The 239,838-nt window shown below is 37.8% G+C and overlaps 1 long non-coding RNA gene across 1 annotated transcript; it reads left to right on the top strand.

Moving 5' to 3' along the window:
* Positions 1 to 27,377: 27,377 nt before the first annotated feature.
* LOC118501634 lies at positions 27,378 to 166,145 on the top strand. Its single transcript, XR_004904269.1, has 2 exons — positions 27,378 to 27,528; positions 164,351 to 166,145. It is a non-coding gene; the product is annotated as an uncharacterized LOC118501634 (long non-coding RNA).
* The last annotated feature ends 73,693 nt before the right edge of the window (positions 166,146 to 239,838 follow it).

Below are 239,838 nucleotides of genomic sequence, written 5' to 3'. Positions count from 1 at the left end.
TCCAGCTTTGGCCATCAGAGTTCTTTTGGTTAGCTCATGCTCCCTTTTAACCTACCCCATTATTGTGTGCCCCAGTAGCTCTATCTTATATATTTCTCATCCCAGTTATAGAATCAGCTATTTCTCCAGAGAGGCCTGGTTTTTTTTTATTGGAGAATAACATTAGGAACAGAGAACCAAATGCTAGTTGTGCTCATTCATTGCTACTGGGATATCTTTGCTTCTAGGCCCTCTCAGCTGACAGGTCAAGGAAATAAGTATGTATATACTAACTCATGTATATGCACAGATGTGTAAATACTTCTATATCTGCAACTACATTAGGATAAGTATAAGTTCATACTGATGTCTCCAGCTACAATACAATCCACCACCATATGGATCATTCTAGCCTCCTCCCCTGCTAATGTGTAACTCACACTCCAACAGTGAGAAGCCTGCCTCTAACCACTGGGGACCAATTTGCTTAGTTGTTCAATTTTGTTATGCATGTCTAATGATATCAGAATATTTACTCCACCCCCACCCCCAAAACAACTTTCTCAGCTAGTGTACAGTGCTTATGCATATTTTCTTTTGTCTTGTTTTGTAGACTTCACTCATTTCTACAATTACTTTAGGTCATTACCTTAGTCCTGCTCTCCTCCAGTGGGACTGTTCCATATAAATGTAATACAGATGCAGATTGTTTTGTCATAGTCTTCATTCCAAACTGAAACTTCTCTGTGACCTCTTAAGTGAAACCCCTCCTAAGTTTCACTCTTTGTGCTGGATAGCTGCATGGGTTTCCAAAAATGTATAGTACTGTGTATCCACAATTCCAGAATCATACAGAATAGTTTCAGTACCCTAAAAAATTTCGTATGTCTCACCATTTTAACTCTCCTCTCCTCCTCCTGTACCCCTGGCAACCACTCACCCTCCCTCCCTTCCTTCCTTCCTTCCTTCCTTCCTTCCTTCCTTCCTTCCTTCCTTCCTTCCTTCCTTCCTTCCCCTCTCTCTCTCCCCCTTCTCTCCCCACCTCCTCTCCCTCCCTCCCTCTCTCCCTTCCTTCTTTTTTTTTACAATCTCTATAGTTTTGCCTTATCCAGAATGTTATATAATTGAAATCATATAGTGTACAGCGTTTTTATATTAGTTCCTTTCACTTAGCAATATAGATTTAAGAATTAGCTATGCTTTTTCCTGGCTTGATCATTTTTTCTTTTTTCTTTTTTTTTTGATTACTGAATCATATTCCATGGTATGGGTGTACCACCGTTTTTTATTCACCTATTGAAGGACATTTTAGTTGCTCCCAGTTTTGGATGATTATGAATAAAACTGTCGTAAACATTGACATGTAGGTGTTTGTATGATAATAAGTTCTCAAATCAGATAAATATGTAGGAGCATAATTTCTGGGTTGTATGTGGGAAGACTTTGTTTAGCTTTTACAGAAATTCAGGAGTTTTATTTATTGATTTTATGGTGTTTTCTTCATAGGCAGTAATGTCATCTGTGAAAAAAGGTGCTTGTATTTCTTCCTTTCCTTGTATTTTATATCTTTTATTTCCTTTTCTTGTCTCATTGCACCATCTAGGGCTTCTGGTATTATTTTGAAAAGCAGTTGTTAGGAGAGCATCCTTGTCTTGTCCCTGATCCTTCCCTTTTTTATACTTCTCTGAGATTTTCATAATGAATGGGTGTTGAATTTTGCATTTCAGAAATAGCATTTGTGAAACACAAATAGCACAAAAAGCATTTATCAAGCCCTGGCTGGCGTAGCTCAGTGGATTGAGCGTGGGCTTGCGAACCAAAGTGTCGCAGGTTCGATTCCCAGCCAGGGTACATTCCTGGGTTGCAGGCCATAACCCCCAGCAACCGCACATTGATGTTTCTCTCTCTCTCTATCTCCCTCCCTTCCCTCTCCAAACATAAATAAATAAAATTTTTCAAAAAAGCATTTATCAAATGCTTTTTCTGTGTTAATGGAAGTAATCACATGACATTTCTTCTTTAGTCTTTTGTTGTAGTGGGTTATATTGATTTTTTCTTTTAGTGTTGACTTAGGCTTTCATACCTGGAATAAATCCTACTACTTGGCCATGGTGTATAATTGGTTTTTACATTGTTGCTTTGAACTTGCTGATATTTTGCTGGAGATTTTTATATCAGTATTTATGTGAGCTATTGATCTGTAGTTTTTTTTTCTTGTTACGTGTTCATCTTTTCTTTTTAATATTAGAGTAGTGCTATTTTTATAGAATGAGTTAGCAAGCTCTCTTTCTGCTTCTGTTTTCTGGAAGAGGTTGTGGAGAATTCTCATCATTTCTTCCTTAAACATTTGTTGTGATTCACTAGTGAAACCATCTGGGCCTGATGTTTTCTTTTTGGTAATGGTATTGATTACCAATTCAATTTATTTAGTAAATTTAGGCCTTACCAGATTTTCTATTTCTCCTTGTGAATTTTGGTAGTTCATATCTTTCAAGTAATTGGTCTGTATCATCTAAAGTATCAGATTTGTGACCACTGAGTTGTTTATAGTATTTCTTTATTATAATTTTAGTGTCCAGGCAAACAGTAGTGATACCCCACCCCTTTAAAAAATTGTTGGCACTATTAAAGATGTCCCCAATTCCCTCCACCCCCCACCCTTTGCTCCACTCCACCAAGCCCCTGCCCTCAGCCACTCCCCTTTTGTTTTTATTTATAATTTGTCCCTCCTCTTCCCTCCTCTACCCTCCTCTTCTTTCCCCTTCCTCTCCCTCATTAGCTTGAGAAGAGGTTCATTACTGGTTCATTTTACTGATCATTTTAAAGGAGCCAGCTGCTTTGATCACTAGTTTTTTTTCTATTGCTTTCCTGTGTTTAATTTTATTGATTTCTGCTTTATTTACTATTATTCCTTCTATTGCTTAAATTGTTCTTCTTTCTTTAGTTTCCTGTTTCAAAGATGAGATTATTGATTTTCATTTTTTATTATTTTATAATATATGAATTTAATGGCAAAAAATTTCCTATGAATACCACTTTCACTGCATTTTACAAATTTGGTAAGTTGTATTTTCATTTTTATTGAGTTCAAAATATTTTAAAATTTCTCTGGAAATTTCTTTGACCCATATACTATTTGTAAGTGTGTATATTTGGGGATGTTCTATCTGCCTTTCTGTTATGGATTTTTAGCTTAATTATTGATTCAGACAATACTTTGTTTATTTTAATTTTTAAGGTATGTATTATAGTCCAGTCTATCTTTTTGAATACTCCATATGAGTCTTAGAAGAATGTCTATTCTGTCTTGTTGGATGTAGTATTCTCTAGGTGTCAAATCAAGTTAAATGATAGTGTTGTTCAGGTCATTTTTATTATAGTTGATTTTTGGTCTGCTTGAACTATCAATTTTTTAAAAAGGTGTTTGACATCTCTAACTATAACAGTGTACTTCTTCATTTCACCTTGCAGTTCTATCAATGCTTGTCTCACGTATTTTAATGCTCTGTTACTAGGAGCATACATGATAAAGATTATTCTATCTCCTCAGAGTATTGACCACTTTATTATTATGTAATTCCCTTCTTTATTCCTAATAAGTTCCCATGGCCTGAATTCTGTTTTGTCTGAAAATAATATAGATACTCCAGCTTTCTTTTGATTGACATTAGTAGGGTGTATCTTTCTCGCTCTTGGTATTTTCACTATAGCATATAAAATCTTCTAAATTATTTTTTTTACTGCTTATAAAATACCTAATATATATTTAATGTAGAAAGTTAGGTAAATGCAGGAAAAACCCAATTTATTCATAATTCCACTACACAGTAGTAACTACAGTTAAAATTTTGGTGTTTTCTTCTTTCTGATTCCCTTCCCCCCTCCAATGAATACATGTAAATTAAATCTACGTTGGGATTCAGATGTAGTTTGGTATGTCCTGGTAAAAAAGGAGAAGTCCACAAGAAGCTCTTATAAATTAGAGGATCAAGAGACTTCAAATCTTTTTTTTTTTTTAAAGGTTATAATACATTGACTTGATCAACCAGTTCTACGAAATTGGGATTTTTTAAAAATATTTTATTTATTTTTAGGGAGGGAAGGAAGGGAGTGGGGAGGCGGGGGAGAGATCAATGTGCGGTTGCTGGGGGTTATGGCCTGCAACCCAGGAATGTACCCTGGCTGGGAATCGAACCTGGGACACTTTGGTTCCCAGCCTGCGCTCAATCCACTGAGCTACGCCAGCCAGGGCTGAGACTTCAAATCTTGTTCATTTTTCTGAATAGGTAACACACAGACACAGCACAACACTTACAAGTGTATTTGTTCATCAGAGTCTCCAAACCTAGAATCTGAACTGATTTTTCTTCCCTAGAAATAACAAGTGTAACAGTTCATTGTATATTTGTATTTAGAACATAATGCATTCTGTGCATAGTCAAGATTAGGCACTGTTTAATGTAAGTGTATGTACTATAAGTACTGTCCTGTCCTAGTCCTTAACATGTGATTATGTATCTCAGAGAATTTTCCATTTCAGTAGCTAAGGATTCCTCTTTTGAACAACTGACAATTATTTCATTGTATGTATGTCATATAATTAATTTCATTGGTCTCCCATTGATATTTAGGCTGTTTCCATGGTTTTGCTGTTCAAAATACTGCTGCAAGGACTATCTTGTACAGATGATTTAAATATCTGCATATCCATAGCTATCTGTACATCTATCTGGATACATATATAATATATTATTAAACATAAGATTCCTTGGTGAATGGGAAAATGCTTTTAAATTTTGATACATGAGGATGGTATAAAATTTCTAGCCATTAAGAGTGTACTATGTTACAGTCTCAAGAAACATAAAAACACACTTTTCCATGGCCTTGTCAATGTGATGTTTACAAATTATCTGTATTAGCATCCTGCCTGGCACTTTTGCTATTTCATTATAGTTTTATTTCTCTACAAGGATGTTTTAAGAACCATTTCATATGTGTAACAGCTGTATTTTTCTCTGAACCAGCTGTTCGTATTCTTTACCCACATTTTAATTCTATTGTTGGTTTTACCTTGTGACTTGGAAGAATTATTTGTATAAATTAGTCTTCTGTGATATGAGTTGGAAGAACTTGTACAGTTCAGTTTTTTTTTTTTGCTCTGTAGACATTTTTTTGTAGACAAATAGATGTAGACATATATTTTTATAGACAAATATATGTAGACATATATATTTTTTTGCTCTGTAGACATTTAAAATTTTTGTGTAGTTGAACCCAAATCCTTTCTTGTACATCTCTGGGCTCTGTGTCATTCTTAGGAATTCGTCTTCCATTCTGGTGTTATCAAAGAAATTCCCCTGTGGTTTCTGATGGTATGTTTATTATTTCTTTTTGTTTCATTATTTTGTCCATTATGATTTTTATCCTTCCATGAGGTATGAAAAAGGGAAAAATAAAAAAAAAATTATTTTTCAGGTTGCTATTAAGTTTTTCTTGCATCATATTTGAAAATATTTTTCTTTTTGATTTGAAATGTTATCTTATTATATATTAAACCACCTTATATAATTGAGTATATTTCTAGATATGGTATTTTGTTCTCTTGCTCTGTGTACGTACCTCAAAATTTCATATATAAATAAAAATATATATCATGTGCTCACAATTTGTTTGGGGTGCTTCTCTCACTAGTCTTCATGTTGAGACACAAACTTTATATATCACCTTAGATTTCTTCCACATTGCTTTCTTTAAATCATTATTATTATTTATTGATTTGAGAGAGAGAGAAGAAGGAAGAAGGACACAGAAAGAGAAATATCAGTTTGTTCTTCCACTTATTTATGATTTCATGGGTTGAATCTTGTATGTGCCCTGACCAGGGATCAAAACCACAACCTCGGATGATGCTGTAACCAAATGATCTATCCGGCCAGGGCCAGAATTACTTTCTTTGTTCTCTCTTTGGTTGTCATCCTGCCTAAGCTTGTTTTCCTCTATTTTGGGGCATGAATGAAATGCCATAGCGTTGGGTTTAGTGGTCCTGAGGGGCTGGATGAAGAAGCCTGGAAGTGCGGGAAAGTTACCTGTTTCTGTAACCAATGTAAGATGGGACAGAGTCAAACAGATAAATTCCCTTTTTTTTGCAAACTGGAGAAGTCCTCCATGTAGATTTCTTGGCTTGGGGTGAAGTGTAGCCAGCATGACAGTACCAGGTTGACAGCCATGTCCACTGAATTTGTTCCAAAAAATTATAAGGCTCCAGCATTTTTATATTTTAGGCATCATTGTGACATTCCTTTTTCTATTGGTTTTGTAATGATGTTGGTGATATGCAATAAAGTATAAATCTGTGCATTTACCAAAAAAGGGTTTTATGGGGGAAAATGGTTAGATAATCTTGTACAGGTTATGTGAATGTCTGGTTTTGAATATTTCATGGAAGGAGTACTTTATTACATATGTATGGATTTCCCAATGCCTTAGCAGAAATATTTGCTCTTAGTTCCTATAAACATCATGCAAAACATATTTAACACCCCGTTCATTGGAAAGATCTGCCAATAGTTGATATTGCTCATAGGTTGGGCCATGTTTATTGATCTTTTTCTATGGGTTTCTTATCATGTTAGACATTGAGGAAGATGTGTAGTTAAATAGCGAGTGTAAAATACTGTCTCTCTCTTTCAAGAGCATGGGGGATTGTGGTGTGGAAAACAACTACACAGGAAGTGCTGTGAAATTTGAACGTGCCAGTGGCTTCTGTCTCATGAAATCACTTGTTACACATAGTCACTTGATATTTTGGCCTGTCCTCTGCTAAATAGTGAGGTTGAGTATGGAGGCAGACACACTGACTTGATCAATTATTTCCTTTTACAAATAAAAAAAGTGTTTTATCACTATAGCTGATTAGGTCCATCCCATAGCCTAAGGCAAGTGATTTGTTTTTAATGCTTCCTCTCTTTTTATGTTTAATCCTGTGGATTTGAATCTTGAGAGGAAAACTTATTAAAAACCTACCTCAGTGTTTAGTTTTTAAGAAACACCGATAGATCTTCCATGACATGCCTGAGAAGGTACATATTACAAATTGAATTAGCTTAGCCATGCATACAGTTTTATGACAGAAACAAAAAGGAAAATGAAATTCCATACTTTGAGGCAGCTAAGACTTGCAGTTTTTATCTCCTTTGGCTGTGTAAGAGAGCCTGACAAGGCAACTTTTCCATAAAAGGTCATCCTTAGGTGTTTAGAATGATGGTGTCAGTGGGCAACAACTGTAGGCATTGGGTGTATTAGTTTCCTAGGGTTACCATAACAAAGTACAACTGACTAGATGGCCTAAACAGCAGAAATTTCTTTCCTTACAATTCTGGAGGCTAGAGTCCAAGATCAAGGTGTCAGTAGGGTTGATTTCTTTTGTGGGTTTCTCTCCTTGGCTTGTTGAGGGCTGGCTCCTCTCGTGTCTTCACACAGTCCTTCCTCCATGCCTGTGTCTTAATCGCTTTTTCATACAAGAACACCATTCATATAATATTAGGGGCCATCCCAATGACCTCATTTAACCTTAATTACCTCTTGAAAGACCCTATCTCCAAATGTTCTGATGAAATGGGGGTTAGGACTTCAACATAGGAATTTTGAAGGACACAGTTCAGCTCACAACACTGGTGGTGAGGATTGAGGCTGACTCCTTTGCTAGTTTTTTTGTGTTGTGAATGCTGTGAGGTTAGGGATGATATGAATTCATGTGAAATATGTTTTTTTCCATCACATCTTCAGGTGGGTAAACCCACATCATCTGTTTTTTTGAAGCTGTATTACTAATTCCCTCTTTGGTGTTACTTGTGTGTTTTATATCTACCTTTCACATTGCTGTGATATGTATTCGCCATAAGATTTCACAATGGCAAGATGAATTGTCAGGCTCACTCTGTCACCACTAAGGAAGTGCTGTTATTTGCAGTTGAATGCCAACATGCCTGAAATCCAGAAAATGCACATTTCTTTGCCCTTTTTTAAAGTTATCTTTCAGTTACTGTCAGACCTGTTTCCCTTGGGTACTTGAAAGCACCTCTCTTTTGGTCCCCATTGCTTTTTCTCTAGGGCCCATCATTTTATCTCGCCTTTCCCAGGTGTTGAAGCCTGTATTATTCTTTTCATAGCATTGTCCCTTAAATAAATATAAGGGGGCCAATTTGACCTAAGAGTATCCAATGATTATTGCCCTTCATAGCATAACTTTGATGTCTTATTATAGCCCTTTGTCACCAGGGGCAAAAATAGAAAGGACAAAGGGACAAAAGAATCATAAAACACAATCCTTCTACTCACATATAAGATTTTACTTATTTATTTTTAAACTTTGTGTGTATGAATTCAAAAGGCAGGAACTGTGTCTTACCTTTTAAGTTACCAGCATGGGGCTTAGTTCATGACACATAATGAAAGCTCATTCAATGTTTAGTAGAGTGGAATACAGTATTTATATTTTAGTATTGAAGGAAGTCTTGTTATGATTTATATCAGCTTGCTCCAAGTTTCCTTGGACAACACTTAGCAAGAGAGGGATTGATAATTGACAAATTCTTGGCTACAGAGCCAAGCCAAGATCTGGATGATTTAGGTTCTTGGTGTTTCCTATTTTGGTTCTTTACAGTCATATCAGAATCAGGAAGTATTTGGGTATTAGGAGGCTCAGGAAAAACATAAGTGGTATAATATCTTATCCCTACTCTTAGGGAGTTTAAGTCTGTTTGGGGAGAGAAGAAAAGGAGAGATCCTCACAGTTCTGGAGGCTAGAGTCCAAGATCAAGGTGTCACCCTGGTGCTTCATCTGAGGAGCTAAGACGAGAGGTTGTTAGTTTGACGTACAGACAGTGTGAAGAATCTCATTAAATCTCTTTAGAAGAATTTGGAGGAAATCACAGCATTGATTAAGGTCATTGGGCCAGGAAATTAGGAGATTTATGAGGAGATCTATTGCTATTATTATGCCATAAAGCAATAATAGTATAACACATCAGCTGGTGAAGAATGATCTTTCTTAAATATTATATTTATAATTGTTATAAATTATATGTAATATCAACATATTATTATATAAAGTAATAAAAATTATAAATATTATCAATAATCTCAAGAAAAGAAATAAGTAGAGACTCTGTGAAAATACTTGAGATAGAACTACACTTACATTGGTAAATTGGCTCATGTTATTGTTGATTTTGTCTTACAAAATGATTTTAAATGATACCAACTTCTTAATGGAAAAAAATTGTTCTAGAGAGTCTGATATCTGGGAAGATGACCAATTTTCATGTATTTTATTAGAAACAAGAAAATTTTGAGTTAATTGGGAACATTGTGTTATGTAATGAACTGTATTAAATTCCTATGTAGGTTCTACACCTCAGTTTCTTCATCTGAGAATGAGAATAATAAAAGTATACACTGAAAAGGGTTGTTATAAGGATCAAAATGTTTCAATGCAGAGGGAAGGAACCCTTGGTGTAATGCCTCTGCAGAGCCAGAAGGTATGAAGGGTGAATGCTTTAGTTTCAATTCTAAGGCCATTTTGTCACATTTCCTTTGGTGCCTGTCAAATTCCAACAATTGAGCAAGTGACAGCAAATTCAAACTGGCTACCCAAAGGTGTTGGCAAAGAAATTTGAAACTTAAAACTGTAAAAATAGTTCTCTAAAGTAGTAGTAGTGCTTCACAAGAAGATGAGGAAGGAAAGAAAAGTAATAACCTAAGTTATTAAGTTATCCAAGCATGAAGCTCAGATGAAACGCCTACCTATACAAAGTAACAAAAGGTGAGATTCATCTCAGGTTGTTAATAATTTAAACATCATTATAATTGCGATATTTTGAAAAGTAGATCCACTTTCTCTTTTCAGCTCTGCCAATAACTCTTTAAGTAAAACTAATGGCATTGCATCTACTACCTGCTATGCATTGTGTTAAGTGCTTTTACATATTCCATCTTTTTACAAACTCACAACAAGGTAGACACGATTAGTCCTGTTGTACAGGTAAGTAAACTGTGGAGTTCATCTTGCTGCTGTCTCAGAGAAAAAAGCAAAGTGAAATGTAACCACTACGGGTCTTGATTTCCCCATCTATAAAATGGTGAGACCATATCCCAAACCTGTGTTGCTAGAATTTTAGCCATTTTTTACCCCATGACTACTGCTAAATTGCCTCTTTTGCCACCTAGTGGACACTATAGTAACTACCACATTGACATTTCAAAACTTGGGTTATCTGCTTTGAATTACAGAACAATAGAGGAGGCCAAGTCCAGTTCTCTTTATGAACAGAAGAGAAAACTGAAGTCTAGAAAAGGGAAGTTATTTTACAAGATACCAAAAAGTAGATATGTAAATCAGGGCTCTTACTGTGATTACATTTATTATTTTATTTATGATAATATCTCTGTGACACAGGTCAATTGCTAAGAGGTGTCAAAAAGTATTTGCAGAGTGTACACAGTTCTATTTGCAATGAGAGTTTTTATTTGTACCAGAATTGCTGGTATGGATTGAAATAAGCTTATTTCTTAAAAGTAAGTTATAAAAAACTGTATGGCAACATACAACTTACGACACAATAAAGACTTTTGAGAAATTACTTTTTATTGAATACTGTAAATGATTTTTATGAGTCTTGGTACTTGATAATAAGTATTTTTATATTTAGAAGGAAATAGTAGCAATTTCTTATACTTCTTTAGCTCAAGATGCTGCGAAAAGATTGCCTTCAGTTTGCCGCTCCAGCTAGAAATGCTGAGAATTAAGTTTCTTCATTGAAAGTCATCTCATTCTTTTTCTTAGCATGGGAAATCTAAATATCCCATTAAAAAATTGCAAGAAAAAAATGAGAGTGTCAGGCTTGGAGCAGTTGTAGGATATCTTAATGGCTTTTGGGTCATAACTGTGTCTCCCATCAAGAGAGATTTTGTAAGTTAAAGGAGAAGTAAGTGTTCTATGGATAGAGGCACCCAGTTTTGACTCAGACCCAGGTTTGCTGTGTGTCTTTAGGCAAGTTATTTAACCTCTTTTAAGCCTTTTCCCTTAGGTGTGTTTGAAATAATAGTACTTCTGCCTTATTTTACAGGGTTGTGGCGAGGCTTTCATCAAATGATTCATATGATCATGCTGTAAAAAAATAGCAGGACACAAGTCTCAGAAATTTCATAGCTAGATTAAACAGTAGCAAGTGAGGTTGTTTGTATTTTACAAAAGAATACTAGAAAAGAAAAAATGTCCTGTTATTGATTCATTTAAGAATCTTATGCTCATTAACCTTCCAAGTAAGACTGTGAATAAGATAGAGAGGGGTGGGGATATAGGGAACACTGGGAAAATCATTACAGAGAAGTTGGCTTTGAAGTCTAAAGGATTTATAAGATTCATGATTCCTGTCTAGGGCTGACCACAGTTCAGACATGGCTGTAAGTTGTTGGGCAGCCCCTTGAGAAATTGCACATTAGGTTTTTGGTTTTGGTTGAAAGTGCTGGCGATAAATATGGATGATACTTGAGGCCATTATGCTAAATGTAATAATGCAGTAACAAAAAAGACAAATACTATATGATTCTACTTATATGAGATACTTTGCTTCTTTAGAATCATAGAGATGGAAAGTAGAATGGTGGTTGCCAGGGACTGGGGTCAGGAGGGAGTGGGGGCTTAGTATTTAATGGGTATGGAGTTTTAGTGTTGCAAGAGGCAAAGAGCTATGAAGATGATAGTTGTGCAGCGTTATGAATGTATTTAATGTCACTGAACTGTACATTTAAAAATGGTTAAGATGGTAAATTTCTCAGTTATTTACCACAATAAAAACATGGGAAAAAAGAGAGAGACTTGTGTGAACAAATAAAACAAATAATTTTAAAACAATTTTAAAAGCTAGGGAGAGGTTTATGAGGGACTGGGTTGGAGGCAGGGCTTTGGGGTGAAAACGTAGCATCTGTGCATCCCAGCCTCACCCAGCAGAGAGATTTTAGGGTGAATTTGAAGGAGCTGTTGTTATTACAAGGGACTTAGAGTTGGAGGACACATAGCTGCGTGGGTGCCATGGTATGAATCAGAGTGGGCTGAGGAGCTTTCGGTTGGAGAACACCATCTAGTACTGGGAGAACCGGTGGCTTAGGGAGCCTTGGCTGGATGCATCACTTTTGGTGCAGTGTTGGTAACTAACTGGTGGTGGGTCCCACCAGCTTGGCAGTAATGGGATTCTCTCTAGGGTCTTCCGGGGCAGAGGACAGGGCTGGACCAGGGAAAGGGACACCAAGGATAACTTATAGTGATAGTAGGTGACAGTCTGGACTTTGTAAACTTGTGCAATAAACTCTGAGGGCTCTAGATCCCCAGGTGAATTGTTACAGGTAACCAGAGATCCTGTGTATGAGCACAAGAGGGCATGAGCCAATAAAGTATGGATTATTATTGGTGAGTTAACTGCACCTACACCCTCATGCTGGGAAAATCAGGGGAAACTTGAGTGGGCTATAAATAAACAGAGAGCCCTATTCCTGAACAGACTGAGCAGAGAACAGAATATTTACTCAAATCTGACATCTGTACATGAATAGTGCATGGGTCCAGTCGTGTGAATGAGGATTTGATTTACAATCATTGCATCAAAGACCTATTCCTTTAAGCTAAAAAGTCAGGAGATGGCTCTTGAATGGAAATCTTTGAGTGATTTATTGCAAGCTTACTACTTTATGAATCACAAAACAGAAGAAATGCCCCCTTTATAATCTGTATATAAATCATCTGGAATTATGATGGATTGAGTATTCTTTCTCCTAGTGATGGTAATAAATGTTTTGAGTAGCTTTTAATAGTTAGAGAAACAGAAGAGATCAATATCAGTTACTATTAGAGGAAGAGTGTGTGTGTGTGTGTGTGTGTGTGTGTGTGTGTTTAACCAGCTTTCCTACTTTTTCCCATGATGAGGTTAATTATTTGTGGCAAAAGCCCATCAATAATTTTACTTTATCTCTTTATACAAGCAGTAAATGAATGTAATGTGGGGAGATTTGGACCATTGATATAATAAAAGTATATTCAAAGTATTTAAAAGTTTTGTAGTCCCCTCAAAACTCACTTGTCTCAGCCACAAAGCAGTGGCTTCAGTTATTAGTATGTATTTAACGTTTTCATTTGGGCATTGATGTCTTAATTTTCCAAGGACATTTCCCTTTCCTGACAGGCAAGCCAAATGCATGTGGCAGCTGTGTGGACAGTGGCGCGGGGGGCTGCTGGATTTGCGATGCTGAGAAGAAGAGTAGGATGGGCGCGTTTCTAGCTATTACTATTTGAAACTTACTTGTTTGCATGTAGTAAAATTCACCCTCTAGGTGTATGGTTTTTTGAGTTTTGATACCTGCGGAGGGTCTGTATCTACCACCACAATCAAGACGTACCCTCAAGCTGCTCTTGAAATCAGTGCCTCTCCACCTGGTGCCCTCCCCAGTGCCTGCCACTACTGCTGTGTTCTCCACCCCAGAGTTTCACCTTTCCCCTCAGAGAGGGTTTCTCCCTGCTCTTGCCTGTGCCCTGCCGTGACTAGCTGGATTGTTCAGGGGTTGGTCTTGTTCTGAGGTGGGGATGTCTGTGGTTCTCATGGAGGCTTAGTCTCAGTTGGCACCATGTCCCTGGGTCTCTGATGTGGGCTCTTCAAGCTCCTGCTGTGCCCTCAGCTGCAGCTCTGTCCCTTTCTGAGGAGTTGGGGGGCTTTTTTCTGTCCCCTTCCCCCAGCTGCAGTGACTGCTTCCTAGTGCCTTGAGGATGACAACCAGGCCCATTTTTTCCCACTTAGTCCCCAATACATGCAGTGTCTGTCTACAGCCCATCATTCTTTTAGGCCTACCCATAAATGAGTTAGCTTTAATTTACTTAAAATCATAAGAGAAAATGAATGTACTAATAATGAATATAAAATAATGTATCCAGCCTGGATTATCTTTATTTTTAAACTGAGTTGTCAAATATAATTTTTTTTTGCTGTTCACAATATTTTATTATATATATTTCTTTTTTTAAAAATTATTTTATTGTGCAGCCATTGTGGAAAGCAGTATGGAATTTGCTCAGAAAACTAAAAATGCAACTGCCTTTTGACCCAGCAATTCCACTGCTGGGATTGTACCCTAAGAGCCCTGAAACACCAATCCAAAAGAACCTATGCACCCCAATGTTCATAGCAGCACAATTTACAATAGCCAAGTGCTGGAAGCAACCTAAGTGCCCATCAGTGCATGAGTGGATCAATAAACTGTGGTACATTTACACAATGGAATATAATTTTTAATATACACATTTCTGTGGAGGAACAGCCTCATGAAGATGAAAGGGCCTAAGGTCTGGGAAGTGCTGCCCTGGACCCAGGAACAGTATTTGTGGCTCTTCACAGTGCTGCTGACAGCCAGGCTTTGGCTGCCTGGAGGAGAACATTCCGGGCAGGGCTTTGAGGCTTCCCGCCTTTCCCTTGGGGCTGCTGCTGTGCCCTTCCCCATGCCTGCTCCTCAGGGGACACTTTCTCAGGGCTCTTACCAATCTTTTTCCCACAAGGGGGTGTGAACTCCATTTACACCTGCAGCCCAGTGACTCTATATTCTCTTGTTAGTGCACACTAGTTTGTTAAACCTTTGAGATAAATGCTTCTTACTGGTGTCCAGGGGTGTCTTCCCTTGGGAAGCAAGTGCTGGTGCCCTGCCTCTGTCTACAGGCAAATTGTCCTTCCTTCAGTTTTGGGTTAGTTGTTTCCCTATGACCTCAGTTGTCTGAATTTTTGAAGAAAGTTAGGAATTTGCCACTCTTTTTTCTAGTATGGGAGTGAGTGATGCCCTTCCTGCTGACTGCATCCCAAGAGGAAGCTGGAGTCAGAGTATAAATTTATCTTTAAGCCACTGTTAACTCTGCTGACATTCTGGGCTAGTTTCTTACTGGTTTTTGTTGTCCCAAGAGATTGGGGGGCAGACAACATGCTTTGGAACTTTATGTCCTGAGAAGTTTTCTGCATAGCCTCTTTCTTCATGACCACGAAAGGGGGAACCAAAAAAGGAAGACTTACAGTGCTGTAGGGATTTATGCCATGTTCTCCCCAGAGAACGTTGCATGCCACCACTGTGTCTCTAGCACTGGGTCATTCTTTGTAACAATCACCTTGATCATTGGGAGAAAGCAGAGAGACAAACGACTTCAGAACTCTCCTGAAATTCTGTGCCCTCATTTTCCTGTGTGTGTTTGGCAGGGACCGGGGTGGGTGAGAGGCAGGAGACTTGGGTCAAGGTTGAAAGGCTGCTAACTGGCTTCACAAGTCATTGTGAATGAGGACAGGAACTGAGCATTTAACTTTCGTGGCCACTCTGTGGCACAGTTCAGTAATGTGTTCAGGCTACTGACACAAATCCCTTCTCTCCGATTGTTGGCCCGTCACACTTCTCCACAGGAAAAATGGGGCAGAGTTTTATTTTTTCTGCTAGTAGGGTCCTGTGCAGTTCCACTAGCTGCCACTTTTATGTTAGGAGAAAAGAATAACACATGTTCCTCCTTTCATCTCATTTCCAACAAAGGTCTGCAAGAATTGTTGTGTGTAAAAGGCAACCCAGCCCCACATGAGATGTCTTCAACTTGGTCCTACAAACTGGATTATTTTGTAGCTCTAGCCATCTTTCTAGTCAATTCATTCAACTGTCTATTTAAAAATAAATATGTATTGGATGCCTTCTATGTACTGACATGATAAAAGTAAAATATTGTATAAGTACCTACCACAGACCCTGGCACATGACAGGCACTTTAAAGATCTTTGCTGAGGAAGCGAGTGTATGAATGAAGGTACGGTCCCTGTCTTACAACGACATGTGCAGTCCATTGGCAGTGGGGTTGGCATGTGAGAGTGACAGACAGAGGATATGTCAGGAGTAGGAGGCAGGAGCCTTTGAATATGACTGGGTTATGAGGGAAGGCTTCTAAAATAGGTGACACTTGTGTTGAGTTATGAAGAAGTAGCAGTTGGGTGAAGAGGGGGATAGTATGTAATGATTAGTGTCAAGGAATTTGTATTTCAGTGTGTCTGGTTTGAGCTCCAGTTCTGCCAATGCTTTTGCTGATGTCCCCAAAGCCCACCAGAACAACCTGTTGGTCAAGCAAAGCCAGGTTTATCCTGTGGCATAAAGAGAACATTACCTTATAGGAGTCTAGAAACCTGTGCTAACTAGTCCCAGTTTTCTACGTGACCTTGGGCAGGTGACTCATCCTCTCTGGAACTCAGTTTCCTTCTCTGTAAAATAGAGACATTCCTTTCCCTCATTTCACAAAGGAATGTAGTTTTCTCTAGGTCTATGAATAAATCTGGCCTGGAGCAACTTATCCCGTGAACTCAGCAGGCAGGCACTAGTCTTTCCTGAGATCTGCAAAGTTTTGTTTTTTTTTTTTGATAAATGGTTATTGTTATTATTTTTTAATCCTCACCTGAGGGTATGTTTTTTGATTTTAGAGAGAGAAAGAGAGGAAGTAGGGTGGGGAGAGGGGAAGAGGGAGAAACATCTATGTGAGGAGAAACATCGATAGGTTGCCTCCCATATGTGCCCCAACCGGGGTGGGGGTATCAAAACCACAAAACAACTGAGCCACTCAGCCAAGGTGGGACCTGCAGAGTTTAACTCATGATTGCAGAAACATTTATGTTCTTGGCTCCTTAGGCCATTTCTGTACTGCTAAAGGGAGTGTGAATATTGGGCTGTTAAGCTGCCAATGATGGACATTCTGCACCACTGGGGCCTAGCCCTTATGTGACCCACTGAACAGATTGTTTATTTATTTATTTATTTTTAGGGAGGGAAGGGAGGGAGAGAGAGAGAGAGAGAGAGAGAGGGAGGGAGAGAAACATCAATGTGCGGTTGCTGGGGGTTATGGCCTGCAACCCAGGAATGTACCCTGGCTGGGAATCGAACCTGGGACACTTTGGTTCCCAGCCTGCGCTCAATCCACTGAGCTACGCCAGCCAGGGCCAGATTGTTTTTTTAAAAAGAGAAATTGTGGTGATACTCATGCACACCCTGGTAGAAGGCAGCAGAGTAGTGCTCAGTGGAGTAGCTGGTAGTGGAGTAGCTGGTAGCAGAGTAGCTTGTAGCACCATCAAAATAAAAAAAATCACTGACTTGGGATCTGAAAATTGAGTATCATTCCATCTCTGCCTTTCTTGAGCATATCACCGAGTTTTGGCTTCATATCTAACAATGGAGGTAATAGTAATGAAACTGTTATGCTGCTTAAATGAAACAGTGGATGCTAATGTGCTTTTTAAACTAAGACACTCTACCAACATTAGCTGATGTTATGAGTGTTCACCTTCCACAAATATTTACTGAGTATTAAGGAGTAGTCTAAGACCTGAGAACACAGTAGTGAAGGAGACAGGGAAAATTTCTCATCCCCAAAGAGCTGATACTCATGGGAATCTTTGCTCTAAAAAATTAGTTTGAAAGAAAGCAGAATGAGCTCTGGTATTTATTGAGCACCTAGTGCATGCCAGCTCCTGGATGTTTTCTCATTTACCCCTTGCAGAACCCAGTGTCAAAGGTATTCTGGTTTCCATTTTATAAGTGAGGAATTTGATATGCAGAAAAGTAGTCTATAGTAGGGATACATTCCCAGGTCTGTCTGATAACAAAGCTTTTTTTGTTTTTAAAACACACTTATTATCATGTATAGATGGCCACCAATTTTACAGTGGTTTCACTTAGGATTTAGGATTTTTTGACTTTACAATGGTGCAAAAGTGATACACATTCAGTAGAAATCACACTTTGAATTTTGAAGTTTGATCTTCTCCCAGTCCAGGTCTAGTAGCAATGCATGGTCAGATACCCTCCCAAGATGCTGGGCCGTGGCCATGAGCCACAGCTCCCCACAGCTCCCCACAGCTCTCCACATCTCCCCACAGCTCCCCACACCTCCCCACATCTCCCCACATCTCCCCACAGCATACTTTCATGAGGGTCGGCAGCAGGTACTCTGCAGGGTCTTGTGTTGCCTGAGTGTTTTGGATTCTGTGTTTTGTGTGTTTGTGTCCCATCATCTACAAAATACCCATCTGTCTCCTACTTCTGGTGAGAAGAGGAAGGCAATTACTCTTGAGATGAATCTCAAGATAATTACCCAACTGTAGGCTAATGTGTTTTGAGCACTTTTTTAAAGGTAGGCTAGGCTGTGATGTTTTGTAGGTGAGGTATCTTAAATGCATTTTTGATCTGTGATGTTTTCAGTTTATGATAGGTGGGTTTATCAGGACATAACCCCATTGTAGGTCAAGGAGAGTGTGTACTCCTTCCTAAGCCTCTGAATCTGTGCTTTTGCTTGAACTTTTCCACTGTGTGAAGTTTAGCTGAATCTTTAATAGCAAAGCATTAAAATGTTTCCATGTCACCTTCTAATTTCTTCCAACTCTGCCTTAATTCATTTGTATAGACATTGTGACTTCTTTGAAATATTGTATTTTATTATTAGTTGCTGTCTTTGCACTGACTAATGAGGGATAAATAGGAATCCAGTGGGAAGAAAGCTCTTCTAGTTTATTACTAAATATTATATATTAAGTGTTCCAGAAATGCTAGCTATTGCTCTTATAGTTAATAATATTATTTTTACCTATCTCAAGTGAGAAACCTACCAGGTTGGCAGGAAGGTGTGAACTGAATGCTGAAAAATAGGTTTTGGGCTCTAGATTTGAAAGGCGATACAGTTACATAGATTTAGGGCTTGGGAATCAGCTGATAGAGCCCTCAAAATAAGGGTCATGTCCTCAGAATGGCTCTTGGGAGAGCCCCCTGGCATTCCTCTTTGTGAAAGGGTTGTATCATCGTCATATAAAATGGCTAAAAAGGCTTCTTTGCTGAAACAGGAAAGTTGTTATTTCATACTTGAGAAAACCAGAGAGTGGAGGGTTTTGGTCCTATTGCATTTGTCTGGGACAGGCAAGTGAGCTGTTTTGTTGCCTGCCTATGGGAGGAGCTGGTTCTGAGAAAATAAAACATACTCACTTGGACATTGCAGCCAGGGAGAGGGAGAATAGCAAAACACAAAGGAAAAATGACCTCTTGAAAAAGAGAACTGTTGTAACAGACATAATTTGAACAAGCAAATAACAGAGCACTTATGTAGATTTCCATAGTAGCAGACAAACTCACACATACACTGTTCAGTTTCATGGCTTCCAAATGAAAATATTAATCAAAAGGGAGATGGTTACTATAGAGACTGAAATTAGTGCTCTTGATGATTAAGTGAAAGAGATATTGAAAACATAGATTGAAATTACAAACACATGGAAATTATAAGAGAAAAGATAAGATACTTGGAAGTCAGATCCAGGAGATCTAACAAGTGAGTAATGTATCCCGTTTAGAGGGAGAGGAAGGAAATGATAGGGGAGGCATATTAATACGTATCAGGAGAACATTTCCTTGAGCTAAAGATGGAATTGAATTAGAGATTGGAAAGGCTCTCAGATTTCTAGGCAGGATTAAGAAGAGAAGGAACATATTGAGTAAAATTCTTCAGCTTTGAGCATGAAGAAGAAAACTTAGAATTTTCAAGGCAGAAAGAATACATTATTTTCATAGAAAAAAGATTTAGACTGATATCCAACTTCTCACTTGCTATGCTGGACTTTAGAAGAAAGGATAATGACTCTAATTACTAATGAACATGACTCCTTCAGGTGGTCAAAAAATTATTTTCCTGTAAAGAAAGGTAGTTTTAGATAAAGCATTTAGATAAATTTCATGTAACTAATATAAGTAATTTGCTAAAAAAACCAGTGTAATCAGCCCTGGCTGGGTGGCTCAGCTGGTTGGAGTGCTGACTATCACCAAACTATTGTGGGTTCGATCCCAGTTGACGCTCCCCAGTTGAGGCACATTCGGGAGGCAACCAATCCATGTTTCTTTTGCACATCAACGTGTCTCTCCCTCTCCCTCAGAGACCTTGAGATAGAGGCAAAGAGAGGTGAAAATAAACCTTGCAGGGTGTCTGTGTGTGTATTTAAACCTAATTGAATGGTAGTAACTGTCATAACAAGTGTAATACAGATATTAAACATAAAGTCCCAAAATTATAATTGTTAGCCTAAGCATAGTCTGGGAGTATAGGCACTAAACTCCATAGAATCAGGCTGGTGTAGTTTTGAGCCTCATTTACCAAAGGAAATATTTGTTTCAAAAACAGCTGTCTTTTAGCTGAATGCTTTTCTATACATTGTAATACATTTTGTCTTAAAGGAGAAAGGCAAAAGTAGGGTTTGGTGGAGAAATATGATGTCCCAAGTTTCAAGAAAAATTTTTAGGTAAGCAGGTTATTTCCTAAACCAGTGATTTTCAATCATTTTCATCTCATGGCACACATAAACTAATTACTGAAATTCTGTAGCACACCCAAAAATGTATTTTTTGCCCAGCTGACAAAAAATAGGTGTAACTTCAATTCATTCGTACCAGACAGCTGTCGTTGTGATGGCTATTGTCACTTTTTGTTTGACAATCCAAGGGAAAGGAGGTCAGTGCCCCTGACCAAATAAACAGTGAGGTACTGCATGTCTTGGAAATTCTTATAGCATATCAGTTGAAAACCGCTGTCCTAAGATATTTGATATCCATCTAAAACTTTATTTTAATAGGTTTTCAAGTAATGGGCATGGATTCTTGAGTGTAAAACCTCTCACGAGGAAGTTGGAGCCCTCACATCCTGCAGGTGGGGATGTAAATTGGTACAGTCATTCTGGAAAACAGCCTGACATTTCCTCAGAATGATTAACACAGAGTTACCTCATGACTCTGCAACTCCACTCTGAGGTGGGTACAAGAGAAATGAGAACATATGTCTGCATGCAGCTTGTACATGATTATTCACAGAAACGTTATTCATAACAGCTCCTAAGTGAAAACTGCTCAAATGTCTATTGGTTGATGGTTGATGAACAGACAGATGAAGTGTGTTATATCTATGCAATGGAATATTATTCAGCAATGAAAAGGAATTAGGTCCTGAAACATGCTGTAGTATGGATAAACCCTATAAACATTACACTAAGTGAGAGAAACCAATTGCAAAGGACTGTGTATTATATAATTCTATTTGTAGAATAGGCAAATCTATAGAAACGGAAAGAAGAGTGACTGCAAGGGGTTGGGGGAGAAGGAAGTGAGGGTTTAGGGAATGACATCCCCTAACATTGATTGTGGTAAGGACTGCATAACTTCATGAATATACTAAAAGCCATTGAATTTTACACTTTAAATAGGCAAATTATATGGTATGTGAATTGTATCCCAGTGAAGCTATTAAAAGACCCCAAAACCTATTATATTCTTCTCATGGGCCATTTGCCCAGTAATCCCTACATTTTTAATAACACTTTATTTTATTAAGCAAGACTTAGTCAGAGAATGGCAGAAAACTTCCCCCCTGATTGGTAAACTTTGTGAATGCACCAGTTAGCACTTCATGTGCAATTTTTTTGAAACCTGCCTTTCAAAATAAAAGGTGATTAAGCCTGCCATTGTGATTGGCTTTCAGGTAACATACTGACAGATGGAAGACACCAAAGTCATCTGCTGCTGAAAGTACAGTAGACATTTTCATTAGAACATTTTTTAATACCATGGAGAAAAATAAAATGTAGAAGCGGTTTTGTATCTTACAAGGGTTTCTGCTAAGGGAAATTCCGAAATAAAGTGTTATACTGGGTTGGACATCACGCCTCATGATTCTTTCCGAACATAAAGGCATTGGGCTGCTTGGTCGTCAGCACCCGGTGGGTTTGATAGGTGTTTGAATTCGCAATGGCATCTCTTTAGCTCAAATGTATTTTTTCCCTCCATTTTTATTTCCTTGTAATCTCGCTGATCTTTCACTTTCTGCCTTATTTTTATGACTATAGCGTGTCTAAAAAATCTATTCCTAAAGAGTTTGTATCTGATAGGAAATAAGTTTTGTTCACTAATGGAGAGAAACATGGATAAAAATATTTACATTAAATAGAATGTTTTCATTAACTGAAAATTTCAGTTACCATGCTAAACCAGAAACACTTTTGTTTGCTCTTTAAATCTTGTTAGAAATCTTTCTGAAAAGTGTCAGTTCTCCTCCTTGCCCATGAAAATAAAATATGCATTCAGAGTAGCAGGGATAGCTGAAAGGCTTTGCAGCTTCCAGATTCCTCACTGTCAGCAAGCATTTACTGGCTGCTGACTACATAAGACTCTCATTGAATAGGGAGGATTGTGCTGGAGATGATGTAGAATATTGGGTGAGTGTATCCTGATCCCAGATATTTCACTTGAAGATTCCAGTAAGCTGGAGTTTATTCTGCACATGTCCTGATATGAAAATTTATCCAAATGCCTTCCCTCCAGACCTACATTTTTTCATCAGAAACTGTAAACCATTTTTTTTTTAGTCTTAAAAGAGGAAGGTTTGACTTGGTTCGTTGGAAATACTATAACTCCCCTGAGTATTTTTACAGAATACAGTTCTTCATGACACTTGGTAAAGAATGGCAAGGCTGAGTTCACTTAGAGGGCCTATCAGGACAGGTGTAGGGGCCACTGCAGTGGGGCTTTGCTGTAGGGAGAGGGAACTGGGCTCACTCCAAATACCACAAGGAGAGGTGGGAATTTATAGCCAAGGAGCAGGATGAAGGTCAGTGTATGGAAAAGTACAAGAAGAAACACCAGTTGAAGAGTGGATTCTGGCTAAACTGACCTAATGGGATTCATGCTAAAGGCAGGTCAGCGTGATCAGAAGGCATCACCTGTGGGATTGAGGGGGGTGAGGAACCATATCGGATATCCAGGGAGAGCACATACCTAAGGTGGGGAATTCTAGCTAAACTGTTTTTAACATTCTTGTTAAAATTGGGCTCTTAAGGGACATGGCTAATGGTGTGGGCTATTTGGGCTCTTGAGAACCTGCCTGGAGTTTGGTCACGGGGAGAATCTTTATCAGTATGGACATGTGGCTAATGAGGTGAAGAGACCACAGGGAGGATTATCTTCAGGTAAGGTTCCCAGAGAGAGTTAAAGATTCAGACATGGGTTCAATACTGACTTGTCTTGACATGGAAAATCGTTTTATAGAGACGAGTCTTTGGGATTATGTATGTATTTTATAGTGGGTCTTTTTCCATTATGAATAAACAATTTGGCCCTCTCTTCCCCCTTTTTGAGGATTTTGACGAGCAAACAACTCATCAATTAATCCAGTTATTTTCAGTTAGGTGGTCACTAAGAAGGTCAAGAAAAAGTACTAAGATAAGTTATTGCCTTCATAGGTCTTCCCAGTCAAGGTTGGAAGACCCTCAAAAAAGTACATTATTTTTTGATCTGAGCTTTAAAAAGGAGGGATGACACCACATACATGAGGCCTTTACTCTCTCTAGTGCATTTATTCTTTCCACTCAATTAGAATCATCTTTCAAGTTGGCGAAGTGGATCACATTACTGCCCTGCTTTCAACCCTTTAATACTCTCACCAGTGTGTAGGATGGGGAACAAAATCCTTCATGTGGTCTTCAAGGTTCTGAATGAGTTGTGCTCTGTCAATCTCTGCAGACAATGTTTTGTTTTCTAACTTACTTCATTTTCCACTCGAATATTTTCTGAGTTTTTCTGGGTTTTCATGTGGATTTGTACCAAGCTGTCTCTAAATGAGCTCGTCGATATCATGGTGGTTCACAGGGATGGCACAGGGGGCCTGCCTGAGGTTTAAGTATGTGTTTGGCTCTGAGGCGTGTGGGGACTGTGGTTAGAGCTGTCTTTAGTGACCCACTTCAGTGGATGGTGCACAAATGTTCATGCATTTACAGATCATGCCACTGTTAGGCTGCCAGGCTTAAAACTGGGGAGGCAGGACCAGGCAGCAGGCTTCTTGAGATGCTTGATGACATTTTCCTTCTTTATCTGTCCATGATGTTCCTTATCAACAACTTGTCTTCTGGTTGCTATGAGTAAAGAGCCAGATAGAGATTTATTCCAATTGTGTCTGTTTTTTAAAGGAGATACTATAGAGTGAAGAAAACCTTAAACCCTTTATTAGATGGCCCATTTTTTATTACATGGCCCACCTTGATGAATTTCTTTGATCACTGCTGTCCTAAACTATCCCACCATGTCTTTCAAATTACTCATTGAAGCACATTTGTTTATACAACCATGTGTCAGTGACACTCTTCTGTGTCTTTCTCGTAAACATCATTGTGGACACGTATGGTTTTTGGTGTGAGACTGGCCCTATCCCATCATTTGCAGTCCTTACATAAACCTTATAAACTATTAAAGCAGATAAACACTTAATATGGACACATCCTTGCTGCCCAAGGGATTCTCTCTGTGGAGAGTGCTTGCATTTTTGAGAAACATTTTCTAGATAAGACTATTGTGTGTCTGTCAGGGATAAAAGCAGGCATTTATTGGGGAGCAGACAGAGCACTCAACCTGTATCTTGGAGAATCCCTGGGGTCCCCAAGGGAATGGTGGTTGGTGGTGATAACACTGAACACAGATCTCGACTTAACTGGGTAATTTCTTAGGGAATTCAATTCTCAGCTGTCATTACAAGGTCTTCCTTTTTCTTTCTTGTCCATACTCTATATTCTATCTTTCTCTGTGAGATCTACAATTTCAGTTGGTTTTTGCTGAAAGCTGTGATTGTTTTTCTTATGCATGTGAGTCTTTACCCTTGGAGAGAAAGAGAAGAAAACAAATTCTTGCAGCAGAATCCAGATGGCTGTTGTTTATCTGGGTCAGTGGGCTGCACAGTTACAAAATCTTAGCTCTACGTGTATAAGCATCATCAACCTCACTGATGACTTTACACTGTGTAATGTCTAGGCATCTTTAAAATGACTGTATTTTGGAGCACATGGTAAACAAAAGGCTATTTTCCAATCCACGGGTTTGTTTTCTTAAAGAGTCTAACAAAGACTTATAACAAAATGACATTTAGTTTTGGCTTAATGAATTGGCTTTGTGGAAAAGAATAAGGTTACATCCTGTTGGTGCCAGTTTGGGAAATCAGAATAAATTAGTGCCTTAAAGAAGAAGAGCTGAGAAGCCACACATTGTTAATTATGGGGAAAAGACATTTGGAAGTAGTATAGATATTACTAAAGCATGTTTCAGAGAGCTTTACTGATGGAACCTTAACAACTTTCACGAATTCTAGTATGTTACACATAGAAAAACACATTTCTTTGGTGGCACACCCACTAGTTGTTACATTGTGTTCTTTATCCACATGCTTGGTCTTGCAAGTTCTCTTAGCCTAGGTTTAGAGACATTGCAGAATGTTAACCCAAAATACAATACAGGCATACCTTGGAGATATTTCAGGGATTAATTCCAGACCACTACAATAAAGCAAGCTATAATCTTTTTGCAGGTGGAGTGTCTTGCCTTCATGCTGTTAAAAACAGAACATGTATGAAGCATAATAAAGGGAAGTTCAATAAAACAAGGTGTGCCTGCAAAAAAACACTAATTACCCAGGTGACCTGTGGCAGTCAGTCTACCAGTCTTACCATATTCCCTGAGATGTGCCTGACCACCTGAAAAGTCTCCATATTGGCCCCAGAGGCACTGTTTCTGGTCTTTTAAAGTCATTTACTAGCTTCTTGTCATTTTACCTGTGGCTGATCTGGTTCCCCTGAAATGTGAAAATCACATGCAGAGCATGCATAGACTTCATTGAGGACTGACATCTGTTCTCTCTGTGGGCTGTTGGACATTAGTACTGTTTTGGGGGATTGGTAGCATGGGGTGGGAGGGGGCATGACCAGTCATTTTCAGCTTTTCTTGTAGACGTATATGCTCTGACCAGTCTGGATGAACATAGCTCCTTTTGGCCTAACTCCAACAAGCTACTTGTGAATTGTCCTCTTTCCCTGGAGCAGAATCTTGTACATATTAGATGCATAATACATTCTTGTTCATTGAAAAAATGTTTTTCTATCCAATGAGGGATTTAAGTGACTAGCACAGAAACACTTACGTTAGCATTGCTGGCTATGTGCTAAAATGAGATACCAAATATTGCATTGATGAGGAAGGTTTATGATGGCGGTACAGAGGGGTTATTTAAGAATGTGCTATTCTACAATACATTTATAGAAACAATGGTATAGGAGAGGATTTTTGAAAATGTCAATTACTAATTAAAGTTTAAATCTAGACTAATATAAGATTATAGAATACCAATGTTATGTTTTGAAAATACCAAATACCATTTGATAATAGGCCTTGGGGAGCCATCTTGTTCCTATTGGTCTGAACCAAAAACATTATGTTTTCATCACTTGTGAAGTACCTGCCAACAGCTTCTAGAAAATACTCAGATGTCAACAGTGATACTCTTGAGAGGAAAAAAAAAAGCCAGAATTATTTCCCTATGGAATGTGTCATTTCTTAAATTCAATGTGAAGTCAGATTCAATTCACTTTTATTGAGTTCTGAGCTTTTATACACATAATATTTTTAATTTGAATTAATACATTGAGATCAATGTTTTCCTGTCTTCCCTGGTTTTTACAGGATGTCGGGGTGAGGCAGAATTCAAACACAGATCCTCTGCTTCTAGGCCTAGTACTTGCCACAGTAGCTCTTACACAAAAAGTAAAGCCACCATTAAAGCAACAACATTACCCAAAAATGTTGTTGGGTAAGGATAAAAAACAGTGATTCACAGACTAAAACCTCATATTAATAGGTATATAATTAAAAGGAGTATAAATTACAATCCTTTGTAGGATAATTCCCTCAGAAAAGACGCTCATGCTTACACTCAAGAACTGGTGGACTAAGGAGCAAATTCAGTTAGTGAGCCAGTCAGGAGCCCATAGACAACAGGAAGATATATATCACAGTGGTGGAGAGCACAGGGTTTGGAGTAAAAGAAATATCTGGGATTCAGCTAGTTTCTCTGTCATCCCTGAGCTTAGTTGTTCCATTTGTAAAAGGGGGATAGCAACAGAATCTGCCTCTTAGGGATGTGGCGAGGGATAATTGATGTAGTGCATACAGTGTCCTGTGCCTGGCACATAGGAAGTGGTCTCTTAAGTGATTGCTGTTACTGTCATTACCACCACCCCTGTTGTTATGCAGTTCTTGCTTTACAAATCAATCATCCTGGTAGATCACTTTGAAAGGCCAGCCCTTGAAAGCTACAGCCATCTCTTTAAGGCCACACAGCACTGGTCGGCAGATATACTGATATAATAGCAGGATTTTTGTGTTTTGGAACTTGGGAGTTTTCCTCCTTCTGCTTTCACAGAATGTTTTATATGAGTCTTTTTCCTTATCCCCCTAGATCACAGAGTGACAACTAAATGGGGTGGAAAAAACTGTTTCCTTAAGGTCTTAACTTTGGTGAAAGAGAATGGAAGTTAAAAGCAGTGTCTTTATCACCATTTGCTCCAGGATATAAGAAAACTTTGTGCAGGTCCCCATGACTCAGAGCTCACAGTAAGCGATGTAACGCCATAGCCAGGGCACAAGCCTGGAAGTTACTCTTTGGAATTATCATGACCAAAATAGCCCAAACAATGAAACACAGGCGGAACATTTTTCTTTTAGTTAACAGTTGAAAGCTCAAGGACCCATTTGTTATATAACTTAACATGTTTACTTTTGTAACAACTGAAAGCAGAGGTTCTTGTTCCTGCCTAATTGCACAATAAATATTAAGTTTCTGTTACGGCTCTGTAGTATTCACTGAACAGGCGGTAGCAGACAAAATCAGAGTGATCCCTGACCTCACCAAAGTTACATCTTGGGGACAAAGAAAGGGGGCCAGATACTGGCTATTAAGCAGTAATTCATCAAATGTGATACATACAAAGACTGAGGAAGGACAGAATACTAAGAGGCTCTATAACCAAAGCAGCTAACCTTTTCAGGATTTGTGCTTGGGAAAGACTTCTTCAAGCAATGCATATTTATGCTCAAACCAGAAGGATGAATAGGAGAGTACCAGGCAAAAAATGAGGGGGGGAGGGTATTCCCTGTGGAGGAGGCAGCAGATATAAGGACCAGGTAGTAGGAAGCCATGTGGGTTGAGAAGAATTTCATTGTTGCTGGAGAACAGAGGGTGTGTATGTGTAGGAGGAATGAGGGGAGGCAGATGGCATAGTGGAGATACCTTTAACAGTGGAAGGGACTTGTAGTGAGGAATCCCTAACTATCTCAGAGGGAGAATGGTAGGCTTGGGGAAGGAAAGATCAGTCTATTTTTGAACCATGGCTTTGGACACAATTGATCTCCCTGACCCTAGGTTTATTCCTCTTAAAGGTGGAGAGAATAATATTTGACCTACAGGGCTATGATGGATATGAAGGGAAATAAATGAAAGGATAAACTTAAAGGATCAGGTGTAATCCAGGCACAAAGCTGCTGATCTTGAAATGTTAACATATGTATACAGAAGCAAATACACACACAGAGATACACAGCACAGTATTATTAGAAGAATATGAATGTTCAACTTGTCATTTCTTTATAAGAGAACCACAATTTTTTGGAATGCATGCCCATGTGTATTTTTCTGTACGCAAATCATTATTGGCTCAGTCTGTGAGGCACAGTGTCTATCTTTGTTACTGAACACAGGCATTTTCTCTCTTCCTGAAGTGAGAGGACATAGGTAATTATGTTTCTGAAGAACAGTCTGTGTTAGTTTTTTTAATTCATTTTTTATTGTTCAATTTCAGTTGTCCCCATTTTTCCCTATTACTCTCCCCTGCCCTACCCATCCCCCACCTCCCACATTCAATCCTCCCCTGCCCCCCTTCGTCTTTGTCCATGGGTCCTTTACACATGTTCCTTGACTTGACCCTTCCCCTTCTTTCTCCCATTATCCCCCTCCCCCACCCCTCTGGGTACTGTCAGTTTGTTCTTTATTTTATTATTCTTATAACAAGTTACCACAAATTTAAGGGCTTAAAACAACACAGATTTATTATCTTATAGTTTTGCAGGTCAGCAGTCTGAACTGAGTTTCTCTAGGCTAAAATTTAGGTGTCTGCGGGGCTGTGTTCCTTCTGGAGGTCCTAGGGGAGAATCTGCCTGAACTCCTTTACATATGGCCCCTTCCTTGTCTTTAAAGCCAGCAGTGTAGCATCTTCGAATTTCTTTCTGACCTTCCTACCTCCCTTTTATAAAGACCTGGTGATTACATTGCATCCACCCAGAAATCTAAAATCATCTCCCCATCTCAAAATCCTTAATTATATTTGCAAAATTTCTTTGCCATATAAAGTAACCATATTCAGAGATTCCGGGGATTAGGATGTAGATATCTTAGGGTGGGGCCATTGTTCTGCCTACCAGGGGGTTTTTCTTTTTCCTAGAGGAATGAAAAACCAGTATTCTTGTTGCTAGTAATTTGGGCTTTGGCTTTCATGGGAGTTAAGCCTCTGCCTGACAGGCCATCAAGGGAAGTTGTGGGAGAAGAGACAAGAAGGTGGTTGCCCCCCATTCCTGTTATCCAGCCACTAAGGCCTTCCTCTGTGCTTCCTGACGCACAGGCTTGGGCCCTTGGGCTGAAATGCCCTACCACCTTCACCTAGCTAACACCTCCTCAGCCTTTAGATTTGTTTACCTGTCAGTTCTTTGGAGGTTCCACTGCCTCTCTTCTTGAGGACTGAACAGAGTAGCCCATGCTGGAATAGCGGAGGGACCTTTCCTGACCCGGAGGTACGTTCACTCGGGGGCAAACACTGCCCGTCAGGGTGGCCTGTGTGGGGGTTGGATGGAGTCTTGAGATGGTTGGCCTCCGGATGCACGTGGCTCTGGGAAAGGCAGCACTCTACACTGGAGGCAGACCCTGAAGCAGCTGATAGCTGGAGGCCTTCAGCTGACCAGACTCCCTGCAGCTAGGTAGCAAATCCCTCATTTACAGGGATCCTGGGAGGCACATCTCTTTGTGTTCACCACTAGCACTTGCTTCATGCCAAGAACTTTTCTAGGTGTGAGGGACATAGCAAGGAACAAAGCAGATGTGGAAAGGAAAATATCCCTGCCCTTGTACATTTTACATTATAGTAGGGAGAGATAGATAATAAACACATGAGTAAATAAAATATGTAATAGGTAAGTGGTGTAATAGGTTTGTGGAGAAAAATAAAACAAATAGTGGGAGGGTTGAAAGTGTTGGGGGGAGGGTTGCAATGTTTAGAAGGGGTTAAGGGAACCCTCACTGAGAGGATGACATTTGAGTAAAGACCCAAAGATAGTGAAGGAGGGATCCAAGTGGACATCTGGGAAGAGTCTCCAACCAAAGGGAAGTTGCAAGGTTCAAAGTCCAACAAATTCAAGTAGTGAAAGAGGCCATTGTGACTGAGGGGGAGAGAGGAAGTGAGTTCCGAGGAGCAATGGATGGTGCTGAGGCAAGATAACATAAAGCCTCGGGGGATGTTGTAATGATTTTAGGTAAGATGAGAAATCACTGGGTTGTTCCGAGCAGAAGAGTGACATGGTGTGATTTGCAGCCGTCAGTGGTGTTAAAGTGGTCCTCTCTGAAGAAAAGAAAAATGAACAAAACTGCAGGGTCATCCCAGGCAGCCTGAAGAGATTACTTGGAAACACCTGGGGAAGACCTCCAGGGAGCTAGAGGAGAGCCCAGAAAGATCACAGAGTTGCTGAATGAGCGTGAGGAAAAGCAAGGGGCTGACCAGGTAAACTCAAGGTTGAAACTCTCAGTGTATGAAACAACATTTTTTTCTGGCTTATTCTGGTTAATCACCACACCTTTGACTCCTTTCCTTGGTAAAAGAATGCGATTGTGTGAAAAGTCCAGGTACTTCTGGATTTTTCTGTTTTGGTTCGTGTTTGACTTGCTCTTCTTCAGTGTGTCTATTTATATTTACAGGTGATGACCATAAACAGTGTGTTGATAATTTACCATTCAGAAAGGGCTAATTGGTCTTTTTCACCCATGGAATCGTTCCACTTGATGGCTATAATTTTTGAGGATATGTTTGTGTTACTTCAGGTTCTTAGTGTTTGAAGTGATATATGTTAGTATTTCTCAATTTTGTTGATCTAAACCTCATTTAGCAAGCACTTAGGGAAGCTGCTAAGGCTTTTGGATACATGCTGCTGACACAAGAATGTGTACAGAATTAGGTGCTTGCCGGCAACAAGCTGGTGGTCTGAAGCCACGGTTCTCAGAGAAACTCGTGGTTCTTACCTGGACAGCTACATCAGCATGACCCAGAACTTGTCAGAAATCCAGACTTCTGGCCCCACCTGAGACGGTACTCTATTAGACAGGAGTGGGGCCCAGCAATGCGTATTGTAACAAGCCCTCCAGGTGATCCAGAGGAATGCTAAAATTTGAGAGCACTGGTCTGGAGATCAGAAAACTGAAGATGATAACACAGTGGTTTGTCAGAAGAGAGCCCTAGGTACTGGATGAGTCCAGAGGAGGTAGGCCTAACTTGACACAAAGGTGGACCACCTCCAAGAGGGGCAGCTGCTGAGCTGCACCTCAAAAACAGTAAGAACTAACTAGGCAGAGGAGGTGGAAATGGACCTCTGCACACGGGGGTCAGGCCAACTGTGGAGGGCAAAGACCACACTGCATGTAGTGTCCCATGCATGCAGGGTTGGGTGCCCAGTGGGCTCTCATGATGAAGATGAAGAGGTAGGTATATATCAAGACCCTTAAATACTACTCCTAAATAAGTTTTCTGGCTTTAGACCCTCAAATAAAGCTACTGCTAAACTCTTGGTGGTAACAGCTGGAAGGGAAAGTCAGAATCACCTTCTAGAGCTCTGTCCCCAAACCTCAACTCTGCCATCACAGTCATGGCTGTGTCAGAGCGGAGAAATGTTGGGTTGAAAATACTGCCTGAAAGGTCCCTCCTGAGGTGCAACAAGGAGGAGATCTTGTTTTTCTCCCTTCTTGAAGTGATGCTGACATTACACTTCTCCATATCTGATTTCTTGGGGATGGTGGCGTTTGCAGGCCATTCGTGGAAGTGCCTACAAATCAGATGTTCATACTGTGCCAATTCTCTCTCAGCCCCCCGCTCCCCAGGACTGAGTTCTCAGCAGTAGCTCCTGAAGCATTTCCCTGGGTTTTGGTTGGCCATACTTTCACTCCTCTGATTCTTTGTCTGTACTGTGCTCCACGCTGTTCTTCTGCCATTTGTTAGGTATTCTGCAGCTAAATTACAGTACTTGGAGAGGAAAGCATTCCCAGTATTTTGCTCTATGCTGTGATAACTTCTCTAACTTAAGAAGTATAAAATTGATTTTGAGATTTTGATTTTAAATAAATTGCAAGCGTCCAAATGACCTAACCTTGCATTTTCTGTCTGACATTTAAGTTACTTCTTACCAGTTTTTCTTTCAAAAACATTTTTTACTTTTTTCTCTGTGGACTTTTTATCATTGCCTTGAAGGGCTTCTGTTGAAAGGTATATTTTAATGTATGATTTTGCAGTTGTGAAATTTTGAAGTGGATTTGTTAGATTTTTAGACTTTGGGGTTATAGTAAAGGACTCTTATTCCAAGCTGTTTAAATGGAATTGTTTGTTTGATTTCTTCTGTGTAGCCTCTAGCAGGTGGTTGTAATCAGAATGGCGTAATCCTATAGTTAGGTATTGGGGGAAGTTCATTTCCAAGTCAGGAGAGAATTCTAGATTGACTCTAAACTGCATTTTGGTGACATTACTTCTTTTTGGCTGTGCACCAGCTTTATGAGAGAGAGCAGTGGAGTATGCCACCAATATAAAAAGCTGTCAATAGTGTGACTTTCCCATTAAGTATATTCACCCTTCATCTGGACAGGCTGCAGTTGTGCATTATGATTCTTTCAGGGTGTTCTTGGCTTTGCGGTGGCCATGACTTTTCTTTCCATATAAAACTGAATGCGATGGACTTACAGATGGCAATATGAGGAGCATAGTGGACCCTCTCCCCAGTGAAACAAACATATAACTGCTGAGAAATTATATATGATAAACACATCTATGAATATATATAACAGATATATAACCATAAATACATTTACATTTTATGTGATTATCCATGAGAAATTTGTAATTATATGAGGTTGGGGCTAAAGTAGGTTTACAGTTGTTCATATGGAAAATAATACAATAATTAATAAATAATAATATAAGACTTAACTGTGTTTCGTGTACTCACAAATGTAAACCTACTTTGGCCTCACTCTGTGTATAATTATAAACATAAATGTTTAAATATATTTTATATAATTTTCAGCAGTTAAATGGCCAGCATTAAAAATCTCTGGAAATTATCCTAAGGGCCTATAGAAAATGGAGAAATATTAAAAAATCTAGTAAATCTTGATAAGAACAGTGACAACCTGTAGCGTTTGAGCCGTGACCTTCTCTCTCTCTCCTCTCCCCAGCTCAGTGTGATAGAAACTGAACTATACTCCAGGTGTGTGCATCTGAGAGGATGAGCCCCAGGAGGGGTTTGCACTGACATCTCTCATCCTGTCTTCCAGCTTCCTGTTACAGAAGTTTTACTCTGGGCAGGTGCTCCTGAGAGGACTGGTCTCCTTTCCTGTGTCTAGTGCACACTTCAAGGATAGATACTGTAGGGCAGGCCAAGAATATTGGGCACTGAAACACCCACCTTGTTACTCTGGGAGAAGCAGGCCATTGTTCATGCTTCTTGCTACACTGCATTTACACAGACCTACTGCCCAGAGTGATAGTCAGGGTATAAGAACAGATAGCTCCACAGATCTCCCTAAGGGGACTGAATTTATCTGGATCGAAGGATGGGCAGATTTATTCCCAGCTATTCTTCGAAACAGTGAAGATCTTGGTGGTGACCACTTAGTGGTGGTTTTCTTAGGCTGATAGGTCCATGATACTTAGAGTAACAAGCAAAATGGTAGAGCAGCCAGAAGTTTAACAATCAGTGAAACAAGTACAAGAGCCCTCCTGAGATCTGAACAGCCTCGAAGACTGGCAAAACTCTACTCCTGAAAATGGGCTCTAACTTAATTGGATAAGACTAGAGGCATATGCCCCAGAGCTTTTTAAAAAATGATAGAGGAATAAGATAGCAATTAATGGAGACTAACAGCTAGTTATGATACCAGTTCAGGGCAGAGCAGCTCAGATGCCCAGGAAAACTGTGCATGCCCCAGACTTTACCCTCTGAGGAGCAATCTCAGAGGTTAAACACTGGGGATAGGGGGAGCAGACTTCAATAAAGTCATCCATCCAGGTCAGGAACAAATAAAAAGCAACCAAGGAAACAATAACAAGCCCTGGAAGGGGTAGTGGTGGTTCAATATCCAGAGTAGCTTAAATATATTAGTTAAAATGTCTAGTTTTGCATGAGATATACAAAGAAATGGGGAAGTATGACTTATACACAGAAAAAAAAAAACAGTGAAATTGCCTGGGAGGGAGCCTAGATTTTAAAGCAGAGATTATAAACATGTTCAAAGAAATAAAAGAAGGTATGTCTCGAGACAAAAGCAATACCTGATGGTTATGACTTTTCAAAAGGCAAATATCAATAAAAATAAAAATTACAAAAAACAAATGGAAATTGTGGGATTGCAAAATATAACTACTGAAATGAAAAAAAATTATTAGAGGGCCTCAAGTATTTAGCACTGTGCATCAGACAGGCTAGCTATTTCTTCATTGCTTAGTTGTACTTTTTCTGGAGCTTTGATCTGTTCTTTCATTCGGGCCATTTTTTTTTTTTTGTCTTGGTGCAGCTGTTATGTTATAAGGGGTGGAGCCTTAGGTATTCACCAGGGTGGGGCAACCTAAGCTTGTGGGTGCATTGTGGCGCTGTATGTTGGGGAGGGGTCTGAGAGGGAACAGTGCAGATGTTCAACTCTCTGCTAGCTTTCAGTCATTTCCCCCTCTGCCAACAAGCAAATTGGGCCCTTCTGGTGCTGATTCCCAAGTAGGTGGGCTTGTGTGCATCCTAGGACCCTGTGGGTTTCTCCAGCAAACTCTTCTGGGAGGCTGGGAGTTTCTCCCTTCACCTCAGCCCTCACTAGTTTTTTCAGTCAGAGATTTTGAGGTTTTATTTCCCCTCACTGGAACCCTGGGTTACGCAGTCTGTCTTGTTCCCTAGTTGTTCCTCCAGGTTTATCTGCCTGCAAATGTAGAACAGCTTGCTCCTCCAGCCACCATCTTGCCCACCCCAGTCCTCCAGCTGCCGCCTTGCCTCAAGTCCTCTCTAACCCAGCTGCCCACCTCCACACTCCTACTGGTCTGGATGAATGTTTTTTCTTTAAGTCCTTGGTTGTTGGACTTCCATACCATTCGATTTTCTCAGTTCTGGTTGTTTTTTGTTTTAAAATTTGTTGTTGTCCTTCTTTTGGTTATGTGAAGAGGCACAGTGTATCTACTTATGCCTCCATGTTGGGTGGAAGTCTCAAGTGTTGATTGGAGCTGCCAGAAGAAAGAATTAGCAACTTGTGGATAAATTGATAGTTATTGTGCAATCTGAAGACTGAAGAATACAAAGAATGAAGGAAAATAAACAGAGCCTCAGGAAAATGTGGGACATCATTAAGTACAACAACATATGTGCAATGGGAGCCTCAGAGCAAAAGGAAGGAAAAATAAAAAAGTAGTCAAAGAAATAATGGCTGAGAACTTTTCAGCTCTGATGAAAAACATGAATATACACGCCAAAGAAAATCAGAGACCTTCAGGTAGGGTAAGGGCAAAGAAGTCCACAGCCAGACATATCATAGTCAAATTTGAAAGCCAAGGTCAACAATGAAAATTTAGAAAGTAGAATAAAGAGGACTCATTACTGACCAGATAACTTTAGGAAGGTTAACAAATAACTTACCAGAAGGGATGCAGCTGGGAAAGCACTGGGAAGGCACTGTTAAGGGGCTGAAAGAAAACAGCCCTCAGCCAATAATCCTATATCTAGTGAAGTGAATTTTCAAAAGTGAAGGTTAAACAAAAACATTCCCAGAAAAATAAAACTGAGGGATTTACTGCTAGCAGACCCAAAATAGGAAAAATACTAAAGGAAGTTCTTTAGACTGAAAGCAGCTGATACCAGATTCAGATTAAAATTTATGCAAATAAGCAAAGAACACAAGTGAACGTTGGTTGTTATAAAAGATGATGTATAGTTGAGTATTTCTTCTTTTTTTCTCTTAACTGATTTAAAAGGCAATTGCATAAACTATATATACATATGTATTGTTTAGCCCATAATTTATAGAAATATAATGTATTGATATTTGAAAATAACAGCTCAGAGACAGTGGGTGGGAACTAAACTGTTTTGGAGTAAAGAGAATGACATCAGGTGGTAATGGGATACACAGAAGAAATGAAGATAACCAGAAATGGCAAATAATAAGGTTATATAACAAACTCTATAAATACATATTGCCCTTTTCTCTCAGCTTCTTTAAAAGACATAAAATTATGTAAACACTTATAAAAACGTGTTGTTGGAATTGTGCATGCATAGGTGTGACATGTGTAACAACAGCAGTATTGGAGGAGAGGGACAGAGCTGTATAAGAGTAAACTTCCTCTGTCTCACAAAAGTTTTGTTAGTGTGGAAGTAATGATGCATTTTGTAAGCTTTAGATGAACCACTAAAAATATAACTCAAAAACTACATAGTTGAGTAGTCATTAAAGGGAATTGGAATTTGCATAAATGGCTGGTAGTATTGTAAAATGTATCACACATTTCTCTCGTGAAAGCCTATGGTTCTCATTGTCACCTTCCTTGACCCCAAATAACAAAAAATGACCCCCAAACATTAGTTTTTATAAAGTTCTCGGAAAATATGTAAAATTATAAAGAAGACAATGAGTGAATGTTACCACCCAGAAATTTTTTATATAATCACCACCAATTTTTCCTTTGGTATCTATGAATACACATTAATTTTTAATGTAATTCAGATAATAGCATATATATATATATATATAGTGATTTAGCTTGTCTTTAAAAATTAATATTATTCCCTGAGTAATTCCCTGTGGCACTTTTCTTCAGAAACATAGTTTAATAAATGCCTGATATTTACTGTTATGTATGTATCTTAATTTACTGAATGCTTCCCTGTTGGACATTCAAATTGATTTAAGTTTTTTTTTACTCTAAGAGGAGTGCTATGTACATAAACCTTTGTCTGAATGTGACTATTTACTTAGAAGACTCCCCTATAATGTATGAACTTTTAAATGGCTCTTAATGTGTATAGGCAAATTGCTTTATTAAAAGGTTTCATGAATTTTTTGTGTCAACAATGTATTTGTAGGGAAGCTGGAAAGGCTAATGGTGAAGTATGAAAGTAAAAAAAATGCGTTTGAGACTGGCTCCAGCCTTGCTAAGTGTAGTAGCAAAGTGTTCTCCAAAGAAACAGAACCAAGTGTGTGTGTGTGTGTGTGTGTAGAAAGAGCAAGAGAGTAGGAAAGAAGATTTAAGAAATTTGCTCACACAATGGTGGAGGCTTGGTGAGACCAAAGTTTGTTAGGGAAGGCTGGCAGCTGGAGGCTGAGGGAAGAGCTGCGGTTTAAGTCTAAAGGCCATCTGCTGGCAGAATCTCTTTTTGTTTGGGTGAGGTCAGCCTTTGTTCTATTAAGGCCTTCTACTGATTAGATGAGGCCCACCCCCATTATGGAGTATAATCTGCTCTACTCCAGGACCACCAATTTAAATGTTAATCTCATACACTTACAGAAACACCGAAAGTAATGTTTGACCACATATCTAGGAATTGTGGTCCAGCCAAGCTTACAAATGAAATTCACCATCACACTAAATGTATGTCTTGTGTATGTATGCTCTGTACCTCTGTTTCTTCATCTGTGAAATGGAGTAGTGGTGTATTTAAAGAGTTTAGGGAAAAATAAAGCAGCAAAATATATGAAACATTCTGGCACAGAGTAATCACACAGTAAATATTAGTCTCTATATTATTATATCACCTTGCCATCACTAACAATACTTCTCACTTGGAAAATTTTGCTAATTTAAAAAATAAAATATCTCACTGTTTATTAGCCACTTGGGTTTTCTCCTCAAATTAACTGTATATATATGTTTTTTGCTAATTTTTGGTTGAATATTTTTTATTTTTTATTTTTTGTATTATACAATTGTGAAATTTTAAACCTATTAAATATATATGATTATTTTATTAAAACTATTAAATCTATAATTTATATTAAATTATTTTATGCACATTCATATTACATATAACTATATATACACATATTTATATATGTGCTCTGAATCAATTTACTCTCAACTTTCTTGTGGGCAGGGACAAAGTCTTATGTTTTTTTATGCCCTCCTAAGCAACTTGCAAATAGAAACTTAGGGAAGTATTTGCTTAGGAGAATTGAGTTCAATGTAGAAATACACCAAGGGCATTGAAGAGATCGCCTTCCTAGAACCCTTTCCCCAGGTGAAATAACATAGTCACCATCCTCAGGTATTTCTCACCACTGTGTTTTTTCCTTCTTCATGTGCTGCTAACATTCTGTCACCATTCTTCTGTGCTGAGTCCCAAGGGAGGGCCAACTGCACAGTATTGGTCATGGGATTCCTGCAGAGACTTTTGATTAAATGATCATGATCATTGATGATGAATATCTTCTGTTGAACACATATGCCAGGCAGTGTCCTAAGCACTTTACATACATTAGCCCATCTAATTCTCACAATAGCCTTATGAGGTAGAGGCTTATTATAACCACTCTTTAAATGAAGAAACAAAAGCACAGAGAGATGTCAGAGCCAGCAAGCCATCCCTGAGTACCCACCCCTTCATGATGACTCCAGGGTTTATGCTGTTAATGACCACACAATATAGCTTCCCTTGAAATTATGGTGAAATCCTACAAGGCATGGTGAAATAAATGCTAAACGGAAGCAAGGCATTCTTTGACCAGGTCTTCCTAATGGGGACAAAGAGGTGGAGCCTCCTGGGAAGGTGCAGAGATGGAGGGAAATCTACTTTTGTTTTACACAAGTCAGATTCTCAACTAGTGAGCACTACAACACAGGCCTTGATCTGAGAGCGAGAGCTATCAAGTAGGAATAAAGACAAAGCAATTACTGCTAGGTGGTCTCCAACATGTCACCAGCAGAGTGGCTGGCCATCTGTGGGAAGCCATTGATCCTGGCAATATTTGTTGGTACTAGTAACTGGAGAGCTTTTAACAACATGCTGCTGAATTCCAGATTACAGGCTAAAATGGTTCATGTTTGTACTCCTAGAGAGTCCAAATTTTAACCAGGAAATGGGAATGCCAACCCCAAATCTCAGTGCATTGTGAAAGTTATCTCCTATGATGGTCATAAAATTTTATGGAGACACCAAGCATTAACAGTCTTCACTTGGGAACAAAGAATCACAGTGAAGGGGATGATGTGTGAACATAGAGGGGATGATGTGTGAACTAAATTATTGAGGATGAATCAAAGTCTATCTGACAGTCAAGGACAGAAAATCCATGTAGTTGGCATGGTCAATACAAAAGAAAGATGAGGCACATTTGGGGAATCATGGTTCAGCATGACCTAGAACAGTGGAAAGAAGGTATTAGCTCTTATGCCGACTACTTTATTTTTTTATTTTTTCCTTATGTTTTATTTTTTAAAGTATATGTTTTTTATTATACTATTACAGTTTTCCCAATTTTCTGCCTTTATCCCCCCTCTGCCCTGCAACCCCCAACCTTCCAGCATTCCCTTCCTTAGTTCATGTCCATGGGTTATACATATAGGTTCTTTGAATTCTCTGCTTCCTATATCATTCTTGACCTCTCCCCATCTATTTTATGCCTACCAATTATGCTTCTTGTTCCCTGTAACTTACCCCCCATTCCTCCCCACATCCACTGAAAACCCTCCCTGTGATCTTCATTTCTGTAGTTCTGTTCCTATTCTAGTTGTTTGCTTAGTTTTTGTTTTCCCTTTTTGTAGGTTCAGTTGTTGATAGTTATGAGTTTGTTGTCATTTTACTGTTCATAGTTTTTGCTCTTCATCAATTTCTTAGATAAGTCCTTTTAACATTTCATATAATAAAGGATTGGTGGTGATGATGAATTTCTTTAACTTGACCTTATCTGGGAGGTACTTTATCTGCCTTTCTATTCTAAATGATAGCTTTGCTGGATAGAGTGATCTTGGATGTAGGTCCTTGCCTTTCATGACTTCAAATACTTCTTTCCAGCCCCTTCTTGCCTGTAAGGTTTCTTTTGAGAAATCAGCTTATAGTCTTATGAGAACTCCTTTGTAGGTAACTCTCTCCTTTTCTCTTGCTGCTTTCAAGATAGTCTCTTTATTTTTAATCTTGGGTAACTTAATGATGATGTACCTTTGTGTATTCCTCTTTGGATCCAATTTCTTTGGGATTCTGTGAGCTTCCTGGACTTCCTGCAAGTCTGTTTCCTTCACCAGACTGGGTAAATTCTCCTTCATTATTTATTCAAATAAGTTTTCAATTTCTTGCTGTTGTTATTCTTCTGGCACCCCTATAATTTGTATTTTGGAACATTTAAAGTTGTCCCTGAGGTTCCTCAGCCTCTCTTCATTTTTTTTTTGAATTCTTTTTTCTTTATTCTATTCTGATTGGATGTTTATTTCTTCTTTTTGTTGCTTTGAGTCTTGATTTCCTTCCTGTCACTGTTGGTTACCTGAATGTTTTGCTTTATTTCACTTTGGGTATCCTTCATTTGTTCTTTCATTTTTTGACCAAGCTCAATCACAGTTCTGTGAGCATTTTGATGACCAGGGCTTTAAACTCTCCATCAGATAGGTTGGCTATCTCCTCATTACTTAGCTCTCTTTCTGGAGTTTTGCTCTGTTCTTTGATTTGGGCCATATTTCTTTGTCTCAGTGCACTGATTACGTTGTAAGGGGGCAGGGCCTTAGGTATTCACCAGGACAGGGCAACCCTCTTTGCTGCATGTCGCACTGCCTGTGGGGGAGGGGTCAGAGAGAGAACAATGCAGCTTGCTTGCTGGGCTCTAGCCCCACTTACCAATGAAGTCTGCTGTGACACTTGGAGTTTCTCCCACCATGGCAACCCCTGCTGTAGTCCACAGTCATCTCAGAGTCCCAGTTTCCCATTCAGTCAGCCCCACCTGCATGGTACACTTCCTTGTTGCAGGTGCTGTCAGCCAGCACCCTCACCTCTTATGCCAACTACTTTAAATGGCAGGAGTTTTCTAGGACATCATGGTAGGTGAAATCTAAAGTTAATATACACTTAATTGGAAAGAGGGCACTGAATGATTGATTGGTGATGTCTGCCATGAATATAGCAGTGGGAAGGGTAGGACTGGTGCTAAGTTTTTGTCATTGCTTTAGTTTGACACATATTCATAAAATAGATTGTGAAGGAAATTTCTTACCTGTTATTAAGTTTTAATATTATATGCAAGGTGAAAAAGCATCACTGACCCATATGATATGGTTGGAGTTACCCTTTGGAAAATAACTCTTGAAGTACTGTGGAACATGCCTATGTTTCTCTTCCAAGCATACAACAACTTCTTCCCTCACCCCCACCTTACACACACACATCCCTGCTCACTTGTTAGAGAAGTAATGCATTACAAGGCAATGAACATACCCTTCATAGCTCATGGTAAAATCACCTGAGTCACTACTTCAGACAACTTTTATAAATAAGGTTGTCATTCAGCTACAATATACTAGTTCAGCCTTTTGAACTTGTTTAACATTAATATCCTTTTACATTAGGTGGTGGTCATCCAGTCTCCCAAGCTGCCCTGGATGAACACCACTAACCTGGCCCCTCCAGCTTCTCCCTCTAGGATTTTTCCAAAGTCAGATCACTGAGGGCACAAAGCCTGGGATGACATGGGACCTCCAGAACACTGCTCCTGTGAGATTAGGTCTGAATCCTTGTTGATTCCTCAGTACCTTTTTTATACTGGCAATAAAGTATATTAAATATAACTGCTGTTTAAGAATAAATCCAAAGCACTATAGTTGTCCTACTTCAGAAAAGTATAATTTTCAAAAGACAAACCAAATCAACCAAAACTAAACAGAAGTAAACTACTTCATTTTGGTGGCTTTGGGATGGAGTTTGGGGCTTCACTTGTGATCCCATTTTCTTAGAAAGAGTTGAATGTTTATGGTTCCAAAGAGATAACACTTTGATGGAGATGGAACACTAGCAATAATTCTAAGCTCTATAATGTTTATAAATGTCACTTGTGTGTATGGGGGGAGGGAGTAAAAGGCATGGACTCTGAACTCCACTATTGGAATCTGAATATGTTAACCTTAGATGGTGTCTAAGAAGGTGATGCTATGGTTGTGAATGTCTTTTTTTAAAATAAAGGCCCCAAGTAATCATGTGGCAGGTGGCTGGTCTATAAGTCACATTTTAAGGGGTACTGTACTGGAGTATGCAAAGATTTTGGCTCAGTAAAAATATCTTACTGTATTTAAGTTGTGAGCATACCACAAATGTGAAATATGTAAGTGCTTTCTGCTCAGAGAGCAGAGGCAGGAGTGGGTTAGTTAGAAAACAGTGTTTTCACCTTTACAAAGGTATTATTTACTTCATCAAGGATTTGTTTTCTATTTAAGTCTATTTTTTCAATGACCAAAATAATATGCACACAATTAAGAAATTAAATAGTACTAAGAACTCCTATTAGAATAGAACAGTTCCCTGCACCCACCACCCTCACTTCCTCCCAACTCCCTTACCCACCTTCTTCCTCCCAGTTTGTGTTAGCTGTACTAGTAATTTTTACATTCTGAAGGCTGATACCATTTTCATTCTACAGTGTAGCCTAATTGTCTTCTGCACATATTCTGTAGATAGATTCTAAGTACTGTTCTCTGTAGAGCCAGGTAGAGTGTTTTGATGACATTTTCTTTTCCACAGCCCCAAAGACATAACTCCTATGCTACCCAATGTAGAATGTCCAGATGGGAGCTTCTTTCTCAATAGGATCAGTTACCCTGAAGTTGTAAATCACCATGAAACTCCCTATAAAAGAGGTTGGCAAATTAAAACCTTATGCTGCAGTGATGAGTCTGACCAAGACCCACTTGAATCTTGAAACCTTCAAGTTTTACTGCTGCATTGAAATGGCCAAGTTCACTCTGATCCTCAAGAAACAGAGTTTTTATTGTCTTGCATTTACACTAGGGTTATATTGAGAACTAACCTATTGCTATATTGAGACTTATGTATATTGAACATATATAGAGAGCTATATCTTTTTTCTCTGTATTCCATAAGTAGCTATACATATTCTCTCTCTCATATAGACACACACACACACATGCACACACACACACATATGATATATATGGAGCCTTAGTGGGCTATAGGTTCCTCCCACAGTGACCTCTGATGCATTGGATGAAAATTAAGATAAATTGTCACTTTTCTTACATTTCAAATAGGACACAATTACTTGTTTCACTTGACATGGACTCATTTACAAAGATTAATATATGGAGTTTTGCAAATAGGGTGATGCTGTGGGGGGACCTTATGGGTTGACAGGTGATGCAGTAGACTCTTTGATATCTCTGGGGAGGAGAGCACCACCTTCTCATCTCCATAATGTTCTCCAGAACTGGAACATCCTTCCTTTACCTATGCTCTCAGATGTTCCAATTTTACCTGTTCCTCAAGGCTTAATCCAAATCCCACCTCTTCTGGGAACTCTTTTTGGTTCCTCCTGTCCATGGAAGATGCCAGTCTTAAACTGGCAAAAACACTTTCCATTGTACATTAACTTCTTGAATTAGTGGCAGTGTGTCTATTTGAGGATGAGGAAATAAAGGCTTAGGGAGCTTAACAAATTGCTCAGGCTTCTACAGCCAGTAAGGGGCTAAGAATGAAACTCGGCTCTACTGAACTTCTTGTGTGCTGTTCTTTGTGCTGTGAACTGTGGTCTCTAGCCATCCTTCCCTTAGGTTTTTTTCCATGTCATTCTTTTAGCACTCAATATATTATACATATTTTTTCATATGTGCATGCTATCTGGGAACAGTTACTACAGTTGACCCTTGAACAGATGTAGTTGTCCCTTGGTCTCTATGTGGGATTGCTTCAGGAGCCCCAACATTCATGATGCTTAAGTCCCCTATGTAAAATGGCATAGACCAATGCATACAGTCAGCCCTCTGCATCCATGGGCTTCTAACCACAGATTGCAAACAGTACAGGTATTTATTGAAAAAAATCTGCATGTGAGTGGATCTGTACTGTTCAAATCCATGTAGCTCTAGGGTCATCTGTATATCCTTGGCTTCTCAGCATTTCTGTTCTTTACAGTATTTGGCATACAGTAGGTATTTAACAAATATGACCACAGTAGGTTGTTTTTGCATAAGACATAATGGGGATTCCTATAGACCTTTGACATTGCATAGAAGGAAGCTCTCAGTCTTAATTACTTCTGATCCCTCAGGCTCACCTATTGAAGTATAATTTTCTTAGTTCTTCAGGAACATGTCTTAGGCATCTCTAAATTAGCATGTCCCAAACTGATTTCATTATCTTCTTCCTCAGTCCAGCATCTCCTTATTTTCCAGTTGTTCAAGCCACAGACCCTTGATTCCTTATTTTCTTTCATTCCCTGTATACAGTCAATCTTCAAATCCTTTTTCTTCTACTTTCAGAATGTAGCCTAAGTCCTTCACTTTACTCCATCTCCACTGCAATGCTCAACCCAAGTCGCCAGCCCCTCACACCTGAAATGCCTTAATAACTTCCAAATTGTGCCACCTGCTGCTTCTTCCCGTTGTACCCTTACTCAGCTTCTTCTCCACAGTGTAACTAGGGGCATCTGTTTAGAAGTACCAGCCCAATTTGTCATTCCCCACCTTAAAATCTTGCATTGGCTTCCCATAACTCTTAGAAGGATATCCATATTCTTTGCCAAGTCTGTAGAGTTCCATAAGATCTACTTCCTGCTAAACTCTGCCACCTTAGTATGTACCATTCTGTCTTGCTATGTTCAAAGGATATGATTTTCTTCTCAAACATCCTTTATTTAGTTCTCTATTTGATGGCCTGAATTCTTCTTTCTGGCCTCAGCTAAAATGTTACTTCCTTGGAGAGGCCTTTCTTGAGTGCCCCTTCAAGAGTGGTCACCCCTTGTCTCATTTTCTTTTCCATCATACTCCCTTGTTCATATTCTTAAACTCTGTAGTTACCCCTTCTGCCTTTAGAACATAAATCCCATGAGGGCAGCAGCCTTGTTTAGTTTGTTGAGCTCTGTCCCCAAGAACTAGTAGGCTGCCCACATCATCCTAGGTTTCTTGGATGGCTGGATGGAAGAAGCAAAGAGTGAAGGAGAAAAAGGAAGTAACTACTTAGATCCTGATTACTAGTACATGTGGGAGGGATTTTTGGACAGAGGAGAAGACTTCACACACCTATCCCTACATGAAGGGCATGGGCTTTCTTAGAAGTGGCCCAAAGCACTGTCCCTTTAAGCCAGCTGGGTTTCCTGGAAAGATCCTGGAATGAAATTGATCAATTATATGTTAACATTGAATTCACATGGAATTGCTGCTGCTTTCCAAGGAGATATTTTTGCCTCTTGGAGCCTCTGAGGAACCTCCCCAGACACAAGTCTTCTCTCACAAGTGGGGTTGTCATTCATTCATGGGGTGGGTTTTGGAATGCCAGTGAATGCTCTACAAACACCCCCAGCAACTAATAGGGTGAGAACTTGGAATGGGTTTTAGAACCCTGGCTAGGTAACAGCACCTGACCCATTCAAGTCCTTCCCTATGTTCACAGTTGCTCACTTGTTAGGGGAGTGAGGTATAAAGCATATACATTTTGAGGGAGAAGGTAACCTAGAGAGTTCCTGGGCACTGTAAGGCCAGGCCAGGCCAGAAGTGGAGGATGGTCCTTGCCATTTGGGGAGCTTCTGGTTGGGAAGGAGTGATTTCTCCAAGGAGGGGCACAACTTGTCAACAGAAGTATATGGACAGGCTTGGATACCCAGTCAGGTAAATGGTGGCTTTGCAGGTTCACCATCTGGATCACCTGTCTGAAATGGCTTCTAATGGTTATCATCTCCTTGATCATGAAGAAGCATTAATGCCAACAGTGTGGCTATAATCTGATGAGTACATGCCTCAATTCTGTTCCCTAAACTATGCCAGGTCACACAAAGAAAGCTCAGTAAAGACACTGGTTCTCGGAGAAGGCCAAGAATTAGGAATCAGACAGAAAAAGACCCTACAGTTCACCCTGGAGCTTAAGTTTCTCCTAAACATTAGTGCTTCTCCCATGATCCTGGGCACTGGGTTTATAGACAGGAGTACAGTGTTTTCTCCTGAGGATAATCAGGATTTAATAATACCTATTTGGCTATTTATAATTCACTTTCACCTTTGCATCTGAAAACTTTACCTTCTGTTCCTAATTTTGTCAGGACTATAATGGTCACTCTTTTTACCCCAGTGGCCAACTTTTTATCTCCTTCCTGGCTCTTTCTGTCTCATTTGTAGACCATAGTTTTTTCTCTCCTGTCCTCATTTCTGTCTTTTTCATTTCTCTATTCCTGCCATTTCTTATATTTTGGAACACACAGTGTATAAAATGTGCCTGGCTGAGGGATTGGACTTTACCTGTAGGAGGTCAATATGAAAGGGAAATGGTTTTAAATTAAGAAAAATCACAGATATTTAAAAGAACGAACTGTTTCTGCCTTAAAATATAAGAAGCCTTACTTGTGTCAAAGTTAGTATTTACATATATCTAATTATATCAAAATTGTTATACTCATTAATTGTATAAGTGTTTTTGCATTTTCCCAGCTCCTTCTAGCTCTCAAGCTGGCTTTTTCTTGCCAAACTACAGAATGTGATGTGTTAAAAAATAGATTAATGTACCAGTGAATACTGACAGCACCTACCAAAATGTTATATTTGTTCATTTATTTATCTATCCTTGCCCAAAGATATATTTATTAATTGAGAGAGAGAGAGAGAGAGAGAGAGAGTGAGAGAGAGAGAGAGAGAGAGAGAGAGAGAGAAACAGCACGAGAGGAATGTTGATTGGTTGCCTCTCATATGCACCCTGATCAGGGATTGAACCTGCAACCTAGATATGTACCCTGATGAATTAAACCTGCAACCTTTTGGTGTAACACTCCAACCAACCAAGCCACCTGGGCAGGACTACATTATTTTTAAAATCTGTATGTGATCTGATCTGATTTTGAAAAAAAGAATTCATTAATTCAATTCTTAATTTCAAAAGAACTTCTACTTTTCTTCCATTAAATTACACTGAACTTGGTCATCTGGAGTGCTTGGGTATCAAAACAAAGAGGTGTGACACATTGCTTTTGTTCTCCTTTCACCTGATCTCTTTATTCTGCTATTGATTTATGGTCAATTCACTGGTGCAGGGAAGCTGTAAACTGTATGAGAAGTGTCTTCATACCAAAGCCTGTATAGCTCCATCAGTATTCAGCAAGCAATTCCACTCCCTTCTCTCCTTTAGCTTCATTTCTCTTTTTTTTTCCGTTAATTTTATTCTTTAAATTTTAGGTGCATAGCACAGTGGTTAGACAATTATATAGTTTACAAAGTATCCCTCCTAATATTTTAAGTACCCACACAGAACCCTGTTTAGTTATTAATATATTTGTATTCCCTAAGCTCTACTTAATACCCTGATGACAGTTTTGTAACTACCAGTTGTACTTCTTAGTCCCTTCATGTTTTTTACCCAGCTTCCCAAGCTGTGAACCCTCTGGCAACCTTCAGTCTATTCTCCATGCCTATGTGTCTGTTTCTTTTCCATTTGTTCTTTTATTTTTTTCTTTAGATTTTGCGTAGAACTGAAATCATATGGTATTTGTTTTTCTCTGTCTAACTTATTTCACTTAGCATAGAGCTAGCTGCATGCTATAAAAGTCTAGTCTAAAGAGGGGGTTTCCTCAGAAATGCCTTTGCCATTTTATGCAATTTTCGTTAATATTGGTAAGTTAGAATTGAATGCTGATGCTAGGGTGCATATGTAAATCATAAACAGGTTAAAATAATGGTGGGTAGCTGTGAGGTAAAGAGGAATAAGAAGAGCCAATTATTAGTGGTGCATTTTAAAAACATTTGTCTATGCCAGCTTAATTAGGTCGATTAGTGAACTTGAAGCCCAAGTGGGACAAAGGGAGGTGAAATCCCTTTGTCCTAAATCTGGCCTGCTTGATGATATGGGAATGGAGGAGAGAAAATAGAGGAACTTGGAAAGAGCAGTGTTGTTCAAGTAACATATTCTTTTCTTTATCATCGGTGTTTTATCCTGAGTTTTAAAAAGGATTACTTTTTTTTTTTCCTGGAGTAGAATGTGTTTCTCCTTTTAATGGGGTCTTGAACATGTGACAAGCCTGCAAACTTTAGGAGACATGCAAGGACATGTATGGTTTGTAGGGCAGGGAAGAATAGGGACCTATTTTCAATCCCGTGTCCGGCTTTCTGCCAGTCCATAGTGTGCACCTGTGTATAACCCTAATGTGTAAGTAGAGTCCTAATGGTCCTGTCTATTTGGTGTCACTTTCAAAGAAACATCCTTGACTAAATGTAGTTAAGAACCCTACAGTCTTTACTGCTGTCTATCACAAACCTACTGATGGAAAATACATCTCTATATTCACCTAAACATCTTAACATTCTTCTCTCCCTGTGGCTTCCACTTTCAATGTCATTCATTTGGGAAATAGCTTCTCCACCAAAATGTAGGCCTCTACCTCACCCACTCAAAATTGCAAAAGAAAGAGTTCTAAAAGCAAGTCATTGGCGATCTTTTCTTTGCTACCCCTACCCCCTTTCCTCCCTCTTCTATTCTTTCTCTTCTCTTCCAAGGAAAATCAACACTTTTTGATCTCATTTATAGCCAAATCCCTAATTCTCCAAGATCTGTCTCTCCTTAAACATCTCTTCAGCTAAGTATCATTAAAGTGAAGAAAGTGAAATGGATATTCAGAATTCTTGTCTGAAGGTGGAAGAGGGTTGTGAATATGGCAAATACTCATATCCACAGGTTCATAAGTTTTTCTCTCAACTCATTTTCAGAAACACTTATACTTTGCACCAGGTTTCTACCTCTTCAAACTTCTGTCCCAACCCTGCCTAAGCCACTTAGCACACAACATAGTTTATCATGATGGGCAAAGTAAAGTTTGTCTTTTGTAGGTTTTTTTCCAGATTTAGCAAGAAGAAAACAAAATGGAATAAAAAAAAGTCAAAAACAAACAAATAAAAAACTAGACTCTGTTTCTTGCAGTATTTGGGACACACATTAAAAATTAGTTGTTTATCTGAAGTTCAAATTTAACTGAAAACTTGTATTTTATTTTTTATTTTTAAAACATATTTTATTTATTATGCTATTACAATTGTCCCATTCCCCCCTTTATTCTCCTATGCTCTGCAGCCCCTCCCACCCATCTTTCCCCTCCCCCCTTAGTTCATGTCCATGGGTTATACTTATAAGTTCTTTGGCTTCTCCATTTCCTATACTTTTCTTAACCTCCCCCTGTCTCTTTTGTACCTACCAGTTATGCTTCTTATTCCCTGTACTTTCTCCCCATTCTTCCTACTCCCCCTCCCTGCTGATAACCCTCCCTGTGATCTCTGTTTTTGTGAATCTGTTCCTGTTCTAGTTGTTTGCTTAGTATGTTTTTGCTTTTGTTTTTTTTTTTTAGGTTCAGTTGTTGAGAGTTGTAAATTTGTTGTCATTTTACTGTTCATATTTTTGATCTTCTTCTTTTTCTTAAATAAGTCCCTTTAATGTTTCATATAAGAGGTTGGTGGTGATGAGCTCCTTTAACTTGACTTTATCTGGGAAGCACTTTATCTGCCCTTCCATTCTAAACGATAGCTTGCTGGATGGAGTAATCTTAAATGTAGGTCCTTGACTTTCATGACTTTGAATACTACTATCCAGCTCCTTCTTTACTGTAAGGTTTCTTTTGTGAAATCAGCTGATAGTCTCATGGGAACTCCTTTGTAGGTAACTGTCTCCTTTTCTCTTGCTGCTTTCAAGATACTCTCTTTATTTTTAATCTTGGGTAACTTAATGATGATGTACCTTTGTGTATTCCTCTTTGGATCCAATTTCTTTGGGATTCTGTGAGCTTCCTGGACTTCCTGCAAGTCTATTTCCTTTATCAGATTGGGGAAGTTCTCCATTATTTTTTTCAAATAAATTTTCAGTTTCTTGCTTTTCCTCTTCTCCTTCTGGCACACCTATGATTCAGATGTTGGAATCTGAATAGTTGGAATGTTTAAAGTTGTCCTGGAGGTTCTAAGCCTCTGCTCATTTTTTTTTTTTTTGAATTCTTGTTTTCCACAATTTTATTTATTTTTAGAGAGAGGAGAAGAAAGGGAGAAAGAGAGGGAGAGAAACAACAATGTGTTCTTTCCTCTCATGTGGCCCCCATGAGAGGACCTGGCCTGCAACCCAGGTATGTGCCCTGACTGGGAATCAAACTGGCAACCCTTTGGTTCACAGCCCACACTCAATCCACTGAGCTACACCAGCCAGGGCCATTTTTTTGAATTCTCATTTCTTCATTCTGTTCTGGTCAAATGTTTATTTCTTCCTCCTACTCCAAACTGTTGATTTGAATCCCCGTTTCCTTTCCATCACTGTTGGTTCCCTGTGCATTTTCCTTTAATTCACTTTTCATAGCCTTCACTCTTTCCTCTATTTTGGGACCATATGCAACCAATTCTGTGAGCATCCAGATTACCAGTGTTTTGAACTGTGCATATTATAGGTTGGCTATCTTTTCATTGCTTATTTGTATTTTTTCTGGAGCTTTGATCTGTTCTTTTATTTGGACCATTTTTTTTTTGTCTGGGTGTGCCTGTTACATAGTAAGGGTCAGAGCCTTAGGTATTTGCCAGGGAAGGGCAACCCAGGTCACTGCATTGTGGTGCTGTATGTGAGGGAGGGGTCTAAGAGGGAACAATGCCAGTTGCTGGACTCTCGGCTGGCTTTCAGTAACTTCCTCCACTATTCACAAGCAAATTGGGATCTTCTGGTGTTGATTCCCAGATGGGTGGGTTTTTGTACATTCTAGGACCTTGTGGGTCTCTCCAGTGAACTTTCCTGTAAGGCCGGGAGTTTCTCCTGCCACAACCCCCACAGGTATTTTTGGTCAGAGGTTTTGAGACTTTCTTGTTCCATACTGGAACCCTGGGTTGTGTGGTCTGTCTTGCTCCCCAGTTGTTCCTCCCAGTTTATCTGCACACAAATGCAAGACCACCTGCTCCACCAGCCACTGCCTCACACAGTCTGTGAGCTGCTGCCTTGCCTGCCCTGGTCCTCCAGCCACTGCCTTGCCACAAGTCCTTTTCACCCAGGCTGCCTGTCTTCGCTTCTCCTACTGATCAGGATGAATGTTTCTTCTTTAACTCCTTTGTTGTCCGACTTACATATAGTTCAATTTTCTGTCGGCTCTGATTGTTTTTTGTTTTTAAATTTGTTGCTGTCCTTCTTTTGGTTGTGCGAGGAGGCACAGTGTATCTACCTATACCTCCATCTTGGCTGGAAGTCTGGCAACTTGCATTTTAATTAGCTATGCTATTTCTAAGGGAATGGTAATGTTGAAGGAACTGTGTTAATTTTTAAAACATTTTTGAGAATTAATTGACAAATGTAATTGTATATATTTAAAGTATACATTGTGATGCCTTGACATTCTGGAATGGTTACTGAGGTCAAGATAATTAACACATGCATCACTTTGTGTGTGGGTGTGGTGAGATGCTTAAGAACTTCTCTCAGCAACTTTCAAGTATTCAATACTGTGTTACTAACTGTAATCGCCATGCTGTACATTAGATATTCAGAACTTATTCTTCTTATAACTGAAAATTTGTACCCTTAGACCTATATCACCTCATTTCCTCCTCCTCCCAGCCCTTGGCAACCACCACTCTATTCTCTGTTTCTGTGAAATGCTTTTTTTAAATTTTAAGATTCCATGTATAAGTGATACTATGAAGCATTTATCTGTGTCTGACTTCTGTCACTTAGTGTAATGCCTTCAAAGTCTATCCATGTTGTCACAAATGGCAGGACTTCCTTTTTAACGGCAAAATAATATTCCATTATATATATCCCATTCTTCCATAAACATATTTATATTATATGTTTATCTCATATATATGAAATATATGTTTATCTCACATATGAGATATATATATCTCATATGTTTATGATCCTTTCTTGCATCAAAGGACATTTAGGTTATTTCCATGCCTTGGCTTTTTGTGAAAAATACTGTAACAAACATGGGTGTATAGTTATCTCTTCAAGATTCTAATTTCAATTCCTTTGGCTATACATCCAAGAATGAAATTGTTGGATTAGAAGGTTTTGCAGAGTGTATTTAATTGGTAAGTTAAAAGTAGCAAATAAAGAGATATTTTTGAAATAGTACCTAAGGCATTCTGAACCAGTACAAAATCCTGAAGCCCAAGATATATACAGCTTCAAGGATGGTGAGAGGCTCCAGCACAGGTTCTTCAAGCCAAATAGTAAACAGGGTTATCCTGTGATTCATTCAGCTTGCATTTCAGTTACTATGATTTGTTACTTTTTACATGATGTAGGGAGTATAAGTATTTTTTTAAACAAAAAGATTCAGCAAAAATATACGGAATAAGACAAACAGAATTTGGAACATAAAACTATGTAAAAGGAGGACCAAATAGCTGCTTATAGGGGCAAACTCATATTTATTGCTTCCTGTTTGCCATCTCTGTCCTCACCTCCTTCCTTTTTCTGGACTTCTAGGAGTCCTTTTTTGTTTTTTCCTCCTGTAACTCATCCTCCCTTATTTCAAAAACATCTTTTCTGTCTTCATAGGGATGCACAGAAAAGTAGTCTCAAATTCACTTGAATCATCAACATCTGCTTTTAAGTATTATGTGTTCATGTGTTTGTTAATATGTCCCTCCCACATGCATTTAATGGGCACAAACACTGTTTGTCTTATATATTAGACAGTAAGCAGGCTAAGGGCACAGACCAAGTTTTTGCATCATAATAGTGGCACGAAGGTGTTTAATATAGGTGCTTAAGACAATGCATTGCTGTCTTCCACATGCAGTAGTTCCCTCTGTCCTTAATTGCCACAATTAGTTCAATGAATGGCTAATCACATTTCTCTGAAATAGAGCTTCCAGTAGTGAGAGTGGTGGTGGGCCCCTTGAGAAACACTTCTCACGGTTGTTTGCTAACCTAAATTTCCTTTCCCTAGTCCCCAGGGCTTAGGGAAACACTGTGTGAATCCAAGAAGTAAGGAATTTTTCAGCTTCAGCATGATATTTGCTTAAAGATTAACACCTGCCCTGTCTCTTTGGGGAAATCATGGAGATCTGCTCTTCTGTGATTTGTAGTAGATGGCATTTTCTTGAGAAACTTGTACATCAAAAGTGAACAGAAAGGGTGTCTTTAATATACAAGCTTGATAGCTGAAATTTCAGCCAGTCTTTCAGAACATTACTACTGCTTCTTTGAAGTAATTGCCAGTTGACAGGGACCAGTCACTGGTATTTTACCTGATTTAATCCTTTTCTGGAAAAAAACTAGACTGTGGCTGTAAATTAATATAGTGTTTGTTTGTGTGTGTGTGTGTGTGTTTTCTCTTCCAGTGGAACCTGATTTTACATTGGAGGAGTCATGATTTCTTCTAATTTTTCAAGCACTTTTCTGGTCCCTGAGCCAGATGATCTGAGTGATGTTGGTGAGATGGAAGCCTTGAGTTCATCCTGTCCTGAGTCCGTTCATTTCATAAAATGGGGAGACTATAGCCTTGGCTATGTGACTCAGTGCAGGGGATATTCTAGTGGAGGCTTGAGGTCCAGTAGAGGTAGCAAGGGAGGGCAGGTGGGTGTGGGAGGTTAGGTAATGGTGGGGTCATTGATGGTGCAATGGGAGTGCAGATTGGTTGGGGTCTCATCGGGGGTGGGAGTGGGGGTGGAGTGGAGGGAAGATGGCTGTGGTGGTCTCTGGATAGAGTTTGACTTTCTAGTTCGAAGCACTGGGACTTCAACACAGGTCTGCCTTAGAGCTGGCAGGAGCCAGTCTGGGTGTACCAGCCACAACATGCTGAGACTCAGTGTCGCAGACACCATCAAGACCTTCTCATTGAAACTTAGGCTCAGATCAGTAAGCTTCTAAGGCTGAAATATACAGAATTACATCCTGGTTAACACAAACTGTTAATGTAGAGTGACCGTAATACAATTTCCAAAATACAAATTTATTCTTTTGAATCAGTGTTTCAGATTTCTTGAGATATATTTTCAGCAGTGGAATTGCTGGGTCGTAAGGCAATTGCATTTTTAATTTTTTGAGGAAAGTCCATACTGTTTTCCACAGTGGCTGGCCTAGTCTGCATTCCCACCAGAAGTGCATAAGAGTTCCCTTTTCTCCACATGTTCTCCAGCACTGTTTGTTTGTTGATTTATTGATGATAGCCATTCTGACAGGTGTGAGGTGATAGCTCATTGTGATTTTAATTTACATTTTTCTGATGATTAGTGACATTGAGCATCTTTTCATATGTTTGTTGGCCATCTCTATGTCCTCCTTGTATCTATTCAGGTTCCTTGCTCATATTGTATTGTTTGTTCTTTTGGTGTTGAGTTTTATATGTTCTTTATCAATTTTGAATGTTAACCCCTTATCAGATATATCTTTGGCAAATATATTCCCCCATTCAGTGGGTTGTCTTTTCATTTTGTTGATAGTTTCCTTTGCTATGCAAAACCTTTTTAGTTTGATGTAGTGCTACTTGTTTTTCTTTTGTTTCCCTTGCATGAGGAGATATATTAGAAAAAACATTGCTATGAGAAATGTCCAAGATTTTACTGCCTATATTTTATTCTGGGAATTTTTATGGTTTGGAGTTCTGCTTTTGAATACCCTATGTTCACTGTAATGCTATTTACAATAGTCAAGATTTGGAAGCAACCCAAGTGCCCATCAGTAGATAAGTGTATAAAAAAAGCTGTGGTACATTTACACAGCCATAAAAAAGAAGGAAATCTTGCCTTTCTTTCACAACAGCATGGATGGACCTAGAGGGTATTAAGCTAAATGAAGTTAGCCCGTCAGAGAAAGATAAATACCATATGATTTCACTTATATGTGGAATCTAATGAACAAACAAACAAACAAAATAGAAAATGACTCATAGATACAGAGAAGAGACTGACAGCTGTTGGAATGGGTAGGGTGAGGAGGCTGGGTGGAAAAGGTGAAGGGCTTAAACAAAACAAAGCAAAACCAAACCAAAACCCTCATAGACCAGACATCAGTGTGGTGATTATCAGAGGGAAGGGGGGGATGGTGGAGGCAGGTAGAAGAGAGTAAAGTGAAGATAAATGGTGGTAGAATGAGACTAGACTATGGGTGGTCCACATACAATACAGTATACAGATGATGTATTATAGAGTTGTGTACTTGAAGCCTATGTAATTAACCAATGTAACTCCAATAAATTCAATAAAAATATATTTTTAGAAAGAAATACAAATTTACATTTCCAGGAAAACTTCTATGTTTCTTTCCTGTGCAAAGACTTTAGATGTTTATCTGAAATTTTAAATATCATTCAGATTTGCCTTCCTTGCTTAGAGATTCATGTTTGCTATCAAGAAAAATAGAGTGTCTCACAGGTCTGGTGCTTTCAGTCAAATTGTAAACTGGACTCACCCCACTCCCATCTTTTATGTCTGCTTTTATTTCTGCCTGGAACTTTGGTCTTATTTTATTTTCTCTGTCTTCCTCCACTTCCCAGTTGAGCCCTAATTTTTTTCATGTGGAAAGTGGAAGCTTTCCACCTTCAAAGTAATCTGGCTTTTGTTGGAATTTTCCACGACTCAACTAGAATAAAACTGATAAACTCCTTTTCACTACGATTAAATTGGTGATAAGGGGCAAGTGCCACCAACAGACAGGATTTGCATTTCTCAGGGATCTGGAAGCACAGAATATCAAAGCTTTATTTTAATGAAGAGAAAACTGAAACTCAGACAAGTTATGTGAGTGACTTGCCCAGTAACATGGCTTTCTGTTTGCCATAGAATCGGAACCTAGGTTTTCTGTTTGTAATGCTGTTGTAAGACTCACTAAATCAGTGTTTCTCAGTCTTTAGTCATCACCATGCCCCCTTTACAAATTATTCAATACATTTTAATTAACCTTTTCTTATATAAATTTGTCTTAATATTTCTGAAATTGTAAAGTTGAAAGTTATGTATTTTAACTTTAAATGAATGTGACTTATACACACATACACCTGACTGTTCTAATATACACTAAAATAAGTAAGACTTTACTCAAATGAAAAGAATAGTTACCTATAGGCTTCCTAAAATTATCTTGGGGATCACTGGTTTGGTGTGGCTTCATCTTAGCGAACTAGGAAGCATGGAATTATAGCTGTGATCTCTTTTAATGCCTTAACCTATTTCTCTGGGAATTTTTGGCAGTTTGGTTGGTATCCTGAAAAGAGGGGAGAGAGGTCTCCTTGTTCAAATTGCTCCACAGAGCTAGTGGTCCACCCTTTCGGGGCAGTCATTCTTGGGTTTTGAGTAAGATTGAGGCCAGAACAACAGACATAGATCAAAGGGTAAACTATGTGCTTCAAAATAAGACCTTACTTTCAGGAAATTTCTTCAACTAGAAGCTTTTCTAGGAGAGAAAATCATTTGGTTCCTCTATAATGCTAGATACATGATGGAATGGAATAGTGATTTTCAACCTTTTTCATTTCATGTCATACATAAACTAATTACTAAAATTCTACAGCACACCAAAAATGTTATATTTTTTGCTGATCTGACAAAAATAAAGGTGTAATTTTTAAAATTTTATTTTTGTTCAAGTACAGTTGTCTGTACATTTCCCCCCACCACTCTCCCTTACCCCCAGCCATCCCCACCTCCCTCCCCTGATTCCACCTCCACCTTGGTTTTATCCATTTGTCCTTTGTAGTTGTTCCTGAAAACCATCCCCCCTTTTTCCCCATTATCCCCTTCTACCTCCCTTCTGGTCACTGTTGCATTGTTCTTAATTTCAGTGTCTCTGATTATATTTTGCTTGTTAGTTTGTTTTGTTGATTAGGATCCTCTTAAAGGTGAGATCATATGGTATTTGTCTTTCACTGCCTGGGTTGTTTCACTTAGCATAATGCTCTCCAGTTCCATCCATGCTGTTGCAAAGTGTAGGAGCTCCTTCCTTCTTTCGCTGCATAGTGTTCCATCATGTAAATGTACCATAGTTTTTTGATCCACTCATTTGCTGATGGGCACTTAGGTTGCTTTCAGCTCCTGGCTATTGTAAATTGTGCTGCTGTGAACATTGGGGTGCATAGGTTCTTATAGATTGGTATTTCAGGGTTCTAAATGTATACTTTTTTAAATTCTCATCTGAGGATATGTTTTATTTGACTTTTTGAAAGACAGACAGGTAGAGACAGAGACAGAGAAATAAATATTAATATGAAAAACATCAACCCATACACTTGTGTCCTGTATGCTCTCTAACTGGGGAATGAAACTGCAATGTAGGTATATGCCCTGACTAGGAATTGAACACACAACCTTTTGGTGCATAGGCTGATGCTCCAACCTAGCCACCCAGACAGGGCAAAAATAGGTGTAATGTTGATTCATTCATACTGGATGAATGTTGTGTTGGCTGTTGTTGTTTTTTTATTTGACCATGTAAGGAAAAGAGGTTGGTGCCCCTGACTAAAAAGCCAGATATTGTGTGTTTTAAAAATTCTCATGGTATGCTGGTTGAAAACTTCTGGTGTAGAAGGATAAATAAGACATAGCCCTTGTCTTTAAGAAGAACTGTCCACAAAGAATGATAATTACAGGTAGGTGGAGACAAGTTCCACTATAACTGCAGGAAAATGGGACACACTTAATAATTTTTCCCCAAATACCAAAAGCACTTCAAGGAGGTGGTGTCTCATAACTGGGCATGGAGGGAGTTGGGATGAGTTGCTGTGAGTGTAGCATTAGAACTGGGCTTTAGGACAAAGTAGGAGGGCAGGGAAAGGCTGCGCCAGGGGAACAGGGGGAGGTCAGGCTCCCTGGCAACTTCTGCTGCCTTGGACTTCGTTGATGGGGTCCAGTGTGGGAAGACTCTTCTTTCAGCTTCTATGTGGCAACTCAAGGTTTTTTCCTCAGCCTTGGTAGAGATTTTCATATTGTTTTGAGAACTTGGAACCCTTGTGTTTACTTCCTTAGCTTAACTCAATAAATTATGTTCAAACAGAGCCAGTAAGTGAGCAATTGGTTCTCTAGGGCTTCATGATACTGTGCCCAGAATCCTTATTGTTCCTTGTATTTAGTACTGGAAGTGCTGAGTCCTTCCTAGTCTGCTGAGAACTTTGAAAACTTGGCCCCTAAAGAAGAAAAGACTAGATTTTGAATCTAGAGTTTCCTTCAAATCTTCTTGCTATTTTGAGGACTCCCAGCATCAAAACCATTGTAGATTTTTTTTATTTGTTTGATATAGCATACAGTTAATAGTTTCTATTATAGGCCAGTCACTCTTATAAGCTCATAATAACACCATGAGAAAGAATAATTATTACTCTCGTGGCAGATGAAATAGAGGGTCTATGCAGATTGGGCCTGCTACCTTGAGCTTTTTCATATAGACCAGCCCCTGGTACAGTGTCAGTCCCAGTAATTGGTATTTGCTTCTATGACATAGAACTACCCTGAGGCTGCAGAGCCTTCTTTTCCCATGTTTATGTAGAGTCAGAGTATTTGGAAGTTTGTGTCTGCTTTGCTCAGCCCTGAACCAATGACTGAGGGGTGTCTAGATACTCCAGCTCCCTTGACCCTGATTAAGATGACTTCGAGGTAAGACCGGCACAATCTCCAGAGCTCCCCTCTGGGTCAGATCCAAGGTTTCCCTCTGTGGATCCTGCTTGATACCACACATTCCCTTTTTATCCCTGCTTTACTTCTCCTCTCTGCTAATAGTATTCTTAAGAATGCTTCCTAATAAATCTAAATTTTCACCTAGATTATTATTTCAGAGTTTACTTCTGGAGTGCTCTACCTGAGCTGATCCTAACTTTGCAGTTAAGGAAACTGAAGCTCAGAGAGTTCAAGTAAATTGCCTAAAGCCACTCAGCTGATAACTTGTAGACCTGGGATTCTAACTCCAGCACTTTGGCTTTCTTTAAACCTTGAGGAATAGGAGGAAAGGACCACAAAGCCAGATGGGGCAGCAGATGAAACCTTCTTTAAGGAAGATGTTGCAAGGATGAGGCTATCCTAGGAGTACTGCAGCAAGGGTTAGATGAATTGGAAAGAATGTTATAGAATCAAGTTGAAAGCTATCATTAGACAACAGAGAAGAGAATTTGAGAAGAGAGTAGTGGTTGCTAGAGGTTGTGGGCAGGGGAAGATTGAGAATTTTGTTCAATGCACATAAAGTCTCAGTTAAACAAGACGAATACTTTCTAGAGACCTGCTGTTCAACATTGAGCCTATAATTAACAATAGTGTATTGTGCTCTTTAAAAATTTTGTTAAGAGAACTCCTACCACAATAAAAAAATTTTTTAAAAATTGAGAAGTATGATACCATGGTCAAGAGCACAGGCATAATCTCTGGGTTACACAGAGTTGGTATGGGTTCTGTCTCAGCACTGTCTAGCTGTGTGAACTTGGTAAATCACAATGTCTGTCTGAGTTTCTGATTTTTCATCTGGGAGATAGGGTTAATGATTTTCATTTCACAGGGTTGGATGAAGTAGTTCACACTATGCCTGGCATGTACATAGCCAGTACTAAATACATTATAGCCATTATAAATCCCATATCCTTGCAAAAGTTAATGTGCTTATTTTAGGGCAGGAAGGTAGAGAGAAATGGAAAAACCTAACACAGGGCCAGGAACAGAACAGATTCTTCATGACACCCAATGACCTCTTCCTAACACTATGAGTACAGATTTTCAGCTACATTTGTCTTTAGAGAGTACCTGTGGTATTTTGGGGATACCCTGGGAGTCTGACTAGCATGCATTGCTTTATTTTTAATTGGCCAAGATACTCAAAGACCCAAGTAATGCACCTATAAATGAGATGCAAATTGAAGAAGGCCTGTTTATATGTTAGATAGTCAAAATCTGCAATTATTTATCAAACCATTTAAACATGTAGTCATCAACTTTATTGGACATAAAAGAAAAAATTGTTGCAAAACAGATGCTAAGAAGTATGATGATATGGCATTTCCTATGTGACCTGAAATTGTTGTTTTATTCTCTCTGGCCTTAATGATGCAATGTGAGGGTACATTTCTAAAGCTCTGGGAATAGTGCCTGCTAGAAGCTGCTCACTGGGTATTAATTGGCTTCCTTTTCTCCTGCTCCATATACCTGGGACTCTTGGAGAGAGGGTGTGCCCCTGGATTTTAGGGATCCAGGTGTTCCTAGTGGTGACATTTACTGTGAGACCTGTAGGTGGATTCTGTAGAGACTTCAATGGGTGTCTTATATTGGGTCTGTTTCAAAAGACTGCTACAGGAATACTTTAAGAAAGACAGGATGATAATCCTTTCAAAATGCCAAAAAAGTATTTGAAAATAAGACAGGTCATCATTGTGTCAATCTAAAACCTCTCTAAGCAGCGAACACCATCTCTGCAGTAACTGAAAAAAGACCACGAGGTTACTGTTTCTGTGGATAAGCAAAATTATATCCTTTGATTATTTCCCTCAGCCTCTTAAGGCTTTTAAAAAGAATAAAATCATATGGAAATTATGCATAATTAAAATGACCTCTCAGTTTCATTATCTATAGAATTAAATTTCTATAGAATAGTAAATCATACAACTTAGAATATTAATTTATCATTTGTACATTCAGGGTTTGATTCAACAAAATTGATAGTAATTCCCTTCATTTCTTTATGCATTAATATACTTAGCAAGGAAAGAAATTCAACAATAATTGTTCTATATTTTATTTAAAGTAATGGAGAAAATTCTGAATTAGTGTTTTTGGAAAACAACACATACATTATTTCATTTGACAGGCAAAGAGTAAGCCATAGAGATGATTACATTTTTATGCAGATGCTGTTTTATTATCTGCATCTTCTCAGCCTCTTTTGCCAGTGCTTTTTCTGAGATTTTCCAAAGAAGATAGAATGGGACAGGTTGCAAATTTAAGCAAGGTGACAGAAATTTAACCAAGCAGGATGGAAATTTAATCAGGGTGATTTATGTATATATGTATGTATGTATGTATGTATGTATTTAAATTTCTTTTTTAATTACAATTTATGTTTGATATTATATTAGTTTCAGGTGGATAGCATAATGGTAGATAATCATATACTTTACAAAGTTTTGCCCTGATATTTCCAGTACTCATATGGCACTGTACATAATTATTACATTATTATTGACTATATTCCCTATGCTGTACTTGACATCCCCACGACTATTTTGTTACTACCAATTTGTACTTCTAATCCCTTCAGCAAGTCCCCTAATCACCATCCCCTTAGGCAACTGTCAGTCTGTTCTCTGTGTCTATGAGCCTTTTTCAGTTTTGTTTGTTCACTTATTTTGTTTCTTAGATTCCACATATGAGTGAAATCATGTGCTATTTGTCTTTCTCTGATTGACTTATTTCACTGAGCATAATAGCCTGTAGTCCTATCCCTGCTATTACAAATGGTAAGATTTCATTCTTTCTTATGGCCAAGTAACATTCCATTGTCTAACATGTACCACCACTTTTTTCATCCACTTGTCTGTTGTGGGCACTCGGGTCGCTTCCATAACTTGGCTATTGTAAAGAATGCTGAAGTGAACATAGGAGGTGCATATATTAGTGTTTTGGATTACATCAGATATATACCTCAAATTGGAATCATTGAGTTTCAAGGCAGTTTCATTTTAAAAAATTTTGGGACCCTCTCTACTGTTTTCCATAGTGGCTGTGCCAATCTGCATTCCTAACAACAGTATATGAGGCTTCCTTTTTCTCCACAAACTTGTCAACACTTGTTGTTTGTGGATTAGGGCAATTGTTAAATAAGGTCCATGCCTAGGGATCAGCAACTGACCAGAGAGGCCCTTTTTATACATAAAGTTTTATTGGAACACAGCCATACCCACTTGTGTCCATATTATCTGTTTCTGCTTTTATACTACTATGGCAGAATTTATTGGTGACAGAGACAGTGTGGCCTGTAAGCCTAAAATATAAATCTCATGTTTTAAAGAAAAAGTTTGCTGGTCCCCTGGCCTCTGCCTTAGGTCTGAGAATTGCCTTTGCTGATGGCTGCTAAGGAATCATTGGATGAGTAAGATGTAAGGGTGGTAAATGTCAGTTTCCATCTCCAGGTTTAGGTTAGAGCTGTTACTGCTACAGAGAATGGGAAATGGGCTGCTTAATCCAAGTTTTTGTGCTGTTTGGAACTTGACATTGCAGTCTAAAGAACTGGCATTTTCACCCAAATGCCATCTTATTGGTATAAAAGCATCTGAAGGTGCCCATGGAGAGTTCTGATAGGGATTAATGGGGCCTTTTGTGGTCCTGATTGTTCTGGGGGATAAATAGTTGAAGACCATATTGCAACCTTTTTCCTGTGTAGCAGGTCCAGCAAGGATCTCTATGGAGTACCCCACGGGCTGGGTGTGGCTGGTCTTTATAGGCAGACTCTTGTGGCCTCTAATTTTATAGTTCAACATATCTACACTAGCAAAGAAAATTTGCGTTCTATGAGTTAAATCAAAATATTCCACCATTAAAAGTGAATAATGAACAGTTTTAATTTAATTTAATACAAAAAATAATGGATACATTCATCAATTTCACATTTTTCCTTTAAAGTCTCAAAAACATTTGGTGCCTATTACATTTCCCTTTATTATTAATTCATGTATATATGCACTTATTCAACAAATGTTTTCAGCAGGCCTTTTATATCCAGGTACTGTGTTAGAGGTGTAGAATATAGAAATGAAGAAATTAGATGTATTCTCTTTTCTTGTATAACCTAGTTTAGTGGGGTAGCCATTTGATAAGTTGTTAATATTTTTGAAGTTGGGATACCTGGATTCAAATCCTAATACCTCTACTAGCTAGCTGAGCAGCCTTCATCAAATTTCAAAACCTCATGCATCTGCTTTCTTATATATAAAATGTGAGAAATAGCTTATACAGTTGTAATGGTTCTGACTCCAGTTCTGATGTGTGGTTTTATTCTCTGCACCAAGCAATTCTCTGACACTATCTAGGTATCTTACAATTCAACTCAGTTCTGAGACTATCCACCTGGAGATACCATCAGATCCCACAGGTTAAGGATTCAGTCCCATGAGACTTCTCCCTCCCCACATTTCAGATACCAGTCACAAAGCCAGGTTGTCACCTGTTTCTCTGACCAGCTCTAGATTGGAGGTTCCAGTGATTTCCCCTCTTGGGTTCCACTAATTTGGCTTATAGAACTCAGATATATGTTTTATTTACTAGATAACTGGTTTATTTTAAAAGGATATAATTCAGGAAGAGCCAGATAGAAGAGATGCATAGGGAATGGGTAGGGGAAAGGGATGTGGAGCTTCCATGCTCTCTGTGTGCCCCTTTCCCCTCATCTCTGTGTGTTCATCAGCTTAGAAACTCTCCAAGCATTTGTCGGTGTGGGGTTTTATGGAGGCTTTGATAGACGGGCGTTTTTGCTGAAAGCATTGGCCACTGATGATTAAACTCAATCTCCAGGTATTCTCCCCTTTCCAAAGTTGGGGTGGGACTGAAAGTTCCCACCTTTTAATCACATGGTTGGTTCACGTGGCAACCAGTTCTCATCCTTAGCTGCTGTCCCAAAGTCACTTCATTAATATAAACTCAATTATATTAGAAAGGAGTTTGCTATGATGATCAAGATACTTTTTATTGCTCTTATCACTTAGGAAATTTCAAGGGTTCTAGGAGTTCTATGCCTGGAATGGGGATGAAGACCAAATATATTTCTTATTTATAAATCACAGTATTACAGGTTGTTGTGAGACAAAAATGAGATATCAGACTCAAAGCATTTGGAAGATTGTTTGCACACAGTAAGTGTAGGTTAAGTGCTAGTGATTGTTGTTTTAAGTAAATGTACAAATAAATGTACAATTTTGGGTTGGGATACATGCTGTGAAGGAAAAGAACAGGTTTCCATGAGAAAGTAAAAAAATAGAAACCTACTTTAGATGGTGTGGAAATGGTGCTCTGAGAAGGACTGTGATTTGAAAAATGAGAAGCATGCAGGCAGAGTTGGGGGAGAACATTCTAGCCAAAGGGACATCATGCACAGTGACCCCAAGGCAGAAAGTGAGGGGGCAGAGTTCCAAGATCTGAAAGAAAGTCGTTGTTGTCTACAACTTAGTGAGCCTTCCTGTGGCTTCCATTTGGGGATACAATTTTTACCCTTAGCCTGAACATATTAAAAGAAGAAATACACGTAGAAGCCTACAGAATAGGATCAGGCATAGAATAACCATGGAATAAATATCAGCCATTGTTATTATTGTGGATATTATTTCTTGTTGTCATTCTTATTACAGAGTATTTCTAATTCCTCCTCTTAGACAATGTTGGACTCAGATTTAATTATCTGGTTTTCCTAGGATTTAAATGGTCATGTATTCAGAAAAACATATTTTCTGACTGTTTACAAGCAGTGACATAAACTTTTGAGGAGCACAGAAAAATTGTTCTGTTGATAATTGGTCTGATGAATGCCATGAATTCACATTTAGCCATTCTCAGAAGAACTCAATTTTAATCCAGAAACATAGGTTTGCATTCAATCTTAGGCATTTCATTGGCCCCTGATTAGATAGTCCTGTTTAATTATAGAACCAGAGGCATGCAATGGGGGAAAGAAGGGGAAGGGACTAGTCAAAGAACATGTAGGAATGGCCCATGAACATGGACAACAGTGTGGGGACTGACTGTTGGAGTGGGGGTTGGACGGGGTGGAGGGGAGGCAAAGGGGCAAAAATTAGGACAACTGTAATAGAACAACAGTAAAATATTTTTTAAAAAATTTCTGAAAGACCAGAAACTTTATTTTCATTGAGTTAGTTTTTTACATTCTTTTAAAACCATATTTAGTCAATGCTAAAATGCATATTTTTTTTCTACTTTAACATCTCTGATATTGGGTTGCCCCTTATAATCAGTACTATGCCGCAGTCTAATTGGCAGCTTTTTCTTTCTTTCTTAGTGACACATAAGACAATCTTAAGATCAGTGGAGTCTTGGATTTGACAAAATATGGTGCATGCCTTCATAAAATGGCCTAACAGACTTCAAGATGCCCAATTATTAGGTCTCAGTGCAATGCTTTTCAGTCTTCAACAACTTCCTTTTTTCAAGGTATGAAAAATCAAGTTTCCTTCTTATTCAATGACAATTTAGCTTCCTCTAGAGAGGGATTCCTGGCAGGGCCACCCATTCTGATTGCAGATTTGCGCACTGCATGATGTATCTTGCCAAATTGATGCTGAAATCTGACCATTGCTTCACCAGCCATGGTCCTGGTTAGCTGTACCTGCCCACAGAAAGGGGTGTGTGTGTGTGTGTGTAATTTATCCACACAGAATGGCTGCTACCCAGAGCAGTCACCTTTTATAATTCACACAAGGCATAGTTTGTGCAAGCAACAGACCTGATTCCTAATACCATGATCTTAATTTGTTCTCTTTTCTACCCAGTCACCCTCTGTCTTCACTGTATCTAGGTGTTGTCTTATCTTTCAATGAGTACATTCAGATAAACACTGTTTCTTGTGGACATGATTTTTTTTTTTGTCTCTTAGCATCCATTTCTCCTTTCAATCACTGTTCTCTGATTTTCCTGTGGATGGTCACTCCTGTCCACGTGTTCAACCCAGGAGATTTGGGAGGGGCTTAGGCACAGGTAGGAGCATCAGACTAGATTTAAGCTGGTCAGCAACTTGTGCTCCCTGAGGGGGTTCAGACCTAACCAGGATTAAAAAGATACTGTGGGGTTTGCTTCCTGGGAATCCTGGCCAAGAGGTTCTTGTTTAGTGGGATTTCAATAAAAGAGGATGTGAGGTCTCCAGCTGCTGTAGTGGCTTGAGACCACAGTGGTGGAGCCTTTCTGAGAATGAAGCTAATAGCCTGGAAGGTGGAATGGAGGGGGTGAGAGAAACTGAATTTGGATTATGTCATTTAGGGTTTAAAAACAGTTGTAACTGAAGCCAACTATATTCCTGAACTTTTTATGACCTGAATGGGTAAATTCCCATTTTTGCTTAAGCCTGTTTGGATAGGTTGCTTTGTGATTTGCATTTGAAGAGTCCTGATATACCCCTTTTGAAGCTCATTAGTCTGCAACTAGAACCAGTTCCCCCATACCTATATATAGAATGACCTTGGTTTGTTCTGCCTCCCTCTTTCTGGGTCTCTTTATTGCTTTCTCTCTCTCTTTTCCTGTTTCTATTGGTTTGCCTTTCTATTGTTCCATTTCTCTATCTCTGCTTTTTCTCTCTTCCACTGGGAAGTTTTAGAAAGCTAAAGCTGAGATTTTTTATTGTGATGAGGTAAGAAGAAGAGTATCATCTATTAGTCCCAAAGATAGAGCTCTCTGGGCAGACTTGAGAGATTTTATTGTTACATCTGTTCTATTTTTACTGAGTATTCTCTGGTTCAAGTTCTTATAAATAAAAGATATCTGGGTCTGAGAAGAAAATGTTTTTGTTAGCTAAGTTTGTAAAATATGAATGAGCTCAGAATGCAGTAGAAGGATTAGTGATCACTTGCTGTTTCTGAATGAGTATTCTCAGAATTGGGGATATTGTAATCTTTAGCAATCAGGTGTCAATTGTTAGCAAATAACGTTCTGAAAATAAGGAACATTTCTTGAATCAAGTCCAAATGCAATAACTCTGGCTTACCTAGAATGAGTAAGATGATAGAATGTAAGCTCCATGAGGGTAAGGATTTTTATCTTATTCATTGCTAACCAACTGCTGAATACATAGAAGTCACTCAGTAAATATTGGTTGAATGAATGAATGATTAGAATTCATGTGTTTTGGTTGAATATACTCTGTTCTTGAGTTACCGTTATGCTATTCTAGTTATTTTATATGAAATGTGGGAATTAAATGTGGGAATTTCTCACTTGAAACTGTTTTCATAATAAAATCTGAGCAGAAATTTCTGGTTTCTCTCTTTTTCCCCAGGCCTTGTTGTTTCAGAGTTGCCTGCCACTGGACTTAGTTTGGCGGCTCCCGTGGTGAGCTGACTTCTCAGTGTTACAGAACAACCTCTCCCTTCCCCATGCAAATGTCCTAGCTGGAGGAATCAGATAGCTTACCAGGAATTCTGGATTTCTGTATGTCTAAATTATGCTTCAGGCCAATTTCATTTATAGTTAAAGGAATAACTAACAACTTGTTCATAAAGATATGACATTTTCCTTGTTGCCCTAAGGGTTCCCTAATATGATTGTTTAGATCCCCTCTCTTCAAACCCTCTTACATCATGCTACTCTGTCACAGATGGTCCCAGCATCCTTCATTTTCTTCAGCATTAGTTAGCCAGGGTGTACCTCTTCAAAGTCATGCTAAATCACTAAGCCACTGTGTCCCCAATTGAATTCTCAGATCATCTAACACATTAGGTAAATACACATGGAACCTCACAAATTTTATACTAGTAGTAACACTTCTTCAGATGATTTTTCCTGTATTTCCATTTGTATTGAGGGAAGTCTATGATTAGCTGATAATTTGCTTATATAGTCAATGCTTCCTAGGGCCAAAACAAGGTAGGGGGCAAATATTTGCATGGTTTTCTTTCACTGAAAACTCTTCTTTAGAAAGAAGGTGCAGGTAGCACACTTTTAGGGGGCAGTTTTCACTTGCTTGAATCACATGATATATCAAGTCTTCAGAGGGAGTCTTCAAACTACAGATACACAATGAATTATTTCCCACAGGGGATTTAAAATCACAGTCCATTACAGTTATTGACAAAGGCCAGATTATTCTTTTCATTGTATCTGATACAGGGAGCCAAGTGATCCAGACTCCTAAATTATATGCTTTATCCCCTCCCCTCTCCAAAGTTACTTACTAGAAATATAAGGTATAATGATTGTATTAATCGGGTGATTAGATAATTTTTCAATCTTACTGAACTCCTCCTTTTTCATTTAAGGCCAAATTCTTAATAATTAAGAAGCTTTTCACATTTTCAGAAAGTATTGATATTTGGTCTTGCTTGGAATGACTTAGACCTTAAATGTTTAATATGCTGTTCATTGCTTTGCATTGGTAGTTGAATCAACACCACATTCCATTCACTCAATCTTTACATTTTTTATTTTTTGAAACACACTTTTTCCACCAGAATTGAAGAGCTACATTTAATGATAAAGGCTCATAGTTTGAAGCATTAACTTTTATTGTGTGATATACATTATCCATGGTGATCTATTTACAGAAGCTTCATCCAAACTCTTTCCTTGGGTGTCTGCATAGGCAAAAGAGTAGAGGAGTAAACAGAATTGTCTTGATAATTTCAGCCAAAAACAATCAGGTTTTCATGAAGGCCTATCAATCTCTGGCCATTCCATGTGTTTCCTGCATAGCACCAATGTGTTGATTAATGGACAAGACTTTCAAAATTCCTGATTGTCTTGATGGTCAGCAGTGTTATGCTCAATCAAGATAAATGTATCTTTTGATGGAATTCTATGGACTGTGGTAAACTTCTCTTTGAAAGGCAGCTGAAGGTTGTAACACAGCTAGGGGGCTCATACATTTCAGATTGACATCGTTTATTTCTAGCCAGACAGAACATACAGGCGTTGTGATTGATTTTCACCAAATTTACACAACTTGAAGGTAGCATCACCTGGGGAAAGACAGTCCTGGGCAGAAAACCAAGGAACTTAACTCTCATCAATTACTGTTTGGCAAGTCATTTAACCCTCCTTGTATTAGTTTGTGATCTTTTGCGACTGTTCTGTTGTTTAGTGGATAACATGCACATAAGCTCAGTTGCCTCATGTGAACAGGAGAGGAACCTCTCACTGATAAGCTAACAAGATGGGGCATAAGATTTAACAAAATTTAGCACGAGATAGGGGGGATATAACCCCTAACCTATCTTGTTGTGTGACTAACATTGGCAAGTTGTTTAACCTCTTTGGCTTTGTTTTCTCATTTATACATGGAAATACTTTTTGGGAAAAAAAGTATTTGAAAAACTGGATGTCTCTTTTTAATTTTAAAATTGTTGTATTCAATTTCTATATAAGTGTGGAGATTTCTAAATATACCTACAAATACATATTTGTCCTGTCTTAGAACTTATAACAAAGGAAACACTTAAAATAGAAATTTTTGTGCCCTTCCTTTCTCATGGTCCCTTCTATAATCATCCTATACACGGCTAGGCATATAAGAAGCATAAAAGCTTCATGGCAAAACAACTCTTGTTATAGTTTGAAAAAATTCCCTTAATGGGGAAGTCTAGTAAGAGCCATGCTGTCCTTGAAACTGGATTCAGTTGCAGATAGAGAAAGTGGTAAAAGAAGATGAAAATAGAAGTAGAGGCAAATCATGGGGAACTTGAAAGTTAAGCCTTAGCTTTGAGGCTTTGACCATTAGAAAACAAGAAGCACTGAACAGGTCTGAACAGGAAGGTGAAATAGACAACACCTAGAGCAGCCCAGAAGCCTGAAAACTTGTTAGGAAGTGTCTAGGAAAGTAAATGCTAATGAAGCATAACATGGTTTATGGGACCAAGAATAGACTGTTGATGTGAAAGAAGAATGATCAGGATTCGACAACTAATTAGAAAAAGTGGGCAAACAGAAGATGTCTGTGTAGTGTTCAGCCTCAAAAACTGGGAATATGTCATCGCCATTAAGAGATACAGGGACTACAGTAAAAGGTTTTTGGTAAAGATGCAAAGAATATAGAATTCAGAATTGATTATAACGGTTTCATAATCGGATTGGATCCCAACACATAACCAAGTAGTTTCTTACAACTACTGGTAACTGCTATTGGAATTTCACATGTATGCTAGAGGTTCTGAAAATTTTTAGATTAGTCAAAAAATCAACATATTAGAAGAGTAGGATTTTTAGAATAATTACTACAACGAATTTTTTACAGAAAAAAGTTTTTATGATATAGTATGTTTACTTCCAACTTCCGTATTTTGTGGCTTGGAATTTTTACTTTATTGGGTTAAAAAAACAGCAGCAACAACAAAACATGTCAATTTCTACATTTGATTTCTGCCTGCCAGGTTCTTACCCAGTTGATGCAACAAATATTGAGTAATGAGTGAAGTGTCCCTTTTAAACAGGATAATCTAATACTTGTGAAAGATCTAACAACCCATTTTTACAACTTATCAAAATATCTGTTGAGGCCCAGCACATTCTGTACCTTCTGATTTCTTGAGAAGTATTGGGCCACCCTCTGTCCCATAGGGGGTGGGAGGAATTCTGAAAGTCTGGTCCATTAATCAGCACATTCGTGCTATGCAGGAAACACATGGGGTGGACAGAGATCAATAGGCCTTTGTGAAAACCTGATTAATGCATTTGTTCCACCAAATTGCTTCTAAACTTTTTTATGGGTCAAGAAACTTTTATATCTTGCTGTCACCTTATAAGATGCATTGATACCTCCCTATTTCCTGAGATTTTCTGAGTAATTCCCATTTTACCTCTGTAAGCACTGTTTATATTCCAAGATCAGAGATTGGACTTCCGATTGTCTGTTAACTGAGAGTTTTGCCTAGGGAATGGTGAATAGAGGTGATTGCTTTGGTATGTCTAGGAGAATGATTAGTGTCATGGAGACAGCAATTTTCTTTTCTTGGGGGTGGGGAGAATGGTGTGGGCAGAAGCTGAAAAAGGGTAATATTATTATTATCCTTATTATTATTAAGAGTTGAGGATTGTATTCTGTCAACCAGCTTATAATTTCCTTATAATTACAAAGTAAGAATGGTCCCTCTTTCTTATCTTGCACTCTTGATGTTTAGCTTAAATCTATGGCAACCATTCTGTGTAAATAAAAATATTCTGGACTAGAGGAGGGTAAAGGGCATTTTGTTGGACCTGTTCTGTTTCAAAATGGAGTTTCTCTCTCATGGTTTTAGTTTCTTTTCTAGATATTTAAAGTTTTTCTAAAACAAAATTCAGGTTATTTTCAAGTTTAACAGTAACCCAAAATGACTTTAACATTACAAAGATGCTTAGAAAGAGTGAAAAAAGTGGATGCTTGCTATGAAAATGGTTGCCTAAGTTTGCATCCACCCTTCTCATTCTGGCAACCATCCCAAAATATCAAAAAATACAAACTTCATTTTTGGATCAATCTGGAAAGAGATTCAAAATATTTGTAAAGCTTATAACAAACAAACAAACAAACAAACAAACAAACAAACAGTTTATGTAGAGACCACATGAGAAGAACCAGAGAAAAGCAGAGGAGAAAGACCCCAATCTTAGTAGAGACCAGAAAATGTTACCAGTTCTTGAAGGAGAAGAGCACAACGTGAAAGGCAAAAAGTCATTCCTGTTGGGATGTTCAGTGTAGAAACAGGTGAACTGGGTGACAGGAAAGCCATTTGGACACAATGTGGTTCTTAAAACTAATAGGAATGAGCTTCCATAAAAAAGTCATACAAGCGTGGTTTTTTTCTAGAAGTTTTTTTCTGTGTGTTTGTGTGTGTGTGGGGGGCAATTGACCACAATTACATGGACATCTTGATAGAAAAAATAATTTGCAGAAAGTGTTTACAGGGAAAAACCTTATATAATAAAAGTAGAATGATTTCCATAGAAGAAATAAAAATATGTCAAGGTGATACCCATTAAATAGTGCCAGGATAGTTTTACATGGGGGTTCTAGCTACCAAACTATTAAAGAATAGAACATTATAATGGTATTTAAGCTAGTTTAGACCATAGAAAAAGTGATTATAATTTTTCATTTTCCTTAAAGAGAGAGTACAAAACTGTTTTTCAAAATCTGAGACAGTTTGTTGGAAGGAAAAAAATACTACAGATCACTAACCCCAATGCCAGCACCAATATCTAAATAATGAATATTCATAAATAGTCACTACTGAAAGGGTTCCTTGTATTGAGTTGGATTGGTCGTGATCTATCTAAAGAGGTAAATCATGATTTTCTCTATGTATGCTGAAAATGCATTTGATAAAATTCAACTTCTACTCAGAATAAATTTAATAAACTTGTATGAATTCTTTCTTAAGTTGATAAAATATCATCATAAGGAACAATCCATTTCCTAAGCCAACATGATACCTCATGGGAAAAACACAAGAAACTTTTCCACTGCAATCAGGAGCAGCTGGTGTTAGGTGCTACCACCACTGTATTTCATGCTGCATTTCATATTACATGAGAGGCACTAGCTAACAAAATTAGATCAAGAACAAAATTAGGGATATAAAAATGTATGAGGAGGAGATAAAACTTATTTATTTCCAGATGATATGACTGTATACTTGGAAAATACAAGAGAATCAACTACTAGAAATAAAAATCAATAAGTTACTAGGATTAAAAGTATATACACTATCAATAATTCAAACATATTTAAACAAGTCAGTTAAAATGTATTTAAAAAAGAGTATATTTTTAATTGTGACACAATATAATACCAAGGAATTCACAATAAATATATAAGAACTTTATGAAGAAAAGATGAAGAAAGTGAAAGGCAAGAAAGAAAAATAATTAATAAATCAAAGTATTAAGTGGAAAAAATACAACTATACAATTACTAGAAAAATATGAGAGAACATTTTAAACCTCTGGATGAGATGGCCTTTTTCACATGAACTCAAAATCCAGGAGCTATAAAATAAAAGAATGATAAAATAAGCTACATAAAACATAAAAATAAACTTCTGCTTGTCCCTTTCCCTTCCAAAAGGCAATGAGCAAAATAAAAAAAATATTTAAACTCCATTGTAGAAAAAGAAATAATATTACTAATGTAAAGGAGGCTTATAAATTTATAATGAAAAGGCCAGAGTTTACAAATATGCAACTCAGAGACAAGGAAATAGAAATGGCTTTTAAATATTTGAAAAGATATAGTATGAGTGAAACCCCACTCATACTATGGGAAATATAAATGAATATACAGTAAGATATAATTCTGCACCTATAAAATTGGCAAAAGTCCAAAAAGTTCATCTGTTTTGTGGGTGAGTTATTAAGAAAGGATACTGACACACTGATGCACATTATTGCTTAGAGTGTAAACTAGTACAGCCCTATGGAAGGCTGTGGTATGCGTGACCATTTATAATGTGTATGTATGCCCTTTGGCCCAGCAAGCCTACCTCAAAAACTTTTTCTTATGATCATACTCAAATATACATGAAATGGTCTATGTTAACTCATTTGCATCATTGTAATAGCTGAAGATAGATAAGCTACTTTATATTTAGAAAGCCTCTCATAAATGAGTTTTATATGATATAAAATACAGTATTGTGCATGTTATATAGAAAAAAAATCAATAAATTAAAGAAACTAGTCACAAAATAAAGATGGTATGAGCCCTTTTTGGAAAGGGGGTATAATCAGGAGGATTAGCGCCTGGATAGATACTTAAAGAGACTTATTACATGGTCTAAGGCAGGGCTATCAAACTCATTTTCACCGAGGACTACATCAGCCTTGAAGTTGCCTTCAAAGGGTCGAATGTAATTTTAGGACTATATAAATGTAACTACTCCTTAACTGTTAGGAGTTGAAATAACACTGGGCCCTTCAAAGGCAACCACAAGGGTAATGTGGCCCCCAATGAAAAAATGAATTTGACACCTGTGGTCTAAGGGTTAATGGTGCCAATAGATTGGTCAGAGATTCTCATATGAAGTGGACCAGTTTTTGTGTCCAAGATTAGTTTTGGGCTGCTCAGAAAGAAGTAGCAGCCTGCACACAAATGGGCTCCAGGCTATAGAAGTGAAGGCAATTTGCCCCAGAGAGTGGAGATGTGCTTGCTAATGGTGATGATGCTTGCCCAAAGCCTCCAACTACAGACTCACTCTGGGAATTAGGATGCAACTAAAAGGAAAAATACAGTAGGACAATTCAAGATGAAAATAGTAATTTGATTTTAGTGAACAGTAACTATTTCAGCTACTGGTGTTTTTAATGACCGCTTGCTTCCTAATTGACCCAGTCCAGTCACTTATGTGATACTGCATGCCATGAAAAATGCAATAAAGGCTTTGGAAATAAAGCAATTTACTTTTTATTCTGCTACTGGGGGTGAAATGTAATTTACATAGTCACAGTCTCTTTTTATTAATGAAGTTTAATAATAGTTACCATTTAGTCTATGTTTATAATTTTGCAGACATTGTGCTAGACAAACATTTTCTCATACAGTCTTCCCAACAACTTAATAATATACATATACTATTATCAGAAAGTTTGTAGAACTACCTAAAGGTCAAAGGGGGCAAATCAGGCTGTGGAACTCATGCTATCTGAATTCAGCTAACTTTGCTAAGAACTATCACCCCAACATGTGAGTTTCTCTCTTCCCCTTCCTGAAATGCTACTAAATATATATGTGGGATGAATCCATATGGTATCTTATTTTTACCTTTGGATGGGGCATTCCAGTGAGATGTTCTGGTGGCAGAACTGGGGTTAAGTCAGTGAATGGGCACTCAAGAATGCATTGTGTGCAGTTATGGAAGAAGAAAAAAAGGTCTCAGAGATACAGAGCCAGAGTCACACAGAAATCTAGACTCTGGGACCAAAACACATGGCAAGATTTGATCAAAAGGGTTACAGCAACTTAGCAGGCCCATGGGCCAACCAGAGGCTCAGCAACCACATTTACTGATGTTCAAATACATTTGAGTTTAAGAACTTCTTAAATCTGTTCCAGCTCAAGGAATTAATCTCAGTGCCTAAACTGAGACAGAACCTACTAGTGGGAGCTAAGTCAGGAAGGAAGCTATAGAAAGGTAACAAGCAAATATGGGATCAAACAAATCACATAGATCATTATTGAGTCATTGCATCTGTATAGACTTTTATGGGACTCTTACCTTCAGCAAGCTGCATAATTATGGGGAAAATCTGGAAAGTTGAATAGTTTTTTTCTCTCCCAAATGAGAGAAATATTCTGGTCACATCAGATGCATGTTTGTTAGTGGAACCCATTTATTCATTCAACAAATATTTACTGACACCTAGTAAGTGCCAGGCATGGTGCTAGAGAAATGGCGATGAGCAAAAAAGCACAGTCTAATCTCATGGAATTTATCATCTTGTGGAAGAAGAGACATTATGAAATAATTACACAAAAGGACAAGATGATAACTAAGATTGGAGCTGTGAAGGAGCAGTGGTTGGTATAGAGGGAATTGACCTCATTAGTAAAGGCTGCTCTTAGAATGAATTAAACTGGCTTCTGAAGCAAGAGTGGGAGTTTAATGGCAAAGAGGCACAGAGAAGAGGCTTCCGGGCAGCAGCATGTGTTAGTTTGAACCAAAGGAAATTGCTATTTTTAAAGGTCAAAATAGTTGAATATAAAATATGTCATATGGCTCAACTTACAGGCATGTTACACACATGGCAACATTCAAAGCTCTATGGCTAATAATAAGGTTTTTTTATATGCTTTTTGCACTAACATTTATTAATCTGCACCTGAGGGCATGTTTAAGAGAGGGAAAGGGAGGGAAAGAGAGAGAAGGATAGAAACATTGATTCAAGGGATAAACATTGATTGGTTGTTTTCCCATGTACCCCAACTGGGGACCAAACCTGCAACCTAGGCATGTGCCCTGGTAGGGAATTGAACCCATGGCCCTTTGGTCTATGGGACAATACTCCAGCCAACTGAGCCACACCAGCCAAGGCTGCAGTCACCTTTTTTATAATCCAGATGGGAGAATTAAAAACAGAAAAACAAAAAATCAAATAACAATGGATAAGAGGTCATAAGGGAATAAAGGATCCTTCCAAGAGGACGAATTCTAGAGAAACCAAGCATTGTTATGTTATAAGTAGTTTCATTCATGTGCTTTCATCAGGGGGAAAGGCTCAGTGCTCCCCCTGGCCCAACACTGCTCTCCACACCAAAGCTGCTGATGGCTTCACATCAAGGGGGTGGGCACACACTTAGTTGAATACATAATAGCAAGTCCCCAGCCTTGTCTACCGCTTCCTGTTAAAGGAAGCAACAGTATCAAAATAAGCCTTATAAACCAGTCTGTTTGGCTATGTTTGCATAATGTCCACTGACAGTGAGAGCATTGTAAACCCCTCAAATGACATGATGATGCAAGAGATTGAATAGCTCATTCTTTTCTTCTAAAGGAAATTTGTTCGGCCTGGTTATTTGGGAAATTGCCCCAGATATTTATATGGGATCAGAGACACAGGGGACTCCAAGTAATGAGCTGACACAGGCAGGAAAGATTTCTCTTCTTGAAAATTAGGAAATGAAGGGTCAAAGATTGACAATTACCTGGGCTAGCAACAGGTTTCTATGGCACTACTTGCCTTAGTAAGTAAAGTGCAGGATATACATCATGACTGTCCATTTAATAATCCTGATATGCTATGGAAAATATTTTAGAGGCTGTTTTCTGATGAAGGAACAAGGAAGAGAAAAAGAACTGCATTGAGTAGAGGGAGTGGTTAGTGTGGTGATAGATGAACACTTCTGTTTACTGGGTGAAAGCAGAATGGTTTTCTAGTCCAATAATGTTGCAGGAAATGAGTTAAAATTATTAAGGGTCTAAAAAATTCCATCCATCCATATTTTTCTTCTCAAAGCCATCCCTTATGAAATAAAATTTATATTCTTTAATTCAGTTCTTGGGAATGAGTAGGTAATTGACTGATGTGACACATCATCCAAAAGGTCAAAACCTTTCACTTTCCAGAGCTTCTTTCAAATGCAGAGTTTGAGAGTAATAGCTTACATTTGCTCTGTACTTCACACATTGATAAAGCGTGTTCTCTGCCATTATCACTCTCCACAGTTGCAAGGACGCCCTATGGGATCCCACTATGCCACGCCCATTGATTCTGCCTCACCCCACCATGGCAGTGAGCCGACACTTGGCTGATTGGCTGCTCTTCTCTGCCATCCCCAATAACCCATTTCATTGTGTCCTCTACCACATGATGGGGGGAGGTGCTATCTTTTAAGGTTCATTTTCATTTTCTAAGAAATATAATACAAAGAGACTACTAGGTTAGAATTCAGGCACATCAGAAGGATATTAGAAGAGGAAGGCACAGATATGTCTTGTTTTTTCTTTTCTGATCAATGTAATTTAGACAATGATGGTAATTACTGTTATCAGCATGGAAATAATAACATGCGTCTGACATTTAGTATTTGGTGAGTAACTATGTGCTGAGCACTGCTGAGCATGTGGTATGGATTATCTTCTTTAGTCTTTACCAACAAGTATATGATATAGGTACTTTAAATTATCCCAAGGTTATAAAGTGAGACTCAGAGGTACAAAGAGGTACCTTATTCAAGGGAACAGATGTTGTAGAGGTGGGGCTGGAATGCAGACCCAGGTTTGCCCAACTCCTGGGCCTGCATCTTTGACCACTCAGTGTTGTTCAGGGTGGTCCCTGGCATAGACAGTCAGGAATCATCCAGGGAGCTTGTCAAATATGCAGAAACCTGGGCCCTACCCCTAGCACACAAAATCAGTCTTGGAGGTGAAACCTGGGGCTGCATTTTAATAAGCTCCTGAGGTGGTTCTGGTGAATCCTGAAGTCTAAGAAGCACTCTACTTCCTGGAGAGCAGTGGAAAAAGCATGGTCCCAAAGTTATTATTTAACCCACAGGAGTCTGTCAATGCCATTACCAGGGATATAAAAATGGAAGCTCCACTCAGGACAATCATATTTGTGTGCAAAGTGCCATGTCCCGGTTTGTCCTCAGAGAACAGGAAAGTTTCTCCAGAATGTGACAAAATACACCGCTTGTTGGGAAGAGGAGTAGAGCTGCTCATGGCTTGCTCCCTTCTTCCCTGTTCAGCAATGGTGACAAATTCTCTCATGAATTAGATCACGTCAGGTTACCTGAAGAGTAGGGCAACAGCCAGTGCCACAGTTGTCTGGGACACCTGCTTGTCTGGATTTGAACGCTTGTGCCTTCCTATCTGCAGATGGGTGTAGTATACTATGTGTGTTAAGCTCAGCCTAACGATGCATGTGAGGAGTCTTCCTGGATATGGCTGCTAGTGCTGACCAGTTTGGGAGAAGTGATGTTCAAGGTGTTCAGACTATTTGTTTATGGGAAAGAAACATCTGTTGGAGTGGGTCTCAAACTTGGGCATGCATCAGAATCTTGTGGAGGGACTGTTAAGAATGCTGGACCTCACCCCAGAGTTTATGAGTCAGTAGGTTTGGAGCTGGGGATGAGGATGCACACACTTAACACAACATCAGTGTGCCATGTTGATGCTTCTCATCTGGGGAGCAGACTTTGAGAATCATTGGTCTGGAGCTTGAGTGGTAGGATGTTAGGGCAATTTCCCTATGCGGAGTTCAACCCTGGGATAAACTATACTAGACATCCATAAATCCTGTCCTGCTAATCAGAGATTAGGGATTGAAATTCCATTGTTATTACTTTGTTTGACAATTAAAGTGTGTATGGAGTAGTGGTATATAGTTTGAGTTACGGGGCTCTGGAATCAGAATGGGTTTCAGATTTGGTCTCCAGGTGAGTTAGCTAACATCTTTGAGCCTCTGCTTCTATATCTATAAGCCAGGAACAACAAAAATGCCTCCGGGTAGGGTTTGTGCTAGAGATCTTTTGTTTGTCTCTCCAGGTCCATTTCCTTCCCTCCTCCACTTTTCAATGTGCCCCAGGAAGCTGACCCATCCTCTTGTCACTTTGTTTTCCAGTGGGGTTCAGTAGGGAGGTCTAAAAATGAAGGAGGGTGAAAAGGGCAGATTGTATTTCCCTGGCCCTCCCTTGGGGGTGAGGACAGGATGGCTGTGGCCCTCCCAGAAAGAACAGGGCTTGGCTTGCTGTGGCACTCTCTTATAGTCAGACCTACTCTTCCTGAGGCCTTAGAACATCACCCAACCACAGCCCCTTCTGCCTCATGGTGGTGAAAGTTTGCACTATTCCTGGTTCATTTCCTTTAACCATGCTGTCTTGTATGTAAATATTGCCTTTATGGAAGCCCATTTAACTGGTATGCCTATATCAGGCAGGGACCTGGATGATAAATTGTGGTAGGATGAATGAAAGAGCAGAGACAGCACTTGGTAGAGTGCTACCAAGGGGAACCCAGTAACTTTAATGATTGTTCCTGCTTTGTAATATTTGGCCTCAATTGTCCTGAATGGTTATCTGTACCTACGGTGCCTTCCAGTTCATAAACAACTCATTAATACATTTTTATCCTCTTCAGGTACCACTTAAATCACCCAGATTATTTTCTTTATTTTCCTCAATTCTAGATAAAGAATTACTTTTCCAGTTTTGGGCGTCTACATTACTAAAGTTATGCTTTCAGATATTTCTTTTCTGTTTAATACAAGTTGATGTTAACTAGTACATGACTCCTATTTTAACTTTTGTTGGTCAGATATATTGACATCTTCTCTTACAAGTTCAATGGAAAGACAGAAAGGTAGAAGGAGTCCCAGTTTCTGATAGCATCAAGAAGCTGTTATACCAGTTCTGAACTAATTTCCTCTTGATTTTTTTTTGTGTGTGGGAGAAAAAGAAACCCCAAATGGGGAAACCACAGTATTTGAGCTTTTTGCTCACTCAGGCAAATGGAATTCTACCTAATATACTGCTCACTCAAGGATTGAACTATTTTAATTTAGTCAGGGTCATCAGGAAACAAATATTCAACAGAGTCACAAGTGTTGCTTCCAGAAATGGATGCAACCTTGAAAAATGCTACAGGCTTCTACATTTAGTCTGTAGGGTGTACAGGTGGTTTCCCCATAAGCAAGGGCTGTCTCTGTCCTGGTCACTGCTATGTTCAAAGTGCCTACCACAGTGCTTGGCACAGAGCTTTACTGAATACTAATTCAGTAAAGAAATGCTTACCGAATATGTATGCACAATGTCTATTTCATGGAAATTGTGGCTGATTTAATTTGTGAGCAGTGGCTCGAGGACAAAATCACAGGGCTCATTCCCATCACTGTTTTCAGCGTCCAGATCTCCTTCCCTGGAAGAAATAGAGCAGGAAACTGGTGACACCTTTGATTCACAGGACTTAGGACAGTGTCCTAAAAGTGGCAGGTTCTCAGAAACCATATATGAAACAAGCAAATGAAGAAATGAAAGGGCATAGAAATAGTTTCTGTCTGTCTGGAAAAGTATTGGCTTAGAAATGTATTTTTTATACTTACATTGCTTTTCTACGTTTTTTCCCCCCAAATTTAGAAAAATAAGAATGCAGAAAAACACCCAAGAGAAGATAAAATTATCTATAATCCTGCCACCTAGACTTAAAGAAAAAAGCAAAACAACTTTCTGAGTGCTTTTGATGGATATTTTTTCCCATCAGCAACAATTTCTTCTTGGCTCCTGATTCTGCTGTTTTTCTGCAACTTAGCTTGGTTATTGTGACTGACTTCCAAATCTCCTCTGTTAAACCAGGATAATGAACAATATAAATTCTCATTTTTGCTTTAATTTACAAACCTTTAGAACATCCAGTTCCTTTTACTGCATTTTTGATATTGTAGTTTATAACAACACACCCTTATTCTGAAAGTAGTTTACTTAAAGATGCCTCATTTACTGTTTTTCTGGGTATGTTATTACTGCACAGTACTTTTGAGCTTTTTATCCTTGTCATCTTTTGACATACACGTACAATAGCTGATATTTTTAGTATGCTATTAATATTATCAAATTATATTATGTTTTTAATCTGGTTGATGTGTTGTTACAGTTACCTTTCAAGTTTATATCTTTAAAAAATTAACAAGCATTCATATTTTTTTAAAAACATGCTAACAAAATGCTAACAAGGTAGTTAAAAATATAAATAAACCAAAGCCATGTGATTTTGAAGGACTTTGTGACCATTTGCTTGTTTAGGAAATGGAAAAGAAGTGGGAATGAAGTGACTGTAGGAGGCTTATTCCACCACAGCATAGAAACACAGCTAGTTTGTTTTTAGAACTCATAGGTCCCTTCCTTTGGTGAGAGAATGTTACTGATCAATGAGAAAGTAACCCTATTTATAGTTTTGATATTTATTTATATTGAGATATAACTGATATAACATTGTGTTGATACAGTTATATATTGCAATATGATCACCGCCTCTATCAAGTGACATAATTACCATTTTTGTAGCTTAAACAGCATTTAAGATTTAGTCTCTTCACAACTTTGAAGTATATAATGCGGTGTTGTTGACTGTGATCACTCTGCTGTGCATTAGATCTGCAGGATGTATTTATTTTTCTAGTTGCAAGTTTGTACTCTCTGACCAACATCTTCCCAATTCTCCTATCCCCCAGCTCCTAGTAACCATCATTCAACACTGTTTTTATGAGTTTGGCTTTTTTAGGTTCTACATATAAGTGGTGTCATATAATATGTTTTTCTCTGACTTATCTCGGCATAATGCCTTCAGGGTCCCTTTATATTGTTGCAAGTGGCAGGATTTTCTTCTTTCTCAAGGCCTAGTAACATCCCATGCACGCTTGCACACACACACACACACACACACCCATCTTTACTCATTCATTTTTTGATGGACACTTAGGTTGTTTCTATATCTTGGCTATTGAGAACAATGCTGCAGTGAACATGAGAGCACAGACATCTTTCTAATGTCCTGTTTTCATTCTGTTTGAGTAAATATTCAGAAATGGGATTGCTGAATTATATGGCAGTTCTAGTTTTAATTTTTTTAGGAACCTCATTCCATTTTTTTTCTAGAAACTCTTCTGGCTTTCTCCTTTCCTTACCTTTCATCCTGAGTAGTTATACAGACCTGTAATACATTCTGTATTTTGTTTATTCATTAATTTATTCAATGAATACATATTTATTGGGTGCGCACTTTTCTGGGAACAGAGTGGTGAGCTAGGCACTAGTGTAGCAATGGTGGGCAGGACATGGAGTCCTTGTTCTCGTCAAGCTTGCAGTCTAATGCAGGGAAACGGGCAGTCATCAGCTAATCCCAGGGAGTCTATAACTACAAATTAGTATTAGTATAATAAAGAAGTGTATCACAGTTTAATGAGAAAGTAAACTAATGTATACTGACCTAGACTGGAGCCTTGGCTCAAGGTCAGAGAGGATTCTCTGAGAAAGTGCAGTTTGAGCGGAGAGTGTAGGATGAGTAAAGGGTGAATGGTAAAAGGATGTGGGATGTGGGGAGAGAGGGGGGACTGTGCCAGGTATAGGGGACAGGATTTTAGCCCCGTGACTGGAGAAGACACAAAATGACAGGGGCATTGAAAGAAAGGCAGTGGCTAGAGCTCAGAAAGCAAGGGATAGAGTAATGCTAGCCATGGCTTGGCAGGGCACCGAGCCATAGAAGATGCAAAACCTTGAAGTCATATTAAGAATTTGGCCTTATCCTAAAAGCAGTGTGAGGAAGCCGTAGACTTTGTTCTGTTCTTTGGCCCTTAACTCATTCTCTCTTGCATTATTGTCTTTTGTGCACATGATTTATGGTTTCAGTTAGAAACCATAAATGAGACTTGAGACTAATACCTCCTTGAACACAGAAGATTATTTTATGATCGTTGAATGTTCAGCAGCTAGTCCTTTGTGAATGATGACTGCTCAGAAATCTGACCTTTCCATTAGGATATGTCCTATGCTCAGGTGTAGCATCTTGTGGGACTTGTGTTTTTGGAACTTGTGGATAGCATTAGAGAAAATGTGTATTGAATCAGAGGGTAAATCATTCCTTTTTACCTTTACCTGGATCAACCTATTTTTGAACCTGGTTAGTTCATTGGGGAGGAAAATGTTTTATTTTGTTTGGATCACTAAAGTTGAGGGGACCTGATAATGAGTCTTTGACCAAAACTTCAGTGACATGGTGTTTGTTTTCAAGAGGTGGTCTGATAGTCAGATTTAAAGGATATATTCCGGAGATATAATAACTGTGTGGAAAGTTGTCAAAATGTGTATTGTAGGTTGTAGAGAAGAAAATGCCTATGTTATTTAGAACAGAGCTATACAGAGGTAAGTACAGATACTGAGAGTAAGCATGAAGAATTTATAAAACAAGTTTGTGTCTGTTGATGTAATTTTATAAATTAAACATGCATTCCACATGCCTTTTAAAATATAATTTTTCTAGTGGTTAATTTTAATTGGACATAAAAATTTGGACATACAAAAGTATTGGTGGATGATGAGTTGGAAATTAAAATAATAAAACAAACAAAAGTCTGGTCAATCATCACAGATAGTTTGAGAAGCACAGGTATAGGCTGGTTGAGAAAAGCTTCCTGAAAAAGGATAACTGATCAGAAAAGTCCAGGGCTAGGGGGAGGAAATGTTATTTTTAGAGGAAGAAACAGCATGAACAATGGTGCTCACCCTGTCAATGAAAGTTTCTTGTTAGATGGCACAGCGCTGTAGAGGAGCTCCTCTAGGGGACTTGGCCAACTTCCATTAGCTCCTGAGAGATCACTCCAGCAGTGTGCCAATTTCTCTATCAGTTGTACTGGTTCATTTCTAGACAAGGGTGTTAGTCTGAACCTTGATTATTCCTCAAATGATTATGTGGATATATTACTTGTTTTCACTTGGCAGAGAAAACTCTATTATGTGTTTACAGCAAGCCCTAAAGTGAATTCATTGTTGCTAGTTACCACTTCTTTGAAAGACAATATACACACTGCTCTCTTTCCTCACCTCTCCCTTCAAATCTTAGATGAACTTAAAAATACTATTTGATTTGATCTAAGCTAGGAAGTTGAGGTCATTAGTCAAGTTCAAAGAACTCCTGCCAGATTTGTATTTTTTACAGTATGTCCACCACCATGAGTTATAAATATGATGATTTTTCTGCAAAGTATATTACCCAGTCTCCCAAGAGATTTTGAAGATAATGTTATATTTTCAAAAGCAAAAATTTCCATCCCAATGAAGAGGATGCTTATAAAACTAATGCTTTAGGAACTCAGAACAAGCAGCTGGAATACCAAGTGGGGCAAATGTATTCATGAAAATGGCAGGTATATATTAGCAGTGTTATGATGTTTTCTTTAAATTATTAAAGTGATCATTTACCTAAGCACAGATGATAATGCAAAGTGAAGATGAATTCTAGTTGGTCTCTTTTGGTGGTTATTGCTGTGGTTGATATCTTAAAGTTTTTTTTTTTCTTTTGTTTATGATGGGATGTTCTTGTCAGTATTTGTTTCTCTATTTCACTTAATAATATGCCTATAAATAGTATAATTCTACTGGAAGACTGTTGGAGAACATTGTACACAGGACAATGATACCTCAGACCCCTTCAAAGTAGGCACCTTGGGACCTCATACAACTCTTCGAGCAACTGTTCCACTGTTCAAAACACTCTGCAAAATCCTTTGTTGGAATCTTCATCAGCTGCCCTGTTGTTATTTTTCTGAATCTTATTGATAGTGTGAAATCTCTTTCTTTTCTTTTTTTAATTTAAAAGATTTTATTTATTTATTTTTAGAGGAGAAGGAAGGGTAAGGGAGAGAAACATCAATGTGTGGTTGCCTCTCATGTGCCCCCTACTGGGGACCTCGCCCACAACGCAGGCATATGCCCTGACTAGGAATCAAACCAGTGACCCTTTGGTCTGCAGGCTAGCACTCAGTCCACTGAGCCACACCAGCCAGGGTTGAAATCTCTACCCTTTCAAAGGCGATTTTAGTTTTGGGAGAATCCAGAAGTCAAATCTGGGCTATAGGGGGGCTGAATCACCTGGGTGATTTGATATTTTTCCAAAAAACTCTGCACGAGATATGATACATGAGGGGGTACATTGTTGTGATAAAGCTGTCAATCACTAGTTGCCCATAGCTGGGGCCATTTTCATTGCATTGCATCTCTCAACCAGTGAAGAACATTGAGGTAGGACTCCTTATTAATTGTTTGGCCAGGAGGGTCGTACTCATGATGGACAACACCTTCCCAATAAAAAACACAGTTAACATGGTCTTGATCTTGCTGCGACTTTGCCCTGCCTTATTCCGGAGTGGAGGACCAGGTGACTACCATTGGGATGACTGGGCCTTCATTTCTGGATCATAGCTATACAAGTAGAGACACACATCATCTCTGGTTATGATCTTCTTGAGGATATCTGGTTCATTGGTAGTGGTTTGAATCAAGTCATTAGCAACTTCAGCATGATGTTCCTTCTGCTCTGGTAGCAGTAGCCACAGAACAAATTTTGCCACAACACATTTCATGCCAAGATCCTGCATCAAAGTCTGACACACAGCAGCTTTCGGAATCCCCAGATCAGCTTCTAGTTCTCACACCATTGGTGGCCAGGCTTTGTTGATTGCAGCCTGTACAGGTTCAACTTTCTGAGGTGTTCTGCTTGTTGCAGGCCTTCCAGAACATGGGTCACTTTCAATAGATTCTTGACCATCTTTGAAGTATTTGTGACATACTTTTATTTTTGTTGCATTCATTGCATCATCCCCAAAAGTCTTCTGAGTCATCTGAATAGTTTTCACAGAGGAATGTTCAAGCTTAATGCAAAATTTGATGCAGATTCATTGCTCTACTCGCTTAGTCATTTTGAATGTGATGGTCACACAGTACACATGCTCACTCAATAGCATCTACCATGCCCACTGACTAGTACAGTGAAGTTATCATTGTTCACACATGCACATTCCAGTGCACTCTCCTTGGCTGCCAGGTTACACTGATGTGGTGCCAACTGTTCTCATTATATTAACAATGGTTGGACTTTCTGGACAGACCTTGTATGTATGTACAAATGAGTGTTTGTGTCCTTATTTAAAAACATTTATACTGTCCCTGGCTGGTGTAGCTCAGTGGATTGAGTGCAGGCTGAGAGCCAAAGCATTGCAGGTTCGATTCCCAGTCAGGGCACATGCCTGGGTTGCAGGCCATGGCTCCCAGCAACCGCACATTGATGTTTCTCTCTCTCTTTCTCCCTCCCTTCCCTCTCTAAAATTAAATAAATAAAAAATCTTACAAAAAAGCATTTATACCTAAGACCTACCTAATCCTTTTAAATAAAATATCTTGTGGGTTGGAACCTGGGCATAGATACTTTAAAGGATGTTCAAGATGTTTATAGAATGCATCTCGGGTTGAGAGCCACTGCCCGAGAGCAGAGTCACCTGGAAGGCTTGTTAACATCACAGAGCACTGTCCTACCCTGCTGCTTCCCCTCCTCCAGAGTTTTTTTTTTAAGTTTTTGTCTTTTGCTAAATTCGTTTGGGTGACATTGTTAGTGAAATTATGTAGACTCTAAGTGTACAATTCTATGATGTGTCATCTGTGTATTGCATCACGTACCTGCCAAAGTCACATCATTTTCTGTCACCACATATTTGACCCCCTTTACTTTTCACTGCCCCTTGTACTCCTTTCCTCTGGTAACCTATGAATTTTTGTTTGTTTTTGTTTGTTTGTTTTTCTTTTTTGTTCACTTGTTGCTTTCAGTTTTATACCCCACATATGAGTGAAGTTATGGTTTTTGACTTCTTTCTGTTTGACTTACTTCACTTAGCACAATATTCTCAAGATCCATCCATGTTGTCACAAATAGCAGCATGTCATCTTTTTATGGCCGAATAGTATTCCATCCCATATATGTACCTCATCTTCCTTCAGTCAGGCTGGGACTGGGCCCTAGATAAACTTCTGACAATGCCCCAGGTCATGATGGTGGTGGCCCTGGGACTGCACTTTGACAACCGCAGTGCTGATGGCTCTGACCAGGCCCAGTATGACCTTATTTGTCCAAGTTTCCATTCAAAGTCTTGGGGGAGGATGAGAGTTGAGGCTGGCTTTGAAGAATAGGTGGAACTTGAATATAGGAACAGACACACATTTTCAGCAGGAAGCAAAGATTTAAAAGCCAGATAAGCACAGGCACAGGGCTAATTTCCCCCCAAATTCACAGGCTTATATTTACTAATTAATCAGCAAGGCGTGTTCCTTTAGAGATGGTACCAGTCAGTGATGCTTTGGCTTCAAATTCTCTTCTATGTTTATACAATCAACATTCTTTCCACAAATGGCACCCTCTCACAGAATGTGCCAAACATGAGAGCTTTTATTTTTTAAATAATTTTATTAGTTGTCTGCCTGCGTATCTTACCTATTTTTACTCTGTGGCAGGCATTGTGCCAGGTGCCAGATATATGGGAATTTTGAAAAGAGGGGTACAGTTTAGTGCAGGGTCAACAGACATTCTCTGCAAAGGACCAGAGAGTGAATATGTTAGACTTTGTGAGCCAAGAGGAAAATGGAGGATATTAGGCAGATATTTACATAACCACTCAACATGTAACCAATTTAACTCTCCTGCAATATAAAAACAGGCTTTAGGCCAGATTTGGCTGTCGGCCAAAGTTTGTCAGTCCTTGTCTGGTGAGAGACAAGCATTAATTAAATACATGACAAAAAGTACAATTTGTTAAGTACAATAAAGAAAAATTATCGGTTCTATGAGGGACAGCCCGAGGTGCAATTAGTTTAGCATGGGAGGTCAGAGAAGGCCACTTTGAGAAGGGTCTTGTGCATTGAGACTTGAAGGGTTGAGTTTAGGAATTAAGTAGGTGAATACTGAGGAGCAGAAGGCACAGAGCAGAGGGAGAAGTGTGAGTTGTAGGAACTGAGGGAAGGCTGACGCAGTGGAGTGAAGTGTGGTTGGAAAGAAGGCAGGTGCTGGAGTGTGTGTTAAAACCTTTCTGGTGTTTTCAGAGAATAGAGACATTACCACCACTAAGAACTGGAGTTGTCAATGGCACAGGCTCTAAACTGGCAAAGCTTAGTGGAGAAAGAATTCTTGTTTTAGTGAAGGGATGAGGAGAAATCTCTTGAGTTAATAACCTGATTGCTTAGGTAACTTTCTGATAGAGAGGGGAAAAAAAATCCCTCTTCTGCTAGACTTTGTGCTGTTGATAGGGAGAAAGGGATAGAGTACAGTGGGGGTAAAGCCCTATTTGTTTCATGCTTGTGTAAAGCCTGGCACTGCAACTTCAATGCTTAACACTCAGAGAATATGCTATTATTATCCCCATTTAGACAGGAGAAAGTTGAGGCACTGAGAAATTTATTAAATTGATTAATAAATAAACTAAGATTACACCATAGTATATAGTAGAGGTGGGATTTAAACCTGTGTATTCAGATTCCAGAACTCATGCTATTTTTTATGGGTGGGGAGAAAAAATAATCAAGAAGCAAGAAGAATGAGTAGGGGAAACTATGACTTGGTTCTTCCCTGAGATCAGCAAAACCTTTTAGCCTTCTAGAAGATGTACGTTCAAAATGACAAGTATCTAGCAGATACTTCTAAGTATTTTGTTTATCTCTGGTAGATAATTTAGCATTTCTTTCTGAATTCCTATGAATTTCTGAATCTTTCTCCACACAGGGCTATGTTATTCTACAGATAATAAATGTTCATTACCCCAGCATAAATGAAGTGTCTGAATATTGTCATGAAGAAGTAAAAACTTGAAGAGTGCTTGGTTGACATAGTTAACAAGCTCCAGAAATGCCATTTGAGCAGGAGTTTCACCTTTGTACATGCCTTTCCTTCTTTCCCTCCCTCTCTATCTCATGGCAAACTGTTTCTTTTAGATTGGTGGTTGGCAGACTATCTTCTCTAATGAGCTGCAGACAGTGAATATTTTTAGCTTTGCAAGCAGATCTCTGTTGCAACTACTCACCTCTGCTGTTACAGTGGAAAAGCAGCCATAGACAATACAGAAATGAATGAGCCAATAAAATTTTATTAAAAAAAAAACAAACAGGCACCAGGCCAGATTTGGTCTATGGCTTGTAGTTTGCTGACCCATGTTCTAGACCCAGTGTAAATTTTACAACGTAAGACTATGTTAACATTATTTTATTGTAGTTTCCTCATGTTTTGCTTTTTATATCTTGGCAGTATTACCATATTTTTAGGACTATAAGATGCACCAGACTGTAAATGCACCTAGGTTTTAGAGGAGGAAAATAGGAAAAAAATTTGAAGCAAAAATGTGGTAAAATATTTAATAACCTGTGATTCCATTCCACTGCCCACCCCCCGCCACACACACAGTGAGCTAGGTAAGCTACATTCTGACTATGAGATGCACCCCCCTTTTCCTCCCAAATTTGGGGGGGATTACATCTTATAGTCCAAAAAATATGGTATATATTGTATTATCTTTGCAAATCTGTCTCTTTGCAAAGCTGTTTTTTCACCCTGCTGAAGTGTTATCTAAGGCAGATACTGCCTTTTATATATGACCAGTAGAGGTCTCATAAAGATTTGTTGGTGTGTTTAATGAGACCATAGAAAATTGTATTTCCCCCAAATGGTCAGAACAATATTTTCAGTCCCACATATCCTTTTCAAAACTTGCCCCCCTCATCAAAACAGGGTCTATTTCCCTTTCTTTAAACCTGGGTGAACCTTGTAACTGCCTCAACAAATGGAATGAGGCAGAAGCCATGCCACATGATATCTGAGACTAGATCATAAAAGGTGATAGATATAGCCTCTCTCTCTCCCCATCTCCCTCTCTCTTTCCCTCCCTCCATCCTTCATTCCCTACTTCCCTCCCTTCCTTCCTATAGCACTCATATCCTTAAACCCCAGCCTCCAGCCTCCATCCTGAGAGGAAGCCCACACTATGTCAAAAGGAGCACAACTACATGGAATAGTTCACATGCAAAAGAACTGAGACCCCTTGTTTGACAGCTCTGATCAACCTTCCGGGATACAAGTCAATGAGCCTTTAAGGGCCACAGGGAACCAAGTCCAGCCAGCTGCCTATTTTTGTATATAAAGTTTTATTGAGACACAACCATACACATGCATTCACTTAAGGTTTTTATTAGTTGCAGCTTCTACTCTACAAGAGCAAAATGGAGTAGTCATGACAGCGATGGTATTTATGGCCCACAGAGCTGAAAATACTAACTGGAGCTTCACAGTAAAATTGCTGACTTCTGCCTCCCAGCCTTAAAGTCTTCCATTTGAGGACCCAGACATGTGGGGCACAGAAAACTGTCGCTACTGCACCCTGATCTGCAGAACTTACAAGCATAATGAATGGTTGCTTGAGATAACATTGTACTTGAGAGGTATTTGTTGTACAATCCAAGTATCTGGAACAGATAATATAGCTCTTGGGGATGTCCAAGCTTACACTTTTTCATAAAATGTCAGAGGACCTAAACCTACCCCCTTGTTTCCTGTTCCTCCATTCACCAGCACACACATTCCTTCACACCAAGGAACATGACCATGGATATTCCTCCCAAGTGCGTTGGATATCAGGTTTTATTTTCCTTCCAGGAAGCAAGTATTAGTTAGCAGTCCTGGTTGATCTTAAGAAATTGGAAGGTTTTGCTCATGTAGAAAAAGTTTAGTTTCAATAACTATTTCCAGATCTTGCAAACCATGAAGTCTCTTTCATAGCTGCTCTTTGCTTCCTGATCACCATCACACCCTCCTCAGTGGGTGAGGAGCAACCTCCAGCCACACAGCTCTGATAATTGTGGCTTGAAGTTCCTGTAGATAGAGGGTCCAGAATCATGTTCTATATTTTCTCCTTTTGCCATTCATCACCATGAAATTTTTTTCATTAAAAGGATTAAAGGCCATAAAATAAGATATATTACAGTGCTCCCTTTGAAATGTTTTAAACATTATTAAAAATAGTGCAGTTTGAGGTAAAAGGTCAGCCAGTAATAATCAATTTCTTTAACACTGATGTGATTTTTATTAAACATTTATCATTGAGGTGTCATTTCAGAAGGCTCTGGAAATTATTTTTCACTTCCTGTGTATCATTTTGAAGCTGTCAGCTGCCCAGCAGTAAGAAACATTGCATCTTAATTCTTTTGTGCTTTATATTATTTTATGGACTCATTTTTCTGAAATTCTGAGATCTAAAAATTTATGCAGTAGATACTTATAACATGAACTGCTCACACATTTATCTGTAAGTTATAGAGATACAATAAGTTCTTTGATTCATATTTTAACAATATGAAGAAGTTGGATATTGCTTTCTCATTTTCTTCAGTTTCTCTTAGCTTTGAGGACTAGGGGCTTAAATATTCTTAGGAAGCTTATTGTGAACATACCTTTCCTATATGATTTTATCTTGTATTCCTATGAGATGAGGGTTAAGAGTAGAGTTGTGTGTGTGTGTGTGAGAGAGAGAAAGAGAGAGACAGAGAGAAAGACAGAGACAGACAGAGATGGAGATGGAGATGGAGAGAGAGAGAGAGAGAGAGAGAGAATCAACACAATGCACAACAATTACAACACAGGCACACCTTTAACTTTAATTAAAAATCTCAGATTTGAGTTGTCTATTAGGGTTTTCATGAGTACATTACAGTGCCGATCTTCTGCTACTTTCATTACTCCTGATATCTGATTACTGATTTTTCTGTGGTTTTGAGAGTCATGTAAGTTATTTTGGGGGGCAAGATAGCATTGTGACAAACAGGACTTTGGTTTCACGCTTGTCGAGGTTTGATATTAAGTCTGCTACTTTTTGGCTCCTCCTCTTTGGTAAGTTCTTTCAACTTTCTAAGCCACAGGTTTCCTTACTCTTTATATAATAGAGATAGCAATACTTACCTAATAGGGTCATTGGGAAGATTAAATGAGATCCAGTTATCTAAGCTTCATGCTATACATGCTTGAAGATATCATGAGCCATGATAAATGGCTGCTACTAATTTTTCTATTGCTACCAACGTATTAGTTGTTGTGGAAAGGACTTGCTCATTTCAAAGAAGCTACTAAAAGAAGTCCACCCACTCAAACTGCTTTTTTTTCTTTTTTGCACTATGTTGTCTGTAGTTTGACACCATTTTCATGAGAACACATTTTCTGGGCTAGGCATTAATCAAAGTATGAATGTTACCTGGGGAGTATTACATGTTAACATTCAGGTACATAGACTTGAAGATCAGATGAGCAAGCTGTCTCACAGGACACATGAAGATATTCAGGTAACCTGACACTGGATGCATAAATTTTTCTGGAGGAGGAAGCGGTGGAGGGGCTACAAACTAGAGAGGACAGGTCTGGATACTGTGATACCTGGCTAAGTGTCCAGTATCATGGACACATTGAAAACATGGAGGAAAGTGATGTCAAGATATTCTAACTGCTTAAAAATTTCTTAAGAAGTAGGGTGTCATGGGCAATATTGGTGCTTTATCTAGATCCTGTTGGACTGATGTTTAATACTTTTGTACATTCTTTCCTTGTATGATTTTGATTCTAACAACCAGCATGGACAGCTTATCGTTGGAGGTCTCCCCTCAGGTTACTTGAGCCACTGTGCGCTAACAAGTGTCCAAGAAGTGGCTGGGTGGCCCTTTGCTAAGGACTCTGGTACTCCCTGGTGAGGACAGCTCTGCAGCATAGCTAACGCTCCAGGGCTCCCTGTGGGAATAGGCCTCTGAAGGATTTTGCCTGAGATCTTACCTTTGCTTGGATTCTTTCCCATCCCTGTCGTGCTTAATGGTCTCCCCTGGAAACTCTTCCTGAATAAATTACTTGCACATAAACCCTCATTTCAGGATCTGCTTCAGGGGAACCTGATCAAAGACAAGGTAAAAAATACATATGTTTACACATTTGGTACCAGTAGGGAACTTCAACTGTTTAGAGAGAGAGAGATGATAGAATGATCAGCTTTCCACCCCCACCCTAGTGGGACATTGAAGGATAAGCACATGGTCTGTAAGGACATCTTGACACAAACAAGTAGTTCAACTGTCCAGTCTAACAAATGTATGAGAGCTTGCATGATGGGGCATACAGCAAGAGAGAGGAATTTAGGAAGATGGAGAGATGGGACCAAACAACACAGAGGATCAAACAAAATTCCTGCCGGAGTGATGTCCCCCAAAGAGGGATGTGTCTCATTCAGTTCTGTTATTTGATGTAATAGAAACCTACCCTTCTTTCAGATGCCTATCCCCCTTTGTCTGCTATACACATAGAGCAGTGCCAGTGGCATTGGAGGGAGTTAAGTAAGGGGTAGCATCCATTATGGAGGGTCCTGGAGCAAATATACTGCAATAAAGAGATCTATGAACTAAACTAATTCTTTAGAATCAGGAATTTGCAGCCAGAGTTAAGAGAAATTTACACATCACTACCCAAATTCCCAGAGCATTCTGGACAGTTGACAGGTATCCCATTATTCATTAGATGGAGCTCTTACCAATTATATTTCAATTACAGAGGACTGGGTGCACCCAGCTGACATCTGGGCTCTGCTTGCTTCTCTGTTTTACTGGTCTATAGTTAACTCCGTAGGAAGCAAATATTTCTAGTCCTTTAACCTCTAAGTGTTTCCTTCCACATATGTTTTTCATTGGCACAACCTTACAAAAGGGCTAAAAATAGGGTAAAAGAGAAAACTCATTTATTGATAGTCTGTGTGGGGCAGAGGAGGAGGGGCTCTGGAAATACCTCCTTTCACATGAAGAGGAAAATTTGTGGATTTAATTACCATGATTAGAACCAATTAACTACCTAATTCTGCTCTTGAGAACAAAAGGCCATTTGTAGGGTTTCTAATTCCAAACACTTCAAACCAAGGTAGCATGGATAACTTCCCAGAGGCAGTCAGAGACTGCAATAGAACTGTTGGTGGAATCTACAGAAAGTGGAAAGAATGTCCCCAGAAGTCATGAATACTCTTACAATTGAGCGTACCAATTACTTTCTGTTCCACAGGGTCTTTGGCCATTCAGCAATTTCTCCTCTCCAATCTGCTTTATAAAGTTGTCAAGAGGATTAAAGAATGGGTGTGTGGGTGAGGCCCACATCATAATTTTCCCAAGGAGGTAGTCAGAGGAGTGTTTCCAGTGGTGTTTCTGACCCTTGTTAGCACAAAATCTTGGCCATATTACTTTCTTTAGCTTCTTTTTCTTTTGTCAAAATTCTGTTCTTCTCATCTGTGTCATCAATCAGTTTACCTTTCTTCTGGAGGAGATATTTCTATATCTATCTAAATATTATATCTATCTATCTATCATCTATCTATCTATCATCTATCTATCCATATTAGATATATTTTAATATGTTGCATAGTCTATCAATTTCTTAAAACACAGATCATACAAATCAAAACATAGATCAATAATTGCTTAGCACACATGCCTGAAATTTTTTCACTGAAGACTACTTTCTTTGGGTTATTTAAGAAACACCTCATAAACTGTGAGTACCTTTATCAGGGTGTGTGTAGCTCAGAGCCTGTCCACTGAACTGTGTACCAATGGACAACATGACTAATTAATCATAACAGTCCTTCCCACTAAGTCCAAAATGCAGCCTCAGAGCCTTTCTCAACACTGGAAATGACAAGATAATGGTCATAGTGATATTTGAATAGAAGATTGATTGCAGCTCTTACTCTAAAATGTGTCAATTGTTAGCACTAAAGCATGAATGGGTTTTTAAATTCTTGTCAACAGGAGAGCTAGGTTGGAGTGTTTCACAGCAGGAAGGTGAAAGACAGTAAGATCACTTTTGACTTGAGATGGGATAGGAGTTGCAAAGTAATCCATGGTGAGATGATGCTCTTAGGGCAGAAGGACATCATGAAGGGAGAAGAGGAAGGTCAGAATAACAGACTGGTACTAGTTTTTGCTTTATAGCTGCACTGTCCAATATAGTAGCTACTGGACATATGTGGTTACTGAGGACTTGAAGTGAGGCTAGTCTGAATTAGGATTTATTGTAAGTGTCAAATACACATTGGGATTTGAAGACTTAGAATAAAAAACTGTGAAAACAGCTTATTGATAATTTTTATATTGATTACATATTGAAATTATAGTTTGGCTATATTAGGTTAAATGAAATACAGTATTATGCTTAATTCATCTATCTTTTACTTCTTTAAAATGTGACTATTAGAAGAGATTGCATAAGGTTTCATATGTGACATGCATTTTATTTCCATTGGACAGTCCTGGTCTGGAGCATGGGTTTCCATCTGAGCCCAGGGACCTCTAAAAGGATTCACACATAGAGTTTTAGAAGACTGGGAGATCTCTGAAATCATATGTACTGTGTTATGTGCAGGTGCATATGTATATTTTTCTGAAAGGATGTTGTTACTTTTATCAGAATTTGTGTTACTATACATGGTTGCTACTGGTTTGGAGTCTTTCATGGAAGGATATGACACCTTAAAGTAAAATTTAGAAGGCAAAATGCAGGATCTTTCCTCATTTCTGAAATCTGCAGAGAAGAAATCTGAGGCTTGTTATTTTGAGGTTGAGAGTATAATCTTGATGAATGCAGTGGCTGGGTCCCTTTGCCTTTTTATCTCCAGGACCTTCCATGCATTGTTGGAATCCAAAAAGGTTTTGCCATTTCAATGCCTTTGAAATCACCAAATGTGAAAATTTAATTATATTCTGCACAGATATGAAGCATAGTTTTGAAAATAAAAAATGACACCTTGGAACTTATTTGGAAAATGTATTTCCCTTAAGTGGATTTTCCAGACTCTAAGAATTGAAACAAGGACATGAAAGTAGTTTAATTGTGAGGTAACCCAGGAAGCATCAGTAGGGGAGTGGGGACGTGAGGCAGGGATGGAAAGGAAGCCAGTTCAAAGTAGGTTAATGAGCAGGTTATTGCTGTGGGTCCTCTGCGACATTGTGTAGATCATATCTCTGAGCCATCCCATGCAAAGGGCAAGGATGCTGCCAACTCCTGGGTGTCTTGGTTGAAGATGTTTCCCAGGGTCATAAACTCCACAGAACTTCTGTTTTCCCTACATGAGGGCTAAGCAGTCTTCTACAGTCAAGGAAAGCCCTCTGGCATACAATATGGCCACATGCATTTAGAAGTTGTCCACAATATGGGAAGAGTGTCAAGGGGATATGGGCAATATATCAACAACTTTGCTAAATGTTGCATGGGGGAGTATGGCTGGGAGAAGTTGCCCTTCAATTATATTGGAGTAGACAGGGAGGACATGGTTTGGGATAATAATCTCAATCTAGATGACTTGCAAAATTGTTCATATAGGAGTTTTATGAAGGTGGCTTTCTGCCTTATGGGGATTAAAGAAAATTAATGCAATTTCTATACCACAGGTTTGCTTGTGTTTAGACCCATCCAAACTAATGTTGTTTGAATTTCAACTATTGTAATATAAATGCTTATAGGAAAATGGATCTTTGAGTGTTGTTGAAAAACCATTTGAAAAGCTGCAATTATTGTAAAACAATTTGGCATGGGTAAGTTTTGTCAGTGGAAATGAAAAGCAGTATTGAGGCCAAGAGTTTGCTATTTTTCCACAAACAAGCTTAATGGAAAATAAAATTATTTTCTCTCTTTGGCTAGCTTAAAATGTTTAAATGTTCTCTACAAGAAGTAAGTGCAAATTCTGTCCCATCAAAATAGATAAAAGAGGTATATTCTTAATACTGACAACCTCAAACTTTTAAAGTATTTTTAGAAGGACTAAAATACATATCAAATTGAAGGGAAAAAAGTTGCTTAATAGATCACAATGTTTATTCTTCCAAAATCTATTCTGCATTAGAAGAGCCCAATTATTAGGATGAAAGTGTTATATAAGAAGAATTGTTTTCCCTTTGCCTATCGGAAATGCAGGCAAGTATTCCTTGAATTCTTTTTAGACTTAGAGAGAAATATAGCTGTTCTTTATCAAGCTATTTTACTCATTTTCAGGGACACTCTGCCCCCAGTCTTTCAGAAGCACAAACATGATCTAGGTGGGCAAGCAGTCTTGGCTGCAAACAGGGCTGTTCAAACTTGTGAATTGACCTCCAGCACTGCATTTGCAGGAGGCAATGGGGCAGGACAATTGAAAGAAAATTGGACTAGATTTTTCAAATCAAGCAACTGGTATTCTACAAGTAGAAACTACATGTTTTTCTTTCTTTGCTGTCCTAGAGTTCCTGTTTTGAAAATCTCTCAGGAATCTCATGGGATCAGCATGGAGAAGCTGCCTTGTCCCCACTGGTCCAGTCAGCAGTCCACGTGTGTCCTTAAACCTCAGCCCCATGGTTGAATTCCTGCTGTCTATTGTAGGAACATCCTTTCTTGACCACCCTATTACCCTTTGCTGGACTTTCCTTTCACTAACTACAGCTGGAACTCTCACCTGACACTCTCAGGTTGTCATACCGATCCCAGTGGCTAGATTTCCTCTGGTTTTCATTGGCAAAGTGGAGGCTATCAAATACATGGCCCATGCTGGGAAATAAATCCCTTCTCCAAATCCTGGGACTGTCAAAAATAGCCTGTTTTGCTGTCAGCTGAGTTCCCTGTCTGTCAAAACATGCTTCAAATTCTTTACTTGTATCATGTTTTAACAGTTTCTCTGCAGGCCAACATGACATTCATTTGGACTCATTCAAAAAAGAACAGCATGTTCTCTTTGATGTTTGCATTTTCCAGAATAAATGACTTTTTCTCCCTTAATTTCTGCTTTTGGAATCTTAATGAGCATTGAGTTTTAGAGACAGTAACCTTGTTTTCAAGTGTAGAACTTAATTACTTAAAAATGTCACTGTTGAAGGAATATCAGCACTCTGTTCTTAGTCATGAATTATCATTAACTAAAATATGTCAAAAACTATATCAGTTCCGTCTAACAAAATCTCCTACCTTTTTATGTGCAAAGGATGGTTCAGGGTGATCCTGGGGCAGTTGCATCAAAATCACTTGTGCAGGGTGAATTCTTAAAAATTCAGATTTTGGGATCCCACTGCAGACCCACTGAACTAGAATATACAGAGATCTTAGACTCTATTTTTTAAACAAGGCATTACAATGAATCTTAGGTACATTAAAGTTTATAAGACAATTTCATTTTCATTGAGCACTGCTGTCTGGAAAAAATAAGAGCTGTCACCCTGACATATGTATATACGCCTGTTTGTTATATGTGTTATGCTGATATAATAAGTACATTGTAAATGATACCTCACAAATAGACATTTTAAAGAGATGAGAGAAAAGATCAATATAAACAGAAGCTATATTTGCTTTGCCATCTCACAGAGTGGGTCGTTCTGAACACCCTGCAGGATATAAGTACTCTACTTTAGAAGCTGTTGTTTTACAGTTTTCAAAGTATTAAATTTGCCTCCAGGATTGCCTCATGTTGTACTTTAGCAGAGGATAGAGCCTAGCTTAGATGGGTAACAGGGTCAGTTTTGTTGAGGAATTATAGGGAAGATCCAGGTTGTTGGGGACTTTTAGGAAAAAGTTCTGGGCATGCAAGAAACAGTTTAATCCCTGGCTGGGTTGCTCAGTTGGTTGGAGTATTGTCTTGTGAACCAAAAGGTTGTGGGTTTGATTCCTGGTTAGGGCACATACCTAGGTTGTATGTTCGATCCCCAGTCAGGGTGTGTATGGGATACAGGTGATTGATATTTCTCTTATGTCAGTGTTTCTCTCCTTTCTCTCTGTCTCCCTTACCCTCCCACTAAAATCAATAAATATATCCTTGGGCAAGGATTAAAAAAACAAAAAGAAAACAGTTTAAGGGTTCAGTTGGGGTTGGGGGTTCAGAGGTGGCATATGGAAGCACTGCTGACAGAAGGGTTTTATATTTAAAGGAAAAGAGAGGGACACCAAACCAATTCTTGCAAAGCTGAGCATGGGTCAGGACTGTATTCTGTTTATGTGCACCACCTCTCTCTTTTGTGACCCCAGTGTTGTTCTGCTTATAGTGGATGTGGTCAGAGAACCAGTACCAAACCACAAACTGTTCCTGGCCCCTGACAAGATAAGTATAAGAAATTCAGACTTATGGCCAAGATGAAGGTGTAGGTAGAAACATAGTGCCTCCTCCCACAACCAAAATAAGGACAACAACAATTTAGAAACAAAAAACAACCAGTACTGACAGAAAATTGAACTGTATGGAAGTCTGACAACCAAAAAGTTAAAATGGACACATTCATCCAGATTGGTAGGAGGGGCAGAGTTGGGTGGCCGGGCAGAGAGGGGTCGCAGCAAAAAAAGCAGTGGCTGGTTGACCTGGGCACGAGGTAGCAGTGGGTGAACTCAGTGAGGTGGCAGATTGTGGAGGGGCACAGCACACAAGGCAGATGGCTGACTGGGCAGTACCACATTCCCGCACAGATAAACCAGGCAAAACTGGGGAGCAAGACAGACTGAGCAACCCAGGGTCCCAGTGAGGGGAAATAAAGCCTCAAAACACTTATTGAAAACACCTATGGGGGTTTAGGTTCTGGGAGGAACTCCCAGCTTCACAGGGGAGTTCGTTGGAGAGACCCACAGAGTCCTAGGACATATAAAAACTCACCCACACAGAAATCAGCACCAGAATGGCCCAGTTTGCTTGGGGGAAGTGGTGGAAAGGACTGAAATCCAGCAGAGACTGGAAAAGCACCATTGTTCCCCCTCAGACTCCTCCTCCACATACTGCCTCACAACGATGTGATGTGGGTTGTACACCCTGCTGAACACCTAAGGCTCCATCCCTCACTGTGTAACAGGTGCAACAAGACAAAAAAAATTGGCCCAAAGGAAAGAACAGATCAAAGGTCTAGAAAAAATATAACTAAGCAACGAAGACATAGTCAACCTATCAGATGCACAGTTCAAAACACTGGTGATCAGGATTCTCACAGAACTGATTGAATTTGGTTGCAAATTAGATGAAAAAAATGAAGGCTATGCTAAATGAAATAAAGGAAAATGCATGGGGAACCAACAGTGATGGGAAGGAAACTGGGACTCAAATCAATGGAGTGGACCAGAAGGAAGAAAGAAACAACCAAACAGAAAAGAATGAAGAAACAAGAATTCAAAAAAAAAAAAAATGAGGAGAGGCCTAGAAACCTCCAGGACATCTTTAAATATTCCAACATCCAAATTATAGGGGTACCAGAAGAAGAAGAGGAAGAGCAACAAGTGGAAATGTTATTGGAACAAATAATAAAGGAGAACTTCCCCAATCTGGCAAAAGAAATAGACCTCCAGGAAGTCCAGGAAGCTCAGAGAATCACAAAGAAATTTGACCAAGGAGGGACACATTAAAAGACATAATTAAATTACCCAAGATTAATCAAAATGAGAGAATCTTAAAAGTAGCAGAAGAGAAGGACAGTTACCTAAAGAAGTTCCCATAAGATTATCAGCTGATTTTTCAAAAGAAACCTTGCAGGCAAGGAGAAGTTGGAAAGAAGTATTCAAGGTCATGAAAGGCAAGGACCTACATTCAAGATTATTCTATCCAGCAAAGCTATTGTTTAGAATGGAAGGGCAAATATCTGTTTCCCAGATAAGGTCAAGTTGAAGGAGTTCATCATCACCAAGCCCTTATATGAAATGTTACAGGGACTTATCTAAGAAAAAGGAGATAAAAAACATGTACAGTAAAATTACAGCAAACTCACAATTATTAACAACCACACCTAAAACAAAAACAAAAATAAACTAAGCAAACAACTAGAACAGGAACAGAACCACAGAAATGGAGATCACGTGGAGGGTTAGCAATAGGGGAGTGGGAGGAGGAGAGAGGGGGAAAGGTACAGAGAGTAAGTAGCATAGATGGTACATAGAAAATAGACACGGGGAGGGCACATATAGTATGGGAAATATAGAAGTTAAAGAACTTATGACACATGGACATGAACTAAAGCAGGGGAATGTGGGTGGGAGAGGGTGTGCAGGGTGGAGGGGAGTGCAGGGGGAAAAGGGAGACAACTGTAATAGCATAATCAATTAAAATATATTTAAAAAAAGAAATTCAGAGTATTTAGAAATGTTTAGGGCCTTGTTGTTGCTTTGGCCTCTAGTATTTTACAGAAGTTTTGATATGGATTGGAAATTAAATTAAAAACCCACACCAGTCATTCCCTCTAGATAGTCTGAGAAATACTGCCAAAGAGGCTGCTGTGTGAGACTGATTCTTTATTTCCTTGCCCTCCTTTCAGCCACTAAAGGCTAGTGTCTGTCTTTTTTGTTGGAAGGAATCACCTGCCTTGACTTGTTAGAGGAGAATATACAGAGGGAACAATTGTGAGCTTGGGCATGTCACATGACCACTCCAGGACCTCTTTTGCATCTGTAAACTGAGATACTGGAACCATACTCCACACAATGTCTTGGGTTCTAATTTTTTATTGTTATGTTAAGGAATGAGTAACTTCTTTGTAGCTGTATCTCCTCCAGGGAAGTAGGGATTAAAAGCAATGAAGCACATATTCTGATGATTAGAATCCAGTAAATATTTGAAGACACTTCGTAGCTACATTTTTGCTGCATCATAGGCTCAGTTCCTGGTGACATGAAGGCAGATTTCTCTTCCATTTCTCCATAATTACAACCTGCTTACCTGGCTGCTGGGAAGAAAAGGCCAGCATGGTAGAGCTATTGAGGGCAGTAAATGTGGAATCTGATAGCACCATGTCCAAGCCCAGCTCAGTGACCTAGCAAATAGTGATACAATTTCTGTGAGCCTCAGTTTCTTCATCTGTTTAGTGTGCACAATAATTCCTATCTAATAGGATTTCAGTGAGGATTAAATGAAATTATTTTTGTAAAACACTTGTGAAGGCTTATAGAGCATTTAAAATACATCGTGTTGTTATTATCATGCTTTCTTATTCAATAAATAGTTGAACACTTGCCATGCACTGGGAATTGTGCTAGTTACTGAGGGGAGGTATAATGATAAATTAAGCATGACCCCAGTCCCTGAAGAGCTTGTGATCTAGCTGATCCCAACCCAACTCATTTTCAGTGAACTTCATATTTTCAACCAGACTATAAACTGGATTTGCTCAGGGAGTGTCTCTGGTCCATCTCTGAATGCACAGTGAGTAGCCTAGTATAGATGCATAGGAAGTGCCTAAGAAAACTGTGCTGAACTGAACTCCATCATCTTCCCAGTCTTGGTTTGACTTGATTCAAAGGTTCAAGTGGAAGTCGTTTATTTAATAACTGCCATAGGGGAGTGACGAAGTGAGACAGAGTAGGGAAGGAAGCCAATAAAGGGTGTTTTATTCTACTGCACACTTATCACTGTGAGCAACTAACTTAATCCCACTTGGTACATCTTAGGAGGTAGAAGCATGAAGGAGCTAGGATATTATTCATCAACTACCATATGATGATAGCTTCCTGGGGGTGGATATTAATCTCTAGCACTTCTGCCCACACTGATGGCCAGAGAAAGTCCCCAGGCACAGAATAACAGGAGCTGACAGTTGAAAGTCAGCCAGTGTACATGGAACTGATAGGTGACATGAGGACGTGGGTAAGACACCATCTTCACCCTGTTTCTCAGCTAGTGTCCTAGAAACTTCTCACACTCTCTTGTCCCTCTCTTTCACACTGAGAAATACATTCATGGCTGAACTCATGTCTGTGCCATTTTCCCTAAATCTTGTCCATGCACTCTAGCTTACAGCAATTCATTCTTCCCCTCAGCTCCTTGTTCACTTATTATCATTACTTTTGCTATCACTCCTTTTCTCACACACACACACACACACACACACACACACAAAGGTATTTCACTGCTCGGTGTGGGCGTCTGACCTTCCCATTCCCATGTGAACACCTGCGGACAGACACCAGGATTTGTTCATCCTTAGTTTTTGTCATATCCCTTAGAACAAATGAGGGTGCTGCAGGGGATTTAACTTTTAGTTAAAAGACTGGCGATTTGAGCTACTCAGCTTCCACCTTTCCAGGGATGTCCTACCTTTTGGTGTCTCTGGGCCACATTGGAAGGAGAGGAGTTGTCTTGAGGCACACATTAAATACATTGTGACATGAAATCACACACAAAAAAGCCTCATAGTGTTTAAAGGAAATTTATGGTTTTCTGTTGGGCCTCATTCATAGCCATCCTGGGCTGCATGCAGCCTGTGGGCCACAGGTTGGACACCCTGGTTAAGCCATATCTTCTGTGCCTGGCACAGTGCACTTAATATATCCTCTCATGTAATCTTCACAACAGAAGTCTTGTCATCATTTACAGATGAGAAGATTGTCTAAATAATTATATAACTTTCCTAAGATCATATAATTAGCAAAATTTAAACTCAGGACTAACCTAGAATTCTATACTTTAAACCACTGTTTCTCAAATATAAGAAACAAAGAAATAGTGAAAACAACTAATTTATTGATTTATTCACCCATCAGTCCACTGTCCAACTAAGGAATCACCCAAATCCATTGAGTTTATGTTGTCTTTAGACAGGCTAGTCATAGACCAATGAGACTCACTCTTAGAAGAGAAAGTGTAGGAATTGTCTTGGGGCCCTTCAGTGTCTAGGTGACCTTCCTCTGTCTCTGTCTCTCAGTCCTCCAAACCCAGGGACACTCCATCTAGTTTGAGAGCTATGAAAAATTGCCTCTGACATCACATATTCCCCAAAATAGATTGTTTACAACTAGGTGTTGGTTTTCATGAACAGAAAAATATATTGTTATAACATATACAGATATTCCTTTATACATTTACTCCTTTGGTTCTCCACTGCCCTCTCTCTCTTGTACATTTTCTCCCTGTCCCCTTTACCTAGAGAGTCATCATTTGCCTGTGGGAGGCTGGAAGCCTTACTCTGACTCATTACATATGGTCTTAAATCTATAGTCTTTGCCAGGGCTTTTCTCTTTTCCTGAAGGACCTATACTCTTAAAAGGCAAAGCTAGGAAGCCATATTTGGTAGCTCTGCTTGTTTTTTGCTTCTTTGAAGCAAGGAATGAAGCTAGCCTAACATGAATGAAAGGGGGAAAGGCTCCTGGGTACAAGATAATACAAGATCATAAAAATTTCCATGACCAGTGTTGCTAAGTTGATTGGGGATCGTCCCAAAAGGTGAACGGTCACAGGTTTGATTCCTGGTAGAATTCACAAAAGAATAGCTTATGTTTTTATCTATATGTTTATATTTACATATGTATGTACATGGGTGTGTATTTATAATCTTTGTATTATCATTTATTGTTTTCACCCATACTGACAAATCAGATTATTGGTCCTCTTTATCCTAGTCAGAAAATGAAAGACAAACATGATTCAACAGTCACAATGTGTTTATTTTCAGTTTTGTGTGGCTTGTTGAACTGTTGTAAAGCCAGCTGCTTTATCCCACAGGCCTGATTCTTGTATTAGCTCTCAAATGCATTGCCCCCCAAATGCTCTCCAAGTATGCAATGGGTGTGGAGTTCAGTCTTGTCTGAATTTCATTAGAAGTCTGTCTGATTAGCCTGAATCAGAAATTGCCTTCCAAATAGTGTATTGGAAAACATTAATGAATTGTCTAGAATTTTCTAAAAGGAAAACATGATTTATTGATTGTATTGTGAGTATTTGTCTTGTTGCAATAAACAGAAAATTATAGTGGCTTTGTCTGAATAACTGTAATTAAGATTACTTTGTTGCTTTGGTGAGAGATTCCTATTTATTAGATTTTTGAATGGAAAAAACAATCTTGTTTTTTCCATAAGTATAAGGAATTAAGTACTGATTATTACTAACTCCTTAAGTATAAGGAGTCAGAGGGAGAAATCCCAGGTGATTTTTTTAAAAAAGGCAATACATGGTTTTTTGAACTTTTTTTTAGCAATCATTATATGGAGAAATTCCAGTTTCAGATATTAAACTAATGTTTTGTGTGCATAAACATTTGAATGGGCTTTTTTTCAGCCCATTAATCTGTAATATTGTGTCAGGAACAGTTTTAAAATGACAGCTTAGTGTGTACCTCACTATATTGTTCTCAAGGAACCCGAGAAAGGCCCGCCATTACACACCCCCACCGCCCCCACACATGTGCACCCACACAGGCGAGCATGGCACACACACACTCCCCTACAGGATCGCCTCAGAGCAGTCCCCAGGTGAGCATTTCTGCTGAGATGATAGCCAGTCTGAGCTCCATATCGTCCATTATAGGCTATCTCGGGCACATTTTTGCACTGAGATGGTTTTCTCCACCCAGAGTTAATGGCTGTTTTCAGAACCATTGACATTTACCTCATCAAGGGTACCTTAATTGAATGCTTACTAGAGTGTCAGACACATGCTTAGCATGGAATGGTTATTATTTAATTCAGTGGTCACATGCATCTGGTGCTGGCAGCAACTTTCATGATACAATACCTGCTTTACAGATGAGAAAACTGGTGATCTGAGAACACAAATGACGTGTACAGGGCTACACAACTGATAAGGAGCAGAGTTGGGAGTCCTGTATTCTTAGGCCCTCGGCCATTGTGTTTTGGTATAAATACCTAAAGTGTAAAGTTGGTCCCCAAGCTCCTGATAGTCAGTTTCTAACCTATCTTTCCTACCCTACCTCTCAAAGTCCACTGATCCCTCTGCTGCAGTTGTGAAATAATTGACATTTGTGTACATGTGGACTTACTCTTAGGTATATTTTGATAGGGCAAGAACACCTGGAATTGGGTCAACTTTGGAAAGATAATTTTCCAGAGAAAGAAGAGGAGTTGGGACATAGTGGTTACTGTGGGTTATTATTCCCATAACCACTGATACCCCAACTCTTTTCTACCAGGACTTTTATTTTATTTACCCTTATCTCAGTGATTAGGCCCTTCATGGAACCTGTCCTCTCTTCTAGCTTCCAGGGTAAATCTTGCCAGCAACTGGTTAAGTAAGGGGAAGGTATTCAAACTCTGGGTAATGGAATATGAAAATAGCTGAGTGGGTTTCTCTTAAAGGAATGTGTTAAATTGTATGTATGGTAAATTGCACTAAAATGCATTATATGAAAAAGTATTATGGGTTTGTGTATATGTGTAACATAACTTTAAGCTGTAGTTTGACATACTTCTACATGAAATCCCATTATGAAGGGGCTATGTAATTAAATCAATACATAGTTACTGAAATGCATACAGGAAGGTTTGCTAGTTAAGAAAGAGATATTGGAAATAACTTTCATTGGTAATTGGCATGTGTAGTTGACTAGAGAGATTATATAGATTCCTTCACTATTGCATGAGCAAGGTATAGAATCTAGCTAGTCCAGATGTCCAGTGACCTTGTAACACTCAGGGTCTAGATCTCTGCTCATTCTACATCACAGCTCCCAACATCATAGAAAACTCTGTCATCTAATTTGATTTTACATTGGGCTGGTCATATCTTCAAAATGTTGTTGTATCTATGACATTGGAGAAAAATGTTCACATAAGGTTCTTATTGGAATGTCTGAAAACAACATAGGAACATAAAAACTTTTATAATTGTTTTTGTACTTGGTTGGTGATACTGTTGAATTATATTAAATATGAAGTATTCATACATGTTTGAAATAATGTACATGTAAGTGAAAAAGTTGGTATTCATTTGCCCTATAAAGGGTTTGTAGATCTAATGGCCATCTAGCTACTGGTAGCCCTATGGTTAAGGTTGAGGGGAAAAAATCTGTTCACAAGGAGTGTTCACCTGTGGATTAGATGTGATGAATGCAGCAGGTATCAAAGGGGATGTGGCAAGACTCTTAAGTTTACTTTCTAGCCAACACCTCCAAGTTAGGAAAGCTTTCCCTACTCAAATTTGAATAATTTTATGCCATTTCCCTCCATAAAACACAGCTCAGTGACATATAGAACCAAATCCATTCATTTATTATTCCCAACTGCATCTTAGGCTTTTCTACCTCCTCACTTAGATTTCTCATATTCTTCCTCTTTCCATAAATTTCTTATTTATCCATTCCTGGCTAGCCCTAGTCTAGCCATTATGAAGATTAAGGTCACACACTACTTTCTCTGGGCAATCTCTCTTTGATTTAGAATTCCTTTTGCTTGGGACCTGCATTTTCTTGCTTGGATATAACTGTCCCTCTGTCTTCCTGTGCTGCATATTGAGGATTATCACCTTGTGTTCCTTAGTGCACTCTAACGTTTTTAAGACAGGAATTTCCTCTTATACTTTGTCGTGTGACCATCAGCTTCTGTGGAGTAAGTACACCATGATAATTTGTTGATTTTTGTGTCATGACATTAATGTATATTGAGATAGTAATATTATGTTACAAAATTAGACTAGTACAAAGACATGAAGTTATATGTGGATCTTAATTGTGATGCTTAGAAAGGGAATGTTTGAAGAGTATAGTTAGAAATATATTGATTTATTGATGATGGCCATTCTGACTTGTGTGTGGTGATATCTCATTGCAGTTTTAATTTGCATTTCTTTGGTGATTAGTCATGTTGAATATCTTTCCATATGTCTGTTGGCCATTTGTAAGTCCTCTTTGGAGAAATGTCTATTGAGGTGCTCTACCCATTTTTAAATTGCACTGTTTTTTTCATGTTGTGTGAATTTCTTATATATCTTGGGGAGTAAGTAACCTTTTATCATATGTATTATTTGAGTTTATCTTCTATTTAGTAGGTTGTCTTTTCATTTTGTTGATAGTTTTCTTTGCTGTGCAAAATGTTTTAGTTTGATGTAGTCCCTTTTGTTCATTTTTTCTTTTGTTTCCTTTGCCTGAGGAGATATATCCCTCAAAAAATTACTAAAATGATGTCCAAAAGTTTACTGCTTAGGTTTTCTTCTAGGAGTTTTATGGTTTCAGGTTTTACATTTATGTGTTTAATTCATTGAGTTTATTTTTGTATATGATGTAAGGAAGTGACCCAGTTTTTTTTGCATGTATTTGTCCAGTTTTTCCAGTACCATTTATTGAAGATACAGTCTTTACTACATTATATATCCTTGCCTCCTTCATCGTAGATTAATTGATTATATAAATGAGGATGTACTTCTGTGCTCTTTATTCTATTCCATTGATCTATGTGTCTGTTTTTATTCAGCACTGTATTATTTTGATTATTGTATCTTTGTAGTATAGTTTGATATCAGGGAGTGTGATACGTCCAACGTTGTTCTTTCTGAAGAATGCTGTGGCTATTCAGGGTCTTTTGTTGTTCCATATAAATTTTAGGATTAGTTGTTCTATTTGGAGAAGAATGCCATTGGTATTTTATCAGGAATTGCACTGAATCTATATAGAACATAAAGACATTTCAGCAATATTAATCTTTCTAATTCATGAGCAATGTATGTCCTTCCATTTAGTTGTATCTTTTTCAGTTTGTTTCTTCAGAGTCTTAGAGTTTTCAGAGACAGGTCTTTCACTTCTTTGGTTAAATTTATTTCAGATCAAGATTCATTCTTGGAAGCCAATGAAATGCTCAGCTGTATCTCTCTTTAACTCAGATTAACAGGAATAATTGAATTTTGTTCAACCTAAAATTCATTGTTGAAGGTTTCTGTAAGAGGTTCTTTTCAACCTCATTCTGTATCTTTAGAGTGGGATCACTTTTACTGAGCTTAGGTTTTAAGGTGAAAATTTATTGTTCTTTTAATGTTCTTTAGCAGGGTGCCCTATTAGAGGAAAATATAAACAATATGCAGCCCAGAATAACTAGCTTTTCCATAAATATTCAAATGAATCATATTTTCTTTAACTTACTGCCAGCTAATGGAGTTGGGTTTTATTTAAGGGCCATTTTTTTCCTGAAAAATATGTTTTATTAAATGCTAGGATCACACTTTTATATCACACTCAGTGCAACAAACTGCTCCTAATATGAGAGTTACATGGGGCCTGGGATTCACTGGAACATTAGATTCAGGTTCCTTCTGGAGGTGAGTGCTCATTGAGTGGAAGGGTGGTGTCCCCATTGTTCTTTCTGTCACTATCTCTGTCTCATGTTTTTCTCTCTCAATCTTTCTCCTCCCCTAGCTTCTGTCTCTCTCTACTCTAACTTGTATAATGAAATAACTATATTGGCAAAAGGAAATAGGCATAGGATGCTGCCCCATTACATTTGCTTACTTTTTCATTGCCATACTTTTCTAAACTTCACAGAGTGCCTTTAATAAAATAATCTGCCTCTTAAGGACCATGAGTAGATTTCTATTGCTGCCATAATTTATTACTACAAATTTAGGGGCTTAAAGCAACACAGACTTCTTATCTTATAGTTCCGTAGGTCAGAAGTCTAATCTAGGTCTCAGGGGGCTAAAATCAAGGTGTTACCAGGGCTGCGCTTCTCTCTAGAGGCCCTAGGGGAGAATCTCTTTTCTGCTTATTCAGGTGGTTAGCAGCATTTGGTTCCTTGTGGTTTTGGAGCCGAGTTCTCTATTTCTTTGCTACCTATCATTTGTTGGATTGATCCCAGCTTTCAGAGGCTGCCTTGATATATTGGCTCATGGCCCTCTTCCTCCAAGCCCCTCTTATGTGTCCAAATCCCTCCTGTCTCTTGTGCCGTCACTGCATCTCTCTCAGTGACTTCCCTGCCTTTGTCTTCTACTTTAAAGGTACCATGCGATTACAGTGAATTCATCTGAACAATCCAGGATAATCTTCCTAAAGTCTGTAACCTTAACTCTAACTACAAAGTCCCTTTTGCCATGTAATGTAACATAGGCCCAGGTTCCAAAGATTAGGATGTAGAAATCTCAGGGGTCAGGTGGGGAGGGAAAGTAGGGGTATTATCTTGTCTATCATAGACCATCCCAAAGGAGCTGATCATTTCCTTTTCTCCTAAAATCCAGTAAGCTTTGTATAGTTAGCTTCTCTAAGGAATGATTTTTATGGATAGTTACTTCTAGGACATGGTGACTAGGAGAGGTAGGTACTGGAAATGGTTCTGTCTCTCTCAGTGACTATATTTATCAAAATTACTGGATGAATTCAATGTTTTCCTGGCAGGGAAGTAGTCATGATCCAGTTCCACAGGAAGTATTATTACTGTTGGTTAGGGAGAGGGTAAGAGTACAAATAGAAGTAAGCCATGAAGAAGTGCTAAGGTTTATTTTGTTTTCAGGTATAGGAAAGTACCACAAACTAGTCAAATTCCCTCTATTTGGAGCTCACAGAATTAAACATTGAATAAAAATGTAGTCCATCACACTGCTGGAGCAATGAGCTTCCAAAAATAGTTCATTAAGACATCATAGCTCCTTTGGTGGGCTGCTGTTTTGACATTTTTAAGCTTGCAATTTGCCTTTTGTGTATTATACAGTGTCTTATCCAGGGACCAACAAAATCCTGTTATAACAAAGCTGATATATTAGTGCCATCAGAAGTACATTCCCTTGGTTATTCACTCACTTTGTGTAAGTAATTAACTCCACTTCTCTAGATGGCAGGCTAGTTTTCAAAGCCAGAGATGCATGATGTTGGTTTTGAAGGCAGTTCCTTGCTAACAAAGCAAGTAGAAATGAGACGCAGGGATAGTGTCATTGGAAAAGGCAGATAATTCAATCCAGGTGACATTTGGGTGCTAGGAATTTGAGATGGTTAAATTATTTTTCAGTTTCTTAGGCAGACTTGTCTATGTAACAGCAAGGGAGACTTTGAAATATGACACCTTTTTGGGGTCCTGCGCCCCTGAGTACAAAGTAAGTGTCTCTACTTAATATGAGACTCCAGGAAGGGATGGTGATAGCACGAAGACCCCTTTTCTTTACATCTCAGGAAATCTGCATCTCTGAAGTAAAAGTGAAATTTTAAAGACATAAGTTAGATCATGTCACTCTTCTGTCCCAAACCCTGCAATTATTTTTGTAAAATTCCAAAACTTTACTTGGACCTCCAAAGCCTTAAGTCAGTGCTTCTTGAGGTGTGGTCAGTGCCAGTCCACAAACTTGTACTGGTTATCTGCCTGTCCCAGAGTAAAATCAACAATGACACTAAGCACTGTCTAGTTTAGCTAATATACAAATACATACAGTAGCAACACATTTTACACATTTTCAATGAAGGAGGGAATGAACTGACATATATATATCCACACATGTACATGGATGCACAGAGAAGTCTGTCCAGAAAAAAAGTCCAGCCATTGTTAATGTAATGATGGTTTCTGTGACATCAGTGTACTCTGGCAGCCAAGGAGAGTGGACTGGAAGGTGCCTGAGTGAACAATAATGACTTCACTGTACTAGTCCTTGAGGGCTGTAGACGCCATTGAGTGAGCATGTGTACTGTGTGGCCCTCACATTCAGAATGACTGAGTAGAGCAATGAATTTGCATCAAATTTTTCATTAAGCTTGAACATTCCCCCACGGAAACTCTTCCGATGATTCAGAAGGCCACAGTTTGGGGCAACTGGTGATTGTCAGCTTCATCATAACAATGTGCCTGCTCATACATCACATCTTGTACAGAATTTTTGGGGAAAACATCAAATTGCCCAAGTGACTCAGCCCTGCTTATAGCTCAGATTTGGTGTCCTGAGACTTCTGCCATTTCCCAAAACTAAAATCACCTTTGAAAGGGACGAGATTTCAGACCATCAGTGAGATTCAGGAAAATACAATGGGGCAACTGAAAACTGTGGAGGTAATTGGAAAACTGTGTGAGGTCCCAGGGTGTCTACTTTTGGGGGGTGAAGGTGCTGAGGCATTATTGTCCCAAGTACAGTGTTTCTTGTATTTTGTATCATCTTCAATGAATGTCTCTATTTTTCATAGTACATGGCTGGATACCCTCCTGGACAGACCATAGGTGTGTATGTATGCATCCATATGTGTAGGTATATATACGCACATGTGAGATTTTTTAAAAATTTGCTTCTTTAGTTCTCTTTAGTCTTTTATTTAAAAGTCACTTAAAAGTCACCTATTCAGTGAGGTTTCTTTGGCCCTGTATCTAAACTTTTACCACCATCATCTTATCTAACATTTGTTATTCTATGTCCTTATGTTTTCTCCTTAGGACTAATCATTAATTATTTTTCTATATACTTTATATATTTGTGTTGTTATTGTTTTTCCCTAGAGGCAAGCTCCATGAATGCAAACATAAAAGCATTTATTTTAATTCTGTATTCTAACTTCTAGAATGTACCTGGCACTGATTCAGTAAGTATTGTTTGACTGAAAGATTGAATGAATGAATTGAGCAATTAATGGATTCATGGATACCTAGATTCATGAATAAGTAGATATTCATGGATGGATGAATGAAGAAAAATACATTATATGTAAAAGTAGGTAAATAAGTGAGTGCATAGGTAGGTGTATACATGAATGATTGGATGACTATATGGCATTATAAAACCCAATGTTGTCTACCTGTAAAAACCTAAAGGGGGAACATCTAATTTCTGGTTTCAGCTGACTTACTCCCATCCCTCATACTACAGCAATGAAGTGTATTCTTGCAGATTAATCACCATACATGTGGGCTGGTTGTCTTCTGTTCTGCTAGGGAGCACATTTCTATTACCTTTTTCTTTCTTTTTTATCTTTTATTTCTTTTTATTTTACTGCTGTCCAGTTACAGTTGTCTGTATTTTTCCCCCACTGCTCCCCCCAACCCCAGCCAAGCCCCCCTCCCTCCCTCACTTCCAGCCTCCCTCTTGGTTTTGTCCCTGCTTCCTTTACAATAGTTCCTGAAAACCCTTCACCCCATTATCCCCTCCCCACTCCCCTCTGGTTACTGTCAGATTGTTCTTAATTTCAGTATCTCTGGTTATATTTTACTTGCTTTTTTCTTTTGTTGATTATGTTCCAGTTAAAGGTGAGATCATGTGGTATTGTCCACATTTCTATTACTTTTGAAAGAATAATCTATTATCTGAATGATAACAGTTCAAGGGTGTAGTTTCAAAAAGTGCTGGTACCCTAAGGTTGACTCATTGTGAGTGAACAAAATCAAAAGGACATGCAATGTCATACTAGGGAAGGTATGGGTTGTAATTCTCTAACATTTCTCTCTCATTTATTTATATGCTGGCATTATTCTGTAATGAATAGTTTTTGTTTGTTTAGTTTGTTTTTTTCATATTAAACATCTCTGATATGGCTTGCATGAGCTTCTTGAAGCTGGCTTCTATATCCTTTTGACATATTCCCATGACTTAACCTTTGTGTGAAACGAGAGGTCTATGCCTCCCTTGCCCTCTCCCTGAATTCAAGGCTTCTTTACAAATACTTAGTTCCATCAAGTAGAAAAATGAAATGAAGACCTGAGTTCTAGATGTTATTGCTGTTGGTCTGTCATTGCTTCTAGGCTCTTTTGGTAGAAAGAACTAGGAAATATATATATTCCATTTCATGTATTTTGTTTCATATATAGGTATATGATGATTTCAAATGTGTTGATGATATCATAAGCATATACATATATAGTCATTTATAATCACATGTATTTATATATTAAACTACTTATCTCTTCATGTTAAAATATAATTTAATACCATTACTTAAAAATCCAACCCAGTATCACAGAGTGCATATACATATTCATTTGTTCAAGTTTAGAAGATACTAAAAGAAGTTTCTACTGATGAGTTTAATATTTGTTTATAGTACTTTTTCTAAGATAAAATTTTTATACTGATAAAATTTTTATACTGATAAAAATTTACAACTGATAAAGTTGCAAGTTTTTAGTATACAACTCAGTGCATTTTGACAAAAATTAGTTTTAAAAAACTCCCCAGGTAACCCTAATGTGTAGTCAGAATTTACTAGCTATGCACTACCTAAGGATGTCTCCTTAAATTTTAAATGGAAGTCAACATGGTGAAAGATTCTGCAGCGGGTCTTTAAAGGAGACAGATTTCAGATTCTTCTCAGTTTCTGGTATTCCAGAATAAGTTGCTAATGAAGCAAGTTTAGATCACTGACTTAGTAACTGTTCCCCCTAGTATTTTTTCCCATTAACAGCTGTTTATTCTTTAAAGAGGTATTCTAGAAGTTTTTTCATTCCTTAAAATTAATTTGACCATTTATGAAATCACTCCTTTGCCACTCATGGCCTGATAGTTGTAGAATGCCATCAGGAGCTCAAGGAGGAGAGAAGCTGAAATGCCCACTCTGTTTCCACACCATTATCTACCACTTTTGAGCAACTTGTCCTCTCTCCATATTCCTTCCAAGGCTTCAAGAGTTCTAAAAATATTGCTCCCAGGATGCTTACAAAGTCCTTTCACCTCCCAAGATTTGAGCTATTATCTTTTGTCTCCTTGAGGAACTAAAAAAAGTCACTTGAGACTAATGATTCTTCTACGTTAACTGTTCCAGCAGACACCTCTGTTCCATATTTGGTGACCTGATATCTTACTGTGAAAGTCTTTTGTGACATGATTGTAAAGAGGGGTAACTTAGAGACCATCTCCTTTTGCAGAAATTTGCCTGGTAAGAAAGTAGCTTAAATTGCTTGGATAAAGGGACAGTGGTTTTGTTGTAGGATCAACTCTGAAACCTGTCCTTGAATCTACCCTCTGTCAAGTTGCATACAGGGCTTATGGTGATGACTGAACAGGTGCTATATGCATTCTAACTTTTGGCCATGTAGTTGGAATATTCATAAAGTTAGCCATGACTAGTTGCAATGTTTATAAAGTTTTTGATGCTCTTTAGAGGGTACAATTTGTCATTATTTAACAGAAGAGTGTTATTGTAGACATTTTTTTACCCCCAAGATTGAGTAATTTAAGAATGGGCTCATTTCAGGACCAGGCTGGATAACCAATTAGCATTGGTAGATTATTTGCATGTATAATGGTTACTCAAACAGGTATATGGAACTTGGTCATATTTGTGCCGTGTTCTCAATTATAATTATTGGTTTCTCCTCAACATACAAAATTTTGCACAGGTATCACTTGTTTTGTGTTGGGTTGTTTTATTTTTAAATATATTTTAGTGTTAGGAACAGTTATAGATTTAGTTATAGAAAAATTGTGAAAACAGTACAGAGAGTTCCCATAAGCTCCTCACTCAGCCTCCCTTATTACAGTCGTCCCTCGCTATATCGTGGTTCACTTATTGTGGCTTCACTGTATCGTGGGTTACCCGCTTCACTGGTGAGTACCCATATAGAGTTTTATGTTGTTAAAATTACGAGGTTTAAGAGTATAGAAAGTGTTTAAGAGCATATGAAGTGTTTATAAGAGTGTGGGAAACGGTTAATAAGAGAGTGGGAAAGGTTTATAGGAGTGTTGGAAGGGTTTATAAAGCCTTAAAATATATATAAATAATAAAATAAACATAATGCCGCTACTTCACAGATTTTCACCTATCATGGGGGGCTCTGGAATGTAACTCCTGTGATAGGTGAGGGATCACGGTATTAGCACCTTACGTTAGTAAAGCATGTTTGTTATAATTAACAATCCCAATAATATACTATTATTAACTAAAGTCCATGTTGTTTCTATTTTTTTTCCTTTCTTAAAAAATTGTACTTTAATCATTGTTCAATTACAGTTTTCTCCTTTTTACTCCCAATCCAGCCCCCCCTCCCACCCCTCCCCACTTCCCTCCCATTACCACCCTCCCCTTAGTTTATGACCATGTGTCCTTTAAGTTTGTTCCCGTGAACCCTTCCCACTGTCCCCTGAAATTCCCTCTACTCTCTTCTGTGGGCACTGTCAGCCTGACCTCTATTTCAGTGTCTTTGGTTATATTTTGCTAGTTTCTTTGTTTTGTTGTTTAGAATCCTGTTAAAGGTGAGATCATAAGGTATTTGTCTTTCATTGCCTGGCGTGTTTCGCTTAGCATAATGTTTCCCAGCTCCATCCAAGCTGTTGCAAAGGGTAGGAACTCCTTCTTTCTTTCTGCTGCATAGAATTCCATTGTGTATGTACCATAGTTTTTTGATCCATTCATTTATTGATGGGCATCTTGGTTGCTTCCAGCATCCAGCTACTGTAAATCGTGCTGCTATGAACATTGGGATGCATAGGTTCTTTTGAAGTGGTGTTTTAGTATTCTTAGGATAAAGTCCCAGGAGTGGAATTGCAGGGTCAATAGGCAGATTCATTTTTCGTTTTCTGAGGAAGTTCCATACTGCCTTCCATAGTGGTTGTACCAGTCTGCAGTCCCAACAGTGCACTAGGGATCCCTTTTCTCCACAACCTCTCCAACACTTATTGTTTGTTGCTTTGTTTATGATGGCCATTCTGTCTGGTGTGAAGTGGTATCTCACTGTGGTTTTAATTTGCATCTCTCTGATAGCTAGTGATATTAAACATCATTTCCTGTGTCTTTGGATTTTCTGTATGTTCTCCTTGGAGAAGTGTCTGTTCAAGTACTGTGCCCACTTTTTAATTGGATTCCTTGTCTTCTTAGAGTGCAGTCTTGTAAATTCTTTATATATTTTGGAGATTAAACCCTGTCTGAGGTGTCATTGGCAAGTATGTTTTCCCATACAGTTGGTTCTCTTTTTATTTTGATACTGTTTTCTTTAGCTCTGCAGAAGCTTTTCATTTTGATGAGGTCCCATTTGTTTATTCTTTCCTTTATGTCCCTTGCTCTAGGAGACAAGTCAGTAAAAAAGTAGCTGTGTGAAATATCTGAGATTTTCCTACCTACATTCTCCTCTAGGACTTTAATAGTGTCACTATTTATATTTAAGTCTTTTATCCACCTTGAATTTATTTTTGTATATGGTGTAAGTTGGTGCTCAAGTTTCATTTTTTTGCATGTGGCTGTCCAGTTCTCCCAACACCATTTGTTTTAGAGGATATTTTTACTCCATTTTATGTTGCTGCCTCCTTTGTCAAATATTAATTGACCATAGAGACTTGGGTTTATTTCTGGGCTCTCTGTTCTGTTCCATTGGCCTATGTGCCTGTTTTTATGCCAGTACCAGGCTGTTTTGATTACAGTGGCCTTGTAGTATAGTTTAGTGTCGGGTATTGTGATCCCTCCTACTTTACTCTTCTTTCTCAAAACTGCAGCAGCTTTTCAGGGTCGTTTATAATTCCATATAAATTGTGGAAGTGTTTGTTCTATGTCTGTGAAATATGCCATTGGTACTTTAATGGGAATTGCATTGAATGTGTAAATTGCTTTGGGTAGTATGGACATTTTGATGATACTAATTCTTCCAATCCATGAACATGGTATATGTTTCCATTTGTTTGTGTCTTCCTTGATTTCTCTCCTCAGTGTTATGTAGTTTTGTGAATGCAGGTCTTTTACCTCTCTGGTTAGGTTTATTCCTAGATATTTTATTATTCTTTTTGCTATTGCAAATGGGATTTTTTCCTTGATCTCTGTTTCTGCTGTTTCATTGTTGGTGTACAGAAATGCCTTTGATTTCTGGATATTGACTTTGTATCGCGCTGTTTTGCCAAATTCATTGATTAGGTCAAGCAGTTTTTTGGTAGAGTCTATAGGATTTTCTATGTACACTATCATGTCATCTGCAAACAGTGACAGTTTTGTTTCCTCCTTTCTGATTTGGATGCCTTTTATTTCTTTTTCTTGTCTGATTGCTGTGGCTAAAACTTCCAGTACTATATTGAATAGAAGTGGTGAAAGTGGACATCCTTGTCTTGTTCCTGTTCTTAGTGGAAAAGATTTTAATTTTTGCCCATTGAGTATGATGTTGGCTGTAGGTCTCTCATATATGGCCTTTATTATGTTGAGGAATGCTCCCTTTATTACCACTTTGCTGAGTGTTTTTATCATAAATGGGTGCTGTACCTTATCAAATGCTTTTTCTGCATCAATTGATATAATCATGTGGTTTTGGTCTTTGCTTTTGTTTATGTGATGTATTACATTTACTGATTTGCGAATATTGAACGATCCTTGTATCCTTGGAATGAATCCCACTTGGTCGTGGTGTATGATCTTTTTAATGTATTGTTGGATGCGGTTTGCCAGTATTTTGTTGAGGATTTTAACATCAATGTTCATCAGTGATATTGGCCTGAAGTTTTCTTTCTTTGTTGTGTCTTTATCTGGTTTTGGAATCAGGATGATGTTGGCCTCATAAAAAGAGTTGGGGAGCCTCCCATATTTTTGGATTTTTTGGAATAGTCTGTGAAGGATAGGGGTTAGCTCTTCCTTAAATGCTTTATAGAATTCTCCTGTGAAACCATCTGGTCCCGGGCTTTTGTGTGTTGGGAGTTTTTTGATTACTGCTTCAATTTCTTTTGTTGTCATTGGTCTGTTCAGGCTTTCTGCTTCTCTTTCATTGAGTTTTGGAAGATTATATTTTTCTAGAAATTTGTCCATTTCATCTAGGTTTTCACATTTCTTGGCATACAGTTCTTTGTAGTAATTTCTTACAATCCTTTGTATTTCTGTGGTATCTGTTGTAATCTCTCCTCTTTCATTTCTGATTGTGTTTATTTGGGTCTGCTCTCTTTTTTTCTTGATGAGTCTGCTTAAAGGCTCGTCGATTTTGTTTATCTTTTCAAAGAACCAGCTCTTGGATTCATTGATCCTCAGAATTGTGCTTTTAGTCTCTATGTCATTTAATTCTGCTCTGATCTTGGTTTTTTCCGTCCTTCTGCTTGCTCTGGGCTGTCTTTGTTGTTGTTCCTCGAGTTCTTGTAGACATAGGGTTAGGTTGTTTGTTTGGAATGTTTCTAACCTTCTTAGGTGGGCCTGTATTCCTATGAACTTCCCTCTCATGACTGCCTTGGCTGTGTCCCATAACTTTTGGGTTGTTGTGAGTTCGTTTTCATTTGTTTCCAGAAACCTTTTGATTTCTTCCCTAATATCATTCTTGACCCATTCCTTGTTTAATAGCATGCTATTTAATCTCCATGATTTTGAGTGTTTTTGGTTTTTTTCCTTGGGGTTGGTTTCTAGCTTCAGTCCCTTGTGGTCTGAGAAAATGCTTGGCATGATTTAAATTTTCTTGAAATTGTTGAGGCTTGTTTTGTGTCCTATCATGTGGTCTATCTTTGAGAATGTTCCATGTACATTTGAAAAGAATGTATATTTAACTTCTTTTGGATGGAGGGCTCTCTATATATCAGTAAAGTCCATTTCATCAAGGGTATTGTTCAATGCCACAATATATTTGTGGATATTTTGTTTGGAAGATCTGTCCATTTTTGATAGTGGGGTGTTAAAATCTCCCACTATAATTGTGTTGCTGTCCATATCTTTCTTGAAGTCCTCTAAGATTTTCTTTATGTATTTGGGTGCTCGTATGTTGGGTGCATATATATTTACAATATTTATGTCTTCTTGATGGATTCTTCCCTTGAGTATTATGAAGTGACCTTCTGGGTCTCTCTTTATGGACCTTTTTTGGAAGTCTATTTTGTCAGATATGAGTATTGCTACCCTGGCTTTTTTTCCCTGTCCATTTTCTTGGAAGATTTGTTTACAGCCCTTTACGTTCAGCCTGTGCAGGTCTTTTATCCTGAGGTGGGTCTCTTGTAGACAGCAGATATGTGGGTGGTTTTTTTCTTGTCCATTCAGCTCTTCTATGTCTTTTGATTGGAGCATTTAATCCATTTACATTTAAGGTTATTATTGATAGGTACTTATTCATTGTCTTTTATGTACGTGTGTTTCTCCCTCTCTCTCTCTCTCTCTCTCTCTCTCTTTTCCTTCCCTTCCTTAAAGCAGTCCCTTTAGGATCTCTTGCAGAGCTGGTTTGGTCGAGGTGTATTCTTTTAGGCTGCTTTTGTCTGGGAAGCTTCTTATTTGGCCTTCTATCTTGATTGAGAGCCTTGCTGGATATAGTAGCCTTGGTTGCAGCCCTCTGGTTCTCATTACCTGGAGTATTTCTTGCCATTCTCTTCTGGCTTGAAGTGTTTCCATTGAGAAGTCAGCTGTTAGCCTTGTTGGGGCTCCCTTGTATGTTACTTCCTTTTTCTCCCTTGCTGCCTTTAATATTCTCTCTTTGTGGCCAACATTATCTTAATTCCAAAACCAGATAAAGACACAACAAAGAAAGAAAACTACAGGCCAATATCGCTGATGTACATTGACGCTAAAATCCTCAACAAGATACTGGCAAACCGCATCCAACAGTACATTAAGAAGATCATACACCTTGACCAAGTGGGATTCATTCCAGGTATGCAAGGATGGTATAATATTCGCAAATCAGTAAATGTAATACATCACATAAACAAAAGCAAAGACCAAAACCACATGATAATATCAATAGATGCAGAAAAAGCATTTGATAAGGTACAGCACCCATTTATGATAAAAACACTCAGCAAAGTGGTAATAAAGGGAGCATTCCTCAACATAATAAAGGCCATTTATGAGAGACCTACAGCCAACATCATACTCAATGGGCAAAAATTAAAATCTTTTCCACTAAGAACAGGAACAAGACAAGGATGTCCACTTTCACCACTTCTATTCAATATAGTACTGGAAGTTTTAGCCACAGCAATCAGACAAGAAAAAGAAATAAAAGGCATCCAAATCAGAAAGGAGGAAACAAAACTGTCACTGTTTGCAGATGACATGATAGTGTACATAGAAAATCCTATAGACTCTACCAAAAAACTGCTTGACCTAATCAATGAATTTGGCAAAACAGCGCGATACAAAGTCAATATCCAGAAATCAAAGGCATTTCTGTACACCAACAATGAAACAGCAGAAACAGAGATCAAGGAAAAAATCCCATTTGCAATAGCAAAAAGAATAATAAAATATCTAGGAATAAACCTAACCAAAGAGGTAAAAGACCTGCATTTAGAAAACTACATAACACTGAGGAGAGAACTCAAGGAAGACACAAACAAATGGAAACATATACCATGTTCATGATTGGAAGAATTAATATCATCAAAATGTCCATACTACCCAGAGCAATTTACACAGTCAATGCAATACCTATTAAAGTACCAATGGCATATTTCACAGACATAGAACAAACACTTCCACAATTTATATGGAACCGTAAACGACCCCGAATAGCTGCTGCAATTTTGAGAAAGAAGAGTAAAGTAGGAGCGATCACAATACCTGACACTGAACTATACTACAAGGCCACTGTAATCAAAACAGCCTGGTTCTGGCATAAAAACAGGCACATGGACCAATGGAACAGAACAGAGAGCCCAGAAATAAACCCAAGCCTGTACGGTCAATTAATATTTGACAAAGGAGGCAGCAACATAAAATGGAATAAAAATAGCCTGTTCAACAAATGGTGTAGGGAGAACTGGACAGCTACGTGCAAAAAAATGAAACTCGAGCACCAACTTACACCTTATACAAAAATAGATTCAAGGTGGATAAAAGACTTAAATATAAAATGTGACACCATTAAAGTCCTAGAGGAGAATGTAGGTAGGAAAATCTCAGATATTTCACACAGCAACTTTTTTTACTGACTTGTCTCCTAGAGCAAGGGACATAATGGAAAGAATAAACAAATGGGACCTCATCAAAATAAAAAGAGTTTGCACAGCTAAAGAAAACAGTATCAAAATAAAAAGAGAACCAACTGTATGGGAAAACATACTTACCAATGACACCTCAGACAGGGTTTAATCTCCAAAATATATAAAGAACTTACAAGACTGCACTCTAAGAAGTCAAGGAATCCAATTAAAAAGTGGGCACAGTACTTGAACAGACACTTCTCCAAGGAGGACATACAGAAAATCCAAAGACACATGAAACGATGCTCAATATCGCTAGCTATCAGAGAGATGCAGATTAAAACCATAGTGAGATACCACTTCACACCAGACAGAATGGCCATCAGAAACAAAGCAACAAACAACAAGTGTTGGAGAGGATGTGGAGAAGGGCGGTCCTTAGTGCACTGTTGGTGGGCCTGCAGACTGGTATAACCACTATGGAAAGCAGTATGGAACTGCCTCAGAAAACGAAAAATGAATCTGCCTTTTGACCCGGAATTCCACTGCTGGGACTCTATCCTAAGAACACTGAAACACCAATCCAAAAGAACCTTTGCACCCCGATGTTCATAGCAGCACAATTTACAATAGCTAGGTGCTGGAAGCAACCTAGATGCCCATCAATAAATGAATGGATCAAAAAACTATGGTACATTTACACAATGGAACTCTATGCAGCTGAAAGAAAGAAGGAGCTCCTACCCTTTGCAACAGCATGGATGGAGCTGGAAAGCATTATGCTAAGCCAAACAAGCCAGGCAGTGAAAGACAAATACCACATGATATCACCTTTAACAGGAATCTAAACAACAAAACAAAACAAAACAAAAAACTAGCAAAATAATACGAAAGACACTGAAATAGGGGATAGTCTGACAATGACCAGAGGGGAGAGAAGAGGAAATTTCAGGGGGGAATGGGTAGGGTTTACAGGAACAAATTTGGAGGACAGATGGACAAAAACTAGGGGTGGGGGGTAATGGGGGGAAGAGGGGAGGGTTGGGTGGGCGGGCTGGAATGGGAGCAAGTGGGAGAAAACTGTACTTGAACAATGATTAAAATAAAATTTAAAAAATATTCTCTCTTTGTCTTGAAATTTTGCCATTTTAATTATGATGTGTCTTGTGGTGGGCCTCTTTGGGTTCCTCTTGATTGGGACTCTCTGTGTTTCCTGGGTTTGTGTGACTTTTTCTCTCATCAGATTAGGGAAGTTTTCCTTTGTTACTTTTTCGACTAGGTTTTCGATCCCTTGCTCTTCTTCTTCTCCTTCTGGTATCCCTATTATACGGACATTATTACGTTTCATATTGTCTTGCATTTCTCTTAATCCCTCTTCATTCTTTCTGAGCCTCTCTTCCTTTTCTTGCTCTTTCTGGATGTTGTTTTCTACTTTGTCCTCCAGCTCGCTAATCCGATCTTCTGCTTCATTGATCCTGCTTTTCATTCCTTCTATTGTGTTCTTCAGTTCAGAAATTGTATTGTTCATTTCCTTTTGACCTTTGTTGAGAGTTTCTATTTCCTTTTTCATGTTTATATAGTTTGCAGTGAGGTTGATGTAGTTTCCCTCTAATTTCTGATAGCTCATTGTGATTTCATTCAACTTCCTGGTAATCATTGTTTTGAACTCACTATCAGATAGTTGGGTTGCCTCTATTTCATTTAGCATTTTTTTTTTCTGAGGCTTCCTCATTTCCCTTCATTTGGGGGTTGTATCTTTGTTTTCTCATTGTTCGTGGGTTTTTTCTTTTTTCTTCTTGTTTCTTAAATTGATCTGTTTTGATTCGCTGAAATTATAGTGTGAACTTCTATGGTAGAATACTTGTGGGATTCAGTGGTGCAATCTCCTTCGTGTATCTTGGTGTTCACAGCTTCCCCCTACTCTTTTTTTGTGATCAGTTGGAGGAGTAAAGCGAAATGGTTTAAGACAGCAATGCAATCTACTATGATATTTACATTAGCAGCCAGTAGAGAAGAGATGGGTTATCCTTTGGCTCCTTATAGTGTTAACCGTGATCCTCCACCCCACTATCCACGTTTTAGAAGGAATGGAAAGAGGGTAAGACTCTTACTGGGGACGAGAAGATTGTTAGTTGTATCTAGAAAGTGTGAGGCTGTGGGAGGTCAGATTCTAAGGTATGATTGGATTAAAGATTAGTATATAAGAGTAGTGTGTAAAAGAATAGAGACAACCCCCACAATAGTATAGTTCAGAAAATTGCAAGGTGGGCTGATATCAGGTAGAGGTATTGAGTAGTATTTACAATTGTATGAACTAGGTCTTATTAACAGTAATAGTAAATTGACAGTCTCATGGCAGAATTGATGAGATCTAGATAACAAGAATAAAGAGTATAGAACCTTGAGAGGTGTATTAATGGAACACAGATGAAGAATAGCAAATTATCAACACATTGTGACTGAGATACCAGGGGGAACCTATCAAATGACAGTATACCAGCCAAGCAAAGAAGATTATACAGAAAGAAAAAGACTACCAAAATACTATTAAAATAAAAAATGTCAGAAAAGTGAGAAAAAGATAATACAAATTTATAGTAACTTGCAAGATTGAAAAAAAGAAAGGAAAGAAAATCAGAGGATGGAGTGCAGGAGAGATAAATTTGGAGCGGAAAGAATAATATTAGGATGAATGGAAGAGAAACATAAGGGATTGCGAGGTATAAAAATAAAAAGAATTGAAAAATAAAATGTCACATAAAACACAAGATAAAATCAATCAACCAACAACAGCCACAAAAACCAAACCGAACCAAACCAAACAAAATAAGAAAAACCTCTTGTTGGTTTCTAACTGGCCAGGCCATTTTTTTCTGATCTTGCTGGCTTCAGCTGGCTGAGGGACCTTTGAAATGCTTCTCTCTCTTCCCAGTCAGATCTCAGCAAGACTGTCAGGTACCCTGGGTGCTCCCCAGCACACTGGCTCTCTGGATCTCACTTCCACGTTCTTCCAGGCTCGGGGGTCCTGCAGGGTTCCAGCTCTATGATCTCAGAAGGCACCCAGAGACGTTTTGGGATTCACTGCGCCCTCCCTGGGAATCGTAAAAGTGTGCACCCCTCCACCAAACTTTTGAGATTCGGGCTCTAGGATCGTCCTAAGCGCCACGGGGAGACTCTTCCGAATTCACAGTGAGTGTGAGACAGGCTCCCCAATGGAGCGCGCAACCCTTCCGGGTTCACAGCGTGGGCGAGTGGGACCTCCTGATGGAGTGCGCAACCCCCCGAGTTCACAGGGAGTGAGGGTCAGGCTTCCTGATGGAGTGTGCAACCCCCCTGGGTTCACAGCGCTCTCGAGTGAGGCCTCCCGATGGGGCGAGAGCGGAGTTCTTCCCAGCTCTTTGTTTTCCACTGATCCACACCCCAACTGGGCCAGGGGTGTTGGTGCCTTTCCTGACCAGGGGCGGTCGTGTTGGCTGGGGGCCCTCACTTCTCCCAGGTCTCTGGGTGGGTGTTCATAGTCCCTGGGTGATTTTTTCCCAGACCAACTGGCCAATCTGTTCTTTCAAGCAACACATTCTCCCCTGGAGTTGCTCAACCCCCGTATTTGGTGGAGGGAGCAGCGACTCCCCTCTCCCGGGAGCCCTGATGCAGACCCTGGAGCACTGGGCCTGGGGACTGCACACCCCCAGACCCCACGCTGATCCCCGGGTCCCTTTTGTCCCAAAGCAGTCTCCCTACCGTCTGGTTTTCCAGTGATTGCAATAATCCCCGATGTCCTGCTTTCAAAAGTGATTCAGTAACCCAGTCCACTTGCTCTGCCTCTCCACTGATCCGAGAGTTTCCCTCCTCTTCACAGAAACCGAGAAAAACACTGCCTAGAGCAAAGCTGCCATCTTCCTTCTCTATCTATATTTTTTTTTTATTGGAGAATGGTATTAGAAATTAAGATCTGCGCACTAGATGTGCTTCTTTCTATTGGGGTGTTGTTACTTCTAGGCCCTCTCCAATGACAGAGTAAGGGAATAAATGTACTAACTTATGTGTACATCTGTTTATCTATAAACATTTCCATGTGTAGCCATCTGTACCTACATTAAGCTAAACATGACTTCATAGTTATACCTTCAACTATAATTCATTATCACATGGATCATTCCTGTCTCCTTCCCTACTTACGTGTAAACCCTAACCCGATAATGAGAAACCTGGCTCCCACCATCTGACATGCATTTATTTACTTGTTCAAGTCCAGTTTCCATGCATGGAAGTATCAGAATTATAAACCCACTTGCACATGTGATATGACTTTGACAATCAGAGTAGAGTGGCTTGTACAGTTTCTCTTGTATTTAGTCTTACGAGGTTTACTGACTTCCAAAGTTACATAAGGCCATTACCTTCTCCTCAACGTTCTTCACCGAAGTTGTTATATACATTTGGAAAACAGTTAGTTTGTTTTGTCACATTCTGCATTTCATTTTAGGATTTCTCCAATCTCCTAAATGACTTTTTAAAATACATACATTAAAGGTCACTCTGTGTTGTAAAGTTCTGTAGGTTTTGACAAATGAACAATGTCATGTATACATAGGGTATCAAAAAATATCTTCAATGCCCTAAAAGATCCATGTGCTTCCCATATTCAACCCTCCCTTCCCTCCCTCCAACCCCTTGGCAACCACCAATCTATTTTAAATAGTTTATTTTATTGTATTTTTCATTACCATCTATCCTCCCGTATCCTTTTCCACCTCCACCACCCCTCTCCCCTGCAAGTGCCGCACTGTTGCCTGTGTCCGTGAGTTCTTTGTCTTTTTTTTTGCTCAATCCCACTACCCACAATACCCCTCCCCCACAGAGCTGTCAGCTTGTTCTCTATGAGTCCGTCTCTATTTTGTTTGTTAGTTCAGTTTGTTCATTAGATTCCACATATGAGTGAAATCATATGGTATTTGTCTTTCTCTGACTGGTTTATTTCACTTAGCATAATGTTCTCTAGGTCCATCCATATTGTCACATAGGGTAAAATTTTAACCATTAATCTTTTTAATCTCTATAGTTATTCCTTTTCGAGAATGTCATATAACTAGAGTCATGCAATCTTTTTGGTTGCCTTCGTTCACTTAGCAATATGCACTTAAGATTCACCTGTGTCTTTTCATGGCTTGATAGCTCATTCCTTGTTATTGCTGAATTATATTACATTGTATAGATGTACCTGAGATTGTTTATCCACTCACTTGTTAAAGGATATCCTTGCTTGCTTACAATTTTGAGTGATTGTGAATAAGGCTTTTATAAATATTTGCTGTGCAGGTTTTTGTGTGGACATAAGTTTTTACCTTATTTGGGTAAATAGTGCCACTTATTTTATCTCATATATCCAGTATTCATTTTCTGCCAGAGCTTGCTATTTTTTCCTTTTCATTTATCACTAATTTACATAGTATTGACTACAGGTTGTAAGTTCACACTGTTCTGGGTGATAGGTCCAAGTAGGTATTGTTTCTAACTCATGGAGCTTACCGTCTAGGGGAGGATACACATATTAGCACAATAGTCACAGAAATAAGTTGAAAATTACACCTTAACTAAATCATCAAAGTTTTCCTATCAATAATTTCACAAACCAATATCATGTGTCTCCTGATATATAATACACTGAGAAGGAAAAAGATCAGTTCTTTTATATTCCTGAGAAAACTAAATAATGAGAATGTGACCATAAGGAAACATTAGACAAACTCATACTGAGGGTTATTTTTTGAAAAAACAAAACAAAACAAAACTGGTTTGTATTCATTAAAAATACAAGGTCACAGAAGACAAAGACAAAGTAAGCATTATATCAGATCCAAGGAGACAAAGACACTCGACAACTAAGTGCAATATTGTGATTATGGATTGGGAAATGGGTGAACAAGGAATAAAGTCTTAACTAATGGTATCGTGTTAATATTTTAAGTATTGTTATATAAGACAATTTCTTTGTTCTTAAGAAGTACACAATTATTTAGGAGTAAAGTGACATCATGTTTACAACTTGTATTCAAATGGATTATAAAAATAATATGCATATGTATGTATAAAGAAAATGATAATTATTTATAGAAAGTTTTAACAGTTGAACAGTCTGGTTGAGAGTTATGTGGGCATTCTTTTAGCTATTTTGCTACTTTTATGTCAATTTAAATGACATTCAAATAAGTCTATGAAGATAAATAAAAAATTGCAAATGCAGCTAAGTTCTAAGAATGAGATAAAAGTGATGCTTTGATAGAAAAATAGAAGGAGTAGGTGAAAGGGCAGAAGGAAGAATGTTTAAATCAGTCTCTCAGCCAACAAATAATTATTGAACATTAACCATGTCCCAGGAACAGGCTCTGAGTGATGGGAGGACCATTGTGAGAAAGGGAGGCAAGTTTTACCCTCAAGGAATTTTTATTAGAGAGGGACATTGCAATCTTACATAAATTATGAAGATAATTTCAGGAAGTCCAGTTTGGTCCATTCAGGCTAGAAATAATTTCAGCTTGACCACAGTGTCAGTGGTGGAGTTAGAGGGAAATGAATAGATTCTAGAGAGGTACCTAACAGGTAAAAGAAAAGAGTGACAGCATAAATTTGTGAGTTGATATGGGAGGATTGTGTTAAGGATTGCTTTCAGGGTTCTGGATTTCCACCTTTTAGTACCTCACAAATATACCATTATTAACATGTAAACAACATAGTACCCAACATGAACTCTATGTTTTGCTCACATGTTCCAAGCAATTTTCAAATAATTTATATTACAATTTCTTAAGGAATATCGCCTCAGTTGCTGTTCCATTGAATAGTCTCTGATGATGTTCTCCAATCTATTAATCCAATTCCAGTTTCTCCCATTTTCCTTAATGTCTTTGAGTAAACCATCTAATCAACTTTCCAAGCTCACATCACTCCCCCCTTCACTTTCTCTCCCATTTACCTGCTTTAATCTATTTGACTCGATCATATTTCCAGCTGTTCCCTCCTTCATACACTTATATTTTCTCTTCTCTTTACCATCAAGTGTTTCTCTTGTCTTTAAACACCTATTTCAGGAATCTGCCTCAACTCTCCTCATCCTGACGATAAAAGACTATCAGAATGTCTATTTCTATCTTTGCAAGTTATTTACTTATTTTAGAATTAATATAATCAAAGTGAGATGACAAAAGATTAGAAGAACCTGAGCTTTGAATGGTTATTCTAATAGAAAAATGGGATTGCAAGATATCCTAAAATCATACAAAATCAGAAGCTCTTTAATTTAGCCCTCCAAATGATAAGAGATGCCCATTTCAAAGATTGCTTTTTATCTTCTCCAGTTAAATATCTCCAGTGACAAGAAACTCAGTACTCCATGTGCCATTTTTCTCTATTATAGGGTCCTATTATATCGAGCTTAAATATACCTCATTATTAATAAGACAAGCTAAGTCATATTGCAGTAATGAGCAAATCTCAAATCCCCTTGCCTTAACAATGAAAGTTCTTTACTTGCATATTCAAAAGTTGCATATGTGGGTGATTATTTAGGGCAGCCTTTCTTTCTGTGGTGATTCATGAATTCATTCTATCTTCATTCCCCAACAAATGCCTTGATACGGGAAGTGAGAGCTGAAGGATTACATACCAGTTCTAAGATGCTTCAAGCCAGAAGTGAGACAGGTCACATCTACTCCTAGAACTATTCACATGCTTCCACAAATTTCAAGGCAGCTGAGAAATTGGGGAAGCACTGAGATATTCAGAGATCAGTCACTGTCTCCACCACAGATCAGTCTTTTGACTCTCTTTGTTTCCCTTAACCAACTGAGCACAGTCACCACTTCCTCACAGAGACAACCTAAAATCTCACCTAGTCATTGCACTGGTTCCATGTCCAGGGTCTCTGGGTGATGTGGCATTCTACTCTCCTTGTCATGTCCAATCATGAATACTTTTGTTAATAAGAACTAAAAATACAAGCATAGCCTTCTTGCAGACTGAAAATATTACTCATTTTATTTCCTGACTATATGGAGTGGTGGGGCTCAAGGTTGTTTTAATTCTTAAAAAGTCATGAGTTTAGTTTATACCAGCTATTTTTTTGTTTTTGGTTAATATAGCCTTCTTAAAAACTTTTAGGTTTTCCGCCTACCTCCACTCATTAAATGTGGCAGTTAGCATACCTACCTTTCTTTTCAAGATTTTCTCAAATCCTCATTTCATTGAAATCTTACTCCAAATGTTCATTTTCTTAAGTTAATGGGGATATTTGAGGATGTCAGACTCCAGGTGAGGAGTTATTCCTGTTGGTATCCTTGGAGAATGCCTTTGACTATGGTCAGCACAGAGTCCATTAAGTGTCTGGCACAAGTAAGCGCAAAAACTAGTTCACTTGTCAAGTGATTTATTGCATATGAATGACATGCTGGATGTTCAAACACCCTACCTACCCCAGACACAAGATGATGCCTTGTTTTACTTATATTTGGGTAAAATTAAATAGCATAAGGTCCATATCTCTGAGCCTCGAGAGTAGCAAACATTCCCCATGCCCCATATCATTGAAGAGGTTTTTGTAACTTTCTAGAAGAGGGGAAAATGAACTATGAGGATAGCAGCATTGTGGAAATGTACCTGAAAGTTCCACAGAACTCTTCTGAGGGATAAAAGAGAGTTTTATTGTGATATAATTTGCAAACCAGAGAACATAGCCTTAGCCATGTACCAGAGATATGCTCAAAGGTGGGAAGAATAAAGCATGGGTTTTAAAGGTGAGAATTGCCCGGAGTTGCTGATCAAATGGATGGGTTGCTATGGAAGCAAGACCATGATCTTACATCATTCATTTTCTGATTGGTGGGGTCAACTGGATTTTCAGGGGTCTCCTGACTCATTGATCATCAAATGGGTTTGTGATGTGAGAACAGTAAGTAGTTTTGGTTGACTCACAGTCAGCAGGCAGAGACATGGTATTGGAGTCATTAGACATGGTCAGCAAAGGAGTGAGGCACAAGGCAGGGGCCAACCCCTTGGAGTCTGCAGAATAAACTAGTAAAACAAGTTTGGGAGTGAAATGGACAACACAAAGAATGTGTTCATCACATAGACAGAGAGTGTTTTAACTGCAAAATGACCTAGTTACTTCAGCAAGGTCAGAGACCAAATTGCAGAAGGGTCCAGATACTCAGTCACAAAATTGTGATATTAGATTCCTCAAGAGAATGGATTTGAGAGGCATGTAAAAAGTATGATTAACAGTATGTAGCACTGATCTATGTTATGGTAATATGGATTCAAAGGGAAATTCATGTGAAGATGGCATATTGAGCATGTACATATTTAATTTCACTCTCTCCCCAGAATACATTAAAAACTATCATTTAAAATAGATTTAAATCCATGATATTTTGGAAATTAGAAAGTAGATAGACTGGACAGAGATTATTGGCTAAATGGATATGAGACAGCAAGATTCTAAGACCATAAAGACAGAACGGAGATCACTCCAATAAGCACAGCAGAATCCCTATTTAATGAAATTGAAATATCACTGTAATGGGAGTTTGGGCAAGGAGAAACATAAGGGTGATAGAAGAGAGCTACATTCTCATCCACCAAAGAGGAAGTCAAGAGATGATGCCTGAAACACATACATTTAAAAATAGCAAGTTATATAGAATATAAAGATATTTAAATTTCAGAACTAATTAAGAGAATCTAGTCATCGCATATGGGGAGGGGTAGCTTGTAAATCTTCTAATACTTTTAAAACTGTGTATACAGTACTTTGAGGAATTAATTAAGGTAAAAAGTTTATGCTAAGTTTTCTGATTTGAATCTTTCATAGGTAATATGAATATTTAGAATTGAAAGGCACCCAGGCGAATAAAAGGCCAAATCTGTCTTTTGACAGATGAAGAGATTGAGTTGTGATATAATTGTGTCTAATCTTACGGTTCTGCACACACAGGCACTGTCAGGAATGTGTTCATTTGCATGTCTAAATTAGTTCCTACTAGGTAAGTCTCAGCCATCCGAGCAGAAGGCCAGGATGTGGTCATGGCAATTCAGTGCCACTGCAATGATGACTTCTTGGCATTGTGTCAAAATGGTAGATTAAACATATTAAAAACAAGGCAGGAAGCATTTTCTCAGTGATTAGCCATGGCAACTGTCAGGAATTAGACTGAAATCTAGATGCAGGAAAGGAGAAATATTTATGTATTTCAATGAGAGGGAAAGTGGAACTCACTGTGTATAGGCTGAAGTGAAAGCATACTAATGGGAGTGACAGTAATGAGATTATATGTGTTATAAGCACTGACAATTATGCTGTCATTACTGAAATACACAAAGGGAATGAACACAATTATGTAGCTGACACTATGGGACAATGAACTTATTATACCATTTGCACTACAGTCTATAAAAGTTTGATGCTAGATTTTATGCTTTATGAGCAATATTAAGTACTTTCCCTCCTACACCTCCATAAAATTTTGGGAAACTAAAATGAAGAAATTAGACTAGACATGGCCTTAGTCATCATCTAGTTTTGCAGCTTTTCTACTGTGTTCCTTGGGAATTTCAAGTGAGGTGTGAAGGGGAAGGTGACAGGCATTCTAAGCCTCTTCAGCCTTCTTCAACCAAAGCAAAGCCAGCTTATTCTGCTTTATAAGTTGCTATCATATTTTATATAACAACATGATTCTACTAAAACCAAAAGGTTGGACTTTTTGTTAAATGACTTACCTAAATTCAGACTGTGCTAGAAACAGAATCAAGTCCCCGACTCCTTGGCCCTTCCATGGCATGCCATTGCTACTCATTCCATTTCAAGTGGGTTATTATGGCAAGAGCATGCTTTGCCTGTGATGACCAACCCCCAGATGAACTTTGCCCAACATGATGTACGTGTTGGATCCGCACTGCATAAGCCACCAGTGCGGATCCATTCCTGAGTCCCAGACCAGCACGGATGACCTTCTAGAGGTGATGGCTGGATGGCTGGGAAAGGCCATATGTACCAGACTGTGCTAATTCATCTCGTTTGAAATAATTTACTTCAAGTACAATGGCTTACAGTAAAAACCAAAGGTACAGAAGCACTTATTAAGGACATATGATATGCTAGTTACTGTACAAGTACTTTATGTACAGTGCTTATGATTAATGCATTTGGAACTAGAGAAATCAATCTTTTATTTAAAATTGTAATCATCAGTCAACAATGTAGTTCTGTTCAGTTCATGCAAGCTATGGCTTACTGTACATAAAGAATTAAAACACAGCACAATTGAACTCAGGGTCATTTCTTTCTTGCAAACTGAGTGAGTATGGTTTTAGGATCATAGAAAAGGCAGATAACTGACTTATTTCAATTCAGAAATGATTTACATCCCAGTAATGTGCTGTCTGTCCACTAAAGCTGGTATCTCTGCCTGGATGTGGTGTCCTGTGGATGAGATCGCCTGGGTTCCTTGCCAGCTGGCTTCCAAAGGGAGGCACTGGCAGAAGTTTGGAGGGGGGAGGAGGGAGCACATCTGTGTCAGTAGATATGACCTTCCAAGACTGCATTTTCCCTGAAGTGGCAAAGTCTCCACAGTTGTGTCTCTCACTGAACTTTAGTCACATTATTTCCTCTCCTGTGCTGTCACCTAATAGTTTGTCATCTCAGCACAAGGAATGTGTCTAGTTTGGGGGTACTTTGTCATCCTTAACTCTGTCTCTACCTTTCTAAGTTACTTCAACCTTAAAATCTTTTCATTTGAGCCATCCTGGATGAATGCTTTTCCTGATGGGACTGACAGATGCAACATGTGAATTTAGAATTACAGGAGTGATTTTTCTCATGTGACTCAATACTGGCTTTGATGACAGTGTAAAATTCCCAAAATGTGGAAAACCATCGGAGGGTAACCCCACTGGCTTTCTGGAATGCCTGCTTAAAGAGCAGGTCTCGTAAAAATAATGGTACATCTATTAAAGCTTTAAAAAAATTTTGGCATAATTTTTCTCCATACAGTAAGCAAGCTTAAAGAACATCTAGATGTTTCATATGATTTTTGATTTAGAAAGTGCCTTTCTATGTCTAGGCACAGAATGACTTGGCAAACTTTGTAATGGAACCATATTTGACTAAGGGCAGAGACCTTGAACTCATTTCTTGCTGACTTCAGCCCAGTCACATGCACTCTATTTTGTTCTCTCTCTGTCTGTCTCTCTATTTCTCTTCCTCCTTCCCTCCCCTCTCTCCCTCCCTTCCTCTCTTATCTCTCTCCCTCCTTCCCTTTCTCTTCCCCGTTCCCCTTTCTCTTTCAATTGGTGATGGAAATCATGGAGCTATCTCTCTCAGCCCTACAGTTTCAGTGACATTGCACTCATCTCTGAATGCAAGATTCATATTCATATATTTGCGTGTTATTTTGCAAGTCTCTCAAGCAAGGAGAAAAAGAGAAGTTGAGCAGCCTAATCATTTATTGAAAAAACTATCTTTAGCCCATTGTATATGCTTGCTTCCTGTGTTGAATATTAAACGACTATGAAGCTGTGGGCTTATTTCTGGGCTCTCTATTCTGTTCCATTGATCAATGAGTCTGTTTTTATGCTAGTACCAGGCTGTTTTGAATACTGTGGCTTTGTAGTGTAGTTTGATATTAGGCAGTGTGATTCCTCCAATTTTGCTCTTCTTTCTCAAGATCATTATTGCTATGCAGGGCCTTTGTGGTTCCGTATAAATTTTTGAACCATTTGTTCTACTTCTGTGAAATATGTCAGTGGAATCTGGACAGGAATTGCATTGAAATGTATAATTTGCTTTGGTTAATGGACATTTTAATGGACATTTTAATGATGTTAATTCTTTCTATCCATGAACACGGTATGTGCTTCCAGTTATTTCTATCATGTTCAATTTCTTTCTTCACTGTTTTATAATTTTTTGAGTATAGGTCTTTTATATCCTTGGTTAGGGTTATTCCTAGGTATTTTATTCTTTTTGAAGCAATTGTGAATGGGATTTTTTTTTTAATTTCCCTTTTTGTTAGTTCATTACTGGCATATAAAAATGCAACTGATTTCAGGATATTAATTTTGTATCCTGCTACTTTGATAAATTTATTTATCAGTTTTAGTCTTGGTGGAATCTGTGGGGTTCTCTATGTTCAGTATCATATCATCTTCAAATTGTATAAACCTTTAGGATTCCCTCATATTCTGCACAGTCTTGTCACACAATAAGAGAAAACAGTTCCTGAGTAATTTCTGCTCAACACCAAGAAGCTATAGATTTTTGTTTATTTGTGATGGTCACTTTTAACTTTATCTGTCTTTGTGCTTTATTTTGCTACCAGCTCCTGAAGCAGTAATTAAAGTAAACTGAGCTATGTTAGGCTCTCTTTGAAATCCACATTGTGTCTCTCTTTCTCTGGAAGAATAAAAAAGGTTTACCTAAACCTTGTTCTTTTCTCTCTTTTTTTTTAAAGATTTTATTTACTTATTTTTAGAGAGGGAAGGGAGGGAGATGGAGAGAGAGAGAGAGAGAGAGAGAGAGAGGGAGAGAGAGAGAGAGAGAGAGAGGGAGAGAGAGAGAGAAACATCAATGTGCAGTTGCTGGGGGTCATGGCCTGCAACCCAGGTATGTACCCTGGCTGGGAATCGAACCTGGGACACTTTAGTTTCCAGCCCGCGCTCAATCCACTGAGCTACGCCAGCTAGGGCTTTCTTTCCTCTTTACTCTGTTTTTACACAAATACTATTTTTAATTTATCCTAAAAAGTCCCCCACATTTTTAGATACTAAGGAAACTTTGTTGTAAAAACTTTTTTTTTATATTCGATAATTTTTTTTTAAATTTTATTTTAATCATTGTTCAAGTACAGTTTTCTCCCCCTTACTCCCATTCCAGCTCACCCACCCAACCCTGCCCCCTGTAAAAACTTTTTTTAATGTAGTCAGACTGAGTCAAAGTTTTGACTTCTCTCGGTCACTTGAAATCACTTTCCAGAGGGCTGTACAGCCACAGGGTGATGGACACATGGTGAATGTGTCTGGAGACCTTCAGGAGCTATAGTTCTAAGACTACAGAAATGTTGTTGACTGCATCTGAGAATCCTGGTCTCTTCTCTTATTCAGGGATTTATTCCATGAATAAGTTCAAAGGGTGCTTTTACCCTTTCTCTGGTCTTTGCTACAAACTGTTCTGTTCTGGGGAAAAAAACAGAATCAAGCAACAATTCTGCAGTCTTTCTGCTTTCTTATGTACCAGGTAGCCTCATTTCTAATATTACATCCAGGTAGTGACTTGGAGAAAATAAGGAAGAAAGACAAAGTGGTAGCTAAGAGCACTAGACAGCCTACCAGGTGGCACCTGACAGGAGGACCTAGATGTATTTGACTCGGCTGTTCATGTGAATGGAATCTAAGCATAGGAAGTGGGAATTTAGGAGCACAGGAGGCACTTTCCCACCACCAGTGCTGAGAACAGTCCTTCCCATCAGAATGTACATCCAGACTGATCCTGAGTTTAGACAATAGGAAGCATGTTGCCTAGTAACTCTGGGCTGGTCTCTATGCTCAGTCATTTCCTATTCCCTTAGAACTGACTTAGGACAACTCACTGGTCCTCATATGAGTGGCCATTTTGTCTGCCCAGTAGCCTTTTTGACTTTATAAAGGAGTTATCCAACCTCCTTTATAAAGTTAAGGTAAAAACACTTCAAATCTTGAAGTGACTATAAGTCAGGATGCTCTGCCTCTTCTGGCCAAAGAGTCAACACTGAAACCAAGCTCCCATGGGAGTTCAGTCCTGGAACAGTGAGTCAAAGAAGGAAAATAATAGATCCTTATTCTTTCCACTTGCCTGGCCTTGAAGAATGTGCCTATAAATTTCAAGTTAACTGAATTTCCAGAGCTGCTCTGGATCAGGGTCTATCCTATGCCTGGTTCTCCACTTTACCTTGGATTCTATGGCCCACCAAGCATCCTTTCAATAAGTTACTTAAATACTTTTCTTTAAAGTTGCCCAAGTCAATTTTTGTTGCTTACTGTCTTCTTCCTAACCATGCCTGTTCTAATCTTCCTCTTTTTTTTCTATTTTTAAGCCTACCTTGCATATTGCTCTCAGAATAATCTCCATATCCACAGCAGATATATTCCTGCTAACATTATCAGGAAAATCTTTCACTGGTCTGTGTTTGAATTCCTCAGCCTAGCTTTTACACTTCTCATATGCTGTCTACTTTCCTTCAAAGTAAAACATTTTAAGAGTCAAATAATGTGGGGAAGTAATCAGAAAGGGATGAGAAAAGTAACACAGGGGAATTGGTGATTAGCATCTGTTTTTTTCCCCTAAAAATGTGAATTTTAAAAATAATAAGATGTAAGATCCTTTTCTTCTCTAATATTCTATGCTTCAAATTTTGCGCCAACTTGATTTTTAAAAATTATTGGTATGCCAATCTTGAGAAAGAAGAACAAAGTAGGAGGGATCACTGTACCTGATATCAAATTATACTACAAGGCCACTGAAATCAAAACAGTCTGGTACTGGCATAAGAATAGGCACATAGATTAATGGAACAGAATAGAGAGAGCCCAGAAATAAACCCATGTGTCTGTGGTCAATTAATATTTGACAAAGGGGGAAGAAGCATAAAATGGAATAAAAATAGTCTCCTCAACAAATGGTGCTAGGTGCTAGGAATGATACATACAGGACATAAAACCAGAGCACCAACTTACACCATATACCAGAATAAATGCAAAATGGATAAAAGACATAAAAATAAGCCATGACACCATAAAAGCCCTAGAGGAAACTGTAAGCAGTAAACTTTCAGATATCCCACATAGCAGTAGTTTTGCTGATACATCCTCTAGGCAGGGGTGTCCAACTCATGGCCCACAGGCTGTATCCAGCCCTGGATGGCTATAAATGTGGCCCAATACAAAATTGTAAATTTACTTAAAACCTTTTTTTCCTCATCAGTTTTCATTGGTGTTTGTGTATTTAATGTATGTCCCAAGACAACTCTTCCTATTCCAGTGTGGCCCAGAGACCCCAAAAGGTTAGCTATCCCTGCTAGGGCAAGAGAAATAAAAGAAAGAATAAACAAGTGGGACTACATCAAATTAAAAAGCTGCTGCATGGCTAAAGAAAACATCAGAAAAATGAAAAGGGAACCAACCATATGGGAAAACATATTTGTCAACAATACCTCAGACAAGGGTTTGATCTTCAAAATATATAAAGAATTTACATGACTCCACTCCAGGAAGACAAACAACCCAGTTAAAAAATGGGCAAAGGACTTGACCAGACACTTTTCTAAGGAGGACATACAAAGGGCCCAGAGACATATGAAAGAATGCTCAGCATCACTAGCTATCAGAGAGATGCAAACTAAAACCACAATGAGATACCACCTCACACTGGTCAGAATGGCCATTATTAACAAATCAAAAAACAAGTACTGGTGAGGATGTGGAGAAAAGGGAATCCTAGTGCACTGTTGGTGATAATGCAGACTGGTACAGCCACTGTGGAAAACAGTATGGAATTTCTTCAAAAAACAAAAAATGGAACTGTCTTTTGACCCAGCAATTCCCTAAGAATTCTAAAACACCAATTCAAAAGAACCTATGCACTCCAATGTTCATAGCAGTGTTATTTGCAATAGCCAAGTGCTAGAAAGAGCTTAAGTGCCCATCAGTAAATGAGTAAATTGAAAAACTGTGGTACATTTACACAATGGAGTGCTTTGTAGCAGAAAGAAAGAAGGAACTCCTGCCTCTCATGACAGCATGGATGGAACTGGAGAACATTATGCTAAGTAAAATAAGCCAGGTGGTGAAAGACAAATACCATGTGATCTCACCTGTAACAGGAATGTAATGAACAAAACAGATGAGCAAAATAGGACCAGAGGCATAGAAACAAGGAACAAACTGACAAGGACCAGAGGAGAGGTGGGTAAGGGAAAAGGGAGGAAAGGAGGAGAAGGGCCTAGTTAAAGAACAAGTATAAATGACCCATGGACATGGACAACAGGTGGAGATTGACTGTAAGATCAAGGAGTGGGTGGAGAAGAGGAGAGAAATGGGAAAGTTGGGACAACTGTAATAGAACAATAAAAAATTATTGGCATGCAATTGGAATATAGCAGCTTAGGGCAGAGAATTTATATATATATATGGATGGATATCTATATCTATATCTATATCTATATCTATATCTATATCTATATATATGGATGGAATATATATATCTGGTTGCCAGTCTTTCCAGCCTTTGGGCCTCCCTACAATGAATAAATGAGTGTTAAATCAGTGTGTGAACAGAGAGAATACAAATATATTACATTCCCTTGAGTGCCATTCATTCCGCCATTTGGCATCTTCAAGCTTGCTGTCCCAGTCCTGCTTTCATTATCTCTCAGGGATTCTGTATGGATATTCCTAATATCAAATTTTATACCCCTTTCTTTTTTCTTTACCTATGTGTTGTATGCTTCAGGTTCCATTGATCCAAGACATATTCAGGGAGTTAATTGGTACAATGAAGGAGGCCAGAAGAGATCTGCTTACTTGGATGAAGGGCTGGTTTAAAGAGTTTGTGAATTAGTAACATCATTCTTCAAAGAAAATAGATAGTGATATTTTGGTGTGTGCTGTTGTCTTCTTTTCTAATGGCTTAATGCCAAGTTTCATGCTTAACCAGTTGTTTTCCAGTTCTTATTTTATTTAATTTAGCCACCTTTTCCTTCTTTTTTCTCATCCTTTATCATCTTTGGATCTAGATAATTATTTAAATAGTATCTCTGCATTAGGGGACTGAAAAATGCATGTTAGATTTGAGATACTATCATGAGAAACCTGTCAGTTACGATAATAAAAGGAAGTATATTTCCCCAGAATAAGTTTTTGCTTCACTTTTCTCTTGTCCTTTTAATTTTCTTCCACTCTCCGATGATTGGTAGGGGTTCCAGTTTCTGTAAAGGAATAGCTCTGTGCTGTTTGCAATGACCCCTTTTTCCCATTCTCTATCCCATCTAAAAACATTGAAATTTACTTTTTTTCATGTTGTCAAGTTACATGGTCTATTAACTAAAAATATGAGTACTGGTTCTTCTTCCCTTTTGTATTTGTGAATGGAGCATGGTTTACATTTAAAATTGTGTTAACAGACCTTGCTGCTGAATGAACCATGCTATCCCATGCAACATAAGACATGTAAACTTCCCATTTTCTTTTTAGAAGACATGTGAGGTCCTTGGGGTTTATTTATTCATATGTTAATTAAAGAAATATCTGTTGAGAGTCTACTATATGCAAACACTGTAATAGGCATTGGGTATATAAGGTCTGTTCAGATGGTATCCAGCCATGTAATATGAAAAATAGAGACATGTATTGAAGAAGATACAAAATGCAAAAAACATTGTACATAGGATAGTGAGGCCTCAAGTTGCCCTTAAAGTAGACACATTGGGACTTCACAGAATTCTTTCAATTGCCATCAACTGCCTGGTCATATTTTCCTGAATCTCTTTCCTCTCAACGGTGATTTTAGTTTTGGGAAAAGCCAGAAGTTGCAAGGTGCCAAATCTGGGCTGTAGGGAGGCTGAGACACCTGGGTGATTTAATATTCTGCCAAAAAATTGCAGATGTTATGCATGAGCAGGTGCATTGTCATGATGAAGTTGCCAATCGGCATTTGCCCATAGATTTGGCCTTCTGAATCATCCAAATAGTTTCTGAGAAGGAATGGTCAAGGTTAATGCAAAATTTGATGCAGATTTGTTGCTCTATTTACTCGGTCATTTTGAATGTGATGACCACACAGCACACATGCTCACTCAACATCATCTACTACCCTCACTGACTAGTACAGTGAAGTCATCATTGTTCACACATGCCCATTCCAGTCCACTGTCCTTGGCTGCCAGGTTACATCGATGTCATGCAAACCATTCTCATTATATTAACAATGGCTGTACTTTTTCTGGACAGACCTCATATATCTAGTAAGCACAGTTAGCCTTCTTTGAACTTGATAGAAGACTATTGATCAAATAACTGTATATTAATTATTTATTCCTATATAAAATTTGTCTCCCAAATCTAGCAGTTTAAAATGGCATATATCCATTAATTCATTCGGTTTCTGAGACTCAGGAAATTGGGAGTGGCTTTACGGCATGGGTCTGGCTCCAAGTCTTTTCTGTCTCTTCTGGGCATGTAGTCTAGCTGTTGGCTGGTGGTGAGTCTCTGAACTAGAATACGTATTTCCAAGCTCATGCAGGTGGCTGTGAGCAGGAGATTTTATTCCCTTACCATGTGAAGCCTCTTCAGAGTTCTGCTCATAATGCAGCTTCTCTCAGAGTGAGTGATACTACAGCAGGCAAAGGTAAAGGAAGGAGAAGCAAAGATGGAAGTGGCCGTCTTAGAACCAAAACTTAGAAGTGACTTCTGCCATATTCTATTTGTCATAGAAATCAATCATGGTGTAATGTAGATGATTCTCTAGTAGCCAAAGCTGCTGTTCCAGGTCTTGGTCTTCTTGTAAGCAAGCATAATGACTTATACTAATGCCCCTCAGTCATTAGGATCCTGTTATTGGAAATTTGAATGGGTTGGTAGAAATTTAACCCTATTAGGAAATGAACTTAATTACTCAGTACTCTGCCAGATGCTTAAGTTCAAAGGTTTTATGTGATCATGTGATTTTTCTTTGTTATTACATATTTCATTGTAATAGAAGAATTTGAATTTAAAGGAAAGTTCAGGACTGTCTTTTGGGAAAAAGCACATACTTTTATGTTACCTGCACTGTTTTTGTTTTTGGTCTAACTAATATGACAAGTAGTTGAAGTCATTTTAGAAAATCTCTTTTTAAAGGGTAATCTAACTGTTGTCTTTGTGTCTTATTCAGTGTCTCATATTTAGAAAGCATTTGGTAAATATCTGTTGAATATATTAGTGACTATGATAGTGTTGAAAAAGGCCAAAGGTCCTATAGCTAATTTGGGAAGTTTCATTCTTCCTTTGTAAACTTGATATGGAAACAAAGATGATGCTACAATTAGAATTTTAGATTTTTGGAGGATATTGGTAGGAATATTTTAGGAATTACCTGGAGTACAGATAGGTCTTCTATCTTCTCTCCTACCTAGAAGATGTGAATAAAAATATGCTGATTTAGTTATCATGTAAATGGTCTACCATACAGGAATTGTATGTATTTTTATTTCATGAATTTGAGGTCACAGACTCTCAAACTTCTTGTTTCTTCTTTCCCCTTTGGACAAACATGGGGATAAACTTAGCATTTTATGAATCAATTTGTGTGATTTTTGTACCAGAAGGGTTATGCTAGTTCAGAAGTATAAATATATTCATACTTGGGTGCTCTATAACCAGGAGTACTTTTTGCCCTGAATTTGGTCATTGAGCCACTGAGATACCAAAATCATGGTCTTGCCTTCACTTGCCTTCCTTTGCTCTATTTTGTAACCAGTCCCTGGGTTTGGCAAGTATTAGAGAAATACCTTCAGGTAAGTCTAGGAACCCACTCATGTCTCTGAGAGAGAGAGAGCGAGATAGCTAACCACAGGAGTTTTCACCTCCCTTAGGCCTAGATACGTTTGTCGCAAGGACTTTGGATAAGAAGCTCCAAATTTACTCTTTGAAACCCTGTACCACCACAGCTCTCTCCTTTTACTCGCTTTATAAGCTAGAGGAAGAAAAGGATTTCTACCTTAGGAAAGAAATCATAACATGAAGAGAAGCCACTTTATCAGAACATTTGGGCATTTCTGAAGAAGTGGAACCCCTTACTGGGGACATTTTGTGAGGACACTGTCGACACAGATGTGGGCCCTCACTAACCACCCCTCTCTGTCATTAAGGTTTACAAGGCAGGCAGGCTGGCTGAGGCTGAACCCGTGTGGCTGCAGGCTTAGATCTCATAAAGGTTCAGAGCTGCTGACAGCATTGCCAGCACTTTTTCAAGGTTAGTGAAAAATGTAATGAAGTTTTAGTAAAATGTGTAATCTATATGTGTACAGAGAATTCATATAGTAACTATATATTTTCAGTAAAGATTTATTACCTAATGCTTATATGCTTTATGAATTACTAAAAGCCTATCATTTTTATAATTAAAATGTCATGTTACACTAATATATATGTATGTGGCTATGTTTTCTGAAACAAAACCTGGTATGCATGATGTGACTGGTAGGACTGTATCAGTAGATATGGGCTCATAAGAGCAAATACTTGAAATTATCTGAAAAAACCCAGGGCTTTTGAGCCCTGCTAATTATATACATGGATGTTTTGTTAGTCTCACTTTAAATTCCAGGATAAAGGCTAATTTAGTTCTTGTTTTATCCAGTGGTTAAATTGCATGTTGAGAAACACATTGTTACCTATGATGTCTGGTTGTTGGAATTGAAACATTTCAGACTCACAGGTGGGTCTTTCAAAGCCTGCAGATTGCCGACGGGCTTTGTAAACTCTGAGCCACTCATAGAGCAACCTTTCCACGCTCTGGTTGTGATGATTCTGGATCCCAGATCCAACCTTAGGGCAGGCTGTGTGAATCGATAACAGGGTCAGGAGACTAACTGGCTTCAAACAGGAGGCAAATCCTGGAGGGCGAATCTCATCAGACATTCTGCCGCACAGGAGAATGGGAGCCAATTGGACTCACAAGGAATGTTTTGTGACTGAACGAGCAAGCTGTCTGACAAGCACAACACAAAGTGACACACTGCTACTACTGCTCAAGACATTAGCGAGCTTCAAGTGAGTAAAGTGCAAACTAGTAAATACTCAGGAGTCTGAAGACTTAAAAGTGTCACGTGGAGCAAGTTCAGAAGTCACAGTTTATGCAGTGAAGGCTCCTTTTCCCTCCAAGATAATGACTTGCAGAAGACCTGATTAGAATTTTACTCCAGTTTGTCTCATTTTGCAACTGACAAGTCATTTGGCAATTAACAGTAATTAATGTGATTGCTGTTTTGTTTCACCAATAAGTTCACATTTACAATACTATAAATCTTATCCAGACAAAGAGAGTGTTTTTATATATTGAACTAATCATTGGGTAGATTACTGAGCAAGCTGGTTTTTAACATGTTTGAATATATTTAAATATAAACATAAAGTCATTAAAGTTTTTATATTTTTGGACTTGTGACAGAGACCGGTATCTTTGCTACTCAAAAACCAAAAATTATTTTGTAAAGAAGATTCTCATCGGTGAATAGAAAGCAGACAACATATCATTGGAAGCACACACCCTTTAAGAAGTGGGAAAGAAAAGACTTTCGAATGTGCACTAACACCCATTTGAAATGCTGGATTTCTTCTCTGGTACCTTTACCTCCTTTATCACTGCAGTTGGGCTTGCTGCTCATTTTTCATCTGCACTCAGCTCTGACTGTGGGTTAGTGGGGGACAAACAAGCTGAAGGATAGCTTTTGAGTTTGAGTTGTAGGAAGAAAGAGAGGCTCCCAGAAGAGTGAAAAGAGCCTGTTATTTGCAGGGGTTGTGCTTGTTATTTATTGCTGTGTAACAAATCCTTTAACACTTAGTGACTTAATACAAACAACAGTAAATTACTTTGTGACAATTCTACAGTTTGGACAGAGCTCAGAGAGAAGGAATTATTTCTGTTCAGATGGGAGGACTGGAGTTGCTAGAGGCATCTCTCTCTTCATGTGGCCTTAGGCAGTGCTTAGGGAAGTTATCCCCCCACCCTGCCCCCCATTGAGACTGGGAGACAGAGACCTTGTCTTCAGGTGCTGACTGGAATAAACAGTAAGTTTGTTTTCAGTAGCTTTGAGTTTCTCAGGTAAACACTTTAAGAGGAGGGGAGAGGGTCATCCTAGGGATGAGGCCTTGAGATGTTAGAAACTGTTAGTGTTTTCAAGTCTTTATAGCCCAAGTTGAGGCCTACTAGAGAAGCAATTCAGAGGAGCCTGGCTAGAAATTGGTTAAGCAGATAACCTTGTCATTAAACAGGCCAGCTTTGATTTCTGCAGAAGGGTGTGACTACCAGAGGTGGAGATTATTGGGGCAATGATGTTCAAGGTTACCACAGTAGTTAAAATATGACTTCTGGGGCCAGACTGTCTAGGTTCAAAGCTGGCTCAGGTCTTTTAGGCCATGTGACTTTAGGCAAATTACTTCTCTTGCCAGAGTTTGATTTCCTTGTCAGCAAAACAGAGGATAATAGTCATAACTACCTCATAGAACATTATGACGATTAAGTGAGATAGTGCTTGGTAAGTTAGTAAGTAAAGTGCTCAGTAAAAGTTAATTCTCATTATTGTCATTGTCATAATACCCGTATGGCAATTTATATAATATTGTGAATTCTTAGGAACTAAAGGGTTTTCTTTGTCATAGAAGAGCACTGAAATATTATAAACCTCCTTGTCTTCCCTGAGTAGAATCCAGGCTATATATTTCCATTTCTGCTTTCTCATACTTAGAGTATAGGAGAATATCGAGAGGTCGTTTTGCCATAAGGTAAGTTAAGATAAGGGCATCCACTGTGCAGAGAGTTCAGGCTAGGTCACAGCAGACACCTGACTGGTCGTATGCTTGAACACAAAAAAGATCAGTTCATGTGAATGTGAAATTCATACCTATGCACTTTGAAGAAATGATTCAGCATAAATATGCACATATTTTCTGGTCTTCTCAGAGTCTCTAAAACTCAGAGACTGATACTGTGTTTTAGATGTTTCATCTGTAGAATCCACTATTTGAAACAAGGCAATTATTTTTTATCACATATCAAACATGGTCAATGTTACTTCATAGCAGGAGAGTGCCATGTACTTTGTACTCTTGTCAACATGTACTTGATGTTGACAACAATCAGGTCTTAAGTGGATTCAGTTGATGAGAACTCCGGTATGCTCTGAGCATAAGTGAGGGTTCCTTGATAGCACCAGTTCTGAGGTCCCAGCAGCTGACCCAAAATGACTGCAGATGGTGCTGCTAGTGGATATAGTGTTGTTTCATGGAATTGTCAGGAAAGCATGCCAGAAACCCATATATGGAAGGTTGTGGCATAGTAAAATTTGTTGAAGTAAACACAAAGGGCTGTTCTGGGGGAAAAAGTTCAGCCTTGTCTTCATCAGGACCAGAAATAGGGCCAGTGTCCTGACATTTTGTGCCATGCTGAATCTCAGTCCATGTCTGTCCCCATTCAGCTAGTTTAATCTGTTCCCAGCTGTGCTCTAGCTGGTGCTGTGTCTTGGCCCTTGTGGTCTGCCTGAGCCCCAGGCAGCTGCTAGGGCCACATGGTTGCTATGGAGAGAACACACCAGCTAGTGGGGCAAGCACATGTTAGAGAGGGAGGGGGAGAGATTTGTTAAGCTCATTTTATATTATCTCGCTTGGGAAGGACCAGGTGCCCTTTAAACTAACCGGTTAATTTGCTAAGCTTTTGCAGGCTTCTCTGCTGGTTCCTCTCCCTAACCAACCCATTTTCTGTATCTTCTGGGGTTCTGTGTCCATTATCCAATCATCCTTTTCCCAGGTTAGACGGACAGGCCTCTATAGTTGCCATCTTAGTTCCTATTGCACATTCCTCAAAGTAGAAGCATCTCCTCCTGCACCATCTTGATTTCTATGGGACATATGTTCAACAAAGGAATTTCCCCTTTATTGTTCTATCCCTCCCCCAGTAATCTGTGGAACTGACTGGTGGTTCTCTGGGGAGTGTGTGAAGCTGTAGCTTCCCAGTGAAGCAGGCCAGCTCATTGTCTGATTCAGCTCCCCAGTTTATTAGGTTTCTTATTGTCTGATTCTCTTTGCTTCCTTCCTTTGTTAGTAGCTAGCTACCTATGCTAACAATGAGAAATTTTAAAGCAACATATGTCCATTTAAAAGAACAGAAAATATGAGCATATTTATGTTCAAATAGATGAGTTTTGTGAAACTGACCTGTTTTGAATGACTTTCACCTAGAACCTTGTTGATCCCAGGTCACTTCTGAAAATGAAGATTCAGAAAATCCTATTTTCAATATCAGATAACCTATGGAGAGAGATTTCTCTCTCTATATTTCTCTCCTCTCACCTCCTAAAAACCCAATATATAATACGTTTCAAGGTTTCACATTTATCCAAGGACACATAATAAAACTGAAACAAACTGAGCTTCTAAAGTATTGTCTTATAAAATAGTTTATCATAATATTTGTTTGACTTTACCAAGAGACCTCCTTTTCTTTTATAAGAACTATGAACTTGGTTTGGCATTAATACCGATTATCTCTAAGTGCACACTTTTCCCACAGCTGAGGTGCAGAAGACCTATCAGCGTTGTTAATGAAGTACCTAAGTCCCAGAGGCACTTTGAATTATAATAGACTTGGAAATAAAATGCCTATGAATAATTCAATGTTGTGAGTCCTCTAGTGGTGGGATTATTTCCCTTAGCATTACACAATAAGAAAATTTAGTGTGCTTTCTGTTAGAGGTAGGCAGACTATTGCACTGGAACCAAATGTGGGTCCTTTGGATTTAAGACTTTTAACAGTTCAAATAGAGAGAGATGAAGAGGTGATGCTTCTTACAATTTGGTTGGAATATGCAGTCATGTTACTATTATTTTGTTTTAATAATTAAGAAGTACTCGATCTGGTAGTTGTAATTAAAGATTGAAGCTGTCCTGATATTCAAACTAAATGATTGACAGGGCCACTCATCTAGAGGGGAGTCTAAATAATTTTCCTATGTGAATGGCAGGAGATTATGGCCTTTGTCATGTATGGTAATGCAGTTTTGATAGGCCAGCATTCCTGTTTGGAGTGGTCCTTTCCCAAGGCATAGGTTAGAAGTAGATTTCCATTTGGCAGAGCAAGACTTGCTGCAGGACAGATTCTAACTTGCAAGACACATAAGCTTTTTAATTTGTTTTGAGCTGGATAGTTCCACCTAGAGCACAAGGCCCTTGAGACATACTGAAGTAAACCTTTAAATAGGGAGGAGTATGGACCTGGGAGCTGAGATCAACTTTTAATTATTTTTTTTTACATGATACAAGTATAATCCCAATATACTAGCAAATGACATAAAAAAAGATTACATTCCCCAGGTATGCAAAAATAATGGTATTTGGCTCTCTGTTTGTGTAACTCTGCTTACAGTATCACTTCCAGTATTTCTGGGCAGCCCCAAAGGGTTATGCCTTATATGATCACAAACCAATGCATTGGCAGAGCACTTGGCTATGTCTGCTCTGTTCTTCCTTTCTTGGTCTAGCTCCCAAATGACTGATTCTTTGTGGGAAGTAACTTGACAGGTTTCACAGCTTTATAGCTGGACCTCTACTACCAGAGTCAAGGATCATGTCTACACATCTCAAAACATTCATTTTGGGGGTGTATATTAGTCATGACAGCTACACTGTGCTGCAGTAAACACATAAATCCCTATGTCTCAATAACTTAACACAAGAAATATTTATCTTTTATACAGCAGTCTGATTTATGCTAGGTGGCTTTCCTAGCATAAATGATGATTCAGGAATCCAGGAATTTTCCCATAATATGATGCTGCCATATGAAATAAGTGACCTCAGAGGTTACCAGAGAAGGACAGGGAAGCTTTATTGCCAAGTGCATCATGAATGCCCACATGTCTTTCCCCCCAGAACCCAGTTTCATGGCTCCAGCCTAACTGCAGAGAGGCTGTGGAAATGCAGTCTTCTTGTGCATCCCAGAAGAGGACAATGAAATATAATTAGGTAAATATGTAACACAGGGCCTATTAGAGGGAAGCAATGCATCTCTGAGTTCTGAGCAGAAGGGGAGAGAATGCAGTCTACCCTCCTGCCTCTCCCACGATGATTCTGGCCATACTATGTCTCTCTCTACCTGAATAATGAAAAAGATCAGCCTGAGCTCTGAGTCTCACTATTATTTCAATTACTATTTCTGGCTCTTAACGCCTGGAACTATAGAAGCTCAAATCAATTCCATAGGACAGGATACCATATCCTTTTCCTAATCCTCTTTCATTGTCTCCCTAGAATCCACATTCTTCTTTTTTTTTTTAAATTGCTGTTCAAGTACAGTTTTCTCCATCCCCCCCCCCACTCTCCCCTGCCCCATCCCCCCCCCACTCTCCCCTGCCCCATCCCCCCACCCTCAATCCTACCCCCGTTTGGCTTTGTCCATGGGTCCTTCATACACGTTCCTTGACGACCCTCCCCCTTTTTTTGCCGTTATCACTCTGTCCCCTCCCCTCTGGTTATTGTCAGTTTGTTTTTTATTTCAAAGACTCAGGTTATATTTTTGCTTGCTTGTTTGTTTTGTTGATTAGGTTCCTGTTAAAGATGAGATCATATGGTATTTGTCTTTCACTGCCTGGTTTATTTCACTTAGCATAATGCTCTCCAGATCCATCCATGCTGTTGCAAAGGGTACGAGCTCCTTTCTTTCTGCTGCGTAGTATTCCATTGTGTAAATGTACTATAGTTTTTTTGATCCATTCATTTACTGATCGGCTTAGGTTGCTTCTAGCACTTGGCTATTGTAAATTGTGCTGCTATGAACATTGGGGTGCTTCCTTTCCTACTTGTAAAACCCAAATTCATGTTAGTGTTAATTTATGCAAACAAATGCAGGGGGAATCAGTAGTGGTGAGTTTGCTTACACTAACACCTCTGAGTTCAAAGGGGCTCTGAAACATGGGTTTGACCTTATTTTCAGCCTCTCCAGAAGTTGTGGGATTCTAGATGTGGACATTGTCATTGTTTTCAGCATCAAGTGACCAACACTTGAGCAACAGAAGCCTAACAGTGAGGGTTCATCTTCCTTCCTTCCCTCCCTCTCTGCCTTCCAATTTTTCTACTTACATTTTTTGCTTTTTAAGTCTAAATGTAGGTATTTGCTGGCATTGGTTCTGATCTGTCTTTAGTGATGGTGAGTCCAGCATTTCTGAAGTTTCCTTGTTTTTTTCCTCATCTTTGTTAATCATGGTTGAAGAGGCCACTTGATGTAGGATCAGACTGAATGAAGAAGCAGATATGAATTACAAAGATTAGCAAAATATAAAATAATACCATTCTTCTCAGTATATATTTTTGCTTTAGAAAAAGTACTTTAATACAAATGTTGTTCCTGTTAATAGTTGATGAGTTTATTTTTAAATAAGTTAAAAATGTTAAACATGTTTCAGATTTAACTTCCAAAATAGCATATATTTAATCCACATATGCAAAAATATTTTTGGAGGGATCCTCAGTGGTTACATATGAAAGGTAGTAGAGGGGTTCTGGGACCAAAAAGCTTAAGAAAAACTTTTTTATAAAATAAGTCTATCAATTCATTGTGTATTATGAGTTTTGGCATCTGGTTTTCTCAGTTTATTTGACTATTGTTTATTGTGTTTTTAGTTATGGAACTTTGATTATTTTTATGGAATTAAATCTGTCAGTTTAGTTCCCATATCTCTCCTCTATGTCTTTCTACTATGTTTTATTCATATGTATACATGTTTATATTTTTTAGTGCTTAAACATGTAGTTTTTAATATACTGTAATATGGATATAACTCTTTTCCCCAAATATAAAGCCAACTGTCTCAACATCATGTATAGAATGTCATCTTTTCCAACTGTTTTCATTTGATAAATTCAAATATATATTCAATATTTTAAGAAACTGCTGATTTTTCCACTAGTCTTTGGATATTTCTCAGCTACAATCAGACAGACAGTTCTTACTACCATAGCTTGAAAATGATTTTTACATCCACTTACTATCAAAAGTGTTCCTCATTTTTTCCTATAGTTGTATTGATTATTCTCATCCACTTATTTTCCACATGAAATTTGGAGTAACTCTTAAGAAAAATACACAGCAATATGCTAATGGAAATTGCTTTAAATTGTGCATGCCACTGGGGAGAATTGACTTCATATTTCTGAGTCTTTTAGTATTTCTGTTCATTATTTCTTCTTCTTGTATAAAAGTGTACACTGTATATTCTTTCTTATAGAACTCACACTTTTTTGCCAGATTTATTTTTAGGATTTTAATGTGTCCTTTCTCACTTTCTAAGAATATTTAGATATTTAAAATCTTCTCTCATCCTAATGCTACTAGCCACCCTGTTTTAAAGCATCCTACTTTCAGGAGTTTTCTATGGGCTTCCAATTTCTCTGCTCATACTTACTATTATGACAATTCATCTTTATACTTTTCTATCATGCATTAGAAAATCTGAGGGTGAATAATATTTATCTTCCTAACACAGATTTTCAGAAAATATTCCCAAAATGGATTACCACATCCTATATCCCAGGATATCTCTATTTCTGGGACTTTTCTCCTCTCTAGTTTCCCAGTGGGTTCATGTCTTTTTTGAGGCTATTCTTTTTTTTTTTTAACTCTTAAAGTATCTTAAGGTTGAATTGCTCCAAAGGGAATTGAGCAGTTATATTAGATGCTATGCTGTGGAGAACCTGAACTTTATGTAGTTTCCTGGAGTAAAGGGGAAGTGAATATAATAAAATTTTTGCAGAATTTCAAAAATTATTTTTTGTCAGCATTATGCAAAATTATCTGGCCTGTACTAGTGGAGTGATCCAGACCTTGTGGAAAATATATAAATTTAGATACTTTAGCAAAGACTTCAGATATTATTTGAGCTTTATATAAGATGCCCTAAAATAAATAGTTGCTTAATTTCTTTTTATTTTTTATTAAAGTATAGTTGACATGCAATTATAGTTTCAGATATGATTACCATGTAAGTCTAGAACCATCTGTACAAAGGTATTATGATATTATTGACTATATTCTTTGTTGTACATTATAATCCTGGGATTTATGTTATAATAGAAAGTTTGTACCTCTCATTCCCTTTTACCTTTTCTCCCATCATCCTACCCCCATCCCTTCCAGCAACCATCAGCTTGTTCTGTGTGCCTGACTCTGTCCCTGTTTTGTTTCTTCATTTTTTTTTTTAGATTTCTCATACAAACCCAGTTCACGAGTCACTGAATAAAGCTTATAAAAATCTTTTAAATTTATTCAGTTGATATTTTTTTCAGTGGTGACAACAATGATGGGATCTGATGGAGGCTTCTGACAGCTTTGGGGACAAAGAGAAACAAAAGGTGTTAGTACCCATAAATTCTTTAAGTTGTCTATCACTATTTCTGAGGGTAAGTTTTTCAAAAGCCCAGATACTCTTTTTGTTCAGCTCCCAGTATAATTGTCTTTCCAGTCCAGGGTTCATGAATCAGATGGGAGGCTCTAACTTGTAAGAAATGAGCACCACTTCTTAGCCCAGGTTAGTCTGTAGTCCCAGTTCAGGGCTTAAGGAGTCTGTTGGTGCTGATAGATGGTTCCATCTGGAACCCAAGTCCCTAGCCCTTGGTTAGTTCACAGTCCCGCATATATTGAGAGCTGCTGGTTCAGTCTGTAGTTCAACTTTGGTAACTGCTAGTAGTATACACCTAAGGCTTTCTCTTGGCCAGTCCACAGTACTATCGCTTTGGTTACTGCTTGTGTCCATGGTTACATTTCTTTGATTACTCTTGGTTTCTGTTAATGTGCAAAATACAGTAAAGGAACAATACATCTATTGTTAATGGGAATGTTGAAAGTCAAAGCTACAAAATTGATGGGCACGGGTCCATCACTTAAAGGCTGTTAGAGCACTTGTTACCCAATTCTTAAGTTACTCCTGTGCTAGGATAATTTGGTCAGGGTGGGTTAGATTTGACACTAGGTCACCAATTAACCTCAAACAAATTTCCATGCAGTGAGCTACATTGTAGAACACCACACAATCCCCAATGTAGTGGCACATTCCTCTTAAGTGTTTATTTGTCTCCAAGAAACCCAAGGCTTAGCCAAAAAATAAAAAAAAATCCTCAAGTTTCAAAGAACTGATTGCTACAACTCCCAATACAACTGCTTGTTTTATATCTGAGAACTGTGGTCCAGAAGCCATAAATATGTACAAATATGGCAAATGGAAAAATCTTAACAAGACAACCTGGAATCACAATGGCCAATAGGGGGAATGTTCTAATCAGACAAGATTGTTCATTTAAGAAGTGCACTTGAGAGCTAGGACTCCAAAATCAAGCAAACAGAATGGGATACCTATTTTCAATTGGCATTCAGAAGCCTCCAAAAAATTCCAAAATAGTTTCATCAAATGGTTCATTGCAAAAGTCTAAAGAAAAATTAAAGACAAAAGACCTACCTCACACAAAAGACTAAAAGATTATGTGATTACCAGTACTTCCTTCTGTCTGTTCTCCTTTATCTGAGTACTTAAAGTCTACTAATTCTCTATCTGGATCACCTTTTCACTCTAAAGAGGCTGTAAGATCATAAACACAAGTTGGCCAAGTTAGTTGCCTTACAGATACCTTTGAAGGAGGGCTCCATATCAGTTTCTTCCAGGGCTGATGAAACTAGGTTTACCCCTAAAGAGCCAAGGGAAAAAATTAAAATTAATGGAAAACTTTGCCAACTTCTCGTATATATTTGGGCTCCACTCCACTCTAAAGCACAGCCACTCTGGAGCCCTTAGATATGATCCTGGGGAAAACAGGCAGAAACCACCAAAGGGTGAGTGAGGCTCCTTTCCAGAGCCAGCTCTTCTCAATCTCTATAGTGCTCTGTCATGGGGAAGGTGAAATTTTACATCATCTCTCTTTCCAACTCCAGACCTATTGGTTATTGATCCTTTTTCTCTCTGGGATAGCTACTGTCATCTTATTTGTCCTGTTTTCAGTTCTGAGAACTTGGCATGCCAACTATCAGGTTAGGGTCTCCAAAACTATGGCTGCACAGAAATGTGGATTGTACTCCATTTGCATCGGGGGTTCTACTGACTGTCGCCAACTCTAATGGAAATAGAATGGAAACAGAGTTGTCTTTCTTTGGGCTGTCTTTGGAAGTGGCCCTCTATTTTGAGGAAGCAATATCTTTTATACTTCTTTGAGGATGCCTTTTTCATCCATTAAGGCATTCAATACTACTAGGATGTACTGTTTGTCCCAGTAAATTTGTTACCTCAAATATATATCCTTTCAGGATTTTTTTCTAAGTAGTTCTATGGTCAGAAGATGGTCAGATCAAAAGCTGATATTCAGAGCCTGATAGGAACTTTTTAAAGGCCTTCTCCCCTAAGCCAAAATGAAAGTATTCATACATAATATTCAGAGAAAAAGAATAACATGCCAAAGGCAAAGAGCTCTAAATGTAGAACATAGGAATCTTTTTTTATTTTTATTTTTATTTTTTTTAAAGATTTATTTATTTATTTTTAGAGAGGGAATCTTTTTTTAAATGTTAGTTGAAGACCTTTCCCTGATAAAAAGCAGCAAATTGAAAATAGTGTAGTTGGATGGGTGTGTCAGCCCCTTCATGTCATTCAGGTTGCCGCCCAACTTTTTGCAGAGTTAAAAACAACTATTCTGTCTAAATGGAGTCTTACAGGCATAAAAATCTAGCTCTAGAAGCAATTCACAGCCCTTCTATCCCTTGTTACCAATCTCCAAACCTCTCCTATTTATTTCAAAAGGCTTTCAGATACTGTAAAAGATCTGGACGTAGGGTACAGAACAAGGGCTTCTTGTTGACACTTACATTCTGTGTGCCTTTTCATATGTCAGTTTTCTACCAGGTATTCTTTAGGAACCAAGATAATTCTTATCAAAAGGGAAATAAAGTCTATTTGAAAACCAGGCCTATGAAAAATCTTACAAACCTTGCCACAAATATTAATAAAATGTCTAAGCCATCTGAACAGATAACCTGAACTTATTCCATCATCCAGAAACACAATTTGGATCAACAGTTTTTTTTAAGCTAGTGTGTTTTGCATTACCATTTTCATCAAAAGCTATAAGATCTTTTTTACATATGTCTGTATGTTTATGTGTATATGTGTGTGTGTGTGTGTGTGTGTGTATAATAGAGATGTGTGATTTTTTTCTACCTCCAGATTGTATTGTATAAATTGATGAGTAAAGAACTCTATTTTATTGCCTTAAAGACAAGGGAACACTGTATAAATTTAAGTATACTTAAATTAAGTATAAATTAAGTATCCCTAAATAAATTAAGGGAGCATTCAGAGATATAAAAACTAACCCAAATGTTTTTCAAGTTCATGTGACCCAGGATGATCTTTAGTATATAAATCTAGTTTATTTAAAATAGAACATGTATAAAGGACCCATAGACAGAGACAAAGGTGAGGGATTAAATGTGGGAGGTGGGGGGTGGTTAGGATGAGGGATAGTAATGAGGAGAAAATGGGGAGAACTGTAATTGAACAACAATAAAAAATGAAATAGTCATGTCTTTAGAGCTATAAGTATTAGATATAATGTGGATATATAGCTTTTATTTTACATAGGTTTAACAAATATCAAATAAGCTTATGTTATCTGTTGCAGAATGTAGGTAAAAATAATAACTTAAGATGATGGTTAGCTATTTAACGTCTCATGAAATTTTTATGAGTAATCTAAACATAATTGTTATGAACAAGGAAATTAAATAGATGTAAATAGGATGAGAGTTTGTAAATAACTTTTCAACAATAATTACATTTTTATTTTAGAATATGTATTTATGTATGTAGTTTGTTAATAATGCATGTCTTTATTTTATTACTCATCCAACAACAGAATACCTAGATACATGAGGTAATAGTTAAATGTATTCATTTTGATATTCTTCCAGTTGTGTTGCTTTACATACAATTATCAAGGGATGAATAAAGAACATATTTAACAGTTTATTAGTTTGACTATTAACTTTAAACAATTAAAAAATATTTAAGCCTCCATTTTTATGATCAAATTTTTTATTTTTCAATTATAATTTAAGTAATTATAGTTGACTGTTATATTAATTTCAGGTGTATACCATAGTGATAGACATTTATATACCATATGAAGTGATCACTCCAATAAATCTAGTACCCATCTGGCACCATACATAATTATTACAACATTATTGACTATATTTCCTGTGCTGTGTATAGGAAATGCATAGGGTGTGTAGTCCCTTTATACATTCCTGTGACTATTTTTTTTATAAGTGACATTTTGTACTTCTAAATATCTTTCACCTATCCCACCCCCAAGTCCCCTCTCTCTGGCAACTATCAATCTGTTCTCTTGGATAAAGAAGAAGTAGTACATGCCTGGTTAGTACATAAACCAAACAGGCATGACAAGAAGGAGTATTACTTGGCCATAAAAAAGAATGAAACCTTGCCTTTAGGACAACATGAATGAGCCTAGAGGATTTTATACAAAGTGATATAAATCAGGTAGAGAAAGACAAATACTATATGATTTCACTTATATATGGAATATAAAGTCAAAATAAAAAAATGAATTTATTGATACAGTCAACAATAATTACTTTTTATGAAATAGTTTTCAGAATCTTTTTGGTAATTTGAAACCTTAAAAGTATTCTGAAATAAGTTAAATGATGGATATTGAACATCTAGATCATTTTACAGATCATTTTACAAAAAAGATAAAATTCTGAAACAGTAACTACTGAACATCAGTTTACTAACTTTTGACATCATTTTACAGAGGAACTAAAAAGACATTTGGATCTATGAGTAACCATGTTTTATGCCACATTGAAAAGTTTACTATGAAAAAGACTATATTTCTAGAGATTGTGAAATATATTTGTAAGTTTGCCAATCCACAAAATGCTAGTGTAATAGTTCACAGTTTTTTACTTCTTAATTTTCACTAGGAATTAAGGATTCTAAGGGTTAAGAATTCTAATCAATACATGTAATTTAATTACTTAGAAATGATAAGGGTGATCAGAAATTGTGTATGTAAAGTAGGTAAGAAAAGTAAAATGACTGGCTGTTCCAGAAAAACAATAACGTAAGATAAAATATGAATAGATACAAAAAAGTTTTATTAAAAAGTTGCAAAAGTTTTGAAGAAAAAGATTCAGGAAAACAATGATATGTGTGGTCAAGCTGGCTAAGATTGGAATAAATTTAAGTTCAGAAGTGCCTAGTACAATATTAAAATTTTGGAGAAGGCAGGTCCAAGTTGGCACAGTTTGATACTGAGCTCACCTACTCTCAAGAACACATTGAAGGCACACCTATATTTAGAGCAATCGTCATGGGAGACAACTATGAACCAATTGAACAGGTTCTGTGCAACAAGCAAGGGAGAGGGACCAGATTAAAAAGATTGGGGAACCATGAGAACCCTTGGGGACCTGAGGGAACAGCCCAAGACTGAAGGAACTAGTGAGTGCTATGTTTTACATTTCCCTTGAATATGGATAACAGGTGGGAGCTCCATTCATGTTCTCTGGCCCACCAGCAGGGCACTATAGCACATGCATCCCCAGCCATCTTTCCTGGAGCTATTGTAGATCCAGGAAAAACTGGAGGGTGCCATAGCAGGCATACAAGGGGTCTCTCTACCCAGAGAGTGATCTAGCAGGTGCAGAAGATTGATGCTTTGGGTGCCCACTGGGATGCATGCAAGTGGGGCTCCCCTATCTGGAGAGAGTGAAGAACTAGAAAGGCACTGCAGTGCCTGCTTGCAGGGCAGCCCTGTTCAAAGAGAGTGTAGAGACAGTGGAGCACCACTGTATGCTCATCTGGGGCTTCCCCTCATGGACAGGTTTGGAGCTAGGAAAGTGTTGTTGTATCCACATGCAGGACTGCCCAGTCCAGAGAAATTACTGATAGTGGGGAAATGCTGCACATATGAGGAAAGTATGGAGCTGTCAAAACATTGTAGTAAACACACACACAAAGCTTCCGCATGTGGGGTGAGTAGTGTGCTGCTGAGAGTGCACACAGGACTACCTCAACTGTACAGGGTGCAGCACTAGCAAAGTGTGAATGCTGCACTCACAGAAAGGGTGGAGCTAGTGGAGTGTTGAGTAAGAGGCACTCAGAGTCACCCTCTCCAGTCACTGATCTGATTGCAGACAAGGACAATTAAAGCAATAGAGCACACACATAGGGTGGTTCATGCAGACTGAGAGAGGGGTATGGCTGAACATGATAAGCAGTTTACTGCTTAGAGAGGTAGCAGATGTAGCAAATTATGGTTGTGCATGCATGTAGGCCTGCCTCACGTGGAGAGGGGCTGAAGCTGGTGGGGCATTGAGACACAAGCACACAAAGCAGTCCTACTCAGACTCTTCTGTGGTCACAGACAGTTAAACCAACCAGGCATGCCAACAGCACACCAAGCAGCCCCAGGCAGCACCTCCTTCCCCCACCCCAGCCATATTAGAAGGGGAAGGAAGCACACACCAGGCACCACATGTGCCTGTTCCAACTACAACACGCCTGCCAAAACTATTAAACACACAGTCTACTCCAAGACAATTCTTTCAAGACTGGGAAAGATAGCTATTCTATCCAACTCATAGGAATAAACAAAGTCAAACAAAATGGGGAGACAGAAAAGTATTCCCCAAATGAATGAACGAGAAAAAACTTGAGGAAAAAAAACCCCATAATCAAATGGAGATAAGATAATTGCCTGATAAGGATTCACAAAAAGTCATAAAGATGCTCAGCCAGCTTGAGAGTACAAAAGAGGAACTCAAAGAGCACTTTAACAAAGAGATAGAAAATGTAATAAACAATCAGAGATGATATATACAATAACTGAAAAGAAGTCATTACAAGAAATTGACAACAGATTAGTGATATGGAAGACAGTGGAAATTACCCAATCAGGACAGCAAAATGAAAAAAATACTTAAAAGAAATTAGGATAAGATATTTCTGGGATAATATTAAGTGCTCTAACATTAGCATTATAGGGATTTCAGAAGGAAAAGAGAAAGAGAAGGGCAGAAAGAATATTTGAAGAAACAATGCTTGAAACTTTCCTAATCTAAGAAGGAACCAGACATCCAGGTCCAGGAAGCACAGAGTTCCAAACAAGATGGATAGAAAGAAAACAACACCAAGACATATTGTAATTAAAATGACAAAAATTTAGGATAAAGAGACAATCTTGAAAGTAGCCAGAAGGAAACAAGTCACATATGAGGGAAACCCCCATTAGGTTATCAGCTGATTTCTCGGAAGCAACTTTGAAGTCCAGAAGGGAGTGACAGGAGACATGTAAAACAGTGAAAGAAAGGAATATATAACCTAGAAACTTTATTTGGCAAGATTATTTTTCAGAACTGAAGGAGAGATAGAGTTTTCCAGACAAGCATAATGAATGGAATTTACAACTACTAACCCAGCTGTACAAGAACTATTAAAGAAAAGGCCATAATCAGAAATAAGAAAATATGTGAAAGAAATCCCACTGGTAAAGGCAAATACACAGTAATCACAATGAATCAACCACTTACAAAGTTAATATGAAGGTTAAAAGACAGTAGTAGCAGAATTAACTATAACTGCAATATAATATTAAGGGGATATACAATATAAGAAGATACAAAACATGATGTGAGAAGCAAAGAGTAGAGGGTAAAAAGTTTGCTTTTAGAATGCAATTGAATGTAAATGCTTATCAACTTAAAATAGACTTATAGACGGACATATGTGAACCTCATGGTAACCATAAACTAAAAACTACAAAAAGACACAAATAATGAAGATAAAGGAATTTAATAAAAAAATTAAAGAAAACCAACACACTGAAGGAAAGATTAAGAAAGGAACAGTGAAGAACAACAGAAACAACCAAGAAACAATGAACAAACTAGCAATAAGTATACATCTATCAACAATTACTCTAAATACAAATGGACTAAATGCTCTAATCAAAAGACAGAGGGTAGCAAAATGGATAAAAAATATGACACATTTATATACTGCTTATAAGAGACTTATTTTAGATCAAATATGAAATTAAGATGAAAAGGTGGAAAAGATATTCTAAGAAAATAAAGGCAAAAAGAAAGCTGGGATAGCAATTCTCATATCATACAAAATAGAATTCAAAACAAGGAATGGAGAAAAGGGCAAATAAGGACATTACATAATTTTAATGGTGTCAATCCAAGAAGAAGATATAGTAATTGTAAATATAAAAGTATATAAAGCAACTGTTAGTGGACATAAAGGCAGAAATTAACAGTAATGCTAGTTATGGATTATAATAGCCCATGAACCTCAATGGATAGATAACCTAGACAGAAAATTAAGGAAATAGTGGCCTTAAATGGTACCTTAGACCAATTTGACTTGACATTTATGGAGCATTTCATCTAAAATACCACATATTACAAATTTTTCTCATGTGTACATGGGAAATTTTCCAGAATATATCACATACTAACCTACAAAACAGCCTCAATAAATAGAAGGATGAAATTATATCAAGCATATATTCTGAATACAATGGCATGAAACTAGAAATCAACTACAGAAAGAAAACTGGAAAATTCCAAAATACATGCATGCTTCTAAACAACCAATTGATGAAAGAAGAAATTAAAGTCTACCTTAAGACAAATGAAAAAACAATCTTACAAAGTATATAGGATGCAACAAAAACAATTATAAGAGGAAAGTTAATAGCTATAAGCCTACTTCGAGAAGCAGGAAAATCCCAAATAAGCAATCTAAATTTATACCTAAAGAAAGTAGAAAAAGAGGAACAAACAAAACCCAATGTAAGTAAAAGGAAGGAAATAATAAAGATAATAATGGAAATAAAAAATTAATGAAACTAAGAGCTGGTTCTTTAAAGAAAGAAAGAAAGAAAAATTTGATAATACTCTAGCAAGACTCATCAAGAAAAAGAGAGAATATAAATAAAAGTAGTTTCTTGTATTTTATTTCTAAGTTTAACCTACACCACAGAAATACAAAAGATCATTGAAGAACACTATGGACAATTGTATGCCAACAAATTCAACAATTTAAAAGAAATGGATAAGTTTTCAGAAACATATAACTTTTCCAGACTAAACCAGGCAGAAACAGAGAATCTCAACAGACCAATTACTCGCAATAAAATTGAAGTAATTAAAGGAAGAACTCCCCAAAAAACAATAGCCAAAGACTAGATGGCTTCACAGATGAATTCTTTCAAACCCTTAAAGAAGAATTAATACCTATCCTTCTTAACCTATTCCAAAAAATTTGAAGAGGATGGAACACTTTGAAACTCATTCTATGAGGCAGCATTACCTTGATACCAAAACCAGACAAAGATACTACAAAAAAGAGAATTACAGGCCAATATCTCTGATGTCACAATTCTCAACAAAATACTAACAAACTGAATTCAACAGTACAGTATAAGTATTACACACCAAAATCAAGTGGAATTTGTATCAGGGATGCAAGGGTGGTTCAATGTCTGTAAAACAAGTAATGTAATTCACCACATCAACAAAACCAAGGATAAGAACATAGAAGTGCGCCTGCGAACCAAAGGATCACAGTTTGATTCTCAGTCAGGGCAGATGCCTGTTGCAGGCCAGTTCCCAGCAGGGGATGCACGAGAGGCAACTATACATTGCTATTTCTCTCCCTCTCTCCTTCCCTTCCCCTCTAAAGATAAATAAATAAAATCTTTTTAAAAAAGAACATATAAACAGAGTTATAGATACAGAAAACAAACCCATAATTGCCATATGGGAGGGGGAATGGGGAGTGGGTGCAAAAGGTGAATAGATTAAGACATAAAAACTGGCAGGTACAAAATCATTACAGGATGTAAAGCACAGCATAGGGAATATAGTCAATAATACTGTAATAACTATGTATGGTGTCAGGTGGGTACTAGATTTATTAGGGGGATTTACTTTGTAAGTTATATAAATGTCTAACCACTATGCTGTGCTTCTGAAACTAATGTAAAATAATATTGAATGTCAACTGTAATTGAAAAATTAAAAACAAGGATAAAAATCATGATTATCTTGATAGATGCAGAAAACCACTTAAAAAATTCAGTATCTATTTATGACAAAAACTCTCAACAAAGTGGATATGAAAGAACTTACCTCAACTCTATGAAGGCTTCATATGACAAAACCACAGCTAACATCATACTCAATGGCAAAAAGCTGAAAGCTTTTTCTCTAAGATCAGGAATAAAAAATGAATGCCTACTCTCACCATTATTATTTAATATAGCACTGGAATATGAAAAAGAAATAAAAGGCATTCAGATTTGAAATGAAGAAGTAAAATTGTTACTATATGCAGATGACATGATGCTATATATAGAAGACCCTGAAGAATGCACAAAAAATTAACAGAATAAAAGAATTTAGTAAAGTAGGATACACAGTTAATACATAAAAAACTGCCATGTTCCTATATGCTAATAGTAAGTAGAAAGAGAAATTAAGAAAACAATCCTACTTAAGATTGTATCAAAAAGTGTAAACTACATAGAAATAAGTTTAAACAAGCTGGTAAAAGCCCTGTACTCTGAAAACTATAAGGCATAGTTTCTTCACCAAGAAACTGACTAAGACATGAAAAAATGGAAGTATACTCCGTGCTCATGGATTGGCAGGATTAAAATTGTTAACCATACTACCCCAAGCAATCCACATAGACAATATCATTATTATCAGAATACAATGACATTCTTCTATGAACTGGAAGAAAAAATTTTACAATTCATACAGAGCCACAGAAGACCACAAATAGCCGAAGCATCTAGATAAAGAGAACAAATTTGGAGGTATCATGCTCCCAGAATTGAAACTATACTACAAAGCTATAATAATCAAAACAATATGATACTGGCACAAAAACAGACACATATCAGTGGAACAAAATGGAGAAACCAGAAATAAACCCTTGCTTATATAGTCAACTAATGTACAACAAAGAAGGTAACAATATACAATGGAGTAACAACAGTATCTTCAAAAAGTGGTATTGAGAAAATTGGACAGATACATGCAAAATAATGACACTGAACCACTCTCTTACAACAAAAACAAAAATAAACTGATAATCGATTCAAGACTTAAATATATTTGCCTCAAACCATACAAGTCCTGGAAGAATACATAGTCAACTATTTGACATCAGTCTGAGTAATATCTTTTTGGATACATCACCTTGAGCAAGGGAAACAAAAGCAAAAATAAACAAATGGGAATTTATCAAACTAAGAAGCTTCTGCACAATGAAGGAAACCATCAACAAAACAAAGACAACCTACGTAATGGGAGAAGATCTTCACAAATGATATAGTTGATAAAGGGTGATATTCAAAATTTATAAGGAACTGAAAAAATAAAAAATAAACAGTTTAGTAAAAAAATGGACAGAGGATATGTTTCTCCTAAGATAATATGCAGATTGCCAACAGACATATGAAAAGATGGCCTACGTCACTAATCATCAGGGAAATACAAATCAAAACCATCATGAGATACCACCTCAAACCAGTCAGAATTGTTGTTATCAAACAGTCAACAAATAACATATTCTGGAGAGGATGTGGAGAAAAGAGAACCCCTGTGCACTGTTGGTGGGATTGCAAGTTGGTGCAGCCACTATGGAAAACAGTATGGAGATTCCTCAAAAAACTGAAAACAGATATACCATACATCCTACCACTTCCGCTTCTGGGTATTTATCTGAAGAAAATAAAAACATCAATTCAGAAAGATATCTGCACTCCTATGTTCATTGCTGTATTATTTACAGTAACCAAGATGACAGATGAATGGATAAAAAAGACCTGGCAAATATGCATACAGGGGAATATCATGAAGCAATAAAAATGAAATCACCTTGCCATTTGTGACAATATGGATGGACCTAGAGGGTATTAGGCTAAGTGAAATGTCAGACAGAGAAAGACAAATACTATACACTTTCACTTCTATGTGGAATCTAAAAACACACACACACACACACACACACACACAAGAATACTAATTGAAACAGAGGCCAAAGGGAGAGGGTGGGAGGATGGGTGAAAAGGTGAAGTGGAATATAGTTAATATTACGATAAGTCTGCATAGTGGCGGGAGATTACTACAATTGGTTGGATGGTCACATTGTAAGGTATAGAAATGTTGAATCACTATATTGTACACCTAGAACTAATATAAACTAATACAATATTGTACTTTAAAAAAATGAACTATACTTATTGTTTTGCTGTCAAAAGACTCAAGTTTTCTTGGACTGCTGGCCCGCTTTTGATGAGAGATTTTAAAACTTTATTTACTTTTAAGTCATCTGCATGGACAGCAAAGATTTTTGTCTTACTAAAATAACTTATTGTGCTTCATATTGTCTTTATCAGATCTTCGATTACTTAAGAATATCCAGTCTTTTTAATAAATTTTGTTCACTACTATGTAACCCTGTGTTTTTCATTTAACATTTTCTATTGTCACTTTGGTTAAATAATCAAGTATTATTTTATAATGATCTGTGATCCTGTTTAATCAAATATTCAAACATTTTGACATATTTTTTTCCAAATCTAACTTTTTAATTTCCTAGAGGGTTCCTGGAAAAATCTCAAAGAATTTGTCTCTCCCCTGGTAAGATGTTAAAGTAATTATGTTTATTTGATATATTAAATTACATGAGAAGCATTGTCAAATAAGAACTGATGCTAAACACCGTTAGATTATATTTGTATACATGTATGTTTTTAATATATGTTCTAGAAGTTTTATAAAGTTCCTAACAATCTGATATGTCCTGGTATAATATTATCAGTCATAAGTTGAGTTGTTATCTTAAAATGTTGTATATTACAGAAATAACTAAGTTTTGTTGTCAATTCCCTTATAATAAATTCTTATCAAGTCTTTAACCAAGGCATTTTTATGTCTTTTGCCTTTTACACAGAGTTTTGTTTTACTCTGATACTTTTGCAAAATTGAGATTCATGGAAAGGACTCTACCAAGTACTCTTGGCCACTGACAGAGCTGCCACGTTAGAAGTTGTCAAACCTCAGGTGCATATTTAACAGTCGATGAAGGCACCACCATCATCTGTTCCTGTACAAGTGCTGGAGACCTCAAAATGAAATTGACTAAGAAGAGAAGTAGCTGACATCAATGCAGACTGCTTCCTCTCAAGACACTGGGTCAAGAACATTTCTTTCCTTTCCTCCTTCCCACTCTGATCATTTCACTAGGAAGGAAGGACTCTTGAAGACTCTTTAAATTTTTTTGTCCACCTTTTGCCTTGATATGACCTGGGAATATAATGCTATTGTTCACATATCTCAGGCCACTGCAAAGTGGGTTATCCAACCTCCAAACAATTGTTGGATTTGCCACAATACTGATGATCCTGTAGTTTTGCTCATCACAAAACTTCTCCTTGATTTCCAATGCCTGTTTTTCTGGAACAAACTTAAATTTCCTCACCCTGGGTGCCCATTACCATGTCTCTGGTTAACAACCCAGGGAACCTTGTATCCAGGCTCTGTACCCCCAAAAAAATGGGGTGGGAAGAGGAGCAGACAAGGCAAGGGTAGGTCTACAGATCCTTAAGTTTGCTGGCCTCTGTGGCTGCCACATTTCCAGTCCCAAGCCATGGACTCAAACAGGAAATATCAGGAGGCATTCTTGATTCAAAATTAGTGTTAGCTTCCTTTGGCAGATCCCTACTCTCCTGGACAGGAGTAAATGCATGTGAGGCTACAATCAGGAACCTCTTCTTAACTCTTAAAGCTATTGCACAACCTGATGCTAAAGCAATAGCTACCCACCACACCTCCTTAGTCTCTTTGGCCAAAGTTGTTCTTGATGATAGGATAGCCCTTGATTATATTTTCACTGAGTAGGGAGGTATTTGTGCTGTGGCAACACCACTTGCTGCACTTGAATTGACACTTCTGGGGAGGGTGAGACTTTGCTAGCCAGCTAGCTTTAACAAGTGGCTCTTTCAGTGGGGTCTTTCTTTGACTAACTTGATTCTGAATGGTTTGGGAATCATGGCTCTGAAGTGCACTCCAGACATGGGAATTATCCTGCTTATGGTAGTCTCTCTGGTTCACTGTATTCTCTTGAAAGTTTTAAATGCACATTCAGAGCCACTAACCACTAAGCAAATGATCTCCGTAAAACTGTAACATCAGAAAAGGAATGAAGAGAATGAGCAACTTAAATAATGTGAACCAGATGTCACGGCCTATGAGTATACCACACAGAAATTCAGGGAAAGGAAAAAAAAAGGTGAGAACTACAGAGTGGTAGCTGGGAACAGCACTGAGGCCTTAAATTTTGATTACATCTGACAGTTAAGTCTGAGAGTCTCATCAAAGAGTTGTGGGGCGGGGGTGGGGGGCAGGAAATTTTTAAAAACAAGACAAAAGAGGCAAAATAGAGTCACTTATGTTAAGCCCCATGTCACCAAACCAAGATTTAATTGTAGTTTTGGCTCTCTTAGAAATTGAGTCATAAACCAGTTAATCAAAAATCATTTGATCAATAGTAGTTTGGTAATCTGCCTGACAGACCTCTGACCTCCCCTAAGGAAAGTAAACTTGCAATAACCAACCCACTTTTTGTTTGGTGTAATAACCTCCTTGTTCATGTTTCCTTTTGCCTATAGGAGTTTTTCATTTCATACAGCTTCATGCTGCCAGATTCAAGAATCAATGAATAAAGCCAATAAGATTTTAAAAATTTACTCATTTGAATTTTGTTTTTTTTAACACTAAAAATTTATGATGAAAAGTACTGTTCATTGATAAGAGGCCATGTTAGGAACAGGGAAGTTGGATATTATAAGTTTAATCAAAATTTTTAAAGTGAAATAATTTTAAAAGTAGGCATATGGCTACAAAATAAATCTAATCCCTTTCAAATTATTGTGACTTGGAGAAACATGCAAAGGATACTCCAAAAGTAATGACTTTACTATGATAGATAAAAGTATTAAAGAATATTAAATTTTATTTGAAATTCTCTACTTTAAAAAATAGGAAGTTATATTTTTAAAATTTTTTTATCAAACAAGTCACTTTTTAAATTCCAGCTTAAATACTACTACTTTAAAAGTTCATTTATTTTCTGAATAAATATACATTACATGAAAATACACTAGTACAATGAGGAATTTATAATAATTTATAATAGCCATTCCCAGGAAAGTTAAAGGTTTTAGATATATTTCTTCTTTGGAGGCAGACTATTCAACTTCCATAATTAAAATAAGCTCAACTCTGTGGTCTATTCATTATAGAAAAATTGACTCATAATTACAAGGGAAATTTGTATTAAATAGTTTTTCCAAAGAATTGACTACTGTTCTAATAGCTTTGTTTACTTTAACAATAAAATTATCATTTAATGAGAAAGGAAAGTTGTAGCCAATTAAAGACCAAAGTAATATACACACTGCATTTTTCAGCAATTAATTGATAACTTGCTTACCATGGCTATCTAACAATTAACCAGGGAAACATTTCTAGGAAATAGAAAGCACTAATGCAAATGTGCTGGATTTATTCTTTTCTAATTCACTTACCACATTATCTAATCTGGCATGAGCAGACAATCCCCTAGAAAGATTAATATTCAAATATACCTCTAAAACCTCTGGATTTGGCAGCCCTAATTGTTTTGGCAACATAAATTGTTAAAGCAAGAAGTTTCTAAGGATAGTTCTTACCTACCACAGGAGTCGGAGTGAAAAGAGAATAAAAAGTTTTGCAACTTGCATACCATGAGAGGTTATTTCAGTGAATGAGCCTAATAACAGCTAGCAGGTAGAGGTGGATCTCAGAGATCCCTGGGCCTTTTGCTGACCTGCCCCTGGGCTCAGTGCTGGTGGGAACCAGCCCTGGTGCACAGCTTGGCCACTCCAATGCACATCCAGGCCCAGCAGAGGAAACCACAAATTGTGGATAACTTTGTAGCTGCAAAGAACCCTGTGCCAGTCATAGGCAGCACCTGATATCCACACACTCAGAAACAACACACTCAGTGATGGGATTAAGATCATATCAGTGCATGGCCCAATTAGTTCCACAGGTGGCACATCCAAAGGGAGATCTCAGCATGTACCAGGCCCTTTTGGTGGAAATCAGCTTCACAGAGCCAGCCCCCACACAATAGCTCATCCAGTATGGACAGGATCAAACTTGATAGCCAGCCAGAGGAGCAACCCCACTCATGGATGGGACTATAGACACAACTATGACAAAAGGGTTCACATAACCCATGCAAACACATTCCTGGAGCACCTAGCTCAGGTGATCAGGGAAACTGAGTCACTGAATCTACAAGATACTTACTATATAAGCCACCATACCAAGACTTGGATACATAGGAGATCTACCTAATCCATAGAAACAAATAGGCAAAATGTGGAGACAAAGAAACATGCCCCAATGAAAGATCAAGAGAAATACTCAGAAAAAAAAATAAATGGAGGCAAGCAAATTACCAGATACAGAGGTCAAAACAATGGTTGTAAGGATGCTCAAGGGACTTAGAAATTCAACAAAGAGACAGCTATAAAAAAACAACATAGAAACCATAAAAAGAGTCAGAAATGAAGAATACCATTATTTGAAATGAAGAATACACGAGAAGGAATCAACAGCTAGCTAGATGAAGCAGAGGATCAAATCAGTGATTTGGAAGACAAAGTAGCAGAAAACAACATATCAGAACAGCAAAAAAAATAAAAAAGAATTTTAAAAAATGAGGATAGTCTAAGGGACCTCTGAGACAACATGTAGCAATACAGTATCAGCATCATAACGGAACCAGAAGTAGGAGAGAGAGATCAGTGGATTGAGAACCTATTTAAAGAAATAATGGCTGAAAACTTCTCCTTGTGAAAGAAAAAGACACACATGTCCAGCAAACACAGAGAATCCAATACAAGGTAAACCCAAAAGAAGCCTACACCAAGATACATTATAATTAAAATGGAAAAGGTTAAAGACAGGAGGATCTTAAGAGTAACAGTTACTTACAAGAGAGCTTTCATATGACTATCAGCTGATTTCTCAATGTAAAGACTTCAGACCAGAAGGGATTGGCATGAAGTATTCAAAGTGATGAAAAGCAAGGGTATACAACCAAGACTACTCTACCCAGCAAGGCTAGCATTTGAAATTGAAGGTGAAACAGCTAGCTTCTCAAACAAGAAAAAGCTAAAGGAGTTCATTATCACCAAACCAGTATCACAAGAAATGTTGAAGGATCTTCTTTAAGAATAGGAGGAAACATAGTTATAAAGAATAAAATGTCAATCAATATGTACCTATCCATAACCACTTAAAATAGAAATGGTTTAATTGCTCCAGTCAAAAGATATGGGGTAGTTGAGTGGATAATAAAACGACCATATCTATCCTGTCTACAAAAGACCCACCTCAGAATGAAAGATATATAGACTCAAAGTAAAGGGATGGAAAACACATTTCATGCAAGTGGAAATGATTAAAAAAAGCTGGGCTAGCAATACTTGTATCAGACAAAATAGACTTTAAAACAATGGCTATAATGGAGACATAGAAGAACATTACATAAGGATAAAGGAGTCAATCCAACAAGAGCATATAACCCTTGTAAATATATATGTACCCAACATAGGAACATCTAAATATATAAAGAAGATCTAGGAGACATAAAGGGAAGAATTTATGGTAATATAGTAATAGTGGGGGATTTTAACACCCCATTGACATCAATGGGTAAATCTTCTAGACAAGAAAATCAACAAGGAAACAGCAGCCTCAAATAGAACATTAGGCCCTGGCTGACATAGCTCAGTGGATTGAGGGTGGGCTGTAAACCAAATGGTCACCAATTTGATTCCCAGTTAGGGCACATACCTGGGGTGCAGGCCAGATCCCCACTAGGAGGTGCACAAGAGGCAACCACACATTTATGTTTTCTCTCCTTCTCTTCTCCTCTCTAAAAATAAATAAGTAAAATCTTTAAAAAAACACAAAAACATTAGACCAGATGGGTTTAAATGTTTTCAGAGCATTTTACTCCAAAGCAGCAGAATATATATTCTTTTTAAGTGCACATGAAACATTTTCTAGCATAGACTACACATTAAGACACAAAATAAGTCTCAAACTATTTAAGAAAATTGAAACCATACCAAGCATCTTCTCTGACCATACCATAATGGTATGAAACGATAGAAATCAATCACAAGGAAAAAAACTGAAACACACAATGACATCAATTCTAAATAATGCATTACTAAACAATGAATAAGTTAACAATGAGATCTAGAGAAATAAAAACAATACCTTGAAATAAATGAAAATGAGAATACAACACCATAATCTATGTGACAAAGTGAAAGCAGTCCTAAAAGGGAAATTTTTTTTAAGATTTATTTATTTATTTATTTTTAGAGAGGGAAGGGAGGGAGAAAGAGAGAGAAACATCAATGTGCAGTTGCTGGGGGCCGTGGCCTGCAACCCAGGTATGTTCCCTGACTGAGAATTGAACCTGCTACACTTTGGTTCGCAGCCCGCGCTCAATCCACTGAGCTACACCAGCCAGGGTCTAAGAGGGAAACTGATAGCAATACTGTGTACTTCAAAAAGCAAGATATATCTGAAATAAACAATGTAATCTTACACTTAAAGAAACTAAAAAAAGAACAACAAAGCCCAAAACAAGTAGAAGGAAGAAAATAATAATAATCAGAGCAGAAATAAATGAAATAGAGTCCAAGAAAAAACAATACAAAAGATGAATGGATTCAAATGCAGGTCTTTGAAAAAAATAGGAAGATTTAAATACCTTTACCAGACTTATCAAGATAAAAAGAGAGTGGACCAAAGTAAATAAAATCAGAATTGAAAGAAGAGAAGTAACAACTGATACCACAGAACAACAAAGAATTGAAAGAAAATATACAAACAACTATATAGGGTAAGACAAAAGTAGGTGTACAGTTGTTTGTATGGCAATAGTATAATAATTATTAAATAATAATATAAGAATAAACTCTGTGTTTCAAGTACTCACAATTGTAAGCCTTCTTTTGCCCTACCCTATATGAAAACAAACTGGACAATCTGGAAGAAATAGATAAATTCCTAGAAACATACAGTCATCCAAAAGTGGATCAAGAAGAAACAGAAAATATGAACAGATAGAATACAAATAATGAAATCAAAGCACTAAAAAAAAACAAAACCAAAACATCCTGGGTCAAATGGCTTCACAGGTAAATTTTACCAAACATTCAAATAGATACATCTTTCCTATATAAATTATTCCAAAAAGTTCAAGATGAGGGAAGATTTTATGAGACTCACATTTATCCTAGTTTCAAAATCACATAAAACACTACCAAGAAAGAAAATTATAGGGCAATATCCTTGATGAATTTACATGCAAAATCCTCAACAAAATGTCAGCAAACCAAACCCAGCAATACATTAAAAATATCATATACCGTGATTAAGTGGGATTTATTCCTGGGATGCAAGGTTGGTAAAATATTCACAAATCAATTAACATGACATACCATGTAAGTCAAATGAGGGATAAAAACCATGTATCAATATATGCAGAAAAATTATTTAACAAAATTCAGCACCACTTATCATATAAAATCTCAGCAAAGTGACAATAGGGGGAAAATACTTCAACATAATCAAGACCATATATGATAAACACACAGCCAACATCACACTCAATGAGAAAAAAAACTAAAAGCATTTCTTTTAAGATCAGAAACAAGATAGGAATGCTCACTTTCACTGCTTTTATTTAACAGTATTGGAAGTCCTAGGCACAGCAATCAGACAAGAAGAAAAAATAAAAGGCTTCTAAATTGGAAAGGAAGAAGTAAAACTGTCATTATTTTCAGATGATGTGATACGGTATATTGAGAACCCTAAAGATTCCATCAAAAAACTACTAACACTGATAAATGAATTCAGGAAGATAGTAGGATGCAAAATTAATATTCAGAAATCAGTTGCATTTTCAAAATAATGAACTATCAGAAAAGGAAACTAAGAAAACAATCCTATTTACAATTGCACTAAAAAGAAAACCCTAGGGATACATTTAACCAAGGACATAAAAGAACTGTACTCAGAAAATTATAAAATACTCAAGAAAGAAATTGAGGAAGATACAAATAAGTGGAAGTATATATCCATGGAGGTGAAGAATTTTAACTCTATAAAATGTCCATACTACACACAGCAATCTACAGATTCAACACAATTCCTATCAAAATACCAATGACATCTTTTACAGAACAAATGACCTCCAAATTTATATGAAACCACAACCCCAAGAACTTTCAGCAATATTAAGGAAGAAGAACAAAGTTGGAGTAATCACACTACCTGATATCAAACTGTACTAAGGGCCATAGTAATTAAAAGAGCATGCACTGGCATCAAAACAGACATATAGATCAATAGAACAGGATTTAAAGCTAAGAAATAAACCTATGCCTGTATGGTCAATTAGTATTTAACATACTAACATACAATTGGGTAAAGACAGTCTATTCAATAAATGGTGCTGTGAAAATTGACATGCAAAAGATAAAACTAGACCATGTTCTAACATCATACACAAAAATAAACTCAAAATGAACGAAAGACTTAAATGTTAGACTTGAAACCATAAATTCCTTGAGGGAAACACAGGCAGTAAAATCTCAGATATTTCTGTTAGCTATATTTCTTTCTGATATATCTGCTTGGGCAAGGGATACAAACAAACAAAATAAACAAATGGGACTACATCAAACTAAAAGTATTCACACAGCAAAGGAAAGATCAACAAAATGAAAAAACCCACTAAATGGAAGAATATATTAGCCAATGATATACTTCACAAAGGATTAATACTCAAAATTTATAAAGAACTCATACTATTCAACACCAAAATAAACAAACACCCCAATTTATAAATGTGCAGATGATATAAATGGACATTTCTCCAAATAGGACATATTCTTAACCACTAGATGTATGAAAAGGTTGTCAACATCACTAATTGCCAGAGAATTGCAAATTAAAAGTACCATGCGATATTATCTCACATTTGTCAGAATGACTATCATCAATAACTCCACAAATGACAAATGTATCAAGGATACAGAGAAAATGGAACCCTTGTGCACTATTGGTGGTAATGCAGATAGGTGCAGCCACTGTGGGAGTATGGAGTTTCCTCGAAAAATTAAAAATGGGGCTGCCTTATGACCCAGCAACTCCACTTCTGGTTACTTATCTAAAGAATTCCAAAACACAAATTTGAAAGAGTATATGCACCCCATGTTCATTAAAGCATTACTTACAATAGTCAAGATATGGAAGCAACCTAAGTGCCCATCAATAGATGATTGGATGAAAGGGTAATACATACATATTTATATTCCTATATACATATAGGAATATTACTTGGTCATAAAAAGAAATAAGATCTTACCACTTGAGACATCATGGATGGACCTAGAGGGTATAATGCTCAGTGAAGTATGTCAATCCGAGAAATACAAATACCATATGATTTCACTTACATGTCAAATGTAAAGAACAAAATAAACATGATTGAAAGAGACTCATAGACACAGAGAACAGATAAGTGGTAGTCAGAGTAGAGAAGAGTTGGGGGACTGGGTAGAAGAGGTGAAGGGATTAAGAAGTACAAAGCAGTAGTTACAAAATAGTCGTGGGATTATAAAATACAGCATAGGGAATATAGTCAATAATATTGCTAACTGTATGGTACCAGGTGGGTACTGGAAATATGAGGGGGAACACTTTGTAAAGGATAAGATTGTCTAACCACCATGTTTTGTTTTGCCTTATTTCATTACATTTAAGTACACCTGAAACCAATGCAAAATAATATTGAAAGTATACTGTAACTGAAAAGTTAAGAGTAAAATATAAATACCACCACCACCAAGAACACATACTGCAAATGACTGTAAGACATTATTAATCTTGCCTCCTCTGTATTGCATATGCAAAAAGATCATTAAAATTTTTTTATCTTAACCTTTTAACACTTATTAATTCAAAATTGGAAGTGACCCAAAGTTGCTCAATGTGCTGTGTTGATACACGATTGAGAAATTCTATTTTAGAACTTACATTTCCAACTCGCGTGAGTAGGATCCATGATGTTTATTTCTCCAGGTAAAATGCTGAAGACTTGAACAGCCCAAGTCTTCAAGGAGCTAATGTGATGTTCAACTATTTGGGGGGAAGGAAACAATGGTATGCTGGAAATATCTAGATCAGGGTTGTTCTACTTCAGCACTAATTATGTTTTTGATATTTGGAGCAGGATAAATTTTTTTTTATTGAGGGCTCCCTTCCTTGTGCATTATTGGATGTTTAGCAGATTCCTTGGTTTCTGCCCACTAGATGCCAGTAGCAGCCCCCTGGGTGACAATTAAAATGTCTCCAGACATTGCCAAATGGCCCCTAGTTGAGAACCACCACCTACATCATTAAACAAGTATGTGCTGTGTATATGCTCCTTAGGTTATTGTATAGGCTAAGCGCTAGGAACTGGTTATTCAGAGTGATTTTCTTTTAATGAAATATCATGTACTTATACACATATAATTGATTCTGACTTTACTCTTTGAAAGGAAGGGAAAATCTTCGTGTTGTTTGAAAATCAAAAGTGATGGGCTATGATAAAATCACCTACCAGAGGCATGTTTCCTCTTTTCCAGGAATACCCAAGTGAGACATTTGACAAATAAGTTTATATGTTGGTAAAAATTTTTGGTTCATTTTATAGAAGCAAATTGAATGTATTTTTTTTCTGAATGACGTGGTCATAATCACTTGGAAAATGTTCTTATATACAGAAGATATCCTGGGCTTTTAAAATACAACAATCTAAGAGCTCTGTATGAAATTGAGTCTCATGTTAACTTATAGTTCATCTGTTTATGGTATTATCTCCATCTGGGCAGGTAATGGAGAGAAATTACATGAGTTCTATCAATGTTTAAACACTGCTGATTTACTTCAATAAAACAGTTATGAGGAAAGATAATTTTTGTCAATATCAACATTACCTTCACTATGTATAAAATTATTACCTCCATTCACAGAAAACCAATGGACCATTTAAGTATTTATTCCACTCAAGTTGTCAAATTAAAATAGAGTTAAAATGCCAATAATTTATAGTTAGGCCTTAACACACTGCTAGCATATAGATGGAAACCTGAACACACAGCAGACAGCTTTCATCAATAAATGAAAAGTAAGTAGCTGGCCAGGCAGGTGACCCAGAATCTATGTGAACATGCCCTCACCAAAAGGAATTCACATTTCAGTTTTCATTAAATATACTTTCCCCTCACATTTTATGCTGTTAAGACTTGACAATAATAATTTTTTCTGCACCCTGAAGAATCTAGCACTGGGCCTGGAGCTTTGAGAAATAATAGGCAACAAAATGTTAACAGGAGAAATGAAGCAACAATGGCTAATTCTGTTTTTATCAGATAAGATTTTAACATTCTAATTACACAGCAATTTGACACAAATGTAGTGAAACAAGGAAAAACAAAACACATCTGTCACTTTTGGTCAGAAAATTTAGCAAAATTGACATTTATTAAAATAAACATCTGTTTAATAGAATTCCATTAGATATAAAGATGTTTATGAGTGGAAATTCAGGTGAGGCTGAAACTAAAGAATGGTTCAATGATGCAGTGTCTTTAAAAATATTCTTTAAAATATTTTTTTAAAAACTTCAAATGTAACACATTCTTGTAGACTACTTGAAAATACAAAAATAGGTATTAAGAAATTCTACTCATAATCCTTATAATTCCATTTCATAGGTATAATGCAGTTAATATATTAGCTCATTTCACATAGAAATTGTTATAATCAGTTCACATAATCCAAAAAGTTATATCTAATTCTTTAAGTTATTATATGACTAGGATTTCTCATGTGTTGAATATTAAAACACATTTAAAAAATTGTGTAAGATTTTACTATAACATGTATACTGAGATCAACCTAATCATATATCTATTACTGACTATATAGGGTATTTCAGTATTTTTCAGTTTAAAAAATATGTTACATCTGCTAACTTTTACCCACATATTTGTGTGTCTAGTACTTGGAATTCATATCTGAGGCTATGTCTATTTTTAGGCATCTTGTTATATCTCATCAGCTGTTATGGGCTAAACTGTGTCCCCCCCAAATTCATATGTTGAAGTCCTTACCCCAGTATTTAAAAATGTGACCCTATTTAGAAAAAGGGCTATTGTTGATGTACAATAGTAAGATAAGATGAGGTCATGGGCTCATACCAGCATGACTGGTATCCTTCTTTAAAGGGAAAAGCTGGACATAGGAACACAAAAGAGAGACAATATAGAGAGACACAAGAACAAAAACTCAGGAAAGAGGCCTAAACAGATCCTTCCTGCCCAGACTCAGAAGGAACCAGCCCTACCAACAGCTTGATTTTGGACTTACAGCCTCCGGAACTATGAGACAACAAATTTCTGATGTTCAAGTCATTCAGTTAGTAGTTTTTATGATAGCCATAGCAAACTAATACCCCAACCAACATTGCAGAAAATTTCTCCATATTCAAAACTCCTTCTTCTTAGTCCAACAATACCTTCACTAGCATTTAAAATAGGTTTGTTGCCCTGGCTAGTGTGGTTCAGTGGATTGAGTGCCGGCCTGCGAACCAAAGGGTCACCAGTTCAATTCCCAGTCAGGACACATGCCTGGGTTGCAGGCCCCGTCTCCATTTGGGGGCATGTGAGAGGCAACCACACACTGATGTTTCTCTCCCTCTCTTTCTCCCTCCCCTCTCTCTAGAAATAAATAAATAAATAATCTTTAAAAAATAAAATAGGTTTGTCAATAAATTTTAATCTTTTATTTCCAGGTCATTGTACATTTATGTCTGTTTCCTTACTTCTAGCCCTAGTCCTTACAGAGGGCATTTTTTGAGCTTACCATACCAATAGCCTTGAAATAATTAAAAATAGTACCAATAGCTAATATTGAATGCTTTCTGTGTTCAGGCTTTATGCTAAATTAAACTTTTTATGTTAATTACCTCCTTCATTTCCATGTTAATGGACTTATGGAAATAAAGTGTCATCTCCATTCTCCTTTGTTTCAGTTTGTCATACAGGTGTCCTGTGCATTTCTGACATCCATTACATGTTAACAGCTTTGCTACTCTCGCATAAGTCTTTAACAGTGATTGCAGCCTGATGTGGAGTTAGAACGAACTGGACTCTAACTACAATGGCACTCAGAAAAGCAAATTAGAATTGCCATTGGGGTGGCATTTATTCCAGAAACAGTAATTTTCAGTTGGAATTTCACTACAATTTGGACAGTATTTCAATTCATTGAATAACTCCTTCCCTCTTCCCCAGAAGAAAAGCTGTCAAAAAAGACTGGATGGTTGGAAAGCCAAATAAGATGCAAGTGTTACTAAGTTAGTAATAATAAATGGCAAAGATAATTATGCTGAAATCTGAGGACAGAGCAAGAAAAAGTTCTGAGGGGTTGAGGAGCAGGGACTGGCTGATGGAGGCCAGGGTAGCGAGGAGGGAGGCCTTAGAGAGGTGACTGGGCAGTGAGTGCAATAATGGAACTGGACTGGGCAGGCTTGGGTAGACCTGAGAGACAGGCCAATAGGACAGGGTCTGGGGATGAGGGGAGCGGAGAAGACTTTATGGCAAGGCAAGGTGGGCTCCCATCCAGAGCAGAACTGGAAGTTAATGAGAGGAGAATGGGCTGACAGCAGCTCTGGATTTCTGTCATTTAGGCAGCAGCTGCTGGCTAGTACGGAGCTTATTTGGGGGAGACAGCTGTCAACCTCTGGTGTTAGCAAACTTCTTGCCTAAGCACTATGCAATCACAGGCAGGATGGAGTTTGACAGGAGAACAAAGTATTTCTTTTTCTTTTTTGCTCATAAGAATCTATTTCTTACTGTCAATGAGGTAAGAAATCTTAGCCTTTGAATTCTGTAAGGGATCACTAGGAAATGTGTGATCCCAGATTTAAAGAGTTGGAAAACTGGGAGAGGCCTAAAGAACTCTGATATTTTTAAATAGAGTGAAGATGTAAAGAGGATGGGGTCATGCATTTATTTATTAATTCATGCCAACACTTTCTCCAACAAAAGTGTCTGGCCTCAGTTCAGCTAATGCTTTTAAAATTCTGCACCCAATTCACGCACATGGGGGTTTTCCCACACCACCAAGCAATTCTCTTACACCAGCTGGGTATCATACAATTCAACTTTCTTGACATTATCTACCGGGATATAACATCACATTCCACAGGTTAAGGGCACAGTGGCAAAGATTGTCCCTCCCCAGTTGCAAGTTCAGGTTGTCACCTGTGCTTCTGAATGACTGGATCAAAGTTTCCCACGAGGCCCTCCTTGGGTTCTGTAAGCCTAGAGTGGCTCACAGAACTCAGGGAAACAGTTTACTGATTAGATTACTGGTTTATTATAAAGAATATTGAAGGATTTGAATCAACAGCCAGAAGAAGAGATACACAGGGAGAGGTCTCCAACAAAAAATGTTCTATGCTTGTGGACTTTGGGCATGGGATGGTGGCTCATGGAAGCCATGGAAACCTTCTGGTTCACTAACCTGAAAGCCCTCTGAAACTTCTTCCTCCTTTTTGTCTTTTTTAAGGAGACTTCATTACACAGACATGATTGATAAAATCATTAGCCATTAATGACTGAGGTGGGGTGGGGGAGGACTGAAGTTTCCAATTCTTTAATCACACGATTGACTCCTTTGGAACCCAGACCCCCTCCATAGATATAATGAGGAAGGTGTCCATTAATGTAACAAAAGATAGCTTTGTTGCTCTCATCACTTAGGAAATTACAAGGGTTTTTGGAACACTGTGCCAGAAACAGGGATGAAGACCAACTGTATATTTCTGTGGGTGAAAAAGGGGCTCTATAATAAATGTGACCTGTCCAGTGACCAAAATTAACCTTGCAGGCTGATCTGACCACAAATTCCTAACCAGGCAGGTCATGTGGGTAGTAATGCCCTAGGCCTATAACTTCTTTAGTAAAAGGTTTATCTTTGCCTCCAGCAAGCCCTGTCCAGTCTTTTTGTGCACCTGCATTGACACACCTTTGAAATGGCTCTTTTTCACACCCCTCAGAAACAGGCTTGCTCCTGCCACTATTCACCACTTAGTTAACAAGCACATAAGCTTGTTAACTAGCCTGTATTTCACAGGTGGCAAACACCAGGGCTGAGGACCAAATCCGGCCCTCTGGCTTGTTTTATCTGGCTCTGGCACCTTATTTCTACCTGGCAGCATCGCCAAGCTCCTTGCCCCTAGTTAAGGAGTAGTTACATTACACAGTCCTAAAATTACATTCAGTCCTTTGAAGGCAACCCCAAGGCTGACGTGGCCTCTGGGGAAAATGAGTTTGACACCCCTGTGATCCCTGCCTTGCTTTCTTTCACTTTCTTGTAATCTTCTTAAAATCTACATATATATAAGAAATTGCAAACATATAAAAGAAACTGTCATCCCCTGAAGCATTTTTCTGCTTATTGAGATCTTGCTTTCAGGCCTATCTTCTATTTTGTTCAAATAAACTATAATACACTCATAAAATTTCCCTATAGGTTTGCATGTTTTTATGTCAATATTTCTTACTACAAATCACAATATCACACTCTTTCCATTTAAGTTAATGCTGCTTCCTGCTTCATTTTTTTTCTGCTGAGGAAGCTACTAAGGTATTTTTCCAAGGATGTGACATGGGTATTTGATGCCTTCACAGAGATATTTTCCGTCTTCTACAAAAGGCCTGATGCCCTGTTATGCATGAGGCTAAATATCAAATTTGGCTAAACTGCAACTGACAGCAACGGCCCTAACCCTGTGTGTATTTCTTCTGGGAGTTAGCTAATTATATTCACAACTGTTTAGCAGTAAAAGATTATGTGTTTGGATTTCTCAAGTTTGAAGTTCATGCATCTTGCATTCTGGTAGCCCTCCTTATGCCTGCTTCTGCCACTATGCACAACTTATTTCTTCTCCAGTCACACCCAATCAAAACCCCCAAATTTGCGAACCATTTGCCCAATTTACTTACCTATCGAATATTTATTTTGTATTCGTGTGCTTCATTCAGCAAGGCTTTTCTACAAATATAGGAATGTAGAGAAAATGATTTTATGAACAGCTGCTGCTGACTGTTCATCTATTTATTCCATCTTTAAATAAAAATGCAGAGGGTGGTTTTTTTTTAGGGGGGAAGGTGCTATGCTAAGTGCTGGGAATATGGTTAATATGGTGGTAAGGAAAAACAGTCTTCTTTGGAGGATACTTGAGATGATGCTACAGTCTAGTGATAACAGGTATAGACTTGAGGGTCCCCAGGGATTCCTGTCAGCTCAAACTACTGAATCATACTCCCAAAACTTTACAGACAGGTCGCTGGGGAATGTTGCAATTGCTCACAGAAATGGCAAAAGTCTAGGGCTTGGTTTTCCAAAGCCAGTGGCTTATGTTTGCAATGCTATCTACTGGTACCTTACATGCAATCAAATCTGTCTCCTTGAATTTCCTCTGATCGTGTAGTCTGAGAATTGGTCCACAGCAATTGAATCCTTTCCAAGTCAGAAAGAGGATGTTTTCACAAAGGTGTATTTTCCCCAAAAGAATGCATAGGATCAAGGTTGCAGTTCACAAAGTGTACTTTGGTTTAAACTCGATAATGCTGTGTGGTCTCCACTTGATAATGCCGTGGTCTCCACAGGAAAGCTTTTGTGGTTTTAACACACAGCAGGCATGGCATTTGACTATAATGACCTGTAATCTTGGAGGAATTTTCCAGGAGGCTGTGCTCATTTGACCATTTAGCTCTATATGACTGCAGAACTGTCTCTTTACCAAGGATTGGTGGAATCCCTCTGCCCTTCAGGCCCACGAGGGTGCCAAAGTCCTGAATCAAACCCAAGGAAAGAGCAGTCTTGCCTTCTGCCCTACCTCTCCCTTCCCCTCACATTTGAACAGTTCCTCCCGTGTGCAAAGCACTCAGGGCACACGGATCAATGAGGCACAGCTCTGACTCACTTAATACACAAAGGTGTACCTCATTTTAACATAATAAATAATAAAAAAAATTATAAATAATAGCAAAGCCCAGAGTTTGGATTAAGGCCTTAGGACAATATGAGGTTTAGTAATAGAAGACCTGGGATGTACAAATGTTTGTGCCTATTATTTGATAGAACAACTGGCTGTTATACTTACTATAAGTATAAAGCCAGATTCTGAAATGGATATGACAAAAAAGTGTAGTAAAGTTATAGAGGGCTACTGAGGGAAGTCTATCATGGCTTGGTGTCCTGTGGAATACAGAGAAGGGAGTGATCAGTTCTCCTAGGGAGACTTCTTAGAGAGCAGACACTTAAGCTGAGTCTTGTGAGATCAGCAGTGGATAAGGGAGTAATTTCAGGCAAAGGGACATGAATGTAGTCCAAGAAAGGGCACTTAGGAATGAAGCATCTTGGTGTATTTGTATAACTCTAGGTTGTTGTTTGATATAGTTGGTGGGTAGAGGATGGTTTGGGGAGATATAATGGAGGCAAGACCAAGATCATTGAGAATTTTGTATGCAAGACTTCACAAAGGAACCAAGTGAAAGCATACTCACACAGATCAAAAGGCCTACTTAACAGCAAGGTTTACTAATAATTAAAAGAACACAAATAATCATGAGATGCATGCACAACAGAGAAATATGAGATCATAAACACAGCTTTTCAATCCTTTCTTGCTGTGTCAGGATGACACAGAGTCTAGCCTCTATCATCATATGAGGTCTTTAATATATGTGGCTACATTATTTACACAAAATAGATCTGTTTTATACTTAAAATTTTAATCTCAGTTGTTTATTCACAGGATTACATAGGTTATATGATGTTTTTTTTAGGGAGCCATGTTTCATAAATCCATGGTGTTTTGCTTACCATAAGCAGTTCTAAATAGATTGAATATATCTTACTAAAAACATTCCATAGATAAGGGTTCTCCCACTAGCCAATGCCATTACTATAGCTGATAGGAGATCTATTATTATATTATTGGCCTGTTTATAAGAAAATATGATATCATTACTTTCTTTCCTCCCTTGGTATTTCTCTGTTTAACTTCTCCACCCTAGAGAGGAGAGAATGCTTTGCTATTTTCCTACAAACCATTTATTCCTAAGTATGCATTTAGACTACCATAAAAATAGTATGTATTTGTAATACAGTGCTGAGACAATCTGAATCACCTGAGTTTCTTGGTGAAATGAGTATGAAATCAGATCTTTAAAGCTGGGGCCCAGAATATGATTTTAATGGCTAACAAAGGGCTCTGATGGTGAAGTAGGAATATTCTGAATTTACCTCCTCCCAGGGACACACTGACTCTACAATTACTTAAAGAATAATTACCTATGGGGGGAAAAAGTAAAAATAATCTGAGGAACAACTACATATTGGGGAAGTGAAAAAGACATCTTTGTTCTTGTGCAACTAGGTTAACATAACCCTCTTTTTCAGACTCCTCAGAAGTGTAACCATCCTCAACAGGGCACATGATCTTCTTAACTATCCAGTAATCCAATCATAGAAATTTATCTACCTTGATTTATCTACCTTCATGTAATCTTCCTTACATTCCTTTCTTTATTCCAGATGTGTAAACAGAACTGAAAAACTATCATTCTCTGGAACACTGAGATCTTGCTTCCTGGCATGTCACCGGTGTGTCTCAAATAAACTCTTATAAAAATTCCCTACAGGTTTGGACATTCTTACATTGACAAAAGAGACAGAAAATATAAGAAAGTAAAAACAAAATTCACAAATCTAAGGAATTCATAAACTAAAGTGAAAAATACACTAGAGCAGTGCAATGTCAAAGTAGAAAGACAGAAGAAAGAACCACTGAACTCATCTACAGGGCAGTGGAACTCACCCAATCAGAGCAGCTAAAATAAATAAATAAATAAACAAAAAGTAAATAAAAAGTGATGATAGTTTAAGGGACTAATGGAATACCAAGCAAAATGCCATGCACACTATAGAAATTTCAGAATGAGAAAGAAAAAAGTGAAGAGAACTTATTTGAATGAATAATGCCTGAAAACTGTCCTAACCTAGGGAAGCAAACAGATATTCACACTCAAAAACCACAGAGAGTTCCAAATATGGGAAACTCAAACAGACCCCACAAAGACAAAATAAAATGCAGAAGTTAAAGACAGGAAGAGAATCATAAAAGCAGGAAGAGAAAAACAATTTATTTTGTATAAGGGAATCCCCATAATAATATCGGCAGATTTTTCAGCAGAAACTCTGCAGGCCACAAAGGAAGGGCCTGATGTATTCAAGGTACTAAAAACAAAATCCAAAACAAACAAACATGCAAACAAAAATTTTCAACCAAGAATCCTTTATTAGCAAAGTTATAATTCAGAATTGGAGAAGACATAGTTTTCCACATAAAAAAAGCTAAAGGAGTTAATCACTAAACAAACCTTATAAAATTTTTAATGGGACTTTTTTAAGTCAAAAAGAAAGAGCACAAAATAAAAACTATATTACATAGAATATATGAATCTCACTAGTACAGGTAAATAAATATTAAAGTGAAGGAACAGGTATTAATCACTTATAAAGCTAGTATGAAGGTCAAAAGGTGAAAGCAGTAAAAACACCTATAACTAGTTAAGGATACATAAAAAAAAAAGACGTAAGAGGTGATATCAAAAACAGAAATGTGGGGGGAGAATAAAAATGCAGAGCTCTAGAATGCATTCAAACTTATATCATCAACTTAAAATAGACAGTTATAAATATAAATTTTATAGGTAAGCCTCATCGTAACCACAAAGTACAACTTATAGTAGATATATAAATTATAAAGGAAGAGAAACACAAGTGCATCACTCATGAAACTCACTTAACCACAAAGAAAAAAATTTGGGCCAAAAAATGCACATTATACATGGCAAAATACAATACATTCTCTCTACAAGAGACCCATCTTAGAACAAGAGATACACACACAATGAATGTAAAGGGAAGGAAAAGATATTCAATATAAATGGAAATTTAACAAAAAGCTGTGGTGGCAAGGTTAAATAAGACAAAATAGACTTCGAAACAAAGGCCATAACAAGAGACAAAGAAGGACATTGTATAATGCTAAAGGGATCAATCCAACAAGAGGATATAACCCTTGTAAACATACATGGACCCAATATAGGAGTATCTAAATATATAAAGAAAATTTTGGTGGACATAGAGGGAGAGACTGACAGTAATATAGTCATAATAGGTGATTTTAACACCTCATTGACATCAATGGATTGTACTTTCAGACAGAAAATCAACAAGGAAACAATAGCCTTGAATGATAAACTAGATGAGATGGATTCAATTGACATTTTCAGAGCATTTCACCCACAAGCATCAAGAAGCATTTTCTAAGGTAGACCACATGTTAAAATACAAATTTCTATAAATTTAAGAAGGTTGAAATCAACCAAGCAACTTTTCTGACCATAATGGCATAAAACATTAGAAATCCATCAGAAGGAAAAAAAACTGAAAAACACAAAGAAACAGAGGCTAAATAACATGTTACTAAACAATGGGTTAAAATGAGATCAAAGAAGAAATCAAAAGATACCTTGAAACAAACGAAAATGAGAACACTAGAACCCCAAAATCTATAGGACACAGTGAAAGCAGCTCAAAGAGGGAAATTCATAGCAATATAGGCCTACCAAAAGAAGCAAGATAAATTTCAAAAAACAATCTAAACTTACATCTAAAAAAACTAGAAAAAGAACAATGAAGTAAGTCCAAAGTGAGTAGGTAGAAAACAACAAAAATTAGAGAATAAATAAATGAATGAGGATACTAAAACCTCAAAACTTCTAGCAGTAAAAACCTGTATGGGGGTGACAGGGGTGGGAGAAACACCCAGCCTCACAGGAGAGTTTGTTGGAGAGACCCACTGGGTCCTGGAACATACAAAAACCCACCACCCAGGAACCAGCACCAAAAGGGCCCCATTTGCTTGAGGGAAATGGGAGAAGTGACTGAAAGTGGGGTGGGAGCCAAGCCAGGGGAAAGTTCCCTCTCTGACATCTCTGCCCCACACAACCACAACACAGCAAAGATGACTGCCCCTCTGGTGAGTCCCTAACGCTCCTCCCCTTACAATGTAACAGGTATACTAAGAGAAAGAAATATGGCCCAAATGAAAAAACAGATCAAAACTCCAGAAAAAGAACTAAGCAATGAGGAGATATTCAACTTATCAGATACAGAGTTCAAAACACTGGAAATCAGGATGCTAACAGAAATGGTTGAGTATGGTCTCAAAACAGAGGAAAAACTGAAGGCTATGCAAAGAGAAATAGAGAAAAATATACAGGGAACCAACAGTGAAAGGAAGGAAACTGGGACTCAAATCAAGATTTGGAATAGAAGGAAGAAATAAAAATTCAAACAGAACAGAATGAAAAAATATGAATTCCAAAAAATGAGGAGAGGCTTAGGAACTTCTGGTACAACTTCAAACATTTATTTTTATTTATTTTTATTTTAATCATTGTTCAAGTACAGTTTTCTCCCTTTTACTCCCATTCCAGCCCACCCACCCAACTCTCCCCACTTCCCTCCCATTACCACCCTCCTCCTAGTTTTTGTCTATGTGTCTTTTAAATTTGTCCCTGTAAACCCTTCCCATTCTCCCCTGAAATTCCCTCTTCTCTCTCCTCTGGTCACCGTCAGCCTGTCCCCTATTTCAGTGTCTTTGGTTATATTTTGCTTGTTTCTTTGTTTTGTTGTTTAGGTTCCTGTTAAAGGTGAGATCATATGGTATTTGTCATTCACTGCCTGGCTTATTTTGCTTAGCAGAATGCTTTCCAGCTCCATCCAAGCTATTGCAAAGGGTAGGAGCTCCTTCTTTCTTTCTGCTGCATAGAATTCCATTGTGTAAATGTACCATAGTTTTTTGATCCATTCATTTACTGATGGGCATCTAGGTTGCTTCCAGCACCTAGCTATTGTAAATTGTGCTGCGATGAACATCGGGGTGCAAAGGTTCTTTTGGATTGGTGTTTTAGTGTTCTTAGGATATAGTCCCACCAGTGGAATAGCTGGGTCAAAAAAGGCAGATCCATTTTTGGTTTTCTGAGGAAGTTCCATACTGCTTTCCATAGTGGTTGTACCAGTCTGCAGTCCCACCAACAGTGCACTAGGGTCCCCTTTTCTCCAAAACCTCTCCAACACTTGTTGTTTGTTGCTTTGTTTATGATAGCCATTCTGACTGGTGTGAAGTGGTATCTCATTGTGGTTTTAATTTGCATCTCTCTGATAGCTATGGATATTGAACATTGTTTAATGTGTCTTTGGATCTTCTGTATGTCCTCCTTGGAGAAGTGTCTATTCAAGTCTTTTGCCCATTTTTTAATTGGGTTGCTTGTCTTCTTAGAGTGGAGTCGTGTAAGTTCTTTATATATTTTGGAGATTAAACCCTTGCCTGAGGTATCATTGGCAAATATGTTTTCCCATACAGTTGGTTCTCTTTTTGATACTGCTTTCTTTAGCTGTGCAGAAGCTTTTTATTTTGATGAGGTCCCATTTATGTCCCTTGCTCTAGGGGACATGTCAGAAAAAAAGTTTTTGCGTGAAATATTGGAGATTTTCCTACCTACATTCTCCTCTAGGACTTTAATGGTGTCACGGTTTATATGTAAGTCTTTTATCCACCTTGAATTTATTTTTGTATAAGGTGTGAGTTGGTGCTGAGTTTCATTTTTTTGCACATAGCTGTCCAGTTCTCCCAACACCATTTGTTTTAGAGGCTATTTTTACTCCATTTTATGTTGCTGCCTCCTTTGTCAAATATTAATTGACCATAGAGACTTGGGTTTATTTCTGGGCTCTCTGTTCTGTTCCATTGGTCCATGTGCCTGTTTTTATGCCAGTACCAGGCTCTTTTGATTACAGTGGCCTTGTAGTATAGTTTAGTGTCAGGTATTGTGATCCCTCCTACTTTACTCTTCTTTTTCAAAATTATAGCAGCTATTCAGGGTCATTAATGGTTCCATATAAATTTTTGAAGTGTTTGTTCTATGTCTGTGAAATAAGCCATTGGTACTTTAATAGGAATTGAATTGAATGTGTAAATTGCTTTGGGTAGTATGGACCTTTTGATGATATTAATTCTTCCAACCCATGAACACAGTATATGTTTCCATTTGTTTGTGTCTTCCTTGATTTCTTTCCTCAGTGTTATGTAGTTTTCCGAATACAGGTCTTTTACCTCTTTGGTTAGGTTTATTCCTAGGTATTTTATTTTTCTTTTTGCTATTGCAAATGGGATTTTTTTTCCCTTGATTTCTGCTTCTGCTGTTTCATTGTTGGTGTACAGAAATGCCTTTGATTTCTGGATATTGACTTTGTATCCCGCTGTTTTACCAAATTCATTTATTAGGTCAATCAGCTTTTTGCCTGAGTCTATAGGATTTTCTATGTACACTATCATGTCATCTGCAAACAGTGACAGTTTTGTTTCCTCCTTTCTGATTTGGATGCCTTTTATTTCTTTTTCTTGTTTGATCACTGTGGCTAAAACTTCAGTACTATATTGAATAGAAATGGTGACAGTGGACAGCCTTGTCTTGTTCCTGATCTTAGTGGGAAAGATTTTCACTTTTGCCCATTGAGTATGATGTTGGCTGTAGGTCTCTCATATATGGCCTTTATTATGTTGAGGAATGCTTCCTCTATTTCCACTTTGCTGAGTGTTTTTATCATAAATGGGTGCTGTACCTTATCAAATGCTTTTCCCCCATCTATTGATATGATCAGGTGACTTTTGTCTTTGCTTTTGTTTATATGATGTATTATATTTACTGATTTGTGAATATTGTACCATCCTTGCATCCCTGGAGTGGATCCCACTTGGTCATGGTGTATGATCTTTTTAATGTATTGTTGGATGTGGTTTGCCAGTATTTTGTTGAGGATTTTAGCGTCAATGTTCATCAGTGATATTGGCCTGAAGTTTTCTTTCTTTCTTGTGTCTTTATTTGGTTTTGGAATTAGGATGATGTTGGCCTCATAAAAAGAGTTTGGGAGTCTCCCATATTTTTGGATTTTTGGGAATAGTCTGTGAAGGATAGGAGTTAGCTCTTCCTTAAATGCTTTGTAGAATTCTCCTGTGAAACCATCTGTTCCAGGGCTCTTGTGTGTTGGGAGTTTTTTGATTACTGCTTCAATTTCTTTTGCTGTTATTGGTTTGTTCAGGCTTTCTGCTTCTTTTTCATTGAGTTTTGGAAGATTATATTTTTCTAGAAATTTGTCCATTCCACCTAGGTTTTCAAATTTCTTGGCATACAGTTCTTCGTAGTAATTTCTTATAGTCCTATGTATTTTTGTGGTATCTGTTGTAATCTCTCCTCTTTCATTTCTGATTGTGTTTATTTGGGTCTTCTCTCTATTGATTATGCGATTACAGTTGTCCCATTTCCCCCCTTCACTCCACTCCGCCCTGCACACCCTCTCCAACCCACATCCCCCCTTTAGTTCATGTCCATGTGTCATACTTATAAGTTCTTTAGCTTCTACATTTCTCATACTATTCTTACCCTCCCCCTATCTATTTTAGACCTATAATCTATGCTACTTATTCTCTGTACCATTTTTCCCCTCTCTTCTCCTTCCACTCCCCTGTTGCTAACCCTCCATGTGATCTCCCTTTCTGTGGTTCTGTCCCTGTTCTAGTTGTTTGCTTAGTTTCTTTTGGTTTTGCTTTAGGTGTGGTTGTTAATAATTGTGAGTTTGCTGTCCTTTTCCTATACATGTTTTTTTTTATCTTCTTTTCTTAGATAAGTTCCTGTAACATTTCACAAAATAAGGGCTTGCTGATGATGAACTCCTTTAACTTGGCCTTATCTGAGAAGCACTTTATCTTCCCTTCCATTCTAAATGAAAGCTTTGCTGGATAGAGCAATCTGGGATATAGGTCCTTGTCTTTAATGACTTGAAATACTTCTTTCCAGCCCCTTCTTGCCTGTAAGATCTCTTTTGAGAAATCAGTTGAAATTCTGATGGGAACCCCTTTGTAGGTTACTGTCCCCTTATCTCTTGCTGTTTCTAGGATTCTCTCCTTCATTTGCACCTTGGCTAATGCAACTATGATGTGCTTTTGTGTGTTTCTTCTTGGGTCCAACTTCTTTGGGACTCTCTGAGCTTCCTGGACTTCCTGGAAGTCTATTTCCTTTGCCAGAATGGGGGAAGTTCTTTATTATTTGTTAAAAATTCATTTTCAATCTGTTGCTCTTCCTCTTCCCCTTCTGGTACCCCTATAGTTCGGATGTTGGAACATTTAAAGATGTTCTGGAGGTTCTTAAGCTTCTCCTCATTTTTCTGAATTCCTATTTCTCCATTCTCTCCTGTTTGGTTGTTTCTTTTTTCCTTCTGGTCCACTCTATTGTTGTGAGTCCCAGTTTCCTTCCCATCACTACTGGTTCCCTGTGCATTTTCCTTCATTTCCTTCATTGTAACCTGCATTTGTTCATATAATTTGTGACCAAAATCAACCAATTCTGTGATCTTTCTGATCACCAGTGTTTTGAACTGTGTATCTGATAGGTTGGCTATCTCTCCATCGCTTAAAAGAATGAGTTCTGGGGCATTGTTTGTTCTTCTGTTTGAGCCATCTCTCTCTCTTTTTTGATCTTGTTGTTCCTGTTACAGTGACTGGCAGAGCGTTAGGTGTTCACCAGGGCTGGGCTCCCCAGTTGCTAGATTGTGACGTTGCATGTGGGGGTGCGGTCGAGAGGGAACAATGGTGGTTGCTCCATTCTTCCTGGGACCTCAGTCCCTTCTCTGGGACCCTACGTTGTGCACTCTGCCCTGCTCCACAATTGCCACCTCACTGGGTCTTCCAGCTGCCACTCCTGTACTCAGGGTCCACCCACTGAGATCTTGCGTGCCCCAGATGCCTTACGTGCCCCCGGATGCCTTATTGCCCAACTCTCTCTGCTCTCCTTGCCTCGACCTGTGCCTGGCTGCTCGTCTCCACCCCTCCTACAGGTGTGGATGAATGGGTCTATTTCAACTTCTTGTCTGTCCGACTTCCATTCAGTTTCTGTCAGTTCTGGATGTTATTCTGTCTCTAAATTGTTGTTGTTCCAATCTTGGTTGTGTGTGCAGATACGGTGCGTCCACCTATGCCTCCATGCTGGTAGTTCTCCTTTTTTCTTGACGAGTCTGCTTAAAGGCTTGTCGATTTTGTTTATCTTTTCAAAGAACCAGCTCTTGGATTCATTGATTTTTACAATTGTGCTTTTAGTCTCTATGTCGTTTAATTCTTCTCTGATCTTGGTTATTTCCTTCCTTCTGCTTGCTCTGGGCTGTCTTTGTTGTTGTTCCTTGAGTTCTTGTAGACGTAGGGTTAGGTTGTTTGTTTGAAATGTTTCTAACTTTTTTAAGTGGGCCTCTATCACTATGAACTTCCCTCTCAGGACTGCCTTCTCTGCATCCCATAAGTTTTGGGTTGTTGTGAGTTCATTTTCATTTATTTCCAGAAACCTTTTGATTTTTTCCCTATTTTCATTTTTGACCCATTCATTGTTTAATAGCATGCTATTTAATCTCCATGATTTTGAGTGTTTTGGTTTTTTTGTCCCCTTGGGGTTGGTTTCTAGCTTCAGTCCCATGTGATCTGAGAAAATGCTTGGTATGATTCTAATTTCTTTGAAATTGCTGAGGCTTGTTTTGAGTCCTATCGTGTGGTCTATCTTTGAAAATGTTCTGTGTACATTTGAAAAGAATGTGTATTTAGCTTCTTTGGGATGGAGGGCTATGTATATATCAGTTAAGTCCAATTCATCTAGGGTATTGTTCAATGCCACAATATCTTTGTTGATATTTTGTTTGGAAGATCTGTCCATTTTTGATAGTGGGGTGTTAAAATCCCCCACTATAATTGTGTTGCTGTCCATATTTTTCTTGAAGTCCTCTAAGATTTTCTTTATGTATTTGGATGCTCCTATATTGGGTGCTCATATATATTTACAATATTTATGTCTTCTTGGTGGATTCTTCCCTTGAGTATTATGAAGTGACCTTCTGGGTCTCTCTTTATGGACTTTTTTTGGAAGCCTATTTTGTCTGATATGAGTATTGCTACCCTGGCTTTTTTATCCTGTCCATTTGCTTGGAAGATTTGTTTCCAGACCTTCACTTTCAGCCTGTGCAGGTCTTTTATCCTGAGGTGGGTCTCTTGTAGGCAGCATATGTGTGGGTCATGTTTTCTTATCCATTCAGCTATTCTATGTCTTTTGATTGGAGCATTTAATTTATTTATGTTTAAGGTTATTATTGATAGGTACTTATTCATTGTCTTTTATGTACGTGTGTTCCTCTCTCCCTCTTTTCCTTCCTTTCCTTAAAGCAGTCCTTTTAGCATCTCTTGCAGAGCTGGTTTGGTGGAGGTGTATTCTTTTAGACTTCTTTTGTCTGGGAAGCTTCTTATTTGGCCTACTATCTTGATTGAGAGCCTTGCTGGATAAAGTAGACTTGGTTGCAGACCTCTGGTTCTCATTACCTGGAGTATTTCTTGCCATTCTCTTCTGGCTTGAAGTGTTTCCATTGAGAAGTCAGCTGTTAGCCTTATTGGGGCTCCCTTGTATGTTACTTCCTTTTCTCCCTTGCTGCCTTTAAGATTCTCTCTTTGTCTTGAAATTTTGCCATTTTAATTATGTTGTGTCTTGAGGTGGGCCTCTTTTGGTTCCTCTTGATTGGGACTCTGTGTTTGCTGGATTTGTGTGACTTTTTCTCTCATCAAATTATGGAAGTTTTCCATCATTACTTTTTCAAATAAGTTTTCTATCCCTTGCTCTTCTTCTTCTCCTTCTGGTATCCCTATTATACGGATATTATTACGTTTCATATTGTCTTGCATTTCTCTTAATCCCTCTTCATTCTTTCTGAACCTCTTTTCATTTTATTGCTCATTCTGTGTGTTTTCTTCTACTTGTTCTCTAGCTCGCTGATCCGATCTTCTGCTTCATCAATCCCGCTTTTCATTCCTTCTACTGTGTTCTTTAGCTCATAAATTGTACTCTTCATTTCCTCTTGGTCCTTGTTGAGAGTTTCTATTTCCTTTTTTATGTTGATATAGTTTGCAGTTAGATCGTTATAGCTTCCCTGTAGTTTCTGGTAGCTCATTGTGAGTTTATTGAGCTTCCTGACGATCATTGTTTTGAACTCATTGTCTGATAGTTGAGTTGCCTCTATTTCATTTAGCATTTTTTCTGAGGCTTCCTCCTTTCTCTTCATTTTGGGATTGTTTCTTTGTCTTCTCATTGTTCACGAGACTCTTCTTGTTAGCCTCTCTTTCTTAAATTCATCTGTTCTGGTTCCCTGTGGTTATGGTGTGAACTTCTGTGGTAGAATACCTGTGGGATTCAGTGGTGCAGTCTCCTTCATGTATCCTGGTGTTCACAACTTCCCCCTACTCTTTTTTTTTTTTTGTGATCAGTTGTAGGAGTAAGGCAAAATGGTTTAAAACATCAAGACAGTATTCTATGATATTTACATTAGCAGCCAATAGAGAAGAGATGGGATATCCTTTGGCTACTTATAGTGTTGACCGTGATCTTCCACCCCACTAGCCACGTTTTAGAAAGGATGGAAAGAAGATAAGACTCTTATTGGGGACGAGAGGATTGTTAGTTGGATCTAGAAAGCTGTGAGGCTGTGGGAGGTCAGACTCTGAGGTAGGGTGGGAATAAAGATTAGTAAATAGGAGTAGTGTGTAAAAGAATAGAGACACCCCCCACAATAATATAGTTTAGGAAATTGTGATGTGGGCTGAGATCAGGGAGGGGTGTTGAGTACTATTTACAATTATATGAACTAGGTCTCATTTACAGTAATATTAAAGCAACAATCATGTGGCAGAATCTATGAGATCTAGATAACAAGAATAAGGAGTATAGAACCTTGAGAGGTGTACTAATGGAACACAAATGAAGGACAGTAAATTATCAACACACTGTGACTGAGATAACAGGGGGAACCTATCAAATGACAGTATAACCAGCCAAGCAAAGAAGATTATACAGAAAGAAAAAGAATACCAAAATACTATTAAAATAAAAAAATGTCAGAAAAGTGAAGAAAAGGTAATACAAATTTGCAATAACTTGCAAACTCAAAAAAATAAATAAAAGGAAAAAAAGCAGAAGATGGAATGCAGCGGAGATAAATTTGGAGTGGAAGGAATAATACTAGGATGAAAGAAAGAGACACATAAGGAATTGAGAGATATAAAAATAATAAGAATTAAAAAATAAAAAGTCACTTAAAAACGAGATAAAATCAAACAATCTAACAACAGCCAAAAACAAACAACCCCCCCACCCCCGTCCCCAAAACCTCTTGTTGGTTTCTAACTGGCCAGACCAGTTTTTCTGATCTTGTTGGCTTCAGCAGGCTGAGGGGTCTTTGGAATGCTTATTACTCTTCCCAGTCAAAACTCAGTCTGTCTCTCAGGTACTGTCCCAAGGGACAGCAGGGCACTCTCCCCAGAGCCAATCGGACGTTCCCCTGCAGCACTCTGGGCCCTCCTGAGCACGCTCTCTGGAGCTCACTGCCATAGTCTCCCAGGTTCTGGGGCCCCCCCGCAGAGCTCCTGCGTTTTTTCCAGGTTCACATGCAAGCTCCAGGGATCCCAAGGAGACCCGCCCTTCCCCCAGATTTCACCATGGCAGGCTCTATGCTCTTGGGAAGCACCACATCTTTTCTGGATTCATGGTGCAAGCTCTGGGGATCTCAAAGGGGTGCACACTTCCACCAATTTCCCTGTTCTTGGCTCCAGGAACCCCCGAAGCATCGCATCCCTTCCAGGTTCACTCCTTGAGAGTGGGGATCCTGAAGGGGTACGCGCTTCCCCAAGTTCACCACCACAGGCTCCAGAAACCCGAGAAACCCCAGAAACCCCATGCCCTTTCCTTGTTCAGGGCTATGAGGTCTGGGTTTTCCACAGATCCACACTCCCACTGGGCTGGGGGTGCACATCCGGGCCACCCCTGGTCATGCAGGCTGGGGGCACTCACCCCTCCCAGGGCTATGCATGGGTGCCTACAGTCCCTGTGTGACTGTCTCCCAGTCCAACACCCCTGTCTTTGCCTTCAAGCAACAAGGTCTCCCCTGGTGTTGCTCAACTCCTGTTGTCCAGGGAGGGAGCAATGACTCCGCTCTCCTGGGTGCCTTGAGGCAGACCCGGGAGCACCAGGCCTGGGGGCTGCAACTCCCCTGGTCTTTGCGCTGATCCCTGGGTCCCTGTTGTCCTGAAGCAGTCTCCTTACTGTCTGGTTTTTCAATGTCTGCTATAATTTTTGATGTCCTGTTTTCATAAATGTTTCGATAACCTAGCCCCCTTGCTCTGTTCCTCCACCGATCCATGATATTCTCTCCCCTGCACAGAGGAAGGGGATCACGCTCCCTCCAACAAAGCCGCCATCTTAGGACCCCCCAAACTTTAAACATTATAACATCAAAATCATAGGAGTGCCAGGAGGGGAGGAGGAAAAGTAAGAAATTGAAAACTTACTTGAAAAAATAATGGAGAACTTCCCCAATTTGGTGAAGGAACTAGACACGCCAAGTCCAGGAAGCTCAGAGAGTCCCAAAGAAGTTGGACCCAAGGAGGAACACATGAAGACACATCATAATTACATTAGCCAAAATTAAAGATAAGGAGAGAATATTAAAAGTAGCAGGAGAAAAGGAGACAGTTACCTACAAAGGAGTTCCCATAAGATTATCAGCTGAGTTTTCAAAAGAAACCTTAGAGGGCTAGAAGAGGCTGGAAAGAAGTATTTGAAGTCATGAAAGGCAAGGACCTACATCCAAGATTACTCTATCCAGTAAATCTATCATTTAGAATGGAAGGGCAGATAAAGTGCTTCCCAGATAAGGTAAAGCTAAAGGAGTTCATCATCACCAAGCACTTATTATAGGAAATGTTAAAGGGACTTATCTAACAAAAGAAGAAGATAAAATCTATGAACAGTAAAATGACAAACTCACAACTACCAACAACCAAACATAAAGAAAACCAAAAACAGAAATAAATAAACAAACAAACAACTATAACAGGAACAGAATCACAAAAATGGAGATCTACATGGCAGTCTATTAGCGGGTAGTGGGTGGGGGAAAAATGGGGGAAAAGGTAAAAGGCATAAGAAGCATAAATGGTGGGTGCAAAACAGACAGGGGGAGATTAAGAATAGTATAGGAAATGGAGAAGCCAAAGAACTTATATGTATGAACTTTTGACATGAACCAAGGGTGGTGGGGGGTTGATACTGGTGGGAGGGAGTGTGCAGGGCATAGAGGGATAAAAGGGAGAAAAAAATGGGACAACTGAATTGCATAATCAACAAAAATACTTAAAAATAAAATAAAACATAAAAGATAACTGAAACAAAGAGCTGGTTCTTTGAGGAGACAAGTAAGACTGAAAACATTTAACCAGAATCATCAAGAAAAAATAAATAAAACCAGAATTGAAAGAGGAGAAGTAACAACTGACACCACAGAAACACAAAGGATTGTAAGAAAATATACAAATAACCATATGCCAATAAATTAGACAATCTGGATGAAATGGATAAATTCCTTGAAAGACAAACTCTTCCAAAACTGAATCAAGAAGAATCAGAAAATCTGAATAGGTTAATTATAGCTACATGCAAAAAAATGAAACTCAACCACCAACTTACACCATACACAAAATATACTCAACATGGATCAAAGACTTACATATAAGTTGTGACTCCATAAAAGTCCTAGAGGAGAACATAGGCAGGAAAATATCAGATATTTCATGCAACAATATTTTCACCAGTATGTCCCCTAGAGCAAGGGACATAAAGGAAAGAACAAACAAATGGGGCTTCATCAAAATAAAAACTTCTGCATGGCTAAGGAGAACATCAGCAAAATGAAAAGGGAACCAACCATAGGGGAAAATATATTTCCCAATGATAGCTAGGACAAGGGTTTGATCTCCAGAATATATAGAGAACTCACACAAATCCACTCCAAGAAGACAAACAACCTAATTCAAAAATGGGCAAAGATGGAGATACAGACACTTCTCCAAGGAGGACATACAGAGGGCCCAGAGACATATGAAAGGATGCACAGCATCAATAGCCATCAGAGATGTAAATTAAAACTGCAATGAGATACCATTTCACACTGGTCAGAATGGCCATCATAAACAAATCAACAAACAAGTGCTGGCAAGGTTGTGGAGAAAAGGGAACCCTAGTGCACTGTTAGTGGGAATGCAGAGTGGTGCAGCCACTGTGGAAAAGAGTGTGGAATTTCTTCAAAAAACTAAAAATGGAACTGCCTTTTGCCCTGGTAATTCCACTGGTGGGAGTATGCCTTAAGAATCTTGAAACACCAATTCAAAAGAACCTATGCATCCCAATGTTCATGGCAGCACAATTTACAATAGCTAAGTGTTGGAAGCAGCTTACGTGCCCATCAGTAAATGAGTGGATCAAAACACAGTGGTACCTCTATACAATGGAATACCACACAGCAGAAAGAAAAAAGGAGCTCTTACCATTTGCAACAGCATAGATGGAACTGGAGAGCATTATGCTAAGTGAAATAAGCCAGGTGGTGAAAGACAAATGCCATATGATCTCACTGTTAACAGGAACCTAATCAACCAAACAAGTGAGCTAAATATAACAAGAAATAAAGAACAACATGGAAATAAAGAACAAACTGACAGTGACCAGAGGGGAGGAAAGGAGGGAAATGATGTGGGAAAGAAGGGGAATGGTCATCAGGGAACATGTATAAAGGTTCCATGGACAAAAACAGTGGGGGGACGGAGATTGAATGTGGGAGGTGTTGGTGAGTAGGGTAAGGGAGAGTAATGGGGTGAAAATAGGGACAGTTTTAATTGAATGACAACAACAACACAACAAAAGCAAATAATGAAATGGAAGCAGTAATTAAAAAAAAAAAGAAAAACTTCCCAACAACCAAATGTACTGAATAGCTTCACAGATGAATTTTAACAATATTCAAAAAGAATTTAACAAATATTCAAACTATTTCAAAAAAATCAAGAGAAGGGAATGCTCCCAAGCCTATTTTATGAGGCCAGCATTATTCTAATTCTAAAACCAGATAAAGATGCCACAAAGAAATAAAATCAATATCCCTGATGAACATAGACACTAAAATTCTCAATCAAATATTAGCGAACTGGATCCAGCATAACTTAAAAAAAATCATACATCATGATGAAATGAGATTTGTTCTGGGGATGCAAGTATGGTACAATATCTGCTTATGAATAAACAAAATACACCACATAAACAAAATGAAGGATAAAAATACCAATAAAATTTGTTGATTATATCAACAGATATAAAGCATTTCATAAACCAGCACCAATTTATGATAAAAACTCTCAGCAAATTGGGAATAGAGGTATCATACCTCAACACAATAAAGGTCATACATGACAAACCCACAGCCAACATCACACTCAATGTGAGAAAAACTAAAAGCATTTCCCTTAAGATCAGGAACAAGACTGGAAAGTCTACTTTTACCAGTGTTATTTGACACAGTACTGGAAGTTCTTAGCCACAGTAATTAGACAAGAAGAAGAAATAAAAGGCATGCAAATTGGAAAGGAAAAAGTAAAACTGTTGCCATTTGCAGACGACATAATACCCTATATAGAGAATCCTAGAGTCCACCCAAGATCTACTAGAATTGATAAATGAATTTGGTAAAGTAGCAGGATACAAAATAAATATCCAGAAATATGTTGTATTTTTATACACCAATAATAAACTGTCAGAAAAGGAAACTAAGAAAATATTGTGATTTATAATGGCATAAAAATAAATACTTTGGAATAAATTTAATCAAGGATGTAAAAGAAGTGCACTTGGAGAATTATGACATTAAAGAAAGAAATAGAAGAAGATACAAATAAGGAAAGCATATACCATATTCATGGATTGGAAGAATCAACATCATTAAAATATCCACAATACCCAAATCAATCTATAGATTCAACACAATTCCTATCCAGATACCAATGGCATATGTCACAGAGCTAGAAAAAATATTCCAAAAATTTATATGCAAATACAAAAGACTCTGAGTAGCAACAGCAATCTTGAGAAAGAAAAACATATTTGAAGGAATCATGCTACCTGATAATAAACTATAGTACAAGCCCATGGTAATCTAAACAACATTGTACTGACATAAAAACACCCATATAATCAATGGAAGAGAGTCAAGAGCCCAGAAATAAACCCACACCTTTATGGTCAGTTAATATTTGACAAAGGAGGCAAGAACATACAATGAGGACATGCTGGTGGTCAATTAGTCCAAACTTGCAGTTATAAAATAAATAATTTACAAGATATAATGTATGGCATGTTGACTACAGTTAATAACAATCTCTTGCACATTTGAAAGTTGCTAAGAGAGTAGATCTTAAAAGTTTGCATCACAAAAGAAAAACTTTTTGTAGCTATGTATGGTGATGCATGATGTTAACTAGACATATTGTCATTCATGTTTTGCAATAATACAAATATTCAATCATTGTATACTGAAATGAATATAATGTTATATGTTGATTAAACCTCAATAAAAATAAAAACTATAACAATATGATTTTTATGCAAACTAATGTTTAAAATTTCAGTAATCTATGTTGGAGAAATTTGAAGTGAGTTTCAAAGTTTGAACTGGGGGCAGTTCTGAGGTCTCTAGTAGCTTAAGCTAAATAAAATAAAATTTGCATTAAAAAACTAGAACTAAATCTAGGAAATAAGAAATAAAATGTTCAGGGAATGGTGCCTGCCTGATTATTGAAGTGAAAAATGTACATTATTTCTTATTCTAGTCAGAGCTCTGACAATGCTATTGGCTTTGAGGATATTAACTTTTTAGGAGGAACAGAACACCCATTTATCACTAGCATTTTGTGGTTATTTCTTATGACTAACTGACCTGTGCTATCATAGGAAACTATCCCTTTACAATCCCCCCCCACAAAAAAAAAAAACAAAACCAAAAACACCCAATTGAAATGTGCTTAATACACAGCTTTAAAGCTAAATTTTAAATATTCTAGAGTGGTATTTCTAAAACTCCCTTGTTGAATTATTTTTTAAATATGTTTAGAGATAAATCCACTTTTCTGGAGTGAGGGACTATAGAAGTATTGCTTAAGTGTAAAGTCATTAGACTCTAATGCTTAGTCTATCTTTTGTTTTAGTCCAGTGGCACTGAAATGAAGTAAAACGGTAATGATTATAAAAACATATCATTATCTAAAAGATGTATGACAATCAAAATTGTGGGCTTTGTGGCTAGTATGCTACAGTTTATATCCCAGATCAACCATATTGCCATTGTGTGACATTAGGAAATTTAATCTTCCTGGGAATCATTTTCCACCTATGTGAGCTGGGTCTCATAATAAAACCTACCTTTATTTGTTGAGAGGTTTAACTGAACGTATTCATCATGCAAAGCAGAGAAAGCTGAGTAATGTTGGAGATATATATATATGTATGAAGTGTTGAACAAATGGTAGTTAAATTTATTTAGGATTGTTGCAATATGTTCATGTAGGTAATATGGTTTTACCTGACATGATAATTGTTTTCTCTTCTGTAGTACACAACATGCCTTTTTTCTTAATTTACTACCCTTTCTCCTGTTCCAAGTTTTCTTGGGACGGTTGTCAATCAAGTTACCTTTTTTTCTTTCCTTAAAAAGAGGGTGCTTGACCCACACAGATTCACTCACAATCTCCCTACAAGGAAATGAACTTTGAGAACAAAATCTTTTTGAGGAAAAAATCATTTTAATATAGACCTTAAAAAAACTTGCCCATAATTCCTCCTACTCTGCTCCTGCATTTCTATCCTTTCATAGATTTGATAAACTACCCATTTTTTACACATTAATTTGCATTTTCAATAGAATTGGTTTCTGATGCTTACAACCAAAGGACCCTTGATGTTTCAATATTAATATTTTGATATATGTCAATTGACTTTTTATACTGTTTGTATAGTTTTATAAATTACAGATTTTCATTTGTGTTTTTCCTACTTTTTCACTGCATATTATATAAATTTTTTCTAATAATATTAAATTTTTAGTAAACATCATTTCTAATGGCTACATAGAGTTCTACTGCAGTTTACTTAGCAAGCTCCCTATGTTGGACATTTCAGATGTTACCAGATTTTGCTGTTGTAAATAAAGTATAGAAGTGTTTGATAACAAACATGAGCACTACATCAACCTAGCCAACTTTAAACCTTCTGTTTTAAACATGGGCCAAATCAGGTCAGAGTAAGTAAAACTGGAAATCTTTCAACCTTACACTAAACAGTGGCACATCCTCTGAGCATCACAGATTGTTCCATATCCTCCTCATCTTGCATCAGTAAGCTCAGACCACATGTTCCATTCATTCAGGGTTGATGATAACAAGGACATAGATACTTGAAAATGTTTTTACAATTAATAACATGCATTTCAATAGATAAATGTTGAATGCTGAAATGTCCTAATAACTATTGAAAATAATCTTAATTAAAAAAATTTATAGCATGGCTGTTGTGGCTCAGTGGATTGCACATCGTCCTGCAAACTGGAAGGTCACTGGTTTGATCCCCAGTTGGCCACATGCTTGGGTTGTGGGACAGGCCCCCAGTTGGGGGGATGTGAGAGGCAACTGGTCAATGTTTTTCTTGCATATTGATATTTCTCTCCTTTCTTTTTCCCTCCCTTCCCCTCTCTCTAAAATTAAATAAATAAAATCTTGAATTTTTCTTATACAACAGGCCATCACAGAAAGTGGTGTTTTTTAGTCATATCAACTCTGTCTTTATTCCTGAAGCTAGTTTTGTACCATAGAATTCAACTACAGACCTAAAGAAGCTGAGTCAGTATCATGAAAAAGTTCTACTAAGCTATATTTCAGGAAACAGTGATCTCAAAAAAAGCAATCTTGTAACCATCTCCATAGATCTATCTATATAGGGGTGTGTGTGTGTGTGTGTGTGTGTGTTTGAGTGTTTAATGCTTCAGAATTAGGATATTTTTATGCTTTGTAATACTCAGGTCTTTCTGAAACCTGAGCTCAGAGAGATGATTATTTTTTTCTTTATAGATGTAGACATGCAGGGTTCTAGGTGGCTTATTATGCACATGAAATCACAGAAACCTGTTAGAGTTAACACAACTAACTGTTTTTGGAAAAGACACAATGAAAGTTTGTACATCCAGTAAGAGAAAGTGATTTGAGTTTGTTATAGTTTGAGGTTTCTTAAGAAGTTCTTGAAATGTTAATGGCATATTTTATTAACACGTTCACAGCAGTTTCTTGAAACATAATTCTGGTAATTAGTATATTTATGGGGTATCATCAATTCATTTCAGTATTAATTCAAACTCAAATTAACTTATCTTCTATTTAAAAATAATAACAATTTTATTCCCTGGGACAGTATAATGAGATCAAGTGGATCCAGGTTGCCTGGGGCTGGGCTTCCCAAGGCCAGGTCTATTTTTCTTGGCATGTGTTTCCCCCTTTACTACTTCCTCTTCCTTTTGATAGGTTTACATTTTTTTTTTGTTTCCAGAAACTTAACATTGATAAACATGTTTGCTTAGTGTCACCAGTTTCAATATACTGTCCATAACCTCATTTGTCAGTTTGTTACTTTTAAACATCTTATTAATAACTATTAGAGAGTGATGAACCTCTGATACACTTAAATAAGCTGTTCCCAAGTGTTCTGTTCACAAGACCCCTTTAGATGCCTAAAAATTATTGAGGACCCTGAATAACTTTAGTTCATCTGAGTTATGTCTATTGATACTTATCAAATTAGAAATTAAACCTAATAAGGAATTGAATTATTTATTAATTCATGTAAACTGACTAGATGTTAATAATTAATAAAGTATATAAAATATGTTCTAAAGCAAACAATTAATGAGAAGAGTGGCAGTGTTTTATATGCTATTTGGGAATCTCAGATGGGTTCATACCTGCTTCTGCCTTCAGTTTGTTTCAGCATGTTGTTTTGGTTGAAGTAAATGAAGAAAACCTGGCCTCACATGCACAGGTAGTTGGACAAGGGAAATGAGTATTTTAATATTCCATTCAGAAGTCATTATGGATAATCATCTTTGATGCTATAACAGAACTTGATAAATGGTAGTTTCTTAAAGGTTAGTTGTAATGTGGAATCAAACCCTTCCTCTCAGTGAACATTTTAGACTCTGTTTCATTAATATCCTTTACACTCCCTTGAATTTTGACTGGAACTTTTTACCCATATGCAACTTTGTAACATCATGCATTGGGTCTTTTTACCCATATGCAACTTTGTAACATCATGAATTGGTCTTTTGGACAATATCAGTTCATTCTGTTACTATATTGTTGAAGAGAAAAATTATTGACACTTGTTAATATAGTAAGGAAGACTTCATTCCCCACTATTGCAACAGGTATCATGACTAATGTAACAGGGGAGAGATCTCGATCAGGCTCAGTTCCTAATACAGTAAAGATATCTGAGGAGCCAATGAGCAGACTAAGGGGGATTAGTGGATGAAAAATTATTGTAAAGAGTCATTAAGAGTAGGGATATTTTGCCTAACAGGGCTTGCTGAAGGCAGGTAAGGATTATATATCAAAGGTGGGGCATAATGAATTTGATCAAATATCAACAGTTGAAGGGAACCTCACTAAACTGACTTTAGCAGGATCCTGATGAGCTATGTAGGAGCAGCAAAGATGGGGGCAAAGTCAGGGTCTAGTTGAGAACAAGGCTCAGAAGAGCCTAACTAATGATGTTGGTTAAGAAGAACGTTTTTGTCAATGTCTTCTAAGTGTTTACATATTTCATTATATAGTTTCAGAAAATCACAATTGTTAATATCACAACTAAACTCATCAGAAAATGTTTAAGTATTGAGAAGTTGTCAAGCTGACAGTGGTGGAGTTTTCCAATATTCTAATTTTTTTCTACTTTAAAGCTCAACTTCTATAACTTGCATTAAATGGCATTATTTTTTTCCCTTGAGGTAACAGGCTTGCTTTGTTTTTAGAAAATGTCTATAAATGGCCAATGTTGAATAATCATAGTTTGTGCTTCATAGTTCTTGCAAGTAAAAATGACATTCCATGAGAAAAGTGACTTGTTCACTTGGCAACCAAAACAATTGTACAATAGCTCTCTCTCTCAAAGCACCCTTACATCTTAGTATGCAAAATGCTTTATACAAGGTCTGTCTAGAAAGTATCCATCCATATAATATAAAAAATAGAGACATTTATTGCAAAAGATGTAAGATACAAGAAACATTGTCCATAGGACAATGATGCTTCAATCCCCTTCAAAGTAGGCAACTTGGGACCTCACACAGTTCTCTCAATTGACATCAGCTGCCCCATTGTATTTTCCTGAATCTCATCAATAGTCTTCCTTTTCAGAGGTGATTTTAGCTTTAGGAAAAGCCAGAAGTCACAGGGTACTAAAAATGGACTGTAGGGGGCCTGAGTGACCTGGGTGATTTGATGTTTTGCCAAAAAACTCTGCACAAAATGTGATGCATGAGTGAGTGTGTTGTCATGATGAAGCTGCCAGTCACCAGTTTCCCATTATCTGTGGCCTGAATTATCTGAACAGTTTCCATGGAGGAATGTTCAAGCTTAACAAAATTTGGTGCATATCTGTTGCTCTACTTGCATGCAATGGTCACACAGTACACTTGCTCACTCAATAGCGTCTACTGCCCCCACTGACTAGTACAGTAAAGTCATCATTGTTCACACATGCACATTCCAGTCCACTCTCCCTGGCTGCCAGGTTACATTGATGTGGTGCAGAATGTTCTCATTATATTTACAATGGCTGGACTTTTTTCAGACAGATCTCATAGTTCTTACCTGAGTCACAAGTCATAGCACTACGGAAATCCAAAGTTAGGAAGCAGAAGGTAAGTGGAAGAGACTGAAGGACACTTGATGGCCAGAGTAAGAAACAATGCTAAGAATGTACATGCTGCTTTTGGCCTATTTGCCTGACCATGGGCCTGTAGCCTTCATTAGGACCACTGGGTGAGTCTTCTATCACTGTGCTAAATCTTGGTCTGGCAGTCACAAGTGTAGAGCTGAGGTGGAATCCCTGAAATAATATGTAAAACTTCTTGGCACAGGGTAGGCACTCAGTCTATATGAGTCCAGTGAGAAGTTGCACATGTCATAAAGCAGAGCTATCTGGGCATATACACACCAAGACACTCTGACATGATTACAAACTTAGGAGAGAGTTGACATTTGGTTGGTTATATGTGATATTGTGATTTATAATAAGAAATATATATATTTTATATATATATATATATATTTGGTCTTCATCCCAGTTTCTGGCATAGAGATCCTGAAACCCTTGGAACTTTCTGATGAGAGCTATAAAAAGATCCTGTGTTATGTTAATGAGATGGTTTTGGAAAGCACCTGAAGATGGGGGACTGATTGTCAGGAGAACCATTGGTGTGACTAGATGGTTGCAATTTTCAGTTCCACTTCACACTCCCCACTTCCTGGGATGGGGAGGACTGGAGATTAAATTTATCAATAGCCAATGATTTAATCAACTGCATACTACACTGATGTAATGAGGCCTTCATAAAAATCCATGAGGATGGGGTTCAGAGAGCTTCTGAGTTAGTGCACACATACATGGAGAGAATGACATGCTTGGAGAGAGCATGGAAAATCCACAGCCCATTCCCTGTACCCTGCCCCTTGCATCTCTTCCATCTGGCTGTTCCTGAGTTATATCATTTTATAATAAACAGGTAATCTAGTAAGTAAAGTTTCTCTGAGTTCTATGAGCTGCTCTATCAAATTAGTTGAACCCAAGGAGGAAATTGTGGAAACCAATTTGTACTTGTTTGGTCAGAAGCATAAGTGACAACTTGGACTTGAGTTAGTGATGGGCTTCTGAAGTGGATGTGGGGTGTTGCAGTCATGTGGGACTGAGCCCTTAATCTGTGGGATCTGATGCCCACAAGTGTTGGAATTGAAATGAATTGTGGGATACCTAGCTAGTGTTGGAGACTTTCTTGGTGTGGGGGAAAACCCCACACATTGGAATTGATGTCAGAATTATTCTATATGAAAAAAAACAAATAGACAACTCTATCAAAACAACCAGCAAAATTTTTCATACCTACTACTTTTGGATGGTTTCATATAGTTCTTATTTTGTAAATACACATAGAAATAACAGCTAAAACTTATGGTAATTTGACATTGGTATGTTCACCATGGATAATAGGGTGCCTAGACACTACTGAATTATCTCCAATTCATACTAAAATATCACTCCTTGGCTTTCACAGCCCAATCTCCTTATTTAGGAGTCTTAAAAATTACCATGGTCTTTGAAACAGTAGTCATAGTTTAGGAATTAATTTTAATAAATTATTAAAAAAGATAAGTTCATAAATTTCTGTATGAGAAAGAATTATTTCAGTGTAACTCATAATCACAGCAATTTGGAAACAACCTAAATGTTCCAAAAAATAGGGAAATTTTTAGATAATTTATAGTAAATGGTATCATGAGATTTTTGTAGACATTAAAATACTGTTTTGAAAGATAAAAAATCCTCATAATCTAAGTGACCTTTTATAAATGTAGGATATAAAACTGCATATTCAAGACAACAGTTGTGATGGAAAAAATGTGGATAGAAACTAGCATAAAAAAAGGGCATAAACTTTAACACTGCTTACCTCAAAGGTATAGCATTGTGGGTGATTTGTGGATGATTTCTATTGTTTTCTGGTATTTTCTCTATTTTTTTATTGTGAATATGTGGTATCTTATCAGAACAAAAGAGGTGTTAATAAAATACTAGGAGGAAAAGCTAAAAAAGGTGGCAAACACAACTAGCCACTGTGACTGAGAGATCAAATGTAATTCAAGAAATATTAAATATTTAACTCACCACTTTGCTTTTTACTGACTTCTTTCTGTGACCCATGTCAAGCTTAGACTTTGTTAGTAATTTTTCTTCCACTAGAGTGAATTACAGTAGAGCCAACCAAAGCATCTATACCCTGACTTTCCTAGAAGGTGGCCTATCTGTTTCTGTACTTTGAGATTCTAACACCTTTTTCTACTTATGTAACAGGCAAGAGGGAATTTGGATAAAGTTGCTAGTCCCCATGGTGAAGGCTTTTCCTCAGGCCCCTCTGAGGCTGCTGCTGCATCCCAGGGTCGCAGTGGACACAGGTGCATTACATAAGGCTCTGACAAAGCCCATAGGTGCAGTTATCAGTACTAAATAAAGTTGGTCTATTTTTTATATTAACACTCTACTTTATGAAGGGACCCTGCCATCATGCGCCCAGCTAGAGAGACAGCTAGAAAAATCAATTGAGCCAATCTGCTTTGAATCCATTACTAAACAAGAACTCTGTTATTTCACCTATGTGAGTATTCTTTGCAATACTCAAATTCCACAAGATAATTTAAACATTTATTTACTCTTCAAGTCTGCCTCCTGTCCATGACCTGCTACCTTTTGGGCACCCATATGAACTTCTTGCTCAACCCCCTTTTCTCCTTCTTTTCTTATCCCTTTCCCCCTTAGGTCTGGCTTCTTAATCCTGCTGCCATGTCTTATAAATGATCTAGAAAGTTCCATATTTGCAGTTGACACAGTAAAACAATTTTCTGTGAATCTACACAGTCTTCAGAGTAAACCTGTAAGACAAACCTTCTCTTGCTAAAATTGATCACTTCTAGAATATATTCTTGGAGCATAGAGAGGATATTTATTATACTACTATAGTAGATAGAACCATTTTGTTAGAGTCTTAATATAGCATTTTACTGAACAAAACAATCTCAAAATTTGTATGGAACCACAAAAGACCCCAAATAGCTAAAGAAGTGTTGAGAAAGAAGAACAAAATTGGAGGCATCATGCTCCCTGATTTCAAAATAAACCACAAAACTACTGTAATCAAAACAGTATGATATTGGCATAAAAACAGACATATAAATCAATGGAACATAATAGAGAACCAGAAATAAGCCCACATATACATGGTCAATTAATTTATAACAAGAATATTCAGTGGGGAAAGAAGAGTCCTTCAATAAATGCCATTGAGAAAACTGGACAGCCACATGCAAAAGAATGATATTGAACCACTCTCTTAGACCAACACAAAAATTAACTGATAGTTGATTAAAGACTAAATATAAAACCTGAAACCATAACAATCCTAGAAGAAAACATAGGCGGTAAGCAACTTGACATTGGTCTTGGTGATATTTTTTGGATCTGACACCAAAAGCAAAGGCAACAAATTTAAAAACAAACAAGTGAGGTTATATCAAACTAAAAAGCTTCTGCGCAGCAAAGGTGGAAACCATCCACAAAATAAAAAGTCAACTTACTGCATAGGAAAAATATTTCCAAATCATTTATCTGATAAAGTATTAATAGCCAAAACAAAACATAAAGTTCATACAACTCAATAGCAAAACAAACAATCTGATTAAAAAATGGGCAGATTATTTTAATACACATTTTCCCAAAGAAGACATACAAATAGCTAATAGATACATAATAAGATGCTCAAAAATTATTACTATTCAGAGAAATATAATCAAAACTACAGTGAGATATCACCTCATACCTATTATAATGGTGTATATAAAAAGAAAAGTATTAAGTGTTGGTGAGGTTGTGGAGAAAAGGAAACTCTGTGCACTCTTGGTGGGAAGGACAATCAGTGCAGTCCATTGTGGAAAACAGTATGAAAGTTTCCCTCAAAAAATAAAAAATATAACAGTGATATGATCCAGAAATTCCACTTCTGGGTATTTATTTGAAGAAACAAAAACTCTAACTTCAAAGGACATATGCATCCCCACAATTGTAGCAACATTATTTACAATAATCCAGATATGAAAGCAACCTCAGTGTCCATCAAAGGATGAATGCATAAAGAAAATGGAGTATATATACAATGAAATATTATTCAACTTAAAAGAAGGAAATCTTGCCATTTACAACACACATGAATAGATTTGAGGGCATTATGCTAAGTGAATAAGTCAAGAGAAAGACAAATACTTTATGATCTCACTTACATGTAGAATATTAAAAAAAGGTTCATAAATATAGAGAACAGATTGGTGGTTGCTGAGTTCTGAGATTGGGGACAGAGACGGACAAAGGGGCGAAAAGGTACAAAGTTTCATTTATAAAATAAATAACTCATGGGGATGTAATATTCACCATGATATAGTTAATGATTTTGTATTTATATAAGAAAGTTGTTAAATATTCTATAAAAAACAAAACCAACCAACACACAGCATCTCATATTAAAACAGGACCTTGACTTTCACAGTCCCTTCACTTCTTGATCAAACCATGGTTCATGTTGCTTAAAGAAACAGAAGTAGAATTTCTTCTTAATTTGAAAGAATGAACAGTTCTCCACTAATGGTGTGGACTAATTTCTAAATATGACCTTTGTATGACATTTATGTGAAGAATTAAAACTTGCAGGTTTTATGTATAAGTTGAAGAACTATATTTAGAAACTAATGATTGAAATATAATATATATATGATTATATATATAATCATATATAATGTATGTATAGATATAAATAATTTTTACACCCACCATACAATAAAGATACAATATAAATAAAGGAAAAAGCACTATTATTTGAAAGTAGCGTAATGTTTATTTATGATTTCTACAATGTCAAAAGCAAATGCTTTTGAGGATTATCACCCCTCAAATATCCAGGATCCTTGTGTAACAGTGTAAAAAACAGGTTCCTCTTACCAGGGGCTATAAAACAAAAGACTGTTTTATATCATCCAGTTGTCCTCCTAAACTATTGCTATATTCAACACACGTGGGTAGAGGTGATATGAAAAGAAAGGGCATCAACCGCATCCACTAATTAATGGAGGCTGGAGTAAAAAAAACATGGATTTCTGAAATATTAATTCACAATTATGAAACATTTTGATTGAAGCCTGGCAAGTTGTACATAATAATAGATTACACCTCATAATGCTCAAGAGTGTTTGTCTGTACCACTTTATAACTTTTGCTATCGTATTCTTTCTACCATAGCTGTTGTTCTGCTTTATCACATTCACGAGATAGTCAAAGCATTGGTAACAGAACTATAACTGGGCTGTTGTATTGCTGTTAGCCCTGGACCCCTGGTACCCTAAGAATTAACAAGCTGTGTTTCAATGAAGAAGTAAAAGGCTGTGTATTCATTAAACAAAAAGCTCTCTTTATGTGTATATGCTTTTATCTTCAAGAATCTTATAATCTTGACTACTTCCTGTCTAGAAGGCAAAGCAGGTAAATGCTGTGTTCACCTTCTCCCATGACCACATCAAAAGTACTATTAAAGTATAATACAATCATCATTAAGAAGCACCTGATGAAACCACACATTTATTTGCACCAAAGGATTCCAACACTGGATTCTTCACAATGAAGGACCATGTATTGGTGTGTGTGTATATGTATACACACATACAGCAAGGGGTGGCAGGTTTGTAACAAGAGAGTTCATAGATTTCCAACAATTACAGGTCTACCACTTAATTACCATTTAATTAAAATAAAATAAAATGAAATACATGAAATAAAGTAAAATAAAAAGAAGCATCTGAAGACTAGCTAAACAGAAGACCTATAATTAAGGATGTAAAAGAAGACACATAGAGACTGGTAGGAGGGGCAGAGATGCAGAAAGCATAGGTCCCACACCCACAGTATAATGATTAATAATCTCAGCTGCAGAGGTTCCTTCTGAGGAGTGAGGGGTCCAAGACCCATATCAGGGCTCTGGTGCTGGAAAGGGGGGGTCTTGTAACTTCTGGCTGTAAAAACCAGTAGGGATTGCATCCCAGTGAGATGGAAGGCTGCTGGAAGCTTAGCTTCTACAGGTCTTAAAGGACCCAAGAAGAGATTCATTTAGTCACTAACTCACTTGCTCTAGGCTCTGGCACAGACATAGCAGCTTGAAAAGTGCCAGGGACATAGGGGAAGAAACTGAACTGACTAGCTTCAGGGCAAGGGCTGTAGGGGTAGAGGTTGGGACTGCTTTCTCCAGGAACAGAAGTGCTAGTAAGTGTCATTATTCCTTTGTGGAGATTTCCCCAACCCAGCCAATGCAGCATGAGCAATTGCCAAATCTGAGCTCTTCATTAAGCTGGTTAACAACATTCACCTCAACCTGAGGAATTCTCGAGACTCTGTCCCACCCAATTCACAGACCTATAGGAATCTCTTTCAGAGGCTTCTCCACATAAACAGCCTGCCTTGGGTCATGCTGCAAACTTTTCTAAAAATTCTCAAAGGTCCACAAATCCCAAATAAGCAGTAGCTCTCCTCATTATGTCCTATACCACTTGCTAAGCCATGCAAAGCTCAACAAAAGTGGTGATCAGTTTCAACTTGTATTGTATTGTAACTCCTATTAGATAGCCCCAAATCTGGCATAAGCAATGGCCAGTCTTGGATTGGAAGGAAGCCTAAAGTAAGTGACCACGAAGCAGGCATAAGTGGTAGCAGGCCTCAGCTCTCATTGTAGTGCCCACTGAAGGCTCCCAAGCCCAGCAATAGTGGCAGCCTACTTCAGTTCACAGCATAGCTTCCACCAAATGCCTCCAAGACCAGCACAAGTAAATACGAACTGCAGATAACTCTGTGGCTTCCAGTAGACATCCCCAAGCCTGGCACATGTGGTAGCTGACTTTGATCTGCACCACAGCCCCTCCAAAAGGCTACAGAACCAACATACCTGGTGACCAGCTTCAGACTACCCCAGACAACCACCCTACAAATTTCATAAGTGACAAACCCAAAAGGTGGATTGACTGGCACTAGAGCCCTATTAAAGTGACTCCAGCATCAAGGGGTCATCCTATACATGTACACTATAGCATGTACACTATAGTCAAGTCCACCCCTTGCAGCCAATTAGTCCTAAGGTCAGTCCCAAGTACTGATATACCTACAACAATAAAAGGGCACAAACAACACACAAGGGACATGCCTGGAATACCTGGCTCAAGTGACCAAGGAGACTATGTCACTGACCCCATAGGACACCTACTACATAAGGCCATTCTTCCAAGAACTGGGAGATGTAGCAAATTTTACTAATACATAGAAACAAAAACATGGAGTCAGTCAAAATTAGGGAACAAAGAAACATGTCCCAAATGAAAGAATGAAACAAACTCCAGGAAAGGTGATAATCTACCAGATGCTGAATTCAGAACTCTGGTTATAAAGATGCTCAATGCACTTAGAGGAAGAATAGATGAAGTCAGTGAGAACTTCAATAAAGACATAGAAATCATAAAAGTTGACATAAAGAACATAAAAAGGACCAGTCAGAAATGAACAATACAACGATTGAAATGAAGAATACATTACTGGGAATTAACTGAAAATTAGATGAAGCATAGAACCAAAGCAGTGATCTGGAAGACAAAATAGTGCAAAACACCCAATCAGAACAGCAAAAAGAAAAATAATAAAAATTAATGAGAATAATTTAAGGTACCTCTGGGATAACATCAAAAATACCAACATTAGCATTACACCTGTGATGAGAAGAGTAAGCAAGAGACTGAAAACTTATTTGAAGACTTATTGACAGAAAATTGCCCTAATCTTGTGAGAGAAATAAACATACAAGTACAGGAAACACAGAGATTCCCAAACAAGATAAACCCCGAGAGGCCCACGTGAATATACATCATAATTAAAATATCAAGGTTAAAATCAAAGGTAGAATCTTAAAGTAGCAAGAAAAAAGCAGCTAGTTTTGCACAGGGGAGCTCTGATAATATCATCAGCTGATTTCTCAACAGAAACTTTGCAGGCCCCAAGAAAATGGTACTAAATATTCAAAGTAATGAAAGACAAAGCCCTACAAGCAAGACTGGCTCTTACAACTAGGCTATCACTTAGAATTGAGGGAGAGAGAAAGATTTTCCCAGATAAGAAAAGCTAAAGGAGTTATCCCACTAAACCATTATAGTTATTATAAGAAATGTTAAAGAGACTTCTCTAGAAAGAAAAAAGATGAAAACTATGAATAAGGAAAATACAAGAAAGAAAAAAAATGCTCACTGGTAAAATTAGATGCTTAGTAAAGAAGTAGATCAACCAACCATAAAGCTAATACAAAGATTAAAAGTCAAAAATAGGAAATCAGAGATCTAAGATGGCGTCCGGAGTAGGAAGGAGCAGATTTGGCTTTCCTCTGCTCAGGGGAGAGAGTCCTGACCGATCTTGGAGTGGAAAGGCAAGGCAACCAACATATTTCGCATTTTTGAGAACGGAGGACCAAGGATTGTGGCAGAACCGAAAGAACAGGGAACAGATCCTAGGAGGAGTGCTGCATCAAGGTAGGCTCCTGGGACACGCGTGTGGTCCCGGGGCTGCATGCCCCCAGGCCCGGGGGCCGCGGCTGGGTTTGCCGTAGGGTTAGTGGAGAGAGCCAGGTCGGCTGCTCCCTCCCTAGCCGAGCAAGGTCTGGGCGGCTCTGGAGGAGTCCAGGTGCTGGCGGGCACACCGGTGGCGAGCAGCTTTGGAGGCGTGAACGCCAGAGCCAAGTCGCGCTGCGGACCCGGACTCCCAGGGTCACTGTTCTGGCTGGAGCTTTGGCGGTGAGAGAAGCCAGGCCACTGTGGAGAGCAGCAGGCTCGAATCGGGAGGAATTTCCCAAGAGGAAGGAGTGAACTGTCACAGACACTGTTTGGGGAATTCTCCTGAAGTGATCAGATGGCTCTGGCCTGTCTGCTCCCCAGCTGGGATCGCGCAGGCTGCGGACGGGCCGTGCCCGCCCGCGGGGACACCGGCGCACACAGCCCGCACGAGCAACAGACGGGCCGCGCACCTGCTCATGGGAGCGCGGGTCGCACCGGGCGGCGGACGGGCCACGGAGCCAGTGCGAACCCCACGGGCCTAGGAAGAAAAGGCCAAACAAGTCATCCTTCAGCCTGCCTCAAGCAGCAAAGAGCAGAAAAACCGGTTTGGCCACTTTGAAATCAAGAGACTTTTTAATTTGATTCTATTTTTTTTAACAATTTTTAATTTTTAAGTTTTATTGTTTTTGTATTCTCTTTTGATTTCTTTTCTCTCTTACCTGATTTCTTGTTTTATTCCTTCCTCCTTCCTGTCCTCCAATTTTATCTCTTCTTCCTGCCTTCGTCTGCCTTTTCTATTTTTTTCTTTTTTAAATTTTTTCCTAATACCTACAAGTGAGACAAAATCCTGGATTGGTGAAAAGACCAAAGTTGAACCCAAAGAAGGGGCAAGCACAACAGCTGGGACAGTGAGATAAATGTCACTCTGCTATTACAGAGAACCTGCAAGTTATTGCATATTTGTATTATTACTAGTTTTTCCAGTGTTCCTACATCTTTTTTTTTAACAATATTTTTATATCCCTCTGATTTTTGTATAGCCTGCTTTGCTAGGCTGGTTTTATTGTATGACCTGACAGCTTTCCCCTGATATCTCTTTCTATACCGTATTACTAATCTACTGTCCATTAACTCACCTGTGTCCTATCAGCATACTACTCAATGTTCTGTACTCCATATCCTTATTACCTAGATTTCATAGACTCTGCCATATGAATGTTGCCATAATATTATTGTAAATAACTGCTGTTCCATGCAATTGTAATTACTTCACAACACCCCCCCCCCCACCCCCCCAGATCTTAGCCCATTTCAAAGTTTCCTGAACTCTATTACTGTAGTGGTTAACTCTATTCTCATCACACACTACACCTATTTACTATCCTTTACTCTCACCTTACCCCAGAATCTGACCGCCCACAACCTCTCTGCTTTATAGATCCAACTCACATCCTTCCTCCCCCAACAAGAGTATTATCTTCTTTCCATCCTTTCTAAAAAATCAGCTAGCTGTGTGGAAGACCACGGTTAACACTATACATAGTGAAAGGATCTCCTATATCTTCCCTACTTGCTACTACTGTTAATAGCATAGAATTCTCTGTTGCTGTCTTAAAACCATTTGCCTTCCCCCTCCAACTGATGACAAAAAAGAATAGGTGGAGGAGGTGAACACCAGGATACCCACTGGAAGAGGAAACCCAACAACAAAGGACCACTAACAGATAACAGCAGAAGAAGGTGAAGGAGGAGTAGTAACCACATAAACCTCAATCCAGGACTTATCTGGAAATACAACTAAGCAGTAGAGAAAGTACCCAAGACAAACAACTGAACAGATTTCTTTAAGGCCTTGTACACACAGAAGAACCAGCCTCAACAAAACCTGCCCTCACCAGCACAAACAAAATACAGAAGGTGGTGGACAGATTGACCCACATTTAACCAGCTGGCGGGAAGGAACCACCAAAGAAAGACTCAACAACAATCAAAACCCAAAGGCAAACACAAAGCCAACTTAAACAACAGCCCAAGACCAGCGAGCTTGGGGGGTCAAGGAAACAGCACCACTGAAACTCACTGCTACTCTACTAAAGAAGTTCACATCATAAACCAAGGGAGCCAGAACAGATCAATATAAGAAGCTGAGGTGAACAAGAAGAGTCTCACAAACAATGGGAAGACAAAGAAATACTCCCCAAATGAAAGGAAAGGAGGAAGCCTCAAAAAGAATGCTAAATGAAACAGAGGCAATTCAACTACCAGATATTGAATTCAAAGCAGTGATTGTCAGGAAGCTCAATGAGCTCACAATGAGCTACGAGAAACTACAGGGAAGCTACAATGAACTCAATGAAAACTACATCAGCATAACCAAGGAAATAGAAACTCTCAACAGGGCCAAGAGGAAATGAAGAATACAATCTCTGAAATGAAGAACACAGTAGAAGGAATGAGAAGCAGGATCGATGAAGCAGAAGATCGGATCAGCGAGCTAGAGGACAAAATAGAAGAAACACCCAGAAAGAGCAAGAAAGGGAAAAGAGGCTCAGAAAGAATGAAGAGGGATTAAGAGAAAATGCAAGACAATATGAAACGTAATAATATCCGTATAATAGGGATAACCAGAAGGAGAAGAAGAAGAACAAGGGATAGAAAACCTAGTTGAACAAGTGATGATGGAAAACTTCCCTAATTTGATGAGACAAAAAGTCACACAAATACAGGAAACACAGAGAGTCCCAATCAAGAGGAACCCAAGGAGGCCCACCTCAAGACACATCATAATTAAAAATGGCAAAATTTCAAGACAAAGAGAGAATCTTAAAGGCAGCAAGGGAGAAGAAGGAAGTAACATACAAGGGGGCCCCAATAAGACTAACAGCTGACTTCTCAATGGAAACACTCCAAGCCAGAAGAGAGTGGCAAGAAATAATCCAAGTAATGAGAACCAGAGGCCTGCAACCACGACTACTTTACCCAGCAAGGCTCTCAATTAAGATAGAAGGCCAAATAAGAAGCTTCTCAGACAAAAGAAGTCTAAAAGAATACACCTCCACTAAACCAGCTCTGCAAGAGATGCTGAAGGGACTGCTTTAAGGAAAGAAAGGAAAAGAGAGAGTGAGAGAGGATCACACGTACATAAAAGGCAATGAATAAGTACCTATCAATAACAACCTTAAACGTAAATGGACTAAACGCTCCAATCAAAAGACATAGAATAGCTGATTGGATAAGAAAACATGACCACAATATGCTGTCTACAAGAGACCCACACTCAGGATAAAAGATCTGCACAGGTTGAAAGTGAAGGGCTGGAAACAAATTTTCCAAGCAAATGGACAGGAAAAAAAAAGCCGGGGTAGCAATACTCATATCTGACAAAATAGACTTCCAAAGAAGATCCATAAAGAGAGACCCTGAAGGTCATTTCATAATACTCAAGGGAAGAATTCACCAAAAAGACATAAATATAGTAATATATATGCACCCAACATAGGAGCACCTAAATACATAAAGAAAATCTAGAGGACTTCAAGAAGATATGGACAGCAACACATTATTGTGGGGGATTTTAACACCCCTCTATCAAAAATGGACAGATCTTCCAAACAAAACATCAACAAAGATATTGTGGCATTGAACAATACCCTAGACGAACTGGGCTTTACTGATATTTACAGAACCCTCCATCCCAAAGAAGCTAAATACACATTTTTTTCAAATGTACATGGATATTTTCAAAGATTGACCACATGACAGGACACAAAACAAGCCTCAACAATTTCAAAAAAATTGAAATCATACCAAGCAATTTCTCGGATCACAAGGGACTGAAACTAGAAACCAACCCCAAGGAAAAAAAACCCAAAACACTCAAATTCATGGAGATTAAACAGCATGCTATTAAACAATGAATGGGTCAAGAATGATATTAGGGAAGAAATCAAACGGTTTTTGGAAACAAATGAAAACGAACTCACAACAACCCAAAACTTATGGACACAGCCAATGCAGTCCTGAGAGGGAAGATCATAGCGATACAGGCCCACCTAAAAAAGTTAGAAACATTTCAAACAAACAACCTAAACCCTACGTCTACAAGAACTCGAGGAAAAACAACAAAGACAGCCCAGAGCAAGCAGAAGGAAGGAAATAATCAAGATCAGAGCAGAATTAAATGACATAGAGACTAAAAGCACAATTCTAAAGATCAATGAATCCAAGAGTTGGTTCTTTGAAAAGATAAACAAAATTGACAAGCCTTTAAGCAGACTCATCAAGAAAAAAAGAGAGAAAACCCAAATAAACACAATCAGAAATGAAAGAGGAGAGATTACAACAGATACCACAGAAATACAAAGGATTGTAACAAATTACTACAAAGAGCTGTATGCCAAGAAATTTGAAAACCTAGATGAAATGGACAAATTGTTAGAAAAATATAACCTTCCAAAACTCAATAAAATGGAAGCAGAAAGCCTGAACAAACCAATAACAGCAAAAGAAATTGAAGCAGTAATCCAAAAACTCCCAACACACAAAAGCCCTGGACCAGATGGTTTCACAGGAGAATTCTACAAAGCATTTAAGGGAGAACTAACACCTATCCTTCACAGACTATATCAAAAATTCCAAAAAGATGGAAGACTACCAAACTCTTTTTATGAGGCCAACATCATCTTAATTCCAAAACCAGATAAAGACACAACAAAGAAAGAAAACTACAGGCCAATATCGCTGATGAACATTGATGCTAAAATCCTCAACAAGATACTGGCAAACCGCATCCAACAGTAAATTAAGAAGATCATACACCATGACCAAGTTGGATTCATTCCAGGTATGCAAGGATGGTACAATATACGCAAATCAGTAAATGTAATACATCACATAAACAAAAGCAAGACAAAAACCACATGATCATATCAATAGATGCAGAAAAAGCATTTGATAAGGTACAGCACCCATTTATGATAAAAACACTCAGTAAAGTGGGAATAGAGGGAGCATTCCTCACATAATAAAGGCCATATATGAGAAACCTACAGCCAACATTATACTCAATGGGCAAAAATTAAAATTTTTTCCACTAAGAACAGGAACAAGGCAAGGATGTCCACTTTCACCACTTCTATTCAATATAGTACTGGAAGTTCTAGCCACAGCAATCAGACAAGAAAAGGAAATAAAAGGAATCCAAATCGGAAAGGAGGAAACAAAACTGTCACTGTTTGCAGATGACATGATAGTGTACATAGAAAAATCCTATAGACTCCACCAAAAAACTGCTTGACCTAATAAATGAATTTGGTAAAACAGCGGGATACAAAGTCAATATCCAGAAATCAAAGGCATTTCTGTACACCAACAATGAAACAGCAGAAGCAGAAATCAAGAAAAAAATCCCATTTGAAATAGCAAAATAAAAATAAAATACCTAGGAATAAACCTAACCAAAGAGGTAAAAGACCTGTATTCAGAAAACTACATAACACTGAGGAGAGAAATCAAGGAAGACACAAACAAATGGAAACATATACCATGTTCATGGATTGGAAGAATTAATATCATTAAAATGTCCATACTACCAAAAGCAATTTACACATTCAGTGCAATACCTATTAAAGTACCAATGGCATATTTCACAGACATAGAACAAACACTTCAACAATTCATATGGAACCATAAACGACCCCGAATAGCTGCTGCAATTTTGAGAAAGAAGAGTAAAGTAGGAGGAATCACAATACCTGACACTAAACTATACTACAAGGCCACTGTAATCAAAACAGCCTGGTACTGGCATAAAAACAGGCACATAGACCAATGGAACAGAACAGAGAGTCCAGAAATAAACCCAAGCCTCTACGGTCAATTAATATTTGACAAAGGAAGCAGCAACATAAAATGGAATAAAAATAGCCTCTTCAACAAATGGTGTTGGGAGAACTGGACAGCTATGTGCAAAAAAATGAAACTCGAGCACCAACTTACACCTTATATAAAAATGGATTCAAGGTGGATAAAAGACTTAAATATAAAGTGTGACACCATTAAAGTCCTAGAAGAGAATGTAGGTAGGAAAATCTCAGATATTTCACGCAGAAACTTTTTACTGACTTGTCTCCTAGAGCAAGGGACATAAAGGAAAGAATAAACAAATGGGACCTCATCAAAATTAAAAGCTTTTGCACAGCTAAGGAAAACAGTATCAAAATAAAAAGAGAACCAACTGTATGGGAAAACATATTTGCTAATGATACCTCAGACAAGGGTTTAATCTCCAAAATATATAAAGAACTTACACGACTCCACTCTAAGAAGACAAGTAACCCAATTAAAAAATGGCTAAGGACGTGAATAGACACTTCTCCATGGAGGACATACAGAAAATCCAAAGACACATGAAGCGATGCTCAATATCGGTAGCCATCAGAGAGATGTAGATTAAAACCACAATGAGATACCACTTCACACCAGTCAGAATGGCCATCATAAACAAAGCAACAAACAACAAGTGTTGGAGAGGATGTGGAGAAAGGGGGTCCCTAGTGCAATGTTGGTGGGACTGCAGACTTGTACAACCATTATGGAAAGCAGTTTGGAACTTCCTCAGAAAACTAAAAATGGATCTGCCTTTTGACCCAGCAATTCCATTGCTGGGACTCTATCCTAAGAACACTAAAACATCAATACAAAAGAACCTTTGTACCCTGATGTTCATAGCAGCACAATTTACAATAGCTAGGTGCTGGAAGCAACCTAGATGCCCATCAGTAAATGAATGGATCAAAAAACTATGGTACATTTACACGATGGAATTCTATGCAGCAGAAAGAAAGAAGGAGCTCATACCCTTTGCAACAGCATGGATGGAGCTGGAAAGCATTATGCTAAGCCAAACAAGCCAGGCAGTGAAAGACAAATACCACATGATATCACCTTTAACAGGAATCTAAACAACAAAACAAAACAAAACAAAAAACTAGCAAAATATAACCAAAGACACTGAAATAGGGGATAGTCTTATAGTGGCCAGAGGGGAGAGAAGAGGGAATTTCAGGGGGGAATGGGTAGGGATTACAGGAACAAATTTGGAGGACACATGGACAAAAACTAGGGGTGGGGGGTAATGGGGGGAAGGGGGGAGGGTTGGGTGGAGGGGCTGGAACGGGAGTAGGGGGGAGAAAACTGTACTTGAACAATGATCGAAATAAAAAAAATAAAATAAAAAAATAGGAAAATCATGTGTAATTAGAATAAATCAAGGGATACACAAAATCACACACACAAAAAGAAAATATGACAAAAGCATATATGTGAAGTGGGTGAGTAAAAGCTGTAGTGATTTTAGAGTGTTTTTGAACTTAAGCAACCATCAACTTAAATAGACTGCTATATAAACATAGCCTGGTATAAATGAAGCACACGGTAACCACAAACTAAAAATCTGCAAGATATAAATAAGAAATAAAGAGAAAGGAGTCCCAACATAGTACTAATAGAAAGTCATCAACATACAAGAGAAGAGAGCAAGAGAATAATAAAGGCTAGAGGAAGTATAAAACAATCAGAAAACAGCAGGATGGTAATAACTACATAACTATCTAGAATTTAATATAAATGAATTAAGTGCACCAATCTAATCACACGGCGTGACCAAAGGGATGAAAAAAAAAAGAGACTTGCACATATGCTGCCTAAAAGAGACACATTTCTTATTGAAAGACACACACAGACTGAAAGTGATAGAAAAAGATATTTTATGGAAATGGAAATGGAATAAAAAGCCTGGAATTTTTTTTTAAATATTTTATTTATTTAGTTTTAGAGAGAGAAGGGAGGGAGGGGGAGAGAGAGAGAGAGAGAGGGAGAGGGGAGAGAGAGAGAGAGAGACATCAATGTGCGGTTGCTGGGGGCTGTGGCCTGCAACCCAGGAATGTACCCTGGCTGGGAATCGAACCTGGGACACTTTGGTTCCCAGCCCGCGCTCAATCCACTGAGCTATGCCAGCCAGGGCTAAAAAAACCTGGAATTTAAAACAAAAGTGGTAGCAAGAGACATAGAAGAGCATTTCATAATGATAAACGGATCAATATTATATGTGGATATAACTCTTGTGAATATCCAGGCACCCAATGTAAGAGTACCTACATACGTTAAGCACATGGTGATAAGCATAAAGGCAGAGATTGACAGTAACAGCAATAACATCAAACTTTAACACCCCATTGACATCATTGGATTGATATTCCATGTGGGAAATCAACAAGGAAACAGGCCATAATGCCACATTAGGGCAGATGGATTTAATGGCTATTTTTAGAACATTTCACCCCAAAGAAGCAGAATATACTTTTTTTTCAAGTGCACATGGAACATTTTCCAGAATTGACCACAAGACTAGTCTCAATAAATTTAAGACTGAAATCATAGCAAGCATGTTTTCTAAACCCAACGATGTGAAACTAGAAATCAATTACAAGAAGAAAACAGAAAAAACACACAAACACATGGAGGCTACATAGCATACCACTAAACAATAAATAAGTTAACAGCAAGATAAAGGAAGGAATCAGAAGATACCTTGAAACTAATGAAAATGTAAATACAATGACCTACAATCTAAGGGACATAGCTAAAGAAGTTTTAAGAAGATTTAGAGCAGTTTAGGCCTACCTCAAGAAACAGAAAAAAATCTCAAACAATCTAACCCTACACCTAAAAGAACTAGAAAAAGAACAACAAAAAAGCTCAAAGTGAGCAGAAGGAAGGAAATAATAAAGGTCAGAGCAGAAATGAACAAAACAGAGTCTAAAAAAATAATACACTAGTGCACTTTTCTACAATAGGCCATGCTACTAAGACAGGGAGTCAAGCAGCTCTATCTAATACACAAAAACAAAGACAGGGAGGCTGCCAAAATGGGGAGACAAAGAAATATGGCCCACATGAAAGAACAGAACAAAACTCCAGAAAAAGAAGTAAATGAAATGGAGATAAGCAATCTATCAGATACAGAGTTCAAAACACTGGTTATTTGGATGCTCAAGGAACTCAATGGGTAATACAACTACATGAAAAGACCCAGGCAGAAATGAAGGTTACACTAAGTAAAATAAAGAAAAAGTTATAGGGAACCAACAGTGAAGTGGATGAAGCCAAGGATCAAATCAATGACTTGGAAAATAAGGAAGAAAAAAACCACTCAATCAGAGCAACAAGAAGAAAAAAGAATAAAAATAAATAAATAAAAGGTGATAGGCTAAGAAAGTTCTGGGACATCAACAAACATACCAACATTCGAATCATAGGGGTTCCAGAAGGAGAAGAGAAACAGCAAGAAATTGAAAACTTATTTAAAAAAAAAACAATGAAAGAAAACTTCCCTAATTTGGTGAAGGAGATAGACATAGAAGTTCAGGAAGCACAGGGTTCCAAACAAGTTGGACCCAAAGAGGACCACACCAAGACACATCATAATTAAAATGCCAAAGTTTAAAAATAAAGAGAATTTTAAAAGTAGTAAGAGAAAAGCAGATGATTACCTACAAATGAGTTCTCATAAGACTGTCTACTGATTTCTCAAAAAAAACCAAACAAACCTTGCAGGCTAGAAGGGACTGGTGAGAAGTGTTTAAAGCGATAAAAAGCAAGGGCCTACAACCTAGATTACTTTATCTACCAAAGCTATCATTTAGAATGGAAGGGCAGATAAAGTGCTTCCCAGACAAGGTAAAGCTAAAGGAGTTCATCATTACCAAGCCATCATTATATGAAATGTTAAAGGGACTTATTTATAAAAAAGAAGATAAAAACTATGAACATTAAAATGGTAATAAATTCACAACTATCGACAATTGAATCTAAAAAAAAACTAAGCAAACACGTAAAACATACAGGTTCTTAGATATGGAGATAATTTGGAACATTATCGGCTGGGAGAGTGAAGAGAGAGACTAGGGGAAAATGTTCAAGGTTAAGAAATACAAATTGGTAGGTACAGAATAGACAGGGGATGTTAAGAACAGTATAGAAAATGATGTAGATGAGAAACATATATGCATGACCCATGGATATGAACTAAGGGAAGAGGGGATTGCTGGATGGAATATGGGGTACTACGTGGAGGCAGACAAAGGGGGAGAGATTGGGACAACTGTAATAGCATAATCAATAAAATATATTTAAAAAGAACATAAAAAAACCCTAGCAATCAAAACAAGAAATAAAAAAAAATCAATGAAACCAAGAGCTGTTTTTTTTTGAGAAGATAAAATCAACAAACCTTTGATGAGAATTATCAAGAGAAAATGGAGAAAACCCAAATAAATAAGAATGAATGAGATAACTAAAAAATGAAATCAGATAACTGACACCAAAGAAATACAAAGGATTATAAGAAAATACTATAAATAATTATATGCCAACAAATTGAGCCACCTGGAAGAACTGAATAAATTCCTAGAAATATATAATTTCAAGACTGTATCAAGAAGAATCAGAAAATCTTTACAGTTATAATTACTAACTAAATTAAATAAATAATTAAAAAATCCCAACAGAAGTCTGGGACCAGATAGCTTAATAGATGAATTTTACCAAGCATTAAAGAAGAATTAACACCTATCCTACTCAAATGATCCCCCAAAATTCAAGTGTATGGGAGATCACAAGCTCATTTTGAGGCCAGCATTACATTCATTTCAAAATCAAAGAAAGATACTACAACTAGAGAAAATTATAGTTCAATATCCCTAGTGAACATAGATGCAAAAATCCTCAATAAATATTAGCCAACTAAATTTAGCATCTCACTGAACAGATCATATAACATAATCAAGTGGGACTTATTCCAGGGATGCAAGGTTGGCACAATATCAACAAATCAATAAATGTGGTACACCACATACAGAAAATGAAGGATAAAAATCACATGATCATAGCAATAGATGCAGAAAAAGCATTTGATAAAATCTGGCATCCATTTATCATAAAAACTTTTAGCAAAGTGGGCATAGAAGGAACATACCTCAATATAATAAAAGCCATCTATTATAAACCAACATTTAACATCACACTCAATAGTGAGGATTTTTCTTATGTCTGCTCTCACCACTCTTATTCAGCATAATATTGGAAGTCCTAGACTCAGCAATAAAAAAAAGCATTCAAATCAGAAAGAAAGAAGTAAACTGTCATTTGCAGATGACGTGACACAACACAGGGTGGGGAAAAAGTAGATTCACAGGTGTTAGTATGCAAAACACAGTTTGTTCTTGTATTATTATTTTTAGTTATTGTATTATTTTCCATATGAACGACTGTAAACCTAGTTTTGCCACACCCTGCTTATAGAGAACCCTAAAGACTCCACCAAAAATTATTAGAACTGATAAATAATTTGGTGAAGTACCAGGATACAAAATTAACATCCAGCAATTGGCTGCATTTTTATATACCAATAATGAACTATCAGAAAGAGAAATGAGTCCCATTTAAAACTGCACCAAAAAGAGTAAAATACCTAGAAATAAATTTAACCAATGAGGTAAAATTCCTCTACTTAGGAAACTATAACCCACTGAAAAAAGGAATTGAAGATACAGATTAATGGAAGGATATAGTGAGCACATCCTATCAAATGCAATCTGCAGATTTCATGCAATTATCAAAATACCAAAAGAATTTTTCATAGAACTAGAATAATCCTAAAATATATGTGAAACCCTAAAAAACCCACATAGCCAAAGCAATGTTGAGAAAGAGCAAAGTAGGAGCTGTCATGCTAGCTTATATCAAACTATATTACAAGGCTATAGTAATCAAAACAACATGGAACTAGCATTAAAACAGACAAATAGATCAATAGAACAGAACAGAATAGAGACCCCAGAAATAAACTCACACCTATATGGTTAATTAATCTATGACAAAGGATGCAAAAATATACAATGAGATAAAGACAGTCTATTCAATAAATGACACTGGGAAAACTAAATAGATACAGACAAAAGAATAAAAATGAGTCACTTTCTTATACTATGTAACAAAAATAAATTCAAAATGGATTACAGATATTTTTATTTTTTACTATTTTATTGAGTTTATTGGGGTGACATTGGTTAATAAAATTATAGATTTCAGGGGTACAATTCTACAGTACATCACCTATACATTGTATTGTATGTTAATCACCCCAAATTAATTCTCCTTTCATTAACATTTACCCCCTTTACCTTTTCCTACCTCCAGCCATCTGTACATTGTATTGTGCATTCATTGCTCCACATCAAGTCTCCTTCTATCACCATTTACCTCCCACCCCTTTATCTTCTCTTACCTCCCTCTGTCTATGAGGTGTTTTTTTCTTAATCCCTTCATCTTTTTCATTCAGCCTGCCTACCCTCTCTCCTCTGAAAGCTGTCAGTCTGGATTAAAGACTTAAATATAATACTCAAAACCATAAAACTCATAGAGTAAAACTTAGGTAGTAGACTCAGTGACATCTCTACTAGCAATATTTTTGGGGATATGTTTCCTTGGGCAAGGGAAAAAAATAAAAAATAAACAAATGAGACTACATTAAACTAAAAAGCTTCAGCACAGCAAATGAAACCATCAACAAAACAATAAGACAGCTTGGTAAATGGAAGAAGATACTTGCCAATGATATATCCCATAATGGGTTAATATCCAATATATATAAGAAACTCATAAATTAACACCTCATCAAACCCCAAACAATTTGATTAAGAAAATGGGCAGAGCACATGAATGAATATTTCTCCAAAGAGTACATACAAATGGTCAACAAGCATATAAAAAGATCCTCAACATCACTAATCATCAGCAAAATGTAAATTAAAATCACAATGACACATTACTTCATACCTGTCAGAATGGCTATCATCTAAAATTAATAAACAACAATTCTTGATGAGGATGTGGAGAAAAGGGAACCCTTATGCACTGTTGGTGGGACTGTACGTCATTAGAACTACTTTGCAAAACAATATGGATGCTCTTAAAAAACTTAAAAATTGGACTACCATATTACTCAGCAATTTTGCTTCAGGGTATTTATCCAAAGAAATCCTAAACACTAATTTAAAAAGACAAATGAACCCCTACATTTATTGCAGCATCATTTACAATAGCCATGATACAGAAACAACCTAGTTGTCCATTGATAGACAAATGGATAAAAAAGAGGTGGTACATACATTCAATGGAATATTATTCAGTCACAAAAAAGAATCTTGCCATTTTTGACAACATAGGTGGTATTATGCTAAATGAAATAAGTCAGTCAGAGAAAGACAAATGTCAAATAGTTCCATTTATATGTGAAATAAAAAAATAAATGAGCAAACAAAACAGAAACAACTTGTAGACATAGAGATCAAATCAATGACTGGCAGATGGAAGCGGGTTTGGGTAAAAAAGGTGAAGGAATTTAGAAGTACAAATTTCCAGTTAGAAAAGAATCACAGGGATGTAAAGTAAGCATAGGGAAGACAGTCAGTAATATTGTAATAATTATGTGTGGTGTCAGATGAGTACTACCCTTACTGGGGTGATCACTTGGAAAGTTACATAAATGTCTAATCACTATGCTATACAGCTGAAACTAATGAAGTACAGAATGCCAACTGTAAATAAAAATTATTTAAACTAATAAAATATTGTATGCCAACTATAAATGAGAAATAAAAATTATTTAAGAATAATTTTATGATTTAATTGATATAACCTACTCTGATCCTCAGAATCTATGAAAATATAGCAAGACACTGAAAGCCACAATTTGCTGTATTTAACAAAGAAAGTAAGTAACACAAAGTAAAGGCAAACACTGTCACACCCAGGCCTATTTTAGTCCATATGACACTTATGTGTGAATTATGAAAATAAGCTTTTTCTTCTGGGTAGATAAAACCCTTGTGGCCAGGGTGTACACACTGGTGATCCAAGTGCAGTCCGCCAACCTGACTTACCTGGATGCTATGACAATTAATTAAAATGTTTGGATATGTTATAGCAGATATCTGGCTCATAAGATTCAAAACACTTAATTCAGCTTTCCCACTGATTAGGGAGACCTTGGTACCAGGAATACGTCTACTGGTTTGTATTCCCCTGCTACCTAGTATAATCACTGACACATAAGAAAAACCGATAAAAATGTGTTAAATGAGTGATCCCATTCCTGTATAGAGACTTCATCCTTTAGCTTTCAAAAGTTCCTTTTCCAGACTTCTGGCAAAGATGGAGGCATAGGTAGATACACTTTGCCTCCTTGCACAACCAAAAGAAGGACAACAACAAATTAAAAAACATAAAATAACCAGAACTGCCAGAAAATCGAACTGCATGGAAGTCTAACAATCAAGGAGTTAAAGAAGAAACATTCATCTAGACCAGTAGGAGGGGCAGAGATGGGCAGCCAGGGTAGAGAGGACTTGCCACAAGGTGGTAGCTGGTAGAGTGGGTGGTCCCACATTTGCATGCAGATAAACTGGGAGGAACAACTGGGGAACAAGAAAGACCACACAACCCAGGGTTCCAGTGCAGGGAAATAAAGCCTTAAAACCTCTAACTGAAAAAACCTATGGGGGTTGTGGCAGTAGGAGAAATCCCCAGCCTCACAGGAGAGTTCACTGGAGAGACCCACAGGGTCCTAGAATGTACACAAACCCACCCAGCTGGGAATCAGCACCAGAAGGGCCCAATTTACTTGTGGGTAGCAGGGGAAGTGACTGAAAACTGACTGAGAGCCTAGCGAGTAACAGTGTTCCCTCTCAGATCCCTCTCCCACATACAGCTCCACAAGGCAGCCAAGTGGTGGGGCAACCTAAGTCTCTGCCCCTCACTACATACCGGGAGGGCCAAGACAAAGAAGTATGACCCAAGTGAAAGAACAGATCAGAGCTCCAGAAAAAATTAAACTAAGTGATGAAGAGATAGCCAACTTATCAGACCCAGAGTTCAAAACACTGGTAATCAGGATGCTCACAGAAATGGTTGAGTATGGTCACAAAATACAGGAAAGAGTTAAGGGTATGAAAAGCAAAACCAAGGAAAATGTACAGGGAACCAACAGTGATGGGAAGGAAACTGGGACTCAAATCAATGTTGGAACAGGAGGAAGAAGTTAACATTCAACCAGAACAGAATGAGGAAAGAATTCAAAAAATGGGAAGAGGCTTAGGATCCTCTGGGGCAACTTTAAATGTTCCCACATCTGAATCATAGGAGCTCCAGAAGGAGAGGATGAGCAAGAAATTGAAAACTTATTTGAAAACATAATGAAGGACACATTCCCCAATCTGGCAAAGGAAATAGACTTCCAGGAAGTCTAGGAAGCTCAGAAAGTTCCAAAGAAGTTGGACCCAAGGAAGCACAGATCATAATTGGACCCAAGGTACATCATAATTATATTAGCCAAGACTAAAGATAAGGAGAGAATCTTAAAAGCAGCAAGAGAAAAGGAGACAGTTACCTACAAAGGAGTTCCCATAAGTCTATTAGCTAATTTCTCAAAAGAAACTTTGCAGGTAAGAAGGGGCTGGAATGAAGTATTCAAAGTCATGAAAGGCAAGGACCTACACCCAAGATTACTCTTTTCAGCAAAGCTATCATTTATAATAGAAGGGCAGATAAAGTGCTTCCCAGATAAGTTCAAGTTCAAGGAGTTCATCATCACCAAGACTTTATTTTTTAAAAGATTTTACTTATTTGTTTTTAGAGACGGGGGAAGGGAGGAAGAAAGAAAGGGAGAGAAACATCAATGTGTGGTTGCCTCTTGCACACTCCCAGCTGGGGACCTGGCATGTGCAACCCAGACATGTGCCCTGACTGGGAATCGAACTAGAGACCCTCTGGTTCACAAGCTCGCACTTATTCCGCTGAGCCACACTGGCTAGGGTACCAAACCCTTATTATATGAGATGTTAAAGGGACTTATGTAAGAAAAAGATGATAAAAAATATCAACAGTAAAATGACAACAAACTCACAAATATCAACAACTGAATCTAAAAAAACACAGAGAAAACAACTAGAACAGGAACAGAATCAAAGAAATGGAGATCACATGAAAGATTATCAGCAAGGGTGGGAAGGGGAAAATGGGGGATAAGGTACAGGGCATAAGAAGCATAAATGATAGGTACAAAGTAGACAGAGGAGGTTATGAATAGTATGGGAAATGTAGAAGCCAAAGAACTTATGTGTACAACCCATGGACATGAACTAAGGTGGGGGAATGCTGGTGGGAACAAGGGTGCAGGATGGAGGGGAATAAAGCAGAGAAAAAATGGAACTGTAATAGCATGATCAATTAAATATATTTTTTAAAAAGTTCCTTTTCCAAAGGAGCTATGAGAATGAAGGCAGAAAGGCAGTCTTGTTTCACCTTTAGTACCATTACTAAGCATTTCTATAATTTAAGTAGCATCTTGGAAAAACTGTCTGAAGTTAATGGCAGGATTGATTGGATATTTATGGTCTGAAAATATCTCTCAGTTTCTATGGGGGAGGAGGACTGGGGAGACCTGCTTGATAAGCAGTTGAAAATTCTATTTCCACTCCCTATGTACTATAATTATGACTGCTATCAGTGAGTGTCAAACATGTGAAATATTCGTCTCAAGACAGCAGACCCCACAATTCTCTCATACGTCAATGATAGTGACATGACAGATCAGAAACTGTCAGTTGCTTTCAGTCTTTTAAAATACATATGACAGTCACATGCACACAAAATGATTTCAATAAGACTACTGTTAGTTAAGTCAGCATGTAGAAATTAATCATTTCACTATTATTTCAGTGTTAACAAGACACTTTAGTGGAATCATTTGACAAAGAATATTAACATTAAATTGAGAGGGAAGGGATAGATGTCAAAAGCTAATCAGAAGTGGACAAATTCTGCAGAGGATTCCAGACAAAGTCTTAGACACTTTGCTTTTGGAAATCCCTCCCTATGTTAAGTTACTTTACCTGGTCCTTCAGATAGCTCTCAAAACCCAGCCAGAATATTATCTACTTTAATGTTCCTGTTCTAGAGAAGATACTTTTAGATCCTAATTAAAAATCACCAGGTTATAGAAATTGTACTTAGCATATTATACACAAATACCATTATTGTTCTCATTTTCAGCTAAAGAAAATATGTACAGAGACATAAAGTACTTTGTTCAAGGTTAATTTATTAAGGCAACAGTGGTTGCTTTTTTACAGATTGAAAATTTTACCCTCAAAGCTGTTTCAGAACTTTTCCTGCTATGACATGTTCCTTCTTCAGAGAAGAGCAAACTCAAGTTTTTCAAATCAAATAAACAGTGATCCAGTAGGCAGTGTAGTTTAATTTTGAAAAGAGCCACATATTCCCTTGAAATATAATATTTCTCAGTTCTAGAATTTCCATCTTACTTTTTAAAAATCATTTGCGTTTTTCTGCTAAGATTTCCCAACTTTTCATTCAGTATGAGAATATGTTCCTTTGCCTTGTTGAGCATAGTTACAATAGCTGTTTTAATGTCACTGTCTGCTAACTACACTATTTAGATAATTTGGGGCTGTTTTCTGTTTATTGTATTACTTTGAGTATTGGTCACACATTCCTGTTTCTTTGTATGTTGAGTAATTTTGAATTATACCCTAAACATCGAAAATGTTATGTGTTGAAGTATCTGGATTTTGTTATATTTCTCACAACAGTAACAACTTTTTGTTTTAGAAGGTGATTAATTTGATTAGACTCAAAGTTTAAACTTCATTTCTTGGATAACAGCAAAAAACTCATTTCAGTTCTTTTATCCTGATCTGGGTTGTTTAATGTCTGGCCCTTACATGTGTGGTTCAGGGGTTGACCAGGGATTTGGGCAGAGAATTTGGAGATTTCTCTCCTTGTCTCTCTTCTTTCCATGACCCTCCTCCATCCATTCTTTACTCTTTCCAGATATTGTGGACATCCCAAACTTCCCAGAGTTCTTTAGGCCAAAAACATAATAGGTTTTCAGAGTTTTAGGTACCTTCCATGGCTCTGATTGGGAACTATCCTTAGTGAGCAAGTGAGTGAGTGACAGAGAACTTATTCAGTACCTTAGTTCCAGTCTTCCAAGTGTTGACATCTTGCCAGAATCTTCCTGTTTTTTCACTCTTAGTGTCTTCAGAAAGTTTTCTTTTCTTCTCTCTCTTTTTTTTTGTACTGTGCCCAGAGTTTATAGTTGTTACCTGTGAGAGGGTTGGTCTCATACATGTTTACTTGGCCATACCAGAAAAATTGTCTTTTGAAAATATGAACAAGAAAAAAAAAGCACATATACATTCACTGCATATGCAATTTAGCAGACAATTTTTGGGGATTAATGACTGTCTGAAACCTGTACTTATGGTAGATCTCAGGTCAAGAATCCCTGACCTCTTGTGCCTGGTGCTGAAATTACAAAATTGACCAAGATGTAGTCCCTGCCCTCATAAAGCCATTGTTCCAGAGCAGAGATCAGCAAAGTTTTTCTTATAGGGCAAGACAGTAAAAATGTTAGGCTGTGTGTCAGCGATATGATTTCTGTCACAATGCTCAACTGCCATTATAATGCAAAAGCAGCCATAGACAATACATAGATAAATGGGCATGGTGATATTCCAGTAGAATTTTCCAATAGGAAAATAGGCCACAAGCTCATGGGTATAGTTTACTGACCTCTGCTCTAGATGAGAGAGTGAACAGAGAAAAAAATAATATTAATAATTACTTCAGTGTTAAAGAAAACCCAAAATAATAAATCAAGAGAAACTGTGATGTTACCAAGGGAGGATGCTGACACTGTATTTACTTAAAAAGACAAAAAATTAGCAAAAATCTTATAAAATCCTTTTTTACTTCTTATAAACAAGATCCAAACATTAAACAATAAAAGAAACAACACTAACCCTGGCTCATGCATAGGAGTTACTTCATCAGTTATGCAAAATTCAAACTCCAAATCTAGTTGTAAATTAGCTGTGACATCTAGCTTCATAATTATTAGAATTATTAGATCCTGAGTTATTTGATATACATTTACATCATCCAACTATGGATTTTTTACTAGGGCTACTTTGGAGCTGTAGAGTCAGCATGGGATGTCATTAAATAACTGTTAGGAAATTCAAACAGTAAGAAAATGGTCAGGAATCATAGAAGCAAAATTCAAAATGACATACTTTAAATTTGCAAGAAGTTCCTTAAAAACTCATTGGTAGCATTCAAGAGAATATCTTGGTGATCGCTTCTTCCCCAGCAGCACATAAGGTTGTGTAAAGCTGAGTTTTTAAAGAAACCAATCAAAAAGGTTTGGTTTCATTTTTTTGATTGGTGACTAGAAAAGTAAGAATATCCGCAAAGATGTAAGAAGCACTAAGAAACAAGTCACATACTTTTGAATAAAACAACTGTAATTTTCATAAAATTTGGGGAAAACATAAGCTTGTTATGACTTTAAATCCAAATATTCTTGAAGTTCAAGCTGTTTCATTAATAAACTACTAGGTATTTTGTAATATTATATCACAGTTACTGAAGACTCATGTTAATACTCTCCTGACTTAGTTCCATAAATTGTTTATATATACTTTAATTAGTTGTTCAAACTGTGGTCCATAAATTCCCTGGACCAGATAATTATCTGGGATACTTGTTCAAAACGCTGGTGCCTATTTATTTATCCTGACTTTCTGAATGGAAATCTCAAGTTTGGGGTACAGTGCTTGGTGTTGTAACTAATTGGAATCTAAAGGAAATCAGTGCAAGTTTATTTCCCCTCTTATTGTATTTTCTTTTAGTATAGTTACATTGGGTTCAATTTTTGAAGGTATTTAACAGCAAGTAGAATAAAGAAGAGTAAAATAAATATTACTAAAAATCAAGAAGGTTAAGGAAATTAAAGCTTTTTATTTGTCAGACTAAAGTAGGTAATACATTTTTCAAAATCTGTTTTTGCTTTGTCTGAATATAAAATAGGTTTCTTGTATAGCATGCTTGTTTTAATCTCAAATACAGCCAAATTAAATCTCCAAGCAAGGTAGAAATGTATAGTGCAATCTGCAGGAAGATGACAATTTTAAAAATTTAAATATCTCACATGAGGGTATTCTTCAATAACACTGTAGTGATATCATTGCTTATTGCAATGTCCATATAAATATGCTGTAGTGAATACTACTCCAGGTCTTAAAGCTCTTGTTTGACTCTGCCTTGGCAAAATAAAATAGATTTTTCCATGTTTGACAAAAATGTATTTAGATTCTGATGATACATGTCTGAGTATGACTGTCAGGGAATCAAAACAGGGTATAGAAAGTGAATTTATGGTGGTATCTAGAAAGACAAATAAAAATGAGGAGAATGAGCAATTTTATGGATAATTTAGACAAGTGAAAAAAAATATAGACTTCTAAATTGTTTATTCAGGCTTTCTGTGTTAATCCAATCTATCATGATCACTACTCAATTTTACTTTTTCTGTGTAGCTGCAGGCTATGGTGTTTTCCCCTAGTGTGATTCTAGTAGATTCACAGTTAGTGGTCTGAATGAGATTTAGGAATCTTCTCATTTGTATGCATTGATAATTATAGTAGTAGTAGTAAACATTTACTGAATATTTATGTGCCAATCACAGCTCTAATTATTTTACTGCTTATTCATCCTTTATAACAGCTCTATGAAGTAGATATTAACATTTACACTTTATAGATGAAGGAATCAATACCCAGACAGCTTAAATAACTTGAACAGCCTATAAGTGGCACACCAAGGACTCAAAATTTTGTGTTTAATTCTAAAGCTTTATTTTTTATCAATTTATCAATTATACTATGAGGAGGGCTTTGAAAAAAACTGATTCGAAGGAGCTTTGGTGTTGCTTTTGATTTCCATTGTATAGCCTGGGTAACAGCAGTTAAAATATAAGAAAAAAGGTTGGAATGAGACACATAGCACTGGGTGTTGGATCTGGCTTCTGGAGTGGCCTCAAGGAGTCAGTTATGGCAGCCTGTAAGTGTATGAAGGCTGAAGCTTGCTAAATGAAAAATGTCTGGTGGGAATCAACAGAATTCTGGTCAAGAGAGCAGAGTAGGAAAATGCTATATGCTCACCTCCTCCCATGATCACATCAAATTTACAACTAAATTCTAGAACAGTCATGATAGAGAACCGCATAAAGATTAGCTGAACAGAATTCCTATAACTGAGCCTATAAAGAAGCCAGGCGGAGACTGGTAAGAGGGGTGGAGATGTGGAATGGGCAGATCCCACACCCATGATGTGGTGATTAAGAATCAGGAGGGATATCTCAGCTGCAGAGGTCCATCTCCCCCCACCCAAGAGGCAAAGGCTCCCAACCCTGTGGTACTCTTGCTAGGAAGAGGAGACCCATAATAACTGGCTGTAAAACCAGGAAAGGGCTAAAGGGTAAGGGGTTGGGGCAGTTTTCTCCATGGATAAAAGTTCCTGCAGGTACCATTTTTTCTTTGTTGAGCCTTACCCCTACCCATTTGGAAGGAACAGGTGGGCACCAAACATGTGCTCCATTAACTTGGCTAACACCATTCACTCTGCCTGCTTATTCCCTAAGACCCTGTTCTATGCAATTTACACTCCAAACCTGAGCTGCTTCTAGTGGTTTTCCACATAAATATCCTACCTTGGGCCATTTCCTAAAATCTCTCATAGGTTTACAAATCCCAAACAAGCAGTGGCTTCTGTTGATGTGCCCTATAGCTCTTGCTAAATTGGCCCAAGCAAGCCTGCCTTAAGCAGTGACCAGTCTCACACAAGTGGTGGCTGTCCTCAGGTCACATCATGGTACCATCAAAGAGGACCCAGCTCAGCACTCATGTCAATCAGCCTTGGTTCACAGTGCAGCCTCTCCCAAGCCTGTCCAAGACCAGCATAGTAGCAACCAACCATAGATCACTTTCCAGCTCCCACCAGGTGGTCCCAAGATAGACACAAGCAGTGGTAGACCTTGGCCTATACCTGAGCCCCTCCTAAGAGGCTCTAGAACTAACACACTTGTTGGATGGCTTCAGACCACACTAGAGCACTATCCAACCAGCTCCACAGATGACACACACACAAAGGGCAGACTTGGTTGAAACCAGAGCCCTATTAAAGTAAGTCTTGCTCTGTGGTATCAACACCCACACCAAAGCTTGTCTACTGTAGTCACAGCCAGCCCTCACAGTCACTCTAAGCATCAATCCCACTCACTGAAATGCCAACAGCAATCAAGGTTCAACTAACAGGAGGGCACACACAACCACACAAGGGACAATGGTGGAGCACCTGGTCCAGGCGAATAGGGAGACTATGCCACTGGGCCACATAGGACACCTACCACATAAGGTCATTCTGCCAAGACTGGGAGATGCAGTAGCTCTACCTAACACATAAAAACAAATACAGGGAGTCAGCCAAAATGAGGAGATAGAAAAATATGTCCCGAATGAAATAACAGAAGAAAACTCCACAAAAAAATGGAGACAAGAAAAGAGACAAGAGATCTATCAGATGCTGAGTTCAAGACATTAATTATAAGGATGCTCAATGAACTTAGGGGAGGAATAGATGAACTCAGTGAAAACTTCAGTGGAGTGATAGGAAACAAAAAATGGAGATAGAAAACAAAAAATCCCAGGTAGAAATGAAGAATAGAATAGAGGAAATTAACATAAGATTAGATGAAGTAGAGGATCAATCTGCAATCTGGAAGAAAAGGTAGCAGAATACATCCAATTAGAACACCTAAAAGGAAAAAGAATTAAAAACGATGATGATAATTTAAGGGACAACATCAAGTATATCTACATTTACATCATAGGAATTCTAGAAGGAAAAGAGAGAGAACAGGGATTAAAAACCCATTTGAATCAATAATGACTGAAAGCTTCCCTAACTTGGCATAAGAAATAATATTCAAGTCCAGGAATCACAGAGAGTCCCAAGAAGACAAGCCCAAATTGGCCTATACTGACACATCATAATTAAAATGTTAATGTTTAAATAGAATGACAGAATCTTGAAATAACATGAAAACAGCTGTTAGTCTGATACAACAGAGCTCCCACAAGACTGTCAGCTGATTTCTCGGCAGAAACTTGGCAGGTCAGAAGGGACTAACTAGTACAAAATACTAAAAGTGATAAAAAGTAAGAACCTGCAACCAAAATTACTCTACCCTTCAAGGCTATCATTTAGAATTGAAAGCAAGAATACAGAGTTTGCAAAGGAAAGGAAAGCTAATGGAGTTCTATACCATGAAACAAGTACACAAGAAGTATAAAAGGACTTCTTTAATAGAAAAAAAATAAAAATATAAATTTGAAAATCTAGGAAAAAATGCTTACTAAAAAGGCAAACAGTCAAAGTAGTGGATTTGTCAAAAATAAAGCTACTACAAAGGATAAAAGGCAACAGTAGGAAGATTGTGTGTAATTACAATAATATATTAAGGGTTACACGCAAACAAAGATTCACAAAAGTAAAAAATGACAAGAAAACATGGAGGCAGAGAATAAAAATTACAGTGATTTAAGAATGTGTTTGAACTTAAGCAAAAATCGGCTTATTAAGGATGACTATAAACATAGCTTGGTATATATAAAACACATGGTGACCACAAACAAAACATCTACCAGAGATGTATGATAAGTAAAGAGAAAGGAATTGAAATATAACACTGTAGAAAGTCATCAACACACAAGAAAAAGAGAGCAAAAGAATAAGAAAGAGCTACAAAAACAATCAGAACACAATAAAATGACAATAACGACATACCAGTTAATGATCACTTTAAATATAAATGAATTAAATGCTCTAGTGAAAAGATATAGCAGGGTTGAATGGATTAAAGACCAAGACCTGTACATATATGTTCTACAAGAGACACTCTTCAGATTGAAAGACACACAGACTGAAAGTAAAGGAATGGAAAAGTCATTTCATGGAAATGGGAAATTTTTTATGAAGCTGCAGTAGCAATATGTGTAATAAAAATAGACTTTAAAACAAAAGATGTAGTAAGAGACAAAAAGGAAATTTTATAATGTTAAAAGGGGCAATTCAACAAGAGGATATAATTCGCATAGACATTTACTCACCCAACGTAGCTACTTATATAAAGCACACATTGATTGACATCAAGGGAGAGACTGACAGTAATACAGTAATAGTAGGAAACTTTAATACTTCTCTGGCATCAATGGATAGATAATTATATAGAAAATCAACAAGGAAACAGTGGCTTTAACAGACATATTAGCCCAGATAGATTTAATGGATATTTTTAGAACACTTCACTCCAAAGATGCAGAATGTACATTCTTTTCAAGTGCACATGGTCATTTTAAGGATAGACCAGATGTTAGGCCACAAAACAAGTCTCAATAAATTTAAGAAAACTAAAATCATATCATGCATCTTTTTCAGCCACAATGATATAAAACTAGACATCAATTATAAGGACAACCCCCCCCTGAAAAACACAAATACATGGAGGCTAAATAACATACTACTAAACAATAAATGTGGTAGCAATGAGATCAAGGAAGAAATAAAAAGACACCTTGAGAAAAATAAACATAAAAACACAACATCTCAAGTCTATGGGACACAGACTAAGCGGTACTGAAAATTTATAGCAATACAGGCCTACCTCCAGGAGCAAGAATGATCTCAAATAAACAATGTACGTTTACACCTAAAGTAACTAGAACAAGAACAAAGTACCAAGGGAGGAAAATGAAGTAAATAATAAACATAAGAGTGGAAGTAAATGAAATAGAGTCTACCTTCCAGCCAAGATGGAGGTGTAGGTAGATAAGCTTTGCTTAGTCACACAACCAAAAGAAGGACAACAACCAATTTAAAAATAAAAAACAACCATAACTGCCAGAAAATTGAACTGTACAGAAATCTGACAACCAAGGAATTAAAGAAGAAACATTCATCCAGACTGGTAGGAGGGGTATATACAAGCATCTGGGGTGGAGAGGATGTGTGGCAAGGCAGCAGCTGGTAGACTGGGTGGGTGAAGCAGTGGCTAGTGGACCAGTTGATTCCACATTCACGTGCAGACAAACTGTGACGAACAACTGGGGAGCGAGACAGACCATGAAACCTAATGTTCCAGTATAGGGAAATAAAGCCTCAAAACCTCTGGCTATAAAAACCTATGGGTATTACGGTGGCAGGAGAAACTCCCAGTCTCACAGAAGTGTCTGTTAGAGGAACCCATAGGATACTAGAACATACACAAATTTACCCACCCAAGAATCAGCACCAGAAGGGCCCAATCTGCTTGTGGGTAGCAGGGGAAATGACTGAAAGTGGGATGACAGCACAGCAAGCAGCATTGTTCCCTCTCTCACCCATCCCCCACAAAGAGCACCACAACACAGTGAAGTGGGTTGCCCTGCCCTGGAAAATACCTAAGGCTCTGCCCCTTACAATGTAATAGGTACGCTGAGACAAAGAAATATGACCCAAATGAAAGAACAGATCAAAACTCCAGAAAAAGAACTAAGTGATGAGGAGATAGCCAATCTATCAGATGCAGAGTTCAAAACACTGGTAATCAGAATGCTCACAGAAATGATTGAGTCTAGTCACAACATAAAGGAAGAAGTGAAGGGTATACAAAGTGGAACTATGGAAAATACACAGGGAACCAACAGTGATGGGAAGAAAACCCAGACTCAAATCAACAATATGGAACAAAAGGAAGAAATAAATATTCAACTGGAACAGAATGAAGAAACAAGAATTGGATAAAAGGAGGATAGGCTTAGGAAGCTTTGGGACAACTTTCAATATTCCAACATCTGAATCATAGGGGTGCCAGAGGAGAAGAGGAAGAGCAATAAATGGAAAACTTATTTGAAAACATAATGAAGGAGAAATTCCCTAATCTGGCAAAGGAAATAGACTTCCAGGAAGTCCAGGAAGCTCAGAGAATCACAAAAAAATTTAGACCAAGGAGAAATACATCAAAACACATAATAATTAAATTACCAAGATTAATCAAAATGAGAGAATTTTAAAAGTAGCAGAAGAGAAGGACAGTTACCTAAAGAAGTTCCCATAAGATTATCAGCTGATTTTTCAAAAGAAACTTGCAGGCAAGGAGGAGTTGGAAAGAAGTATTCAAGGTCATGAAAGGTAAGGACCTACATTCAAGATTATTCTATCCAGCAAAGCTATTGTTTAGAATGGAAGGGCAGATAAAGTGCTTCTCAGATAAGGTCAAGTTAAAGGAGTTCATCATCACTGAGCCCTTATTATATGAAATGTTAAAGGGACTTATCTAAGAAAAGGAAGAAGATCAAAAGTATGAACAGTAAAATGACAACAAACTCATAACTATCAACAACTGAACCTAAAAAACAAACAAACAAAAATCCCCCCAAATAAACTAAGCAAACAATTAGAACAGGATCAGAATCACAGAAATGGAGATCCCATGGAGGGTTACCAGTGTGGAGGAGGAGCAGGGAGAATGGGGGAAAAGGTACAGGGCATAAGAAGCATAAATGGTAGGTACAAAATAGACAGGGGGATGTTAAGAATAGTATAGGAAATGGAGAAGCCAAAGAACTTGTATGTATGATACCTGGACATGAACAGTGTGGGGGGAAATGCTGGAGGAGGGGTATACTGGGCAGAGAGGTATAAAGGGGAGAAAATAATGGGACAACTGTAGTAGCATAATCAATAAAATATACTTAAAATGAAATAGAGCCTAAAAATATAGAAAAGATCAAGAAACCAGACCTGTCTCCACAACATGATAAACAAAATAGATAAACCTCTTGCCAGACTCATCAAAATGTAGTGCACAGAATGGGTAGTACTATGAATAATACCGTACCTATTGTTTGAAAGTTGCCAACAGAGTAAATCGTAAGTGTTTATATCACGAGAAAAAAAATATAACTGTATGGTCATGGATGTTAGCCAGACTTATTGTGATGATTATGTTCCAATATATCCAATAGTTGAATCATTGTTATATACCTAAAACTAATGTAATATGTTAATTATACTTAAATTTTTAAAAAGATATTTTTGATGAGGATGCAATTCTAAGTATTCTCTTGGCACAGTGAAGGTACTATTGCACTCCTGGCTTCCTCTCTTGCTTTAGAAATATCAGCTGCCAGTTCAACACCATTCATTTGGAAGTACTATAATATGTATTTCTTCTCTGATTTTGGGTTCTTTGTCTTTGTATCCTGAATATTAAATAGGATGTACACAGATGTGGATTCAGTTTTTGTTACTATTTCTTTCCTTTCCTTTTCTTTTTTTTTTTGTATTTTTAAAATATTTTATTTATTTATTTTTAGAGAGGGAAAGGAGAGAGAAAGAGAGGGAGGGAGAAAGAGTGAGAGAGAGAAACATCAATGTGTGGTTGCTGGGGGTCATGGCCTGCAACCCAGGCATGTACCCTGACTGGGAATCCAACTGTGGCACTTTGGTTCACAGCCCGCTCAATCCACTGAGCTACACCAGCCAGGGATCTTTCCTTTTCTTGACACTGTGGAATCAATAAATTGTCCTTCATTTGTTTTAGAAAGTTTTTTCAAAAATTGTTTTCATCATTTTTC

The sequence above is a fragment of the Phyllostomus discolor genome, chromosome 7 (assembly GCF_004126475.2).
Source record: "Phyllostomus discolor isolate MPI-MPIP mPhyDis1 chromosome 7, mPhyDis1.pri.v3, whole genome shotgun sequence".
Lineage (NCBI taxonomy): Eukaryota > Metazoa > Chordata > Mammalia > Chiroptera > Phyllostomidae > Phyllostomus > Phyllostomus discolor.
This window is presented reverse-complemented; position numbering and strand designations above follow the sequence as displayed.